The 250,281-nt window shown below is 43.9% G+C and overlaps 1 protein-coding gene across 1 annotated transcript; it reads left to right on the forward strand.

Annotated features, from left to right (window-relative positions):
* Positions 1 to 43,706: 43,706 nt before the first annotated feature.
* Positions 43,707 to 168,315, forward strand: LOC126266739 (odorant receptor Or2-like). The gene is made up of 5 exons (XM_049971225.1): positions 43,707 to 44,569; positions 51,610 to 51,709; positions 54,048 to 54,050; positions 108,839 to 108,994; positions 168,259 to 168,315. The coding sequence occupies exons 1-5, from the start codon at positions 43,707 to 43,709 to the stop codon at positions 168,313 to 168,315; spliced, it is 1,179 nt and encodes a 392-aa protein (XP_049827182.1).
* The last annotated feature ends 81,966 nt before the right edge of the window (positions 168,316 to 250,281 follow it).

The following is a 250,281-nucleotide window of genomic DNA, read 5'->3' on the forward strand; positions in this document are numbered from 1 at the left end:
CGTAGCCCAGCTTCATGGAGACGGTTGCGAATGGTCCTCGCCGATACCCCAGGAGCAACAGTGTCCCTAATTTGCCGGGAAGTGGCGGTGCGGTCCCCTACGACACTGCATAGGATCCTACGGTCTTGGCGTGCATCCGTGCGTCGCTGCGGTCCGGTCCCAGGTCGACGGGCACGTGCACCTTCCGCCGACCTCTGGCGACAACGTCGATGTGCTGTGGAGACCTCACGCCCCACGTGTTGAGCAATTCGGCGGTACGTCCACCCGGCCTCCCGCATGCCCACTATACGCCCTCGCTCAAAGTCCGTCAACTGCACATACGGTTCACGTCCACGCTGTCGCGGCATGCTAACAGTGTTAAAGACTGCGATGGAGCTCCGTATGCCACGGCAAACTGGCTGACACTGACGGCGGCGGTGCACAAATGCTGCGCAGCTAGCGCCATTCGACGGCCAACGACGCGGTTCCTGGTGTATCCGCTGTGCCGTGCGTGTGATCATTGCTTGTACAGCCCTCTCGCAGTGTTCGGAGCAAGTATGGTGGGTCTAACACACCGGTGTCAATGTGTTCTTTTTTCCATTTCCAGGAGTGTATATTTATTTTCGTGCTGTTTACACACAACAAAACAAATTTACAAATCTCAGGGCCGATTTGACAGGACGTGGACACGACTCAGTTATTAAGGGGAAGGATGAAGGAACGGATTGTCTCTCCATCCTTCGTTATCCTTCGTCGTATACCGCTGTCGGCGGCAGGTGCTGCGTTGGTACGGCGCGTCGCCTCGGATCTGCGCTGCGCGAGTCGTTTACCCTCAATCAGGAATTGCAGCGTTGCGGTGGGGCCCGGGTACAATCTCCGCGTTATCTGACAGGTGTTGGTCGTGTGTCCAAAGCTGTGCTACCACGGTGCATGTTGGCGATCGGTGGAAGAGCGTCCATGTCCTCTCGCTGCTCCTCCATCTCTCAGCTCAACTCCTTTTCAAAATATTCTTTCTTTCGATGTTGTCATTGACAGACGAAATTTTTAATGCAGCCCAATGACAGATCGCCGTTTCATCGCCACGCCTCTCCGTGCAGGATGGAAATTTCCTATCTGGCGTGGGATGGCGTGTGCCTCATGAATTGGCATGATTTCACATCCTTAAGATGTTTTCCTGCATTCCGAGGCTGTTGGGAGAGCAGCTACACAACACTTCTTTATAACCGCTCTTTCTGCGTGAGCCCTGGACGGACTCATGTTTGGGCTCCGTCTCAAAATCTGACGGCGGCCGTCACTTACAAGGAATGACCTCACTGTCGAGAAAAACATCTTCTTAAGAGCTCTGGCTTCTTTCACACGCCTCCCTGCGCCAGTTCCCTGCGCTTTGTGTCCGTTCCTCGCTGTGCTTGTGCGGTGCTAGAAATGCCGGCATATTCCTGCTTTCTAAGGCAGGTAAAATCAATGTAGTTAGCAAAGATTTTGACATTTGACTGGAGAAATGGGATAAGCATTTTGAAATCTATTTACAACAAAATTTGCCTACGATTGTGAATGATACAGTTAAAAGAAATTTTGAAGAGGGATACACATACACTGTACATTTTACACTACAAGCCGACAGATGCGTGTATAAACAGTCATGTGATTACGAACATGTATTGCCGTCATACAGCAGTAATACAAATAACATACCGTCTCCAATGTATATGGGAAACAAGAATATTTTAAATCAGGGGACAGGAAATGCATTAACAGAAATGTTAGAGGATGAAAGTTTATAGAAATACAGGCAATTTCAAGTCTTCAGCCATGAAAAAAGAATAGTCCACACAATTGTTTTTCTCAAAGCTTTCCCAAAAAGTAAATGTTTTATTAAGTACAACGGCACCCAGATCGGCATCAGTCTGGATAAGCAGACATTGAACCACAATAAACACTGTTCGGGATACAAGATCCAGTTAGTATGTGGACAAGATGACACTGCTAGAACGAACCTGTATTTGATCATGAAGTGGAAGACCTACAATTCCTAATTAATGATAAAATAGGTAAAACTATAGCTATTAACAAGCAACAACAAGAAACACTACACAAACTATTGCTGAAGTGCGTCTACGAATTTACAAAGAAACCAGGTGTGATTAATACGTATGCATATAGGATATAAGTTAAACCTCACGAAATCTTTTGTTATAACACAATATTCCTCTCTCCAAGCAGCCTGAGGTGCGTGAAGAAATCAAGCAAATGATCAAGTGGAACATAATAGAACCATCAGTATCACCTTATTGCAGTTCATTATTAAATGTAATCAAACCAAACAGAAATATATGCTTCGTTCTGGACGCGCGTGCGATCAACAAAAACATAGTGCCAGTACGCACGAAACTAGAAAACCTCGAAGAACAATTGCAGAAATATTTAGGGGTAAAGTACTTTTCAACTGCGGATTTAAAAAATTCGTTTTGGCAAATACCGTTAAGCAAAGAGTCAAGGAAGTATACTGCGTTTATTTTTGGTGGTCGCAGTTACCAATTTTACGTACTACATTCGGACTCATTGTAAGTTCAGGTGTTTTCATTACTGCTCTAGACGCAGCTAGAGGCACCGAATTACTGGGAAAGGTATCGTTGTACGTTGATGATATCCTTATAGCCACACAGCCATGGAAAGATCACACATGCATTTTAGAAAAGACATTATGTAAATTCGCACAAGCTGTTTTTACAACAAATCTACAATACTCCAATTTTGCATAAAATGAAGTAAGTGCTTGGGACACACAATCAGTTGCGAAGGGATTAGACCAGATCCCAGTAAATCGGTTGCATTTAAGAATTTTCCTTTCCCGCGTACCAGAAAACAATTAAAACCTTTCCTGGGTTTAGCGTCATTTTCTTATACTCTTCGTGCCGAATCAATTACTCAACAACAAATACTTACTGACGCTTTTAAAGAAGACTCATGCTTGAGTTTGGACGAAAAAATGTACAAGAGATTTTAATAGAATAAACGAAGCATTGGTAAATTCAAATATTTTTGAGTCATCCTGATCTAAATGAAGATTTCTGTATTGCAAGCGATGCATCATGCACAGGGCTTAGATCAGGTCTTTTTCAGGTAACAGGAACTGGGGATAATTATTGGTTTTGGTAGTCGAACTCTAAGTGAGCGCGAACTTACTTATTCAACCACAGAGTTTAAAACCGTGGGAATCATATGGGCTTTTAAGAAATGTAACTATTATATTTTCGGAAGATATGTGAAGGTATACACTGACAACTACGCGTTAACCTTTTTAATGACATGCAGTCTCGTAAATCCATGATTATCGCGATGGGGAATGACCACGCTCAATTGATTCGTTCGAAATAGTATACATTAAAGGTAAAGACAATGTAACTGCAGACGCGTTGTCAAGTCTACCTCAGGGACTATCTCATGACGTAGATGATCTGCAACACACGTACGATTATCTCATCATGTTGATGCAGTACAAACACTGCCATCAATATTATCTAGACTTGTATGGGAATATGTGAACAATGTATAAGGCTGACAGTAGGTGAACAAAGTAAGATGGACAATAGCTAACAACCCTGACCATCCTACTGTAAAGCATTGTAAACTACAACAGGAGCTTTTATACTACCATCGACGTGCAGACAGTCTGTATTCGACATGAATCAAAAGCAAATCTAATCTGGCATACACATTTAACTTGGGGCATTGTGGCACAAAGAAATGAATGCGTAAACTAAACACTTACTGTTATTTCACAAACATGCGGAGGAAAATTCACGAACTGTTTGTCAAAAGTCAAAGCCTGAGAATCTAGGCTGTAAACTAGAATGGCATCCGATTGTTCACAGTAAACATAAAGAAACCATAGCAACAAGCATAGGTGGATCGTATCCTAAAAGTAGAGGCGTTGTCAAATATCTACTAGTTCTCTATGAGCTTTCTTCAAAACATGTGAAACTATATGCCGTAAAATACGCGACCACCAAGCCCATAGCACTTAATCGGGTTAGTAGAGATTATGGCGAACCTGTCGCCAGCCTTTCGGACAACGCATCATATTATACTGGTTATAAGCGCAGGAAAGATAATGACATAAAGTTATCCTTACCTCAAGATTTAGCCCTCAATCTAATTCTTGTGAAAGGGTATTCAGGGAACTAAACCGTTTTATGCGAACATAAATATCAGGGAATCAATCCAAGTGGGTGAACTGTTTGTTTCTTTTTGAGGACGTTTACAATAATTTGCCAACATATGACTCTAGTTATACACCTACAGAAATTATGTTAGATGTAAAAGAAAGTAACGAATGGTGTGATCTCCTTCCGACGATTCCTGGACAACCGAAATCCTACGACACAAGATACGAGATGTATTAATTACCCTAGAAAATAACGGGGACCGATGGCCTCTGTATTCTAGTCCCTTCAGCCCCACAGACCAACCAACCAGCAAATAACGCCAGAATAAGAAAAAAACGAATTTGAGAAAACTATAAAACGCACTCAGGAATTTACAATAGACATCCAAGCACCTTTGCGTACTCACCCAAAACCTTGTACATTGGAGCGAAGTAACGCTAAATGAGCGCTTATTTATGAAGGTCCATATGTCATTGTTCGCATTCCACAAGCTGAGTCGTATTTTTTACAAAATCCTAGAACAAACAAAAATGGCTCTGAGCACTATGAGACTTAACAACTATGGTCATCAGTCCCCTAGAACTTAGAACTACTTAAACCTGACTAACCTAAGGACATCACACAACACCCAGTCATCACGAGGTAGAGAAAATGCCTGACCCCGCCGGGAATCGAACCCGGGAACCCGGGCGCGGAAAGCGAGAACGCTACGGCACGACCACGAGCTGCGAACAACAAACAAAGTAGCTGGATTATACCATCATAGCGATTTACTTAAGTTTCATATAAAAGCATAAACAAAGTCATTAAGAGACAAGCAGGTAAGTGACAAATGATGTAGATGAACGAATTCATTACATAACATTGAAAAGTAGATTAGGACATACAAACACATTAAGTGCTGTATCTTGTAGCTGTATTTAGAGCAATTTTAATTTTTACCTGAACTGTAGTATCTGATTAATAGATATGCACTTGAGCTCATGAGTTGCGTGGCTTGATCTTTCTTGACGAAAAGAATAAAATAAAAGAGTTCTGTTCGTCTTGTAAGGACAACTCGCACTTCACCCAAGTGCACTACTTGGAACTTTTCCAACACATCCTAACTATTACATTATGTATATACTTATTCCAAATGCATTGCTGGGCTTATAACCTGTTAGAGTCGACACAGGTGAATAAGCAATAGTGAGAAAAACACATTTAGTGCCACTAACTATATTTGCACTTCCAGGTAAAATAGATTGAACACAACAAGCAAGGAACATTCAATTAAATACATAAAACACAGAGCGTACAATAGCACCAAAGAGGTTTACCATATTCCACATGATCCAGTTTGCCGCCGTTTCACACGAAATATATTGTTCACACAATCCAACAAGGTAAAAAATACGGAACAGTGTTTAAATTTAAGTGAATCAGTGGGAACAATATTAAAACTAGTGAACAAACTCACAAAAGACAATGCTGAAACAAAAGAAAAACTCGTTAATATACAATATGCAACAAATTCTAGGTTAGGAAAAGACAATTAAAATCTGGTTATAACCCAGGAATACACAGCAAAAATTAAAAAAAAAAAAAGAAACCAAGCAGTTAATGTCCTCAGAAAAGGAACAAACTGCAGAGACACTTGGTGAACCTGTGAGTAATGACGTAATTTGTAGTTTAGAAAAGCATAGATCGCAATTAGCCTCTACTGCAATACACAGCGGAAAAATACACAACAAAAAACGCTGCCCACGGAAAATGAAGTTACTGGGAAAACACTGAGTTAGCCTAGAAATTCACGGAGCATCAGAGAAATAATGCAACATAAAACAAACAATAAAAACATTGTGGGAAACACCGAAAAATCTCTAGCAAACGAACATTCATGTGATATCCAGACTGATTGGCCACAAGTTCATCACAAAAAAGGAAAGAAAGTACGCTTCTATGACCCAAACAATCCACCCATGACTACTAATCAAATAAATCCATCTACAGAGCACAAAAAGCCTTATAAAACCACACCTCGGAGCTCTAGACAAAATGAAAACCTCGAAATGCCCTTTCTTCAAATATCTGCTACACAACCAGCTAGAAATTTCAATGTTAGAAACAGGCAAACAAGCATAAAAGGCACAGGCGAAAAACAAGATGAGCTGTACGGGGGAAAAAAAGGCTTGATTTCATCTGACGAAAGTTAAAAATAGCACAACAACTGTGAATGAAATCAGTTTTCTATGTAAAACATTCCGTGAGTTCCATAATTTTGAAGCAGAAAAACGAGGTCTAAACAGCAGTTTCATAATTGGAGTTGACTTCGAACTAAAGGAAAAAATAATGAACAGTTATATAATGCCTAAGAAAGTAGTATTATGGCGTTTTTTATTCCGAAGAACATTCAAGGCAGCAGTAAGATAGAGCGTACTATTGCAACTGTAGGTCAAGAAAACTGGAATCAAAATAATGTACCCATAATTTCAGCTAGTGTAGATGTTCAATGTCTACGAAAAAAAATGCGATCTGTTATATGCATTTATATAAGATGCAAAGCCAGATGTGATATGTGTATGTGAATACTGGTTCAACAAAGAAGAGGGTGAAAATTACAGATGCATAGACTACCTAGAGATGGTGAGCTCATGGTATCGAGATACTACCACTCATGGAGGCGTGTCTGTGTATGCCAATAAAAATCTCGTCATTAGGGATGTGGACCTGAGACATTACTGCTCAGATATGGCTGGCTTATAACTATTAGATATAAATATTATTGTTGTTTCAGTGTACCGTTCACCAAATGGAAATTTCGAAAATTTTATCACTAACTTGGAATGTTCTTTATGTCACATAACACACCTTAAACCAAAAATTGCACTGTGTGGCGATATTAATGTACACATAGGTGACAATAGTACATAAGAGAGAGCATTCTTGAATTTAGTAAATAGTTATGGTCTCTTTATAGGAAACAGACTTCCAACTAGGGATGATGCCTGCCTTAACACCATTATTACAAACTTAGATACCTGGAGTTACAAAACAAACGTAGATGATGCAATGATAGCACACCACAGTGCATTAGTCATGAAACGAAGACTCTGGGTAACTAACAGACAAATACATGGTAATCAAATTATATGTGTCACAGAAGAGTAGTGCCAAAAGAAAAACTACACAATTTCAATGTCTCACTGTCCAGAACAACTGGCAGCAATTAATTACAGAAGCAAAACGCAATGATGCTTTAAATGTTCTTTTCCAGACAATAAAAATCAAATTTGATAAGATGGTCCCACTGATACCAAAGAAAAGCCACACAGGTAAAGCACAATGAAAACACAAAATAGTATATGCAAAAACATGGTACACACCTGAGATAGCCAATCTAAAAAACATTATCCTAATGTGGAATGACTGTGCCAAAGCAGCCACAAAACCAAACAGTAAATACTTGTTATGCAGCAATTACTTAGAGGCCAAGAGATTTTACAAAAAAAAGTAGAAGAAGCTAAGAGGAGGGGTAATGACAGATTCATAAGAGAAGCCTATAATCCGTACAAAGCAGCCTGGACTCTAGTACATGAACATAGGAAGAAGCCTACTTCCTCTTCTAATGCCTGCAGTCCTGATGACTTCAATGGCTACTTTAACAAAGATATAGCAAACACTGTTGCTGTTTACTTACCAAATAAAACTCACAGTAAATTTGAAACATAGAAAAAAGCACATGCAAATGACATAGTGAAAATAGCAAAATCTTACAAAACTTCAGAGAGTCAAGATATCTACGGGATGTTCTGTACCGTCCTAAAGAAGATTATTGGAGAAATAGCACAGCCATTAGCAACAGCTATAAACAACTGCCTGTCTGCAGGAGTTTTCCCAGATTTCTCAAAACTTGCAAGAACAGTATCAATTTACAAAAATGGAAAGCCAGATAATGTGTGAAGTTTTAGGCCAATATCAATCATTCCTATACTAGCAAAAGTGATTGCATCCATCATGAAAGATCAGACTAACTTATTTGAAAGAAAACAATCTCTTCAAAGATGCACAGCATGGCTTCCAGAAGGGAAAGTCCTGTACCATTGGAGCATCAGACTTATTAAGCAATGTAGGCATTCGAGGAGAGAGAGTTCGTAGCACTCACACTGTGCGATTTAAGCAAAGATTTCAACTGCATCCCCCCACAAGATTTTGCTCAAAAAACTAAAATGCTATGGTGTGGGAGGTACAACCCTAGCTACACTTCAGTCTTACCTAGAAAACAGAAGACAAATTGTTTCAATCCAAGGAGTGACATCCCAGGAACAGAAGGTAGAACACGGCGTGCCACAATATTAAAACGTGAAACCGACCTGCGGCCCATCAATTTATCACCGCGTACCCTACATATTGTCAAATACGGAAAGACACCTACTCAACTAAACTGCTCTCCCACCAAGGACAGGAGCTTCAATATTAGAGCATGAAACTGATCTCCAACCCAGCATATATCACCACCTACCATCTTGATGTAGTAAACGTACAATTCATATCCTTCACAATACAAAATCAGTCATTTTATATCATTTCTAAATATAAAGCAAAGACAAACAGCACAGTACGTATACTCACACCAGTAGATATTTACCGCGAGGTCTTGGGGGGGGGGGGATCGAAGTCACCCTCAGACCTATTCTACAAATTCAGCCTCATTTCCCTCTGTATTTCTGTGTATATGCCTGTGCCACGGAAGGCTCCCAGGACCCAGTCATACAGAAAACATAGGAAATGCTCTCCAAATATGGAGGTGGCTGCATACAAGAGAGTAGAGTGGTATACTATGCATTTGAGATAGGTGTTGGCGGCTGTGCTACATTTACAAGCAATTTTAGAATACAGAATGAGAGATTGTGTCATGATCGCATGTATAGATTTGACATAAAATCGATAGAATTGCAAAACTCATGGGGAGATAGGTATAAATTGACTGAATATACATCAAAATGCGGGAAACTTGAGGAATTACTCGCATATATTCTGGTTTGCACAGAATCATTTATACATGGGAATAAGTACACGGCAGCAAGAGCAATCCTAGAAAACATCGACATGGAAGCGAACTAAAGCAGGGAAGCAGTCGCTCTTTCCTCTGTTGAGGTGGCATTCAACTGTATGTCTATTAACGTAACAGTGATACATGTGAGTTCACTAATATATTTGACGCTTTTCAGGAAGAAAGAGAACCATCTGCCTCTGAACTTACTTGCATCTCCATTAAAGGAGAACAGCGAATGGATGGTGTAGTCATTTGAGGTGGAGCTGTAACAAGGTACGATTTAATGGAGAATGATGATGCATTCTAGAGAGGGAGAAGTTGCTGCAAGTCAGTTTTTCCACTGTTCTGTCTGGATGAATCAGTAGCATGACATAGAAGGCTTTCGACTTCTATACAGCCACGTGTTCTGTATGTGGTTTAAAACACTGTCTGCTTGCGATCATTAACAGTAAACCTGTCGGTCTTCAGAGGACTTCCGTCTCATGTGTGATGAAACGTGCCACATTTCTCCAAACAAAAGAAGATTTATGCGATGTACTCCATTCCCCTGTCACATGTTAAGTGTAACTTCGATACTTCAGTCTCATAACTAAGTTACCGATAGTTGTTTGTGAGACACTGGTGCATCTGAGGAAATCTTGTGTACTAGGATGGGTGAGGACTTGGCAAGATCCATTCATTCACGATCTATTTCTGGTCAGCTGCAGATTAAATCGGTAACGGTGCTGCAGGGCAGGCTGGTAAAAGACAGTGTGGGGAGGCATTTCAGTCTCTAATTTTATCCTAAGACTTCAGGAATGCTCTATGATAGATCATAAATTATGTACTATGCTCGAGATGTTAGAAATATGTAGAGTGCTGTCTGGTATACTTTAATGAATTATGTGTTCGAGAATTAACAATGAATGGATATACTGAACAGTCATCTATCTACATTCGCATTGATACTGGGAAAGTAGAGAAGGGGCGGATTAGCTATGATACTGAAATTGCTGAAACACGCTGTCACATCATTGGCCAGTAAAATTGCTAAAATTATTTGTGCTATCAGCTGCGATGCTTATTATCACAGTACTTCGGTGCTGCCTTTTCGATCCCATACATCCACTGACAGGCTGTTGGTCACCACATAATGATTGACTAACAACGCTTGTTTGAGTTGGGGAAAGAGCTTTGTGGGTGGGTGACACATTCTGGGTGCTGCTAGCACCAAAACAGTTATCGCATACATGAGTGCAATATGAGGAATCAGACGAAACAGAACGCAGAGCCATCAGCTATTCCGTCAATGTGACAGACGAGTTTAAATGTAGAGGTACCCCAGTTGACCTATTGTGGCATAAAAATAAAATTTTTGACTGTGTATAAAGTGTGTTAGAAAATAAACAACGAGACAGGGCCTCAGGGGGGCGTCTCTTGCGTCTTACAATATAGTCCATGGGATACGATCATCCTCCTAGAGTACTGGTGATGGAACTTTAAACTGGTCTGTGCAGTTGATCAATACCTGTATATTTAATAGGATCATCACATGTGCTTGGTTTACATGTATGGGAGGAGAGAGATGCGTAAAAAATCTTATCTTGTTCTCTATCGCATGATGTTAGTTAAGCTTTTATAATTCATAATTTTTCTCTGGCAGATGGAACAGAAAAACGATGACGGAATGTTGAGGTGATAGACATGAATGGACCCTGAGGGACACTGATCTGTATTACATGCTTGCAGTTTGGAGAAGCACCACAATGCAGTAGCAAAATCCACGTCCTTCCACCAGCTCCCGTATATACTACCTAGTGTTGCAGGATCAGGCTTCGTTTCCGTCGAATGGTCAAAAAACAGTTCTGTCACAGTAACTCAGCTTCACCTATCTCTGTAAGATTTGCAGAAGGTGGTAGATATAGCTTTCTCCGACTTCTACTCAGTTCTGACTTACATTACAACAATCATATGCACAAAGCAGTAGGGACGGTAGCTCAGAGTCTGAGGGGCAAGATACATAGGGGCTACCTAAAACCACGTTGCAATTTCACTGTATCAGATAGGTTTCGAGAAAGGTGGCTCATTTGAAGATATGTGAGTGCCAGAAATATGTAATGGCACCGAGACAGAATGCGAGAAATGTCTAGTCGAGGTGGCGTGAGGGAGTTGCACATATCTGTTTCATACCACGCTCCGTAGCCGAATCACTTTCAAAACTGGAAAATATTATTACAAGGGTGCACCATTGGCGACGTGTAACCACACTGCTGGTGTGATAATATACAGTCCGGCGATCACCGTTTATATTCAGTATCATGATATTTGTCTGGAAAAACCACGTGTTTCATAGCTAGTGCCATACATGGATTTATAAAGACAATATAGCTTCTAACATGGGTACTCGTGTGCACTTGTAGAACCAAGACCACTTGTGGCAGTAGCATACAGTAATTGTTGGGATCGGGTTTTTTAACGTCCCCGGTTTGTAAGACGATCACCACCTCGGTATTTGTCTGAAAAACCCACGTGATTCGTAGCTAACGCCATACATGGATTTATAAAGCAAGTATAGCTTTTAACATGCATATTTGTGTGCACGTGTAGAGACAACACCGCTCATAACAGTAACATACAGTAGTTATTGCAATCGGATTTTTTAACATATAAAATGAATACGGCTCTCTAAGACACAGTGGTATCACTCACAAGAAAAACTTATGAGACATGTCAACCCATCGCTGATTTTCTCTTAGTATTATTTTGTATCGTAGGTAATCAGTTATTGACAAAGTAGTAGGGGGTGCATGATAGGTTCGCCTAGAGCATCCGGCTTATAATGTATGTGTGTGTTTTCTGACGTATGTCAAGTCATTAGAATGGTACTGATATTTCTGTTTCCAGAGTCACAGCCATATAACAGGATGTATTCCCCATACTTCGCTCATTGTCGAATGCCATTCAACTGAAACCGCGATCGTAACATTTAATTGTAAGTACAGGGGTAAAACATATATTGACTGATTTCTTAGGATGATTGATTCTACTTGTACGTGCTCGGCCTGCAGCGCCAGTGACCTGTGCGGGGGGTGATTCACGTTTCCCATTAATTCTAGGAGCTGTCACAATGGGGAGGCCTGTTGGAGTGCCTACACATGAACGTGTTGTCCTCTAGGCTACCGAATAGCGAGGTAATACTTGTGCATATATATAGCATATGGGAGACACGTTTTCCAGTTCTCTAGACATGAGAAACACCTTAGTTGACCTTGTAAATTATAGGGATGATTTGGAATCTGCTGCATCACTGACATCAGTATTCACGAGTGGAAATATCAGTTTTCTCTAATTTTATTCGATTTTTCGAGTAAATGTCTTCACAGATGTGACAGGTTTCTAGTTAGTCAGTGGTTTACAGTACGCCCCACCTAGCTAAAGCTTCGTGTTTCTAGAGAAATAATTTCCAGTCTATATCTTAGGAATTATATTGCGGTACTGCTATGCATTCGATACTGATATAAGCTTGATATCGAGAATTACTGCAAAAACAGCATGATATACTAGCAAACCATGCTAAATTAGATATGTTCTTGTAATCCCAGAGTCTCAAGACGGGTACAACAAAGCGAGCAAACAAGCAAGCAGGTCCGGACCAGAAACAGTAATGCATTTGTGCTGAGGGGGAAACGAGGCCGAATTTGTAGAATAGTTTTGAGAGTGACTTCAATCTACTGAGGACGCTCGTCACACGTTGGGGGTGGATGCCCACCCGAATTCGCGGTAAATATCTACTGGTGAGAGTATACATACTGTGCTGTCTGTATATGTACAAATGATTTTGTTTGGCACAGGATACGAATTGTATGGTCACTACATCGAGATGGTAGGCAGTGATATATTGCTGGGTTGTAGATCGGTTTCGCCCCCCCCCCCCCCCCCTCCTGAACCATGGACCTTTCTGTTGGTGGGGAGGCTTGCGTGTCTCTAGGATACAGATAGCCGTACCGTAGGTGCAACCACAACGGAGGGTTATCTGTTGAGAGGCCAGACAAACGTATGGTTCCTAAAGAGGGGCAGCAGCCTTTTCAGTAGTTGCAAGGGCAACAGTCTGGATTATTGACTGATCTGGCCTTGAAACAATAACCAAAACGGCCTTGCTGTGTTGGTACTGCGAACGACTGAAAGCAAGGGGAAACTACGGCCGTAATTTTTCCCGAGGGCATGCAGCTTCACTGTATGATTAAATGATGTTGGTGTCCTCTTGGGTAAAATATTCCGGAGGTAAAATAGTCCCCCATTCGGATCTCCGGGCGGGGACCACTCAAGAGGATGTCGTTATCAGGAGAAAGAAAACTGGTGTTCTACGGATCGGAGGGTGGAATGTCAGATCCCTTAATCGGGCACGTAGGTTGGAAAATTTAAAAAGGGAAATGGATAGGTTAAAGTTAGATATAGTGGGAATTAGTGAAATTCGGTGGCAGGAGGAACAAGACTTTTGGTCAGGTGACTACAGGGTTATAAACACAAAATCAAATAGGGGAAATGTAGGAGTAGGTTTAATAATGAATAGGAAAATAGGAATGCGGGTAAGCTACTACAAACAGCATAGTGAACGCATTATTGTGGCCAAGATAGATACAAAGCCCACACCTACTACAGTAGTACAAGTTTATATGCCAACTAGCTCTGCAGATGACCAAGAAATTAAAGAAATGTATGATGAAATAAAATAAATTATTCAGATAGTGAAGGGAGATGAAAATTTAATAGTCATGGGTGACTGGAATTCGAGTGTAGGAAAAGGAAGAGAAGGAAATGTAGTAGGTGGATATGGATTGGGGCTAAGGAATGAAAGAGGAAGCCGCTTAGTAGAATTTTGCACAAAGCACAACTTAATCATAGCTAACACTTGGTTTAAGAATCATGAAAGAAGGTTGTATACATGGAAGAACCCTGGAGATACTAAAAGGTATCAGATAGATTATATAATGGTAAGACAGAGATTTAGGAACCAGGTTTTAAGTTGTAAGACATTTCAAGGGGCGGATGTGGGCTGTGACCACAATCTATTAGTTATGACCTATAGATTAAAACAGAAGAAACTGCAAAAAGGTGAGAATTTAAGGAGATGGGACCTGGATAAATTGAAAGAACCAGAGATTGTACAAAGTTTAAGGGAGAGCATAAGGGAACAGTTGACAGTAATGGGGGAAAGAAATACTGTAAAAGAAGAGTGGGTAGCTTTGAGGGATGAAGTAGTGAAGGCAGCAGAGGATCAAGTAGGTAAAAGACGAGAGCTAGTAGAAATCCTTGGGCAACAGAAGAAATATAGAATTTAATTGATGAAAGGAGAAAGTATAAAAATGCAATAAATGAAGCAGGCAAAAAGGAATACAAACGTCTCCAAAATGAGATCGATAGGAAGTGCAAAATAGCTAAGCAGGGATGGCTAGAGGACAAATGTAAGGATGTAGAGGCTTATCTCACTAGTGGTAAGATAGATACTGCCTACAGGAAAATTAAAGAGACCTTTGGAGATAAGAGAACCACTTGTATGAACATCAAGAGCTCAGATGGAAACCCAGTTCTAAGCAAAGAAGGGAAAGCAGAAAGGTGGAAGGAGTATATAGAGGGTCTATACAAGGGTGATGTACTTAAGGACAAGGTTATGAAAATGGAAGAGGATGTAGATGAAGATGAAATGGGAGATACGATACTGCGTGAAGAGTTTGGCAGAGCACTGAAAGACCTGAGTCGAAACAACGCTCCGGGAGTAGACAACATTCCATGAGAACTACTGACAGCCCTGGGAGAGCCAGTCCTGACAAAACTCTACCATCTGGTGAGCAAGATGTATGAGATAGGCGAAATACCCTCAGACTTCAAGAAGAATGTAATCATTCTAATGAAAGCAGGCGTTGACAGATGTGAAAATTACCGAACAATCAGTTTAATAAGTCACAGCCGCAAAATACTAACTCGAATTCTTTACAGACTAATGGAAAAACTAGTAGAAGCCGACCTCGGGGAAGATCAGTTTGGATTCCGTAGAAATATTGGAACACCTGAGACAATACTGGCCCTACGACTTTTCTTAGAAGCTAGATTGAGGAAAGGCAAACCTACGTTTCTAGCATTTGTAGACTTAGAGAAGGCTTTTGACAATGTTGATTGGAATACTCTCTTTCAAATTCTAAAGATGGCAGGGGTAAAATACAGGGAGCGAAAGGCTGTTTACAATTTGTACAGAAACCAGATGGCAGTTATTAGAGTCGAGGGGCATGAAGGGAAGCAGTGGTTGGGAAGGGAGTGAGACAGGGTTGTAGCCTCTCCCCGATGTTATTCAGTCTGTATATTGAGCAAGCAGCAAAGGAAACAAAAGAAAAATTCGGAGTAGGTATTAAAATTCATGGAGAAAAAATAAAAACCTTGAGGTTTGCCGATGACATTGTAATTCTGTCACAGACAGCAAAAGAGTTGGAAGAGCAGTTGAATGGAATGGACAGTGTCTTGAGAGGAGTATATAAGATGAACATCAACAAAAGCAAAACGAGAGTAATAGAATGTAGTCGAATTAAGTTGGGTGATGCTGAGGGAATTAGATTAGGAAATGAGACACTTAAAGTGGTAAAGGAGTTTTGCTATTTGGGGAGCAAAATAGCTGATGATGGTCGAAGTAGAGAGGATATAAAATGTAGACTGGCAATGGCAAGGAAAGCGTTTCTGAAGAATAGAAATTTGTTAACATCAAGTATAGATTTAAGTGTCAGGAAGTCTTTTCTGAAAGTATTTGTATGGAGTGTAGCCATGTATGGAAGTGAAACATGGACGATAAATAGTTTGGACAAGAAGAGAATAGAAGCTTTCGAATGTGGTGCTACAGAAGAATGCTGAAGATTAGATGGGTAGATCGCATAACTAATGAGGAAGTACTGAATAGGATTGGGGAGAAGAGAAGTTTGTGGCACAACTTGACCAGAAGAAGTGATCGGTTGGTAGTACATGTTCTGAGGCATCAAGGGATCACCAATTTAGTATTGGAGGGCAGCGTGGAGGGTAAAAATCGTAGAGGGAGATCAAGAGATGAATACACCAAGCAGATTCAGAAGGATGTAGGTTGGAGTAGGTACTGGGAGATGAAGAAGCTTGCACAGGATAAAATAGCATGGAAAGCTGCATCAAACCTGTCTCAGGACTGAAGACCACAACAACAACAACAACAAACAACAATAGATCGGTTTCACGCTCTAATATTCGAGCTCCTGTCCTCGGTGGGAGAGCAGTGTAATTGAGTTGATGTCTTTCCGTATTTGACGACATGTAGGGTACACGGTGATATTTTGATGGGTCACAGGTCGGTTTCCCGTATTAATATTCAAGCTCCTGTCCTTAAAGGGAGAGCAGTATAATTGAGTAAAAGTCTTTCTGTATTTGACGATATGTAGGGGCACTTTGCAAGGTTTAATTGTCGGTGCAATATGGCGATGTGTGTAAAATAGTTTTTGCCTCTGAAAGCCTCATCTGCAGAAAGAAACAAAGGTGGATGGTGCTTTGATGCCACCGGCATCAGTAATTCGGCGGGTAAATTCGATAAGAGCTCGATTCTTTCACAAGACATTCTTTGTGCTGGGATATTTGAGTCTCCACATAGCGGTGGGAACATTTGTGTATGTGTTGAAAGCAGGAAGGGTAACATGTAATGGAGGGGATGCCATGTTAGGACCGCTAGGAAGAGTACATTCGATGTTATTCTGCGCTGGTTTCGTAAACAGGTTCTGTCAGGGCAAGAATTTCCGTGCATACAAGCTGAGACATCACGAAAACTCCTACAAAAGCGCACGTTAAATATTTCTGAGACACTATGCAGTTTACTAAAGTTCGACTTCATTATTATTTTAGATAGCCATGTGGCTCCTGTATAACACTGAGAATGTTGGTAGATACACTTGGGATGGTATATAGCCACTCACAGTGATACATCAGCCACATGTCACGCATGGTCCATTAGAATAGCTAGGGATAAAGCAGTTTGTGCTGTTGTGGAATGGATTTCTACAGCATCGCTCGATCATTAGCTCTTTGCCATACCACAGGTAGAGAGACGGTTCACACCAGTAGCGGAAAACACATGCATGCAGGCCCACCTTGGAGCATCTGCACTCTGTAAATAGGTCTTCACTCACGTCCGGTTGCGTCATCAATGTCTCCTAGGTGATCACATATTTCGAGAGGAATTTCTCAGGTACCAAGTATGAAAGGGATGTCGCCGCCTCATGCATGCAGGACCCGAATGGTCTCCTGTGTGTGGTTTGATAGGTGATGGCCGCATCACTTCGTGGGGCTGTTGGTAGTCTCCTGTGCGGTGTAGTGGACAGGGGGCAGCGTGCAGTGTCTGTGTACGTTGTTTTTGTGTCTGCTGAATTATTTTGCGAGTGGGTCTGTGGGCTACACTACGCATTTTTTGGACAGTTTACTATTTTATTTCGTGTCTGCACATCTGTGTACTGCATTCCTTAGGAGGAGTTTGCATGACTGTGCTGAAATTATTTCAGTAAGTTAGAAGTTGTTTGCATGTCTGTAGAGCGTTATTTAAGAGTAGTTTTAAGATCTGTGGGCTATTTAGCCTGATCCCAAGCATGTCAGAGCGTGTGTTTTGTATCAGTGTGATAAATATACTCTATCCCTAAATAAATTGTTCCTAAATAAATAAAGTACACTCCCTCCTTATTCTCTCCAGCAGCCTAGCGCAGACTGAGTCATTTTCGCGCCATTTTTCCGCTCCAGACCACCATCTTGGATTTTGTCACAGCAAGGATGACAGCACACTCTGGTGGCACTACTGTGTACTACGTAAGTTGGACTCTAGATGTCGTGGTGGAGGCACTTCTGCAAAATAGCCTTATGTCCAGCATGGGCAGATTCCTATGCCCACCAGTCCATAGGAAAGATAGGTTAGAAGGAGTAGTCCAACTGAACTATTTTCCCGCCATTTTCTTAGGTTAGAAGAGGTAACCGTAATATGATGCATTATCCTGTTGGAATTTGAACCTCATGCAATTTTTCTGGGGGAAGGGGGTTAGGTTAGTAGAGGTAGCCCAATCCTCCTGCAAAAATCCAAACTCCCCATCAAAATCTGCCATCTTGGATAAGGGAACTTTGGGCCAGAAACCAATTGCCCCAATACTCAGCTGTGCCACATCCTTTGCCAGGGCTTTGATTACCTATCATCATGCTGTGCAGTGAGGGACATCCTTTCCAAGACACTATCCTCGTTTCTGAAAGTGGTATTCTGTTGTTCACCCAACCTTCAAAACATCGTAGCCCCTATGCCACTGCCAATCCCAACTCCACTCCTGTAATCATCCCCGCCTCAAGCTATTAATGTTCTGTCTCGACATCCTCCACCCAACAGTTTCCACTACCTCTGTCCTGCCATCTCCTCCCCATTCTCATCTCCCACCTTGTTTATCTGTAGCTGTCTGCCAATGCATCTGCCCATATTTCACCATTCTTCTCCTTTTTTTTTGTTCCTTTTCTTTTCTACCTCCATACCACACAACGTCCTGGCGCTGGGCCTGTTGGCAGTCTAGTCCCTGCACGTTCTACTAGACAGTATCAGGCTCTCCCTCTGGCTGTACACTACTATACGTTACCCTTCCCCTCCTCCGCCAGGTTGCTGCTTGCACCCTACATGAGACCCACATTGTGGCCCATGATGCTGGAGTTGACAGTTGTGGGTGCGTGAGGTGTGCTTGCTTGTGTGTGTGAATGGTGTGTGAGTCTCTCTTTTACTGATGAAGGCTGTGGCCAAAAGTTTTATGTACGTGTACTTTAATTGTGCCCGTCTGCAACCTGATGTCACTTCCATATGGTAAGTTGCAAACTGTCTTTTCCGACATTGCTGATATTCGTACCTGGAGTTTCCATTGTTTGATTTAGTTACAGAAGCGTAAGGTACAACATGTTACAGTTAAATATGATAATACATAGATATCCCAAACAGTCTCTTGTGCAGAGTTGGTCTCTACAGCGTATTTTGTAAAGTGAAAATTGCACTCAGCGTTTATCTGTTAATTACCTTCTTCATTTTTATTGTTTTGCACCAGTTGAGTTGATTAATTACCAGTGCACTCACTGTAACCACTTCAGGTTGTAGATAACATCAGCAAACGTGATGTTAAAAACATCTTGTGTATGTAACAGTTCTGTTGTGAATGGATCTCTCCACATATTTCACTTCCCAACATTTACAAAATAAGTTGAACATTTGGTTAATCATGACATAACATACAAGTATGTATAAGGTTTCATATCAAATGATACAAACTTTCATATGTGGAATTTCTCTGTGTAGCATTATGGACGGAGTATATTTTATTCTCATCTATCCCAAACATACTCTGGTATTGCTTTATCCGACTCTGTACTCTCAGAAGTTTATGCAGAATATAAGACAGATAGTTGCATAGTTATTAGTAGCCAGAGTAGCAGCAGACACGCACGAAGATCAGCCTGAGACAAAAAAATAGTTCAAATGGCTCTGAGCACTATGGGACTTAACTTCTAAGGTCACCAGTCCCCTAGAACTCAGAACTACTTAAACCTAACTAACCTAAGGACATTACACACATCCATGCCCGAGGAAGGATTCGAACCTGCAACCGTAGAAGTCGCGCGGTTCCAGACTGTAGCTCTTAGAACCGCTCGGCCACACCGGCCAGCCTGAGAAGATGTGACATCAGAAACATGAAAGGTGGAAGTAAATGTTACATGTCTGAGACCCTTGGGTTTGAGACATGCATGATACACATAAAAGAGCGCATGTGCGTGAGGGAGTTTACTAATGACAGTTGTGCATTAATGTCAAATATGGCAAGCTTTGTGTTTTCTCTAAATAAGATGTTTCTGTAAGAAGAAAGATGTTTCAGTTATTACGTAGCCCAGTCACATTAACGCGTGCACAGCTTGTGTTAGATGTGAACGTGCAGTGACCACTCGCGGCGGCAGCTGTCAGCGCTAGCAGTGGAGGGTACATCAAGTGTGTCTGGGAGGACGCGGGAGACAGCGCAGCCGTCGTCGTAATCCGGGAAAGGGCACCATCATCGGCTTTTAGGCCAAGGCTGGAAGCAGTTTTCAAACGGCTAAGTTTGTAAACTGTTCAGGTGTCTCCGACGCTGACATATACCGTGCGGGACAAATGGTGCTATCCGGAACCGGTGGCGAGGCAACTTTGGTTCACCGCAACCTGTAGATGACAGGAGCGAACGACGGCTGTGGAGATGTGTAGGGGCGAATAGCGTGCAACTGTCGGGCAGCTGACCGCCCAGATGAGCCTAGGGGCCACCAGGGGTGTCTCCTGAGTGACCGTTCAGTGAACGTTACAGCAAAATGAGCCTTCACAGCGGGTGCCCGGTTCGCGAACCCATGCTGGCTCCTGTTCGTAGGCGGCGAAGGCTGGCATTTGACACCATGACACCAGTACCGAAACTGGACGTCCATTGAGTGCCGACAGCTGGCCTGTCCAGACGAGTCACATTTCGTACTTCATCGGGCAGATGGCCGTTGGCGTGTACAGCGTGAAACGTCTGAAAACAAACAAGGGGGGACCATTATGGTCTGTGGAATGTTTTCGTGGCGCGCCTTGGGTGCTCTCGTCGTTGTGGAAGGTAAAATGGATCAACACAAGTACGCAACTGCCCTTAGGAACGATGTCTACTCCTACATGCATTTGTATTTTCCTCGGCACAATGGCAGCCACCAGGAGGACAGTGCAACGTGCCACACAGCTGGCAGTACGTGTATGACTCGAAGAGCGCCAGGATCGGTTTTCCCGTACTCCCCTGGCTACCAACCTCCCATTCTGAAGCAGTCAGAGATTCTTAGATGTTCCGGAAATAACCTGAAGTGGGAGATGCTACTCTCTTTGTGTGAACAGGGGTAAGCATCGCGAATGTCCTGTACCAAATACAACACCCCAAGAAATCCGAAAACCAAAATAAGAATGTGATGATAATTTAAAGTAGGGCACAGTGTTATCCTGACAGGTACGACAACTTTGACAAGAATATAACACCTTAAAGTTTTGATGAACACCAGTTTCAATAATTACTGAATTTGTCATGATGTAAAGGTGGAAAGAAAGAAAGATTATTTTTAATTAGCTATCAAACATCTCAGTAATAACTGCAAATCAGTACGAAGAAAGTTAAGTCCAAAGTAATATGTCGGTCAGAGATAACATTTATTGTGAAAGAGAGTTGTAAACACGGCGAAAAGGAATTCAACGCGTCTACAATGTATGATCGTGGAAATGTTAGTCGCTTGCTAGCTTGCTTCCTATCAAGTCGTGAGAGAACACCGTTTGTTATAGTACTACAAACGGAACGCTACGAGATGGTTTCTATTAAAAAAAAGTACTATTGCGTGATAGGGGTGCGCGGACTCTGTTCTCACTTATTCTGACTTGAGAACTTGAACTGAAGTGATATTCTGATAGTGAACGACGAGTTAATGAACTATAATTATTGGAGATATTGTTGTTGGGCTCAACCTTCATCAAAGTGAACAGTTACAACGAAGAATGGACATAGTATGGAAGACTGCAATACCTGATTAGCCTTGAGTAGGAAACATTAATACGACCACACGAAGATAATACAAACACGCCGATTGTAAAAGTTGTCGCCAAAATCAGCACGTATCGCAACCACAAGAAGCACTACGGCAACATGCTGAAGATCATTTTTGAAAGAATGGGTGTCGGTTAAATATGTGGAACCACTACAACACCTTGAGGGAGAACGATCAGAAGAAAATTAAAAGTCACTTGGTTTCTTACTATTACCTTGATATCGAAACTTCAATGTTACACGAAGAGTTTTTTCAAAACATGTTGTTCAGAATTATTCGCGTTCGACTTCCAAACTATTTGTGCGATACAAGAAAAATTGTTATGTTTTATCAGTGTTCAGTTTATACTCAGACAAGAGGTTTCTTTGTTTTTCTTACATCGGAGAATGGGAGTTTTGTTTTAAGATTTCTACACACTTAGTGCTGTGACCCAACAGGGGACATGAAAAAAGGGGCGGGAGGGGTTTGGGCCTCGACGCACTGGCAGAGCCGTGAAGAGAAGAGACCCCACTGCCAGTGCGGCGTGTACGTCGCCCTGACCTTCCTTTAAAAAAAAATGTGGTCAATGTGACAGAATGTAAAAAAAAGTTGAGTCTCGGTCGGGCGCACAGTTTTAATCTAAAAAAAAATAAAAAAAGCGGTTCTAGGTGCTTCAGTCTGGAACCGCGAGACCGCTACGGTCGCAGGTTCGAATCCTACCTCGGGCATGGATGTGTGTGATGTCCTTAGGTTAGTTAGGTTTAAGCAGTTCTAAGTTCTAGGGGACTGAGGACCTCAGATATTCTAAGTCCCATAGTGGTCAGAGTCATTTGAATCATATTTTTTTCCAAGTTGTTTGCTGTCTCTGACAGAATTACAATGCCATTGGCCAACTTCCAAGTTTTTATTTCTTCTCCGTGAACTTTAATTGCTACTGCAAATTTTTCTTTGATTTCCTTTATTCCTTATTCAATGTACAGATCGAATAACATCGGGGATACGCTACAGTTCTGCCTCACTCGCTTCTCAGTTACTGTCCCTCGACTCATAACTGCCATCTGGTTTCTGCGCAAGTTGTAAGTAGCGTTTCGCTGCCTGCATTTTACTTCTACTACCCTCAGAATTTTAAAGAAAGTATTCTGGTCAACGTTGTCAAAAGGTTTGTCAAGTCTACAAATGGTGTATAAAGTAGGTTTGCATTTCCGTAACCTATCTTCTATGAGAAGTCGTAGTGTCAGTATTGCCTCACATCTTGCTAGATTTCTCTGCAATCCAAACAGATGCTCCCCTAGGTCGGCTTCTACCAGTTTTTCCTCTCTTCTGTGAAGATTTAGTGTCGTATCTTGTAACCATGACTTATTAAACTGTTAGTTCGATAATATTCACACCTGTAAGACTGGGTAAGTTATCGGATACTGAAATTTGCAGAGGAAACACTGGTGGAATGTTTTGTACGGAACTAAATGCTAAATGCTAACTGGAGCCAAGTCGGGAATGAACACTTGCTGGACGCTAAGTTCGTCGTCTGTAATTGTGAGCCCAAGATGACGACTGTTCTGAGTTAGGATCAATCCGACAGCACTTTGAATTTGGGGCCGAAGGGAGGATGACCGACTAGGAATAACGTCACTTATAATGAACACACTTTGCCGCTGCAGGAGCTAACGTTTCTGGATACTAGCCGGCTTGAGAGTTGGGAGAAAGAAACTACGATTACTTCCGACAGCGGCGTTCGCCCCTAACGACGGACTCGGGGAGCAGTCGTGTGTGGTGGGGAGTACAGCGCCAGTCTATCGACCCTGCGAGCCTCCCGGAGCCCGACTGACTCGTGTCGTCCCGGCGGCGGCACTCCCTTCCAACTACGAGTGGTATCCAGTTCGGATCGGTCGCGAAATGGAAACCCCAGTGAAGCTTTGCACTCATGTCTCGGGCAGTGTCCCACTGTAGTCCTATCGATCACGTAGCGTTGCACCTTGCAGTTCAGAGGTCGCAGTGGGCACGTAAGACGCCTCGAAAACAGCGGCCGCCCCTCAGTGTGTGTGCTGCCGGTGGATCTCACCTGGTGTCGTGCAGGTGCACACAACGTGACAACCAGGCACTGCCCTCTTCGTGACAGTTCTCAGTCGCACACTGCAGGGGCAATGAAGACGCTCCTGCAGCGTTTTTGATCGCCCGTCATACAGCTAGGATGTGGCTCTCTCTGATTTTCATCTCTACTCACATGACTCGCTGGCTATAAAGACAACGTTTCGGCACAGACAACGAGTGCAGACCAGCGCAGAGAATTGGCAGAAAGCAAAGGCGGCTGCCTTCTATGACAAGGGTATTGGAAAGTTGATGCAATGTTACGACAAATGTCTAACTCGGAGCAGTGACTATGTAGAGAAGTGGCTGGACAATACAGCTAACTGTTGCAAATAAAAGATTGCATATCTTCACTGAGGTTCGCGAACGGTCGGAACTTTCTTTCTGGACAGCCCTCGTATTTCCCTGCCACGTGCCGCGCAGACGCGAGTAGGTTCCTCGTCATTTAGATCACTTTAAATAAGAAAACTGTCACACGCTGTACAACGCTGCGGCAGAGGTACAGTTGGAGGGACGCTGTTTCACTTCGGCTCTGCAGCCAAGGTTTCCCATCGGTGTTGACTGCAGGCAGGTCAGCAGGGAACCAGCGCCGCACCAAGGGACCAGCCTGCTTCCCCGTGAGCAGCCCGACAGCCAAACGAAGCCAAATTATGCGCCCATACCATTGAAGAGGTTAGCGCACTGTCCATTGCTCTCGGCAGCTCTAATAATGCGATTTAGTAATACGGCACGAAACCGTCTCCAGAAACGCGTCCCCCTTGCGGATGTATAATTTGCAATACTATTGTCACTCTCGTTAGCGCCACTGTGAAACACTCCCCATGACTCTCCCATTGCACATACGTACCGCGAGTACACCTGCGGACTGTTCGATTATGCCTCAAGTAGTTCACAAAAGTGTGGCTGAAATATTGTATAACACACTATTCCTCATCTTTCACACGCGATTGCTCGCCTAAACCACTTGAGTCACTTTAAGCTTTAAACTTTCAAGACAGCAACTCATTACCATCTTTTCACTTACTGCTCTTCCTTTCATCAAATATCCGTTGCTTACATACCGTCGACACTAATTTCATATTTAATTTTTGGCTAAATCTATGCCTCAAAATTCTGCACGATTCCATTACATGTTGACATTTCTGCTTATGTCGAACATAAATCATCTGACAGACAATATTAACAATATCCGCGATTTTTTTTAGAGATTATGCCAGCAGGAATGGTCGAGCGGTTCTACGCGCTTCAGTCTGGAACCGCGCGACCGCTACGGTCGAAGGTTCGAATCCTGCCTCGGGCGTGGATGTGTGTGATGTCCTTAGCTTAGTAAGGTTTAAGTAGTTCTAAGTTCTACGGGACTGATGACTTCAGATGTTAAGTCCCATGGTGCTCAGAGCCATTTGAATCAATTTAGAGATTATGGTGTTGTTTATAATGAACTGCCATCTGTTTTTAGGATATGAATCCTGGACTTACTACAGACGGCACCAAAAAAGCTGCAAGAGTATCAGCCTTGATGCTTAAGGAAGATGATACACACAACGTGACAAGACATACAAATATCAGCATCGTTGAAAAGGATACCAGCAGTGTAGAAGCTATTCACAATATACATACAATACATACAATATACATAAATATACATAAATGACCTGGTGGATGACATCGGAAGTTCACTGAGGCTTTTTGCAGATGATGCTGTGGTGTATCGAGAGGTTGCAACAATGGAAAATTGTACTGAAATGCAGGAGGATCTGCAGCGAATTGACGCATGGTGCAGGGAATGGCAATTGAATCTCAATGTAGACAAGTGTAATGTGATGCGAATACATAGAAAGATAGGTCCCTTATCATTTAGCTACAAAATAGCAGGTCAGCAACTGGAAGTAGTTAATTCCATAAATTATCTGGGAGTACTCATTAGGAGTGATTTAAAATGGAATGATCATATAAAGTTGATCGTCGGTAAAGCAGATGCCAGACTGAGATTCATTGGAAGAATCTTAAGGAAATGCAATCCGACAACAAAGGAAGTAGGTTACAGTACGCTTGTTCGTCCAATGCTTGAATACTGCTCAGCAGTGTGGGATCCGCACCAGGTAGGGTTGATAGAAGAGATAGAGAAGATCCAACGGAGAGCAGCGCGCTTCGTTACAGGATCATTTAGTAATTGCGAAAGCGTTACGGAGATGATAGATAAACTCCAGTGGAAGACTCTGCAGGAGAGACGCTCAGTAGCTCGGTACGGGCTTTTGTTAAAGTTTCGAGAACATACCTTCACCGAAGAGTCAAGCAGTATATTGCTCCCTCCTACGTATATCTCGCGAAGAGACCATGAGGATAAAATCAGAGAGATTAGAGCCCACACAGAAGCATACCGACAATCCTTCTTTCCACGTACAATACGAGACTGGAATAGAAGGGAGAACCGATAGAGGTACTCAGGGTACCCTCCGCCACACACCGTCAGGTGGCTTGCGGAGTATGGATGTAGATGTAGATGTAGATGTAGATAGTCTTTAGGCGCCCGTTATCATGAGCACGTCGTGAAAGCCGTACGTTAAGCAATCACATACCCAATTAACTATTTCACTCCTAGTCAACAGTTGACAAATTCTGGGTGGAGATCAGAGAAAACGATTTAAGGATGTAGTTAAGACTAACAGACCTCAGCCATCGACCTTCATGCTGGAGATCCCTAGCCCATTGCGGGACTCTTCTATATTGAAGAACACAGCCGACGTACAGCAACTGACAACAGGCAATATAGAGAAAGGGGGCTGATGAGACGAAGTGGGTCACCACTGCAGCCAGCCGTGCACGCCTCACAGCCGCCTCACGGCGCACACATCGTTGGAACATACTTGAGTACTGTCGTTTGTTATGACTCTTTGTAAAAACTAGAGGAATGTTGTCAGGTGCTGACAAGATTTCCAAGAGGAGCAAACACTGGCAACTTGCTTCGAATGTTGGGAAATGTAAGATTCAAAAAACACAGGAAAACAATGTCCTGTGGCGAGAATGTACACGAGGCACAAATGGAAAAAGTCAACTAAAAAAAAAAAAGCTGCTTACAGCAATTTGCAGGGATATGAAACGCAATGTTCAAATAGGCTTTGTTGTACACTTTGGTTCATTCATGAGATACTAGGAAACTGCAATTAGTCTACAGAGAGGATAGGCTCTGTGGTACATTTTAGTTCATTGACGAGATGCTGGGAAACTAAGCTGGTTACAAAAGTTTGTAGGGACATGGAACGGGATGCTCACATAGGCTCTGCGCTACAGTTTAGTTCATTGATGTAATACTGGGAATTGGAAGTTAGTTTACAAAGGGGATATATAAACTCCAAGTGCTTCATTAAATGGCACAATCTCACGCCAAAGCTTTAATATTTAACTTATTAAGTTAAAGTCAGAAACTATTTGTGTGTGTTGAGGCAACGTAATAAACCATGGCGGATGAATTTATCGAACCATTATTCATCCTGTATTTGAGAATGGGCGTAATTAGCGACTTTCAACAAACTTTACGCATAAACTGTTTAGAAACTTTTCCTCGATGATGCAAAATAGTGAAAGGAAAAAAAAAGTTTTCCGCTCACAATGGTTTCGATGTTTATCCAGTGAAGCTTCAGCATCAGGCATAACGTTAGAATTTGTTACTTCTTTACCACTATCCCTAATCACAAATCATTTTCCAAATAGAGAAACTCTGAGTGGTGGTTTTAATGTTTCAGGTGTTTTACATAATCTTCAGCCACTTGATTAAAACACAGAGAACGTTGACGCAAGCCTGTGAAATTGTCAGAGAACTCCTTCTTTGGTATGTTGTTCTGGTGGCTGGAATGTCGGATGTGTCGCCAAAGCGTTGACCCCTCATATGAGTTTTTGCATTTTTTCGTTTTGTGGTAGGTTCGTCTCGATAACATCAAATCTGATGAGCAGTAATGATTTTTCCCAGAAAACGACTGTCCACGTTTCGCTTTTCAGCCAAGTCGTTGTTTTCGTCGAGGAGACGAGATGTGCGGGATAAAATTGACACATGCTTCTCCCTTCTGCAAAGCATTCTGGAAAATATTTTGAACACTCCATTTAGAGACATTATGCCATCGACGGTGAAACAGGAGCGCTGACACGGTAGAGTCGCTCGTCCACTGCGTAACACTGCTCGCTCACGGCTGCCCGGCCGAGCGCACGCGTGCTGTTCGCAGTTGTTGGTTCCAGTTGCCACCGTAGCAGCTGCGGCGACGTCACCTCTACGCCACTAATAAAACCAGTCTCGCAATTTTTTGGACGGAGAGTGCTTGAGCCTGCATGTGAAATTATTTGGTTGTATATCAGAAGATATAACGATAGGAACCTTTTTTCTAACCAGACGTTTCATGCTGTTCTAGATGATTATTTAAAAAGTCGGGAAGGTGGTTTACTGATTGCTTACAAAATGTTCGTGCGGCTTTTCCTGGAGTACTGGTCTGGTGTGTGGCACCCACACAGAGAACAACTGACAGGGGATGTCGAATACATGCGAAGAAAAACTTGAGACACGATCCCGCGTTTGGTCAAGCTGTGGTAGAGTTTCCCTTTCACCTCAAGTGCTGGGCGTTAGAGGGGAGGCGCTGTCACTCGAAATCCTATCTACGATCTTCCAAGGATCAGCAATATATGAGTGATCAGAGTGTGTACTTCAACCCCGTACGTAGCGCTCTGGTGGGGGTTGCGAAGACAACACGGGACAAGTTACAGGGTTGCCGGAGGCGTTTAATCAGTGATCCTTTCTGCGTACCTTGCCGGAATGGAACGGAAGAAGCCCCAATGTCTTGTAATTGATACTATAGGATGTACCCCCCCCCCCCCCCCCATTATGCACTTCACAGTGGCCTGTACACCTTAGACGTAGATGTAAAAGGTCGCCAGTTGTCTTTGTGCCTAGTCTCTGTTCCGAAATTTTTCGTCCGGACTGTTTCGTCTGCTCTGTGGAAATTACAGTCGAGATTTCATTTCATATCGTCAGCCAAAGAAACGCTGTTTAAGCAATTTGTATTTTCTCGGATTTCAAATACTACATTCCCTTGAATGAATTAAAGATCACACCAACTGTCCGCCAACTAGGGATCATTACTTATTCTTCCAGAACATAAGTCGTTTATGTAATGACTCACAGTTTCTGATTGTCTTCGATGCTCAATATTTAATTCTGTTGACATTCGACCGCCGTAACTTTTCTATGTGACAGAATTGACTTGCTTCCAAAACTATTTAATTTGCTCCGAGACATTTTTACTGTCTCACAAATGTTTAAATATTCAGTCCACCGCTAGAGATGGCAGTGAATAATTGAAAACTGAGGTGGGAAGGAGGGGGGCAGGTCGAGCGCTCAGAGCAGAGCCTGAGTCCGCACTGTACGGAGGCCCAGTGACGTCACAGCATGGAGGCTCCCCTGGCCAGCGACGGAGGGCGCCAGCGGACAGCGGCCGGGGCCGAATTCACCGGAGTGCAGGTAGCCGTGATGAAGCCTATGGAGGTGCGATGACGCGAAGTTACATCGGCCACAGTAACTCTGCTCAAACTTATACTTCTGCCGATTGAACCGTAAAATTACTACTGGTTCACCAAAGGTTATTAATCAGAATTAATACACAATATGTAAAGTGGAAGTAAGTGCCAAGGAATACCTGGTGAAATTACACACAATTTTCAGTAACACTCTTTATTCAAATTTGGTGCAAGACTTTACGATATTTTAAAAATAACAATAATCATTTAACGAATAAGTCACAATTTACGATAGGAAAGGACTTTTATATTATTAAATTATTATAAAAAATTTCAAACCAGTAAAAGGCAAGTACGGAAGAGCAATTTAACGTATACAGCGCGACGCTGTATAATATTTCAAGCTCAGCTAAACTACGAGTGAATTTCACTCCATTTATAAATGAATACAATTTGAATATATCACTTCACTTTTGGGCAGACAAATTTCCCATTTGGTTACAACAGCCATAACTACGGCCGCCCACAACAGCCTCACTCAGGCTCATTAAATGGCGCAGAATCTACCTTGTTTGCAACATATAAAGACAATCCTGTTTACAAAAGTTCTCAAAATAGAAAAACCAAAACGCATGACTCATGCACACTGGGGGAGGACACTCACAGTTGATAACATTAACATTTCCAAAATATATTTTAAAAAATTTACAAATTTCTGCTAGTTAACTTACGGCAAACACACACGCTTGCAAGGTAGGACTTCGGAACTTTTACAACATTCTCCTTTCAAGGCAACAATTTCTACCCGTAATGAAATGGCAAACTTTTGCATGGCAAGAAAACACACTAATAACCAACCACCTGTATAAAACACGTAAGCACGTTGAGTAAAAGCCTTAAAAAGTATTCAATTGGAAAAAACATTGCTGACTAGAAACAATGTAAAAAAATCCACTACGGGGTACATTAACAACCTTGTTTGTTTATAGCCAAATATACATAAACACAAATTTACGTAAGTTACAGCTTCCAGATGAGCAGGAGGTAAAAACGAGGCAAAAGGAGTTTTTCTTCTTTCTCAGAGAACCTTTTACACGTGAGTCTAGTAATACTAGTGACGGCAGGCGAAAGAATGTGTCAGGTCTCAGTGCCTTGCATTTTAAACAGTACGGTCATTGGTGCCTTAGACTTTCACAGACATGGCAGAGGCTAACCCGAATAATCCGTAGGTAATCTGGGAGGGGAAAGAAGCAGTCCGAACCACAGATTTACTCTGACCACCCCCCCCCCCCCCTTTCATCCACAAAAAAGTGACAAACAGACCACCCTTTCTAATATTACCACCTTTCCGAGGGTGGGCAGACGAGAATGAATGGCGGGAAACCCCAAATATATACGGCTGGTATAATTAACAAGAATAAGTAAACTGAATTCAGTTAAACCTCATAAAACCTGTTAACAATCAATACTCAACTTCTGGTGCGTTACGACTCCCAGGACTGAACCAACGCAGAACCTCCAAATGCTCTGCCGAGCCGCCCGCTGCCAGCCGTTTCAACGGACGCAGGAAGGCGCGCCGATTTTCAGAACCTCCTCACCGGTACACGGCATACGGCCGAACTGCAGATTAGGCTCCTCGCCTACCCACGTTCAGGAAGATTCCTTTCGCGACGAGGAGTTAACGCCCCGTACCATGGAGCCGCTGCTCGCGTCGCTTACGCTGATGCCGCGGTCTGCGTGCTGTCCCTCTAGCACCGGCAGAGAAGTCGCTTGTTGATGCCCCAACTGCCAACTCTCCACGAGAGCCCATACAGCGGCTTCTTAAACCCACGGGAACAGCCCAGTTTTCCCCTTTCCCGATAGAGGGAGACACCGAAGGCTTCAATTGCGACAACGGCGCCACCTCCAGAAAACGGAGGGCGACTGCTTCACGCTACGGCTCAGCGATGTAAAGCGAAAGTGAGTGAACCTTTATTTAATGAGGAACTTGGACATATGACAGTATCCTATGTTCCATTCCCACAGGCAACTTTTTATAGAAAAAAGTAAGGATGTTTATATGTTCGTAGTATTTGGAGTGTCAACGAAACAATAGAGAGATAAAACCCAGGAGGCAAAATTCTATCTACAACGACGAGGCTTAATTGTATCATAAATTTGTTGATACAACTGTAGGTATGCGAAGAAACAAATTTCTTACGTCACTCGAGTTGGCAGATTTTATTGGGAGCACAGTGTTTGCTGTGCTAGGCTGGTAGGTAGGCAAGTACAGGTAGTCCTCCTTCAGCTACTCGGGAAATACGTTCCATCGTACCGTCAATGAAGCCTGTGGAATATTTAAATCACATTTTATCGTCTCGAGTAATTCTTTCCCGAGCCGTTCGTTGCCACAGCCAAGTCTGTTTATAGAAGATCTGCCAGCAGGATTCGAAGTCCAAGACATATGATGTTCGCGCTTCCTTGTAGAAAAATCTGTTAGATTTGCTATTGCCTACAGTGCGGTATCTGATTTATAGCAGAGATTCGATTATGTAAGCGCCACTCGGTGTTCCGAGCCGCTGCCCGCTGCCTTCTGCCTGCAAGGCTGTAAGAGGGACGATCAGCACTGAGGTGAAAAACGTCACGGGAGACCCCCCCCCTCCCCCCCAATGTCCTGTCGGATCTCCCTTTGGCCGGTGAAGTGCAGCAGCTGAACGTGGCGTGGAACACAGCCCACACCGCTGCGCAGCCAAAACCAGCGTGCGCAGTGCCTTGTCGACAACTTGGGCGCATGACATTGTGGGATATGCGCCTCACTCGAACGCTACCACCAGCTTTTACCAACTGTAATGTGGACTTATCTAACCAGGCCACTGTTCTCCGGTCGTGTAGCGTCCAATCGATACGGTCACGAGCCCTGGAGAGGCGCTGCAGCAGATGTCGTGCTGTCAGCAAAGGCAATCGCGTAGATCGTTTGCTGCCACAGCCCACTGACGCCGAATTTCACCGCTCTGCCCTAACGAATATGTTAGTCGTATGACCCACATTGATTTCCGCGGTATAGCATTGACAACTCTAAGCAAGCGCCGCTGCTTTCGGTCGTTAAAGGAAAGCCGTTGCCATTCCGTTGTCCCTAGTGACATGTAATGTCTGAAATTTGGTATTCTCGGCACAGTCTTGACAAAGTGGGTCTCGGAATATTGAATTTCCTAACAATTCCCGAAATGAAATGTCCCATGCGTCTGGCAGCAACTACCACTCTGCGTTCAAAGCCTGTTAAGTCACGTCGTGCGGCCGTAATCAAGTCGGAATCATCTTCACACGAATCGCCTGAGTACAAATGACAGCTGCACCAATGCAGTACCACTTTGCACCTTGTGTACGCTATACTACCGCCATCTGTATGTGTTCATATCCGTATGCCACGAGTTTTGTCATCTTCTAACAACCCTACCACAACAAAGGTCAGCATTTTAATAACGATTGTGGTGTTGCTCACGCTGCTAAATGCTGCATTTTCGGGTAACAACAGTAATATTATGTGGCAGGCGTCATTAGAGCACATTTGATAGCCATTTCATTTAATAATGAAAAAACTAGGCACTCATCTTTTTGTGTTTCCCACGCTGGTCTCGTTGTATTATTAATAACGATTTTAATAACGATTGTGGTGTTGCTCACGCTGCTAAATGCTGCATTTTCGGGCAACAACAGTCATATCATGTGGCAGGTGTCATTAGAGCACATTTGATAGCCATTTCATTTAATAATGAAAAAACTAGGCACTCATCTTTTTGTGTTTCCCACGCTGGTCTCGTTGTATTATTAATAACGATTTTAATAACGATTGTGGTGTTGCTCACGCTGCTAAATGCTGCATTTTCGGGCAACAACAGTCATATCATGTGGCAGGTGTCATTAGAGCACATTTGATAGCCATTTCATTTAATAATGAAAAAACTAGGCACTCATCTTTTTGTGTTTCCCACGCTGGTCTCGTTGTATTATTAATAACGATTTTAATAACGATTGTGGTGTTGCTCACGCTGCTAAATGCTGCATTTTCGGGCAACAACAGTCATATCATGTGGCAGGTGTCATTAGAGCACATTTGATAGCCATTTCATTTAATAATGAAAAAACTAGGCACTCATCTTTTTGTGTTTCCCACGCTGGTCTCGTTGTATTATTAATAACGATTTTAATAACGATTGTGGTGTTGCTCACGCTGCTAAATGCTGCATTTTCGGGCAACAACAGTCATATCATGTGGCAGGTGTCATTAGAGCACATTTGATAGCCATTTCATTTAATAATGAAAAAACTAGGCACTCATCTTTTTGTGTTTCCCACGCTGGTCTCGTTGTATTATCATGGCTCTATCGTTGAAAATCTAGGTGGTTATGATTCCGAGCTCGGATGCAAAGAGGCCTAGGTTTTACTCTGCTATATTCAAAAGTATTGTAGATGCGCTTCAGAAACCATTCTTGAAGATTACACTTTTGCTGGACAATGGCGATGTAAAAAAAAAGTAATGAGCACTCCGAAATTAAGTTACACTTCCTTTTAATTGCTTTTATTGCAATATCACGTAAACACAAAACATCACTTTACAATGCAAAACATACTTGAAAACATCTCTCTTACAGTCACTGTTAAAGTTCACATTTTATAAGCTGACTACGTTACGCGTCTTTCCAACATGACGTCCAACACTTGACTTTTTTAAGGTTCAACTCTCTAAGAACTTAACAACTAACTAACTAATAATCGCTTACGCGCCCAAAAATCAGAGTTACAAGTACGTCAAAGATCATAGCGACCAAAGAAAGAATACACATAAGAATAATATCATTGCAATATAAACATGAAATCAAATCTGAATGTTGTCTCAGAAATATGTTAAGTAGTTAACAGAAATACACTAGACTATTACTGTTATCGAGAGGATTAGGTGAGGTACCATAATGGTTACGTAATTCAACCTCATTGTATGGTAGGGGGACATGTGGTCAGCATCCTGCCAATGCCTCCAGCCGTTGCTTGATGCCGCCGCTGCTCAGAGACAAGGAGTGACTTCCCAAACTCAGGACAAGTTGAGGAGGTACCAGCAACGACACTAACCAGTCAGCTTCTATTACAAGAGGAAGGAAGGAAAGAACGATTCCTGACGCGCATTTCGTGTACAGATCGCTCTTGGCAGTGCCACACTAGATCTCAGTTTTTGTAGTTTTTTATATTTATGGTACGTCGAGTTCAGAACTCAAATATGAGTCACATAAATCAAGTGATACAACTGTCAAAAATTCTTGAGAAAGTCGGCTTCGAAGTAAGTATCTTTTCCTTTTTTTTTTTTTTTTTCAACAGGCAGCGCAGATTTGTATGATAGTCACTGCCCATCGTGTTGTCTGCTTGGATTCGATTTATGGCAACAGTACATTTTTAAACAAAGGTGCGTGTTCTACAGCAATTCCATGAAGAGCAAAATAACTAGAAATGAAAAAGAGAGTCGACCTTCATTACCTGTCTTTCGCAAAAAGTGCTGTGATTAAGAATTTGTATTCGAAACTAAGATCGGATATTTGTATGTGACATGTAATTAGAAATGAGAATACGTGCATATTTCATAAACATGAGATTCATATATGCGTTAAATAGCATATATTTGATGACTGTTACATTTAAATGAGTTAGGTATTCGAACCGAACTAAAAAAAAACGAAAAAAGGACGAAAATAAGACTGGAACCGGTGATCCAGCGATTAGGTCTCAAGCACCACCGATTTCCATCTGTATCCATTTTACGCTTCAAAAATTTCCGTCGGCCAGGAATCGAGCCAAATCTATACCACACGGTCGCTGAGTTGGTCGAAAAACTTACTGTATCGTACTGAGAACGTTCGGGAAACCTCAAAAAGATTTTTTCGAGAGTTTTGGAGACGTGCATCAGACTACTTTGAGTTGCTGATGTTGCAGCTCTGAAGCAAGTAGCGTAAATGTAAGGGGCGACCAAAAAGTACGCGTTCTGCTGCACGCATACGGCGTGGCACGACTCCGATGCGGGTATAGAAACACCGACATGTAGGCAAGGAATTAGTGTGGCATTCGCGCCTTTCCGACGTGCGTGCGGAAAATGTGGAAACGTCAACTAGATCAACGTTATCATGAAATGCGTCCATATAGCAACAACGTGCTTTCATTCTGTTCTTGGATGCAGAAGCGGGAACTCCGGTTGACATCTAGCAGAGAATGAATGATGTGTATGCGGCAGCACGTCTGTTGAAAACCACCGTTGTGGAATGGCGTCGGTGGGTGTTGTTGCTTCATAGTAAGGCACATCCCAGTACCGCAAATGTAACGCAGAAGTCTCGCCAACTCAAGAGGCAGGCACTCGACCAGCCGCACTGCAGTCCTGATCTCTCCCCGGGCGATTACCATCCCTTCGGCCCCTGTTGGACGGCGATGTGCAGCACGTCACGGTGTCTTACAAAAACGCTGTCTTCACTTGGTGCGGCGGTGGCATGGTTTCCTTAATCCTCACGGCGATTTTGCGTGATTGGTATATCGATTGCCGATAACACGGTTTTCGAACGGAAAACTTATGATCGTCCATTATAGCAAAACGTACATAAACATGGTCGCTGTGTTGTTTCCTGTTAGTGAAAGACGCATTTGCCGGTCTCTTTTTGCACTTTACATCATTTGCTTCCATTGCAAAGCGATAGCCTATGTCAATTCACAATAAAGCACGACAGGCAGCTAAATTCTCTCACCCGTTGCCTGCAGAGTGAGAAACAGACTCGAGGGAGGAAACAGATAAGCGAAGCAACTGTCGGCTGTGTTGCCGTTGGCACCCGCTGTAACGTTACCGGCAGCGTTATGCCGTGCGGAGAGCGTCGGAGGATGGAGGTGCAGTCGCAGGCTCTGAGAGGGTAGCTCTGCGACCACCTCGCCCCTCGCGTGGAGGATCAGTAGCGACGGCAGACTCGTTTGCGCTCTCGTACAGTACACGGTGATGCTCCAGTCCGACGTAAACCTGAGCAGGGTGGGCATCGAACGCACGCTCTTCTGTGGCTGTCAGGACCCCGGCGGCGGCTGTAAACAGCTGGGCAAGGCACAGCGCGGCGCGTCCCTGCAGTGTGTGTCGGTCAGCGCTGGAGTGCGCCTCCAGCCGGCCTCCAGGCGGTGGCGGCAGCGTGTCCAGCAGCGGCCAGCTGTGGAAACAGTGCCGTCCGGCCTCGAGCTCCGGACCCCAGCAACTGGCTGACTGCAAGTGGCACGGCAGTCGTCCAGTGAGTCTGGGGCTAGTTCGACCCTCGGCTCCTCCGGCACCCACACCATTAGCGATGCTAATGCACTGCTTTAGCCATGGTGGTGCCGGCCGCGGTGGTCTCGCGGTTCTAGGCGCGCAGTCCGGAACCGTGCGACTGCTACGGTCGCAGGTTCGAATCCTGCCTCGGGCATGGATGTGTGTGATGTCCCTAGGTTAGTTAGGTTTAAGTAGTTCTAAGTTCTAGGGGACTAATGACCACAGCAGTTGAGTCCCATAGTGCTCAGAGCCATTTGAACCATTTAGCCATGGTGCTTCTCTGAACCCTTTTGCGGCAGCCTGATCTACAGCTGTGTGATGTGCAGACACCCTCCCCAGAGGTCGACGTGTCACAAGATTGAAATGACACTCCAGCTGGTGTCTGAAGTGGAGGTCGTACTGATGTTCTGGTACTGCATGCAGCTGCTTGCTGCAGTGTGTCACGCTTACGTGCCCATCAGGCAGTAACCTTAAGGGACTGGCTGGTGGCCATTACGAGAAAGGGCGTGATTCAGTTACTGAGATCTTTTCTGCGTAGCGATACAAAACACGTCCACTTATTCCGTGTTTTATCAGCATGGAACCGCCGTCTCTTCGTCCTAGTTCATTAGGTTAGCCTGAAGGTGTATTATTCTCGCAATAATTCATCTAGTTGTTGTTGTCCAAAGACTGGTTTGATGCAAATCTCCATGCTACTCTATCGTCTGCGTGCCTCTTCATCCCCGAAAAACTACTGCAACCTAGATCTGTTTGAGTTTCCTTACTGTATTCATATATTGGTCTCCCTCTACGATTTTTATCCGCCACATTTCTATCCAAAACTAAATTAGTGATTCCTTGATGTCACAGAATGTTCCGAATCAACTGATCTCTTCGTTTAGTCCAGTTGTGCACAAGTTTCTTTTCTCTCCAATTCTGATCAGTACTTCCTCATCACTAACTGGATCAACCCATCTAATCTTAAGCATTCTTCTCAAGCACCACATTTCAAAAGATTCTATTCGCTTCTTGTCTAAATTCTTAATAGTCCATGTTTTACTTCCGTACATGACTACACTCCACACACATGCCTTGAGAAAATATTTCTGAACACCTAAATTTGTATTCTATGTTCTAAAATATCTCTTATTCAGAAACGCTTTTGTTGCCGTTCCCAGTCTACATTTTATAGCCTCTCTACTTCGACCGTCATCAGCCATTTTACTGCCCAAATAGCAAAACTCATGTGCTACTTTTAGTGTCTCGTTTCCTAATCTAAATCTCTCAGCATCGCTCGATTTAATTGGACTACATTTCGTTCCCCTTGTTTTGCTTTTGTTGATGTTCGCCTTATATCATCAATTCAAGACACTGTCCATTTTGTTCAGCTGTTCTTCAGTCAAGTCATTCGCTTTCTCTCTCAGAATTACAGTGCCATCACCATATTTCAGTGTTTTCATTTCTTCTACCTGAATTTTAATTCCTTCTCGAATTTTTTTTTTTTTTTTTTTGATTTACGGGTTGCTCAATGTACAGATTCAATAATAACGGCCATACGCTACAATCCTTCCTCATTCCCTTCTCAGCCACTGCTTCCTTACCATGCCTCTCGATTTATAACTGCCATCTAGTTTCTGTGTAAGTAATGAATACTGTTTCACTCCCTGTATTTTACCGATGCTATGTTCAGAGTTTCAAACAGCGTATTCCACTCAAAACTGGCGAAAGCTTTCTCTAAATGTGCGATTCCTATAAACGTAGGTTTGTCATTCCTTAATCTATCTTTTAAGATAAATTTTAGGGTCATTATTGCCTCTTGTGTTTCAACATTTCTCCAGAACCGAAACCAACCTTCCCCGGGATCAGGTTCAACATTTTTTCCATTCTTCTGTAAACATTTCGTGTCACTACCGCATGGATTATTAAACTGATAAAATTCACGCCTGTCTACATTTCCTTCCTTCGGAATTGGAATTATTATATTATTCTTGCGGTCTTGGGTATTTCGCGTATCTCAAACATTTTGCACACCAGATGGATTAGTTCTGTCATGGCTGGTATTGTCAAGGGTCTCAGTAATCTGACGGAATTTCTTCTACTCCAGGGGCCTTGTTTCGACTTAGGTCTTTCAGTGCTCTGTCAAATTATTTTTGCTGTATCGCGTCTCCCGTCTCATTTTCATGTACGTCCTCTTCCTTTCCATAATACTTTCTTGAAGGTCATTCTCTTGTACAGCCTCACTATACACGGTGATTCAGCTGCTCTTATCTATACTGATTTTATGCAACACGCAATGCCTTCAAATACCACATGGAAGATTTTCATGTTCTCTGTCTCACTACGTGCAAACTATTATTCCTACAGAAAAAAATGAACAGGATCTTTGTGTAGGAAATTTAATGTAGTCAGATTTTGTACTGGTATATGTTTTCTCTAGGGACCGTAGTTTTAGAATTATTCAAGAAAGACATGCAAAGTGACCTTTGAACGCTTTATTCTCGAATAACTCGAAAACCGTGGCCTCCAGAAAAAACATATCCCGCTATAAAATTTACCTTCATAAAATTTCCTACAAAAAGGTCCTGTAAATTTTTTTGTAGGACTAACAGTTTGTGCGTAGTGAGAAACAGAATACGAAAATCCTGCGCACGATTTTGAAGACGTTGTGCGTTCCATAAGACGAATAGGTAGAGGCAACAGTAATGACCCTTAATAGTCCTTCCACATTTCAGCTTTCCCTTCTTTGTTTGTTATTGCATTTTTATCTGAGTTCTTGATATTCAATAGCTCATTTATCCCCAAAACTGTCGCTACAGACCGACTGAAAAGCGTACACACTTTTTTACGATGTACAAATGCTATACCGTACTCTGTTCATCATAAGAATAAATCTGATGTAAACATTACACCATGTATTCTCCCGCTTTTGCTTGAATCTCATTGGATTTCCATTCACGTGGAGCGGAAGTCAAGCTGTGACCAGTACAGTGAAGTACGATCATGAGGATACGTTCTGTGGTGTGTTACTGGCACGTGGACAGGGGATAATGCGGGACAGCGGGTTTACTGTCGCATTAGCTTGGACAGCACTGGCCACCCAGCGGTCCAACTAACCTGCAATGATGTGAGCAGTTGCATTTCAGACTTAAAAAGAGATGAGCAAAGAAACAATACAGGTTCGAATGTCATTTAATTTTTAAAGAGAATGGAATAATATTCGGAGAAATTGCAGCTCGCGCTTCTTTGGTGACCAGACGGAAAGAATGAAATGCGTTTGTTCTCACCTGACCTAGTATTCTATTTACAAACAAGACCGATGAAAATTTCTAAGTTACACATAGGGTAATTCTTCTGAGCAAGCTGTACGTAATGCGAAATCATACTGCAGGGATTTCACCGTACTGTAGAATACTGAAGCCAGTGAAATTATTAAGTACAGTCAGTCGTCTGGTAATCTCTTAGGTCCTTCCGAGTAATACATTTCAGTTCTGAAACTGCCATCTGCTACGTGGATAACGAACCTTTCAACAACAGAGCCAACGAAACCAACTGGACGCCGCATCTTCTCTTCTTCTTTTATGACGAGCCGTTCTATTGTACATCCCGCCAGCGTTCGACAGTAATGTGCGAAAAAGCTGCTTCCGTTAGTTCCAGTACGTCTGGCAGCTTAGCAGTCTCGTAACATCTCGGCCCAAATCCCGCACCTTGGCTCCATATCAGTTCTATTGGCTTCATATTGTAATGGTCCAGTAGCAAATGTAAAATTGCAACATTTGTATGATGTGCTCGATGCTGTGAAATGTTTTTCACGTTTCTACGATACTTTTCAACGCCTGTGGTATAAAACGATGGACATAGTCCAAATAAAGAGCATTTGGTTTTTCATTTTCGCCTCAAAAATTAAATTATTGTTTTTTTTCTTAATTTAAGTAACTGTTATGGACAGTCTTTCATAAAACATCGATAATTAAGATTTTGCATTTAAAATGAAGAATATGTAATTAGAAACAAGAAGACGTGCATTATTGATGAAAATGATGATGAATTTTATAATTACGAGATGTAGGTATTTCAAATTGAACGAGGAAAAAAATGACTGTGGCAAGATTTGAAGCAACGGACCACACAGTCCACGGACGATGACGATTAGTGACTCAACAGTATGTAATACAGTTGCTGGGAAAACTTCAAACACGATTATGTCTCGTAGTTTATGCAAAAAAATTTTCAACCGCGTTCCACACGCGTGTTTCATTACGGAACAGGAAGCAACCTCAGCCATTTTCAAACTGCACATTAACAGCGCGGCAATCAGAGCACAACGCTGCAGAGGCTGTGACTGTTCACGGTTTTTGAAATAAAAACTACGTGGCTAAATCGTGAGTAAGAAAATCGTTAATAGCTGTCTTAAAGTTTCATTCAACGTAACTTACCAATAACATATGTAAAACATAAGTAGGACCTACTTCAAGAGCGTAACAACACCAGTGCACGTGTGTTGCGGCTTCTGAGCAATCGTAGCGTTTTTGTTCGATTGGATCAGGTTTATTCTTATGATGGACGGAGTATAGCACCACGCTACTACGTGGAGTACGTCGCGTGTTTATCAGTGTGTCCTTTTTAGCCCCTCGTCCCCTTACACACGTGCGGTTTCCGGCAGCGTTGATGAGAAGCTTGACGGCAGCGGTCAGCATCCATAGTGCAAATACATGGGGCATTTACACAAGTGGCGATTCGTACGCCAGCGGCAGGGATAACCGCGTGACCATCTGCAAGAGCGGCTGCCCGCTTCTGGCAGCGGCGTTCCCGCACCTTGCTATAGGACTGCTGGTTCTTTATATATTTTTAATTTATATTGAGCCTGTGTGACCCTCTCCTCGGGTTACCTTAGAGAATTATACTCGACTTTGCGTCCTGGTTGTTAATATACCAAGCCCATAAGAAATGGTATCTTTATTTTGACCCTTATTTGATTAACTCGGTAAACAAATTAATTATTTTAGAAACGTGTGCAACGGAAACTGGTGCGAATTCCCCTAAGATAACACGTTCTGGGATGGTTGAATTCAAAGCCGTCACTATAGCAGCTAGTAGCCTATCTAAATTCAAGTTGCAGATTATTTCTATCTTTTATTAAATTTAGAAGATCGAACTGAAAAGGCTTGCCAGGTTTGATTGAATTGAATAAGATACATCCTATCCATTTCATGAATCAGGTGACTGGGGGAACTTTGATGAAAATTTTAGAAGATGACACATTAGAATTTTTCTTTAGTTACAAAACTTATGTCTGAATGAGCGTTATCTATCATGGGTAGGACAAGGACAAAACGAAATACTACACGAATAATTTCATCATGGTCTCATTATACAAAAAATACGTAAGTGCGCCACACAGTATTTAGCGGGATAATCGTCATTCATTCCTTAACACTCACGTATCATCGTGCATGAATTACACCACTAGAAATTTAAGGTAGGCCACTCCTGAGGGTAGAAAACCTCTATCAAAGAAAAGATTTTGGGCAAAAATGATGTACTATTGGCCCCAAAATGAAGTTCGAACTGAACTCACAAAGAAAGTACCAAAAATAATAAAATTTCGCGACAGAAATTTCTCGATCTACCATCCGATACGCAATCTGCACTCATTGAGCTAAAAGTGAAGCTTATAACTCGGGAAATAGCTACATGAACTGATGGTTCCTGTTGCATGCTCACTACCTCAAAGCAAAATTTCACAAACACATTTCAGAGAAAACTATTGCAAATAAATTAAAACCGTAACCTGTACCGATGAAGGTATGTTGAAAGCGTGCTATGAGCCTACCCCGTCGTGAATTTTTAGCCATATCACCTCATTTCCATCTGACCAGATCTGCGAGCTGCTGTGCTCCCGCGTCCGGTCTGTGTTATGGCTGGCCCCCCAGTGCTCTCCACGCGCCAAAATCCGCCCAACGTTCCTATTCAAACGCGGTGGTGGGGAGACTCACATTGGCCCCGCACCAACTTTGTAACCTACCCTCGTGCCTGTTTTCATCTTTGCTTGCTGCTCTGGCCTACCAACCGTTATTCTTGTAATGTTGGCAATGACTGCTATTCCCTTAAACTGTTCCCTTTGCTCCAAGCTGCTGCTACATTTGATGTCCATTCATACCCATGCCCTCTCATACAGGATGGAACAAGGAGTATACATATAAACGGCGTGTGACCTCTTTGTGAAATGATGGAAAGGAATAAACAAATGCGTCAAATATCTCTTTCACCCAGCGAAGTATTGAAGCTGCTAGCAATCAAAGAAAAACTTATATATCGATATAGAAAACATAATTACTTCCTGCTGTAACCTGAGGCAAAACGAAAGTAACGCCTCAACCTGTTACCTTTCACACATGGCGTTTCATTAGCGTATCACTCGTTCTACAGCATCATGTGTTTTTATACTGAGCGTTTCATTTAAGAGGTAAAAATGCTTCCTGCTATTTCATCATGAACGAATGTAAATGGCAGTGGCTCTCTCCCAGCACATATTGGTGTCAGTCTAGGAATGTTCATTTTGTTGTCTCTTATCTTATTGAATAGCGTACTGTTTTTGAAGATCCGTGAATGTGAACCTTTGCCATAAGACCCGACATCTATGTAAACGAAATTATAATGTGCATCAGAAACTGGTAATAACACAATTGAGAAAAAGTGTTTGTTGTTAAAGTAAAGTGAACCACTATACATCAACTATTTATACTTTTCTTAATGTGATGGCCAACCTTTCCTCTGCAGAAGTACTGTTTCTTATGTAAGTGTTCTGGCGTGAAATATGTGTTTTCAGCAAATGTAGTAGTTCGTAAAAGGTCGGCATTGAGGTCCTGAAGTAGTTGAAGAACTTGGACTGTCTTCACGTAACTTACGATATATACAGTATAGAAGTGTCCGCATATTATACGAGTGGTGGAGATTGGGTGTTGCCAGTATTTACTTTTACAACGTTCGCTCCTCAATTTTATTTTTACCAACAAAGCCAAAGCCAATACTTTTTCGCCTGAGTCCATACTATCGAATGAGCGGGATGTACAGGGCGTGAGCAGCGCCGACGATGCGCAGCAGCAGCAGCTGGCGGCCGACGCACGCTGCTCAGCAGCGCTGCTCAGTATCGCCCGTCTCCCGGTCACAGAAGCCGCGGTCGGGGGCGGACGGGGAAGGCGGCGGCGAGCGCGCGCTGGCGGGCCACGTGCTGTACCTGCGGGCGGCCGGGCTGTGGCCGCGCGGCCGGGGGCCCGCCTACGCGCTGTACGCGGCGCTCGTGCAGCTCAGCGCCGTCGCGTACGTCGCCGTCGGCGTCGCCAGCGTGCGCAGCGCCCGGGGCGACGTGGACGCCATATCGCACACGCTCATGCACACGCTCGAGGTGGTCTCCGGGCTGCTGAAGGCGGGGCTGTTCTTCCGCAAGAGGCGCTCGTTCTACCGGCTGGTGCGGGACCTGGACGGGATGGCCTCCGGCGACTGGGACGTCCCGGAGCTGCGGTGGGCGCGGCGGCGCGCGCGCCGCATGACGGCGTGGCTGAGCGCCTACATCTACGCGCTCATCCTGCTGTGGCTGCCGGCGCCGCTGCTGGCCGGCGGCGGCCAGTGGCAGCTGCCCGTGGTGCAGCTGCACGGCGCCGACTGGGCGCGCCGACCCGCCGCCTACGGCGCGCTCTACGCGCTGCAGTGCGCCGTGCTGCTCTCGCAGGTACCCGTCGTCATCGGCCTCGACTGCTTCTTCGTGGCGGCCATGCTGCACGCCGGCGCCCTGCTGCAGCTGCTGGGCCGCCGCGTCTCCGGCCTGCGGCTCTCCGGCGGCCACGACGGCGACGGCGGTGGCGACGAGGATCTGGCTGGAGACGAGCTCCTCAAGAGGCAGCGAGTGCTGTACGCAGAGCTGCGCGCCTGCATCAGGAGCCACCAGAAAATCACGAAGTAGGTCTCATAAAAATGTCTTTATGAAACAGAATGAGACTGAAAAGGACAGTACAGAACAGCAAAAACATACACTACCGGCCACTAAAAGTGCTACACCACGAAGGTGACGTGCTACAGACGCGAAATCTAACCGACAGGAAGGAGACGCTGTGACATGCAAATGATTAGCTTTTCATAGCATTCACACAATGTTGTCGCCGGTGGCGACACCTACAACGTGCTGACATGAGGAAAGTTTCCAACCGATTTCTCACACACAAACAGCAGTTGACCGGCGTTGCCTGGTGAAACGTTGTTGTGATGCCTCGTGTAAGCAGGGTACAATCACGTTTCCGACTTTGATAAAGGTCGGATTGTAGCCTATAGCGATTGCGGTTTATCGTATCGCGACATTGGTGCTCGCGTTGGTCGAGATACAATGACTGTTAACAGAATATAGAATAGGTGGGTTAAGGAGGGTAATACGGAACGCTGTGTTGGATCCCAATGGCCTCGTATCACTAGCAGCCGAGATGACAGGCATCTTATCCGCGTGGCAGTAACGGATCGTGCAGCCACGTCTCGATCCATGAGTCAACAGATGGGGACGTTTGCAAGTCAAGAACCATCTGCACGAACAGTTTGACGACTTTTGCAGCAGCATGGACTATCAGCTCGGACACCATGCCTGCGGTTACCCTTTACGCTACATCACAGACAGGAGCGCCTCCGATGGTGTACTCAGCGACGAAGCTAGGTCCACGAATGGTAAGACGTCATTTTTTGGGATGAATCCAGGTTCTGTTTACAGCATCATGATGGTCGCATCCGTGTTTGGTGACATCGCGGTCAACGCACATTGGAAGCCTCTATTCGTCACCACCATACTGGCGTATTACCTGGCGTGATTGTATGGGGTGCCATTGGTTACACGTCTCCGTCACCTCTTGTTCGCATTGACGGCACTTTGAATAGTGGACGTTATATTTCAGATGTGTTACGACCCGTGGCTCTAACCTTCATTCGATCCCTGCGAAACCCTACATCTCAGCAGGATAATGCACAACCGCATGCTGCAGGTCCTGTACGGTACTTTCTGGGTACAGAAAATGTCCGACTGCTGCCATGGCCAGCACATTCTCCAGATCTCTCACTAATTGAAAACGTCTGGTCAATGTTGGACGAGCAACTGGCGCGTCGCAATACGCCAGTCACTACTCTTGATGAACTGTGGTGTGTTGACGCTGGATTGGCAGCTGTACCTGTACACGCCATCCAAGCTCTGTTTGACTCAATGCCCAGTCGTATCAAGGCCGTTATTACAACCAGAGTTGGTTGTTCTGGGTACTGATTTCTCAGGATTTATGCACCCGATTGCGTGAAAATGTAATCACATGTCAGTTCTAGTATAATATATTTGTCCAATGAATACCCGTTTACCATCTCCATCTCTTCTTGGTGTAGCAATTTTAATGGCCAGTAGTGTATCTCAAAAACGCAGGCGACGGACGAGAAGGAACGGGCCAGAACAGAACGGCAGTGCCCAGGTTCCTCACGAAGGAAGTTTTCTCATTGACGTTGGAAGGGGAGATTGTCCCATCGTCTGCGAATATCAGATGTTGACCTATTCGTGCTGTAGAGGGGGATTTTGGGCTACTACATCTTCGTAATCGTTACTTAATTACTTGTGCTGTTTTTACGACATATCCCGAATATTCCGTGACAATTTGAATAAATTTTCCACGATAGTTCTTTTACAGAGGAGTCCCGATATCTTTAAACAAAGAAATTCTTATATTTTCGAATATCTCGACAAAGGAAACGCGCATACTCTGCATAAATAACAACAGAAATTCAGGTTACCTTCCATTACGAACGTGGGTGCCCAGCGAATGTGACCTGATTTATAAATGATAGAGCAGAGCGATCAGTTGTCCTTTTTCTGCAGGTTTTATTTGGCTGATCCAGGTTTCGGTTAGTGCCAGCCATTCTCAATGCAATATCTTCTAGTCTCAATGCATGTCACTTCCCTGTTGTTCGAGCGTCGGTCACAGTTCTTTTCAGTATTCAAAGAACTGTTATTGATGCCCAAACAACAGGGAACTGACATGCATTGAGACAAGAAAATATTGCATTGAGAATGGCTAGGCTCTAACCGAAACCTGAATTGGCCAAAGAAAACCTGCAAAAAAGAACGACTAATTGCTGTGCTCTATCATTTATAAAACAATATAAATTGATGAAACAATTTTCATGAAATAATCTTTTTAGAGATCATGTTATATTGAAGAGGAAAATGCAGTAGGACGAGAAAAACGCTGTACATAAAGTGACCTTCGCCTTCATAACGAATTGGTCAACACGACAAATGCTGATGCAGGCGCCCAGCTTTCGAGTCCCGGTGCTACCAGGGGTGTGTGGGAGACCTGGACCGGGCTCCACTAAGCCTCGTGATGCCGACTGAGGGGCTGCCGGAGTGACTGATAGCCAGCAATGCCAGCCCCATGCCGCTCCACACAGCGTCTGATGATGAATCACTCTGATCAAGAATGACACAGCGGTCGGTCGCCTATCGCGTGGTCTTCTGGGCTTGATCATGGGGTTCCCTTTCCTTTTTACTCCACATAAACTGAAGCTGCCTGCTTGCTTCTGTTTGTATGTACAGGCTAATCTCAGAAACTAGAGTAAGGATTTTGATCCCGTTTTGACAGATAGATTCATTCACGAGGGATGTTCGTGTATACAGTTAATTAATATTTCATTCAAAGTTGCTGAACTATGACGAATGAAAGCCTGCGGCCACTCCGAAAACTATGTCATTCCATCTAGCGGTACAGTCGCCGCAACTTCAGACAGCGACGAAGCTTGAGTACAATCCTTCTGGTGCACGCCAGCAACAGAAAGGTCGCAGTATCGAATCCAGGTCGGATCACTGAATTTAAACTTAGGAATCACCTCTCAATGATGCGGAGATTCACCAGAAACTAGAAGTGTTCCCGACTCCACTTTAAGCTGTAGGTCGCCTTTTACCTGTTGTATACCTGGTCAAGGACTTGCAGATCGCTGAAGTGACGCTCAAAATTGAAGGACGCGCTAACACATTGGAATTGGAAATTTGTGGTAAGTTGTATGGGACCAAACTGCTGAGCTCATCGGTCCCTAGGCTTACACACAACTTAATATAACATAAAGTAACTTAGGCTAAGGACAACACACACACCCATGCCCGAGGAAGGACTCGAACCTCAGCCGGGGGAGCCGCCTGGACCATGGCAAGGCGCCCCAGACCGCGTTGCAGCACACTGAGCTACAGGAATTTATTATTACCAGAAGCTATACATATTCTTTTTTTTAAATTAAGGTTCCAAGCCACCTTTCTCTTCGTACATATGAAAGGTAATTCGAGGAACTAGTGCAGGAATTTTGATGACATTTCCACTGATCCATACATGATGGAACCTTTGATGCAAGGATCGTATTGTTGGCGGGTTGTGGTCGGACGCTCCAGTAGGCCAGGAAGTGGCGTGTCTAGCTCAAATCGTCTACACCACATGGAAGTTATGATATTCAGTGACCTAACGACGTTCTCTGTTAATCACAACTGTACGCTGTGCCCTGTAAAGAGAACTACTCCCAATCCAGACAACCCGTCTGGCCGTAGACACTTAGTACTACCCTTGAGAAACTGCGGCTGCCCGCTCGTAATGCACAAGGTTAAAAGTCTCTAAATGTGATGTGCTTGGACGTACATCGGTATTTTCTCTAGCAAATATACGTCGACGTTTTAAAATATTTGATGACACTCCCCATATTGTTTACTTCTCAGCATTTTGTCATACAAAACTTTGTCAAGCATATTCTGTCTCAGTTTCGTTTCATTGCTAGTTTCTTGATTCTGGTATTATACGAGGGCTATTCGGAAAGTAAGGAACGATAGGTCGCGAAATGGAAACTACAGTGAAAAACTGTTTTATTTAGGGGTAGCCAATTACCGGTTGTATTGTGGGTGATCAAACATTTCCCATGGACAACGCTGCAGGAGCATCTTCAATGCCGCTGCAGAGTGCGGCCGATAATTCTCGTGTAGATCAAACCGCATGACACTTATGTTATGTTGATTGCATAGCTTCAGGGGAAATCTTTCGCCAGGCCCTCACACTTGGCGGGAGACGCTAGTTTCTAGCCGTCTTTACGCTCTCACTGTGAGCTCAGAACTGAAAAGGGCGACATCATGTGATCGGCGGACGTGCTAGACACAGAGCCCAACGCATCTGTGCAAAGCTGTATCAGATTTTTCACTGTATTTTCCATTTCGCGACTTTCCGAATAACCCTTGTATTCCGCCATTTTGTATGATGGAGTGTATTCCGTGACGCCACCTTACGGTACAAGGTAAGCGTAGTGATGTCATCGCAACGTTCGACTTCATTTGAATGAATGATAATCTGCAGGTGCATTACATTCTTTTCATTAAAGTCTCTTTCCTTTATATCTGCGAATGAATCATTACAAGCTTTATCAATCACTCTCATGATGAATAAGCTTTAATTAAAGACGTAAAAGACGCCAAGCACCTAACGTAGTTAAATGACACCACTTAGACAATGTTTAAAAATAAAGAGGGCCACAAATCGCAACAAATAATAGTGTAGAAAATTCTATAGAGAAATCGTAGTTGTAGTTTGTGCTTCCGAAATATGTGAAGCCCACAGCAAATTCTGTTGTCACATTTTAACGAAAGAAATAGGGAAGAAAGTCAGTTAGCAAATGCGGGTCCTACATAAAAGCAAACAGAGAGAAACCTTCCATCCAGTGTCTTGTGGAGGAAATAAAACACACATTACAAATATTAAATTCTGCATTTAAACCTACGTTAACGCACAAGGATTCTGCTGCAAAACATGCATATGAATCAAATGTAAGAGCCTCCAATGGTACTGAAAATACTCAAAGCAAAGAAGAAGTCACTCATCCACGAACTTCCCTCTAGATTTCCACGGATACAATATATAATCAGGCCATGTTCTCAGTACACGGCGCACACCTGTTTTTTAGACGAATAAAATATGGTATACGGAATAAAATTAAATACTGTTCCAAACTCCCAGTACTGGACCTTGTAACAATCTCTGTTTCACATTGTATACGAACTTTAATGTTCAGCCTGTTCGGAATTAAAATGGAGCCGGTCGTACAGGTTCTGTCTCTTTCTCTAATTTCAAGTTTATTGAACCATCACTTCGCAGACTTTCTAAATATTCTCTGAGTATTATTTCCTTTTTTGATCAATTAAGTCACGTGTCTTTATCGCACATTAAATATAACATTTAGTGATTAACGAATTAATTGATGTAACTACACTGTTGTTGAGCCCTTCAGACCGTGGACTGATTCCGTGCAGTTCCCTATTCTGGTTCATGCTGTTCAAGCCTCTTCATTTCTGAATAATTGCACCCTTGCTTACTAGATTTTCCTCTCTGTAATTTTTACCCTCGCACTTCCTTCCATAAACAATTAACTATTCCTTGATGTCTCACTAAGTGTACTGTCAACTGACCCGTTCTTTGTCAGACTGTGCATACATTTCTCTTTTCTTCAGTTTGGTTCAGTACCTCCTCGTTATTTACTGGACCTACACATTCAATATTCAACATGCTTCTGTAGCACCGCATTTCAAAAGTTTCTAATCTCTTTTTGTCTGAAGTGCTCATCGCCCACTTCTCATTTTCGAACAACACTCCGGACAAATACTCTCAGAAAATTCTTCCTCACAGGTTTGCTTATAAATAAATGTTCTGCTACCAGTCACGATTTTTCTTTCTTTTACTTGCGCACGACGCGTTTCGGGAGATGATTGCTATTGTCAAGTGCGTTTTTTGTGTGTATTTAGCCATTTCTAATGATGTTGTCAATGTGTGAGAGTCTGTTTCATTTCGTTGACCTTTACTGCTATCGTATTTACGAAACACACGATTTTTTAGTTGGGTATAGATTCTTTTGGTGAAGTTAGTGGCGAAAAGAATCGATATCTAACTAAAAATCGCGTGTTTCTTATATATTGCAGTAAAAGTCAACGAAATGAAGCAGACTGTCACACATTGACAACATCAGAAGAAATGGCTTAATACACACAAAAAGCGCACTTGAAAAAGGGAATCATCTCACGAAACGCGTCGAGCGAAAAGTAAAATAAAGAAAAATCGTGACTGGTAGCAGGGTTGTTTTCACAGTCGCAGGCTTTCAGAAACCGTTTATAATGGATGAAATCAGATTCTTCCTCATATTCAATGTAAACAAATTTCTTTTTCAGAAAAGATTTGCTGCTTTTGATAGTTTGAATTTTGTATCGTGTCTACTTTAGCCATCGTCAGATATCCATCTGTCCAAATATCAAAGCTCGTCTACTACTTGTAATATCTCATTTAATAATTAATTCTGTAAGCATTGCGTATTTAATTGAGCTACATTCTATTGCCCTTTTCATACTTTTGTTGATATTCATCTTATAACTTCTTTTCAAGACAACGCAGTCCGTTAAGCTTATCTGACAAGTTGGAATGTAACAACTGTGTTAATGTAATAATTGTGTTAATCCTGGATTTTCCGTTGTTTGATTTAATTTTACAACTTGTTTGCCATCTGCAACAAATGTAATATTATTTTCAAAGTTCTGTATTTATTTTTTCTCCCTGAATCATAGTTCCCTTTTCAGTTGTCTCCACACTTTCCGTTACTATTTGCACAAAGTACATACTGAGTAACATCAGGCACAGGCTACAGCAATGTCTCACCGCTGTTCTCACTGCTTATTTTCGTGTCCTTGCTGTCCACTAAATATTATTTTCTTTCTCTAAGCAATTAAATCACGTGTCTTTGGTACTCAGTAACGCAGCATGTAGTGAATGATAAATTAATTTATGTAGCTTACTATCGCCATAATTGATTTCCTTTACCATTTCAGTCAATAGAAGGGAACTGGTGACAACCTCGGTTAAACATTTTGATCGTGATGTCAGACTTTTTTGGTCTGTGAGAGGGCTGTATGGTGTGTGCGGCAGGTTCCTGCGCGACCTGGAGGCTGCGGTCAGCGCCATGCTGCTGGTCCAGCTGTCAGTCATCATGGTCGGGCTCTGCATGACTCTCTACCAGCAGACACAGGTGAGCGGGGCTTGCCCAGTCGCTCTTCAAAACATTGATTTTTGGACAACATGGTTGTGGAGATGAAGCAGCGATTAGTACGATTAATCAATTATTCAAAAACAGTCTTAATCGCATTTATTATTATTATACCGCCAACCGGTTGCAACCCGACGTAGGGGTCATCTCCTCTACACCTTATGACACATAATGTAATATGTGCGATTCCGTAGGACTTGTCAAAAAAATGTTTGCCAGCATGTCTTTGAAAATAGCAGAAACGCTCAGATAACATTGCGTCGCATCCGAAGGAAGGTAGTAAAATCATGAGGATGAGTAAAAGTAAAAGAACTATGATCTTCCTTTACTCAACAACCCTCGTATCTAAGTCGTATGACTACGCAGTCTGCTGGAAAGCACCGCGACACCTGTTAACTTTCATTAACGCGGGATGTGTCGACCCCTTCGCCTTTACAACGGCTTAAAATCTGCTGCAAATACTGTCAGTGAGGTTTCTGGATGTCTGTGAAGGAATGGAAGCCGAAATTAGACCAATAATCATGTGAGACGCTAGGAACTGAGGCTAACTGGACGTACTAACTCATAGCAAACGTGTCTCATTGCGTTGACTTCGGGACGCTGGGCAAGTCATTCCATGCCAGTAATATTACTGTCCCGAAACCACTGGCTCAGAAATGATGCCTTACGACAGGGTACACTGTCATTCTGATAGACTCGCAGTCTGAACTGTTGCTCTGACGTGTGCAGTACACAGTGATGTACAATGCGATCGTATTCTTAGCAAATTCTCTCCGGGTTTCCAGCCGGATCAAACCGTCATCTGAGCACAATATTTTAGCGGTCTACCTTGCCGCCATCATCAGGTAAGAAAAGCTACGCTGCTCTCGCCGATAAGTGATTCCACTCGCAAATGACTGCACCTTCATATGCATTGGAAGTACAACAGCGCATGCGCTAGATACAGTGCGCGCTCGTTCAATCATTCCTGCTGCCCCCTGGCGCAAAGAGTGTTGCAGCGCCTCCGCTGGTGAATACTGTTGAAAACGATGTATCATTACAAATGATTGTTCATAGCCGGCTGATTCAGATGCTGTTGTTTCTTCATGTCTGATAAAACAGGATTCCAGGTTTTACTTAGTGGGTATCACGATAATTATATTATCTGCTAGTCCGATATCGACAGATTCTTTTAAAACACAATCCCAATACCGAGAAGCATATGCAACTACTTGCGTCTCATTGTATAGCACCCTGTGTCCCTCTGTAAGGCAATGCTCAGGCACCGCAGATTTATCTGGTTGTAATAATCGCGTGTGGCAATGTCGTTCAATAGACGTTTCGTTGACGGAACGAATAGTTTGGCCAGTGTAAATTTTCCCGCACTCACACGGTACTTTGTAGACGCCACACCTAAATCATCTTTAACAGATTTTTATCTCTTCCCTGATTGTGTTTCCCTCTTTTGCCAGTAGATTTTCATTTTCGCTGACTGTGCTTTTTTTCTCTGTTTTGATCATTTGCAGGCAGGACATGGAATTGACGTAGTAAGCGAAATAAGGTTTTTAGTAATTTTCACTTTTTCTCTGAAAACTTCTCGATCCTGAATGTCATCAACTGAAATTTCAGCTTCCTTTTTAACTTGGCTTGCCCACTTTTAATACGATCTTGTTTTTGAAATTGATGAATGTATGTGATGAGGAAGTCTTTGCGAGTTCATTCTTTTCAGATGACCAGAAAACATCATTCTCCGCGTCCTGATGGTGGTAACAATGTCTTCTGTATGTTCGTATGATTCTCAGTTGTGTCTTCGGCGAAATTCGCCGTTTTCTTTGATAGGGCCAAGGATTTTCCTGAAAATTTTCCGGTCTTTTATTTCAAGTTTTCGTAGTGGTCCTTTCTTCGTCATGTTTAAACATTCTGATGCATACAAAGCTGACGGCCCAATTACGGCGTTATAATGACAAAGTTTTAGGTTAAAGACAGGATTTTGCTTATGTGTAGGTCTCTGCACAGATGAAAAGCACCTTCTTGTTTAGAACACCTACTTTCTACAGCTGCATTTTCTGAACCGTCAGGTGTAATTATTTCTCCAAGATATTTAAATTTCTTCGACTGCTTGATTTTCTCTTGTTGTATTTTTGGATGTCATTTTATATAAAATTCTTTTTGAGTCATTAACATTGATTTGCGAACATTTGTCTCGCTATCTGTGTGATGACACTTTAACAGCTACCTTTCCTTAGACATTGTTTTGTGATCCCACAAATACTGGTGAAGCGTAGTGTAGCGCGTTTATTGTCAAATAAATAATGATCAGTATGTTTCAGAGCAGTGAAAGCAAGTTTGCAGCGAGCTTATTGTTTAACTAATTGTAACATGTAAAACATGTGTAGTGACTGCCACTTCAGTTCAGTAACAGTAAATAAGGAATTATCTCAAGAAGTAATGCACTTACCACAAGAATGAACTCCGCGCTTATTTGGTGTTAATGAGATAGATGTTACGTATATTAGATTCAGCAAATTGACGGATGTTTCTTTTCAAACGTTAGGAGTTTTTGGTTCCATTCTCTGCTTTTTTTTTCAGGGTCAATGTATAGTGTATACTTGCCCGCAGATCAGGATGAAGTAAGTAGAGCTTAATCAGAGTTGCTGCTCATAATATACGCCGACGCTCCAACGTAGGTATTCAGCGCTATCAACAAGATTTTAACAAAACGGACTGGAGACAGTACTTCTTTTCTCCAGGTCTTCCAGTTTGATATGAAATAATTCCTTGTGCTCTGAAGAGCCAAAGAAACTGTTATGCCGGCCCGAGTGGCCGAGCCGTTCTAGGCGCTACAGTCTGAAACGACGCGACCGCTACGGTCGCAGGTTAGAATCCTGCCTCGGGCATAGGTGTGTATGATGTCCTTAGGTTAGTTAGGTTTAAGTAGTTCTAAGTTCTAGGGGACTGGTGACCTCAGAAGTTAAGTCCCATAGTGCTCAGAGCCATTTGAACCATTTTTGAAACATTTACACCTGCCTAATATCATGTAGTGCCGCAACACGACATGGCATAGACTCGGCTAATGTCTGAAGTAGTGTAATTCGTCAACTATAAAATAATAATAGGAACTAATTTTATATATTTTTTTTATTTTTTTCTTCGCCTTTTATTGAAATAGAAATAATTACTGTATATTGAGCACTATTTCGGTTTATTTGCAGTGTAAAGTTAAAACTGAAAATAAAGAAAACGTTTCTGCGTAGGGACTCGATCAAACAACCTTCGCGTGACTCTCTCCGCTGCACGGGCGCTGCCTGCAAACTACATTAGTGAATGTTTCACACCTCTCCCGACGGGTCCCAAAAATGCTATTTCTTCTAAACACTTTTCCCTGTGGAGCTTCGCATCCCGTGTGTGTACCATAAATATGGATGAAATCGGTGACTAGGAACAGGCTTGGTCTCCTTGTGAGTGCGCCTTGTGAATCGCACGTACCTCTTTTACCCAACCACAGTACGGCGGTAGTGGAGCAGAAGAAAAAACTTTCCGATTTTGCGTGCATATCAGCCTGTTACGTGGAAACTTCCAGATTTCCGGAGAAGAAAAAAATTACTGTTCTAGCATTAGTGCAAGAAAAGCCATGATAATTCCATTGTATCGTTTCAAAAATCTGGTTTGATTCAGATGTGTAGCAGGCTGATCAAATTAATTCTGAATTATTTCACTTACATTAGGTTGTCGTGAAAAATAACGCCACGAGATCAGTGAAGAACAATAAATTAGGTACTGTATCAGCCGAACCTCTAAACACCAGTAACCTGAACGACGCAGCCACTCCTCGAAAGACGTTGACGTCGGTTTGCTCAGATATGCCACTGCCACTGCTGATAAACATCATCATTATCATCATCATCATCATCATCATCATCATCATTTAAGACTGATTATGCCTTTCAGTGTTCAGTCTGGAGCATAGTCCTCCTTATAAAATTTCTCCATGATCCCCTATTCAGTGCTAACATTGGTGCCTCTTCTGATCTTAAGCCTATTACTTCAAAATCATTCTTAAGCGAATCCAGGTACCTTCTCCTTGGTCTACCCCGACTCCTCCTACCCTCTACTGCTGAACCCATGAGTCTCTTGCGTAAACCTTGCTTCTCCGATGTGTGTAACATGATCACATCATCTAAGACTGTTCGCCCTGACTGCTGCATCTGTAGAGTTCATTCCCAGTTTTTCTTTGATTTCCTCATTGTGGACACCCTCCTGTCATTGTTCCCATCTACTAGTACCTGCAATCATCCTAGCTACTTTCATATCCGTAACCTCAAACTTATTGATAAGGTAACGTGAATCCACCCAGCTTTCGCTCCCATACAACAAAGTTGGTCGAAAGATTGAACGGTGCACAGATTAGTCTTGGTACTGACTTCCTTCTTGCAGAAGAGAGTTGATCGTAGCTGAGCGCTCACTGCATTAGCGTTGCTACACCTCGCTTCCAGTTCTTTCACTATTTTGCCATCCTGTGAGAAAATGCATCCTAAGTAGTTGAAACCGTCCACCTGTTCTAACTTTTTTCCTCCTATTTGGAACTCAATCCGTTTATATCTCTTTCCCACTGACATTACTTTCGTTTTGGAGTTGCTAATCTTCATACCTTAGTCCTTACATTTCTGATCTAGCTCTGAAATATTACTTTGCAAACTTTCAAGCGGATTTGCCATCACAACTAAGTCATCTGCATATCCAAAACTGCTTATTTTGTGTTCACATGGCTTAATCTCATCCAGTCAGTCTATTGTTTTCAACATATGATCCATAAATAATATGAACAACAGTGGAGACAGGTTGCAGCCTTGTCTTACCCCTGAAACTACTCTGAACCATGAACTCAATTTACCGTCAACTATAACTGCTGGCTGACTATCTATGTAAAGACCTTTAATTGCTTGCAGAAGTTTGCCTCCTATTCTGTAATCTCGTAGAACAGACAGTAACTTCCCCCTAGGAACCCGGTCATATGCCTTTTCTAGATCTATAAAGCATAGATACAATTCCATGTTCCACTCGTAACACTTCTTCCTTATATGCCGTAAACTAAAGATCTGGTCCTGGCAACCTCATCCAATTTGTCCTCAACTAATACTCGCACTTTCCTTTCAACAATACCTGAGGAGATTTTACCCAGAACGCTGATTAAATGGATACCTCTCTAGTTGTTACAATATTTTCTGTTTCCATGTTTAAAGATTGGTGTGATTACTGCTTTCGTCCAGTCTGATGGAACCTGTCCCGACTCCCACGCCATTTCAATTATCGTGTGTAGCCATTTAAGACCTGACATTCCACTGTATGTGATGAGTTCCGATTTAATTTCATCCACCCCAGCCGCTTTATTGCAGTGCAATCCATTGACCATTTTCTCCACTTCCTCAAATGTGATCGATCATAATTCCTATCCTATTGTACATCGAAACCTGAAACATTACTGATCGTATTTTCACCTACATTAAGCAACTCTTCAAAATGTGCCCTCCGTCTGCCCAAGTTATCAACAGGATTCACCAGCAGTTTTCCTCACCTGTCCAAAACACTTGTCATTTCCTTCTTACCTCCCTTTCGAAGACTGCTAATTACACTCCAGAAAGGTTTTCCAGCAGCTTGTCCCAGAGTCTCCAACCTGCTTCCAAAGTCTTTCCAAGATTTCTTCTTGGATGCTGCAATAATCTGTTTGGCTTTGTCTCTTTCTTCAGCATAACTTTTTCCGTCTACCTGAGTTCTAGTATGTAGCCATTTTTCATACGCCTTCTTTTTCCTTTTACAGGCTGCCTTGACTGTGTCATTCCACCAAGCTGTTTGCTTCATCCTACCTTTACACACTACCGTTCCAAGACATTCTTTAGCCACTTCTAGTACTGTGTCCCTGCACCTTGTCCATTCCTTTTCCAGTGACTGTAATTGACTACATTCAACTAACTAGTACCTTTCTATTATGTACATGTGCCCGATTTCCTTAGCCTGGTGTTTCTCCACTCTTATCATCCTACATATGGACCTCACCTCCTGCACTTTCGACCTCACAATACCAATTTCACTGAAGATGAAATAGTGATCAGTGTCATCAAAGAATCCCCTGAATACACGTGTGTCCCTCACAGCCTTCCTGAATTCCTGATATGTTATTATATAGTCAATGACAGATCTGGTTCCCCTGCCTTCCAAACTATACCGGTGAATATTCTTATGTCTAAAAAAGGAGTTTGTGAATACTAAGCCCATACTGGCACAGAAATCCAAGAGTTGTTTCCCGTTCCTGCTGGCCTCCTTATCCTCTCCAAATGTACCCATAACCTTTTCATACCCTTCTGTTCGATTTACAATCCTGGCATTAAAATCACCCATGAGCAGAACACTGTTTGTCCTTTACTCTAACAACTACATCACTGAGTGCGTCATAAAAACTATCCATATCATTTTGATCTGTCCCTTCACAATGCGAATATACTGAAACAATCCTAATTTTCTTGCTAGACACTGTCAAATCTATCCACATCAGTCGTTCGTTTAAATACCTTATTGCAACTACGCTGGGTTCCATTTCTTTTCTGATGTAAGGCCCTACACCCCATTGTGCTATTCCTGCTTTGACTCCTGACAGATAGACCTTGTATTCTCCTACTTCCTCTTCTATCTCACCCCTTACCCGAATGTCACTAACAGCTAAAACGTCCAATCCCATCTTACTTGCAGCCTCTGCCAGCTCTACCTTCTTCCCAGAGTAGCCCCAATTGATATTAATAGCTCCCCATCTCGTTACCACTCGTTTGCCGAGTCGTATTTTAGGAGTCCCTGGTTTGTCAATTAGAGGTGGGACTCCGTCACCTCCAAAGGACCGAGGCATTTTGCTCTGACTGTTGCCAGCATCATATTTAAAGTACCAGGGAACCAGGTTGCTAGCCTTACTTGCCCCGGGTCCCGTTGAGTTTTACTCCTAACGGTTAAGGGACTAACCGGTGGATTTGGTAGTCTTTGCCGTCTGAGCACAAAGGTGACCACGACTCAGAATATGTCCGAGATGCCCAGCCTTATTCCAAAGTAACCGGTATCCCGACCGTCAGGACCACTTACTTGGCCACTCATATGATGCCCGTGATTCATGAACTAGGACATGACAACAGGAACAAAACTCTACTATCTAGTGAGCAAGTGGTCCCCTTTTCTCCAAAGGTCTCTTTAATTTCTTCTGTAACACCACATTTCGAAAGCTTCTACTCTCTTCTTGCCTAAACTATTTATCGTCCACGTTTCACTTCCATACATGGCAACACTCCATACAAATACTTTCAGAAAAGACTTCCTGATACTTAAATCTATATTCGATGTTAACAAATTTCTCTTCTTCAGAAACGCTTTCCCTGACATTGTCAGTCAACATTTTATTTCCTCTCTACTTCGACCATCATCAGTCATTTTGCTCCCTAAATAGCAAAAATCAGTTACTACTTTAAATGTCTTATTTCCTAATCTAATTCCCTCAGCATCACCCGGTGTAATTCGACTACATTCCGTTATCCTCGTTTTGCTTTTGTTGATGTTCATCAATCTCTTCGTCATCCTCGCTTCCCACGCCCGGGTTCCCGGGTTCGATTCCCGGCGGGGTAAGGTATTTTCTCGACCTCGTGATGACTAGGTCTTGTGTACTGTCCTTAGATTAGTTAGGTTTAAGTAGTTCTAAGTTCTAGGGAACTGATGACCATAGATGTTAAGTCCCATAGTGCTCAGAGCCACTTCTTTCTTCGTCATCTACGGAGCTAGTAGGCGTATAAACGTGTACTACTGTGGTAGGCGTGGGCTTCTTATCTATCTTGGCCACAGTTATGCGTTAACAATGCTGTTTGTAGTAGCTTACCCGCATTCCTATTTTCCTACTTATTATTAAACCTACTCCCGCATTATCCTTATTTGATTATGTATTTATAACCCTGTATTCACCTGACCAGAAGTCTTGTTCCTCCTACCACCGAACACCACTAATTCGCACTACATCTAACTTTAAACTATCCATTTCCCTTTTTAAATTTTCTAACCTACCTTGCCGATTAAGGGATCTGACATTGCACTATACGACCCGTAGAACGTCAGTTTTCTTTCTCGTGATAACGACTTCCTTCTTAGTGGTCCCCGCCCGGAGATCCGAATGGGAGACTTCCTGAATTTTTTACCCAAGAGGACGCCATCATCATTTAACCTTTCAGTAAAGCTGCATGCCCTCGGAAAAAAATTACGGCTGTAGTTTCCCCTTGCTTTCAGCCGTTCACAGTACCAGCACAGCAAGGCCGTTATTGTTAGTGTTACAAAGCCATATCAGTCAATCATCCAGACTGTTGCCCCTGCAACTTCTGAAAAGGCTGCTGCCCATCTTCAGGAACCACACGTTTGTCTGGCCTGCAACTGGTACCCCTCCGATGTGGTTGCAATTATGGTACGGATATTTGTATCACTGAGGCACGCAGATCTCCCCACCAGCGGCAAGGTCCATGGTTCACGGAGGGGGGGGGGGGAGTATTAAGTATAAAACTGCTATTAAAATGTGCAAGGGCAGCTAAACCCCTGTCTAAAAGGAAACGCAATTTTACGTACTTGATATCTAAATTGATGCATTGCCTGTTATATCGCCATTTAGTGTCATAGAGACAGTTGGTACCCAGAATAATGTGTCTGAAACAGAATCTCATCTTAATTATAGCAGTCAGACATATTTTTATGGGTAATAATTCAGAAGGCAATGAAAAGCTAAGCAAAGTTTCCATTTGTTGCAGCAATTGGAAATAAACATACTGTTATCGTTTTAAGATCGGAAATGGGTGCTGAAATGTTACTGGAAAACAGAGAGTGAGGTTCGGTGACGCTAGACTAGAATTTGGAACAGCTCCACCTTCACGGATAAAAATTACATGAATCCCAGATACGTTTGAAGTAGATGGAACGGTGCACGATGTGTGGAACAGGCAAGCGGAAAAGAGAGGCCTTCAGCAGAAAATTGAAGTTTTGATACAGCGAATCAGGCGAACACGCTATCACGAAAAGCTTTTTGAAACTTGGATCAGCAAAACCAGCGTTCACATTTCGACACTTCTCCATACTTTCAGCGAGGGTGATATCGACGTATAAACTGACTTTTGTAAGCGGTTAATCAACATGTGGAGACAACCAAAGTATCCAGAATCTAGGCTGATTCTTTGGTCGGATGAAATGACTTTCGAACATAATGGAACAACAACAGTCGGCACAATCGGTTGGCTTACGGAACTCTATGTGTAACTGAATAAAGGCGTGTTAACCTACCGGGAGTATACCACTGGTGTGGTCTTCCGTCTGGAGGGTTAATCTGGTCGTACAACTTTGAAGAGACTGTCACAGGTGACTCTCATCCTGAAACCCTGCACATGATAAACTCCTGATCTTACAGACATTTTTTAAAATGAATATTGCTATGTTCCATGGGATCGCTCGTGTCACGACATTTCTCAGTTGCACATTCCTTCGAGATACGTAGGAAGAAGGGGGAGTGCTGACGAGTACCCATCTCGATCGACGGATTTAGCTACTCTAGGCTTCTATCTCCGTGTTCTGCCTGGGACACGGCGTGCGCTGGACTGTCTGAAAGGGAGGACTGTGAGAGCTGAACGCCTCCTCGACAGCGCACTCGTCATACACGGCGCACAGTTGGCATTACGACGTGATGGGAAAGGAAATCGGCCGTACCGTCCTCAAAGGAACTGTCACGGTATTTGCCTGCAGCGATTTGGGAAATCTTGAAAAAGGTAAATCTGGATGGTCTGACGCTTATTCGAACCGTCATCCTCCCACATGAGAGTCCAGAGTGACTGGTGCGGTGCGGTGCTGTTCCATTAGGAACAACACAGTTGTCACTTCACTCTGTTGTAAATAGTTGGAGGGTCGCAAATTTCAGTATGTACTACCTTAGGTTACAACAAAAGCTTTTCATTTCTATTTACTTAAAGAGATTTATGGTTTCAAAGAGCGTATATATTATTTTGGAACACCCTATATTTCTTTCACCAACAACCCGCACTTCCTTCAACAAGGCATTAAGCCTCGACTTCAGAGAAATTATCTGCACGTATGACTGCTACATATGCTCTACTTTGACAACGCAGATAGCTACACCTACGTACATAATCCGAAAGCCGGCCTATGGTGTAAGACGGAGGGTACCCTTTACCACTACTGAACGTTTCCATTCCTATTCTAGTCGCAAACGGAGCGAGGGAAAAATGGGTGTCTATATGACTCCTTGCGAGTCCTAACTTCGCTTATCTTGTCTTTGCGATCCTTACGTAAAAAGAGCGTCGGTGGCAATAGAATCGTTTCGCGGTCAGGAGCAAATGCCGGCTCTCTGACTTTTCTGGACAGTCCCTTACGAAAAAGACGTCTTTCTACCTTCAGGGATTTTCTCGTGCTGATTGAACCACCGGTAACGAGTCTAGCAGCTCGCCTCTGGAGTGCTTCGATGTCTTCATTTAATCCGACCTGATGGGGATCCCAAACACTCGAGCAGTACTCAAGAACGCGTCGTACCAGTACTGTGTAGGCGGTCTGCTTTCCAGACGAGTTACATTTTCATAAAATTCTCGCAATAAACCAAAGTCGAATATTCGCCCTCCCACCACCGTCCTTGGACGTTCGATCCATTTCATACCGCTTTGCAATGTTAAACCAAGATATGTAATCGATTTGGGCGATTCAAACAGAACACGATTGGTTTTCCTACTCATTTGCATTAACTTACGTTTTTCTACATTTACAGCAATGCTACCTACCATTCATCCCGTCAAATTGAAACTCTCTCTAACTCATCCTGTACTAGAACCTGTATTACTGTCTTATATTTCCATTGACAGCATTTCCACTACTTAACACCTTATAAAGCGCTCACTGTCCTCCTAAAACGTAATCATTTTCAGTTGTGCATGAGCATCGCGCTGGATGTAAAGCAGTCAATACGATGAATTACCCAGGGGATTCATATCGGGAAATAACCGAAATTGACTTACGCAGCTGCAGCGTAATGAAATTGGGGAATGCCACGACTGGAGAAACTGGCATGTAGACCTCTGAAAGTAGTATTTGTGAAATAAATTGTCAAAAATTAAATAAACCACAAAAACGAAAATAACAAAGAAGATGAAATCTTAACAACAGTAACCGTTTCAAAACATCATACAATAGACGTGCCAGTCACTCATCGACGATATTTTTCGGTGTAGTGCAGCGCAACCAGCACACTGTCGCAAATTGCTGCTCAGTCTATACGTCAGGTCACTGATGTGTACACACACGAAGAGCGCTATACTGCCAGACTGTCGTGAAGCACAGCGGGCGACACCATTGTGCCTGATGAACACTCGCTGTCGAGGACAACACACTGCGTTCCATTGCTTAAGCAGTCCTCGGGCCGCTCAGATATCCACATGAGTCAGCACTAGGACACCGTGAGAAACGCTTGGATTGGGTAATATGCCTATTGTGCTTAATCTATAGTTCTCAGGAGATCGTGTGAGAAAAGGGCAAGCTGAGTTTTGCAAGAGTAATTCTTTCCAAATCCGCGCTCAAAATCTTTTCTCTCTCAAAGAAAATTTATTATATCCGTATTACAATATTTTAAAGGGTTCTGTAGCAAATCTATGTTAAGAATATTGGTCTATAATTCTGCGGGTCCATTCTCTCATCTTTCTTATAATATGGAGAAGTTACCTGAACTTTTATCCAGTCCTTTGGGGCTTTGCGCATGGCGAGAGATTCGCGGTAAATGCAATGAAAGCGAGCTAAATAAATGCCCAATACCACCGAGAACTGTCTGTCAAACGGAGTCGCCGGCCGTTGTGGCCGTGCAGTTCTAGGCGCTTCAGTCTGGAACCGCGTGACCGCTACGGTCGCAGGTTCGAATCCTGCCTCGGGAATGGGTGTCTGTGATGCCCTTAGGTTAGTTATGTTTAAGTAGTTCTAAGTTCTAGGTTCCAGGGGACTGATGACCACAGATGTTAAGTCCCATAATGCTTAGAGTCATTTGGCCCATTTTTTTCAAACGGAGTCGGGATTCCATTTGAACCTGGTGACTGAATTGTTTCCAACTCTTTCAGCTGACCCTCCACGAGACGCATCCCTTTTGCTGCGACTTCTGTACGGCCGTCTGAGCGGTGATCGAACAACGGTACGTTTCTACGATACTCCTGCGTGGACGATTCCTTACACGCGAAACCTGAAACTTCATCGTTTCTTTCGCTGTTTTCTGTTGCCGCACCAGAATGGATAGTAGCCTTCAGCCCGCTTGGTGGCCAGAATTTCCTCCGGTTGTTAGCAAGATCTTTCGCTCGGGTGTACATAAGATACGTGTGCAAGCTGACAGTTAATGTATTTCGGGAACAGCGTCGTAAATACTTGTCAGTTTCCTGCAGTGAATGCACAATATAGATACAAAGCTCATGAAATACATTTATAGTACTAAATTCTCTGTTACCATTTGGACGGACAAATCCACTGGACAATTTGTAAAATTCGTAGCTTACGTCGAGTAAGAAAATTTAAATGAAGCACTACGGTCTCGTGCTGACCTGACAATCTCTGCTTCAGCCGCCGTTATAGTCCGTGACACAAGTTTTTGTGATCTGGAATGGGTAAATAGTCCTTATCACTTACAGCCCCATCAAAACACTCTTCCTGCCTACGAGATGGCGGACTAAAGTACGGACACGCCAGGAGCCTGGACGCACGTTGCAGTTCCACACACTGAGACCAGAGTTCTGGACCCAGGTAGTACACGGACTGCGCAGCGCTAGTCACACCTCAGAGAAGTTAGCACACCCGAGCGACCAGCGATATGTTTCCCACACAGATCGGCAATGAAGAGCCCCAAAAGTATCAGCACACGCGTGCTGGAAAGATGTGCGGGACGGTGAGCGCAGAGTTCTTTCAGCCGGCCGGGGTGGCCGAGCGGTTCTAGGCGCTACTGTTTGGAACCGCGCGACCGCTTCGGTTGCAGGTTCGAATCCTGCCTCGGGCATGGATGTGTGTGATGCCCTTAGGTTAGTTAGGTTTAAGTAGTTATAAGTTCTAGGTGACTGATGATCATAGATGTTAAGTCCCACAGTGCTCAGAGCCATTTGAACCATTTCATTACGATGGTATACCCTGGGGTGAACATGCTGACCATGCGACGCGCTCCTCTCTGGCTGATGTCCGAAGTGTTTGCCGTTACAGATTAAGGACGCGCTGACGGCCCTGCAGTACGCGCTGATCCTGCCCTTCTACACGGCGCAGCTCTACTTCTACTGCTGGACGGCTGACTTCATCACGCAGCAGGTAGGCCTACCCTACGTTAAGATCATATTCTGAAACTTGTCTCTGTGGCTAAATGCCGCCAATGGGTCTGCAGTGTCATCGTCGTCAAAGGCGTGAGGCTATGAGTGCGCCAGTTGTCTGCACACAGTGTAAGCCTCACTCTGCGTGCTCGTATTCAGTTTCTGCCCCGCTGGGCTCGTACGCCAGACCAGTTCTCAGTGGTCCAACACGTGGGTTATAGCTGGGATGATAAGCTCCCAATGTTACAATGTACGAATAGGTAAAGGAATCCGAGGCCAGTAGCAAAAATTAATGAACTAAAACTCTTCAGTGCGGATTACGAGCTGATCCATTCTTTGTTTTGCATGTTGTAACAAGCATTTACCTTCCTCAATCTATGCCGCGCGGAGTGGCCGCGCGGTTTGAGGCGGCATGTCACGGACTGCGCGGCCCCTTCCGCCGGACATTCGAGTCCTCCCTCGGGCATGAGTGTCTTTGTTCTTCTTAGCATAACTTAGTTTAAGTTCGTTTAACAAGCGTGTAAGTCTAGGGACCGATGACCTCAGCAGTTTGGTCTCTTTGGAATTCACACACACACACACACACACACACACACACACACACAAACACACACATACTTAACCTATACAGTGACGTCGTACGTCGAGTAGTAACTACAAGTTTCATAAAATAGGTTACAGATTGCGAAATCCCGCTTTTAAACATCCAGTGCTGATGAACATGTCCATGAGAGAAAAGAGAGCCAAAGATGTTAGCGTGCGCTGATAGACTGAAAACTCGCACTCTAGCCAGTGACACGATTCCAATAAGCGGATTTCCCTAACACGCCGATGCTGCATTCGTGCTCACAATGATAGACGCTGGAATGTGAACTCTGCAGTGTCGAGGTAACTGGCTGTGGACGAGCGCAGCACTCGCGATGATCTGCCAAGTGCACTGCCGTCGGTAGCACAGCCAGTGCTGCACATGATGAGTTCCTCACGAGGGTCTGTACTGCACGGCGGCCCGCAATCCAGCGGTGTTCATAGCTTCTTCTGTAACTGTTTTCCCGTTACCTCTACCAAGAGTCACGATAGCCAAGCGTATGTTAAACAAATCTGGTAAATTCATCTGACGTCGCAGAGCAATTGATCGATTGGTGCCTTCTGTTATACACTGAAGAGCCAAAGAAACTGGTACACCTGCCTAATATCGTGTCGGGCCCCTGCGAGCACGCAGAAGTGCCGCAACACGATGCGGAATGGACTCGACTGATGTCTGAAGTAGTGCTGGTGGGAACTGACACCATCAATCGGAGTGTTCATAAATCCGCAAGAGGACGACAGCTGGAGATCTCTTCTGAACAGCGCGTGCAAGGCATCCCAGATATGTCCATGTCTGGGGAGTTCGGTAGCCAGCGAAAGTACACTCCTGGAAATTGAAATAAGAACACCGTGAATTCATTGTCCCAGGAAGGGGAAACTTTATTGACACATTCCTGGGGTCAGATACATCACATGATCACACTGACAGAACCACAGGAGCATAGACACAGGCAACAGAGCATGCACAATGTCGGCACTAGTACAGTGTATATCCACCTTTCGCAGCAATACAGGCTGCTATTCTCCCATGGAGACGATCGTAGAGATGCTGGATGTAGTCCTGTGGAACGGCTCGCCATGCCATTTCCACCTGGCGCCTCAGTTGGACCAGCGTTCGTGCTGGACGTGCAGACCGCGTGAGACGACGCTTCATCCAGTCCCAAACATGCTCAATGGGGGACAGATCCGGAGATCTTGCTGGCCAGGGTAGTTGACTTACACCTTCTAGAGCACGTTGGGTGGCACGGGATACATGCGGACGTGCATTGTCCTTTTGGAACAGCAAGTTCCCTTGGCACCAAGGCAGAAGCGACTCTCATCGCTGAAGACGACACGTCTCCATTCGTCCCTCCATTCACGCCTGTCGCGACACCACTGGAGGCGGGCTGCACGATGTTGGGGCCTGAGCAGAAGACGGCCTAACGGTGTGCGGGACCGTAGCCCAGCTTCATGGAGACGGTTGCGAATGGTCCTCGCCGATACCCCAGGAGCAACAGTGTCCCTAATTTGCTGGGAAGTGGCTGTGCGGTCCCCTACGGCACTGCGTAGGATCCTACGGTCTTGGCGTTTCCCACAAAACAAAACCGAAACCCCACATTAAAACACACATATAATATTCAATAAGCCTGATGTGAGTGCGCAGTCTTTCTGGAACAGTTCATGAATTGAGCTAAAATCAGGTAGTAAAGTGAATACGTTGTACCGAATTCGACAAGCGTCTTATGAAACGACTTCACAGAGACGTTTCAATTGTCCTGCTGGGCTTGCCCAAGTCCGTTGGAATGCACAATGGACATGAATGGATGTAGGTGTTCAGACAGGATGCTTACGTACGCGTCACCTGTCAGAGTCGTATCTAGACGTATCAGGGATCCCATACAATTGCACACGCCCCACACCATTACAGAGCCTCCACCAGCTTAAACAGTCCCCTGTTGACATGCAGGGTCCATGGATTCATGAGGTTGTTTTCATACCAGTACACGTCCATCCGCTCGATATAATTTGAAATGAGACTCGTCCTACCAGGCAACATGTTTCCAGTCATCAACAGTCCAAAGTCGGTGTCACGTTGAACGATTCTCTTCAGTCGTCGTCTTGCAAGATCTTTTCCGGCCTCAGCGACGTGGGAGATTTGATGTTTTACCGGATTCCTGATATTCACGGTACAGTGGTGAAATGGTCGCATGGGAAAAATCCCCACTTTATCGTTACCTCGCAAATGCTGTGCCCCATTCCTCGTGCGGCGACTATAATATACCACTTAAAACTTGGTAAGCTGCCATTGTAGCAGCAGTAACCGATCTAAAACTGCGCAAGACACTGTCTTATTTAGGCGATCGCAGCGCCGTATTCTGCCTGTTTACATATCTCTTCATTTGAATGCGTATGCGTATATCAGTTTCTTTGGCACTTCAGTGTATAAACTAGCCTCGCAAGGACGTCTACCAGAAAGCTGAAGGGCTGGACGAGAGGCTAGTTCCTCACACTCGCAGCTTTTCCAAATCCGGACTCTGTATTGGCCGTCTGCGCAAGAATTCCGACAGGCGGCAGAGAGTTCTGTGGTTTCGCAGCCTGAAGCAAAAGCTGTTTTACGACCCCGAGGTACTCACTCGTCGGTCGCTTTGCCCCAACCGTCTGAACCCGTACCGTTAGCTCGTCCTCAGTTTCGACACGAAGCTCGTGGCCCGCTTCCAGAGTCAGAAGAAGTTATTTGGAGATTTAATTAGGAAAATGAAAATGAGTCTGACCGACCACTGTAATGCCAATAAATCTTCCGTTTAATTGATCTCATATCAGCGCCTATGTACTCTGTTCCTTTCTGATCTCATTACGAACCTGATAATTATGAAAAGTGACGTGCCAGCTGGCTCGTCGATTTCCAGCCTGTCGCCCCATGCTAAGATCTCTCTCTGCGCTGCCAGGGTGGCGTTTGCGACTGAAAGAGCATGCCGACTGGAAACGTGCTCTGAAGCTGAAGTACGCGGGACGGTACTGTTGTCGTCGGCAGAGTATCTCAACTGCAGCAGATTCACTGCCCGCGAAATTCTGGCCGTGCATGGAACGAAATGGAACGTCGCCTGCAGCCATAGTCGATAGTGGCAAAAGTTTGACTAACAAGACCTTACAGACGTCGATGATGCTGATCGGGAAGCGAAGACCTCGTATCGAGTTACTTCCATCTTTTCGGCAAGCTAAAAGAACATCTATGAAGAAGGAGATCTTCCAACGCTGAGGATATCCGCAGAGAGGTACTTGAATGGCGCTGTCACCGAGTAGCGAATTTCTGTCAATGGAGAACTGAACAACTGGTGAAGCACTCAGACGGTTGTCGGCAGTGTCTTGCTGACTATGTTGAAAAATTATGTTGTGCACGTGTGTTACTGTGAGTGCAGTGCAGCATCCAGTAAGAGTTGTTTGGCCTGCAACAACAATATGTAACTTACTTTCTGAGGCCCCCTTACTCGGTAGATGAGAAAGGCTAGGCTCAGGAAACGCCTGGAATCTGCAAAACTAGTAATTAACAACGTCATCTGTGGAATGCATCAACATTATCATCGTCTCCTACTACATAAACGCCTTTCCTACATTATTGTATGCATTACTGTTGCGAGGTACTTGTCCGGTAATGCGCCTTTTAATAACTTGGGCGGTATGAATAAATGATCAAATATCAGAATCTTAGAGTATCCGACACCAGAGGTAACATCATTTAGTCATTGGCACACTGATGAATGTAATATTTTCTGAAGAACAATCTGTTAGCAAAGGTATATTCTGCAGATTGTCGTAATGTACGGTTTTAGACATAAAATACGGCGCCGGGCAATATAACCGGCCGCTTCTCAGAATTCTCAAGTCCGGCCATATGCACGGTCTGGCAACACTGCAGGAAGCGGCAGAGTGTGGCGGAAGTGCTGTCATTCTTCGCCAGCCGCTATAGATCTGTATCTGCTCGTGAACTAGGGATTGCCGGCACGGTAGCTCAGCATGTATGGTCAGAGGGCTGGCTCCTTACTGTAATAAAAACCTCAGCGAAGTATTCAACGATGGACTTGAAAGGGTGTCATGTGACGACTGCCCAGACCAAATGATGAGAACAGTAACTAACTAAAAAAGAGTGATTATGGTCGCAAAATGTAGATCTAAAATTGAAGGTATGAGACCCCTCGAGACCACATTTCTGTAAACTGTATTTCGAGTGTCTGCTGAAGTTCTGTCTAATGGAACCTCAAAATTAATTCGCTTCACTATCCGGTACGACAGTAACAGCAAAAACGTCATGGAACAATTCTGCCAAACATTTTGTGGCCGCTTCGAAATCACAACAGTTCGCGCTCTACAGTGCATCGCCCACCTTACAGCAGCCACCAGTCATCACCGGTCTCTGGCCATATGCCACCCACCGCCCAACATAACCGCTGACCAACCAGAGCAACTGGGTGCGGCGCTGTCAGTGTATTACCAACTACCATTTTTTTATTTGCAGTTCTAGGATTTATCTTGCGGTTACGTATTGCATTTTGCACGCTTGAAACTTAAAACGTTGTACAAGAGTTGTAAAATAGAGTCGTTTGTGCAAAAGTGTGTAGCAGAATGAGATTTTCACTCTGCAGCGGAGTGTGCGCTGATATGAAACTCCCTGGCAGATTAAAACTGTGTGCCAGACCGAGAATCGAACTCGGGACCTTCGCCTTTCGCGGGAAAGTGCTCTACCAACTGAGCTACCCAAGCACGACTCCACACCCCGGCCTCACAGCTTTACTTCTGCCAGTACCTCGTCTCCTACCCTCCAAACTTAACAGAAGTTCTCCTGCGAACCTTGCAGAACTAGCATCGTGAAAGAAAGGGTATTGCGGAGAGATGGCTTAGCCACAGCCTGGGGGATGTCTCTGCAATATCCTTTCTTTCAGGAGTGCTAATTTTGCAAGGTTCGCAGGAGAGCTTCTGTAAAGTTTGGAAGGTAGGAGACGAGGTACTGGCAGAAGTAAAGTTGTGAGGCCGGGGCGTGAGTCGTGCTTGGGTAGCTCAGTTGAAAGGACAAAATTGATTTTTTTGCATTTTCTCCTGGATGGACACACGAAGCTGCAACAGCATAAGAAATATGGGCAAGACTTCGCTAATTACTGTCCCGCCGGCCAGATGGGGTGTGATGGGTGAGAGATGAGATAGACGAAGAAGCCGAGATAGACATCGATCACACTTGACGGACATTTAGTTAATTTCGAGAAGACGACCCAGTCTTACACCATCGTCTGGAGAACGGGTCGATAGATGGCTCTATTGCTCTATCGAACGTCGGTTCGTGAGCAAGTGTCACCCCCGACACGAATTTCATTTCAGAAATCACTTCCGTTTTACTCGATTACTACGAACTGTGGTCTCTCTGACAGTAAATCACGAATTCAGTAACATAACAGAGGCGGTATTCCGTAAGCACACAATTTGATTACAAGCCGCTCGTGAGGTACAGTGTCAAAAGCTTTCAGCAAATCTAAAAATACGGAAACAACTTTTAATGCCTTGTTAATAGCACTCAGTTGAGTTTCCTAAGAAGGATGCTTTCTAAATCCGTGTTGACTGTGTGTCAATACACCGTTCTCTTCCAGGTAATTCATAATGTTCGAACACAATGTATGTTTCAAAATCCTACAGCATATCGACGTTAACGATATGGGCCTGTAATTTTGTGGATCAATTCCATTGCCTTTCTTCAACATTGCTGTGACCTGTACAGTTTACCAGTCTTTGGGGGAGGATCTTTCGTCAAGCGGGCAGTTGTATATGATTGTTAATTTCTGGACCGGAAGACTTGATATTATTAAGTGATTTAAATTGCTTCACAACTCTGAGGATATCGACTTCTAATTTACTCATGTTGGCAGCTCTTCTTGATGCGAATTCTGGAATATTTACTTCCTCTTCTTTGGTGAATGAATTTCGGGGGACTGCGTTTAGTAACACTGCTTTAGCAGCACTGACATCAACAGTATTGGCATTGATTCAGTCTTGCAGCGAGCATACTTTACATACGTCCAGAATCTCTTTGTATTTTCTGCGAGATTTCGAGACAAAGTTCCGTTCTTCTTTTGAACAGGTTTTGTTTTTGTTTATTTCTGCAGGATTTGGGCGTTAACGTTATTCAGTCTCACTACGACAACCCTGTGATCACTAATCCCTGCATCTGTTTTGATGATGGTTACTAGCTTAGGATTATTTGTCGCTAAGAGGTCAAGTGTGTTTTCATAATCGTGTACTATTCGAGTGGACTCATGAACTAACTGCTCGAAATAATTTTCAGAGAATGCATTTAGCATAATTTGGGATGATGTATTATGCGTACCTCCGGATTTAAACCTGTGTTTCCGCCAACATATCGAGAGTAGATTGAAATCTCCACCAGCTAAATTTGTACGAGTTGGGAAAGTGTATGAAATTAAACTAATATATATGAAGATGGTATCTGTCCTTTCGGAAATGTCAGAAAAAAACAGAACATCGGTGACCATGGAGCTCGTTAGTATGAAATTACAATGAAATGAATACCCTTAGCCGCATGCAGGCCTTGATATAAGTCAACGGTGATAGTTTAAAATGTGTGCCCCGACCGGGACTCGAAACCGGGATCTCCTGCTTACATGGCAGACTCTCTAGCCATCTGAGCCACCGAGAACACAGAGAATAGTGCGACTGCAGGGACGTATCCCTGTCACGCCTCCCGTGAGACCCACATTCCCAACTTGTTGTCCCGCACTGTATTCCTAGTGCCCCTGCCCATCAAACTCATTACTCGCGGCTTTACCGCCGATTCCCATAAGAGTTCGGGCACTGTTTGTGCATCCGCACACAAGAAGATGGTCAAATGGCCGGTGAGCCTTATATATATACACTCCTGGAAACTGAAATAAGAACACCGTGAATTCATTGTCCCAGGAAGGGGAAACTTTATTGACACATTCCTGGGGTCAGATACATCACATGATCACACTGACAGAACCACAGGCACATAGACACAGGTAACAGAGCATGCACAATGTCGGCACTAGTACAGTGTATATCCACCTTTCGCAGCACTGCAGGCTGCTATTCTCCCATGGAGACGATCGTAGAGATGCCATGCCATTTCCACCTGGCGCCTCAGTTGGACCAGCGTTTGTGCTGGACGTGCAGACCGCGTGAGACGACGCTTCATCCAGTCCCAAACATACTCAATGGGGGACAGATCCGGAGATCTTGCTGGCCAGGGTAGTTGACTTACACCTTCTACAGCACGTTGGGTGGCACGGGATACATGCGGAGGTGCATTGTCCTGTTGGAACAGCAAGTTCCCTTGCCGGTCTAGGAATGGTAGAACGATGGGTTCGATGACGGTTTGGATGTACCGTGCACTATTCAGTGTCCCCTCGACGATCACCAGAGGTGTACGGCCAGTGTAGGAGATCGCTCCCCACACCATGATGCCGGGTGTTGGCCCTGCGTGCCTCGGTCGTATGAAGTCCTGATTGTGGCGCTCACCTGCACGGCGCCAAACACGCATACGACCATCATTGGCACCAAGGCAGAAGCGACTCTCATCGCTGAAGACGACACGTCTCCATTCGTCCCTCCATTCACGCCTGTCGCGACACCACTGCAGGCGGGCTGCACGATGTTGGGGCGTGAGCGGAAGACGGCCTAACGGTGTGCGGGACCGTAGCCCAGCTTCATGGAGACGGTTGCGAATGGTCCTCGCCGATACCCCAGGAGCAACAGTGTCCCTAATTTGCTGGGAAGTGTTTGGTGCGGTCCCCTACGGCACTGCGTAGGATCCTACGGTCTTGGCGTGCATCCGTGCGTCGCTGCGGTCCCGTCCTAGGTCGACGGGCACGTGCACCTTCCGCCGACCACTGGCGTCATCATCGATGTACTGTGGAGACCTCACGCCCCACGTGTTGAGCAATTCGGCGGTGCGTCCACCCGGCCTCCCGCATGCCCACTATACGCCCTCGCTCAAAGTCCGTCAACTGCACATACGGTTCACATCCACGCTGTCGCGGCATGCTACCAGTGTTAAAGACTGCGATGGAGCTCCGTATGCCACGGCAAACTGGCTGACACTGACGGCGGCGGTGCACAAATGCTGCGCAGCTAGCGCCATTCGACGGCCAACACCGCGGTTCCTGGTGTGTCCGCTGTGCCGTGCGTGTGTTCATTGCTTGTACAGCCCTCTCGCAGTGTCCGGAGCAAGTATGGTGGGTCTGACACACCGGTGTCAATGTGTTCTTTTTTCCATTTCCATGAGTGTATTTATAACGTTAATGAAAAGACTGAACTAAATAAAACGTTACGGAAACATCACCTGCGAAAATGTACGTCTGGGCACGGTGTTCCGTCCAAGAGGAAGCAGGGACGTAGAAAGGCCCAGAATGGAGCGGCAGTGAAAAGCGAAGACAGAACACGCGTTGAGCGAGAAATCCAGAAAAGAAGAAGAAGATCGTAAATACAGATCTTTTGGGTAATATTTGATTGTCGTGTAGGACACTCTTATAAAGTCTGCTTCCCTTGCTTTATGGTTCCACCTGCTTTATCTTGCATTTGTCAGACCAATGAAATTGTGAGCGGTTTTCTTAACAGGCAGGCGTTTTTTATATGACTAGGTGTACCGGCCATGGCAAGAGAGCTTCAACCCGGAGTATATCCTGTTGGCGTTTGGGGTTACACCTCGGCACAAAGTGCAGACCTTCTGTGGAAAACTGAGGGCATCCTCAACGAAGAGACCTATTTAATGCTCTAGAATACATAATGAAGCCACGATTGGACCTGCTCTATCTTCATGAAGACTTTTATTTGGTGCAGATATGAACAAAAATGGCATAACAGGTTTTTGATAAATTTCAAATATTCATCCATTTCCTAAAGGTTACACCTCATCAAAGCATTCAACGAACCTACTCTGTCTTTTCGTATTCTCCTGATGTCCCCAGTATTGTTGCTGCGTGTTGTTGTGGCCGTAATGTCCTGAAAGAAGTTTTTTCTGTCGCCCTCAAAGCTTCCAGCCTCATACGTTACCCCTAAATGCATCGTTGAGGAGGACGTTGTGTCTAAAGCTGTATCAAAGAGTTACATCTACCTTTTTTTTATTTTGTACATTTGCATTCTTCGTTCCTTGTAGTTCATCCAGATATTTTATTGTTTTCATTTAGATTGCTCTGTTCTTTGGACTCTGCATGTAAATTTCTGTTGTTTCCAGCCGTTTCCCTACTTGATTCCTCAGGCTTCATAGAATTGTAAGTGGCATACAGGAGATTTTGCATTGAAGCTACGTATTTTCTCTGATGTGTCGAATCGTTGGAATATCTTAACGGTAAATGCTTGCTTTGTTATTACTCTTCTGTTCACTTGTGTTAAGCATCTGTTATAATTATAGGACTACTTCCGAGATATTTGAACATCTTGGCTTGATTAACTTTAGTGCCCACTGCTTTCGCATCTATGTTGATCTCTTTAGTCTTTCTCCTAAATTCACAACTCCTACTGCCTCTTATTGCTCAATTTTTTTTATATAGTTGCTGCTTGTTACTCCATTGAGAGACTTTCTTTGCACGCACTGTTGCAACGCACAGACTAACATTATTTGATCTTTTTTAGAGGGTGTAAATTTTACGTTGACAAACCAGAATAACTCGAAAAATAACCTTCACACGAAAAAATGTGTAGAATCCAAAGTTGATTAATTTTGAGGGAGACATCTGCTGGTGCTAAAATTAGCCCGCCATCCCAGCCCCTTGGGAGTGGGGCGGGAGGCAACTTTAAAATTTCAAATTGGAACCCGCATTTTCTATTGCAGAATCAGATTCTACAAAAAAAAAAAAAAACTACGTACATTTTGCCTGAAACATTTGTTTTGATTCTTGGTAGTTCCCGTTGTATTCCAATAAAATCCATGTTCTCATTTTTGCGTGGAAAATGGTTACGGATAAATAAAAAATGCTTATTTAATTCGTCAACTTTGATTCGCTAAAACTAAAACTCCCCCTTTCTCCCCATAGGGTTGGGTTTGAGAGAGAGGTATTAGAGTTTTACAAATGTTCACCCAAATATTAATTTTCTTCGCAGCTTCGGATAAGTTTTGTTTGTTTCGTGGTCATGAGGCCAAACAACTTTTAATTATGAAACAAATCATCCGACTGGCTAACTAACAAACCAAACATCCTATTTACTAAAAGCTGAATCGCTTTTCGGCCAAATATTCTTTTAACCTAGGGAACAGTTGATAGTCACTGGCGCCAAGTCAGGACTATAGGGTGGGTGGGTGATTATGTTCCACTGAAACTGTTGCAGGAGAGCAACCGTTTGCCGAGCGATGTGTCAGCGAGCTTTGTCATGGAGAATGCGTACGCCCTTGCTCAAGATTCCTCTTATCCGGTTCTGAATTGCCCGTTTGAGTTTTTCAGAGTCTCACAGTACCTGTCAGCGTTAGTTGTGGTCCCAGCGATTCAGCTCCGACGACGAGGTGAAAGAAGAGGTTCATAACTTTCTGAACAGCATGGCGGAGAGCTGATATGACATGGGCATACAAAAACTGCCACAGCGTCTACAAAACTGCATCGACAGAAATGGTGATTATGTCGAAAACTAGCTAAATGTTCAAGCTGTAAACTGATGTAAACCATTGTAGAAATAAACAGGTCTATGTACTTATAAAAAATATGAGACCTTACTTTTACGATTACCCTCTTATAAGACCATATATACTTTTTCGACAAGGACTTGTATTTCATACCAGTCATGTTTTTTGACGTATGAAAAGGTACTGGATTGTATAACAATAGAATGAAACTTATTACAGTCAAATGGCGGCACTGTCATTAAAAAAATAAATTTAAAAAAAGGAAATTCTTATGTTCGACTACTGGGAGACCATTTGCAGTCATTCATGGACTTCGTGATCCCATTACAATGTGCCTTGTCAGTGAAGCGGACAGCGGAAGTGATTAAACTCAAAAGAATGTTCCTGGAACTACTCTGTAGCAAGTCTGGACGAGTGTGGTATCGCATTCTCCTGCTGGAATTGCCCAAGTACGTCGGAATGCACAATGGACATGAATGGATGCAGGCGATCGGACAGGATGCTTATGTACGTCTCACCTGTCAGAGTCGTATCCAGACGTATCATGGGTCCCTTATCATTCCAACTGATCACGCCCCACACCATTCCAGAGCTACTACCAGCCTGAACAGTCCCCTGCTGACATGCAGGGTCCATGGACTCACGACGTTGTCAACATACCCGTACATGTCCATCCGCTCGATATAATTTGAAACGAGACTGGTCCGACCAGGCAACAAGTTTCCAGCCACTGTCGCTGTTGACGGGCCCAGGGGAGGCGTAAATCTTTGTGTCGTGCAGTCATCAAGGGTTCGCGAATTGTCCTTTAGCTCCGAAAGCCCATATCGATGATGTTCCGTTGACTGGTTCGGACGCTAACACTTGTCGATGGCTCAGCATTGAAATCTGCAGAAACGTACGGAAGTATTGCACTTCTGTCACGTTGAACGATTCTCTTCAGGCGTCTTTGGTCCTGTTCTTGCAGGATCTTTTCCCTGCCGCAGCGATATCGGAGATCTGATGATTCCTGAATTCAGGGTACGCTCTTGAAATGGTCGTATGGGAAAATCCCCAATTAATCGCTACCTCGGAGATTCTGTCTCCCATCCCTCGTTCACCGACTATAACGCGAGGTTTAAATTCATTTAAATCTTGATAACGTGCCACTTTAGAAGCAATTCATCGCTACTTCGGAGATGCTGTGTCCCATCCCTCGTTCGCCGTCACTTCGTCTTATTCCCTTTTCTGTAAGTAGATTAACAGGCTATGGCCTAATTATTCACAATACTGAGACATACTGGCTGCAAACTAAGCATCATGCAGCAAGAACTGTCACAGTTATTTACGTTTTTCTATCTAATGCGTACTGCAAACTACAGAGCTCGTCACCACGTGCGATTCACATTTCTAGGACATCTCCAGCGTTATGAGTAGACAATACATCATTTTTCTTCTTCTTCTTCGCGGCTGGATCACTTAGGACCACGCTCAAATCAACATTTCTGGCCTTCCTTTTCGCCCAGTAGTCCTTCATACTCCACGAATGGGCTAGTATACGTTGCCCAGACCACGTATGTCGGTTAGTTTTTCTCTCTTCTTCCTCAAAACCCTGTGTGTTTGTGATTTTTCTGATTTCATAGAGACCCTAATTCTCTCAGGTGTTTTTCCGTCTGTTTGTACCAGTTCGGTCTTGTGCGTTAACCTGTTTGAGCCCATTCTTTCTAAATGCCCCAGGTATTGGATTCTTCTTATGTGCATTGTGTCTGTTATTTTGGAGATCTTTTTATATATTTCTGCACTGGGTATTGGATAATTCACAGCATCTTTAGTTCTTGGTCCTAGGATTTTCCTCACTATTTTACGTTCTTTCACTTCTTATTCCCCTTTTAGTGTTCTGTGTTGAAGATTTAGTGTCTCAGATGCGTAGAGACTTTCGGGTTTAATTACTGTTGTGCATTTTGCAGTTCCACGAGAGACTCTTTTTATTGTAAACGTGTTTTGTTAACTGAATCGCCGTCTCCATTTTCTGGACTCTTGATCTGACAGATTTCTTTTCATTACAATTTTCTGCAATCCATTCACCTAAATATTTAAATTCTTTTACTCGAGAGATGTAGTTATTACCAATTTTGGAATCAGAAGGTGCATCTTTGATTTCAGTCATATTTTTTTTTCAAATGAAATTTCTAATCCTATTTTTGCTGCCTGCTCTTATAATAATTCTGGCTGTTTCTGTGCATCTGTAATGTCTTGGGCGATCAGTGCCATGTGATCAGCAAATGCTAAACAGTCTAATTCTGTGCCCTTACGTCTTGGTCCCAGTCTGTGTGCTGGTGCACCTGCTTTCCTCCATCCTCCAACAACTTTTTCAGGAGCACAACTGAAGAGCACTGGGGACAGTACATCCCCTTGTCGTACTCCTGTGTCTATTTCATGTTCTGTGCTCAATTCTCCCATAAATTTCACTTTGGATTTGGTCTCCGTGAGTGTTCCTTTTATGATGTTTGTTGTCTTTTGATCTAGTCCAAATTCTGCACACACTTCAAAAAGGGATTCTCGGTCTATACTGTCATATGCTTTTTTAAAAGTCGACAAAGGTGATTACATAACTTTATTTGAAGTACTATGCAAATATTCCATCGAATTTTTCAAGTTAAGGGTTTGTTCTACGCATGGTCGACCTTTTTTTTTGAATCCACCTTGGTATTCGCCTAGTTATGAATCCAGCTGAGATTCTGCTCCGTTTAGTTGGGCTTAGACAGAATTTTGTATGTTATTGGCAATAAAGAGATTGCACGATAGTTGTTGGAGTCTGTTTTACTTCCTTTTTTGTATAGAGGATGTATGATTGCTGTCTTCCAATCTGTAGGGATCAGTTTTCCAGATTTCATCTACAACTTCTTTGAGTTTTGCAATAACATTTTCTCCTGAATTTTTCCATAATTCTGCGGTGATTTGGTCTTCTCCTGATGCTTTGTTATTTTTCACTGACTGAATTATCTTCTATCTCCTGTAAACTTGGTGGCTTTGAGTCTGGGTTTTGTTTTGTATGACGGAACTCAAATTTTTCTGCAGGCTCTCCACAAGGCAGTAATTTAGAAAAGTATTTTTCAAGAAATTCACAGTTTTCGGTGTTGGTATGGGCAATTTCTCCATGTTCATTTTTCAATTGGAGTGATGGAGGAGAATACTTTGTTAATTTTTGTTTGAATACTTTGTAGAAATTTCGGGAACTGTTTTTCTTGAAATAATGTCCTATGTCTTGCAATTTTTTATCTTCGTGTTGTTTACGGACTGTTCGTATTGCTTTTGCGACTGCTTTCCTGGTATCTTCGAGATCTTCCAGGGTCTTTTGATTTCTGTTGCCACTCCTGTTGCCTGAGATTTATCAGTTGGTCACACTCACCTGTCCACCACGAGTGTTTGTTTACGTCTTCTTGTTTGCTTTTAAAAGTCCTGCTTGCAGTTCTTCCCAATTTTGTGGTTTTAAATTTTGTGTTTCTTTTGTAAATTGTTCATTACCATTTATCTTTTGTACATCATATTTACGGTGTGGGACTTCTTAGTGAATTTTCTTTTTTCTGGAATGATATCTGGGGAGAATTTTATTGCGTAATGGTCGGAATCTAGGTCTCATCCGTTAAGGACTTTAAGTTTCATGATTTCTACTGTATTTATGCGAGAGATCATTACATGATCCGACTGGTATTCAGCTAGTGATGGATTAGGTGAGTTCGAAGTTTTGGTTTTCGAGGCTCTTTTCTTGAAAAATGTCGATTTGAAAAACAAGTTGTGGTTTTTGCAGATTTCAATGAGTTGCATGCCATTTCGGTTGGTCTGTGTCTGTGAAATCAGCAGAGTGCATTATCTTATAGTAGAAACACTTGATGCAGTTTTGTAGGTTGTTTTTATTCCACTCCGACCAAAACGTGTTAGCTGTTGGTAACGAATATCAACTACGACAGGCACCTTCTGTGAAGGAGTTAGTAGTGTACAACACACTTTTTGAGGCACCATATGCAAAATTTTATGTTCACACTGCCCTTTGCTCGAGTACAAGTGTTTTCTTGGGGCTTTGCCATTAATTCCTTTTTAAGAAGTTAACATAACAGCATCATAACTCATCATTAGTCACAAAATTGCACAGTTATTTTCAGTGAGCTAACTGATGATGTTCAAGCCAAAACGCGTCCATAGTCATCCCTTGGACTTTTGATTCTTTGAGTCTGAGTATCAAGTATCCCTACTGCAGACTTCTGAATCTCGCCTATTGAATACAAATGTCGCACAACGTTTGCAGTTCACCTCATATGTCTCTTATCGAGACTTCCTGAATGGGGAAAAACGTTCATGTGATTGCGACCTATCTCGAAACAAGAAAACCGTTTTCCGGCCTGTTTCCAGACTCCGGTTCCAGTTGCCAGTGACTGTTGTCATGTGAAGGTGGTTCGATGAACCCTCTGCCAGGCACTTAAATGTGATCTGCAGAGTATCCGCGCAGATGTAGATGTAGCTGTGTGTGTGAGTTGCATTTGCGTGTGTGTGTGTGTGTGTGTGTGTGTGTGTGTGTGTGTGTGTGTGTGTGTGTGTGTGTGTGTGTATGTGTGTGTTGTCCATTTTCGACAAAAGCATTGGCTTTCCGACAGTCTTTCCGTTAAGCCTGCCTGCGACTCAGCATCTCCGCTATACGGTGAGTAGCGACTATACTTTTCATAATATTGTTATATTCCAGTTTGGATTTTTCATTGTTTGATCCAGAGTCGTCTCAAAATCGAGTCTTCAGATGTACATTGTGTGAGCTTTACCACTTCCTTTTTTTTTCGTTAGTTATTGTTCTCGGCATTTGATCTTGGCGGACATCACATTCACCTCTTGAAGTTCATCGTTGAACAGTTCACTCAGGTTTTTATCACTGAGGGGAGCCAGCGCCCTGACCGTACATGCTGAGCTACCGTGCCGGCAGCCGCCACATCACGAGCAGATACAGACGTGTAGCGGCTGGCGAAGAATGACAGCACTCCCGCCACATTCTGGCGCTTCCCGCAGTGTTGCCGGATCATGCATATGATCGGACTTGCAAGTTTGAGATTGGGCTGGTTATGTTGGCTACCTGAAGTGTACGACTCCATCTTAGCCTCCGGAGATGTTAAGACTGTACATAAATAATCATATTCGTCTTGTTTAAGATCATGAAATTCACTTATTATATGTAATTTTTTTGAAAAACATTTCGTTTTGTTCCCTATCTGTGAAGGTGGTGCGAACTGTCGAGAGCTCTTCATGCAACACAGACGGTCTGACAGTGGGCTTGAAGAGACTCCTAGTTGGAAACATTTGGTAGCGGGTTTTGAGCTCCAGCATTTGCCTTACTTATGCTACTTTACGTGTGACAAGGACCTTATCAACCCTACACCTACTTTACGAGTCTCTTCCGTTTGATTCTGTGGAATGCACTGCGCTGACGACCGTCCTAACTGTCTCCTCACAGATGTTTTCACACCACCTAATTCGCCGGCACGGTAGCTCAGAGGCTAGCTGCCCTCTGTAACCAAAAACTGAGTCAACGGCTCAACACTGAACTTGAACGAGTGTCATGGAATATCCGCACCGATCAAATGCAACGAACAAAATCGAAATAAAATGAGAGCAATAAAAAAATCCGGGTCTTCCTCTCGCTCTGTTTATTATCATGCCATACGCCATTAGAAGTTGTCAATTCTCCGGCATTCTTGGTATACGGCTGCCCAGTTCAACCTACTCTTCTTCAGTACTTTGACGGTGTTACGGTGTTTGTACAGCTGTCTTAATTCTTCTCGCCTCACAGCCAAGGAAAAATCTCGAAAGCCTTGGTGACAGTGTCAACTATATTCAGTTTAATTCTAGGATCATACGTTCTAGATAAAAATGAAAAATTAGCGTGTATAGGAGTATTTGTGTATGAAATTACAATGAAATTAATACCTTTAGCTGCATACAGGCTTTGATATAAGTCAACGGGAACAGTTGAAAATGTGTGCCCCGACCGGGACTCGAAAACGGGATCTCCTGGTTACATGGCAGACGCTCTATCCTTCCCGGCCACAGGGGACACAGAGGATAGTGCGACTGCAGGGACGTATCCCTGTCACGCCTCCCGTGAGACCCACATTCCCAACTTATTGTCCCGCACTGTATTCCTAGTGCCCCTGCCCATCAAACTCATTACTCGCGGCTTTACCGCCGATTCCCATAAGAGTTCGGGCACTGTTTGTGCATCCGCACACAAGAAGACGGTCAAATGGCCGGTGAGCCTCAAATATTGGTATCTGTTCTTTCGGACATGTCCGAAAGAACAGATACCATCTTCATATATGTATTTGTGTATGTCAGTGCGCGACACTTACTGGTACTAGCCGCAGGAGGGCTGGTGGCGAGACGTTTCTGATAACCAGCCTGGTCCAACATCCCGTATTAAAATCCAAACCTCTGCACAGTGTCTCGCGAAGGGAGGGTATTTAACACTGTTGAAGGTGATCCGTCCGTCAGTTCAGCAAAAATTCCCCTGGTCAGAAATTATTTAAAGCAAAATACACACTTGGGACGTCTGGCCGATTCAAATTCACTACGTAAATCTGTAAGATATTATTCATTGAGTACTTGACACTTTTGTAGAAGTCTCTTTCATTTTCATTTTTTCATGAGGTTTTATGTCAAAATATCAGAAGCTTCACATATTGGAATATTGGGGAAATTCGCGGACGCAATCCTGCATCTGGCACGACGAGTTATTTTCTCGTCCTCATCCCCTAACTATGTTACGTACTGTAATTTGTGCGTTAATTCAAGTCCAAAAATTATGTGAATTGTTTGCCCCATGATCCACGTTGTTGGGCGTTGCTTTGCTTTGCGAAACTATTTCCATTGAGGTACCATGCCGTTAGGAACCTGTATCTTGCGTGTATCTGTTCTGTTGGTCAGTCGAATCGTGTCCTTGCGCGCCCGGCTAGTCGCGCTGTCTGACGCCCTGCTCCCCGAATGGGCAGGCGTGCCGGTCCCCGGCGGATCATTGCCGAGGTCCGGTGTGCCGGCCAGCCTGTGGCTGGTTTTTAAGGCGGTTTTCTATCTGCCTTCGTGAATGCGGGCTGGTTCCCCTTATTCCGCCTCAGTTGCCGCACAATAACCCTGGATTCGGTGTGGGGCGGCGGTCGGCTGGGTGGACTGCTGTGCCTTGTTATGGGGTTGTAAACCACTGAGGGCTACGGCGGGGCGAAGCCTCTCCATCGTTTTTAGGTCCCCGGTTTAATAGACAATACACGCTCAATACATGTCCCTTGCTGTGTGTCCGTAGCAGCACGCATTCGATTCGAACACATCGCTTCTTCCATTTCTCGCTTTAATCTCCCAGCGAAGCACCCAGACAGTAATTCATAGTCAACATTGATTAATGAGATCGGATGTTTCTTTAATTTTTGGCACCAGTGTGATGCAGCTCCTTAGAAATTATCTTTCTAGCATTATCTAGTAAAGCTTCCCCTAACATATTAAAGAATTTCACAAAAAATTCAAAACGAACCCCATCCACTCCTGGACATTTTGCTTTAGAACTCGTTTTGATTTCTTCCTCAATGTCATTTAAAGCAAAAGCCTCGTTTAGATGCGTCCGATCATTTTCTGAAGAATACTGTTTACTGCAGATGAGTTGGCGTCACTTTATTTGAATAGGTTTGCAAAGAGGTGGTGATTGCGGTTTTGATTTCATTCTCATGAGTAGCTGTCTGGCCATTAAGTTTTCTTTTTCTTCCATTATCTTATAATTTAACTCCTACCTTCTTGCGTTACCTCTCTGATTGGAAAATAGAAATAGGTTAATCGGCATTGCCACCTACCGGGCAACTCTTTATAATGGGTCTTTCAATTTTCTTTCGCAGGTCACATGACAGTTCTGCCCTTATTTGTCTCACCTTCGGTAGTAAGTGCGGATGAACTGTTGTTTTACTAAGGAGACCTTCCAGCCAAGTCTGATTGAATTGTGAGATTGTTCGGATCCTGTGGGCTTTCTCGGCCCTATAGTTGGTTAATAAATTTCGAACAGCAGCCTTAGCTTGCATGAGCAACCATTGCAATGGCTATTTGCATGGCATCACTTTTTGAGCACCTCTTCCCACGTGGTTAACACAACTTGCTACAACGTGTGTTCCTCTAATTAGATAATGCTAAGCTTATAAGTTGCTTTCTGGCGGTGAAACGAATTTAACTTGGCAGATATAACTGCAATGATCTGAGAATATCACCAGTTTTATTTCAGTTTTAGCTATTTGAGCTATCAACGAAGTTTACACGTGTATCCTGTCCAGCCCGCTACGTCCATTAGTACACTCCTGGAAATTGAAATAAGAACACCGTGAATTCATTGTCCCAGGAAGGGGAAACTTTATTGACACATTCCTGGGGTCAGATACATCACATGATCACACTGACAGAACCACAGGCACATAGACACAGGCAACAGAGCATGTACAATGTCGGCACTAGTACAGTTTATATCCACCTTTCGCAGCAATGCAGGCTACTATTCTCCCATGGAGACGATCGTAGAGATGCTGGATGTAGTCCTGTGGAACGGCTTGCCATGCCATTTCCACCTGGCGCCTCAGTTGGACCAGCGTTCGTGCTGGACGTGCAGACCGCGTGAGACGACGCTTCATCCAGTCCCAAACATACTCAATGGGGGACAGATCCGGAGATCTTGCTGGCCAGGGTAGTTGACTTACACCTTCTAGAGCACGTTGGGTGGCACGGGATACATGCGGAGGTGCATTGTCCTGTTGGAACAGCAAGTTCCCTTGCCGGTCTAGGAATGGTAGAACGATGGGTTCGATGACGGTTTGGATGTACCGTGCACTATTCAGTGTCCCCTCGACGATCACCAGAGGTGTACGGCCAGTGTAGGAGATCGCTCCCCACACCATGATGCCGGGTGTTGGCCCTGCGTGCCTCGGTCGTATGAAGTCCTGATTGTGGCGCTCACCTGCACGGCGCCAAACACGCATACGACCATCATTGGCACCAAGGCAGAAGCATCTCTCATCGCTGAAGACGACACGTCTCCATTCGTCCCTCCATCTCCATTCACGCCTGTCGCGACACCACTGCAGGCGGGCTGCACGATGTTGGGGCGTGAGCGGAAGACGGCCTAACGGTGTGTGGGACAGTAGCCCAGCTTCATGGAGACGGTTGCGAATGGTCCTCGCCGATACCCCAGGAGCAACAGTGTCCCTAATTAGCTGGGAAGTGGCGGTGCGGTCCCCTACGGCACTGCGTAGGATTTGGAGGCACATCTCAGGAGAAAGCCCAGAGATTTACAGATTTTTCTCTCGCATTCGATGAGAGCACTGATGCGCCCGACTGTGCTCAACTACACGTGCTATGGCCGTGCAGATACGTCGTATCACCGGATTACCTGTCCGCCCCCGGTAGCTGAGTGGGCAGTTCAGCTTTAGCCGCGGAGCAGCTCGGACTTGTTTACGTCCCGGCTACTAACGTTCGCGGAAGAAGCGGTGTTTACACCGTCGTCACTCGCGTGTGTTACTGTTTGAATCGAACGCAATGGCACACAATTCTGTAACGAGTATGCAAGACCGAAGGCTTTCGAAATCGAACGTTTCTTGAGGGACGAAGCGCATCTTAATTACACGGTGATTATTGGAATTCATTTATAAATCGTGAGCAGCACTCTTTACGTAAAGATGATTGAGGACGCAGAATGCGATAGGATCACTGAAGCCGCTAAACGAGGATTCCAGTTCCGACACTCCGATGGTTATATTGTCGAAGTTTTAGTCGCTCATTCGGGCCTGGGCATGCGTACGATTGCTCTTCGAGCTGCCTTTCGAGGTACCAGAATCATTGGTCACTGAATCGCTCCAGCCATACGGCCGAACGTTGGGCACGATTTAGCACGTATCCAGTGCTCAATGGTGTCCGATAGGTGCGCATTGCCCTTACGAAACATGTGCCATCGTACATCAACATCGGCGGCTGTCGAGCTATTGTCATCTATGATGTACAGCCCCGGACATGCTCCGGTTGTGGTGGTGAAGGACATCTTCGATCTGCGTGTATGCAGAGAAGACTCGTGCAACTCCCCAGAGGAGACCTCCCGAATCTGACTACCCCAACGTCACTGCCGATCACTTACGTGGCGGCGCTTCGCGGGGTGGTGACGCCGAGGTCGGAGCGCACTATCGAACCGACGCCGCAGTTGATTGAGGCGCCTTCGGACCCCACTGACGAAGGAATGGCTCCGACCAACCTCCAATCCCAGAAATTACAGGTGGTGCAGAAAGAGGATGACAGCATCACAACAGGCATGGAAGCTGAAGTGGAACGGCCCCAGGGCGTTGTGGCGGCGGCGAGAACGCAGGTGATGCAAGATTCGTCAACAACAGAGGCCGAGGTTAGGGCCCGCAAACAACGCTCGCCAAAGCGCCGCAAGAAGAGGCGACTAAACTCTGCGGAGATGCTCTCTTCTCTTCTTGGGAGCCCAGATGAGTCGAACACTATGGACCTGTCTGACTTGGAACCACAAGCTCCGAATGTCACAGACCATATGAATTCGGACAGTGAAAAGATGTCATGTCGTTCATACGACGTATCCGCTCAGAAGGGCCTGCTACCCCTTCTGCGGTGGAGTCTAAAGCTGCGAAACAACAACAGATGTCACACATCAATGCCGCACAGGAAAATTTGGAGCACCCCAATAACATCAGCTGGTATGCGCAGGACGACGAAATCACCGAATAGCACCATTCTACTGGTGGGGACTCGCATCCGTCTGCATCTCAAGATACCTAATGCCGCAGGGACTCGTCCGTCGGGCGACCCTCTGCGGATGTGCAAAGGGACTGTCGATACGGTGAAACTCTGTCATTTAACATCATGTGGAGATGACAGCTACTCGAGCCCAGGCATACAGAATAGGGACAGTGAATGTAAATACCATTAGATCGCCCGTGAAACAGCAGTTGTTTAGGGACATGATATACGCGTCGGATGTGGATATACTGATGGTGCAGGAAATTTACATTCCTGAGTTCCCGGAAGTCCATGGATACATCTCCAACACCTCGCCGCATTCGAACAACGGCAGTGGAACGGCGATATTGATCCGGGACGGGATTCCGGTTCGCGACCTAGCTTATCTACCTTTGGCACGAGGACTGGCGACAACTGTTAATGGAATTCGCATTCTCAATGTTTATGCCCCTTCCGGCACAGACAACAGACGGGCGCGTGCGAAATATTATGGCTCAAATGGCTCTGAGCACTATGGGACTCAACTGCTGTGGTGATCAGTCCCCTAGAACTTAGAACTACTTAAACCTAACTAACCTAAGGACATCACACACATCGATGCCCGAGGCAGGATTCGAACCTGCGACCGTAGCAGTCGCACGGTTCCGGACTGCGCGCCTAGAACCGCGAGACCACCGCGGCCGGCGCGAAATATTATTCGGAAGATATTGTGCTCTTATTTAGCGGCAGATTCGATCATTTCATTATAGGTGGTGACTTCAATTGTGTTTTAGCCCAAAAAGACCAAACTCCACATTACAATACCTGTTGTGAATTGCATGTGCTGTGCCGGGATCTGGAGTTAAGCGACACCTGGGACGTGATTCATAGGAAACGTGCGAGATATACTTTTTATACCAGTCACTCGGCGAGCAGACTCGATCGAATATACGTTTCGGTTGGCCTACAGGATAAGGTGGTCGACGCGGAAAGATGGCCTGCGGCATTTACTGATCATCTGGCTTACATCTGTACCGTATCACTCCCTAGGCAACGTGCGTGGAGAAGCCGCGGGACGTGGAAGCTCAATTCGTCGCTTTTGGCGGACCCCGAATTTTGTCAGAGTCGAGGAGGTATGGGCCACATGTCAACGCCGTCTACCAACATATACCTCCGTGCTTCAATGGTGGCTCGAGTGTACTAAACCGGCAATAAGAAGAGCTCTCATACAGTATGGTCGGGATAAGACGAGATGGCAAAGAGACACTCTTGATTATTATTACACCATGCTTCGTGAGCTGTCCTTCCAGGTGCCGTCTGCAGAACATCATGCGGAAGTTCATCGTGTCAAGGCACAAATCCCATCGATCACGCGACGACGACTGGGTGGTATCCCAATACGTGCACGATGTCTTGACACCATCACTGGGGAACGTACCTCGATGCACCATGTGTCGCGGGAACATAAACGTTACCGCCGGGCATTGGTAACAGTGCTCCACGGTTTAGGTGGCCGTCAACTGACATTACAGCAGGACATTGCAAATGAATTTTTAGAGCATTTCCGCCACCTCTATGCCGGTACAACGACGGACCGTCTGGTGGGGGAAGAGATACTGCAACATCTGCCAACGACACTGACAGAGACGGATAAGGCAGCGTTTATGGAGCCACTCACAGAAGACGATATAAAGGTGGCACTCACAAAAGAAGCGGCCCATAAATCACCAGGGCCAGATGGGATTACGCTAGAGTTTTATCGAGAATTCGTGGACATGATGATGCCACAGTAGGTGTCGATGTACAATGAGGCGATGCGTCCGGACATGCACCTACTGTCGGATTTTGAGACGGGCTTTCTTGTTCCCATCCCGAAGATGGCGGGGAGTCGCAGTATTAATCAATATCGGCCTCTCACTATGCTAAACACCGACTATAAAATCTTTGCACGACTACTAGCGTCTCGTCTCAAGCTGGCGATATCCAAGACAATATCCCCTGATCAGGCTTGCCTAGGGGTGCGAAGCAACATCTCCTCGGTGTTAAGTGAATACCGTGACGTTATCGCCCTTGCGGAAACGTGTAAAATGCGAGCAGCGATGATATCTGTGGAATTCGATGGTGCGTTCGACATGGATAAACCATGACTTCTTGGCGTCAGTCATGAGCCGAATGGCGATTCCACCTGTTTTCATCTCCATCGTTATGAGGCTAATACGAGGGGCTACATCGAAGGTGATTGTAAACGGCCGGGAAGGGGGCTCGATTCCTATTAACAGCTCAGTACGACAAGGGTGCCCACTCTCCATGATGCTGTTTGCGATAGCGCTTGAGCCGCTGATGTGTGTTATGAGGCGCTCACTTACTGGGATAGCGCTTAATGAGAACTCTTTCGTTTGTTGCGCATATGCGGACGACATGATCCTCCTTGTCAGATCAGGACATGAAGTGCGTCAGGTTGTTGAACATCTAGACTCTTACGGGGCGGCGGCAGGCAGTGTCGTTAACATTACGAAATCCAAAATTATGCACATTGGACGGGGTCTGGAAGACGTATCGGGACCGTTTCAGACGGTGGAATCGCTGAGATGTCTGGGGATTACATTTACCCGTTCACTACGGCGGTCGGCGGCAGCGAGTTCTCGGCGGCTTCTGCAGAATGTTCGTCTGACGATACGCAACAACTCACTGAGAGCCTTTGACATGATCCAACGTCTGGCATACACCAACGTTCACATAGCGTCACGACTGCCCCATTTAGCGCAGATCCTACCAATACCGAAGGGTATTGCAGACCGCCTCATGGCTGCCTTTGGTTACTATGTTAGTACTGGGATGTTATTTAAGATCAAGTATGATACCTTAACACTACAGTTCCGGAACAGTGGCCTCAACCTCACAAACGAGAGAAACAGAGCTCTGGCGCTTTACATGCGAGCGATGATACGAAATTGGCAACAAAGAAAGCATACCATAACGTCAGCTCTGATAGAAGTACTTGTTCCGCCTTCGTACGAACCCCCTATTGCGGTGGGCAATATTTCGCCTTCTCTTGCACACATTGCTTCATTTCTTGTTGATTACAATTATGTTCTTCTGAAAGTGCCTTCGACGAGAATACCCACGGCTCGGGAGATCTATAGATGCTTGATGAATCACCATGGCCGCAACATAATGGAATTCAAATACCCGTCGAGAACGTGGAACCACATTTGGTGTGCAGTGCGTACTCCATTACTGTCAACAGCAGCGAGATCGATGTGGTATATTCTTATAAAACGTAAACTTGTGACCAGGAGTCGATTACATACAATTCATATGGTCGATTCTTCTGTTTGCACAAACTGTGGACTGTTAGCAACGGAAGAACATGGTTTAGTGTGTGGCGCAGCGAGGGACGTCTGGATGCTGACGCGTCGAATACTGGCCTTCCTTCGGCGCACTAACTACACAGAAATCGCATCGGATGTACTTTTTCTACCGGACAAGACCTTTTTTCCCAAACAAAAGACGCATGTGGACAATTTGATCGCTGGATATGCGACGAAATATTTGTATTCGTACGACATTAAGTCCGTGATGGATTATTGGATGTATTTACAAGAACAACACGAGCTCATACGGAGTCATACGAAATACAGGACTTACTTTTTCAATTTTTTAGGAAGTGTTTTTCACAATCCGCCCGACAGCTGGGGTGTCCCAGAACTGAGAAGCCTCCTGCAGCAGAACGACTAGAGACATTGCTGCGCGGTTCAATTATATTGGCATATAGCACGCTGAGAAGAAAACTGGCCCCTACCTGTTGGCGCCAGTTATGACTGGATTATGTTAACGTGAAAACACACACACACACACACACACACACACACAAACACACACACACACACACACACACACACACACACACACACACACAACAATTGTAAACACCGAAACCCCCTCAGATAATGGTCCTTCGAATGGTCGTCGCAGGAGAAATACATACCGCCTACACTGGCAGAAATGGTCAAGATTATATGGCTTTCTGCCAGGTTTATGATGCGACACCGCGTGCTGCAGGGATTGTGATACAGATGATAACTGCATTTTCAATGCGGCCCGTGACCAGGATTGTCATTTACTTTATTCCTGTTAAAAAAAAAAAAAAAAAAAAAAAAAAAAATTCGAAAGACTAGCATCAGGCGAACGGTCTCCCCGGCGAGAGGCCTCAGTCACACATTATTATTATTACTGGTTATTAATAAAAATTTCCTCCCCCCATGAACCATGGACCTTGCTGTTGGTGGGGAGGCTTGCGTGCCTCAACGATACAGATAGCCGTACCGTAGGTGCAACCACAACGGAGGGGTATCTGTTGAGAAACCAGACAAACGTGTGATTCCTGAAGAGGGGCAGCAGCCTTTTCAGTAGTTGCAAGGGCAACAGTCTTGATGATTGACTGACCTGGCGTTGTAATAATAACCAAAGCGGCCTTGCTGTGCTGGTACTGCGAACGGCTGAAAGCAAGGGAAAACTACGGCCGTAATTTTCCCCGAGAGCATGCAGCTTTACTATATGGTTAAATGATGATGGCGTCCTCTTGGGTAAAATATTCCGGAGGTAAAATAGTCCCCCATTCGGATCTCCGGGCGGGGACTACTCAAGAGGATGTCGTTATCAGGAGAAAGAAAACTGGCGTTCTACGGATAGGAGCGTGGAATGTCAGATCACTTAATCGGGCAGGTAGGTAAGAAAATTTAAAAAGGGAAATGGATAGGTTAAAGTTAGATATAGTGGGAATTAGTGAAGTTCGGTGGCAGGAGGAACAAGAATTCTGGTCAGGTGAATACAGGGTTATAAACACAAAATCAAATAGGGGTAATGCAGGAGTAGGTTTAATAATGAATAGGAAAATAGGAATGCGGGTAAGCTACTACAAACAGCATAGTCAACGCATTATTGTGGCCAAGATAGATACGAAGCCCACACCTACTACAGTAGTACAAGTTTATATGCCAACTACCTCTGCAGATGACGAAGAAATTGATGAAATGTATGAGGAGATAAAAGAAATTATTCAGATAGTGAAGGCTAACGAAAATTTAATAGTCAAGGGTGACTGGAATTCGGTAGTAGGAAAAGGGAGAGAAATGAAAGAGGAAGCCGCCTGGTAGAATTTTGCACAGAGCACAACTTAACCATAGTTGACACTTAGTTCAAGAATCATGAAAGAAGGTTGTATACATGGAAGAACCCTGGAGATACTGACAGGTTTCAGATAGATTATATAATGGTAAGACAGAGATTTAGGAACCAGATTTTAAATTGTAAGACATTTCCAGGGGCAGATGTGGACTCTGACGATAATCTATTGGTTATGACCTGTAGATTAAAACTGAAGAAACTGCAAAAAGGTGGGAATTTAAGGAGATGGGACCTGGATAAACTGAAAGAACCAGAGGTTGTACAGAGTTTCAGGGAGAGCATAAGGGAACAATTGACAGGAATTGGGAAAGAAATACAGACGAAGAAGAATGGGTAGCTTTGAGAATCAAGTAGGTAAAAATATGAGGGCTGGTAGAAATCCTTGGGTAACCGAAGAAATATTAAATTTAACTGATGAAAGGAGAAAATATAAAAATGCAATAAATGAAGCAGGCAAAAAGGAATACAAACGTCTCAAAAATGAGATCGACAGGAAGTGCAAAATAGCTAAGCAGGGATGGCTAGAGGACAAATGTAAGGATGTAGAGGCTTATCTCACTAGGGGTAAGATAGATACTGCCAACAGGAAAATTAAAGAGACCTTTGGAGAAAGCAGAGCCACTTGTATGAACATCAAGAGCTCAGATGGAAACCCAGTTCTAAGCAAAGAAGGGAAAGGAGAAAGAAGGTGGAAGGAGTATATAGAGGGTCTATACAAGGGCGATGTACTTGAGGACAATATTATGGAAATGGAAGAGGATGTAGATGAAGATGAAATGGGAGATACGATACTGCGTGAAGAGTTTGACAGAGCACTGAAAGACCTAAGTAGAAACAAGCCTCCTGGAGTAGACAACATTCCATTACAACTACTGACAGCCTTGGGAGAGCCAGTCCTGGCAAAACTCTACCATCTGATGAGCAAGGTGTATGAGACAGGCGAAATACCCTCCGACTTCAAGAAGAATATAATAATTCCAATCCCAAAGAAAGCATGTGTTAACAGATGTGAAAATTACCGAACAATTAGTTTAATAAGCCACAGCTGCAAAATACTAACACAAATTCTTTACAGACGAATGGAAAAACTAGTAGAAGCCGACCTTGCGGAAGATCAGTTTGGATTCCGTAGAAATACTGGAACACGTTAGGCAATACTGACTTTACGACTTATCTTAGTAGAAAGATTAAGGAAAGGCAAACCTACGTTTCTAGCATTTGTAGACTTAGAGAAAGCTTTTGACAATGTTGACTGGAATACTATCTTTCAAATTCTAAAGGTGGCAGGGGTAAAATACAGGGAGCGAAGGCTATTTGCAATATGTACAGAAAGCAGATGGCAGTTATAAGAGTCGAGGGACATGAAAGGGAAGCAGTTGTTGGCAAGGGAGTAAGACAGGGTTGTAGCGTCTCCTGATGTTATTCAATCTGTATATTGAGCAAGCAGTAAAGGAAACAAAAGAAAAATTCGGAGTAGGTATTAAAATCCATGGAGAAAAAGTAAAAACTTTGCGGTTCGCCGATGACATTGTAATTCTGTCAGAGACAGCAAAGGACTTGGAAGAGCAGTTGAACGGAATGTACAGTGTCTTGAATGGAGGATATAAGATGAACGTCAACAAAAGCAAAACGAGGATAATGGAATGTAGTCGAATTAAGTCGGGTGATGCTGAGCGAATTAGATTAGGTAATGAGACACTTAAAGTAGTAAAGGAGTTTTGCTATTTGGGGAGCAAAGTAACTGATGATGGTCGAAGTAGAGAGGATATAAAATGTAGACTAGCAATGGCAAGGAAAGCGTTTCTGAAGAAGAGAAATTTGTTAACATCAAATATAGATTTATTTATCAGGAAGTCGTTTCTGAAAGTATTTGTATGGAGTGTAGCCATCCATGTATGGAAGTGAAACATGGACGATAAATAGTTTGGACGAGAAGAGAATAGAAGCTTTCGAAATGTGGTGCTACAGAGGAATGCTGAAGATTAGACGGGTAGATCACATAACTAATGAGGAGGTATTGAATAGGATTGGGAAGAAGAGAATTTTGTGGCACAACTTGACCAGAAGAAGGGATCGGTTGGTAGGACATGTTCTGAGGCATCAAGGGATCACCAATTTAGTATTGGAGGGCAGCGTAGAGAGTAAAAATCGTAGAGGGAGACCAAGAGATGAATACACCAAGCAGATTCAGAAGGATGTAGGTTGCAGTAAGTACTGGGAGATAAAGAGGCTTGCACAGGATAGAGTGGCATGGAGAGCTGCATCCAACCAGTCTCAGGACTTAAGACAATAACAACAACAACAATAAAAATTTTAGCGGTGGCGGTTTTCGCATCCGGGTGTAGGACGTTTTGATTACTAACCATAAACGATACCGCTGCAGTCGGCCGGAGTGGCCGTGAGGTTCTGGGCGCTACAGGCTGGAGCCGAGCGAGCGCAACGTTCGCAGGTTCGAATCCTGCTTCGGGCATGGATGTGTGTGATGTCCTTAGGTTAGTTAGGTTTAATTAGGTCTAAGTTCTAGGCGACTAATGACCTCAGAAATTAAGTCGCATAGTGCTCTGAGCCATTTGAACCATTTTTTGGTACCGCTACAACGGGTGCATGTACCAAACCATGATAGACTGTACTGTTTGATCGAGTATTTAAAGCTTTAAAGATCATCATGCAGGAAATTAAATTGCTTTAAGAATAATTGTCAGAAAAAATATCAAATTACAATCAAACATGAAAGGTTTTACAGTGTTTTCTTCAAAAAATACTATTTCGTAGAAAACTTATTTTCGGACAAAACAAGCAAATAAAAAAGTAAGAAAAAAATAATTAAAAAAAGTGGTCAGCGCGACAAACTGTCAATCCTAAGGTCTCCTGGGTCGGAGATTTTCTCCGCCCAGGGACTGGGTGTGGTGTAGTCCTAATCATCATCATTTCATCCCCATCGACGCGCAAGTCGCCCAAGTGGCGTCAAATCGAAAGACCTGCACCAGGCGAGCGGTCTACCCGACGGAAGGCCCTCGTCACACGACATTATTATTATTATACTGGATTACCTGGCAAGAGAGCCCGGTTTCTTTGAAGTGGTATATGAGTCTGTGGACAGCATGGATCTGCCGCGGTAAAGACTTCATTCTGTGACCATAGACGGTGACCCACAAATTTGTCTGTCGCTTAAAAAATAAACTTAGGAATTTCTTTGGAAAGGACATAAGCGACGTAAACTGCTTCATTCACCAGCAGGAACTGTGTGCTGAAACTGTGGTCGGAACTTCGTCACAACGGACATTGTCATGAAGTGTGTGAATTTTGTACGAAGCCACTGTGTCGTCCATCGACAGCTCAAAGGGCTTCTTCAAGGTACCGAAGATGAGTAGGGAGATGTACCTCATCACTGCAGTTGTCGGTGAATCAGCAGAAATCACTTTTCTTTCGTTTGTTTCGCTTTTTTTTTTTTTTAATCGTGAGAAGATTGCTTTATTTCTGGAGATAAAAGGATAAGAAATTCCTGGCCTCAGAGAATCAAAATGGACGTCAGACGGATGTCAACCTTGATTTTCTTGCTGATATGATGATGCACCTAAATACACTAAACGTGTCACCATAGGGGAAACACTTGTTGCTTAGTACACAAGCATCACAAGCTCACAAGCTCAGAGGTTCAGGGATAATCTCCGTTTATTCGAGAGGCAAACTGGGAACGGAAATACGACGTTCTTCACTCGACTAGAACAGTAGTCCCTACCAAAACTTGAAATGGAGTAGAGTTTTCACATTCGAAAAATAAAGATTTGAGCGTACACAAAACAAAACAAAATTTGGAACAGTAACGAATAATACTAAGGCATTTCCTCAACGAATGAAAACCCGAAAAAGAGCGGGGATAGGTGGTGGTGATGGTGGCGGTGGTGGGGAGGGGGGGGGGGGGGGGGGTTACTGCTATTGTGGTGTACCGTTTTATCTTCTCCATACTCAGTGTCGGCGGTTGGTTACAGCGTGGCGCAGGTGGGGTATTTAGGTGACAGAAACGCTGGCACTCAGAACAAGCTGTCACCTGCCGTGGTCTGGCCGGCCTCGTGGCCGACTGGGACGATCACTGCACGCACACCTGTGGCACTGAGTCCTGACTGCTTATATGTATGTGAAATCTTATGGGACTTACATGCTAAGGTCATCAGTCCCTAAGCTTACACACTACTTACCCTAAATCATCCTAAGGACAAACACACACACCCATGCCCGAGGGAGGACTCGAACCTCCGCCGGGACCAGCCCCACAGTCCTTGATTGCTGCGCCCTAGACCGCTCGGCTAATACCAAGCGGCCCTGACTGCTTAAAACAAGACATTTGGCGCTACGCTTCTCTCGCAGATCTGACTGAAGAAAATAAATGCATTCAAAGGAGCCGCTAAGAGCCAGAACGACCGTGCACTGACGACTTCACTCGGTATAGATTTTCTTTGATAAATTACTGATATCAGCTGGATATGGTTCAAATGGCTCTGAGCACTATGGGACTTAACTTCTGAGGTCATCAGTCCCCTAGAACGTACAACTACTAAAACGTAACTAACCTAAGGACATCATACACATCCATGCCCGAGGCAGGATTCGAACCTGCGACCGTAGCGGTCTCGCGGTTCCAGACTGAAGCACCTAGAACCGCTCGTCCACTCCGGCCGCCTAAGCTGGATACTCTGTGACGGAGAGGAATGTAAAATAAACTAAAATGACAACTAATTACCTGAGCATTTATTACGAAAATTCGACGTTATTCGTCACATATGTTAAACATTAATTACGTGTTTCAGTGCCTTACACTTTAGTAGAGGAATAAGTTTTTCTCGTGGCAATTCAGATTTTCTTAGCTTCATCATTATCGGGGGACTACGATCTGGTTTGTGATGGGAGAGCGGAGGTGAACACAACCGAGGGAATCGGTACAGGCAGAAACTAGGAAGACAACACCAACGTCAACAAGGCCGCGTGCAAACTGTTTTACACAGGGATGCTGGCAATCTCTGTCTGGCATCCCAGGGCTGACTTCGACTACGCGAACGACCGCCGCATTCACAGCGACCAGTGACCACGAGACGATCGACCCCATGTTAGCACAAGCACAAGATTATACGACTGTGTTTCCAAAAATACTTCGAATTGAGTGCTTTCGCAATCCTAATTACGTGTGGTAATGTAAAGGAAATAGCACAAGTCTCGCCATTGACTTCATGATATGAGTACATGAGTGACACAAGTCCGACGTGCTCGATCTAAAACTTCACACTAGATGGCAAAGTTATATCCGCGAATGTAGCGAGTCACTCCCAAGTCCTGGTGACGCTGATGCCATTAGGTCTGAAGGTGACCTAACTTATAAATTTCCACCCAAATTAACACTTACGTCAGATGCATATTCCAGCGGAAGCGTGTGTACTGAGCGGTGGCTGGAACAAGCGTGTCGTTCCATCCCCCCCACCCCCCTTCACACTCACCTCTGGACGCTAAGCCCAAAGCAAAAATATAGTGTTTGGTGGGGCGGGGCGGTGTAGTCTAATCCCAGACGCCCTCTACAAAACGCGATACGCTGAGCCAATCAGAATGGCTGGAAAAGCACGGGCGGCCGACGCCGTCAGTGATTTGAGGACAGAGCAGTATCCCACTGTATTATCGAAGCTTCGTCACGTGGGCTCCACAACACCAGTCGAATGACCCGGTTTTAGAAACAGCGGTGGAGTGCGTTGCTACTTTAGTAGCTCTCTCCCACCGGTGAAATTTAAAGAAGGCTTATAATTTTCCCTTGCCCTTCGGTGAACGAGAGAAAGGAAGGAATCGACTAAAACTCGACGCAAAGATGCCATGTTACTGTTTTCGTGCAAGTGGCTACATAAGGAATTGGGATATGAAAGGAAATGAGGTGATTCATATCAGCAATTGCATGAGGAGAATTAATTGTCCAAATACCTCCCCAGCCATCGACATGTGTCAGAACCATGTGGACTGTATCAAGACTAATTAAAAATCAGCAACGTCTGAAAAAGTAAAATTATGAAAGATACACACAAGTAACATCCACCTTTCAAACCTACTATTCAAATATCCTCTGTTATCCGGGAACACCTGATTCTCAATACCCATCCCCAAGCATTCACTTCCCCCCTCCTCTCTTTCCCTGTCTGTCTCCAGTCTGTCACTTAGAATTAGTGCCAGACAGAGGCGTAACGACGGACAAGAGAGCGGTGACAGGAACAAGGCATTTTTTCCACGAAATTGGCGACGTAAGTCCTTCATAAATCTCGTTTCCGTGTACTACAACTTGTGATACCATACGACAGCGCACTGAAAGAGCTGTGAAAAATGAGGTATACAAATAAAACCAACAAAGAAAATACACCAGAGATGAACAACACGACAAATAATATATCAAAAATAATAACTCTTTAAGCAAATTCTACCCACTAGTTTGTATATGACATGCTGCCAAGCCATAAAAACGCATAAAAGCTATCCAATCTGTAAACCCCCACCTTCGCAATTAGTGTAGTTTCCAGTAAGCAAAAAATACATAATATGCTTGGTTTAGTTTTTATGCCTAAAGCAAAAAACCAGCCAATAGTTTTGTGTAATATTTTACACAAAAAATTGAGACCCACTGAAGATGATGCACAGATGTCGTAACATGTTTGGATAAGGAACAGAAAAAAGGAATACATTGTGTTTTGCAGAAGGTATATTTATAAAACCAAATTTTGGAAACTTGCCGCGTGTTTGCTATCATGGGGCCCCTAACTGATGAGCAAATTAGGGGGCAGAATCACTATGTTACGTAAATCAAAACCACGTGACTACACCGAATCTGCAATCTAATATTAATACTATGTGGGGTGATTAGCTTCCCACGTAATTTATTCCCTAAATTAACTGATGAAAGTTGTCCTCCAAAAGGATGATGGGAGAGGATTCTGGTGAGTGTGACTCGTTAACAGACAAATACCACCATAAAAATTGCAATTACATTTATTTTCTTTAAATGGAACACAGATTTGATCGTGAATTTGTACAAAGAACAATTGTGTATACGAACGTACACTAAACGTTCGCCGGCCGCGGTGGTCTCGCGGTTCTAGGCGCGCAGTCCAGAACTGTGCGACTGCTATGGTCGCAGGTTCGAATCCTGCCTCGGGCATGGATGTATGTGATGTCCTTAGGTTAGTTAGGTTTATGTAGTTCTAAGTTCTAGGAGACTGATGACCACAGCAGTTGAGACCCATAGTGCTCAGAGCCATTTGAACCATTTGAACCAAACGTTCTCGCCTCATAGAGGTGTTGGTAAGACCCTAGTACAAACGACACTGCATGGAATCTAGTGTGCTTCTCTACTATGAGGAGGGAGAGACAAGAGAGGTGGTGGAAAATGTAATATCGATAAACAAGTGGGATAAAATGGTTCAAATGGGTCAGAACACTACGGGACTTAACGTCTGCGGTCATCAGTCCCCTAACTAACCTAAGGACATTACACACATCCATGCCCGAGGCAGGATTCGAACCTGCGACCGTAGTAGTGGCGCGGTTCCGGGCTGAAGCGCCTAGAAGCGGTCGGCCTCAGCGGCCGGCAAACAAGTGGGTAATCGGACGCAGTACCACGGTATCACCTAAGGAGGCAAACCGCTGAGAAACCTCAGATAGAATTTTGGGCCCCTAAAATATCATCTAAAACGCTACGGGCCGCAGATGCATATATTACCGGCAGGACGGCGAAAGGCGACTGCTACTCGTGGCCGGCTCTGCTGCGTAGAGGTGCGCTTCGCCTCGTACACCGATCAGAGCATAAGCGCGGAAGGCCAGGTGTCCGGACAAGTGAAACTGCGTGTGAAATTAATCTGTAAAAAGGGTGGCACAGCACACAACCAAATCCTGCGCCCAGCGACCACCTCGCTGTACTAGAACTCTGCCGATCGAAGCCGATTTCCAAAACTTTCGCCAATTATAGTCTACAACAGATTCGTTTAAACTACCACTACCATTCTCCGTCAACCGAGGCGCCGATACCACTCCTTCCCACAAACTCCCGAGGGTGACTGCAGACACGTGCTGACATAACAGGGTGGCAGCGTATCACCAGCCTCCGCTGGTGCGGAAAGCTTTAGGCGGCAGGCGCCAGCAGAGGAAGGTAGTCGCGCTGCCACTTGTGGCGCCGCCCTGTCGGTTATCCTGTGCACCAGCCTCCACTGGTGCGGAAAGCTTTAGGCGGCGGGCGCCAGCAGAGGAAGGTAGTCACGCTGCCACTTGTGGCGCCTCCCTGTGGGTATCCTGTGGACCAGCCTCCGCTGGTGCGGAAAGCTTTAGGCGGCGGGCGCCAGCAGAGCAAGGTAGTCGCGCTGCCATTTGTGTCGCCTCCCTGTCGGCTATCCTGTGGACCAGCCTCCGCTGGTGCGGAAATATTTAGGCGACAGGCGCCAGCAGAGGAAGGTAGTCACGCTGCCACATGTGGTGCCTCCCTGTCAGCTATCCTGTGGACCAGCCTCCGCTGGTGCGGAAAGCTTTAGGCGGCGTGCGCCAGCAGAGGAAGGTAGTCGCACTGCCACTTGTGGCGCCTCCCTGTCGGCTATCCTGTGGACCAGCCTTCGGTGGTGCGGAAAGCTTTAGGCGGCGGGCGCCAGCAGAGGAAGGTAGTCGCGCTGCCACTTGTGTCGCCTCCCTGTCGGCTATCCTGTGGACCAGCCTTCGTTGGTGCGTGAAGCTTTAGGCGACGGGTGCCAGCAGAGGAAGGAAATCGCGCTGCCACTTGTGGCGCCTCCCTGTCGGCTATCCTGTGGACCAGCCTCGGCTGGTGCGGAAAGCTTTATTCAGCGGGCGCCAGCACAGGAAGGTAGTGGCGCTGCCACTTGTGGCGCCTCTCTGTCGGCTATCCTGTGGACCAGCCTCCGCTGGTGCGGAATGCTTTAGGCGGCGGGCGCCAGCAGAGCAAGGTAGTCGCGCTGCCACTTGTGGCGCCTCCTTGTCGGCTATCCTGTGGACATCGGAGACCGATTCTCCGAAACGTCCCAAACAACATCACTGCCCACGGCCGTGGCGCTCTGCTGGCTCGTTCTTGCCCGAAAGCTGCCCCCAGTCACTATAGAAATAGCGAACGTCCGTCGCCCTGACACCTGAGACCTGACAGCAAAGGAGAAAGCCTGCGTCTACGGGACGGGACTCCGTCCACAATTTCCAGTGACCAGATGTTCCTCCCAGCTCCTGTTCTCTTTGGCTAAAAGTTCCCACTCGTCTCCAACGTGAAATGAACAGAATTCTAATATGCATTCATCATACTCCGCATCTTGTACATGTCAGTACACAGCATCTGATCACCTACTCTGCACGACAGTGTAATACGCCAGTGAAAAGACATTAATTTGCATGTGTACACATTCAGATTTAAAACACATTCAGATTTTTAAAAAAGGCTGGTTTTCTAGCTCTTAATAAATGTATGAAGTGGTCACAGGGCCTGACGTCTTGCAAATTTAAATCACAAATACGAGAAAAGACACGTCGACAGGGCCTTCCAGCGCCAGCGAGAAGACCGTCATTCAGTACTTACTTTCTTGTGTGGAACACGTCCGTCATGTCGGAATGCTAGCTTTTAAAAGACTCTATCAACATCACGTTACTCAGTCTTCAGTAATACGCACTCGTGTTGCTCCGACTTGTTTAGTCGTCCTCCGGCAACCACCAATTCCGTCCTTTGTATTGCCTGCTGCCAGTTAAATGGCCCCAAAATCATATAGCACGCGCGTGTATAACGAACATGCGCATCCCCACCAAATCAACAGTTTCCTAGAAAACTGGAAAAACTACACACGTGTGTAGAGATACGCAGTTTGAAATTCTTGTATGCTTTCCTGTCGAAATAATTGCTTTGTTGATCACTCAGGGTCTACATCTACATCCACGTGATTACTCTGCTATTCACAATTAAGTGCCTGGCAGGGGGTTCAATAAACCACCTTCAAGCTGTCTCAACCGTTCCACTCTCGAACGGCGGGCGGGAAAAACGAACACTTAAATTTTTCGGTGCGAGCCCTGATTTCTCTTATTTTATCTTGATGATCATTTCTCCCTATGTAGGTGAGTGCCGACAGAATGTTTTCGCAATCGGCGAAGAAAACTGGTGATTTACATTTCATCAGAAGATCCCGTCGCAACGCCCTTGTTTTAATGATTGCCACTCCAATTCAAGTATCATGTCTGTGGCAGTATCTCCCCTATTTCGCTATAGTACAAAACGAGCCACCCCCCTTTGACCTTTTTCAGTATCCATCCGTCAGTCCCATCCGATGCGGATCCCCCACCGCACAGCAATACTCCAGAATAGGGCGGACGAGTGTAGTGTTAGCAGTCTGTTGCACCTTTTAAGTGTTCTGCCAATGAATCGCAGTCTTTGGTTTGCTCTATCTACATCATCATCTATTTGACCGTTCAAACTTAGGTTATTTGTAATTGTAATCTCTAAGTATTTACTTGTGTTTACAGCCTTCCGATTTGTGTGACTTACCACGTTATCAAAATTTAGCGGGTTTCTTTTAGTACTCATGTGAATAACTTTACACTTCTCTTTCAAAATGGTTCAAGTGGCTCTGAGCACTATGGGACTCAACTGCTGTGGTCATTAGTCCCCTAGAACTTAGAAATACTTAAACCTAACTAACCTAAGGATATCACACACATCCATGCCAGAGGCAGGATTCGAACCTGCGACCGTAGCAGTCACACGGTTCCGGACTGCGCGCCTAGAACCGCGAGACCACCGCGGCCGGCACACTTTTCTTTATTCACAGTCAATTGCTACTTCTCCCACAACACTGATATCTTATCCAAATAATTTTGCAATTCATTTTGGTCATCTGATGACTTTACAAGACGGTAAATGACAGCATCTTCAGCAAATAACTTAAGAGGGCTACTCAGATTGTCTCCTGTGTCGTTAATACAGATCAGGAACAATAGAGGGCCTGTAACACATCACTGGGGAACGCCAGATATTACCTCCGTTTTACTCGATGACTTTCCGTCTATTGCTACGAACTGTGACATTTCAGAGAGGAAATCATGAATTCAGTAGCACAACTGAGGCGATATTCCATAGGCACACAGTCTGATCAGAAGACGCTTGTGAGGAACGTTGTGGAAAGCCTTCTGAAAATCTAAAAATATGGAGTCAATTTGACAACCCCTGTCGATAGCACTCACTTCATGAGTATAAACAGCTGCTTGTGTTCTTCAAGAACTATATTTTCTTAATCCGTGCTGACTATGTCAATAAATCGTTCTCTTCGAGGTACTTCATTATGTTCGAATACAGTACACGTTCCAAAACCAGCGGATTACTCCTACTTCCCTTTTTGGGTATTGGTGTGACTTGAGCAACTTTCCAGTCTTTCGGTACGGAACTTTCTGTGAGCGAGCCGTTGTTTATAATTTCTAAATTTGGAGATATTGCATCTACATACTCTGAAAGGAACGTGACTGGTAAACCATCTGCACCGGAAGCCTTGCCTTTATTAACCCATTACTGGCCATTGTCCCTTTTATCGGACTCATATATTTTACTTATTTCTATGTAAGCAATGGAGCTTTCATCCTTTATTGTTGCATCTGTAGGTTCAACTAACTGCTATAATGCGTGTAAGTGTAAAATAAATAACTTTTTTTAAGTACTTCACGTCAGGAAAATTATAAACTTGCCGAGTTCTTGTTCTCGCACTTGGCACCACTGTATGTCTGCTGATAGTTACTGGACGACAATGAGCTGTGATTTAGTTGTCTGGGCGTGTTTGTTATGAACAATTGGATGTCCGTGTAAGATGAAGTATACTTCAGATTTTTTCAAGTAAGTGCATTATCGATATATTTCATGCGTTCCAATAATGGGACAATGGCATGTTTATGTGCCTTATTCTTGTATACAAGTATTATATAGAGAAGAATTGCATTTTACGTTCTTTATATCTGTTTTTTTCATATTCTATTCAAATTTTACGGTTCCAACAGGATAAAAACATGCCGCGTGGACTGACACTTGAAGAAATTCTAGCAGAACTAGAGAACCATCAAGAGAGTGACGATGAAGATGATGACGTAGAATTGGCGATTATTCCACCCGATGCAGATGTAATAACAGATGAAGAACACACTGACGAGAATGTACTGAACAATGAGTCTGTCGTACAAGATGTAGCCGGTACTTCAGAGCTCATAACTAGCCGAGATGAAGCTAATGCTACAGTTGTACCTCCAGAAGCCAAAAGAAGGAAAGCGTTAGGAGATGGAGCAGAAAGTGGTACGTTATCTACAAAAAAATATCAGTGTGAGTGATATAAATGTCAACCAACGTACTCAAACACTAGTGAACTAGGGAAGAGCAACGAACATTATGTTGCGGAATGTCTAGCAAATAAGACAGTGCCCTAGGTGTTTGAGGATTTTTTTTTCTGAGAAACTAATGGATACTATTATTGAACAAAGCGAAATCTATGCTTGCCAACTTTACAAAATAAATTTTCTGCTAACCAAAGAAGGGCTGAAATCATTTATTGTCATACTACTTCTGAGTGGTTATTATAAGCTTCCCCATGCGAATATGTACTGGGAACAGGCTCCTGATGTCGGTGTTCCTTTAGTCTTCATCTCCATGTCAAGAAGTAGGTTTCGGGAAGTAAAGAGATTCATTCATCTCAATGACAACTCCAAAATAGACAGAAACGACAATATGAACAAACTGAGTTTGTGCTTTGAAATGCTGAAAAACGAACTTAGTAGATTTAGCGTATTTCATTCAGAACTCTCAATTGATGAAATGATGGTACGTTATTATGGCAAACATTGTGCTAAAATGTTTCTGAGGGGGAAAGCCTATCAAATTTGGATATAAAATTTGGTGTCTTACAAGTTCCAATGGCTTTCTTTATAATTTTTCGCCATACTGTGGCAAGACTGACCACAAACAGGAGCCTTTAGATGGAAGGGTCATAAATGAACTAACCAGCATGATTCCAGAATCAGAATATCCGAATTATAAGCTTTTCTTTGACAACTTTTTCACCAGTGTTGACACACTGATCACATTCGGAAAGAGTAAAATGAAAGCTACAGGAAGAATAAGAGAGATGCGGACTAATGCATGTCCTTTGATTGACTCGAAAAGAATGGCAAAAGAAAAGGAACGAGGATTCTATGACTACATATTTGACAAAGAGAACGAAGTTCTGATTGTGAAATGGAGTGGCAACAAACGAGTATGTGTAACGGCAAATTACAGTACTATTAATCTCTGAGTTCTACTAAAAGATACTCAGAGGCAAAGAAAAAGGAAATATCTGTTACAATGCCACATCTCATTGAAGAATGCAATGCCTATATGGGTCGCGTAGATCTACTGGACAAGCAGATATCACTTTATAAGACGAGGATAAGGTCAAATAAATGGTGGTGGCCATTATTCACACAGATGATAGATATCTGCGTAATAAACACATGGCGTGCATACCAAACTGCTAACTGTAAAGAGAAGCTCTCACTTTTGGAAGTCCGACAGATAATAGTGATGTTTTACCTATCAAAGAAAACAGGACCAGTACCAAAACGCAGAGGACCACAAGGAAGCAAATTGATGGGAGTACGCTTGAGCACAGATGTACGACTAGATCCAGGAAATCATTTCATTGTGCCAAGTAAAACACAGAAGAGATGTGCTCACTGCAAGAAAAAAACAACAAAAATTTGTGATAGGTGCAATGTTGGTGCACACGACAAGCGTTTTGCTTCATTTCATACTGAACAGATATTCAATAATATTAAAACTTTCTTTATTTATTGTTTGTGTTATTTCTTACAACATTATGCATGGAGAATAAGGTTGTGAATTTGGATAGTGCATTTGGCCAATGTCGCAAAAATGGGACGGTCTGTAGTTTTGGTTCTAAGAAACTGAAAATTTTCAAAGCAACTTTTTATTCCATTAATCACTCATTGTAACGTATTTATGTATAAAAGTTTGCAAAAATGATCCGATAGAGTTTTGGCCAGTAATGGGTTTAGTGATTTAAGCTGCTTTGCTACACTGAGGGTATCTACTTCCATGTTTCTCATCTTCGCAGTTGTTCTTGAATGGAGTTCGGGAATATTTACTTCGTCTTCTTTGGTGAAGGAGTTTCAGAAAACCGTGTTTAATAACTCTGCTTTGGTGGCACTGTCATCAGTGACTTCACCGTTGTTATTGCGCACTCAAGGTATTGATTGCGTCTTCCTTTGGTATGGTTTATATGTGACCAGAATCTCTTTGGGTTTTCTACCAGTTTCCGAGACAGAGTTACGTTGTGGAAATTATTAAAAGCATTTCGCTTTGAAGCACGCGCTATATTTCGAACTTCTGCAAAACATTGCCAGTCTTCGGGATTTTGCGTTCTTTTAAATTTGGTGTGCTTTTTTCGTTGCTTCTGCAACAGCGATCTGACCCGCTTTGTGTACCTTGGGGGATCAGTATCATCACTTGTTAATTTATTTGGTATATATCTCCACAGTGCCGTCGACACTTTGAAATCATTCCACATATTTTCTACTCTTACGTGATCAGATCGGAAGGAGTGAATACTGTCTCTTAGAAAGGCGTTAAGAGCATTTTTATCAGATTTTTAAATAGATGTACCTTGCGTTTCTTTTGGTTGTGGGTGTTAACGGTGTTCAGCTTAGCAGCAACTGCCTTGTGGTCGCTAATCCCTGTATTCATTCTTCATGATACTCCCTATTTGTCCAGGATGTTTGTTGCTAAGAGGTCAAGTATGCTTTCGCAAAAATTTACGCTTCGAGTAGGCTTATAAACTAATTGTTCAAAATAAATTTCTGAGAAAGTACACAGTGCAGTTACGGATGACGTTTTAATTGTGTCGAGCATTGAGAATGAGATTTTCACTCTGCAGCGGAGTGTGCGCTGATATGAAACTTGCTGGCAGATTAAAACTGTGTGCCCGATCGAGACTCGTACTCGGGACCTTTGCCTTTCGCGGGCAAGTGCTCTACCATCTGAGCTACCGAAGCACTACTCACGCCGGTACTCACAGCTTTACTTCTGCCTGTATCTCGTCTCCTACCTTCCAAACTTTACAGAAGCTCTTTTGCGAACCTTGCAGAACTAGCACTCCTGAAAGAAAGGATATAGAAGAGACATGGTTTAGTCACAGCCTGGGGGATGTTTCCAGAATGAGATTTTCACTCTGCAGCGGAGTGTGCGCTGATATGAAACTTCCTGGCAGATTAAAACTGTGTGCCCGACCGAGACTCGAACTCGGGACCTTTGCCTTTCGCGGGCAAGTGGTCTACCATCTGAGCTACCGAAGCACGACTCACGCCCGGTACTCACAGCTTTACTTCTGCCAGTATCTCATTCTGGAAACATCCCCCAGGCTGTGGCTAAGCCATGTCTCCGCTTTATCCTTTCTTTCAGGAATGCTAGTTCTGCAAGGTTCGCAGAAGAGCTTCTGTAAAGTTTGGAAGGTAGGAGACGGATACTGGCACAAGTAAAGCTGTGAGTACCGGGCGTGAGTCGTGGTTCGGTAGCTCAGATGGTAGAGCACTTGCCCGTGAAAGGCAAAGGTCCCGAGTTCGAGTCTCGGTCGGGCATACAGTTTTAATCTGCCAGGAAGTTTCGTGTAGAGCATTGTTCAAACACCAGTTTTTGTAACAAGTACGCTTTGTCCTCCCTTGGATGTCTGTAGCTCTTATGCACTACACGTTCCTATTGCTACGGACTTATTCGAAATCTGTTCATAATTAGTTTTTTTTATTCTATTATTATTATTATTATTATTATTATTATTGCTATGGTGTGGATGATTAGTTCAAAATTGCTCTGAGCACTATGGAACTTAATATTTGAGGTCATCAGTCCCCTAGAACTTAGAACTACTTAAACCGTAGCGGTCGCGCGGTTCCAGACTGAAGCGCCTAGAACCGCTCGGCTACACCGGCCGGCTGGATGATGTAATTATGTATAGTACTCGCTCCTAGGACAACGACTATGTTTTCCTACGTTTTACTGGAGACGGGATTCGTGGCTCCCTGTCCATCAAGGATGATAGACTGCATGGCCCGACACCTGTTTCAACATCACTCTCACTTGTTTAGCACATGTAGTCATCACTGTACTCCTGATGTACATAGACCGCACAGTCGACCGTATACGACGCCCCACAGCCAACTGACTGATCTTGGAGAACCGTTAATATTTCATTTGTCAATTCTTTTTCACTCTTCAAAATTCCCGGGCTTCCTTTTAACGAAATGTCAACATTGGCAACTACAGTTGTAGATACAAAGCGGTGTTTGCTTTGTTTATCGTTGCCCTTCCTCTGCTTTGTATCAACCCCATTAACACTGTACCACTGTTGCGAGTTACTCGTCGCCTGAGCAGTCCAGCCACGCTCTGCAGCCTCATGTTGTGCTCATAACTGGGTACGTCCAGCCCCGCCCTCTGTGGCCATAAGTAGGCAATATTGCGGTTGCACGGCAGACAATGTGTGGGACGTCGAAGGCTGTAAACGTAAGTGAATTTTTGCGACCTCACACTCGAGGGACTGCTCGTCCGCCGTGTTGCAGGGCGAGGCGCTGTCCGTGGCGGCGTACAGCAGCCGCTGGGTGGGCGCCGGCGCCGCCTTCCAGAGGGCGCTGTCGGTGGTGATGGCGCGCGCGCACCAGCCGCTGCTCGTCACGGCCGGCCGGCTCTACCCCGTCAACACGGCCGCCTTCGTCGCGGTAGGTCGAGGCGCCCGCCTGCTGCCAGCCCGGTTGCTCTGCTTGATGCTTTCCTCACCTAACAGCGGCTACAAAACCTCTCGGGGGTTTCGTTCAAAGCTTACTGGCGAGCAATTGCATAGGTGATAAGCCATGGTGTACCTCCTAGTATCGTGTCGGACCTCCTTTTGCCCAACTTAGTGCAGCTTCTCGACGTGGCACGGACTCAACAAGTCACTGGAAGTCCCCTGCCGAAATACTGAACCATGTTGCCTTTATAGCCAGCTATAATTGTAAAAGTTTTGCCGGTGCAGGATTTTGTGCACAAATTGACCTCTCGATTATGTCCCGTAAATGCTCGATGGGGTTCATATCGGGCGATCTGAGTGCCCAAATCACTGGAATTGTCCAGAATGTTCTTCAAACCAGTCGCATCAGCTGTTGCCCGGTACGTGACTCATTGTCATCCATAAAAATTCCGCCGTTGTTTAACAACATGAATTCAATGAATGGCTCCCAAACATAACCATTCCATGATCGGTATAATTCGACCAGAGCGCCCTGTTCACTCCATGTAAACACAACCCACACCAGCACGGAGCCGCCACCAGCCTGCACATCACGCTGTTGTCAACTTGGGTCCACGGCTTCTCGGGACTGGCGCCAGACCTGAACCCTGCCGTCAGCTCTTGCCAACAGAAATCAAAATTCATCCGACCAGGTGACCATTTTACAGTGACAGTCCAACAGGTATGGTCAACAGCCTAAGGTAGGCGCTGCAGGTGGCGTCGTGCTTTTAGCAGAGGCCCTCGCGTCCGTCTTCTCCTGCCACAGCCTCCTAACGCCACATTCCGACACACTGCCCTAAAGGATACGTTCGTCCTACGTGCCACTTTGGTTTCTGTGGTTATTTCACGCAGTGTTGCTTGTGTGTTAGCATGAACAACTATACACAAACGCTGTTGAACTCGGGCCTTAAGTGAAGACTGTCAGCCACTGGTTTGTCAATGGTAAAAGTTAATGCCTGAAATTTGGTATTCTCGGCACACTCTTAACACTGTGCATTTCGGAATATTGAATTCCCTAACCATTTACGAAATGGAATGTTCGATGCGTCTAGATCCAACTTCCATTCCGCTTTCAAAGTTTGTTAATTCCCGTCGTGTGGCCATAAACCCGCTGGAAATCTTTTCACATGAATCTCTAGAGTACAAATGACAGCTCCGCCCATGAATTGCCATTTTGTACCTTGTGTATGCGACGCTTCAGCCATCTGCATGTGTGCATATCAGTATCTCATGACTTTCGTCACGTCACTGTACTTACCTAGTTGTATGTAGTTGCGCTTTACACCCTCATGACGACGTTGACACATCGTGGTAAACAGACAACGTTGCGCAGCAATCAGCTCATATTTTGACTCCCATATGGAAAGTGTGTGGCTCAAATTCCCACCCAGAAATTCTAGTTTTCATCTGCTACGGGTCCCCTGAAGTGATGAAAACGTATGCTGGGATGAGACCTTTCTGAGCTTGCATTGTGGTCAATCTCCTTTATTAATTCTTACACTGTGTGTGTGTGTGTGTGTGTGTGTGTGTGTGTGTGTGTGCACGTGTGTGTGTGTGAGTGATGGAACGTATTTCACATATAAATAATCTGTGTCTCTGATCACTAGACTCCCTACACAATACGCGGGTACTATGGACGCACTAAAAAAAAAGTAAAAAATAAATAAATAAAAGAAATGGCAGACAGTGTTTTAGACAAAAGCAAATACCTATACTTGCTTAAATATCGTTACTTATAATGGTTTATTTGAGGACAAGGTTCTTGCGGACTAGTGTAATACTAGTAACATACCTTACATGTGTAAAATATGTTACTAGTATTGCCTAAAGGTCCAACCACTTGCTGTCCCATACATAACTAAATCTAAACGAGCAGTCTTGAATCCAATTGCTGCAGTAATTTACCGTAGTACCCCGTGGTCTAGGGGCAGTCGGCTCTCAGCCGTGGCAGCGTGCGGACGGCCCAGCGTGCCGGCCCCGTGCTCCGCTGAAGGTTTGTTTACTTCCGCGTCGTAGCTTTAAGGCTTGTGTCCTTCCACCGTGAACAACATGTCGAGCGCTTACCGCCGTGCGATCCTTAAAGTTTCCTTCCCAGCTGAACATGCGTGACCTCGTGCACATGAAGTTAAAACGTTCCTACGTGAAGAAGTTCGTTTAGATCCTAACCACGTTATCGGAATCCATTTTTCGATCACGAGTAGTGTCGTTCATATTAAAATGACAAACACTGAGGTGTGTGAAGATGTTATTCGCCGCCATAGCAATGGACTTAAGTGCAAATAATCTGATGGTCACGTCGGAGCAGTAACACTTGAACTCGCAGAGTACGGTCAACGCACGATTAGGGTGTTTGAACTACCTTTTGAAGTGCCGAAGGACATTGTTGTCTCTGCGTTACAACCATATGGTAACGTCATCGATTACGTAGAGGAAAAATGGCAAACCTTCACGACCTACCATGTCCTTAATGGTGTGCGTCAGGTCAAAATTGAACTGACAACACATATACCATCCTACCTGACAGTTGGCGGTGTGCGAGCCATTGTCATGTGCGACGGCCAACCCCGAACATGTGCGGGTTGTGGACAAGAAGGCCACGTCAAATCCGCCTGCATGCAACGCCGCCTGATCCAGACGCCGGTCGGCGAGGAAGCGCCCCAGCGGTGATCACTCAGATCCCTGTCACATATGCCAAGGTTGCCCAGGAAGGCAGCACCTCTACACAGGGTCTTCCTGCTCCAATGACGTCGTCTGATCAGGCAGATGCAACCGCTACTGAGATTCCTCCTGATGTGCCACAGACGCCAGATCCTGACCTGCCACGTCATCGCAGCACTGTGACTGAAAATGCTAATGAGATGGACGTTGATCCGGGAGTGGTACCTACTTCTGCTTTCCTTCAGACTGGTCCGGAGTCAGACGAAAGCCACCCGCAATCAGACTCGGAACGACCTGTTCGAAAACAAGGGTTGACACGAAAGAGAAAGAAACGTAGCCGTTCACCCCCTGATGAATCCATTCTACGGATGGATGCCAGAGATGCAGAACCGAAGATGGACGACAAACCGTTCTATGATGTCCAAAAGTCTGATGCGAACGACCCGCCACAGGCGACCACTGGCAACGATCACCGCTCCTTACTGGCGCCGTTGCCCTCATAAGTCTACGTTGAAGAAAGTCTATATGCTGAGCCGAAAACTACGTCTCCTCTCCACATGGATGATGTACACAGTCGGTACCCTACCGCTGTATCAGTCTCTTAGGCAGACGACGTGGAGATCGAAGGGACTGGGGTGGACGGTACTGATGATGGGGCGCCCCCATCGGTTGCGCCCGCGCCCGCAAACTCTCCATTATAGCAACCTCTTCAGCGGACCAGCAAGATCGACGATTTATCGCTCCTGAAGAAGCAGCCCCTCCTGTGCCTGTGGGACTCCAACACCAGCATTATCGTGTCGCAACGATTAACCTCGCGACCATTCGTGCGCCCCACAAACTAGCGCTGCTCCGCGATATCATTTATGATGCAGACATTGATATTGCGCTTTTTCAGGAAGTGCATGTCGCCGATTTTTCACCACTACATGGCTTCACGGCGCATCTTTCTCCCGCTTCGGACACCGGTAGTGGTGTTGCCATCATCTTACGAGAAGGTCTTCCTGCTGAAGATGTCCTATACCTCTCCAACCGCAGAGGTATGGCCCTTACTCTCTTTGGTGTACGCATCGTCAACATTTATGCGCCGTCGGGCTCCAGCTACCGTCGTGAACGCAGATGAAGTTACACCCCTTGTTATGGGACCACACGATGATTGGGTCATGGATGGAGACTTCAACTGCGCCCAGCGACCTCAGGATCAATTGATGCGTCACTCACCATGCGATGCTCTGGAAACAGTCGTGACGCGGCTACAATTTGTCGACACGTGGAGACATGTTTACGGTGATCGTTTGGGCTTTACGTACTACACTGCGCACTCCTCCTCTAGCTGACTGGATCGCATCTACATCTCGCGATCCCTAATTCAACGCACACGCCAGGCTTAAATCTGGCCTGTTGCTTTCTCAGATCATGAGGCTTACTTCTGTGACGTTGTTCTCACAAGACAGGCAGTATGGCACGGACGTGGTTTATGGAAACTGAACACGGCACTTCTTAATTCACCTAACTGTCGACTTCTAATAGAAGACACTTGGACCACATGTAATAGACGACGTCCCACGTATCCGTCTGCCATATCCTGGTGGATCCAGTGCGCAAAACCTGCTCTTCGAAAAACTTTGATCCGGTATGGCAAAGATGTTGTCGCCTGAAGGAAGAGCACTATCGACTTTTACTACAGGATCCTATGAGAATGCTCCACGATGCCAGCCTCCCCTGAACGCCATACAAGGATGAACCATGCTAAGGCCCAAATCTCCAATCTCATGCGAAGGCATTTGGAAGGAGCGATAGTACGATCTCGTACTGCTGATCGCATGCCCCATGAACATGCATCTATGTACCATATCATCGAAGAACGCCAACATCGACGCCGGAAATTGATTCCCATCCTAACAGACCAAGAAGGGCGTCGCTACGTAACCCAATCTGCAATAGGGAATATGCTTCACGCCCACTACCAGCAGCTCTACGCCGCAATTCCACATTCCCCAGAGTTGATCGAGGAAGTCTCACAGCTCAACTTCGGTGGTCTCCCAGGAGATGCGGCGATTGACTTGGTGTCAGAGGTGACTGATGATGAAGTCCGCGAGGCGATCCGAGCAGGAACCATCAATCGCTCCCCAGGACCCGACGGTCTTCCCCTCGAATTTTATCGCACCTTCCGTGATTTGTTAGATTCCACCTTCACCTCCATCTGTCGGGAACTGATGTCTCCGGAAGTACCTGTGCCGGACGCTTTCATGGAAGGAATTACTATTCCTGTACATAAACCGCAAGGTGGCAACAATATCAGTGATTATCGGCCCCCCACCCTCCTTAACAGTGATATGAAAATCTTCACTCGCCTTTTGGCGGCACGACTTAAAAACGTTGCCCGATATGTTGTGTCGCCAGACCAAGCATCTTTGGGAGGGGATAGTAATATCCGCATGGCTTTATGCCGCTACAGGGATATGATCGCCGTTACCCAGGCACAACGCCTCTCTGGGGCACTTGCGTCTTTAGACTTTAGTCAAGCTTTTGGTAGGATTGACCATTCATTCCTTACGGCCGTTCTCCATCATATGGGTTTCCCAGTCGCCGTTATCACGATAGTGATGCGCCTTCTGCGGGCTGCCTCTTCCAGGATTATGTACAATGGCAGACTCACTCCTCCGATAAAAATAGGTCGATCCGTACGTCAAGGTTGCCCTCTATCAGCGATTATTTACGTCATTTCCTTGGAATCCTTGCTATTTGGACTCAGACAACGTTTGGTAGGGTTGTCCATAAATCGATACCGATTCTGTTGCATGGCCTATTCTGACGATGTAGTCATCTGTTTACGTAATGCCGACGAGGTTCGAGCTGTTTTGACGTGGGTAGCAACTTACGGTGAGGCGTCGGGTAGCTCTTTAAACGTACGTAAGTCACAAGTTATGTTCGTTGGCACGGGACTCCCTGTGGAGTGTGTTACACCTCTCACCACCGTTGATACCATTCGCTGTTTGGGACTAGACTTTTCATCTGATCTCCGGCGTTCAGCCGCCATCAACTGCCGACGCCTCCTTTTAATGATCAGAGCAGGTCTTATGGACCAATGCCTTCGATCCCTTGATATTCTCCAACGAGCTCGATATGTCACTATATATATCTCATCCCGAGTTCCCCATGTAGCGCAAGTTATAGCTTTCCCGCTTACTGTGGCACGTCGCATGTTGGCAGCGATGGCATCTTTCGTCAGCTCTGGGTTGTTGTTCAAAGTTAACTATGCAACCCTTACTCTTCCCTGTGAACGAGGTGGGATAGGTCTGTTTCACGTGCCGGATAGAGCTCGCGCCCTATTTGTCAGCTCCCAGATGACGGTATGGACACAATGCCCAACGAGCCTCACTGGTCTCCTCCTGTCGGCATATACGCCAGTCTCACTGTCAGCCCCAGTGATGATCTCTGACGTTCCGGCACGGTTCCATTATATACCATACTTCTTTCTAGAACTCAGTTATCTACGCCTCACCTTACCAAGACAGCTTTTACTCAAGACAAAGTCAGTATACAATGTCCTCCAATTACCTCGTTCACCTAACCCGATTCAACAAAAGTTCCCCCACGTTGACTGACGTCTTGTATGGCGCTCGTTTTTCGCCCGTTACCTTGACACGAATGTTCAATCTGTCTGGTACCTAACTGTCAATGGTAAGCAAATCAATCAATCTCGCCTTCATCGCATCCACCTCGCCCAATCACCTCTCTGTTCCACGTGTGGAGTGCCAGACAATGATGAACATCGGTTTGTTTGCGGACCGGCGGCGAAGGTTTGGCACTTGATTCGTCGTATTGTCGCTTTTCTAACGCGGGACATTCCGGATCGGATTACTCCCCTTTCATTGTTATTTCCGGATCGTGAATATTTTCCTCGGACAAAGACCAATGCTGTGAATTGGATTCGCGGACATGCCATTCACTACATATTTGGACAAACTGTAGACTCTGTACTCGATTTTTGGACATACCTCAATGACCGTCATTACGTCGTTGTCCGTCACCCAAAATACAGACAATTTTTCTCGAAATTCCTTGGGAGTGCTTTCCATGACCCGCCTCGCAGCTGGAATGTGTTAAGCCGAGAGAGATGAACGTTTCCTGTTTGGAACCAATGAACATTTCTGAACAATTGAACAGAACACACCAATTTCGAGCAGACGTGACTCAACATATAACCAGCGGGGCGCAGAAGGCCTCTGATCAATTACACAACAAAACTAAACAAAAACAAAAACTAAAAATAACATAACAGCAATAAAAATAAAAATAAAATTCAGAAAATGGAAAAAAAAAGAAGTAGCGTCTTTGATTCATAATCAAAACGTATTCGGTCCCGGGTTCGATCAAAGCCACTGCCTAAATTTTGATAAATAATCAGCATTGGCGGCCGAAGACTTCCGGCATAAGAAGTCAACCTCATTCTGCTAACGGCCTTGTCAAAGAGGGCGGAGGAGCGGATAGAGGTTCAGGGCGCTCTCTTGTCCTAGGGGTGGGAAATTGTCCCTAAAGGCGGAAGAATCAGCAATGATCAACTACATGATGATGCAGAAGGCAATGGAAATGACTGCTTTAAAGACACGTAACGTGTATCCGCAGGACATGTGGCCTGTAGTTGAAGAAGTGTCATGATGATCTCTCCATTGGCAAAAGATTCCGGAATAGTCCCCCATTCGGATCTCCGCGAGGGGACTGCCAAGGGGGAGGTTACCATGAGAAAAAGATTGAATAATCAACGAAAGAATAATGTTCTACGAGTCGGGGCGTGGAATGTCAGAAGCTTGAACGTGGTAGGTAAACTAGAAAATCTGAAAAGGGAAATGCAAAGGCTCAATCTAGATATAGTAGGGGTCAGTGAAGTGAAGTGGAAGGAAGACAAGGATTTCTGGTCAGATGAGTATCGGGTAATATCAACAGCAGCAGAAAATGGTATAACAGGTGTAGGATTCGTTATGAATAGGAAGGTAGGGCAGAGGGTCTGTTACTGAGAACAGTTCAGTGACCGGGTTGTTCTAATCAGAATCGAGAGCAGACCAACACCGACAACGATAGTTCAGGTATACATGCCGACGTCGCAAGCTGAAGATGAACAGATAGAGAGAGTGTATGAGGATACTAAAAGGGTAATGCAGAATGTAAAGGGGGACGAAAATCTAATAGTCATGGGCGACTGGAATGCAGTTGTAGGGGAAGGAGTAGAAGAAAAGGTTACTGGAGAATATGGGCTTGGGACAAGGAATGAAAGAGGAGAAAGACTAATTGAGTTCTGTAACAAGTTTCAGCTAGTAATAGCGAATACCCTGTTCAAGAATCACAAGAGGAGGAGGTATACTTGGAAAAGGCCGGGAGATACGGGAAGATTTCAATTAGATTACATCATGGTCAGACAGAGATTCCGAAATCAGATACTGGATCGTAAGGCGTACCCAGGAGCAGATATAGACTCAGATCACAATATAGTAGTGATGAAGAGTAGGCTGAAGTTCAAGACATTAGTCAGGAAGAATCAATACGCTAAGAAGTGGGATACGGAAGCTCTAAGGAATGACGAGATACGTTTGTAGTTCTCTAACGCTATAGATACAGCAATAAGGAATAGCGCAGTAGGCAACACAGTTGAAGAGGAATGGACGTCTCTAAAAAGGGCCATCACAGAAGTTGGGAAGGAAAACATAGGTACAAAGAAGGTAGGTGCGAAGAAACCATGGGTAACAGAAGAAATACTTCAGTTGATTGATGAAGGGAGGAAGTACAAACATGTTTCGGGAAAATCAGGAATACAGAAATACAAGTCGCTGAGGAATGAAATAAATAGGAAGTGCAGGGAAGCTAAGACGAAATGGCTGCAGGAAAAATGTGAAGACATCGAAAAAGATATGATTGTCAGAAGGACATACTCGGCATACAGGAAAGTCAAAACAACCTTCGGTGACATTAAAAGCAACGGTGGTAACATTAAGAGTGCAATAGGAATTCCACTGTTAAATGCAGAGGAGAGAGCAGATAGGTGGAAAGAATACATTGAAAGCCTCTATGAGGGTGAAGATTTGTGTGATGTGACAGAAGAAGAAACAGGAGTCGATTTAGTAGAGATAGGGAATCCAGTATTAGAATCGGATTTTAAAAGAGCTTTGAAGGTCTTACGGTCTAATAAGGCAGAAGGGATAGATAACATTCCATCAGAATTTCTAAAATCATTAGGCGAAGTGGCAACAAAACGGCTATTCACGTTGGTGTGTAGAATATATGAGTCTGGCGACATACCATCTGACTTTCGGAAAAGCATCATCCACACAATTCCGAAGACGGCAAGAGCTGACAAGTGCGAGAATTATCGCACAATCAGCTTAACAGCTCATGCATCGAAGCTGCTTACAAGAATAATATACAGAAGAATGGAAAAGAAAATTGAGAATGCGCTAGGTGACGATCAATAATGGAAGCAAGGCTAAAGAAAAATCAAGACACGTTCATAGGATTTGTCGACCTGAAAAAAGCGTTCGACAATATAAAATGGTGCAAGCTGTTCAAGATTCTGAAAAAAGTAGGGGCAAGCTATAGTGAGAGACGGGTCATATACAATATGTACAACAACCAAGACGGAATAATAAGAGTGGACGATCAAGAACGAAGTGCTCGTATTAAGAAGGGTGTAAGACAAGGCTGTAGCCCTTCGCCCTACTCTTCAATCTGTACATCGAGGAAGCAATGGCGGAAATAAAAGAAATGTTGAGGAGTGGAATTAAAATACAAGGTGAAAGGATATCAATGATACTATTCGCTGATGACATTGCTATCCTGAGTGAAAGTGAAGAAGAATTAAATGATCTGCTGAACGGAATGAACAGTCTAATGAGTACACAGTATGGTTTGAGAGCAAATCGGAGAAAGACGAAGGTAATGAGAAGTAGTAGAAATGAGAACAGTGAGAAACTTAACATCAGGATTGATGGTCACGAAGTCAATGAAGTTACGGAATTCTACTACCTAGGCAGTAAAATAACCAATGACGGACGGAGCAAGGAGGACATCAAAAGCAGACTCGCTATGGCAAAAAAAGCATTTCTGGCCAAGAGAAGTCTACTAATCTCAAATACCGGCCTTAATTTGAGGAAGAAATTTCTGAGGATGTACGTCTGGAGTACAGCATTGTATAGTAGTGAAACATGGACTGTGGGAAAACCGGAACAGAAGAGAATCGAAGCATTTTAGATGTGGTGCTATAGACGAATGTTGAAAATTAGGTGGACTGATAAGGTAAGAAATGAGGAGGTTCTACGCAGAATCGGAGAGGAAAGGAATATGTGGAAAACACTGATAAGGAGAAGGGACAGGATGATAGGACATCTGTTAAGACATGAGGGAATGACTTCCATGGTACTAGAGGGAGCTGTAGAGGGCAAAAACGTGGAATACGTCAAGCAAGTAATTAAGGACGTTGGTTGCAAGTGCTACTCTGAGATGAAGAGGTTAGCACAGGGGAGGAATTCGTGGCGGGCCGCATCAAACCAGTCAGTAGACTGATGACCAGAAAAAAAGCTTTTAAAAGAATATCATCTTTGAGCTGCCGATGACTATCAGGAATCGGGTTAGGAAAGCTCTGAAATGACAGTTTCGGTCCAAAAAAGTCACTTAAGACTGTCATATTGCATCTAGGAATTCCGTTGCTTATTGCAACACGTGGGATCAAACTTCGAAAATGAAATGTAATTCATTTGAGCCGACGACATTTCAAGGTTTGTGTAAAAAGATAAACTTTTTATTTAAAAGTAGTCTCAGGCCTGGCTACGTGTGATGTACAGAACCATAATTACCACTAGTTTTTAGTGATGTCACTGATTTTGGTGATGTAATTATTTTAGTTCGAAAAAATCAAGTATCAGACTTATAATTATTGGTGAAATTACGCGGGTTAGTGTAAAATAAAGTAAGCAACTTTTTCTGCTAGCTGCTGCCATTATTTACTTACGAAACTACAACCCAGACTGCAGTTATTTATTCAACTCGAGAAAAAAAATGGTTCAAATGGCTCTGAGCACTAAGGGACTTAACTTCTGAGGTCATCAGTCCCCTACAACGTAGAACTACTTAAACCGAACTAACCTAAGGACATCACACACATCCGTGTCCGAGGCAGGATTCGAACCTGCGACTGTAGCAGTCGCGCGGATATAGTACAACTATGTGCCCCTTCTGATGTACATGCATGCACTGATTCGGTTGGCAAGAGAGCCATAAAACCGTTTATTGCTCACTGGAGGCAAGCTGGCCCAAAACTGTTGCAACTGCTCCTTCATGTTCTGCATCCTGACCTGTCAACAACACGAAACGCGAACACCGCTAATGCATTCTGTTGGGCATTACGCCCGTCGCAGAGTATAGCAACTCTTAATCCTTTACGTTATCGCCAATGGTGCGTACATGTACCACGGTACATTTGCATCTGACCATCCACATTTTCCGCGAGGCAGTGTACACGTATCAACCTAGCACAGCGGCATTTGTAGCCCATTCATCTTCCTGTAACATCCAAAGTACTCGCGTTGATGGGTTCTCCAGAAATACAGCCAGCCCTGAAGTGCCGTAAAATATTCCTCAGCTGAGTAAAGCTGCCACAAAACTAGCTCCGCTAGATATGTGTCATACACATAACTCAAGTAATTACATTTGGTTTAGCTATTACTGCCAAGCGAAAAGAAAAACAACTTACATAAAATATCTGTTTTTTGTTCTAACTTTGAGTACATCACATTTTTCTGTCAAGTCCAAATGATAACAGTTTTTACTAATCCTTTCTCATTTCAGCACATTCTATCTTTCTAGCAGCTAAATTACGATTTGAACTGACGGCCCGCTACTGTAAATACCGCATTCTTCATCAGTTAATAAACAGTTTGTAATAACAGACGTTGTTTAATGGTTTTCAATGCTCACTGAAATACCGTGCACTTCATCACGTTCGTTCGCCCACTCATTCGTTCGCCCCACTCATTCGTTCGCCCATTCATTCGTTCGCCCCACTCATTCGTTAGCCCCACTCATTCGTTAGCACCACTCATTCGTTAGCCCCACTCATTCGTTAGCCCCACTCATTCGTTCGCCCCACTCATTCGTTAGCCCCACTCATTCGTTAGCCCCACTCATTCGTTAGCCCCACTCATTCGTTCGCCCCACTCATTCGTTCGCCCCACTCATTCGTTAGCCCCACTCATTCGTTAGCCCCACTCATTCGTTAGCCCCACTCATTCGTTAGCCCCACTCATTCGTTCGCCCCACTCATTCGTTCGCCCCACTCATTCGTTAGCCCCACTCATTCGTTAGCCCCACTCATTCGTTAGCCCCACTCATTCGTTCGCCCCACTCATTCGTTAGCCCCACTCATTCGTTAGCCCCACTCATTCGTTCGCCCCACTCATTCGTTAGCCCCACTCATTCGTTAGCCCCACTCATTCGTTAGCCCCACTCATTCGTTCGCCCCACTCATTCGTTAGCCCCACTCATTCGTTAGCCCCACTCATTCGTTCGCCCCACTCATTCGTTAGCCCCACTCATTCGTTAGCCCCACTCATTCGTTAGCCCCACTCATTCGTTTGCCCCACTCATTCGTTAGCCCCACTCATTCGTTAGCCCCATTCATTCGTTCGCCCCACTCATTTGTTAGCCCCACTCATTCGTTCGCCCCACTCATTCGTTAGCCCCACTCATTCGTTAGCCCCACTCATTCGTTAGCCCCACTCATTCGTTCGCCCATTCATTCGTTCGCCCCACTCATTCGTTAGCCCCACTCATTCGTTAGCCCCACTCATTCGTTAGCCCCACTCATTCGTTAGCCCCACTCATTCGTTAGCCCCACTCATTCGTTAGCCCCACTCATTCGTTCGCCCCACTCATTCGTTAGCCCCACTCATTCGTTAGCCCCACTCATTCGTTCGCCCCACTCATTCGTTAGCCCCACTCATTCGTTAGCCCCACTCATTCGTTAGCCCCACTCATTCGTTCGCCCCACTCATTCGTTCGCCCCACTCATTCGTTAGCCCCACTCATTCGTTAGCCCCACTCATTCGTTAGCCCCACTCATTCGTTCGCCCCACTCATTCGTTAGCCCCACTCATTCGTTAGCCCCACTCATTCGTTCGCCCCACTCATTCGTTAGCCCCACTCATTCGTTAGCCCCACTCATTCGTTAGCCCCACACATTCGTTAGCCCCACTCATTCGTTCGCCCCACTCATTTGTTAGCCCCACTCATTCGTTAGCCCCACTCATTCGTTCGCCCCACTCATTCGTTAGCCCCACTCATTCGTTAGCCCCACTCATTCGTTAGCCCCACTCATTCGTTTGCCCCACTCATTCGTTAGCCCCACTCATTCGTTAGCCCCATTCATTCGTTCGCCCCACTCATTTGTTAGCCCCACTCATTCGTTCGCCCCACTCATTCGTTAGCCCCACTCATTCGTTAGCCCCACTCATTCGTTAGCCCCACTCATTCGTTCGCCCATTCATTCGTTCGCCCCACTCATTCGTTAGCCCCACTCATTCGTTAGCCCCACTCATTCGTTAGCCCCACTCATTCGTTAGCCCCACTCATTCGTTAGCCCCACTCATTCGTTAGCCCCACTCATTCGTTCGCCCCACTCATTCGTTAGCCCCACTCATTCGTTAGCCCCACTCATTCGTTCGCCCATTCATTCGTTCGCCCCACTCATTCGTTAGCCCCACTCATTCGTTAGCCCCACTCATTCGTTAGCCCCACTCATTCGTTAGCCCCATTCATTCGTTCGCCCCACTCATTCGTTCGCCCCACTCATTCGTTAGCCCCACTCATTCGTTAGCCCCACTCATTCGTTAGCCCCATTCATTCGTTCGCCCCACTCATTCGTTAGCCCCACTCATTCGTTAGCCCCACTCATTCGTTAGCCCCACTCATTCGTTAGCCCCACTCATTCGTTAGCCCCACTCATTCGTTAGCCCCACTCATTCGTTCGCCCCACTCATTCGTTAGCCCCACTCATTCGTTAGCCCCACTCATTCGTTCGCCCCACTCATTCGTTAGCCCCACTCATTCGTTAGCCCCACTCATTCGTTCGCCCCACTCATTCGTTAGCCCCACTCATTCGTTAGCCCCACTCATTCGTTAGCCCCACTCATTCGTTTGCCCCACTCATTCGTTAGCCCCACTCATTCGTTAGCCCCATTCATTCGTTCGCCCCACTCATTTGTTAGCCCCACTCATTCGTTCGCCCCACTCATTCGTTAGCCCCACTCATTCGTTAGCCTCACTCATTCGTTAGCCCCACTCATTCGTTCGCCCACTCATTCGTTCACCCACTCATTCGTTCGCCCACTCATTCGTTCGCCCACTCATTCGTTCGCCCCACTCATTCGTTCGCCCCCCACGACAAAGTAAATAAATAAAAATGTTGTCATCCTGCAGGCACAATAATTGTAGCTATTTGAAACTACAACTATTACGCAAATTTTATGTTTCTAATCAAAATGCTGTTTAGTCAGTTACTGAATGCCAGTCACTCTAAGTTCTCCACTAACGTTTACCAAAAATGTATTTCTATTTTTGGTTGTGGGTTCATGGCGCATGGTCATAAGCGCCCATTCTGTGGCTTAGGGAAGGGTAAAAAAAAAAATAATGTGAAACCAGCAGCAATGGGAGCGAAACTCAAGTAGTAGGGAATCGAAAAACGGAAGAAAATCTTAGAAAACTGCTATTGAGGGGGGGGGGTTGTAGTCCCAAAAAAGGAGCTTCAAATGTCCGATGTCGTCTCACGGACACTGATGAACTCAAGGACACGATCGGTTGAGGGCGTGTCATCTGCTAAAAAGGAAGATATATCCACAACTGTGAATGGGTCGTAGTGAAGTAAAATAGGGGCACCGAAGTACAAGGTGTCTCACTGTCCACGGTCGAGAGCGGTGGGGACAAAGCGGAGCAGGATCAACACTTAAAAGACGTCGATGGCTAAAAAGACAGAAGAGCCCCATCCAGAGTCCAGTTAAAATTACTTCCTCCCGACGACGAGGCCGGGAGGAAGAGATCCAAGCACAGGGAAGAAGTTTTACGTCCCGTATTTTATTATCGCGAAATTCAGACCAATGTGTGAGCCATAACAGAGCAACACGACGACATAAAACACTCTGTAGATCGCCAGAGACAACCATGCGAACAGCGGGCCGAGGAATAGAGACAGTAGCCTCTGTCGCTATATCGGCTGCCTCGTTTCCGTGGTTACCAGCGTGCTCTGCCGAAAAGTTCATACAGTCAAAACTTGTTTCTTTCTGCCTCTGAATAAATTGTAACTTTGATATTTAGAGGCTGCTTTCTGATTATTACTGTAAATGTGTTTCTTTAAAAAATGTTTTTAGGCACTATTAAAGTGAATATAATTCCCATTTGTTAAAAGGAATCTGGTTATGATTTCATCAGTTACTCCCTGGGAACTACTTCCATGCTTACACGGTGTGATTAAATGTGTAAATGTTCTTGATGAATCGCTAGTAAATAAAATAGATTCTTAAGAATGTTCTTTGAAAACAAATCATGGCTCAATACGTCAGCGATTAGCATGCAGGGAGTAATATTTCATTCAGTTTTATTGCGTGTACTGACACCACACAGGGACTTCAGTCTTCATCGTAGCAGAGCACGGTAAGGGTTTTCAGCCCGGAAGTGGGCGACACCTGAAGATCAAATGTTACGTATATATCTATGAATTATGAAACAGATTTTTTGCAACCTATTTATTAATGAAACTTTGCACAGAGTGTCAGTAATGCTTGTAGTTAACGAAGGCATGAATTTCTGTTTCATATCACAAAATAATTTTTGAAACAAACAAAATAACGTAAAAGGTATAACTTTCCATGAAAACTTCAAGACACATCTCTTAATTGGTTATCCTCATCCGCTTTGTCCTGACTGCTCTCAACCGTGGAGGATGCCATATTTATTTACCCTGACTCCTTTGGTGTTGGGAGTACCTATATTGTTGGCGACACCCCTAAGAGATTTCGGCTTCCCGACCAGTGTTCGGTTTTTACTGCGGAGCTTTACGCTGTTCTCCAGACTGTCCAATACACCCGTCGCCATAAGCGACTACAGTATATTATACGCTCGGATTCGCTCAGCTCTCTTTTCAACCTCCAGGTTCTTTATCAATTCCACCCTCTGGTCCACCGGATTCAGGTTTGCCTCCACTTGCTCCACTTGGGGGGAGTCTCTGTGGCATTCCTCTGGATCCCAGAGCACGCTGGTATCCACGGAAACGAGGCAGCCGATATAGCGACAGAGGCTACTGTCTCTCTTCCTCGGCCCGCTGTTCGCATGGTTGTCTCTGGCGATCTACAGAGTGTTTTACGTCGTCGTGTTGCTCTGTTATGGCTCACACATTGGTCTGAATTTCGCGATAATAAAATACGGGACGTAAAACTTCTTCCCTGTGCTTGGACCTCTTCCTCCCGGCCTCGTCGTCGGGAGGAAGTAATTTTAACTGGACTCTGGATGGGGCACTGTCTTTTTAGCCATCGACATCTTTTAAGTGTTGATCCTGCTCCGCTTTCTCCCCACCGCTCTCGACCGTGGACAGTGAGACACCTTGTACTTCGGTGCCCCTATTTTACTTCACTACGGCCCATTCACAGTTGTGGATATATCTTCCTTTTTAGCAGATGACACGCCCTCAACCGATCGCGTCCTTGAGTTCATCAGTGTCCGTGAGACGACATCGGACATTTGAAGCTCCTTTTTTGGGACTACAACCCCCCCCCCCCCCTCAATAGCAGTTTTCTAAGATTTTCTTCCGTTTTTCGATTCCCTACTACTTGAGTTTCGCTCCCATTGCTGCTGGTTTCACATTATTTTTTTTTTTTACCCTTCCCTAAGCCACAGAATGGGCTGTTATGACCATGCGCCATGAACCCACAACCAAAAAAAGAAATACATTTTTGGTAAACGTTAGTGGAGAACTTAGAGTGACTGGCATTCAGTAACTGACTAAACAGCATTTTGATTAGAAACATAAAATTTGCGTAATAGTTGTAGTTTCAAATAGCTACAATTATTGTGCCTGCAGGATGACAACATTTTTATTTATTTACTTTGTCGTGGGGGGCGAACGAATGAGTGGGGCGAACGAACGAGTGGGCGAACGAATGAGTGGGGCGAACGAATGAGTGTGTACATAGTTCCGCGTAGTCAGCGCGTACACAACTTTCCCAATAGATCGCGCCCCGCTAAGCACAACAGCGCTGGCGCAGCGCTCGTCCATCTCCGCATACGAAATAGCACTGCCTTAGAGATGGACCAAATTCTGCTTCCGCCGATCAGCGTATTAATATGTAACGCAGCCAATGAGATTGCTGCGAACGCAGAACCTTTTCTCCCCGCGTATCACACTCGCGCAGTGATACCTGATCGCGCGAGGTATTATAATGAGTGTACAGACCTCCGATTAGTCAGTCTACATTTGTCTTCACCAGTCTGCCTTAGTCTGCATTAGTCTGCAGTCAACTTTCAGTCTGCGCATAATAAGATTACCATATTCCTGTAAATAGCCATGAAGATAAATGAATAGACATTTTGTCAAGTATCAGAGATATGTGAGAATAAGATTAACATACCAAGACCAAAGAAACTTCATATTGTCAATTGTAAATAGCATCTAGAACCAATTTAAGTTATTTTTATGCTTGTTATTATTTTAATAAATGAGTGTGAAAATTAATTATGTTCTGTTTAAAGTTGGTCACCGTCAATCTGCTACTCTAAGCGTGCAAGTGGCATTTCTATCGTCTGACCTAACGGCAGAAGATAAACACGCCACGATAAGACCACGAGACATATTGCTGAGAGTAGTCTACTTCGTCAGAACGACAAGTCAAATAATCTCATGGTGTGTGTACCGAAGGTCTTACAGTACGCACACCATAGGCAGAGAACCTTGCCGCTCCCTTTTGACACGTCCGTAGTTACGACCGCTGACAACAGCCTCTGAAGGCCTACATTGGTGCAAATCTGCAACACACCAGATAACTTTAAACTAAGAGTTTTAACAATTTACGCAATCACACAGTCTATGCACCTCCCGTATGAAGGATGGAAATGGTACAAAACACTAACAATTAAAATATTAACTTTTCCACCGAAGGTTCAACTTGATTTTAACTTCTAAGGAAAGTCTTACGGTGAAAGGGTGGCAACTTTATATACTAAAATGATCATTTAAATAAAAGCCCATGAAATGCAATCTTATATAAAATTCTACAAGGTTGGCCAAACAATAGTTAAGATGCTCTACTGTACACAGATGCCGCCTCTCAAAATCATAGGCAATAATATCAAAGTTTCCAAAGATCAAAACATATTGGCCATTACACACCAAGCAATAAATTCGTTAACACAATAAATCCGAAAAACATGAAAAAGGCAGCTACTAACGTACGGTAGATTGATAGGGAGATTACCGAACACCTGAACTGCAGGTTGCTCTAACCCACCCCTACTCCACAAGGGAAAAACGGACCACCCAATTTATAAACGACACCCTTCCCGTGGGTGGGCAAACGGAGAAGAATGGTGAGACGTCTACAAAGCAAAACGGCTGGTGACCTCACCAAGAAAACAAGTAAAATTTAACAAGAGTAAATCAGACAACATACCACCAATCACTTAACTTCTAATAAACTGCGATTTCTCGAGAAGAGCTGGCACAGCACCCCTAAATCACTCTCCCGAACCGTCCGCTGCCAGCCGCTTGAATGGACGCAGGAAGGCGCGCCGATCTCCCGTCTCGCGGCGTCGCAGCTCGCACCGGCCAGACTGATGTTGTGGGTTGACTCCTGTTGCTCTCGTGTCGACCGAGAAGCAACTACCCCTCGGTATACGCCGCGACCCACTGGACTCACGTGGCGATCTCGCATGCGCCGACGCTCAAGACGGACAAGTCATCTTGTGTCTCAGTGTGCGACCGACCAACCGATCGATCCAACCGCCAATGACCACTGCCTGAGCAAACTCGAGCAGACTGGCGCCCTAACGCGCAGACTCAGGTGCAGGAACTAAGCCCCGACTGGGTGACCACTCGCTGAGTTCACTTACTGGCGGAGTGGAAAGACTCTCATTTTGCCGGCCTTAAAGGTTTATCCGAACGACAGACGTACTAGCACTGAGAACGACAGACAGACACTAACTGCCTAACAAATGATGATGAGAGACAGACTAGCGAGCTGGGAACGGGAGACAGACCCAGACTGACTTACTGGCGAGCTCATAGCGCCCCTTAAATGCACGTGAACGGGCTACCTTTTCCTTTTCCCACCAGAGGGAGACACCAAACCTGCGATTCCCACAGCAGCAGCACCGCCAGAATGGGATGGCGACTGCTTCACACTACGCGCTGCAGCACGCTATTCAAAACAGCAGTTTTTACCACGGCTCACGTATCTCCCGCGGTGGCTGGCGGCGTAGCAGTCCGACGAGGAATCTGGTGAACCCAGCGGCTGTCTCGAACTGCCGTATAATCGTTGCATCAGCCCTGTGCCAGGCACGTGACTCCGACTAGGGCGGCTGCCGTCCGTGGTGTGGAAGCCTCGCCGCGTCGCAAGTCCAGCGTGCAGGTGGCGGTGGCCGTTTCGCGTCTGTGCTCTTTCGCACACGCCGTTCTGGGAGTAGTCCCTCCCTCCCTCCCTCCCTCGTCACCGCCCGTGGTGCCCCACGAGATGGGCCGCGACGTAGGCTACCTGTCTTGGCAGGCCGTTGGACTTTTAGAGCAGTTTGTGTCCAGGGTTGGAACAGTGTCGGTAGGCTCCTGGACCACCACTGGTTCAGGAGTCTGTCTACACCATCTATGGCGACGGATCGGCGATCATCTCGTAAGGTGGCAAGAGTATGCCCAGCACTGGTACAATCTCGCACACAGGATGTTACAGTGGAACACTCAGAGAACGGAGTGGGAACCACAGGAACACCATCGACCCTGCTGATCGACTTTCTCTAGACAAGCGGGGTGGCGTAGTTATGGCAGCGAGAAGAGGTTCTGCCTCTTAACGCCATTCTTTAGGACGGAATCAGTTCCACTCTTTACCAGTTGTCAGCGGTCTTGCGTTCTACTACATTTCCTTAAACAATATCTTTCAGTGTGTCAACTGCTTTGCCAAACCTCTGACACGTGTCGTCGCGCCCTCTCGCTCGCACTCACACACAGAACAGTTGATGTCGGACTCTTGGAGACTGGCTTACCGTGTCGAAATTTTACGCCCACCGGCCGCCTCTTGCTGGTACTGATGTGTGCTCGGGAATACCATTCTGTCCGGACTTGGAAAATTTCAGTCTCTTGTACCCTTACTTTTTCGATGCGCAACAGATCTCTTATGCGTACAGCTGCGTAGCTTGGCTTGACAAGCCGGCCTCTTCACGTGTAACGTACTCAGTGTGCGAAAGCATTCTCTGGAGCAATGAGTCGTTACGCGTGGCAAGAAAGGTTCTGTCACGTTCTGTACGTGCGATGTTTATTGCGACGCCACATGCTCCCTGTGATTCTCTAATTTTTTCGACAGATCTTAAGAATTGCGTAAAATGGTAAGCACAACTGCAACATTTCAGTTTACAAAAATCAGTAATACACAACAGTACCAATCCCTATGCCCTAGACCTAGCAACTCTAGAAACTTAGGTTCAAATGGCTCTGAGCACTACGGGACTTAACATCTGTGATCATCAGATCCCTACAACTTAAAACTACTTAAACCTAACTAACCTAAGGACATCACACACATTCATGCCCGAGGCAGGATTCGAACCTGCAACCGTAGCGGTCATGCGGTTCGAGACTGAAGCGTGTAGAACTGCATGGCCACACTGGCCGGCAGAAACTTAGGAACTAAACAGGTGATAGACATGCCAAAATACTTACAAAGTTCTCTGAACGTGGTCATGTTTATGCAAAACTTTACAGACTACAATTTTCTCTTTTTCACCGTAAACACTTCGTCGTATTTCCCAAAACCTTGATGTAGGCACTGTGGTTGCTGTCCTAAATATTATTCAAACTGTTTCTTTATTTTCACTCTTTATGAAGAGCGTTCCTGTGCTACACTACTGGCCGGCCGCGGTGGCCGAGTGGATCTAGGCGCTTCAATCTGGAACTGCACGACCGCTACGGTCGCAGGTTCGAATCCTGCCTTGGGCATGGATGTGTGTGATGTCCTTAGGTTAGTTAGGTTTAAGTAGTTCTAAGTTCTAGGGGACTGATGACCTCAGATGTTAAGTCCCATAGTGCTCAGAGCCATTTGAACCATTTGCTACACTACTGAGCCTAAACTTCTTGCCTTGCACTAGCTCCTCACTTGTATGGGCGTCTTTGCACGTTCCAGTCCTATTTCGGTATTTCTCTACGTTCTCCTGTTACTCAAAATCTATGCTTCGCGTCGCTATGGCAAACTTTGTCGTGTGGCAGCCAGACCACCCCGCCTTCTTCTCTTCAAACAGACTCCCGACTTCTGTCACTTACGTGGAATGTCTCCCACAGCAGAACACCGCTGCCCGCCGACGTCCATCCACTGCCCGGTGAATGTTTCCAGCAACATATGGTTCAAATGGCTCTGAGCACTACGGGACTTAACATCAGAGGTCATCAGTCTTAGAACTACTTAAAAACTAACCTAAGGACATCACACACATCTATGCCCGAGGCAGGATTCTAACCTGCGACCGTAGCGGTCGCGCGGTTCCAGACTGAAGCGCCTAGAACCGCTCGGTCACAGCGGCCTGCTTCCAGCAACAGTCCGCTCTGATGCCGGCGTCTGAGAACAATACCATCGACACCGTGTAGCAAGAAACGTGTTTCACCCGACCGGGCGAAAGGTTTCCGATGATCCTCGGTTCAGTCCCGATGGACCTGTGTCCACTGCACTCTCGAAAGACGAGCTCGTTTGCTCAACATGGGAATACCCACGACTCGTCTGCTCCGCAGGTCTGTGGCTGCACCAGCACTGCACCTGTGTCGTCAGATCCGCCGCAGATCGCCGCGCATGATGCTGCACACAGGGGGCGCGTCTCCGAGATGCCCTTGTGTGGCGAGGCTGGGGAGTGCAGCGCTTTCTCGGCTGGCCGTGGTCTCGCTCTCCACAGCGGCAGCACTGCCAACAGCAGACACACTTCCTAGTCTCCCAGGCGCCAGACCACGACAGTCTGCCGTGCCCACTGCCAGATTCGCTCACCTCTGGGGATTTTCCCGCCTGCAGACTGTGTTTCACCCAGAACTACTCCCCATTAGTCCACCTTCCTTAACGTATCACGTGTCCCGCAGTGGGCAGTGGCTACGGCAGTGTGTGCACTGAGCTGAACTGTGCTGCTGAGTTCACGTACTCCCTGGAGTTTTCCGTTACATTTCGAATTGATTCTGGTGGCGATAGAAAGGTCGAGTTATAAGTTTATCAGCACTTCTTGCACTGCGTTTTGCGCAGACGATCTCGCATTCAGCTTCAGTTCATATCTCCGTGGATTTGAGTTTATTATCTACTGTGATAAATACACAACCTTTATTTCCCATTAGCCTGACCTTACGATATATACACTTTGATGTGCCACAAAATCCCCACTGGTGTCATTCTGGGCATTAGTCAGCCGCCTGTAATATGTGAGCTCCATTGCACCTTTTGAGTGTTTCAGTTTCTGGCGTTTTGTTCTGAATAATTTAGTGGATAACCACTAGGAATTAAACAATCTCGCGTGCTGCGATTTGCTATTTTTGTTTCTTACGCTAATACTTCGAAGACTTATGCAGTTATCATTATGTCGCATAAAATAGAAAGACGTTATGTGCCCTCCATAAGAACAGTAAGCTACCTTAGCCGCAGAGTCTGATGTGTAGTGTACCTCTGATTCCTGTAGGAAGGCTATACACTTCTTAACCTTCTGAGTCCTGTGATGACAGTCTAGGAAGTCACAGCCAAGACTGTCACAGGGCCTGCTTCGAGCCCTCCGTTTCAAAGAGAAGGCCACTGCCAGTGCTGATGAAAACGCTGCAGATTGTAGTCCGCATCGAAATTCTTTGAGGAAGACTTCTCATTCTACTCTCCTAATTGGTAGAATGATTCAAGAATAATCTCACAGTCTAGACGACAACCAATGTTTGTTGAACGTGCGCAGCTGCTTGCACTGTATCTCCTCAACGGCTACCGAAACACCATCAGGCATATACACCAAGTCATCCTTATCGTCCATCGTTACCCCATTTCCTTATGGGATACCGTTACTTGCTAAACTATGTAGCTGCCCAACATCCCTTTGTGGCCGACCTCCGCCGTAGACTCTCAGATGCCTGCATGCGTGGCGGCGTAAGCCTGTGTGGATGTTATTGGCGTACGACGACATTTCAGGAGACCGAAAATAACGATAGCATGATACCCAACTCACTCTGTTCGTCCACGAGATCCAGAAAGCTGTAGATATAAGCACCCAGGATACACTCCGTGTTCCTTGTGTTCCGGAAGGCTAGAGTTCCGCCTTGCCGTCTAATGAACAAAATATCACCGCATGATACATGAGACCCACTGTGTAACTAGACTTAAGAGTCTGTAACAAACGGAACACAGCAGGTCATTGCGAACGAAGAGAAGTCTTCAGACGTAAAAGTAAATTCGAGCATACCGCAGCGAAGCGTTATAGGTTCATTACTTTTCACAGTGCATACAAATGACATAGTGATTCACCTCGGTGGACAGAGAATCCACCACCTTGGTTGCTGATGCCAAATTACGTTCTGCGTCCTGCAGGAATGTCAAAGTAGCGAGCATGGAACACGTGGGCGACGACTGCAGGTAGCCAGGTGGCACCAGGTGGGAGGGTGGGTCTGCCGCGAGGCGTGCAGACACGGTCCGCGCACTTGCGATAAACACTGTGGCCGCGTGGCGCAGTGGTTGAGGCACCCTGCGTTCGAATTCCAGTCCGGAACGCATTTTCTGTCATCGCTGCTGATTCCGTTGAAGCTGACGCTGATCCTGTAGTTGCTTCCATTTCCTTTCCTTTCGCCCCTCCCCGCCCCCGCTCCCCCCCTCCCCTCACCACCTTCACTTTACATAATAGAGAGGTGCGCAGCCACTGCGTGGAGTTGTCGAGGAGAGGGGGGACTAGGCACAAGTAAGGGCTGAACATCGTCCGTGACCAAACGATTGCTTAGAAGATCAATTAAACCAATTAAGAAAAATTTATTTACAAGGACCCGAAAATTAATTTAAAAACATGACAAGAACAACAACAACAACAAGTTTCGAAAGTAATAAAATATTCATAAAAGTGCACATCTCTGAACATGTGCTGTAGTGTCTACTTCGCATTCAAGTAAAACTTCAATACACTGTCACACTGACCCACATTGTAATGTCAAAAACATAGGAAACCCAAAATGTTGTAAATGGTTATGAAAATATCTATGCTCAAAGACAATAAATGCTCTTTCCGCTTAACTATCACAGTTACCGAAGAAAATACTTTGAACAACCTGCATCACAGAGGCAACGAAATTTGTTGCAGTACCTTGACAATTTATCACTTGTCGCTAAGTTTCAGTTGGTATAATGAGATATCACATAATTATTAGGACATAAAAAACTCTTTAATACAAGCTTATGTAACAGAAGAACGATGGAAAAATTTAATTAAGTACCTGTGCTTCAAAACGACAGCTGCAACAAGAAGTTGTGTTGCAAACAATTTAGCAAGTTTCCAGAATGAGATATTCACTCTGCAGCGGAGTGTGCGCTGGCTGTGGCTGTGGCTGTGGCTAAGCCATGTCTCCGCAATATCCTTTCTTTCAGGAGTGCTATTTCTGCAAGGTTTCCCGGGAGTTTCTGTAAAGTTTGGAAGGTAGGAGACGGATACTGGCAGAAGTAAAGCTGTGAGTACCGGGCGAGAGTCGTGCTGCGGTAGCTCAGATGGTGCAGTCTGCGTTCGGCAGGGCAGCAGTGCGCACCGCGCTCGGCCGTCCACGCCGCTGCGCCCGCGGAGTGTTTTGTTTACATCGTCGTCACAGCGATTCTCAGTCGACCACGCTCTAATGGCCAACTCTTACAGGAAGAACACTCTTAAGTTCACCTTCTCAAATGAATACGCACGACCCAAAGCACTGGCCGTCGAACGCTTCCTACGCGAAGACGTGAAGATCCCCCGTGACGAACTCATCGGCATACACCTATCGATCATTAGCAGCGTCGTTTATGTTAAGATGACTTCTGACGCTGCCTGCAATGAGATTATTCAAAGGACGCGACATGGACTAAAATTTCGGCACTCCGACGGAAACGTCGGGCCTGTGGATGTCGACCATGCAGGACTTGGCCTTCGGACGATCCGTGTATTCGGACTGCCTTTCGAGGTAAATGAAGATGAAGTCATCGCGGCGCTAAGCCCGTTCGGAAAAGTCCAGAGCCACGTAGCCGAGACATGGGCACAGTTTACGACGTATCCGATGCTTAATAGTGTGAGACAAGTCCGAATCGATCTCAAACGGCACGTTCCATCGTACATTCTATCGGCGGCTGCCGTGCGGTGGTCATTTACGACGGACAACCTCGAACATGTTCCGGTTGTGGCAAAGAAGGCCACGTCCGTAATGAATGCCTGCAACGCCGCATCACACAACTAAGGCCCGACGATACGAACACCGACAAAACCACGACTACCCTTCCAGTCACCTATGCGGCGACACTGCACGTCCAGCCCACACAAGACGCCGTTCATGAGCGTCTCTCTGGTCCGATACACTCGGAGGCGTCCCAGAACGTTGACACCGACGATGCCGCCCGTGAACATGTCCAACAGCCGGACACACCCACGCTAGAAGATCACAAGGATGCCAGTGAGAGTGTTCTGGAGAATGACGACCGCATCATAGCACCCGCGGCTTTTGTACCCGAACGACGTGAATCTCTTCCTTCCTCAGACACCGAAACTCATTGCCGAAAGCAGAAGTCGCCCAAACGACAAAAAAAAACGCCGCAAGACATCAGAATCAACCATTGAGCCCCCTCCGCAGAACGAAGAGATGGCACATCACTCTGACGTAGAACACGATAACACTTTCTCCTCTGCCACGGAGACGCGTCATCCAAAAGACGGTGAACCGTCCAAAAGAGAGCGCGCGCAAGCCCCGCGCCCTGAAGCCATGGAACATAGCACGCCTGTTGTCACCGACGCAACAGAGCCGACTCGGACGGCGCTGCCACCTCTCGCCGATGTCAAACCTGTCGGACATTTTTCATGGGCGGATGACACGGATTTCCCACCTCCATCTGATGCGGAAATGAGATCTGTTCCTCCGTTAGACCAACACTAAAATGGGGCAAGTTTCTACGGCGACTCCTGCGACTTCTATGGACTTCCAGCATCCACCACAACAATCTTCACCAGCTACGACCCTATCGGCAGCACGAATCTCCCATCAGGCGTACCGAATAGCTACTATCAATACTAATAATAACGGCTCCCATGCTAAACTTCAACTGCTCCGTGACACGCTAAGAGCAGCGGACATCGACATCGCCCTGTTACAAGAACTGAGGACAGCAACTTGGGCTGGGTGTTATGGATATGAGACGTACGCCGCCCCTGCAGCTATGGAACACACAGGCGCAGCCATCCTCCTCCGAAAAGGGATTGCAGTTTCCGATGTCGCATACCTCCCAACAGCGCGAGGGGTGGCCATCACAGTTGACGGACTCAAAATCATTAATCTGTACGCCCCATCGGGCACTGATAAACGGAGGGATCGCTCCCAGTTCTACGCAGAAGATATCACACCTTTATTCCTCGGCCGATACGATCATCTCATCGTAGGTGGAGATTTCAACTGCGTTCTCGAGCGCACAGACCCATACCCCCATTTCACCACATGTCCGGAACTTCGCTTCCTCGTCCGCCGCCTTCGTCTCCTCGACACTTGGCGAGTGGTACACGGCGACCGCCCGGGGTATACACACATTACGAGCCACTCCGCCAGCCGACTTGACAGAATATACATCTATAACGCTCTAAAATCAGTTCTCCTCGACGCGGAACTTTGGCCGTCTGCCTTCTCGGATCATGACATCTACATCCGTACCATGAACCTACGTCAACAATCTATATGGCGCAGTGCAGGACCTTGGAAACTCAATGTAGCACTACTGCGGGACCCTGAATGTCGACAACAGGTCACCGACACGTGGCACACCTGTGTTCAACGAATTACGCGTTACGAGACCACACTACAGTGGTGGTTGTTGTGCGCCAAACCGGCCATCCGACGCACATTGACACACTATGGCAGAGCCAAAGCCAGGTGGAATCACCATACAACTGATTTCTACTATAGCGCTCTACGTGAACTCATGGATCGACCTCCATCCCCGGATCGTCTAAAAGAAGCTCAACGCATTAAGGCGAAGATTTTAACCTTGACCAGATGTCGTCTAGAGGGAGCTATTGTACGAGCACGCAGCCAAGATAGGATTAACGGTGAAGAACCTTCTATGCATCATATTATTCAAAATGTTCGTCGACGCCGACAGGCTTCAATGACAACTTTAGACTTACCTGATGGACGCCGACTGACTTCGCAAGCTACCATTGCGGATGCATTCACAACGCACTATAGACTTTTATATCAAGAGGTACCTGCCGGTGCAGAAGCCATTGCTGAGGTTACCCAGGAGACACTTGGTACTCTAAACGCAGCAGCTGCAACCCTCCTGACTTCTGAAATGACCAACGACGACGTCCAAGGCGCTGTGGCTAAAGGGTCTCTGAATCGATCTCCCGGCCCGGATGGTTTACCTCTCGAATTTTACAGAACCTTCCAAGATTTGATGATGTCATGATGGAGGAACATGTACTGGGAACTTTTGTCCGGCGCGGCGAACCAGCCACCAATGTTCATGGAAGGCTTACTTGTACCAGTCCCGAAACCCGCAGGAGGAACACGACTCGACAGTTATCGGCCGATCACGTTACTCAATTCCGACTTCAAGATTTTCACACGCCTTCTAGCAGTGCGACTCAAACATGTCTTACGAGACATTGTTTCCCACGAACAAACATCTTTAGGCGGCGATCGTAATATACAGACAGCTCTCAGTGAATATCGAGATGTGATCGCTGTGGCAACACACTCGAGGCTGCCAGGCGCTTTAATCTCCATCGACTTCAAACAAGCGTTTGACCGCGTCAATCATGCATTCCTGAACGCAGTGATGAACCGAATGGCAATTCCCCCGACGTTCACGCAAGTGGTTATGCGGCTCCTTCGTGGAGCAACGTCCAGACTTCTCGTCAACGGCAGACTTACAGAACCTATACGGATTGAACGCTCAGTACGGCAGGGTTGCCCCTTGTCGGCGGTGCTTTATGCCATTGCGATGGAACCACTCATTTGCGGATTACGGCGACGTTTGACAGGTATTCCAATCCGGGATCATATGTTCCGCTGCCGAGCTTACGCGGACGACTTGGCCCTAGTCGTACGTACAGCGGCCGACGTACAAGCTGCAATGCAGTGGATTACCCGTTACAGTGAAGGGGCAGGGAGCGCTATGAACGTGGCAAAATCATGCGCCATGAAGATCGGCCGCGGCCTTCCCGCAGACAGCGTCGTCCCATTTCAACTGGTGGACACTCTTCGCTGTCTCGGGTTGGTGTACACGCGAGACATTCGCCGCACCTCGGCGATCAATTATCGGGCGCTGCTGCAACGCATCCGGGCCAACATACAAAACACATTCTACGCCCGCTGAATATGTGCCAGAGAGTCACCTTCGTCAGTAACCATCTGGCAACCCGGATACCACATATAGCGCAGATTCTGCCCATCACTGCGACAATGGCGGCCAGATTACAGGCGGCTTTCGGCTATTTCATTTGTTCTGGACACATATTCAAAGTCCAGTATGACGCTCTCACCTTACCGAAGCGGGATGGTGGCCTCGACCTGGTTAATGTGAGAGCCAGGACTACGGCACTTTACACCAATACTGTGCTCCGGTTATGGAAAAGCCAAAATGCTAGTTTTACTGGAATGTTGACCACCGAGCTCGCACCTGGTCCGAGACGCCCACCGACGTCTTTGGCGCACATCCCACCTCCGATGTCACATATCGGCCGTTTCTTTTTGGAGTACAGGTACATATGCACCGAGCTCCCCAGGACCAGGAAGACGACCACCCGCGACATCCACCGCCTTCTCCGAAAGTCTCCACCACGCAGCCCCGCCGCAACACGTCAACCCCAGGTTTCATGGCCTACAGTTTGGAAAACGATCCACCAACCATATCACACCACTGACACCACCTCTATGTGGTACTTCTCGTCAACGGCAAGTATACTACAAGACAGAAACTGCATCGTATTGCACTGGTGGACTCACCCCTGTGCCTCAAATGCAATGTCGAAGATACAGATTTACATCGTTTTGAGTGTGGGCCAGCAGCAGCTGTCTGGACCCTCGTACTGAAGATTGTGGCTTTCTACCTCCGAGTACCACCACATCATGTTTCTCCTACTATAATGATATATCCTGACACAACCTACTTTCCACCGGCTAAGTGGCACGCCATCACATGGATCAGTGGCATGGCTGTCAACTACCTCTTCCGGGACGACATCGTCGATCCGGTGGACTTCTGGACACGCCTCCAAGTTCGTCACCACACCCTTCGCCGACATCGACACTATCGGGCCACTTTCGCGAACTATTTACAGAGTATTTTCACCAACCTGCCTCAAAGCTGGAATCTCAACGAACATTGCCAGCCAAGACTGGACGATCCCACGTTCCCCTTCAATGGTCAATGATAGAATGCATTTTGTTCTGATGGCGCGCCAAAGTGGAGCATGGCGCGGAAAGTATTTCTATTTTATTTCACTTCTCTTTTCTCCTCTTCTTCTAAGTTTTTTTCTCCTTATACATGTTTATCCCTTTCACACATAGCTCTCTATCTGCAGCCTATTTGTTTTTCTTTCTCCTGTGCTCCCCCAAAACAAAAACAAAAAAAAGACAAAAAAAAGAGTTTGCTGCTGATGGTGAGACTGTATACTCCTTTATGTTAACAAAAAAAAGAATAAAAATAGAAGGCCTTTGCGGAAATATATCTACCTTTTATGTTTTCCATTTTCAAAGGGTATTGTGTTATTTTATGAAGAACGTCGTCTCTTATTTTCATGCACAAGAGGTTTTTATAAAATTTCTTATTTAAAAAATTGGTAGAGCGCGAAAGGTATATAAAAAAAAGTTGGTAGAGCACTTGCCCGCGAAAGGCAAAGGTCCCGAGTTCGAGTCTCGGTCGGGCACACAGTTTTAATCTGCCAGGAAGTTTCAATTTAGCAAGTCATTGCGTTTTCCGACAGCCTGTTTACTGATTTACAATTCTTGATATCACAGAAGGTTCCTCACCACTACTGCCCAAAGGAATGAAAACGCCACGCGGGATTAGCCGACCGGTCTGGGGCATGCCGCTACGGTAACTCAGCGTGTTCGGTCAGACGGTTAGCTGCCCTCTGTAATTAAAAAACCGAGTTAATGGATCAATGACAAACTGGAACGGGTTTCTTGCGACATCCGCCCCGAACAGATACAACGAACGAAAACGAACAAAATGAGATAAAAAAAAGGCACTTCAGTCATGGACTGTGCGGCTGGTCCCGACAGAGGTTCGAGTCCTCACTCGGGTATGGGTGTGTGTGTTTGTCCTTAGTATACTTTAGATTAAGTAGTGTCTACGCTTAGGGACTAATGACCTTAGCAGTTAAGTCCCCTAAGATTTCACACACATTTGAACATTTTTTTGTGAAGGAGAACTTGGTAGAACAATAACCTAAAAATCTGCATTCAATTCAGCAAAAAAACACACACATTTCAAAAAATACATAATTTGAAAAAAAAAGTTAAGACATGTACAATGTAGCGAGAAGCATTTTTTTTCCACGCAAGTACTCCTGATCAAGAGGCAGTGCAACCCACAACCTGGGAATCCAGCTGGCTGCACCCAGGTATTTAGGTTTAGTCAGATATAGATACCTCCCGGATAATCGAGACAATTTTGTGCATGCCGCTAGTAACTGCTAGTATTACCTGGCAAGAAAAAAGATCTTTAAGTTCAATAAATAATCAGATCATAACGGTACCGACTGGCCGCCGTGTCACCCTCAGCCGTTAGCCATCACTGGATATGAATACGGAGGGCCAAGTGGTCAGCACGCCGCTCTCCCAGCCGTTGTCAGTTTTCGTCACCGGTGCTGCTATTCGTCAGTCCAGTAGCTCCTCAGTTTGCCTCACAACGGCTGCGTGCGTCCCGCTTGCCAACAGCACTCAGCAGACAAAGACGGTGACCCATGCAAGTCTTAGCCAAGCCCGACAGCGCTTAATTTCGGCGATCTCACGGGAGCCGGTGTTACCACTAAGGCAACGCCGTTGGCAGTCAAATCATAACTGATCTTTAACCCTTCAATCATGGAGCTGAACACAATATGGCTACGAGCGTAATTAAACACTCACACAGCAATAAGGGGGCAGAAACCAAGAATTCCAGTACCAACAGGAAAAAACATCAGAGCTTTATTACTGAACACACTCCAAAATCTCAACAAGAAGATAAGAAGATTCGACAGCCAACCGTTAGTCAGCCTAAAAGGAACGGCCGACGGTGTAACGCTAGCAGGGGCTCACGACGCAGAACGGAAAATCAACAAGATTTAAATGGATGAACATGATTGACAAACAAACATCGATTATATTATTAGACAGTGCCTTAAACAGAAAGAAATTGGCACAAATCCTTTTCTCCCAGAATTACCAAGTTAACTAGTACGCATCAAAGGCACTCACAGCAATAAATGTGGTAACTTAAACCAAAGCCCACAAAGCTATCGGGTAAAGAAGATAAAAACGCAGTATGTCTTAATTTCAGAAAATCAAACATTTGCCCTGATAAAATAACCAGTTCGTACAAACTTGAACTCGCAGTCAACGTACTCTCAACCGGCGCTTGAGCAAGCAAGAAGATAATTTTAGAGTTCTAATAGCCGTGAAGGCGACTAAGGTTCACAAGCAGACGGCGATCCACTGGGACAGACAACAGAAAGGAACATTTTATGAATAACACGCTGTTCCCAAATTCACTCAACAGAAGTAAGCCCATATATGTAAGACGGTACGCTTCCCTCCTAAGGCGCGTCCACGCTGCTCGTGCTCGCCATACTCGTCCGTCAAGAGGCGTGTCAGACTTGTCTGATTTGCGTTCGTGCTGCTCCTCTCTTCGTCCACACTACTCCAGTTGCTTGCCAGGCTTCCTCACATGCACCGACGCACAAGACGGACAAGTCATCTTGTGTCTTAGTGCGCGACCGACCAACCGATCGACCAAACCGCCAGTGCCCATTGCCTGAGCAAACTCGAGCAGACTGGTGGCCTAACACATACTAGCAGTCCGGACGACAGACAGACACTGACTGCCCCACACTGAGACGGCTGACCAACTGACTAGACTCGCCAAGACTGGCAGAGTGGCCCCCTGCCGAGCTCATAGCGCCCCTAAAATGCACGCGAAAAGGCAACCTTTCCCCTTTACAACCAGAGGGAGACACCAAAGCTGCGATTTCCACAGCGGCGCGCCACCAGAAACGGAGGGCGACTGCTTCACACAACACGCTGTGGCGCACTCTTCGAAACAGCAGTTTTTACCACGGCTCACACGTGGAGTTCTGTCGCGATGGAATCCCGCGCTTCATCTCTTTTAAATTTTATTCTGTATTGGGATTTGTTGCATCCCACAGCACAGGATATTGTCCATAAGTATTTATGAATTTAATGGCAAAATCGTCGGTCCACTCCATTTTAAAAGCGATATCCACAACACAGAAAAAGAAAAATACCAAGACAAATTGTACGAGTACAACGAGCCAACTGGTAAGTGCTCTGTTGCCTTCCACACCATCCCTTTGATGTACTGACAACAGCCAGAGCCAGACAAACCATAAGCTCTGGCGGCTCGGAAGCCTGTTTCGCGGCGAGCCCTCGGAGTCTACCTCCGTCCACATTACTCGCAAGGCTCGCATGTCTTACAAGTACACGAGTAGTGTGGACGCACCTTTAGCCAAGACGCCACAAGCAGGAATAGCTCCGGCCACCTCGTGTCCTCCGCAGGCGCCAGGATGAAAACTTACTCTCGGACACGCGATCCCAAGCGGAATACCGAAGTCCAGTGGTCAGACAGAGAAACCGCACTGCTTGAATCGTAACACGCCGTGCATGAAGAGTCCTTCCTGCTTCCGCCGCCTGCCGCCGTCCTCACACTGACACTTGCTTTCGTCAGGATGTCACGTGGAAGGCGTGCCGCGACCTACCGACACTGTAAGACACATGTAGACAGTGACAGATAACGCTGTTGTACAGAGAGAAGTCGCAACGGTAGGAAACTGTAGCCAAGTGCAGAAAGACCTGCAGAAGGTAGGCGCCTGGTGCAATCAGTGGGACTGGACTTTCAACATATCTAAATATAAAGCACTGCGCATGCATAGACAGGAAGAAACAAAGACATGATTAAACGATTGCAGAACGATCACCGGAAGCAGTTATTTCCAGAAAATATCCGGCAGTATGTGTAAAGCGCAACGACCAGGTGCCTGACGATTCATATGAAGAGTGCTCAGGAAACGTAGTCTGCCAACAAAGTAGATGGGTTACAAAACTCTTTGTCGACCAGTACTCGAATATTGCTCGTCAATATGAGATCAGTTCCAAAAAGGATAGCAAAAATAGTGAAGATCCAGCAACGCTTTTCGTTACAGGCTCATTTAGTAGGCACCAAAGCGTCGTGGAAATTATTATCAGTAGACTCCAGTGGCAGACGTTCCAAGAGAGGCCTCCTGCATCTAGCTGTTGTTTACTGCTGAACTTCCGAGAGCGCTCATTTCTAGAAGAAGGTGATGTTAGACAGTGCCGGGTTAACAGGGAGCGTTAGTGGCAACCGTTGTTCTCGGGAACAGCAAAGCAGGTGAGTGACCGTCGTACACAGAGTACCCTCCGCCACACACTGCGTGACTTCCGGAGTATACAGGGTGAAAAGGACTTCAACCGACAAACTGTGGGAGGTTGTAGAGGACATTAAAAAAATTTTTTTTCTAATGTCATTTTCTCCTATGAGGGGTATTTAAACCGGTAGAAGAAGATTTCTCTGGCGGCAATATAATTAAACCAAGAAACACTTTTCCATTTTTTATGACCAAGAGACAACACATTAACACAACCCAATTTCAATTACAGTAGATTTTCAAAAATTCCTCTATTGACACGTAAACAATAGTTACACCGTCGGATCATGTTGCGTCTGACATGGACAAAAAGCCCAGGAGTATCCTGAATTGTTCCTACTGCTGCTACTATCCGGGCAACCAGATCCTCTTCTGATGCAACAGGAGTTGCGTAAACAATGTTGCGCATCTCTCCCCACACAAAAAAGTCTGGAGGGGAAATATCTGGGGATCGAACAGGCCATGGTACAGGACCACCTCTGCGAATCCACGTTTCTGGAAACCGTCGGTGCAGGAATCGACGCAGACGACGACTCAAATGTGCCGGCGCCCCGTCATGTTGGAACCACATGCGATGTCTTGTAGAGAACGGGACGTTTTCCAGCAATTCTGCCAATGCTCTGGTGAGAAAATTGTAATAATGCCTACCATTTAATGGCCTAGGTAGCAGATACGGCCCAGTTAAACAGTCTCCAACAACACCGACCCAAACATTAACGAAGAACCGCACTTGATGAGGGCTAGTAACTGTGGCATGTGGGTTAACCTCACTCCAAACATGCGAATAGTGTATGTTGACGACTCCACCACACCCGAACGTTGCTTCATCGGTAAACAACGCAGAGGGTGGAAATGTAGGATGCATATCACACCGTTCCAGGTACCACTGCGAAAACTGTGCTCTGGGTGGATAATCAACTGGTTCCAGGTTGTGGACACGCTGTAAGTGAAATGGACGTAACAATTTCTCTCGAAGGGCTGTTTTTACACTCGTCTGATTCGTCCCCATGTTACGTGCAATTGCACTAGCGCTGACTGAATGATCCCGCTCCAGATGCTGCAAGTCAGCTTCCTGTCCAGGTAATCTGGTAAATGACCCCGTCTCACGCAGACGTTGGTACACAGCAGCAAAGGTCGTATGATGTGAGATACGGTGATTGGGATATTGTTGTTGACAAACCTGCTGTGCAGCTCGTCCGTTGTGGTGCGCTACGTAGAACGCACCAAGCATATCAGTGTATTCACTCCAGGTGTATCCCTCCATTAATAAACAGAGACAATGCACTACTTCACTGGTGGACAGCAGTTGCCTACAAGTGAAGAGCGTGATACCCCCTCTAGCAACTGAAGATCGTAATACGGCCCCTAACAACTGAAGAGCGTAATACGACCTCCACCAGTTTAAATAATCCTCATAGGAGAAAATGACATTAGGGAAAAATATTTGTTTTGCTGTCCCCTACAACCTCCCAGAATTTGTCGGTTTAAATACTTTTCGCCCTGTAGGTGCAGATGCAGACGCGGATGTAGAATCCTGCTGGTGGATGTGATTTTTACTGCCAGTATTTGGCCACGGAAGGAGATGAGACGGTGACATAAAGTTCCTTGCTGCAGTGTCCTGAGTCACATTCCGGATCTCCCCGCAGAGTCCCCTGCGACACTGTTGACCGTGGTCCGTCCTTCGGACGGGGACGTTGTGCTCTGAGGCACCCTCTGTGCTGTTCGAGAGGAGCGGACCGCGGGCCGGCACCGCGCCGAACCCTCTTCCCTCTCTTATCACCACCACCATAATCACGAACCTAAACACACCGCTACACTGTACACGCATCCATTACACTCACCTACAGTCTGCAGATATGCATACAATACATCTCTCACACATCCTCCAGGTGTCTTTGGCATTTCTGATACGGGAGTATTGGTAGTTCGTACAACAACCCCAGCAGCAGTCAAAATAACTTCCACCTGATTATAAACAAGCAAAACAAAACAGGTATTCTATGTGACAGAGCATGGGATGTTACCTCCCAGGTAACGCAATTTAAAAAGGGAAATGTTTTAGTTGAAGTTACATAGTGAAGTTAGTGTAGTGCAATGGCAGGAAGAACGGGAAAATGTAATAGGGGTAATGCAGGAGTAGGTTTAATAACGAATTTACGGAAGCGGGCAAGTTACTACGAGTAGCATAGTTAGCGCGTTATCGTAGCCGAAATAAGACACGAAATTAACACCGTGGACAGTAGTAGTATGCCAACCATCTCCGCTGGAGATGGAGATACTGAAAGAATATATGATAAAAGAAGTTATTCTGATAGTTGAGGGAGATGAAAATTTTATTGTGATGGAAGACTGGAATTTGATAGTAGGAAAAAGAAAAGAAAGAAAAATATGAGGACAAATGGATGATGGAAAGTAACGACAGAGGAAACTGAAAGCAAAACGTCTGGTTTGGGAGATATAAAAGAAGATTGTGTATTGGAAGATACCTGGAGGCAGTAGGTTTCTGACTCATTATATAATAGTAAGACATTTCCAAACCCGATTTTAAACTGTAAGACATTTGCAAGTGCAGATGTCGACTCTTACCATAATGAATTAGATTAAAACTGATGAAATTTCAGCAACATAGAAATTAAAGAGTTGTGACCTAGATAACCGGAAGAACCAGATGTTCTTGAGAATTTCAGAGGAAGTATTACCTTTCGATTGACTGGAACAGAGAAAAGAAGTACAGCAGAAAACGAATGGTTTGCTTTGAGAGATGAAATTCGAATAATGAAGGTATCAGATGGTCAAATAGGTAAAAAGAAAAGGCGTATTAAAAATCCTTGGACATTCTAGCAGAAACGAATTTATTTCCTAAAAGGAGAAAAATATAAAAATGTAGCAAGTGATGCAGGCGAAAAGGAATACAGATGCGTATAAAATTATACTGACAGAAAGTACAAAACGGCTAAGTCGGAATAGTTAGAGGACAATTCCAGCACGTAGAGCCATGCATAATAGGGGAAAGACAGATGTCGCCTGTAAGAAATTTAAGCAGACATTTGAAGAAAAGAGAAGGACTTCTATGAATATCAAGACCTCAGATGGTAAAGAAAGGAAAGCTGGAAGATGGAAGGAATATGTCAACAGCTATACAAGAGATATCTTACTAATGAAAGAGTAAGTAGGTGAAGATAGGGGGAGATATGATAAGACGATAAGAATTTGACAGGGCTCTGAATGGCCTGAGTGGAAACAAGGCCTCTGGGGTGAACGACACTCTTCATAATTATCGAGATCTTTAGAAGAGCCAACGCCTTCATACATAAAGAAGAATGTCATAATTCCAGTTTCAAAGAGGGCGGATGCTGACGTGTATGAATTTTACCAATTATTACCAGACCATCAGTCCAATACGTTTTGGTTGCAAAATACTGACACGAATTATTTACAGAAGAATGGAAAAGGTAATAGAACCCGATTTTGGGGAAAGATGACTTTGGGTTCCAGAGAAAAGATGCAAGACGCGACGAGGCAAAAATGGCCGTACAAATTACCTTGGAATATAAGTTTATAGCATTTCTAAATTAAAAGAAAGCTTCTGATAGTGTTGACTGGAATACACTCTTTTAAATTCTGAAGGTGGCAAGGGAAAAAATACAGGGAACGAAATGTTATATACAATCTGTACAAAAGTTGAGAATCTAGGGGGCAAGAAAGAGAGACAGTAGTTGAGAACGCAAAGGGGCAGGGCTGTAGCCTAAACCTCTTGTTATTCATTCTGAACATTGAGCAAGCAGCAAGGAAATCAAATTTGGAAAGGGAATTTAAGTTCATGAAGAACAAGTAAAAATTTTGAGGTTTTTTACGACACTGTAAATCTTCAGGGACAGCAACGTGCTTGGATGGGCAGCTGAATGTAATGGATAGTGTCTTGAAAGGAGAATGTAAGATGAACATCAACATGAGTAAAGATATGATAACAGAATGTGGTTGAATTAAACGATGCGGTGCTGATGGAATTAGAATAGGAAATGAGACATTAAGGTAACAGACGAATTTTGCTATTTGGGCAGCAAAGTAACTAATGTAGGCAGAAGTAGAGAGGATGTAAAATGCAGACTGCCCATACATGAAAAACATTTTCAGAAAAGAGGATTTTCTTAAGATTTAATACACATTTAAGTGTTAGCAATTCTTTCTTGAAGACATTTGTCTGGAGTATAGTCTCTCACGGACGTGACACGTCGATGACAGACAGTTCAGACACGAAGAGCAAAATCCGTCGGTCTAAAAAATTTCGAGGCTGGGTTGAAAGCCACTTATGTCAGATGGTTCTAAGCACTATGAGACTTAACATCTGAGGTCATCAGTCCCCTAGACTTAGAACTACTTGAACCTAACTAACCTAAGGACATCACACATATCCATGACCGGGATTCGAAACTGCGACCATAACAGCAGTGCAGAGCGGTTCCGGACTGAAGTGCCTAGAACGGTGGGTTGTTTTTTTTCTTTTTCCGGCACGGTAGCTCAGCGTGTTCGGTCATAGGGCTGCTCGCCCCCTGTAATAAAAAAAAAAAAACTGAGTAAGGGAATCAACAACGATCAACTTGAACGGATATCTTGTGACGCCCGCCCAGACCAAACGCAATGAACAATGTCGAACAAAATGAGAAAAAAACCGCTCGGTCACAGCGGCCGGCCTACTTATGTCGTCAAAGCATTAATTCTTCATGTGAATTCTATACATTATCGTTTTGTGGCCGGTTGATGCTGACAACTTTAGGTTTCGTCACCTGTGCTAATTTTGAAGCAGAAAAGAACTGTTTGCGTTCTGTATTTCAATCGAAGGGCGGCATGCGCCCATGCGTTTTTGATTGTGGTCGGAAGTCAAGGTGTGCGGAATAAACGTTTCAGAAACTTTTCCCTTCTTGAAAACATTCTGGAGAACTTAAATTTATTACTGAAATTCAACTTCCTCTCTAAAGCGACATACGAAAATTTGTGCAACATCGGGACTCGAATCCGGATTTCCAGGTTATCACGATAAGCAGGAGATACGGGTTTGAGTGCCGGTCCACCACAAATTTTCGTATGTCGCCTTAGGTAGTGCAGTTAAATTGAATTCCAGCTGAATTACAGTTAAACTGAATTCCAGGAACAAACGTCAGTATTTGAAACTCATCATCAAATATTAATATGTTCTTCAGAATGTGATAAACATTTGATTTAGAGATGTTGCCGCTTTGCGAGATGCGACACAACGATGATTAGACCCTACAGCCACATGTCCCTACAGCCGAGTGGTCAGCTGCACGTCTATTGTTTACAGTTATTAGTTCAAGCTCGCACTGCAATGACTGGGTTGGCATTTCTTCTATGCTAGAAAAAAAATCAGCCTCGGAACTTTCGAAATGTGAATCTACAGAAGAATGCAGAGTATTAAATGGGCAGATCGAGTTACTAACAGTGAACAGAATTCGGGAGAAAAGAAACTAGTGGCGCAACGTGATTATAAGAAGGCATCGCTTGATAAGACATAATATGGGGCATCAAGGACTCGTCAGTTTGGTAGAGAAGAGAAGAGCGAGGTAGGAACCTGGCAAGCAACTTCAAATGGATGTAGGTTGTAGTGGCTATGCAGAGGTGAAGAGCGTTGCACGCGACTGACTAACGTGGAGAGCTGCTTTTAACCAGTCTTCGAACTGAGAACCGCAACAACGACAGAAACGTGAAAAGTAGGTCATGGCATACCAATGCCAAGAGCAGCAACCGCATTTGGGCCACAGCACAGCTGGTGCAATGTTTTACTGAGCAGCAAATGATACCTTTAAGTTCATCTCAGTGATTATATTATAGTTCTTGCAGCTCAACAGAAACTGAAATTACAAGTTCTCTTTGAGAACTGACACTGAAATTCCCAAGAAAGTGGATTGCGTTATAATAGTAAAAAGCCTAGGATAAAATGCGATGATATTCTGCAGCTACTCGGAACTCACTTTCTGGAATTATTCTTTTCTCGACACTATAGTCACTAACAAACTCGCCCAACCAATTCGAAAGTAGCTGAAATTTACGAGAAATGCACAGCTGCTGAAGAAGGAACTGAAACAGGAGATGACAGTTATAATGCACACAGGACACATGAGTCGACTTGATAAGGCTATCTGTCCAAACAACTCATTAACGAGCAGAAGAATATAGAAATAACTCACTGCTCGAGTAATGTATCTACACTGCAACGAAGGGGAAACTTACAATGGTCAAAATAAATACTGCATGGTGCTTGAATATTGAACGCTGTGATCCAGAAATACGTATGTTACCAATAAACTGATTTGTTGTAATATAATTCTAGCTGAAACAGTCTATTTTTCTAGCGTGAGGGGGCAACAGTGTCCCCTGTTCTTTGTGTCATTGCGATGATAACGTCGTTCAAGAATGCTTCGGGCTACAATGAAGCTCGATCAGAGGCTCTGTATAGTCACACTAACGGAACAGGGAATGAGACACATGGTCGCCACAGCGAATGTGCGTGTGAATCAAAGCGATATCTCCAGAATCTCCAACAAACGACAGGATCAGTTGAGGATCCCACAGAAGACCAACAACGGGTGTGCAGAATCGGTATCTGCATACAACAACACGCAGAAACCCTCAGCACAATGTTACACGTCTACGGAGTGCAGGAGTCAACACACATGATAGGCTCCATGAACAGGGACTACATGCCACAAAATCTCTAAATCCGGTTCGGAGAGGGACACGAAACCACTGTTTGTAGACTAGGCGTCAGTGGGACTAAACCGTATCAGTCTCCACCCTGACAATACCGACATTCGTGTCTGGAGGTAACGAGGAAAACTTTTACTCCGTAACTGTATCGCAGACCCTTATCAGAGCTGTTCAGTCATGTTTTGGGGTGTAATCTTGTATGGCCGCAGAACACCCCATGTGCCAAGACATGGGAGTCTGATTGGCGCGATGTTTCGGGTCGACATGCTTACACGGATTGTAGTTCCGGTCGGTTGAACATATTGGAGCGGGATTCACGCTGATGGACGGCAATGCTCGCCCACACCTTCACAATCTTGTGGTGCATAGAATCAGTCGTTGGAATGGTCTGCAATTTTCTGCAGATCTCAGCTGCATTAAGAATGGACGTGTCGTGCTAAAACGAGTGGTTTGCAATCGTCCTGTACCACCAGAGACCTGCCAGGACTTAGTAGAGGCCGCTGTGGAGGAATGGGACAGTACTGCACAGGATTACCTGTACAATATGGTAGGGACTACCCCTAATCGCGTTCAAAAGTGTCTCCAATTACGAAGAGGCCAGTTGCTTCATAAATAATGTGATAAGCAAGACGACACTGAGCAGAAACTGTAGTGTTTGCAGTTTAGTCTTTTTTTAATTTCTTTTATTTGTGTTTCTCACATGCAAATGTGCTTATCTTCTTTATTTTCGTTACGTTATGAGTGTAACTGACAGAAGAAAAATCAGTTTTATTATGACCAGTATTGACAACAAAAGAGCATGCAACATTGGTTTTGACCATTGTATTTTCCTAACAAGGTATTACTACTAAAAATTAAGGATCCGTAACTGCAACACAACAGCCTATTTACAGGGTGACAATTATTGAACTATATAAAATAAAATCATCATAATTTCTGAACGTTTTGCGTCAGGACGTTCAAACTCCACGGTTGGCCGCGGGGAATGATGTAAATTAGTACGCGCATGCGCACGTGGCTTCTTATTGTCGGCCACTTTCATTTGGATGGGTTCGTCAATTAGCAAAATTGGCTCTTTTCGGGGACTGAGAATCCGCATTTAGTGATGGAGAAGTCTTCTCCCTCAACGGGTGACTGCGTGGCGTGGAATATCCAGTCCCGGAATAATCGTTGCGATATTCCTCGATGGCACGGTAGCTACCCGACTGTAGGAAAATTTTTGGAAGATGATCTCATACCTATTAACCAAAGTGTTGTGACGGCGACCGGAACGGTCGCGTGGTTGAAGTGACGGAAAGCGCGGAGGGACCCACGGAGCGGCCCGCGAGCAACCACACAACGGTAGAGGACGGAGACAACCAACGAAGGACAGAACGAACAACAACGAGATCGACACAACCACGTCCACTCGTACACAGAACAAGAAAGTAAATAAGCTATCTATGCCGAGGCAATATGTGCAGAGACGTACGCAAGATGAGACGTGCTGGCTGAGCTTTTATTTTATTTTATTGATTTTCAGTTACCCCCGAAGGGGACGGACTGGCAGCAGCTTTGTACGCTGCTCTACAGCCTACAGACTTTTTTTTTAAGAAAAGGAAGAAGAAAGAAACAAGAAAAACAGGCGATAAAATGGTGACTTAAAGTGTAAAATGGCGTAAAAATGGGGGAAGTTAAAACAGAAAGCAAAAGGGGTTGGCAATGTTGATAAAATACACAGGAATCAGACAAGTAGCGGTCGCGGGGTTGAAGTGATGGAAAGCGTGCCAAAGGAAGATGGGGGGGGGGGGACCTGGAGGAGGGGAAAAAACAAGGATGAAGGAGAGGAAAAACGAAAAGGGGGGAATCAAGGAGGGAGAGGACTAATAAAGGGGGCAGGGGATGAGCAGATGCGAGATGGAATGTGAAAAGGCAGAAGAGGGAAATGCAAAAGTACTGGGGGGAGAAGTGGGCACAGAGTGGGGAGGTGGGGAAAAAAGAGGAGAGAAGTGGGGGAGAGGGAGCCCGGGAAAAGACAGAGGAATGGAGGAGGAGTGAGGAGTGAGGATCAGAGTTGATAGGAGGGATAAATGGAGAGAGAGAGGGCATCATCCAGGAGGGGGAGTTGAGGGAAGCCACCTTGGGAAAGGAGATGAAGGGTGTAGAGATGGAGGGTAGGGGGGACACAACAATAAAGACGTGGCAGGGGGTAGGGATGGAAGAGGAGAGGAGATGAGCAACCAGGGGGTGGGGGGGGGGGGAATCAAGGCGACGGGAGGTTTAGAGGATGTGGATATGTTCGAGGAATAGGAGCAGCTGGAGGAAGGGAATGAGATCATAGAGGATCCACGTAGTGGACAGGAGACGTATACGTAAGGCGAGGCGGAGTGCATGACGCTCAAGGATCTGGAGGGGCTTATAGAATTTGGGGGGGGGGGGCAGATATCCAGGCAGGACTGGCATAACAGAGGATGGGACGGATTAAGGATTTGTAGGTGTGGAGGATGGTAGAGGGGTGCAATGCCCATGTTCAGCCAGAGAGGAGTTTGAGAAGGCGGTTGTGGGCTTTGGATTGGATGGGGCAGAGATGAGGGATCCATGTGAGGTGACGGTCAATGGTGAGGCCAAGGTAGGTGAGGGTGGGGGTGAGGAGGACAGGACAGGCGCAGACAATAAGAGTAAAATCCAGGAGCCGGAAGGAACGAGTGGTACGACCTACGATGATTGCCTGGGTCTTGGAAGGATTAATTTTTAGAAGCCACTGGTTACACCATGCAACAAAAAGGTCAAGGTGATTCTCAAAAAGGCGTTGGGACCATTGGAGGGTAGGAGCGAGGGCAAGGAGTGCGGTGTCATCAGCATATTGCAAGAGGTGTACTGGAGGGGGGTTCGGGCATATCTGCTGTGTATAGGAGGTAGAGGAGAGGGGAGAGGACAGAGCCCTGGGGCACACCTGCAGAGGGGTAGAAGGTGTGGGAATTGGCATTATGGATGGTAACATAGGAGGGGCGACGGGGGAGGAAGGAGGCCATCAGATGGATGTAGTTGATAGGAAGGACGTAGGTTTGGAGTTTAAACAGGAGACCGGGATGCCAGACACGGTCGTAGGCCTTTTCGAAGTCAAGGCGGAGCGATGGAAGTTAAGCTGGAGGGAGAGGAGATGAGTGAGGCGGAGGAGTTGATCATCAGCAGAGAAGAAAGGTCGAAAGCCACATTGGGTGTTGGGGAGGACTGGCTGAGCTTCTTTTTTCTTTATTGTTATTTTAATCCTGTTTACAGGCAGGCCTGCAGCAGCATACTACGCCGCTCTTAGGCCGCAGAGAAACATACAAGACAGAAATGATGACAATGTGAGATGAATAGATGGTGGACACATAAACGGAGACAAACACTTTTTAAAATACAAGGAGCCGTTCACAGGCGTAGAGTCCAAGATAAAAATTGTTCAGGCACCGGGACACATACATAGATGAAAGTTGTCACATGTGAATGTAGGTGCACAAAACGAATAACACTGAACCACGTAAGCACAAACGACGGCAAACACAGAAACACGAGGCGGTGATCTCCGGCGCGCGAATGTTCACTAACCGTGTACGAGTCCGGGGACTTGCCAAGACAGGAGGAGGGGGAGGGGTGGGAGAGGGAGAAGGAAAGGGGAGGAACGATGCTATGGGTAGGGGAGAAAGGGGAGGGGAGAAGGGGGGAGCCCAGGGGAACAGGGGTGGAGGAAGGGGACGGGGGATAAGGAAAGAGAAGGGAGGGAGGTTGCCAAGAGGAGAGGCCACAGGAAGTGGGGGCGGGTAGGATCAAAGTTGATAGGAGGGGTAGATGGAGGGGAGGAGGACATCATCAAGGAGGGAGAGCTGCCGGAAGCCACCTTGGGAGAGGGTAAGGAGGGTGGAGAGATGGAGACCGGGCGGGACATGGGAATACAGGCGCAGCAGCGGGCGTGGTTGGGAGAGGATGGGCGAGACAAGCGGGTGAGGAGGGTCGAGTTTGCAGGAGGTGTTGAGGATCCATATTCTTTCAAGGAAAAGGAGGAGGTGGGAGAAAGGAACAAGATCGTACAGGATCCACGTGGGGGAGGGAAGACGGATGCAATAGGTGAGGCGGAGAGCATGGCATTCAAGAATTTGAAGGGATTTATAAAAGGTAGGGGGGCGGAGATCCAGGCCGGATGGGCATAGCAGAGGATAGGGCGGATGAGGGATTTATAGGTGTGGAGGATGGTGGAGGGGTCCAGACCCCACGTACAGCCCGAAAGGAGCTTGAGGAGGCGGAGTCGGGAGTGTGCCTTGGCTTGGATTGTCCGGAGATGGGGGGTCCAGGAGAGGCGATGGTCGAGGGTGACGCCAAGGTACTTGAGGGTGGGAGTGAGGCCGATAGGACGGCCATAGATGGTGAGATAGAAATCAAGGAGGCGGAAGGAAGGGGTGGTTTTGCCTACAATGATCGCCTGGGTTTTGGAGGGATTGACCTTGAGCAACCACTGGTTGCACCAAGCGGTGAACCGGTCAAGATGGGAGCGCTGCAGGGTGGGGGCAAGGGCAAGGAATGCGGTGTCATCGGCAAACTGGAGAAGGTGGACGGGGGGGGGGGGGGGTGATGGCGGTGGCATGTCCGCCGTATACAAAAGGTACAGAAGGGGGAAGAGGACGGAGCCTTGGGGCACACCGGCGGAGGGATCCGTGTTATGGATGGTGGTGTAGGAAGAACGGTGGGAGAGAAAGGAGCCGATCAGATGGACGTAGTTAATGGGAAGGGTGAAGGTTTGGAGCTTGAAGAGGAGACCGGAATGCCATACGCGGTCATAAGTTCGTTCGAGGTCCAGGGAGAGGAAGATAGCGGAGCGACGGGAATTAAGCTGGTCGGAAAGGAGATGAGTGGGGTGAAGGAGAAGATTGTCGGAATAGAAGGATAGCCGAAAGCCACACTGGGAAACCGGAAGGAGGCGGTGCTGGCGGAGATGCTGGTGGATGCAGCAGGAGAGGATAGATTCCAGGACCTTGCTGAAGACCGAGGTAAGGCTGATGGGACGGTAGGAAGAGACGGCAGACGGCGGTTTGCCAGGTTTAAGGAACGTCAGGATATGAGAGGTTTTCCACAGGTCACGGTAGTAACCAGTGGACAGGACTACATTGTAGAGCCTGGCCAAGGTGGAGACGAAAGAGGCAGGAGCTTCACGAAGGTGACGATATGTGACTCGATCATGACCAGGAGCAGTGTTGCGTTTTGTGCGGAGTGTAGCAATGAGATCCTGTGTAGTGATTGGGGCATTGAGTTCTGTGTGTGTTATGTTGTCCAAGTACTGGAAACCAGATGCGAGGGGAGGGATAGAGGTGTGAGTTCGATCGCGGACATCTCGGAAGAGGGAGTAATCGAACTGGGGATCATCGGGGAGGGAAAAGACATCAGACAGGTAGGAGGCAAAGTGATTGGCCTTACTAAGGGTGTCAGGGAAGAGGTGGTCATCATGGAGAAGAAGATAGTAGGGGGAGGGTTTAGTTCCGGTAAGGCGACGGAAGGCGGACCAAAACTTGGATGAGTTGATATGGAGGGTAGCATTTAAACGGGTGCATGTCTGTCGCCAGTCCCGGCATTTCTTGGCCGCAAGCAAATTACGAATGTGTCGTTGGAGTTGCCGTTGGCGTCGTAGTATGTCCGGGTCACGTGTGTGGAGGAAGACACGGTAGAGACAGCGGAATTCATGGAGGAGGAGGACGGCCTGTGGGGGTAAGGTAGGACGGTGGGGGAGGATAGCGACAGTAGGGACGTGGGCCTCCACAGCCTCAGACAAGGTCTGCTGGAGAAAGGTGGCAGCATGGGTTACATCGTCAGGGTGACGGTAGGAGAGGGGGTGGCTATCGACCTGGGTGGAGAGGGTATCCCGGTAGGCATTCCAGTTGGCACAGGAATAGTCATGGACATACTTAGGGGGAGGGTCATGACGAGGGTCGAGGCGGGGGCGACGACCGTCTGAAACGGTGAGGACAGAGAGATGGTCGCTACCAATAGGTTGCAGGACATCTACCGTTATGCGGCCAAGGAGGTTGGCGGAGGAAAGGACAACATCAGGAGTGGAGTTGGATTCGGGACGGGTGTGCTGGGGGATGGGGATGAGGTCGCCTTGAAGGGAGGAGAGGAACCGATGCCACCACCGTAACTGGGCGGCGGAACGACTGTGGATGTTGAGGTCGGCAGCGATCATGTAGGAGGAGAAGGCACGGTCAACCTTGGAGAGGAAGTCGAAGGGAATAGGGGCGTTAGGGCGGACATAGATGGTGGCGCAAGTAACAGTAAGGCCGGGGAAGAAGAGACTAAGGATCAGGTGTTCAGTGGGGTCGGGAAGGAGAGGTTGGAGCCGAACAGGGATCTGGCGGTGGTGACCAATGCCAACTCCGCCATGCGCAATTGGGAGGGGATTATCAGAACGGTGAAGGAGGTACGGCGAAGTGTGGACAGTGTGGTGGGCTTGGAGGAAGGTTTCATTGAGGAGGAAGGCGTCCACGTGGTGGGTGGCAAGGGTGTGCAGGAGGAGGTTATTGTTGGTGGCAAGGGAGCAGATGCTGTTGAAAAGGATATGGTGCTGTCACGCCATGACAGGGAATTAGACAAGAGTGTCAAGGTGGGTGAAGGTAAAACGGGCCTGGTTGTTGGAGTAATTGGTGTACATTTTCAGGTGGAAAACGGAACGGGCGGCGAGGGATACCTGTTGGAGGGTGTGGGGGCGCTGAAAAGGATGAACATTCTGAAGGACGATGGTGAGGAATCTGATGATGTCCTCAGAGGTATGGGGTGGGCGAAGGGAACTGCCGGGAGGGGTGGGGGCATCCAGAGGGCGGACAGGAACGGTGAGCTGAGAAGTGGTAGGAGGGGATCGGGCTTTACATTTCTGGGAGTAAGTGGGGTGAGGGAGGTTACAGGTATTACAGGAGGGGGGGACTGGAGATTGGGGCACTGCCTGAGGAAGTGGGCTTGCCTACAGTGCAGGCAGGTGTGGGCCTCGCGGCACTCAGATGTAGGGTGCGCATTATACCGCAAGCACCTCTCGCAGCGGAGGAATTGAGGCGGGGAACGGGAAGGGTCAACTGGGTAGCGGCGGTGAAAGAGAAGGGCACCCTCCTTCAGGAGATGGTAAATGGAGGGGGCGTGCTCGGAAAAGACCCGCATAAGGCGGGTGGGGCCGGCGGAGTTATGAATGCGGCGAATCGCACGCACCTCCAGATGGGGATGCGCCTTGAGCTCTGCCAACACTTCCTCCTCCGTGATCGCCGAACTAAGCCGAGTGATCACAGCGGTGAGGGTCGGCGGGCGACGCGGGGGTTGAGGTTGGCAGGAGGGAGATGGGGAAGGAGCAGGGGTGAGGGAGGCATTAGGCCCAAAGTGGGTGAGAGGGATGCGGGAAAGGAGGTCCGTGTGGAGGGTAGAACTGGGGGAGGAGATGAGCACCGAATCATGGTGAGGAGTGAGGAGTGAGATGGGGCCACAAGGAAAATTCTGGCGAAGGAAGAGGGTGAGGTTCCGGGCTTCAAGAAAGGAGGGACCAGGATGGGAGAGGAGGTAGCGGTAGGAGGGGGTGGAGGAGGATGAGGAGGGGGGGCAGGTGGGGAGACATCCATGGCATCATGAGTTGGGGAAAGGGGACAAGGCGGAGCCTTTTTAGGAGTAGAGGAGGCAGGGGTGCCACTGGGGCGCTTGACGGCGGCGGAGGAGGTGTGGGGGATGGGAACGACTGGAATGTGGCGGGGAGTGACAGGTCCCGGTGCTGGAGTCAGCACCGGAGACGGTGAGGGTGACGGCGAAGGAGATGGTGAAGATGATGACGACGAGGGCGAAGGGGAGAGATGAACGTGAGCTGTAGCTCTCCGGGCAACCACCCTAGTGGGGGGCCACAGAAACGGTAGGAGCAGGGGGAGGGAGGGGAGGGAAGGGATCGGAGGAGGCACAGGAGGGAGGAGCCGGGGATGGGGCGACAAATAGGGAGGGAGATGGGAGAGTGAAGAGTGGGGGGGATGAACTGAGGGGGGAGTGATGCGGCACACCATGTGATAGTGGTGGCAGCGGCTGAGGGGGAGGTGTAGACGATGGAAGTGGTGGTGGCTGTAGAGGAGCTGGTGGGGTTTGGCATTATGATGAGAGGAAAAACACAGGACAAGACAAGGAAACAAACGAGAGACAGGCAGGGCGACGAGAGACACAGAGTAGAAGGTGACGGAGAACGACGAAGAACGAAGGAGACTGGGGCCGAAGCCCCACTCTGCTGGGGCTGGCGGTGGGGGCGACCCGTTTGGCTGGCCGGTGGTGACGCCTCCGCTGCTGCTGCTGCTGCTGCTGGAGGCAGCTAGGACCACCGCTGGCTGCTGGCTGCGACCAGGGCTGGCGGGGACCGGCGCTGGCTACCTGCTGGCGAGACCGCTGCTGGCGGGAACCGGCGCTGGCAGGCTGCTGGCAGGGTCCGCTGCTTCCGGGAACCGCTTCTGGCTGCTGGTGGGGACCGCTGCATGTCGACGGACGGGCTGGCTGGCTGGCTGGCTGCCTGGCTGGCTGGCTGACACCTGCAACACCTATCACTTCGATTGCTACAGCAACAGCACCATCGAAGGGCGGTATTCAAGCGAATTACCGCCAGAGAATGACTGGCTGAGCGAGAGGCAGGCGCTTGAATACTCTATCGGGCGGCGCCGCTATTGGCCGCTGGGACCACGTGTTCCACTGTGGCGCCCCCACACTAAATGTGGATCAGGAGGCGAGTGCCGCCACGGCTTACGGCGCGATGGTCAGGCGTCCATGACGTCTGGCGGGTATTCAAATTCCGCGGCGCGCGGTGTGAGACAAAGTGACCCTGATTCGACAAAACGTGGTTCACGCGAGACGGAGTTCGACCCCATAGAAGCAGGAGAGTGTTTAATGTCCATGCAGGAGCGTTTTGAGGACCGCATTCTGGCTCTGGGGTACCCAGAGGCCACTGGCGTCAGCCTCGTCTGGACGCCATATTCTCCGGATCTGAACACATGCAACTCGTTTTTGGGGGGCTATACGAAAAAGAAGGCGTGCAACGATAACCTCAAAACCACTGCTGAGCTAAAACAGCCATTCAGGAGGTCATCGACAGCATCGATGTTCAGACACTTCAGCGGGTCATGCAGAATGTTGCTATTCGTCTGCGCCACATCGTCGCCTGTGATGGCAGGCATATCGAACATTGTCATAACCTAAATTCGAAAATCTGTAGTGACATCTACACGTTGAATAAAGTGTGTGCACGCCGCAGTTTGTTACTAATTTACGTTTTTTCGCATAGTTCAAGGTCCGGGCAATCGCAGAGGGTGGGCTTACTGGTAGTTGGGAGCTCCAATGTTAGGCGCGTAATGGGGCCCCTTAGGGATACGGCGGCTAAGGAGGGGAAGAAATCCAGTGTGCACTCCGTGTGCATTCCGGGAGGAGTCATTCCTGATGTGGAGCTGGATGTCAGAGCTAACTATTTGTAGTATCGTTCCCAGAACCGATCGCGGTCCTCTGGTTTGGAGCCGAGTGGAAGGCTTAAACCAGAGGCTCAGACGATTCTGCGGAGAGCTGGGGTGCAAATTTCTCGACCTCCGCTATCGGATGGAGAAATGTAGGGTCCCCCTGAGTAGGTCAGGTGTGCACTACATGCCGGAAGCGGCTACGAGGGTAGCGGAGTACGTGTGGAGTGCACATGGTTTTTTTTTAGGTTAGAGAATTCCCGCCCTAGGCCCGACAAGACGCCTCCTGAGACGCGGCAAGGCAGGAGTAGGCAAAATGCAACAAGGGATAACAATATTAATGTGCTAATAGTAAACTGCAGGAGCGTCTATAGAAAGGTCCCAGAACTGCTCTCATTAATAAACGGTCACAACGCCCATATAGTACTAGGAACAGAAAGTTGGCTGAAACCAGACGTAAACAGTAATGAAATCCTAAACTCGGATTGGAATGTATACCGCAGAGATAGGCTGGACAGTGAAGGGGGAGGCGTGTTTATAGCGATAAGAAGTGCAATAGTATCGAAGGAAATTGACGGAGATTCGAATTGTGAAATGATTTGGGTGAAGGTCACGGTTAAAGCAAGCTCAGACATGGTAATTGGATGTCTCTATAGGCCCCCGGGCTCAGCAGCTGTTGTGGCTCAGCACCTGAAGAATAATTTGGAAAATATTTCGAGTAGATTTCCCCACCATGTTATAGTTCTGGGTGGAGATTTTAATTTGCCGGATATAGACTGGGAGACTCAAACGTTCATAACGGGTGGCAGGGACAAAGAATCCAGTGAAATATTTTTAAGTGCTTTATCTGAAAACTACCTTGAGCAGTTAAACAGAAAACCGACTCGTGGCGATAACATATTAGACCTTCTGGTGACAAACAGACCCGAACTATTTGAATCAGTTAATGCAGAACAGGGAATCAGCGATCATAAAGCGGTTATTGCATCGATGATTTCAGCCGTAAATAGAAATATTAAAAAAGGTAGGAAGATTTTTCTGTTTAGCAAAAGTGACAAAAAGCAGATTACAGAGTGCCTGACGGCTCAACACAAAAGTTTTGTCTCAAGTGCAGATAGTGTTGAGGATCAGTGGACAAAGTTCAAAACCATGGTACAATATGCGTTAGATGAGTATGTGCCAAGCAAGATCGTAAGAGATGGGAAAGAGCCACCGTGGTACAACAACCGAGATAGAAAACTGCTGCGGAAGCAAAGGGAACTTCACAGCGAACATAAACATAGCCAAAGCCTTGCAGACAAACAAAAATTACGCGAAGCGAAATGCAGTGTGAGGAGGGCTATGCGAGAGGCTTTCAATGAATTCGAAAGTAAAGTTCTATGTACTGACTTGGCAGAAAATCCTAAGAAATTTTGGTCCTATGTCAAAGCGGTAGGTGGATCAAAACAAAATGTCCAGACACTCTGTGACCAAAATGGTACTGAAACAGAGGAGGACAGACTAAAGGCCGAAATACTAAATGTCTTCTTCCAAAGCTGTTTCACAGAGGAAGACTGCACTGTGCTTCCTTCTCTAGATTGTCACACAGTTGACAAAATGGTAGATATCGAAGTAGACGACAGAGGGATAGAGAAACAATTAAAATCGCTCAAAAGTGGAAAGGCCGCTGGTCCTGATGGGATACCAGTTCGATTTTACACAGAGTACGCGAAGAAACTTGCCCCCCTTCTTGCAGCGGTGTACCGTAGGTCTCTAGAAGAGCGAAGCGTTCCAAAGGATTGGAAAAGGGCACAGGTCATCCCCGTTTTCAAGAAGGAGACGTCGAACAGATGTGCAGAGCTATAGACCTATATCTCTAACGTCGATCAGTTGTAGAATTTTGGAACACGTATTATGTTCGAGTATAATGTCTTTTCTGGAGGCTAGAAATCTACTCTGTAGGAATCAGCATGGGTTTCGAAAAAGACGGTCGTGTGAAACCCAGCTCGCGCTATTCGTCCACGAGACTCAGAGGGCCTTAGACACGGGTTCACAGGTAGATGCCGTGTTTCTTGACTTCCTCAAGGCGTTTGACACAGTTCCCCACAGTCGTTTAATGAACAAAGTAAGAGCATACGCACTATCAGATCAATTGTGTGATTGGATTGAGGAGTTCCTAGATAACAGAACGCAGCATGTCATTCTCAATGGAGAGAAGTCTTCCGAAGTAAGAGTGATTTCAGGTGTGCCGCAGGGGAGTGTCATAGGACCGTTGCTATTCACAATATACATAAATGACCTGGTGGATGACATCGGAAGTTCACTGAGGCTTTTTGCAGATGATGCTGTGGTGTATCGAGAAATTGCAACAATGGAAAATTGTACTGAAATGCAGGAGGATCTGCAGCGAATTGACGCATGGTGCACGGAATGGCAATTGAATCTCAATGTAGACAAGTGTAATGTGATGCGAATACATAGAAAGATAGGTCCCTTATCATTTAGCTACAAAATAGCAGGTCAGCAACTGGAAGCAGTTAATTCCATAAATTATCTGGCAGTAAGGATTAGGAGTGATTTAAAATGGAATGATCATATAAAGTTGATCGTCGGTAAAGCAGATGCCAGACTGAGATTCATTGGAAGAATCCTAAGGAAATGCAATCCGACAACAAAGGAAGTAGGTTACAGTACGCTTGTTCGCCCAATGCTTGAATACTGCTCAGCAGTGTGGGATCCGTACCAGATAGGGTTGATAGAAGAGATAGAGAAGATCCAACGGAGAGCAGCGCGCTTCGTTACAGGATCATTTAGTAACCGCGAAAGCGTTACGGAGATGATAGATTAACTCCAGTGGAAGACTCTGCAGGAGAGACGCTCAGTAGCTCGGTACGGGATTTTGTTAAAGTTTCGAGAACATACCTTCACCGAAGAGTCAAGCAGTATATTGCTCCCTCCTACGTATATCTCGCGAAGAGACCATGAGGATAAAATCAGAGAGATTAGAGCCCACACAGAAGCATACCGACAATCCTTCTTTCCACGTACAATACGAGACTGGAATAGAAGGGAGAACCGATAGAGGTACTCAGGGTACCCTCCGCCACACACCGTCAGGTAGCTTGCGGAGTATGGATGTGGATGTAGATGTAGATGTAGATGTAGATGGAAAGGGTCCTTCCGGATGCCATGAAGAACACAGGGTGCAGCCAGCTGCAGGTGGTGGCACATGTCGGCACTAATGACGTGTGTCGCTTTGGATCTGAGGAAATTCTCTCTGGATTCCAGCTGCTATCTGATTTGGTGAAGGCTGCCGGTCTTGCTTACGAGATGAAGGCAGAGCTCACCATCTGCAGCATCGTTGACAGAACCGACTGCGGACCTTTGGTGCACAGCCGGGTGGAGGGTCTGAATCAGAGGCTCAGACGGTTTTGCGACCGTATTGGCTGCAGATTCCTTGACTTGCGCCATAGGGTGGTGGGGTTTCGGGTTCCGCTGAATAGGTCAGGAGTTCACTACACTCAGCTGGCGGCTACACGGGTAGCGGAGGCTGTGTGGCGTGGACTGGGCGGTTTTTTAGGTTAGAAGGCCTCGGGAAAGTGCGGGATGGGCTGCAATGTCAAAGGGTGCTTGGCAATTACAGGACGTGGTTGGATCAAGGAACAGTCGGAATTATAGTTGTAAATTGTTGTAGTTGCGCTGGAAAAGTCCCTGAGCTTCAAGCGCTAATAGAAAGCACAGAAGCTGATATCGTTATAGGTACAGAAAGCTGGCTAAAGCCCGAAATAAGTTCTGCAGAAATTTTTACGAAGCCTCAGACGGTGTTCAGGAAAGATAGATTAGGCAGAATTGGTGGTGGAGTGTTTGTGTCTGTCAGTAGTGGTTTATCTTGTAGTGAAGTCGAAGTAGATACTCCGTGCGAATTGGTATGGGTGGAGGTTATACTTAACAGCCGAATTAAGTTAATAATTGGCTCCTTCTACCGACCCCCAGACTCCGATGATACAGTTGCGGAACAGTTCAAGGAAAGTTTGAGTCTCGTAACAAATAAATACCCCACTCATACGGTTATAGTTGGTGGGGACTTCAACCTACCCTCGGTATGTTGACAAAAATACTTGTTCAAAACCGGTGGTAGGCAGAAAACGTCTCCCGAGATTGTCCTAAATGCTTTCTCCGAAAATTATTTCGAGCAATTAGTCCACGAACCCACGCGAATTGTAAATGGTTGCGAAAACACACTTGACCTCTTAGCCACAAACAATCCAGAGCTGATAGAGAGCATCATGACTGATACAGGGACTAGTGATCACAAGGTCATTGTAGGTAGGCTCAATACCATTTCTTCCAAACCCATCAGAAACAAACGCAAAATAATTTTATTTAAAAAAGCGGATAAAGTGCCACTAGAAGCCTCCCTAAAAGACAATTTCCATTCCTTCCGAACTGACTATGCGAATGTAGACGAGATGTGTGTAACGTTCCCTCTTTCTGTTTATTTAGGTTTGATTTGTTTGATTGTTATTCTTTATTTCTATTATTCGGAATCTTTTTTTTTATTAAATTGAGCCTGAAACTTACGTAATAAATACTTCGCGTGAAGTACGATTTGCAGCATAAACAAAAATTAATTTCGGAAATGTAATCCACTGAATATTAAAAGTAAAGCTTTTGAACAACGCGCGTGACTGACTAGATACATTCAGAGGGTACGTACATTCGCGTGCGAGTGGTTGCGGTCTGATGAGAACTTTTCATTGTGAAATAATTTCGTCGTAACACACTCGGAGATTGCGAACGTACATTCAGAGTAGAGGCACGTACGTTCTATCATTCCCCGTGGCCTGGGTAAAAGAATGGCAATTATTTAAATCTAAGAGTATTTCTTTTGCATCGGACTAGTATTTTTATAAGAAAAAGAAGATTGCAGGTTCTGAATGTCTCGGCAAAACGAATCGGAAGTAATTTTAGCGGCCACGAAAGGAAAGTAGAGAGCACAATCACGTACCTCTATTGTTGAGCAACGCCGTTTTGAAGATCTTCGGTTCCATCTAAAACTCGCCTTCTCTGCTTAACATAAATACTCCATAGGCATGGGAATAAGGCTTGTTGTGCGATGAAAATAATATAAAACACATCTTGCGTCTTTTAACTCATTCATTTACCACAGACACACACACTAGTAATTAGACAGTACGACATCCCACCAGCCCATCAGAACAAAAAGTAGTCGTTCATACAAGAAATAAAAAACGAAGGGCGAAATTGTTCCTATGTCTCTCAAAGATAAAAAGTTTACCAGATATTTCTCTGGTGTGTCCCTGGAACAATTTTTCAGCACCTCTGCGATTAAATCACAATATTTTCAGTTCCTTTACATCTGGCTCAAATTCAAAGATATAGTAGCAACAGCAATTGAGATATTCATACCTCATAAATTGGTAAGAGATGGAACGGATCCCCCGTGGTACACAAAAAAGGTCCGAACGCTGTTGCAGAGGCAACGGAAAAAGCATGCGAAGTTCAGAAGAACGCGAAATCCCGAAGATGGGCTAAAATTTACAGACGCTCGAAATTTGGCACGTACTTCGATGCGAGATGCCTTTAATAGGTTCCACAACGAAACATTGTCTCGAAATTTGGTAGAAAATCCGAAGAAATTCTGGTCGTATGTAAAGTACACAAGCGGCAAGACGCAGTCAATACCTTCGCTGCGCAGTGCCAATGGTAATGTTATCGACGACTGTGCCGCTAAAGCGGAGTTATTGAACGCAGTTTTCCGAAATTCCTTCACCAGGGAAGACGAATGGAATATTCCAGAATTTGAAACACGAACATCTGCTAGCATGAGTTTCTTAGAAGTAGATACCTTAGGGGTTGCGAAGCAACTCAAATCGCTTGATACGGGCAAGTCTTCAGGTCCAGATTGTATACCGATTAGGTTCCTTTCAGATTACGCTGATACTATAGCTCCCTACTTAGCACTCATATACAACCGCTCGCTCACCGATAGATCTGTACCTACAGATTGGAAAATTGCGAAGGTCGCACCAGTGTTCAAGAAGGGTAGTAGGAGTAATCCATTTAACTACAGACCTATATCATTGACGTCGGTTTGCAGTAGGGTTTTGGAGCATATACTGTATTCAAACATTATGAATCACCTCGAAGGGAACGATCTATTGACACGTAATCAGCATGGCTTCAGAAAACATCGCTCTTGTGCAACGCAGCTAGCTCTTTATTCGCACGAAGTAATGGCCGCTATCGACAGGGGATCTCAAGTTGATTCCGTATTTCTAGATTTCCGGAAAGCTTTTGACACCATTCCTCATAAGCGACTTCTAATCAAGCTGCGGAGCTATGGGGTATCGTCTCAGTTGTGCGATTGGATTCGTGATTTCCTGTCAGGAAGGTCGCAGTTCGTAGTAATAGACGGCAAATCATCGAGTAAAACTGAAGTGATATCTGGTGTTCCCCAGGGAAGCGTCCTGGGACCTCTACTGTTCCTGAACTATATAAATGACCTGGGTGACAATCTGAGCAGTTCTATTAGACTGTTCGCAGATGATGCTGTAATTTACCGTCTAGTAAGGTCATCCGAAGACCAGTATCAGTTGCAAAGCGATTTAGAAAAGATTGCTGTATGGTGTGTCAGGTGGCAGTTGACGCTAAATAACGAAAAGTGTGAGATGATCCACATGAGATCCAAAAGAAATCCGTTGGAATTCGATTACTCGATAAATAGTACAATTCTCAAGGCTGTCAATTCAACTAAGTACATGGGTGTTAAAATTACGAACAACTTCAGTTGGAAGGACCACATAGATAATATTGTCGGGAAGGCGTGCCAAAGGTTGCGTTTCCTTGGCAGGACACTTAGAAGATGCAACAGGTCCACTAAAGAGACAGCTTACACTACACTCGTTCGTCCTCTGTTAGAATATTGCTGCGCGGTGTGGGATCCTTACCAGGTGGGATTGACGGAGGACATCGAAAGGGTGCAAAAAAAGGCAGCTCGTTTTGTATTATCACGTTATAGGGGAGAGAGTGTGGCAGATATGATACACGAGTTGGGATGGAAGTCATTACAGCATAGACGTTTTTCGTCGCGGCGAGACCTTTTTACGAAATTTCAGTCACCAACTTTCTCTTCCGAATGCGAAAATATTTTGTTGAGCCCAGCCTACATAGGTAGGAATGATCATCAAAATAAAATAAGAGAAATCAGAGCTCGAACAGAAATGTTTAGGTGTTCGTTTTTCCCGCTCGCTGTTCGGGAGTGGAATAGTAGAGAGATAGTATGATTGTGGTTCGATGAACCGTCTGCCAAGCACTTAAATGTGAATTGCAGAGTAGTCATGTAGATGTAGATAGATGTAGATTGTTACCCTGTACTGCAGGATACGTTCTTTATGTCTATTGCAAGCAACTGAAAGTTCTCACAAAAACACATCTTCAGTCTCTTTGATGTACACAGAAATTTGGGGGAACGGTAGTCTGCACGAGGATATTACTGCCAAACTTTGTGGCAAGCACAAATGAAGTATGCTGCCCACGACTTAGTACAGATAGCGTTTTGCGCGGCGATCATAATCATTTGAAAATACAGACTGTGTGCTACAGCACGATGGTTTCGCCAGACTAGGGCGCAAAAGATGGTCTCCATAGCGTCGTTTTACCGCTTTGCCTCGTCATGGGTGGCGAACACTAGCACAGCCCACCCTCCACTTAAAGCAGTTTTCTTCCAGAACCTAGATCGTCGCATAATGCCTAATCGAATATTTCACTTAGAATGCTAGTTCATTACTTAAATAATTTTTCCTGTAAATTGTTTATTAAAGTTACAGGTGAAGTACCACATTTGGCAATATAAGCTGATCAATTTTTTTTGCTGACCTGAAGTAAATATTTATTTCAAATATAGTAACAGTCTGTGCAGGAAAGTGATTTCTTTCACACATTGAACATTGGTTTTCTGCACATAATTTCGTTTTATGGCCCTGTATATAAAATTTTTTCTTTGTAATTGTACAGGGTGTAAAAAGGTTATCTACAAAAATTTTAGGGTATTTAGAGCACCCCAACTTGGTGTCAATGAAGGTTTTGACGCTAGTGGTGTTAAGAGACACTGTTCGGTCAGCCGTGTGATGAACATTGCTTTAGAGTGCTGCTGGAAATGTCGTCCGTTTACATGACTTTACAACTGCCATCTGTGTGCTGATGACTGTGTAACACGCTCAAAACATCCAGGTGTTTCACGGATAGTGGCTGCGACTTCAGCCAAACGGTCAGTCAGCTCTGCTGGACAGTGTGTCTGTGTCTCATGCACCAAACGCTTCATCAACCCCCCCCCCCCCCCTCCCTCCCCTACAAACAAAAGGAAACGTCTAGGGGTAATGTTCGGAGAACGCGATAGCCAAGGTACTGGCCCACCGCTCCAAGCACAATAGTTTTTTTAGGAAGACAATGTCTAATTGTTGTCTGATATCAGTGGCAAAGTGTGGTGGGGGGCCCTTAGTGCTGCAACCATAACCGCTGTCTGACTACTAATGGGACATAAAACGATCTTTCCGGTACTTCTTCACAGAGAAAAATACGGTAATTTCCTCTACCGAGCATGTCAGACAGAACATACGGCCCAATCAGAACAATATCATGTTTTGTTACACCATCATTAGCACTGCAAATGGACAACATTTCCAACAACATCTCTGAAACAATGCTTGTCATATAGCTGACTGAACAGCGCTTCTGAACATCAATAACGTCATAAGCTTTATGGCCTCTTATCGAGGAAATATTTTTGTCATAGAAGATAGTGTTTCTCTTTTGAACAATTGCGACATGGTCGCGTATACAAACAGTGATCCAATACTGTAAAATGTTTTTTATTTCAGTCTTTGATCACAATATGAAATCTTTAGACAATGACCGGTTTCAGTCCGTAATGACCATCCTCAGATCTTTTTTAGACCATGTCCTAAAGTGATTAGGCCATAATGGCATATGTTTTGATGATGCCATTATGGCCTAATCACTTTAGGACATGGTGTAATAAAGATCTGAAGATGGTCATTAGGAACTGAAACCAGTCATCGTCTAAAGATTTCATATTGTGATCAAAGACTGAAATAAAAAACATTTGAGTGTTTCTTTTTACCTCCTCTGAACACACAAAAATTTTGTACGCATTGTTCTTTTTTTTATTTTATTTTTTTTTACTCCCTGTATAAACTGATGTTGCTAAGTATCAGTGTGACGAAAAAATGGAAACTGACCCAGAGCAATAGAGTTGATCCGTGTTGTGGTGTTGCAGCTGATGAAGGCCTCCTACTCGTACTACACGCTGCTGAGGCAGCTGGACAGCGACTGACGCGGGACTCGCTAACACGGCAAGGCGAGCAGCGGGGAGGAAGACAGAGCAGCCGGGGCAGTGTGCGAGGCGTATCCGGGGAGCACAGCTCAACCTGACCGCCTCGAACCAGAGACGGGCAGCTCGGCGAAACACATATCGTGGCACTGTGGCTTCCGACCGCTGCTCTGACATCTAAAAGAAAATGAATTTTTACAATGAAAATGACGCTCTAACACTGCTAACTTTAACAAAATGTCTTTCATTTACACCTACAGAATTCCAACTCATTAATAAAAACGGCCTCGTCATTCATTCAGCAGATCTGTTGGTCTTGAATACATTTTAAGAAAATTTGAAACATGCTAAATTTCTTCTGTTAAAACATGGCCACGGTGACTCATCGGCGTTCAGCTGACTGTGAGCTAAACTGTAAATGACCATACTATCAAGAAGACAGTTAACTGTTACCTTCCGCAATTCTGTTTTCAGATGTTATTACCATGTTCTGTGCTCTGTACATAGCCGCTTCCCAATTTTCTCCACTCAAAACATCACGTTTCATAATATAGTAGTTCATAGTTGCTCAGTAACTTTGTTTAGACAGATAGCAAATTTCGTACCTTAGATAAAGTTCTGTCAAAGTTACAATTTACTTTAACTGCTCTTATCCTGCAGATATGAGTTTTATTACTGACATAATTCTTCCTCTATAAAACGCTAACTTGCTTCAGTGATCAATGCCATTTAGTTCCAGTTGTTACTTATATTCATTTAGTCTGCTTTCAGCTTTCGTAGTATCAGTCTGGACATTGCTCAATAACATTTCCAAAAACAACCAGCTATTGGTTTTTATGCATAACGATTTGCATAATGGTGTATGTGGTACAAAATTGTGAAATATGGTATAGTTTGAAGCACCAGCCTCAATTCCTTAGTGAAGCTGTCTTACAGAATTCGTGAGAAAACTAAGTGGCGTTTTTTCTTAAAACTGGACTGTAGGAGAGCCACAATCTGAACCCATATTTTATCAAAAATGGTTCAAATGGCTCTGAGCACTATGGGACTCAACTGCTGTGGTTATCAGTCCCCTAGAACTTAGAACTACTTAAACCTAACTAACCTAAGGACATCACATACATCCATGCCCGAGGCAGGATTCGAACCTGCGACCGTAGCAGTCGCACGGTTCCGGACTGCGCGCCTAGAACCGCGAGACCACCGCGGCCGGCCATATTTTATCATGAGTATTGAAATTTTGCAAGTTTCACACATCGCTGAACAGGGGAACAGCTATTTTAGAGCAAATAGGATACATTTACTGACATTAGTAAAACCGTGGGCAAATAAAGTATTGTGTACTTTATCGAGAAAATATTAAGTTTGGCACCTTACAATTAACACATACATATGCAAATATTTTAAATACTTAATACTCTGACTAAGGCTGGAGTGTGAAAACAGTGTTATGACCATCCTAGTGGATCAAACTTTATACTTTGCACTCATTTAGTGAGAATTATGCTAACGCTGCAAACTGTACAGTTTATTATAAAGTACAAGTCAATCAACAATAGGAAGACTGCATTCATACCCGGAAACTCATTCCAAGATTATAGCACACGCGCTTTTTAAAATTATTTTTTATGCAAAACTAATTGAATTAAAATAAATATTAAAGGTATTGTGTTAATACTCTCTTTCAGATCATTCACTTTGTTTATCTCCAATTCCGTATCTTAGTTCATGGATGAGAGGTGAGTTGTCGCTCATATTGGTCAATAAAAACGTGTGCATTAAATTTAGATAAAGGTACATATAATAAGAACAAGGCATAGCAAAGGTCGCCCACCCATTGCTACCAGTTTTCCCACGTTCTCTATATCCGGCAAGGCTCACGACAAAAACCTGTAGTTTGTACAACGTTTAAATCACAAGAAGAAGCAGTTTCCAAAACACCAACGTTTTAGTCTCTTGGATCTGTCTGCAGTGGCGCTACGTTAAGGCTGTGAAAATGGCACCAGGGACAGCATCGCTGCACACACGCGCTTTGTGTGGCCACTTACAGTTTGTATAGGTAGATCAAAGAAACGGAGGAGGCTTACGTTCTTTCACTTGTTTTCATTCTTCAATATATGCGGATGTGGTAAGTACTCCGAGAAGCAAAAATTTCGCTCACATTCACCACAAGCAATTTATACGGTAATGGAACACTGGATAAATTGGTAATATTTGATTTCTGAGCAACTATACAGTAATTTCAAATACAAAATTCAATGAACTATGGGTTTCAAAGAAATTTATTTCATTCGGTGGACTACTTCTTAACATAACCCTCCAGTCTTCGAGCGTGCGCCATAAACGTATGGGTTGTGCCTAGTGTGCAAGGCTTTGAAATGAATGTGCTGTTGAAAAAAATCGAAGAGTAGCAGCAAATGTAGCTACTTTACTGACGTTTTATGCTTACAAAAAAAGGTAGTGTGAATATTTTCGCCAGAATTACAAAATCGGAGGATGACGTCCTAGATCAGTTACGGAAATCAACACCATCGTCTGTATTCGGCTCTCATGCCATTTATTTTTACCATTTCCGCTACATTATGTTTTTGTTCACCAAGAACGACTGCACCTTTCTGTAATGTGCTTAACCACTTGAGTATTAGTAGTACAGCAGCACATATCGATACATCGTTCTCTCCAAGAGAAAAAGCTTTACAGACGATACGAATGCTCTGTAAGAAATAGCGTTGCAAAGTATGCATGTACTGTGCCGGCAGTGTTTGCCACCAGTGTCGAGAGAGACCTTAACAAAACATCTACTTGAAAATATGTCTGCGGAACAAACTTCTTTCCAGTGACAGTGGATGCGGTTTGGAATGTAGTATATGCGATTCCGACTTGTTTATTTGTAAGTACCTCATTTTTGACTAACGCGCATCACCAACGAAACCCATTACGGCCATTTTACACTGCATATCGACGGAATTAACCGGAAGCAGACATCGTCTCAAATGCAGGTCTGTTTAGACGAAACGTCACCACGACCTCACTATACCTGGTCCAGACTCAGCCCTGAAAGTATCTTCCACGACTTAAAATGTCCGGAGATAGTATCAGAATTAAGGATCTAGCAACGTTTAAGTTTGTTAGTGGCGAAAGTGAAAATTATAATGAATGATCTTGACAAAATTTGTGTAGTAAATTACTGAGAAGGTCAGCAGTAGGAAAAATTCAAAATATATTTGCTACGGAAACTATACATGTACAAACATATCAAAGAATAGTTATAAAGTAATACAAAGTGCCTTTTCACCTTATCGATAGAGGTTTTTCCTTCTAAATACCACAAACTGTAAAAAAACTGATTTGCTCCTTCAATGGACTGACTTCCTTAGTTAAAACTACTTAATAAAAATTGTTTCTCCCATGTATATTTTTATCTATGTTCCGTGTAGGCTTCCACGTGTACAGATACTCTAAAACACAAATCATTGTTCACTTTCATACATCTCGCCTCTTTTGTGGAGGAACACTCACAGAAGAAGTATATCCAAGTAGTCGAGGAACCTTTGCAGTGTGTCTCCAAAACAAAGACAGTAAAATAAATACGAAGGACGTAACATGGGATGAAACTCACTACAAGGTAATATCACTCAAATCTAGCTCAGGAGTGACATCAAAATGACGTGTCACTTGGTGCGACCAAGAAAGCCAATAACAGGCCACAAAATTCAACTCTGAAGACGCCATATTGGTCATATTTCGTTGTTTGCGTATTATTACTTCCATGCTGTAGCAGTACCAGTAAATCCTAATTCTTTAAAGCATCAATCTCCCATGTATAAAACAGCTGAATCCTTTAATGTGTTTGACTTTAGGCATCTAAGCAACAAAAACTTGAAGTTATCCTTAAAATTTGTTGAAAGTCGCTAAGTGGTCTCAAAAATGGTTAAAATGGCTCTGAGCACTGTGGGAGTTAACTTCTGAGGTCATCAGACCTCTAGAGCTTAGAACTACTTTAACCTAACTAACCTAAGGACATCACACACATCCATGCCCGAGTTAGGATTCGAACCTGCGACCGTAGCGGCCGCGCGGTTCTAGGCTGTAGCGCCTAGAACCGCTCCGCAACTCCGGCTGGCTAAGTGGTCTCATCATGAGACAATGGATGAATATATTCTGAGTAATTTGCGCTCCATTTTAAGCAAAAGAAAGTTTTTGATGCACCTCAATGTTTATGAAGTCATACCTCCTATGGTACATTTCATGCTGTAAGCAGATACCATCTGCTAATTTTTCTGCAAATAGAGTTGGTGGTAAGAAGTAATAAATTAAAACGTCATATCTAATGTTGAAATTTTCACTGTTCGCCATTTTAAGCAGAAGGTAATTTTTTGCGCGCCTAAAGATCTACGACATTGTGGCATGCGCACCGCGGCCTGTATTTCTCGCCGGCCTCGTCTGAATGTCATAAAATGATGTATCGTCGCAGGTACATTCGTGGTAGATACCGTCTAGAAACTGTTGCGAATAGTCTGTAATAAAGCACTTATAAGATTTGGTATGTAGAACATTCATAACTGAGAGGCATGATAATTATTTTAGAGAGATTTACAACTAAAGCAGATTGCTTTCTGGCGGTGAAGTTACGTTGCCCGAACAGCGAAAATGGAGTAACCGCTAAGGTTTTTTCCTTTGATCATGTTATTGAAGATGTCGGCGAGAATATCTACATCTATATCTACATTTATATTCCGCAAGCTACCCAACGGTGTGTGGCGGAGGTTACGTGCCACTGTCCCTTTCCTGTTCCTGTTGCGTATGGTTCGCGGGAAGAACGACTGCCGGAAAGCGTCAGTGCGCGATGGAATTTCTCTAATTTTAAATTCGTGATCTTCTCGGGAGGTATAAATGGGGGGAAGCAATATATACGATACCTGATCCAGAAACGCACCCTCCCGAAACCTGGACAGTAAGGTTCACAGCGATGCAGAGCGCCTCTCTCGCAGAGTCTGCCACTTGAGTTTACTAAACATCTCCGTAACGCTATCACGCTTACTAAATAACCCTGTGACGAAACGCGCCGCTCTTCTTTGGATGTTCGCTGTCTCCTCCGTCAACCTGATCTGGTACGAATCCCACACTGATGAGCAATACTGAAGTACAGGTCGAACTAGTGTTTTGTAAGCCACCTTATTTGTTGATGGGCTACATTTTCTAAGGACTCTCCCGATGAATCTCAACCTGGCACCCGCCTTACCAACAATTAATTTTATATGATCATTCCACTTCAAATCGTTCCGTACATGTTTCGTAAAGGTTTAAAATTGTGGGTAAAGTTCGTTGGAAGTCGCCAAGTGCTGTCATTCTCAAATACTGAATTGCACACCGTGAGTTTCTTGTCTTATTGTGTTAAACTTACAATATAAGATCACAACTCTTAATGAGTAGATCATTACAACATTTTAAAATTTATATTCGGTGAATAATTACGCGAAATAATGGTAGTCACATATATGTTGCCTCTGAAACACGTAAGACAACAGCCAACCTGCAAGTGGTACCTGGTTCTGAGTTCAGGAGTAGCCGCGTTTTAGTAATACGCAGTACTGTGTACCCACCAAATTTTATATACCTGGAGGTAGCAGTTGTATGAAATGGAGCGAACGCGTAGACCGAGTCGCAGCCAAGGTACGTGGTAGGATGCTGGGAAAGTGCCCCCCGTCCACCGTGGAGACTGCTCCACTATGGTTCAGGAGTGTAGGCCCGTCCTAAAGAGGACAAGCGGGGCACGCTGAATGGTCACACAGAAGGACGGCGCGAGTGGTCACACGTCTGTTTGACTGGTGGCAGAGCGTCACGGAAACGTCCGGAAACCTGAAGCTGCAGGCACTACCCATACGTTACATGTCGCTCCCGTGAGGACCGTCAAGACATTTGTTATGGTGCTAAGTACGTTCCGCCATGCACTTCACAATGGTTTGCGGGGTATGTATATCGATACAGACATAGAAGTCACGGAGAACATTTGGTGCTAAACAGTAGGTCGCGTGTGCTCGTGGTGTGACGTCAGAGTTGTGTGTAATGGCGTGAGGCATGTAGCGATCAGTAGAGTACATAGTGGTTCTGTGAGAAACATTCTCACTTCTGCGTACGCGTTTTAGATGCTGGCTAAACGGTGACGAGTTCCCGGCACGGGACACATGTAAACATTTGCAACTAGTAAGGAATATTACGAAATTTATTTAACAAAAATCGTTCAAATGGCTCTGAGCACTATGGGACTTAATTTCTGAGGTCATCAGTCCCCTATAACTTAGAACTACTGAAACCTAACTAACCTAAAGACGTCACACACATCCATGCCCGAGGCAGGATTCGAACATGCGACCGTAGCGGTCGCGCGGTTTCAGACTGTAGCGCCTAGAACCGCTCCGCCACTCCGGCCGGCTTTATTCAACACAACTGAAGCGAAGGGAGTAGTTAACTCAGCGAAGCGTGCCACATTTCTAAATTTTTTCGTAATTTTCCACTTGGCTTAACTAAAACAGTTACAGCACTGTTATTAGATCAAAACTTAGCGTAAAATGTCTCTTGTGCTGAACGAGTGCTCATAGCTTTTAGAGCCCATGATTACTGGACTTTTTTCTCGTTTTGGTCCATACTATCTCCTCCCAAAATCTGGAAAGCAAAGACCTTGTAGTGGAAGAGATGTGTTTCATAATAACTAAGATCAACAAGTGGCTATGTCTCTTAACATATGCGATTTAAAGCCCCTGTTTAACAGACTTTTCTTTCTCGTTTTGGTGCAACGAACCAGTCCCTAAAGTTTGTCGGTGTTTTTTGAGACTCCCTGAAAATATGCTGTTAAACAACAAAAGCGCTTTACATTTTGTGTCATCAGAGGAGCCACAGGGATCAGATTCCGCAGCAATAATTTCAACCTGGAAGCCGGCTGTTGTCTCGGCTTTGAGAGACTACACAGGAGTTCGTCGAATTACGTGCATCTCGACGTGGGGGAACAGCGCCGCAGACACCGACGCCTTCTCTGACAGCGCGGTGGCACTGAGTTTGTCCCGAAAAAAGCCACTAAAGATTCATCTACATCTACGTACATACTCTGCAAGCCACCGTATGGTACATGGCGGAGGGTACCCTGTACCACAACTAGTCAGGTCCTTTTCTGTTACACTCGCAAACAGAAAGAGGAAAAAACTGTTTTCCGTATGCCTCTATTGAGTCCTAATCTCTCTAATTTCATCTTCGTGGTCCTTAAGCGAAATGGACACTGGTGTCAGTGGAATTGTTTTGCAATCAGCCTCAAATGTCGGTTCTCTAAATTTTCTCAACAGTACTCCTCGAAAAGAATGTCACCTTTCCTTCAGTGATTCGCATTTTACTTCCTGAAGCGTCTTCGTAATACTCGCGTCTTGTCCGACCCTACCGGTAACGAATCTAGCAGCCCGCCGCTGGCTTGCTGTGCTGTCTCCCTTCTAGTATGATAAAAAAATAGGTTAAATATATTTGAATTTTTTTCAGTTTTAATCTGATATATTGATTACGCAAAGGCTTCCATTATTTGGAAAAGAGCAACCTGGATTTCATTACGTAATCAGTATGAAATTTATAATCACCTAAGGGACCTTTAAAAATGAACAATAAAAAAATTGCATTTGCAAATGAAATCATTAATAAATGGGGCAGCTATGAGTTGTATAGAAGACAAGAAGCGGCCTTCTGTCTGCGACCAGGATGCCGCAGTATTCTCTGCTGTAGTAAAGGATGTTTGACATTTATAAAAATAATATGACAGGTTAAAAAATAAAGGAAAAGAATAGAATAAGAAATCTGGTAAACACTAAATGTATTCTAATAATTCTCACAAGCAATTAGAGCTTCTTTATAAACAGTATAACTTACGGAAGCAATTTTCTAACTGTATGGTGCGATCAGATTTCAGCCTGTCCTGGTTCACGTTTTTATCACAAATTACAGTCATTACTTTTCTCCTTCCTTCGAGACAATTCTTGCACCGTTCAACTCCTTCCTAAATAACTTGCCGATTTACAGTATCGAACATAAATTATTTGAATTTTATAAATTAATAAATGTTGTCTGCACGCTGGCAAGACCGCTAACTTTTATGGCTTAAAGACGACCTTCTTTACGCTTTCACATTACAAGCAGAAGTACGTTAAAATTTGAAAATCTACAAAAGGTTTTACTGTCATCTTTTATTTAGATCGAAGCAGAAAATTCAGTTCAGCTTGTGTTAAAAGGTTTCTTTGACTGGGCAATCGATGTATTAGCGTCCGTTCTAGATGCGCATCTTTACAGTTACCTAAATTATATAAAACAAATGCCTTTCAAAGATTAAGTCTCATCTCATAAGCTGATCATTTAATATACAGATAAGTGAATGCCATTCCAAGGGTATTCACAGCTTTCATATTACGGAAATCCCAATAATACTACACCCTTTAATTCGACCTGGTGCGAATCTCAAACAATCGAGCAGTACTCAGGAATCGGTCGTACAAGGTCCTACATGCGGTCTCCTTTTCAGATTTTCCCTAAAAATTCTCCCTGTAAACCAAAGTCGAACGTTCGCCTTTCCTGTTACAATCCTAAGATGCTCGTTCCATTTCGTATCGCTTTGCGACGTTACGCCCAGGTGTTTAATCGATGTGACAATGTCAAGCAGGACACTACTGTGGGTTTCTCTTTCCTACACATCTGCATTAACTTTTTTTTTTACATTTAGAGCTAGCAGCCATTCATCACACCGACTAGAAATTTTGTGTAAGTCATCTTGTATCCTCCTCAACGACGACACCTTCCCATACAGCACAGCACCAATCAGCAAACAGTCGCACACTGCTGCTTAACCTGTCCACCACATTACTTTGCCGGCCGCGGTGGCCGAGCGGTTCTAGGCGCTACAGTCTGGAACCGCGCAACCGCTACGGTCGCAGGTTCGAATCCTGCCTCGAGCATGGATGTGTGTGATGTCCTTAGGTTAGTTAGGTTTAAGTAGTTCTAAGTTCTAGGGAAGTGATGACGTCAGAAGTTAAGTCCCATAGTGCTCAGGGCCATTTGAACCAGATTATTTATTTATGTACAAAATAACAGTGGTCCTGCTCCACTTCCCTAGGGCACTCCTGATGATACCCTTGTCTCTGATGAACACTCGCCGTCGAGGACGACATACTGGATGATATAGCTTAAGAAGTGCTCGAGCAACTCACATATCTGTAAACCTATTCCGTATGATCGTACCATCGTTGGCAGAGCGGCACTGTGTCAAATTCTCTACGGGAATCTAGGAATATGTAACCCACTCGTCGCCCTTCATCCATGGTTCTCACTATCTCAGGCGGGAAGGGGCAAGCTGAGCTTCCCACGAGCTCCTTCTTACAGAAATACCCTCCTAAGCTTTTTGATTGATCATTTTAGTAACCAATGTTGCTCTGATGACACAGTGGTCACTAATCCCAGTCTCTATACTGACGCCGTCAACCGGGTTAGGCCTCTTGTAGCTGCGAGATCTAAAATATTTCCGTTGCTGTGGGCTGTCGAACTAGCTGCTGAAGACAGATTTCGGAAAGCGTGTTCAAAAGAACTTGCCAACACAGTCTGTCTGCACCTCCTGCAATGAATCCGTAGACGTCTCCCTGACCTTGATTTGTTATTCAAACTTCACGCGGCAAGAATACGGATAGCGCCTGACAAGAATGTCGTCGCGAGCAACTCCTTCCGAGTAGTAATGGTGTTTTCGGCCCATAGCATGTTTCGCGGAATCTAAAATTCCACGTCATTTTACATAACAGTAAGTTGAAAACAGATGTGATTACGGTGACGAAAAGATGAAGGCTTCTTCGTTTATGTAGTTAAATCGGAGAGCGTACATTTCTTGTTATTATTACTGGGTTAAGGGAGAGAAAACTACACATTTTCAGTCTGTTTCCGAAGAATTCAGGGTTATCAGGGCATTTAACCGAGTTCATCAAATTGCTTTATCGCGTCGTTGTTAACGGCGACCTCAATTAACAACATATCTGGTTTAGAAACGGAACTTCAGCCGTTATCAAAAGATTGCTAGCGTTACTTACTAGAGACGCGCTCACAGTTCCCAAATAAATTACTTCACATCGCAAGAGTCGAATACCAACAGAAACATAAATGAGGAGGGGTTAATGCAGTTATATTTTTTTTTCTTTCCGGTCTTAATATGTACCTAAAGTACAAATGTAGCAAACTCCCCCCCCCCCTCCCCCCATATGAACCATGGACCTTACCGTTGGTGGGGAGGCTTCCGTACCTCAGCGATACAGATAACCGTACCGTAGGTGCAACCACAACGGAGGGGTACTTGTTGAGAGGCCAGACAAACATGTGGTTCCTGAAGAGGGGCAGCAGCCTTTTCAGAAGTTGCAGGGGCAACAGTCTAAATGATTGACTGATTTGGCCTTGTAACACTAACCAAACCAGCCTTGCTGTGCTGGTACTGCGAACGGTTGAAAGCAAGGCGAAACTACGGCCGTAATTTTTTACTGTATGGGTAAATGATGATGGCGTCCTCTTTGATAAAATATTCCGGGGGTAAAATATTCCCCCATTAGGATCACCGGGGAGAGGGGGGGGGGGGGGGGACTACTTAGGAGGATGTCGTTATCAGGAGAAAGAAAACTGGCGTTCTACAGATCGGAGCGTGGAATGTCAGATCCCTTAATCGGGAAGGTAGATTAGGAAATGTAAAAAGGGAAATGGATAAATTAAAGTTAGATATGATGGAAATTAGTGAAGTTCAGTGGCAGGGTCAGGTGAGAATACAGGGCTCTAAATACAAAATAAAATATGGATAATGAAGTAGTAGGCTTGATAATGAATACAAAATAGGAATGCGGGTAAGCTACTACAAACAGCATAGTGAACGCATTATTGTGTCCAAGATAGATACGAAGCCCACACCTACCACTGTAGTAGTAGTAGTAGTAGTAGTAGTAGTAGCTCCGCAGATGACGAAGAGATTGATGAAATGTATGATGAGATAAAATAAATTATTCACATAGTGAAGGGAGACGAAAATTTAAAAGTCATGGGTGACTGGAATTCGATAGTAGGAAAAGGAAGAGAAGAAAACGTAGTAGGTGAATACGGAATGGGAGTAAAGAATCAAAGAGGATGCCGCCTGGTAGAATTCTGCACAGAGTGTAACTTAATCATAGCTAACACTTGGTTCAAGAATCATGAAAGAAGGTTGTATACATGGAAGAGGCCTTGAGATACTGCAAGGTTTCAGATAGATTATACAATGATAAGACAGAGATCATTAGCGAACGACTGACTAGAATGGGGGAAAGAAATGCACTAGAAGAAGATTGGGTAGCTTTGAGAGATGAAATAGTGAAGGCAGCAGAGGATCAAATAGGTAAAAAGACGAGGGCCCGTAGTAATCCTTGGGTAACAGAACATATATTGAATTTAACTGACGAAAGGAGAAAATATAAAAATGGAGTAAATGAAACAGGCAACAAGGCATACAAACGTCTCAAAAATGAGATCGACAGGAAGTGCAAAATGGCTAAGCAGGGATGGCTAGAGGACAAATGTAAGGATGTACAGACATATATCACTAGGAGTAAGATAGATACTGCCTACAGGAAAATTAAAGAGACCTTTGGAGAAAAGAGAACCACTTGTATGAATATCAAGAGCTCAGATGAAAACCCACTTCTAAGCAAAGAAGGGAAAGCAGAAAGGTGGAAGGAGTATATAGAGGGTCTATACAAGGGCGATGTACTTGAGGACAATATTATGGAAATGGAAGAGTTTGCAGATAAAGATGAAATGGGAGATATGATACTGAGGGAAGAGTTTGACAGAGCACTGAAAGATTCATCTTAGAAGATAGATTAAGGAAAGGCAAACCTATGTTTCTAGCATTTGTAGACCTAGAGAAAGCTTTTGACAATGTTGACTGGAATACTCTCTTTCACATTCTGGAGGTGTCAGGGGTCAAATACAGGGAGCGAAAGACTATTTACAATTTGTACAGAAACCAGATGGCAGTTATAAGAGTCGAGGGGTATGAAATGGAAGCAGTGGTAGTGAGACAGGTTGTAGCCTATCCCCGATGTTATTCAATCTGTATATTGAGTAAGCAGTAAAGGAAACGAACGAAAAATTCGGAGTAGGTATTAAAATCCATGGAGAAGAAATAAAAAAATTGAGGTTTGCCGGTGACATTGTAATTCTGTCAGAGATAGCAACGGACCTCGAAGAGCAGTTGAACGGAATGGACAGTGTCTTGAAAGGAGGATATAAGATGAACATCAACAAAAGCAAAACGATGATAATGGAATGTAGTCTAATTAAGTCGGGTGATGCTGCGGGAATTAGATTAGGAAATGAGACGCTTAAAGTAGTAAATGAGGTTTGCTATTTGGGGATCAAAATAACTGATGACGGTCGAAGTATAGAGGATATAAAATGTAGACTTGCAATGGCAAGGAAAGGGTTTCTAAAGAAGAGAAATTTGTTAACATCGAGTGTCGATTTAAGTGTCAGGAAGTCGTTTCTGAAAGTATTTGTATGTAGTGTTGTCACGTATGGAAGTGATACGTGGACGATAAATAGTTTAGACAAGAATAGAAGCTTTCGAAATGTGGTGCTAAAGAAGAATGCTGAAGATTAGATGGGTAGATCACATAACTAATGAGGAGGTGTTGAGTAGAATTGGGGAGAAGAGAAATTTGTGGCACAATTTGACTAGAAAAAGGGATCGGTTGGTTGGACATGTCCTGAGGTATCAAGAGAACATCAATTCAGTATTGGAGGGCGGCATGGAGGGTAAAATTCGTAGAGGGGGACCAAGAGATGGATACACTAAACAGATTCAGAAGGATGTAGGTTGGAGTAGGTACTGGTAGATGAAGAAGCTTGCACAGGATAAAATAGCATGGAGAGCTGCATCAAATCAGTCTATGGACTGAAGATCACAACAACATGATAGTGCACGCCGACAAACTATGAAAGGTAATTTTGGGGAAGAAATAATTTGAACATTACTATCTTCTGGCCAAAAGTAAATGTAGTTTCATGTACAGGGTGTTTCAAAATGAACATACCGATTTAAAGGAGTTGTAGCATTTATTAAGCTCAACTTAAAATTGTAAATAACACACCAAATGAAAGAGCAAATCAAACTGTTTTGTTTGTATACCTGTGCACAATGGGAAGATTATGGAATGAAAAAAATAAAAATGTAAATGTCGGGTAGGCCGTTCGCCGGGTCCAAGTCTTTCGATTTGACGCAACTTCGGTGACTCGAGCGTCGATGGGGATGAAATGATAATGATTAAGACAACACAACACCCACACCCTGAGCGGAAAAAATCTCCGACCCAGCCGGGAATCGAACCCAGGCCCTTAGAATTGACATTCTGTCACGCTGACCACCTTTTTTATTTCTTTTTCTTTTTTTGTTCTCATATTGTACGATATTGTTCGTTGCATTTGCTCGGTGCGGATGTCCCATGACAGCCGTTCAAGTTCAGTGTTGAGCCGTTGACTCAGTTTTTTATTGCAGAGGGCAGCTAACCCTCTGACCGAACACGCTGAGCTACCGTACCGGCATGAGCTACAGCTATGGCCCCTGCCTCAATGGATACAAGCTGAACAACACATCTTTATTTTTTGAGCAAGATGGTTCGCCGCCATACTGGCATAACTCAGTGCGCGACTGCTTGAACGACGCTGTATCCGACCGGTGGGTTGCGCACAAGGGGCCGGTTGACACAGCGTTTTATGCAGGACCTCCATGTTCACACACCATCTGACGCCATTACGTGTTTGTGCCTCCGATACCAGCTGATCTATCTGACTTTAGAAACAGTGTTACTCCAACAGTTACTTCTGACACATTGATCAAGGTTTCGGAACAACTCGCATATCGACTCTATGTGTGATCGGTGTTCACACTGAATAATTGTAAAAAAAAACTGTTTGCGTTTCTGTTTCATTTGTTGTATTATTTATAACTGCAAGGTGAATGTAAATGTGCTACAAAGCCTAAAAACTGTGTATTAATTTTCAAACACTCTGTATCACCAATATTGCATGTAAAATTTTCTGTACCGATCGTTAAGTGGATAAGCTTAAAGATTTTAATGGTAGCTCGGAGTTTCGATATTTACTCGTATAACAAACAATCGAAAGCACACTATTCGTCGTTTATGGAAACGATCTGACTACCACACGCGCTTACCCATACACACCAAGTTTACTAGTGGCTGGCTCTGAGCACTATGGGACTCAACTTCTAAGGTCTTCAGTCCCCTAGAACTTAGAACTACTTAAACCTAACTAACCTAAGGACATCACACACATCCATGCCCGAGGCAGGATTCGAACCCGCGACGGTAGCGGTCACGCGGTTCCAGACTGTAGCGCCTGGAACCGCACGGCCACTCCGGCCGGCAAGTTTATTAGTGATAAACTACAGTTTCAAACACGATATCTACTTCTATACCTACATACACACCCGAAAAACCGTCGTACGGTGCATGTACCACTGCGAGGCATTCACTTTTTTGGCTGCCATGCAAATCGAGTGACGAAAGAGTGCTTCCGCACGAGCCTTGATTTCTTTCGTCTTCGCAACTTTCACGCGAGACGTACCTCGGTGTAAGTAGAAGCGTCCCGTAGACACTTGCCAATGCCGGTATTCTGAGGCTTCTCAACAGCGTTTCGCGGAAAGAACACCTATAGATACCCGTTTGAGCTCATGGAGCATTTTCGCAGTCCCCGTGTTGATCGAACCTACCGGTAATAAATCTACCAGCAGACCTCTCAGTTTTATCCGTGTCTCCCTGTAATCCGATCTGGTGAAGATCCCAAACACACTAGCAGTACTCAAGAACGGGTCGCGCTAATGTTCTATACGCGGTCTCGTTTTTAGATGAGCTACACTTTCCTAAAATTCTGCCATTAAACCCAAGCTGACCATTCGCCTTCCTTACAACCAACGTCAAGAGTGCGTTCCATTTCTTACCACTTTGCAACGTTACTCCTAGACAGGTCTGTTTACTCGACGATACACTGATTTTGGCTTACCAGATGTGCTTGTCGTTTACTAAACCATGGTTATGAAAGAATAGGCAGTTATACGAGTCGCACCGATTTCTGGTACAGATTTCGAAAATGGACAGCACTCTTGATAATACAAAATAAAATAATAACTTCCAGAATTTGTAAAACCCCACAGCTCAATTTCGTAAAGGAATATGCCACAGTACGATAAACAGGTCGAGAATCGTCTTCTAGAAATGTAAGTAAAGCAATGAAAACTAAATCTAAACTGCCAAGTTCAAAACGATTTGTTAAATGCAGGGCCGTCTTTACAAAGGTGTACAGGTGGTTCGAGGTACCACGGCGCAGGTACCTAGGCATCATAAGGTGGAAGCCTTAAACCGTGTGTAATCTGCCAGTTTTGAAAATTAGTGAACAGACATTCATTGTAAAAATACAGGCACCAATATTTTTTACAAGTACGCCTCATGGAGCTTTAGGCGCAGTTGCGACATGCGACACAGGACACGAAGACAGCTCGCGCAGGTGAGTAGCGGAGTGAATGGAATAACCCGACTGCCGTTGCAGATAGTAGAGACGTGCGACAGGAAATGTTAACGTAATACACACACAGCGCTGCCAACCAATGCCTAGATTACCCACGCAATGATGATGGTATAACTTCTAGCCCACTGCTGTTGGAAACAATCTAAAAGCAAGTAGTTCTGCTTGCCAGTCGAAGATGTATTCATTGGGCGTGAAATGTACCGAACATACAGTTGATGAGACGCTGAAACGGACTTTTCGTTGGCACTTCGCAATCCAGGCTTTCTCCTGTTGAAAGTTATTCGGGAAAGAATGATACATTACATCTGTACTTTTAGCTTTACTGTGCAACAGATTTCCTATTATATCAACCAGGCATTCAAAGATGAAACTTTATACCGCAAAACGTTAGAAATTAAACCAGACAATAACAACAACGCTAATAAAAAAATAAGAAAACTTGAGGAAGAAGACAGAATTAAAAAAGGTATCTTCTACAACTCACAGTCATTCTCTGTCTGGTAAGTACATTTTAGTTTAGTTAAAAACAAAGTGTTCGTTAAGTACACTATGTGATCAAAAGTATCGGGACATCTGGCTGAAAATGACTTACAAATTCGTGGCTCCCTCCATCGGTAATGCTGAAATTCAGTATGGTGTTGGCCCTCCCTTAGCCTTGATGCCAGCTTCCACTCTCGCAGGCGTACGTCCGATCAGGTGCTGGAAGGTTTCTTGGGGAATGGCAGCTCTTTCTTCACGGAGTGCTGCACTGAGGAGAGGTTTCGATGTCGGTCGGTGAGGCCTGGCACGAAGTCGGCGTTCCAAAATATCACAGAGCTGTTCTATAGGATTAAGGTCAAGACTCTGTGCAGGCCAGTCCATTACAGGGATGTTATTGTCGTGTAACCACTCTGCCACAGGCCGTGCATTATGAACAGGCGCTTAAAACATCAATGTAGCCCTGTGCTGTGACACTGACACGCAAAACAACAAGGGATGTAAGCCCCTCCATGAAAAATGCGACCACACCATAACACCACCGCCTCCGAATTTTACCGTTCGCACTACACACGCTGGCAGATGACGTTCACCGGGCATTCGCCATACCCGCACCTTGCCATCGGATTGTCACATTGTGTACCGTGATTCGTCACCCCACACAACGCTTTTCCACTGTTCAATCGTCCAGTGTTTACGCTCGTTACACCAAGCGAGGCGCCGTTTGGCATTTACCGGCGTGATGTGTGGCTAATGAACAGCAACTTGACCATGACATCCAAGTTTTCTCACCAGCCGCCTAGCTGTTATAGCACTTGCAGTTTGGAATTGCTGTGTGATGATTTGGATAGATGTCTGTCTATTACACTTTACGACCCTCTTCAACAGTTGGCTATCTCTGTCAGTCAACAGACGAGGTCGGCCTGTACGCTTTTGTGCTGTACGTGTCCCTTAACGTTTCCACTTCACTATCACATCGGAAACAGTGGACCTAGGGATGTTTAGGAGCGTGGAAATCTCGCGTACAGACAATCACCGGACCACGTTCGAGGCCCGTGAATTCCGCGGAGCATCCCATTCTGCTCTCTCACGATGTCTAATGACTACTGAGGTCGCTGATATGGAGTACCTGGCAGTAGGCGGCAGCACAATGCACCTACTATGAAAACCGTATGTTTTTAGGAGTGTCTGGATACTTTTTATCACATAGTGTATGTTGCATTTGGATAGACTTGTTTTTAATAGGCTACCTATGATGGTTGGATAGGTAGAAAAAAGTTTTAGGTAATTTTCCAGTTCGAGGAGATAAATATGGCGTATATGCGCCTTATTTTTATTGCGATTAGCACCCCTGTCTGCGCCTGTTTGTTATTAATAAGTAATAATGAAACAATAACACTTTTTATTGTAAGACAAGCACAGACAGGGGAGCTAACCATAATATGAAAAGAAGCATATGCGCCGACGCCATGTTGATTTCCCCAAATAAATTACAAAATTAGTTTATTAACCAGTTAATTATTTCGTGTAATATGACGCCTTGGTAATTTGGTAGTACGCTTGGCAAACGGTACATATCTATCGCGTGACTATCGTGCTGCGAGGTATCGATTGTCACGCATCACGAACTAAGTTTTCCATTCTCTTGGGCGATATCATGCTTTTTTCATAAAAAACTTATTCTAATCTAACATACGTTGTAATAACGCTTTTTTAATAAGCAGAGTGTTAATTCTGATATGTAAACAGACGCTTAAGAGCACGTGCGACTTTTTTCCTTCAATAAAGTTTGATTCCGAGGCTCGGGGAACACATTTAAAATCAGAAAATGCTTTCTTGATACAGTGGTATTCGCGTAACCAACGTAACATACTTTTTGAAGCAAATGCTACCTGCACACAACAGTGAAGAAGAAGATATCGTGAAGAACATAGTCTGCTAATGTTATGGAGTACATAATACGGCAGCACCGGCTTCAAGACGAAGCACGGCGGAGGTCCGTGGCACCGTTGTCCATATATGACTATGAGCTGTGGAAAAAACCATCTCTCACATATAAATCGTTGGCACTACATGCGAATGTAAACAACACCACGCAAGTCTCTGCGTGATAATATATTACGCTTCTGCAGTAACACGGCTTGGTACTTAATTGAGAATTAAACAGATTTATAATTTTCACAAGTGTTTACTTTCATATCGAAACTATCCTCACAAACATAAACATTTGATACGTTGGCTACATCATTTGGATCTCTACGAATGAATTGAGAACATGTTTTACGTATATTCCCGTTCTTTTCCATTTTAGAAACAAATTTGCGGAATTTTTAAAGATGTACTGCCGTGTGGTACCAGACAAAAAGTGTAACTCACTTTTTACCGCGCAGATTCCAGAACAGGGCACTATAATGTACAGGCGTTGCGACTACAATACAACAAAATTACGGCACGGGCATCGCGTGAATCTGGGGAAACATTTTTGCAGCCTTTCAAATTATTTTAGTTTCATTTCGATTTTTTTTGTATACACGCACAATTACCAGGGAATAAAACTTATTACTGACATAAAATAATGCAATTAACTCTTAAAATGATTTCCTGATAATGGTCAAGTACAAAATACCCCCATCATATTTCTGTATCGTCTCGGTTTCTAACAGTGGAAACCTTTGAGGTACGACATTTGGCTACCTGCCTAAATTGTTGACTTATGGTATGTTGCATTTCAGGGACATCTTTGTCAATCAGAAGAGCAGCTTTCTTCAGAATAGGCACCTGCTTCAAAAGAGACACTTACTTCAAGAGAAAGGAATACTCTTTCCAATAGTACGCCTGCTTCATATGAATGAATCATGACTCTCAACTTCCATTGCACGCACGGTTTTCTGAAAATACCGCGAATGATCCTGCTCGCTGACCACAAATACGAGGGTTGGCACGTAAATAGTGGCAACTGCTTATTCACAACCGATACAAAAGAGTTACGTGTTTGCACCTGTTACTGTCCTTCAAAGTAGTCACCAGCGTTGTGTAGAACCCGTTGCCAACGATGTGGAAGGCGTAGCAGAGTCTGTTCTGTTGATGGTGCGAATAGAGAGGTCTACTGCCTGTCGAATCTCTGGAACAGTTCTGAAGTGAATGCCACGAAGTGGTTCCATAATCTGCGGAATAAAATCAAAGTCACAAGGACTTAAGTCCTGCTCGATGTGTTAAATCATATTTATTCCAATTATCTAATGTCTGTCTTTCCAAAAGTTTCAATACATTTACGCATATGCAATAACAGACATAATGTCTGATAGGATACCGCAATCACTGGTTATACAATGTTAGTAAAATCAGTCTTTATTGCAAGAATGTTTATTCACATGACCGGTTTCGGTTCCTCTAGAACCATTTTCAGGTCTGCAATTTCGGTTACAGGAGTAATCCGTCCACACAAAGCAACCTTCACATTCTAATGTGATGCAGCATGTGAAGGTTACTGTGTGTGGACGGATTGCTCCTGTAACCGAAATTGCAGATCTGAAAATGGTTCTAGAGGAACCGAAACCGGTCACGCGAATCAACATTTTTGCCATCAAGACGGATTATAAGTAACATTTACGCATATATTTAACACTTTCTGTGACAGTAGCAGAAGGAAAAAAGGTCTTTCCCAAAACTGAAAATAACAAAAAAAAACTATTTACGATCAATCATGACCCAAGATAGATTGACAAATTTAGGCACTATAAGTATCGAATCGAGAGTAGATTTCAAAACAGATGATATCATTAAAAAGTTTGCCAACTTAAAAGCCAGTAAAACTGAACTCGATGTTTGAAAATGTAGCTACTTTTATTTTAGAGTAAGAACAAAATAAAAAAATGGGAAATAAAAATTAAATTTTGTTGGTCTTTTTTCTTTGTTGGCAAAGGGTGGGGGGCAGAGGCTGAATTTTAGCGCCCTAGCGCTCATTATCGTTAAGACAGCCCAGGTTAAATGTACACCTTTGGTATGTTTTTAAAGAGTATTAAGGCTAAATCTAAACAAAACGTATGTCTTTGATGTTATTTAACTCCATAAAACAATGAATCTTTTTGAGAAGTAATTGTACTTTGCAAGTGAGAAGAATAACTTTTTCAGTTACTGGATACCAACCGTACAAACCAAACAAATATTTTAAATAAAAGCTTACCTGATAGCGTTTTCAACGATTAAACACAATATAAATCATTTTATATCTGAAATGTTAATTTTTTTGCTGTAATTTCTAATTCCTATGTTTTTATTGATAAAATTGTGGTTGATATTTTATTAGATGCATCGTACTGCAGATATAATTTTGATAGGCTTAGATTTACTCTATCCTTTTTTATTGAATAAGTACAGATAATAGGCGTACTTAAAAATGTCCGCCTTTGTCAGTCTCAGTTTCTCCCCAGTGTTCAGAATCACTCATTCCAGAGCAGGCGATCTGATGCCACCTCTCCGTGGCCATTGGATTAAAAGCCCTCTGGCTACCTGCGGAAACTGCCCTTTATCGCTGAGCTCAGCGCTGCCAGAGAAAGAGACATCATATCGTCAGAGCACGTATGTAATAGTAATGAAATTCGAGAATCAAAGAAACGTACCAGAAACATTCTAGATAAAACTGGTTCTGTTATGGAATGTCTAATGTACGACAGTAATGCCGCATTACATCACTATGTAGCACAGGCTTCTCATGCTTACAGCAAGTTAAATGTAAAGTGCGTTTCAGCATTCTATTCATCCTCAAAAACTCGCCCTGACTAGTAATACATCCTATACACTGTATTCCATAAGTACTGCACACCGTACTCAGACCACCCAGGAAACGCTCTTAGTAGCGCAAAACAAGATTTTTTATCACATTTTCATAATTCAATGGAAGTCAGATTTCTAAGCAGAATATTTCCAGTAGCTACGTTATTTTTAGAACAGGAGAGTTGAATTTTTATGCATAACTCAAATAAATGAGAATATTCCCACCATACGAAATGCATGAAACAAAATGTTGGAAGGGCAACATATATGCAAAGGAAAAAATACACTCGCGAAAATTTATAATTTTACGTTCACATTCAACATCCTGGCCTGTCGGCAGCTTCCAGATGCTGTACGTGTCGAAGAAAGATGCAAGCTAATGGACGGAACAGTTCCCCGGCATAATGAGTCGCAAATCAATCAAAAACATCGAATCCCAATTTTATAAAAACGTCAGGAGACACTGAATAGGCACAAAATAGTTTATTAAAAACATGTGGCAAGCTCCAAAACCGAATGCCTCACCTTAAAAATTCCATTTATACGAGACATTTAAACACAGTGCTACAAAGCACGCACTGCATCTGATACCAAGATGTGTACACACACTTGAAGGGAAAAAAAGGCAAAAACATGACGTATCACAACGGAATTATGTTGATGTACATATACAGGCAGACATATATTAACAGTTTCAGAAAAGCTGGATGATTTATTCAAGAGAAAGAGCTTCACAAATTGGGCAAAACAATAACTCGTTGGTCGCCCTCTGTCTTTTACACAAACAGTTATTCGGCTTGGCATTACAAGAGTTTTTGGATGACCTCGTGATAGATATCCTGCCAAATTACGTCCAACTAGCGTGCTGGCCCATCAAAACCCCGAGCTGGTTAGAGGTTCCTGCTCATACTTCTACGAACGTTCTCAATTGGGGAGAGATCAGACGGCGTTGCTGACAACGAAGCTAGGACTTGGCAAGCACAAAGACAATTTAGTCAGACTGGTATCCCATCGCTATCTGGGACACCTCCCGAAACGCCTTCGCTGGTCATAGAGACTCCGTTCTAGGCGAGTCTCGTCGCTGAAGGCAGTTCTACTCCAGTCAATGAGATTCCAGGCCGAAGACGTGTCCGGTCTCACCAGACAGTACTTGGATACAAAACTGACTGTCACCTACCATATGACCTTATAACCAGGAGTTATGGTCTGGTTTCCCACTTCTTTTCATAGCAGGACCCCTCTGGCTGTCATCTGCAACACCCCTACAGCACGGCGGTACGTCGACATTATTCTGCATCCCGTATTGTTGCCTTTCATGGTGAGCCATCTTGGGCTTATATTTCAGCAGGATAATGACCGCCCACGCACGACGAGAGTTTTTACTCGTGCTTTCCAAACCCTACCTTGTCCAGTAAGGTCGCCGGATCTCTCCTCAATTGAGAACGTTTGGACCATCGTTGGCAGGACCTTCCAACCAGCTCGAGAATTGACGATCTAACCTGTCAGTCAGGAAATCCAACAACTCTATCAATCAACCAGAGATGGGCCGGCGAGTTACTGACTTGTCCAGTTTGTGAAGTTCCTTCTCTTGACTAAATCATCCAATTTGTGTGAAATTGTAATCATTTATTTTTCTGTACATGTAAATCACATCAACCGATTTCTTTTTTCTTTTCGGAGAGCGTATATCCTTTTCCGACCGAGATGCTACCAGTACCTCGACAGAGATTTGTCACGAGTCCCTTCAGTTGACTGATACATCCTAAAGCAATCCTGAACGAGAATACTCTAGATCATAGTTTTGATGCTAAATGCCACGGATGCGAGACTGCGAGCTTCTCGTGACCTTGGGAAAATATTTAATCAGCATGTTAGAAACTGCTAAAATTACACATTACGTTATCCTGAATTGAATAAAATTTCAATTTGTACATTAAACCGTTTTTTTTTTTCAAAATTTGGTATGCCGTTTGAATTATCTAGATGTGAAATGAACTATTTCCCATGAAATTACTGCTGTGCTTCACCTCAGCCCATAAACAAACGGAAAATGAAATGGTCAGTAAATGCCCAGTTCGCAAACACAGGAGCAATCTTCACCGGCAAGACAAAACTGCTTCCGTAGTAGGCACTCAAATTCATTCAATATTTGCCTCAGGCTGTTGCTACACAACGCCTCGACTATTGTTGCAAGTTTCGCTGGTGGTAGGGGCTAATGCACTGGAGAGTGCACTTCCCCATCGCAAGAGAACGCTGTGCGATTAGACGTTGCTGCCTGAGACAGAAATCTAGTTAAGGGCAGGGGGCTAACTGATAGTCTCAAGATTCTGTCACTTTCGTATCTTCAATAAAATACTAGATATGACCACATCGAACATAAAATTTAGTCACCTCCATGAGGTTTTACGCCAGTACCGTGTAAGACCGCATTTGTCCACAAAAATCACTTCAATATACGAAGGAAGACAATCTACACGTCACTCCTATATGACATGTCCAGTTTCAGCAGATAGTCGATAATTAGAATTCACGTAACTACCAAATTGCGAGAATGTTGACTGCTACAATTCACGCACTGTTCAGTATAGTCCCAAATATTTTCTGTAGAGTTAAGGAGTTAAGATGGAGAGTTTGAGTTAGCCAGCAGTGGTGCGACAGAATGCCTCGGTGTTCGTAAAACCATCTGCGTGTGGGTTCAGCGCTGGGAACACGGCTGTTATCATCTGAAAATACACAAATCTGCACAGAGATCTCAGCACGAAAATAAAGAAGAGAGGCCAAAGCACGGACACCGTGAGTGCTGAAATAAGCGTCCTGGTTCAATTCGTTATAATCTGAATGAGGGCATAAGAGTAGCTGGAAATATGCTCCCACAACATGACAGAACCGTCTCTGGCTAAACTAAATGCTCCGCACACTGCGTGTTAAACGACTTGCTGGTTCGTCACTGCACTCAACGCCTCATATCATTTGGAAAGAAGCAAACTCGTGAGATGTGGCTGGTCAGTCCGCACTAAACGCTTCCTTTCAGCTGCCGCCTAGCAGCTGTGTTGTTTGGCCCACCAAAAATGTGCAGCCTTATCTGCCACCGTGAAATGGACTTTGGCGAGGCATGGACCTACAGATGTCCATTCTACGTTATTTTCTTTGCAGTACTGGGTTAGGAATTTGTTGAGATTGGCCCGAATTAATGGCAGCAACTTCCATCTGCTTGACTTCGATTGCTGTTTCATTTCGCGAAACTGGTCTCTGCCTCCAGTCAGTTAGCTTCTTTTATGGTCACTATTCCTACGCCGTGTTACACACAGTTCGCATAGACACACCAACAAATCGGGCAACTTTATTCACGATGCGATAGTGGGCACATAGAAACATGATTTGTCCTTTTGTCGTGTTTATTTTAACAACCATTTTTATCTGTGCGGAAAGGCGCATTTACAAGTCTCACATCGAATCTGCTTTGAAAGTTGCATGTTTTGTTTCCTCGGTCATTAACAACTACGGATTTGTAAAAAAAAAAAAAAAAAAAAAAAAAAAAAGGCACACATTGAGTGAATTGTTACGTATACTGTAAAAACGAACGTCGGTACTTAATTACATCCACTTTTCCATGACAGTGGAAGATTCAATACCGCAATTATCATCATCTACTTCACTACCCTAAACAATGTCAGTGAGTATTTGGAACATAAACATTCCGATTTTGTCCAGCCTCTCACCACCTCCTTGTTAATAATCTGGCCAAGATTTCTGAATGTTTCCTTCACTTCTTTTGCCCACTCTTCGTTTGTCCTTCCGCTTGGTCTGTTCTCTTACATCTTCATCTTGAGATCTACCTTAGTATCCTTATCTCATCCATTCTCTTTTCCTGTCCATACCATTTCAATATTTTTTGCTCAGTCTTCTCTTATTTTATTTCTCTAATACTATAATTCTCGATACACTAATCTGACTTCTGAAGAAGCTGATTCCCATTCTCGCACTTTACTTTCTTCCCTTTCTGTCACGTCACAGTCTTCTGCTGCAGCAAACAATGAAAATAGTATATGATACGTTTAGTCCAGTGAAACTGTCAGAAAAAAAAAGCCTGTACCTTGTAAAAGGTGGGGTAGAAGATTTTATTTTTTTAACTCGTTCATATTGTTGGTTGGTTGTTTGGTTTTGGGGAAGGAGACCAGACAGCGAGGTCATCGGTCTCATCGGATTAGGGAAGGACAGGGAAGGAAGTCGGCCGTGCCCTTTGAAAGGAACCATCCCGGCATTTGCCTGGAGCGATTTAGGGAAATCACGGAAAACCTAAATCAGGATGGCCGGACGCGGGATTGAAATGTCGTCCTCCCGAATGCGAGTCCAGTGTCTAACCACTGTGCCACCTCGCTCGGTCCATATTGTTGGAAAGGTTAGAAAACGAAGTTTTGCCAAAAAAACTTCTCTTCGGAAAACTTTCTGCAGTCAAAAAAACTTCGAATATGTCGGACTTTTTTCAGTTTTTTTTTCAAAATATCTCTGTTTCATTTGCTCCTATCGCTATTATGTCTAGTTTCTTTGTTAAAGAGCACAAAATTCTCTACAAATTTGATTCTTACCATGTTTTTATACTCCCAGTATCTAAGGCGCTACAGCACGTCAAAAAATACAATTTTTTTCAATTTTCGAGCAAAGTGGCAAATTACCTAATTTTTTAACACTGTTATTTCAGTTTCTATTTGTGTAGTATAAACATATTACTCATCACGTTACTCATTGAAATTTACCATCTCACTCTGCTGCAGGGCCAGGACAAACAGCAACATATTCAGTAACTACAAACACATTCACGTCGGATTGCGTGAAGCTTATTTGTGTTACAATATGTAATACGATTGCATGCAGGTGCCGTACATTTTCTACAGTTGATTGACGTTAATGATCAGTAATAAGAAGAAGTATGTAGGAATTGTTCTTTGGCGGACAAAAGCGTATTTATTCTTTGGCCTTCGTTCCAGTGGTAGATGCAAAGTCAGGTGGACCGAGTAAATTTTTTGTTATTGATGGAAGGTACCTTATCCACAAAGTGACTTGGACTCGAAATATTTGCTTCAAGTCAATAGCCCAAAGCTATGTTTCTTACCTGCAGCGTCATTTTGGATCTCAATTTGCTATTGTATTTGATATGTATCCATGTGAGGGAGACAAATGTAGCACGAAGAGTGCTGAGAGGATTCGTATGTCCAAAAAACACTCTTCGGTTGACGTTGTGGTTGAATCAGTGATGGTGAACCAAGTCCCTCAGGACAAGTTCTTGTACAACGAACGAAACAAGATGCGTTTGATCACACTTCTTAAAAAGGAATTTCTTGAGGATAGCACTGAATTGCTCCAGGCACAAGAAGATGCTGACGTTATGATTGTAACGTCTGCCATTTCAAGAACCAAAGATTTTGGAAGTGTTGTCATTGTAGGAGATGTTGACCTGCTTGTGCTCATGACCGGTTTGGGGCAAGACACTGAAAACTTATTTTTCTTAAAGCCAGGAAGAAGAAATGCAGAAGACAAGTGGTTTTCCACTGCAGCTTACAAGTTTGACAGTGAATATATTCTGTTCACTTACGCCTTTAGCGGATGAGATACAACATCCGCTTTTTTTGGTCAAGGAAAAATTAAGTGCTGCAATATTGTTGCGAAAAATGAACACCCAACCTCAGCCCTTTGCACATTCAATAAACCACATGCTACCCGTGTAGAAATAATAACAGCAGGAGAACAGGTTACTATCGCATTTTATAGTGGAGGTGTCAGCAGTTCCCACACACTAGACCATTTGCGGTACCAGCTATTCGTCAAGTCTGCCACAAAAAGCTAACTGAAATTTGCACGGTTGCCACCAACACAAGATGTTGCACAACATCATTCGTTGCGGACTTAGCAACAAGTCCAAAGTTGGATGGGAAACTGGAAACCTCGTGATAAATGGGGCTGGAATCACAGTGACCACGGTCCAATACCCGTTATAATGAGCCAAGATCCAGCACTTCAAGCACTTCTTCGCATTGTTTCATGCTCATGCAAGCTGAACTGTGGCGGAGCGTGCTCCTGCAGAAAAGGGGGTTTGAAACGTTCTTCAATTTGTAAGGAATGTATTCGGGTGAACTGTGAAAACGTGCCAAAATTTTTATATGAAGACAGTGAAGAAGATGTTATGGAGGATGTTGACGAAACTGCTGACGAAATCAACGAACTTGCTGAGGCTGACTCGCTGTTTAAAGAAGAGGTCCATCTGGAATCAACTCTATGTACAGACCCTGAATCCGTAACGCAAGGCATTTCTGGTGACACTGAGGAACCTGGCCCGTCAAAACGTTGGAAGTGATGCTCATATCTGTCTCAAGTGCGCTAAAGTGCGATGTTACAAGTATTGCACACCCAGAACTGTCACCATTTTTTAGTGACTGACAATGCATTTTAATTTTAATAAAGCTACTTATTTTTAATGTCAACTGCGTGGCTTTTATACACTAGAATAGTTACCTACCTAAGTAGGTTGCCTATTGCAGCTAATAATAGTTCAGTTTCTTTTGACAAATTTTTTTGTGTTCATGTGTGTGTGTGTGTGTGTGTGTGTGTGTGTGTGTGTGTGTGTGTGTTAATGATGTATTTTTTTTATATTTATAGTTTTACAAATACCAGGGCAGAGGTGCCCCATAGTGAACTTGAGGTAGTGATGTAAGAATCACAATAGTTGGGTGCCCAGCAATCCTCATGTTGCATACAAAGAAATTGAATACCTGAAAGTGAGGTGGTTAAATCCAACATATAACATGATGTATAATGTATTTATTCTACACAAACAGAAAAAATAGAGTCAAAATTTGAAAAAAAAATTTTTTGGCGCTATAGCGCCTGGGATATTGGGAGTAGAAAAAAATGGCAACAATCAAATTTGTAGAGAATTTTGTGCTCTTTAAAAAAGAAAATAAACGTTAAAGCGATAGGAGCAAATGAAACAGATATTTTGAAAAACTGAAAAAACGCCGAAATTTTTCAAGTTTTTTGACTGCGGAAAGTTTTCTCAAGCGAAATTTTTTTGGCAAAACTCGGTTTTCTAATCTTTCCAACCATATGAACCAGCTGAAAAAATAAACTCTTCTACCCCACCTTTTGCAAGGTACAGGCTTTTTTTCTGACAGTTTCACTGGAGTAAACGTATCATACACTAGTTTGACTGGACTAGTTTGCTACATCACCTTCTTACTTTTCTGGGGGGGGGGGGGGGGGGATTCTTTGTTCCATATCGTGCCTCTCACACTTTCTATTTCGTTCACTTATGTCTTTGTCATTATTCTCAGTTTCTTGTATTGCACTCCTCTGGTTCTTCAATATTACCACCATTTTCAGCTGCTTCCAACCCAGCTTATATTTTCACTACAAGTTAATTACGTTTATTGGTTGTGGCCACCATTTCTCACTTATTTGCCTTAAATATTTGGCCATACTGTTCATAACTTCTTCCCAAACTACTGTTCTGAAATTCCTCGTCAATCTTCCCCTATATCATCAAATCGTCAGCAATCGCAATTCCTGTCCTCCTGTAGCCTATCTCCCTTACCAATTTCGTCATTATCTCAATCACCGCTATGAAATGTAAAAGGGGACGGAGGGTGCACTTCCTTGCTCCTACTTGTTTTTCTGAGTCGCACTTACCCCCCTCACACATCCCTAATGAACCGTAATTATACTTTTGAAATCGTTTCTTAAAAAATTTACTTTACTTACTAGCGATTCATCAAGAACATTAACACATTTAATCACACTATGTGAGCGTGGAAGTTGTTGCCAATGGGTAACTGATGAACAAATTAACTTTTTTTCCAATAAATGGAAATTTTATTCCTAAATGCCCCTTCTTTTTTTAAAAAAACAGATTTAAAATTATGATCAGAAAGCACCCTGTAAATATCATGTTACAATTTATTCAGAGGCAGAAACTTTTTTTTTTTTATTTTTTTTTTTTTATTTAGCTGTCGGGCTGAGAACCTTGCCGCTCCCTTTTAACACGGCCGTAGTCACGACCTCTCGAAGACTACACTGGTGCAAATCTGCAACACACCATATTACTTTAAAATAAAAATTTTATCAACTCACTCAAACACACCATATTACTTTAAACTAAAAATTTTATCAACTCACTCAAACACTAAAACTATGCACCCTGTAAGAGGGATGGAAATGGTATGAAACACTCACATTAAAAATTATTTGCCACCGAAAAAAGATGGTTCAAATGGCTCTGAGCACTATGGGACTTAACATCTGTGGTTATCAGTCACCTCGAACTTAGAGCTACTTAAACCTAACTAACCTAAGGACATCACACACATCCATGCCCGAAGCAGGATTCGAACCTGCGACCGTAGGAGTCGCGCGGTTCCGGACTGTGCGCCTAGAACCGCGAGACCACCGCGGCCGGCTTGCCACCGAAAGTGCAACTTGTTTAAAGAACTCTTATGCTGGAAGGGTGGCAACTTTATATACTAAAATGACCATTTAAATAAAACCCATGAAATGCATTCTTACATAAAATGTACCAACATGCTGTACAGTACACATATACCACCTGGCAAGATGATAGGCAATATAAAAACATATTTCGGGAATTCGGCCTTTACACCTTAAGCAAAAAATTCGTTAACAACGAATCTGACAAGCATGACAGAGGCAGCTATTACGTAAGGCAGACCGACAGACAGACAGACACTAACTGCCTAACAAATGCGGACCGGAGACAGACCAGCAACTGGGGACGAGAAACTGACCAAGAAAACACGTACAATTTAACAAGAAAATGAAACAACATATCACAAATCACTTCTAATAACTGCGATGTCTGGCGAAGACCTGGCGCAGCACCCCTAAAACGCTCTCGCGAACCGTCCGCTGTCAGCTGCCCCAACGGACGCAGGAAGGCTCGCTGATCTCCCGTCTCACGACGTCGCAGCTCGCGCCGCCCAGACCGATGTCGTGGGTTGACTCCCGTTGCTCTCGTGTCGGCCTCGAAGCCACTACCCCTCGGTATACGGCGTGGCCGACTGGACTCACGTGGCGACCTCACATGCGCCGACGCTCAAGACGGACAAGTCATTTTGTGTCTCAGTGCGTGACTGACCAACCGATCGATACAACCGCCAATGACCATTTCCTGAGCAAATTCGAGCAGACTGGCGGCCTAACACGTACTAGCACTCCGACGAAAGACACTGACTGCCCCACACTGACACGGCTGACCAACTGACTAGACTCGCCAAGACTGGCAGAGTAGCCCCCTGCCGATCGCACGCTCGCTGTAAAACGCTGGCTTCATATGCCAGGTGTAGGGGCAGGTTAAGCAGCGGGGCTGCTGTTCCTGCAGTGACATCTTCAGGGTGCTTTTATTCCTAACAGAGTGAGCTGTCCTCACTAGGCGTCAGTCTTTGCGACGCCATATTTGTTTCCGACATCGTGCTGCGAGAGAAATTACTCTCGCAGTAGGTCTGGCCATCGAGTCGTTGGCCTGTGGTGGACCTGGCGGCCCAGACCACGAATCAGGCGACTGGCAGAGTGTTCTGCATCGCTGTAGAACACTCTTGCGATTTGCCGGAAGCGATCCCGTAGGAAAGGGATGCCCGCTTCCTCATGGAGCAGCCTTGCTGGGTAGCGAGGCGGCTTGTGGAGCGCAAGTCGCAGCGCCCTATTTTGCACGCGTTGAAGCGTCGCAATGTGCGTCGCTGCCGCGTTACCCCACACCACGGCCGCATATTCCAGTACCGGTCGGACGAGGGACAGATACATGGTGAGGCCGTGGCGTGGAGGAAGCGTCGATGAGGGATTGAGTAATGGGTAAAGCGCACGAAGGCGCCCCACTGCCCGCCCTCTGACGTCGCGGATGTGTGGCAGCCACGTCAGGTGTCTGTCCAATGTCACCCCGAGATATTTGCCGGTCCGCAACCATGGAATGGGGCCCCCCATGATCGTGACCGGCGGTAGGTCCGGTGGCATCATCCTTCTGCTAAAGATGACAGCCTGGCTCTTCGCAGCGTTAAACTTAAGGCGCCATTTCGTGGACCAGGCACCCAGGACTTCACATCCGAGCTGGAGGCGGCGGCGCATCTCGGCCGCGTTCATGCTGCGGGTGAACAGCGCCGTGTCGTCAGCATAAAGCGCCAACTCCACGCGTGCCACCCGCGGGGCGTCGGCGGTGTACAGGGAGTACAGCAGGGGACCGAGGACCGACCCCTGCGGCACTCCCGCCCGAATCTGCCGGTCGGTGGATGTGCCCTCATCAGCTCGGACGTGGAAAGTGCGCCCCGAGAGATACGAGCGCAGCAGGACCACGTGCGACGTCGGTACCCCCGTGCACAAAAAGTTTGTACACGAGGCCGTCGTGCCATACGCAGTCGAAGGGGCCCCCTGCCGAGCTCATTGCGCCCCTTAAATGCACGCGAACAGGCAACCTTTCCCCTTTCCCACCAGAGGGAGACACCAAAGCTGCGACTGCCACAGTGGCGCCACCGCCAAAAAGGGAAGGCGACTGCTTTACACTACACGCTGCGGCACGCTCTTCAAAACTGCAATTTTTACCAAGGCTGACCTAACACTCTCTTCCTTAGAAGGGAACCTTACGTATATTACCTTTTCGATTACGGATAAGTATGTTCATAATTAGAGGATCTGAAGCTTACTGCGAGGACATTAATGTTTCAAAACTGTATGATGCAACTGTAAATGAACAAATACATTGAAGATTAGAAGATTTCCGAGCGCTAACAAGTAAAATTGTTTGTAACTGAGTAATAAAGTTGTCAGAAGGTGATGCTTACACAGATGCAAAAATTGTGTGTAGATATAAGTACAGAAGGGAAAAATTCTGAAAACTTTCGAAAACGATTGATCGTAGTTCTTGATGGTGGACGCAGTAAACACTGTGTCTAATATTTCAAGCAACTATTCTCTCCTCAAGCAGAGGTTATTGTTTCGTAGGTGGACGACTTTAACTTTTTTGTAATGTAATGAATGAATGGCAAATACCGTAGTAGGTCGAAAGTGCCATATAGTAGAGGAAACCAAGTAATCTTGAAATTACCTACTTTTAAGTTTATGGGTTAGCATACTTCTAGAGAGATATTGCAATAAAGCTTTTTGTAAATGTAGAAGTGAACCTTTGTGATCAAACCCTACTAAAATGTTCCTCACATTGACGGATAATTTTAGCATAATACCTGTGTTCAAAACGTCCGATTAAAAATTGTATGGAGAAATAAAATCAGTTTAGTGGCTCTCCAGTTTTCAGTTAACTTTTTCTCTCGTTTTTACGATATTACAATTAATATCTAACAATTTGCTGATTACTGATTATTGAAGCAGCGAACATTTCCATTTATCCTGTTGACTGCCAGGAAAGTTCAAAACTATTTGTGGTACTCCCTGACATTTCTGCGGTTGCCCAAACTCAAAACTCTTACCCAAATCGAACTTTAATTTAATCTTTCCTTATAGGATAGCTGCACATACAGCCTTCTGCATTAATCGTGGAAAGAAATGTAACCCTCATAACAGGTTCAGTCTGGGATCTTCTTTTCGACCGTGAAAGCCGAAAATATTTTGTTTGGATACGCCTCCCGTCAAAAAGACAGGATTGGATGATCCGCTCGTACCTTGACAAAGACAAGATGAAGTGAAGTTTTGTAGACATTTCGAAAGAACCGAAATTTTTTTATCGGTTGTTATTGTTGCGGTCTTCAGTCCTGAGACTGGTTTGATGCAGCTCTCCATGCTATTCTATCCTGTGCAAGCTTCTTCATCTCCCAGTACCTACTGCAACCTACATCCTTCTGAATCTGCTTAGTGTATTCATATCTTGGTCTCCCTCTACGATTTTTACCCTCCACGCTGCCCTCCAATACCAAATTGGTGATCCCTTGATGCCTCAGAACATGTCCTACCAACCGATCCCTTCTTCTGTTCAAGTTGTGCCACAAACTTCTCTTCTCCCCATTCCTATTCAATACTTCCTCATTAGTTATGTGATCTACCCATCTAATCTTCAGTATTCTTCTGTAGCACCACATTTCAAAAGCTTCTATTCTCTTCTTGTCCAAACTATTTATCGTCCATGTTTCACTTCCATACATGGCTACACTCCATACAAATACTTTCAGAAACGACTCCCTGATACATAAATCTATATTCGATGTTAACAAATTTCTCTTCTTCAGAAACGCTTTCCTTGCCATTGCCAGTCTACATTTTATATCCTCTCTACTTCGACCATCATCAGTTCTTTTGCTCCCCAAATAGCAAAACTCCTTTACTACTTTAAGTGTCTCATTTCCTAATCTAATTCCCTCAGGATCACCCGACTTAATTCGACTACATTCCATTTTCCTCGTTTTGCTTTTGTTGATGTTCATCTTATATCTTCCTTTCAAGACACTGTCCGTTCCATTCAACTGCTCTTCCTAGTCCTTTGCTGTCTCTGGTAGAATTACAATGTCATCGGCAAACCTCAGAGTTATTATTTCTTCTCCGTGGATTTTAATACCTACTCAGAATTTTTCTTTTGTTTCCCTTACTGCTTGCTCAATTTTTTTTTTTTTTTTTTTTTTTTTTTTTTTTTTTTTTTTTTTTTTTTTTGTCATCTGTCTACTGACTGGTTTGATGCGGCCCGCCACGAATTTCTTTCCTGTGCTAACCTCTTCATCTCAGAGTAGCACTTGCAACCTACGTCCTCAATTATTTGCTTGACGTATTCCAATCTCTGTCTTCCTCTACAGTTTTTGCCCTCTACCGCTCCCTCTAGTACCATAGAAGTCATTCCCTCATGTCTTAGCAGATGTCCTATCATCCTGTCTCTTCTCATTATCAGTGTTTTACACATATTCTGCGTACAACCACCTCATTCCTTACCTTATCAGTCCCCTAATTTTTAACATTCGTCTATAGCACCACATCTCAAATGCTTCGATTCTCTTCTGTTCCGGTTTTTCCACAGTCTATGTTTCATTACAATGCTGCACTCCAGACGTACATCCTCAGAAATTTCTTCCTCGAATTAAGGGCAGTATTTGATATTAGGAGACTTCTCTTGGCCAGAAATGCCTTTTTTGCCATAGCGAGTCTGCTTTTGATGTCCTCCTTGCTCCGTCCGTCATTGGTTATTTTACTGCCTAGGTAGCAGAATTCCTTAACTTCATTGACTTCGTGACCATCAATCCTGATGTTAAGTTTCTCGCTGTTCTCATTTCTACTACTTCTCATTACCTTCGTCTTTCTCCGATTTGCTCTCAAACCATACTGTGTACTCATTAGACTGTTCATTCCGTTCAGCAGATCATTTAATTCTTCTTCACTTTCACTCATGATAGCAATGTCAGCAGCGAATAGTATCATTGATATCCTTTCACCTTGTATTTTAATTCCACTCCTCAACATTTCTTTTATTTCCGCCATTGCTTCCTCGAAGTACAGATTGAAGAGTAGGGCGAAGGGCTACAGCGTTGTCTTACACCCTTCTTAATACGAGCAATTCGTTCTTGATCGTCCACTCTTATTATTCCGTCTTGGTTGTTGTACATATTGTATATGACCCGTCTCTCCCTATAGCTTGCCCCTACTTTTTTCAGAATCTTGAACAGCTTGCACCATTTTATATTGTCGATCGCTTTTTTCAGGTCGACAAATCCTATGAACGTGTCTTGATTTTTCTTTAACCTTGCTTCCATTATTGATCGTCACCTAGCGCATTCTCAATTTTCTTTTCCATTCTTCTGTATATTATTCTTGTAAGCAGCTTCGATGCATGAGCTGTTAAGCTGATTGTACGATAATTCTCGCACTTGTCAGCTCTGGCCGTCTTCAGAATTGTGTGGATGATGCTTTTCCGAAAGTCAGATGGTATGTCGCCAGACTCATATATTCTACACACCAACGTGAATAGTCGTTTTGTTGCCACTTCCCCTAATGATTTTAGAAATTCTGATGGAATGTTATCTATCCCTTCTGCCTTATTTGACCGTAAGTCCTCCAAAGCTCTTTTAAATTCAGATTCTAATACTGGATTCCCTATCTCTTCTAAATCGACTCCTGTTTCTTCTTCTATCACATCAGGCAAATCTTCACCCTCATAGAGGCTTTCAATGTATTCTTTCCACCTATCTGCTCTCTCCTCTGCATTTAACAGTGGAATTCCCGTTGCACTCTTAATGTTACCTCCGTTGCTTTTAATGTCACCAAAGGTTGTTTTGACTTTCCTGTATGCTGAGTCTGTCCTTCCGACAATCATATCTTTTTCGATGTCTTCACATTTTTCCTGCAGCCATTTCGTCTTAGCTTCCCTGCACATCCTATTTATTTCATTCCTCAGCGACTTGTATTTCTGTATTCCTGATTTTCCCGAAACCTGTTTGTACTTCCTCCTTTCATCAATCAACTGAAGTATTTCTTCTGTTACCCATGGTTTCTTCGCACCTACCTTCTTTGTACCTATGTTTTCCTTCCCAACTTCTGTGATGACCCTTTTTAGAGATGTCCATTCCTCTTCAACTGTGTTGCCTACTGCGCTATTCCTTATTGCTGTATCTATAGCGTTAGAGAGCTTCAAACGTATCTTGTCATTCCTTCGAACTTCCGTATCCCACTTCTTAGCGTATTGATTCTTCCTGACTAATGTCTTGAACTTCAACCTAGTCTTCATCACTACTATATTGTGATCTGAGTCTATATCTGCTCCTGGGTACGCCTTAGAATCCAGTATCTGATTTCGGAATCTCTGTCTGGCCATGATGTAATCTAATTGAAATCTTCCCGTACCTCCCGGTCTTTTCCAAGTATACCTCCCCCTCCTCTTGTGAATCTTGAACAGGGTATTCGCTATTACTAGCTGAAACTTGTTACAGAACTCAATTCGTCTTTATCCTCTTTCATTCCTTGTCCCAAACCCATATTCTCCAGTAACCTTTTCTTCTACTCCTTCCCCTACAACTGCATTCCAGTCGCCCATGACTATTAGATTTTCGTCCCCCTTTACATCCTGCATTACCCTTTCAATATCCTCATACACTTTCTCTATCTGTTGATCTTCAGCTTCCGACGTCGGCATGTATACCTGAACTATCGTTGTCGGTGTTGGTCTGCTGTCGTTTCTGATTAGAACAACCCGGTCACTGAACTGTTCTCAGTAACAGACCCTTTGCCCTACCTTCCTATTCATAACGAGTCCTACACCTGTTATACCATTTTCTGCTGCTGTTGATATTACCCGATACTCATCTGACCAGAAATCCTTGTCTTCCTTCCACTTCACTTCACTGACCCCTACTATATCTAGATTGAGCCTTTGCATTTCCCAGTGCTCTGTCAAACTCTTCACGCAATATCATATCTCCCATTTAATCTTCATCTACATCCTCTTCCATTTCCATAATATTGTCCTCAAGTGCTTAGCCCTTGTATAGACCCTCCATATACTCCTTCCACCTTTCTGCTTTGCCTTCTTTGCTTAGAACTGGCTTTTCATCTCAGCTCTTGATGTTCATACAAGTGGTTCTCTTATCTCCAAAGGTCTCTCTAATTTTCCTGTAGGCAGTATCTATCTCACCCCTAGTGAGATAAGCCTCTACACCCTTACATTTGTCATCTAGCCATCCCTGCTTAGCCATTTTGCACTTCCTGTCGATCTCATTGTTGAGACGTTTGTATTCCTTTTTGTCTGCTTCATTTTTATATTTTCTCCTTTCATCAATTAAATTCAATATTACTTCTGTTACCAAAGGATTTCTACTAGCCCTCGTCTTTTTACCTACTTGATGCTCTGCTGCCTTCACTACTTCATCCCTCACAGCTACCCATTCTTCTTCTACTGTATTTCATTCCCCCTTCCTGCCAATTGTTCCCTTATGCTCTCCCTGAAACTCTGTACAACCTCTGGTTCTTTCAGTTTATCCAGGTCCCATCTCCTTAATTTCCCACATTTTTGCAGTTTCTTCAGTTTTAATCTGTACGTCATAACCAATAGATTGTGGTCAGAGTCCACATCTGTCCTTGGAAATGTCTTACAATCGGTTAAAACTATCAAATGTTAGTATAAACAGCAGAACATTAAAAGTGTAGGTATAGCTAATCCAGTACCATTAAATGTTTGCTACCTTCCAACAAGCATAAATTGGGTCGTCAGAGCGAGCATGTATTTGGAATGAAACAGGAGAAACAAAGCAACATACGTAATACCATCGAGGTGAAACTGGACCAGTTTAGAACGATACTAACGCTGTATTACTTCACAATGTGACATAGATTACAGCTGCTCACCATAAATTAAATGTAAAGTACGTTTCACTATTTACTTTGTCCTGCTACAATATGAATACTGACAGTGGCTACGTTAAATTTACAATAGTAAAGCTAAATATGTAGGACTAACTCAAACAAATAGGTGTATTTATAAAAATCTTCTTGGTTTTCAAGCCACGTCAAGTTGAATAAAATTCTCGTGCTACCGATGAGATTCTCTGCCATCATCAACGACTAACTACTAGGGCTGGCACGGTTTTCTGCTTATATAGCCACGGTTACTTCCTCTGGGACCAATCAGAAAAGACCGAAACGACACGTGCGCACAAGCTGATTGGTCTGCTCGCAGCAGCTCAGGCCAACCACAGGGCCGATGTCCGCGAGAAACACAGGCCGTGGCGCGTGTGTCAAGCAGCCGGCTCTGGCGGGAAGCGTGCAACTACACTACTGGCCGTTAAAATTGCTACACCACGAAGATGACGTGCTACAGACGTGAAATTTAACCGACAGGAAGAAGATGCTGTGATATGCAAATGGTCAGCTTTTCAGAGCATTCACACAAGGTTGGCGTCGGTGGCCACACCTACAACGTGCTGACATTCCTAGGTTCCAACCGATTTCTGATACACAAACAGCAGTTGACAGGCGTTGCCTGGTGAAACGTTGTTGTGATGGCTCCTGTAAGGAGGATAAATGCGTCCATCACGTTTCCGACTTTAATAAAGGTCGGATTGTAGCCTATCGCAATTGCGGTTTATCGTATCCCAAAATTGGTGCTCGCATTGGTCGAGATCCAATGACTGTTAGCAGAATATGGAATCGGTGGGTTCAGGAGGGTAATACGGAACGCTGTGCTGGATCTCAATGGCCTGGTATCTCTAGCAGTCGAGATGACAGGCATCTTATCTGCATGACTGTAACGGATCGTCCAGCTACGTCACGATCCCTGAGTGAACAGATGAGGACGTTTGCAAGACAAAAACTATCTGCACGAACAATTCCACTACGTTTGCAGCAGCATGGACTATCAGCTCGGAGACCATGGCTGCCGTTACCCTCTGCATCACAGACAGGAGCGCCTGCAATGGTGCACTCAATGACGAACCTGGGTGCACGAATGGCTAAACTTCATTTTTTCGGATGAATCAAGGTTCTGTTTACAGATCATGATGGTCGCAACCGAGTTTGGCGACATCGCGTAGAACTCACATTCAAAGCATGTATTTGTCATAGCCAGACTGGCGTTATCAACCGGCGTGATGGAATGGGGTGCCACTGGTTACACTTCTCGGTCACCTCATGTTCGCATTGACGGCACTTTGAACAGTGGACGTTACATTTCAGATGTGTTACGACCCGTCATTCGATCCCTGCGAAACCCTACATTTCAGCAGGATAATGCACGACTGGATGTTGCAGGTCATGTACGGGCTCTTTCTGGATACAGAAAATGTTCGACTGCTGCCCTGGATAGCACATTCTCCAGATCTCTCACCAACTGAAAACGTCTGGTCAATGGTGGCCGAGCAACTGGCTCGTCACAATACGCCAGTCACTACTCTTGATGAACTGTGGTATCTTGTTGAAGCTGCATGGGCTGCTTTACCTGTACACGCCATCCAAGCTCTTTTTGACTCAAATGCCCAGGCGTATCACGGCCGTTATTACGGCTAGAAGTGACTGTTCTGAGTACTGATTTCTCAGGATCTATGCACCCAAATTGCGTGAAAATGTAATCACATGTCAGTTCCAGTATAATATATTTGTCCAATGAATAGCCCTTTATCATCTGCATCTCTTCTTGGTGTAGCAATTTTAATGGCCAGTAGTGTCTTTCAGAAAAGTTTAATAATCTCTGACTGCGCTTTTAAATTCATGCTGGTTTTCAATAGCCCACAACGAAGTTAAGACCTTCAGTGGATACCTTTTCAATTAAATGTTGATCTCCGGTGGGTCTTGCACAGAGCCGAACGTTCGCGAAGTGTGGCAGGCAAGCCGACTTGTGTGACGTCACAAGCTCGTCGTGTATCTCGTCGGCCCCGAAGCCAATCAGTGTGAGGTCACAAGACCGTTGTATCTCGTCGGTCCCGCCATGGGCAACACATTCGAAACTGACACTCCCGCCTGCCTGTGTCAAGCATTCGCCGTGGCTTCGTTTCGACATCCAAAGCCCGCCTTCGCGCCCTACTGCGTGTGTACCCCTGGTCTCTGCTAAAATGGTTGATGTTCGTCCTAATCTCTGCCGCCCAGTATGTTGACACATGAGCCAAGACTCTTGTGTTTTCAGACATTGTTCTGTGTCTGTTTTCCGGGCAATGCTCAGTTACGGCCGACTTGTCAAGCTGCCTTTGTTTAATATGTCACTTGTGCTCGCTAGAACGCTCTGCAACTGTGCGAATTCTCTGACCTGTACAGATGTTGCTGCACTCACAAGGGACAACATACGCACCGTGCGCACCAAGAGCTGGGTCATTCTTAGTAGGGAGCAGCTTGTCCCGTACCTTGGGTACGGGCCGGGACTAGTCCGTGTCTCTGCAGCACTCGTCCTAACTCGCTGCTCGTTTCCCCACAGTATGGCAGGAAAGCAGCCAGCTTGGTCCTTTCAGCCGGTTCACAAGGCGTCGTCCTCCCGTGGCACCTGAAAGTATTTGCGATGTCTGTCTCGCTATAACCATTCTCTCTGAACGTGCCTCACGCCCTGCAATTGAGACTGTACACGGTCGTCATCAGAAATAACTTTGCTCTGTGTATTAACGTGGTCAGGGCCGCTTTCTTGTGTACGTATCGGCGTTCAACTATCGACCATTGTGTCGGTTTCCTGTACATTGACCGACCGAGCCGGAGTCCTGTTTTCCACTTTGCATGGATCACATATGCCGAGTTATTCACCGTTTTTGCAACGCTGCTGGGACAAGGGGCTAACTCGTTTCCAGAATGAGATTTTCAATCTGCAGCGGAGTGTGCGCTGATATGAAACTTCCTGGCACATTAAAACTTTGAGGAGTGCTAGTTATGCTAGGTTCGCAGGAGAGCTTCTGTAAAGTTTGGAAGGTAGGAGACGAGGTACTGGCAGAAGTACAGCTGTGAGGAAGGGGCGTGACTCGTGCTTGGGTAGCTCAGTTGGTAGAGCACTTGCCTGCGAAAGGCAAAGGTCCCGAGTTCGAGTCTCGGTCCGGCACACAGTTTTAATCTGCCAGGAAGTTTCAAGTAACTCGTTGCTTTGTTATAGTGAAGCACCACAATCGAACTGCGGCAGCGGACAGAGTTTTGAAGAACAAAAGTCATAGCAGGTACAGCATACAAGGTATGAGATTGATCTTAACGCCAGAAACCTATATCATCGTCATCAATTTTGGTCGTCAACGTTGTCGCCATTCGATTGGGAGTGGGTGGACGTAACCACGGCAGCACAAAAACGTGCAAGTTTGTGCAAGACAACCTCTAAGCCTAACCGCTTCACTCACAGGAGAAGCGGTGTGGAGAATGATAAGACCCATAGAGCAGTCGTTAATCTCTCCGGCCGACAACTGGACGACAGGTCTGTGGCAGCGCTGAGTAAAGATCTTAATTTTTCACCAATCCCGCAATGTCTGCCAATTTTGAAGATTATTAGTAGAATAGAGAAGCGCATTCGGCATCTCTCGCAGCTGAGGATGTTGGACCAACCACCAGCCATGTACTTGCGAAAGCTAAGCTACTGAAATCTGATATTAGCCAGGAGGAATGACGTGACTTATGCTTACTGCATCAGAGTGAAGATTTGGTTGTGTTACCAGCTGACGAAGGAAATGCCACTGTGGTTCTGAACACCGAAGAGTTCCAGCTGAAGCTGCTACATTTATTTATTAGAAGATGCTGCATACCGGAAGAACAGTCGCGATTTGATGCAGGCCGTCGTCAGGACAACATGGAAGTTATTAAAGGACTGGTTTACGAGACCAAGTGGTGAAGAAATTAATGCCTCATCCCTCCAGACCTCTCAGATTCTATGGACTGCCGAAGGGTCATAAGGAAAATGCCCATTGTTACAGCAGTTATTTCGCACACCTACAGACTCGCAAAACATCTTGCAGGATTGTTAGCCCCAAAACTGGCATGTTGTGAACACTATGTTGTAAACGCGCAAAAATTTGTTGAAATGCTCAAGATAATGAAAATGACCAGTACAAGACACGCTGGATCTTCAATCTCAATAGTTTCCACCTGGAATCGTCAAATTGTTTCTTCATGTTCTAACGACGATGTACTTCTTGTACCGCAATCAATATTAGGAAATAACGGATGGCACAGCAATGGGCTCACCACTGTCACCAGTAGTCGCGAATTTCTTCATGAATTTCATGTGACTTCTTTTTCTGCAGTTTTCCCCCAGCCTCACACTGTGCGTTACGTCTTCACAGAGAACAAATGAGTCTGTTCCACCTGAAGAGAGCTGTATGGAATAAAATGCCAAAAGATACATAAAATAAGTCAGCAGGATGAACTACACCAAAATCTAAGTCCACATTCTATCATTTATAGGCTTTAAAATATTTTTTGGATTTTCTCTCTGAGACATTAACATCACTGTACTGTTCTGGACTTGGATTTTGGAAAATTCTCCAGACTTGCGGCATTACTATTTCTGAAATTAGTTCAACATTTGATTGGTTTTAACATTAATAAGTAACTTGTCACCAAACTTAGTTCAATAATATCACATTATTGGTGAACATACGCTATGAAATGATGTCGTTCTACTCACAATTTAATCATTCACCGTCACCAGATCAGAGTCTTGTTTTGTGCACATACTGCCATATCGGAGAGAAATTTATCTTATGCTGCCAAAATCCAATTCAGCCACAATTTTACACTTATGTAAGAGTCTCAGCTAACAAGTGACTATACATTGTTCCACTGACAACAAGTTGGCAGATAGTTGATAGTAGTAATTTGATGGAAAAAAAATCTAGAGAAGGGAAAATGGCAGGAGAATGTGGACTGGCTAAAGTGTATGAGACATAGTATTTGGAAAGTGCTCTGTGCAAAATTATACTACATGGCTTAATAACTGTGAAAGGATGTTCCATGTATGGCAGATACCTGGAAGGTTTCAGATAGGTTATATAATGGTAAAAGAGGCGTTTTGAAACCATAGTTTAAACTACAAAACATTTCTAGGGACAGATGTGGCTCTGGTCATAATTTATTCCTTACAAAATGCAGATTAAAGCTAATGAAATTGCAGAGGGGAAATCAATAGATGGGACTGGAATAAATGAAAATGATCTAGAAGGCAGTTGTGTAGTTTTGGGAGATACAGTAGTGAAGGCAGCAGAGGACCAAATGGGCAAAAAGCCAAGGACCAGTAGAAATCCTCTGATGGCACACAATATGTGTTAATTGATGAAAGGAGAAAACATAAAAATGCAGTGAATGAAGCAAGCATTAGGGAATACAGAAACCGAAAATGTCAGATTGACAAAGTGTAAGAAATGGCGAAGCGAAAATGCATAGAGGAGAAATACAAAGCTATAAAAGCATACATGACTGCGGACAAGGTACTTATAAATTCTGAATATTATAATAATAAAGCAACCTTTGGAAAAAGAGAAACATCTGTGGCATAAAGTGGTGCAGGAGGCAGCAGGCTTGAAAAACATGATGTCAGCAGTTGATGCATGCAGGTGGCTGGTGCAAAAAGAAAGCTACTAGGTCAACAAGTTTGGTGTCCTCTGTGTGTGCCTCAACAGCCACAAGACTGGAACAAACTAAGAGAACATCTAAGTTGCAGCACCACCAGCACCTTTTGTAATCTCCTGTAATCGGGCGTTCAGTCATGAAAGAATTCCCTTAGCAGGCACCACCTCTGCAAAAGTCAACAATTATCCATGCATGAAGTCACCAACCACTTATACAATTTTAAACATTTTTACCCTGTTAGATCTACTTCTGAACTTAAGAACCAACAATACAATTACTAGAACCACATCTCAGGCATTGCAGCTCCTTGATTCTGGCCAGCATCATGAGACAAGATACTGGAACAGGAAACAACCCCAGACACTACTGATATTACCTTCTCCTGACTCAGCTTATCTTTTGGGACTCAAGAAAAACACGGGGTCAAGATCAGTTACAGTAATACTTAGTAGGGAATAACATCAGAGAACTGCCAACGTCAACAGGCCTCGTAACAAATACTAACAGTCAACGTGACCGAACCTGGGCCCCACACAGCACCATCACTCCCAGTTGAGCTGAGTCTGACATGATGCTGGATACCACATCGCCGCTGACGGTCACTAGCAATGGCACAGCTGCACCCACTAGTTGCTAGGCTAAATGCTCTCTACAGCAAGAAATCGCTAGTTTTCTGGTGCATACGGCTGGAGATCTGAAAGAAGGAACTGTCATGACTCAATATACCAAAATTATGAAGCTGCCCCCCTTCCAGGTCGGCCACTGTGGACGAGCAGTTCTAGGCGCTTCAGTCTGGAACTGCACTACCGTTACAGTCGTAGGTTCGAATCCTGCCACGGGCATGGATGTGTGTGATGTCCTTAGGTCAGTTACGTTTAAGTAATTCTAAGTTCTAGGGAACTGATGACATCAGATGTTAAGTCCCATAGTGCGCAGAGCCACTTGAAGCCCCCTTCCAGGGTGCAACTACCGGCTTTCCTTGACCTGACTAACATGAACCCACAATGATTCGCTTGCAAATAAATCATGCCCAAGAAGATCCACAGGACTCAGAACCCTCACAATATAGTACAGTCTCAGGAAACAAGGGCTAACTTACTAGTGAAACCCAACTCCCCTTTCATGCACTGCTGGTGTTGAACATGAACACCCAGTCACCAGCCATAGCCTCACACTCCTGTTGACCTTGATTGTAATGGGGGGCCAACCTCCTATATGCAAGTAGGATGTTCTGTCTACTCCTCCTCCAATTCTGATTTGGAGTAACTTGCTCCAGGAGGAGATCGTTAATAGACCAAAGATTAGCAAGGGGGGAATTAATCAGATAAACCAAAATAAGAGATACTGGGGAGGCCTTAAGAGACTCGTCTTGCACAGTGTTCAATGCAAAGTTGAGCCATGGTATTGATGATTATGTGTTTAAAGGGACTAAACTACTGGGTCATCAGTCCTTCCCCTTGACACCGAGAGATCCCCCTAAGGTGTAGTGGTGACATGCTGCATGGCATTCTCAAAGCGGAACCTTTAAAAAGGCAGGCATGTTCCATCCATTCTGGATGGCCCAAAGATGGAAAAATTCCAAGACAGATGATTAATACATAAAGGAGACATCCTCCTCGGCTCAGAACCAGCCAAGAACATGGGAAAAGTCAACCACAACCACCAAGATGCACCTATTCCAAGTGGAGTACGAGTGAGTGGCCAAATGCAATTGACAAAGAAAAATTTACCTATAGGATGCTCCTCCTTAGTTGACTGCAAAAGCCCCTTACAGAAGTTGGGGTAAAGCTTAGTGCTCTTACATATTTTGCACTCCCCCACCAGTCTCCAAATATCTTTATAAAGGGTAGAACAACTAACATGACCTTAGCAATAGTTTTATAAATCTCCAAGTGCCTACCTTCACAGTATTGTGGAAATAATGAGATATGGGCACTACCAGCTCCTTGGGCAATTACACACATACTTTTGTACCACAAACAGAACTCAAACTTAGGAATAGCTGAAATAGGTGGCTTGCTAAGGGCAGTCTCAATGGCTTCAAAAGATGCCTGCTGACTTCTTCCAGGCGACACATTTCTTATTTTTCTTATTATTAGGCATAGGGAATTTTCACAGATCACTAGTCCACTCCTGGTCATTCTTAATGCCGTTGGCACAGACTAGATGCCCCAAAAAGGAAATCAGATGGTGTGCTAACATGATTTTTGATGACTTTGCGATCAGACCTGCCTCTTTAAGGCGGACCAGAACTGATTCCAGGTGTTACAGATGTTCTGAAAAGGTTGTGCTGTAAACAGGCACATCATCAAAATAATTATAGACACTCTTTAACTTAAGATCAACCAAAACAAAATCTGGAAGATGGGACAAGATGGTAGATCCCATTCACAAACCAAAGTGTACCCAGTTCAATTTGTATTGAGCCCAATCAGTACAAAAGGCAGCAATGTGCATGGAATCCTCAAGTAAATTAAGTAGGGTCAGACATGTAAAACAATCTGTCGATATTATTTCCAACACATTTCGTAACTGCACAGTTGCTTTCTAAATACTTGTATAACTGAGTACAGACTAACTACTTCAACATAGCTTTGTAATACAGGGTATTTGTAATTCAGTTATAATATACTGACACAATAACATATTACCATAAGAAACATAGTTGTAATTTACTGACACATTAATGTTACATATGTGGAGAGAGTCATTTTACGAGCGGAATACACGTGTTGTTGTTGTTGTTGTCTTCAGTCCTGAGACTGCTTTGATGCAGCTCTCCATGCTACTCTATCCTGTGCAAGTTTCTTCATCTCCCAGTAACTACTGCAACCTACATCCTTCTGAATCTGCTTAGTGTATTCATCTCTTGGTCTCCCTCTATGATTTTTACCCTCCACGCTGCCCTCCAGTACTAAACTGGTGATCCCTTGATGCCTCAAAACATGTACTACCAACCGATCCCTTCTTCTAGTCAAGTTGTGCCACAAACTTCTCCCCAATCCTATTCAATACTTCCTCATTAGTTACATGATCTATCCACCTTATCTTCAGCATTCTTCTGTAGCACCACATTTCAAAAGCTTCTATTCTCTTCTTGTCCAAACTAGTTATTGTCCATGTTTCACTTCCATACATGGCTACACTCCAAACAAATACTTTCAGAAACGACTTCCTGATACATTAATCTATATTCGATGTTAACAAATTTCTCTTCTTCAGAAACGCTTTCCTTGCCATTGCCAGTCTACATTTTATGTCCTCTCTACTTCAACCATCATCAGTTATTTTACTTACTAAATAGCAAAACTTCTTTACTACTTTAAGTGTCTCATTTCCTAATCTAATTCCCTCAGCATCAACCGATTTAATTTGATTACATTCCATTATCCTCGTTTTGCTTTTGTTTATGTTCATCTTATATCCTCCTTTCAAGACACTGTCCATTCCGTTCAACTGCTCTTCCAAGTCCTTTGCCGTCTCTGACAGAATTACAACGTCATCAGCGAACCTCAAAGTTTTTACTTCTTCTCCATGAATTTTAATACCTACTCCAAATTTTTCTTTTGTTTCCTTTACTGCTTGCTCATTATACAGATTGAATAACATCGGGCAGAGGCTACAAACCTGTCTCACTCCTTTCCCAACCACTGCTTCCCTTTCATGCCCCTCAACTCTTATGACTGCCATCTGGTTTCTGTACAAATTGTAAATAGCCTTTCACTCCCTGTATTTTACCCCTGCCACCGTCAGAATTTGAAAGAGAGTATTCCAGTCAACATTGTCAAAAGCTTTCTCTAAGTCTACAAATGATAGAAACGTAGGTTTGCCTTTTCTTAATCTTTCTTTTAAGATAAGTCGTAAGGTCAGTATTGCAATACACGTGTAATCAGTTAAAAATTTGGTATAACAGATGTTACACAAAATGTTATTGTACCTAGGGAGCAGGCCAAAATTCAGTACCGGCATATTCAAAATAGTCTACTTCACAGATGTAGTTTGAAATGTCTTCTTCTGTTTGTTATTGTATAAGTTGACTCATCCCATAACCCTGAAAGACCTCATTGATGATGGGATCTGCACAGCAAAATGAATGAATTAATCTCATCCCCTACTTGATTGAATCTAAACTCACACATATTCACAGATATGCTGGTGATTTTAAAACATTTTTGTAGCAGCTTAAAAATGTGTGCTAGGAATGATACTTGTCATCTATGAATGCACACATACCAACCTCTTGGATACCAGGTTTAGCTCCATCAGATTTGAGGTTACAAGCATTTCATGAAAATATGAGAAATCTGCATCAAGTTTGACACCGTCACTGATCCAGCACACAGATGGGAACTACAATTAATGGCACCCACACCTCTCTGAACATCAAGTGACCACTGGTATAGATATGTTAGACATTTCAGGATTTAAGCTAGCTTCCTACTTCTGCAGAGTAGATATGGAGGGAGGAGGAGTTGCCACATTTATTAAAAACTGCCATAAATTCAAGAACATTGACATTACTAAATTCTGTTTAGAGCAGCATCTAGAAGCATGTGCAACAGAAGTAGAGTAGACTAGAGATTAGATTAGATTAGATTAATACTTGTTCCATAGATCATGAATACGACACTTTGTAATGATGTGGAACGTGTCAGGTTAATAAAAGATGTCTGTACAAGAAATTACATTACACAAAATATTGCATGACACTAATGATAAAGTTTTTTTCTTTTTTTTTTTTTTTTTTTTACTTCTAAAAATTCAGTCAATGAGTAGAAGGAGTTGTCATCTAGAAATTCTTTTAATTTATTTTTAAATGTTAGTTGGCTATCTGTCAGGCTTTTGATGCTGTTTGGTAGGTGCCCAAAGACTTTTGTGGCAGCATAATTTACCCCTTTCTGTGCCAAAGTCAGGTTCAACCCTGCATAGTGAAGATCATCCTTTCTCCTGGTGTTATAGGTATGCACACTGCTATTACTTTTGAATTGGGTTGGATTATTATCAACAAATTTCATAAGGGAATATATATACTGTGAGGTTACTGTGAGGATCCCTAGATCCTTAAATAGATGTCTGCAGGATGACCGTGGGTGGGCTCCAGCAATTATTCTGATTACACGTTTTTGTGCAATGAATACTTTTCTACTCAACGATGAATTACCCCAGAATATGATGCCATACAAAAGCAGTGAATGAAAGTAGGCATAGTAAGCTAATTTACTGAGATTCTTATCACCAAAATTTGCAATAACCCTAATAGCATACGTAGCTGAACTCAGACGTTTCAGCAGACCATCAATGTGTTGCTTCCAGTTTAACCTCTCAACAATGGACACACCTAAAAATTTTGAAAATTCTACCTTAGCTACAGACTTCTGTTCAAATTCTATATTTATTACTGGAGTTGTGCCATTTACTATACGGAACTGTATATACTGTGTTTTATCAAAATTTAAAGAGAGTCCGTTTGCTGAGAACCACTTAATAATTTTGTGAAAAACATCATTTACAATTACATCACTTAGTTCTTGGTTTTTGGATGCTATTACTATACTTGTATCATCAGCAAAAAGAAGTAACTTTGCATCTTCATCAATGTGGAATGGTAAGTCATTAATGTATATCAAGAACAGTAAAGGAACTAAGACCGAACCCTGTGGGACCCCGTGCTTGATAGCACCCCAGTTTGAGGAATCAGCTGTTGTTTTAACATTACACGAACCACTTATTTCAACTTTCTGCATTCTTCCAGTTAAGTATGAATTAAACCATTTGTGCACTGCCCCACTCAAACCATAATGATTTGGCTTATCTAAAAGAATTCCATGATTTACACAATCAAAGGCCTTTGAGCGATCACAAAAAATAACAATGGGTGATGTCCGGTTATTCAGAGCATTTAATATTTGATCAGTGAAAGCATATATAGCATTTTCTGTTGAAAAGCCTTTCTGAAAACCAAACTGACATTTTGTTAGTACTTTATTTTTACAAATATGGGAGGCTACTCTTGAATACATTACTTTCTCAAAAATTTTTGATAGAGCTGTCAGAAGAGATATTGGGCGGTAGTTGTTGACATCCGACGTATCCCCCTTTTTATGCAATGGTTTTACAATGGCATATTTCAGTCTATCAGGGAAAACACCCTGCTCCAAAGAGCTATTACATACGTGGCTGAGAATCCTACTTATCTGTGGGGAACAAGCTTTAAGTACTTTGCTGGAAATGCCATCACTTCCGTAAGAGCTTTTACTTTTCAGTGAGTTTATTATTTTACTGATTTCAGAGGGAGAGGTTGGTGGAATTACAGTTGTTTCAAACTGCGCAGGTATGGCCTCTTCTATTAATAGCCTTGCCTCTTCTAGTGAAGATCTAGATCCTATTTTCTCCACAACATTTAAAAAATGATTATTCAAAATATTTTCAATTTCTGATTGTTTGTTAGTGCACTTGTCATTCAGTTTTATTGCACTAAAGTCTTCCTGTGCTCTTGGTTGCCCTGTTTCCCTTTCAATAATATTCCAAATTGCTTTAATTTTATTATCAGAGTTACTGATCTCAGACATGATACACATGCTTCTGGACTTTTTAATAACTTTTCTTAGTACCGCACAATAGTTTTTATAATATTGAACAATTTCGGGGTCAGTACTCCCTCTTGCTGTTAGATACAGTTCTCTTTTACGGTTGCAAGATATTCTTATTCCTTTAGTTAGCCAAGGTTTTTTATATGTTTTCTTGGAATTATGTTTAACTATTTTCTTGGGAAAACAATTTTCAAATACCCTTAAAAATGTATTGTGAAATAAGTTATATTTCAAGTTTGCATCGGGTTCCTTATACACTTCATCCCAGTCTAGCTGCTGTAAGCTTTCCCTAAAGTTTGCAATATTTATATTGTCAATTGAACACACTGCTTTGAAAGTCTGATTTATTATACTGCATGGAGCTATGTCATGTACTGTAACAAGCTGTGCACTATGATCTGAAAGACCATTCTCAACAGGATAAGCATTTATGTCCTTAAACTTATCTTGGTCTATAAAAAAGTTATCTATCAATGTACTGCTGTTCTTTGTTATCCGAGTAGGAAAATCAATGACGGAGCTCAAATTGAAAGAACTGAGTAATACTAAAAGGTCATTCTTCCTATTACACTCTTTCAGGGAATCAACATTGAAATCCCCACAAATGATAATTTGCTTCCCCCTGTCTGACAGATAGCACAACAAAGCATCCAAGTTTTCTAGAAATAGCTGGAAATTCCCTGAGGGGGACCTATACACTGTTACAATTATGAAAGTTTCTAAATTTTTTGCACTGTGGAAGCTTTTTACATATATGGCAACTCCTCCTCTCATCATATTATCTCTACTTACATGTGCAGCTAATTTGTACCCATTGATGCTAACCTTTTGCATATCAGTGACAATGTGATGTTCAGACAGGCATAGTATATCTATTACATTCTTGGTTTCTATATCTTCTAAACAAAGCAGAAGCTCATCAATTTTATTCTTCAATCCCCCAATATTTTGATGAAATATACTAACAGTATTTTTCACTTTACTTTTGTGAGTATCTTGAACTTTTTTAACATCTTTAGTACTTTTATTCTTCAATACCCCAATATTTTGATGAAATATACTAACATTATTTTTCACTTTACTTTTGTGAGTATCTTGAACTTTTTTAACATCTTTAGTACTTGCCTGGCTGAGTTTCCCACTGGACACTGATCTTACACTAAAAAAGAGTTTCCACCATGAGATGTAGTTCTTCCCCCCTTTAAATTTCCTGCTATCAGCCCAGCCAGTTTACCCTTCCCTTTCCTGTTGAGGTGTAGGCCATGTCTAGTATAGTCCCACCTACAGAGTGAATCAACAGGAACCACACCAATGTGTGACCCTGCACCAGATCCAAGTAGCCGTTCCAACTCCAAATTAACTCTCCTGACAGAAGAGGTCAAATGAGGTCGGTCGTGGTGCTCCAGAACCGGACACAAACTCAACACTGGTATGATTCGACGCCAATGCAATCTTTGCCAGGTCACACTTTATGCTGTACCCCGGATCTCTGTCAATACTGTTGCCCGGCCCACCCACAATAACCACGGTGTCTTCCTTAGTAAAACCTTTACATAGTGAACCTAAATCCTCTGTAACCTGTCCCAAGTTCAGCACTAGGTTTGAAAAAACTTGTGACCTGGTAATCCAACCCAACTCCATAACAGATCCTATATAATAGTAACCATTTACCGAGCACCTGTAGGAAATTATAATCTATTCACAAATCATCTAGAAGCTCTTTTGGGTAATTTAACAGTAAGAAACAAAGAAATTTTGATTGCTGGTGACTTTAATACAGATTTTCTAATTCAATCTTCCAGTAAACATTTACTGCAGTTAGTACTGTTGTCTTTCAATCTAACTCACACTGTAAACTTTCCAACTAGGATCACTAAATCCTCAAGGACAGCCATTGATAACATTTTTATAGACAAATCAAAGGAACAAAATCATATCATAAAACCTGTAATAAATGGACTATCAGACCATGACATGCAGCTCCTTGTTTTAGATGTAAATTCTAAGCAGGTTATCAAGACTGCTAAATCTGAATACAGGAGAGTATTCAATCAACCAAAAATTGAATGTTTTAGAAAACTGCTCAAAGATATGAACTGGAAAGATGTTTATAGTGCTCATGACATGAATGAAAAATATAACACATTCATGAACAATGTCAGTACCATGTTTGAAAACTGTCTTCCTCTAAAAGTTACTCAAATTAAACAGAAGTCTATAATAAAACCATGGATCACACAAGGAATAAAGATTTCCTGTAAGACAAAAAGGAAAATGTATCTGTCGACAAAGAATAGCTCCAATGCTGATCATTTAGCTAAATACAAGGAATACTGTAAAATATTTAAAAAAGTAATTCAGGCATCTAAACAAATACACTACGAGAAGAAGATAGCAATGTCAGGGAACAAAATAAAAACAATATGGGATATAGTGAAAGAGGAGACTGGTAGAACCAGAAAGGAACAGGAGCAAATAGCACTAAGGGTAGATGACACATTAGTAACCGATGGGCATAGTGTGGCAAATCTATTTAACAAGTACTTTATATCCATTACTGATAGAATGGAATTGTCAGGATCAGTAAATAATGCCCTTGAATATCTGAAACTAGCCTTTACAAATAGCTTTAGGAACATGAATATGTCACTCGCATCACCAAAAGAAATAACTTCCATATTAAAATTTTTAAAAACAAAGCATTCTAGTGGTTACGATGAAATATCAACAAAGTTAATTAAGGCATGTTCTTGTGAGTTTAGTACAATTCTAAGTTACTTGTGCAACCAGTCAATTATAACTGGGACATTTCCTGACTGGCTGAAATATGCAGATATTAAGCCTCTATTCAAGAAAGGGGATAAAGAGATGCCATCAAACTACAGACCGATTTCACTTTTGCCAGCATTCTCAAAAATTATAGAAAAAGTAATCTATAGGCAGTTTCTCAACCATCTGACCACAAATAACATATTATCAAGAACACAGTTTGGATTTCTGAAGGGTTTTAATATCGAAACGGCTATTTACACCTACAGTGAAAATGTACTTAATTCATTAAATAAAAGTTACAAGCAGCAGGTATTTTCTGTGATTTGTCAAAGGCATTCGATTGTGTAAACCACAACATCCTTTTAAATAAATTAGAATTCTATGGTGTCACAGGCAGTGCTGCAAAATGGTTCAAGTCATACCTTGCTAACAGGAAACAAAGGGTGTCAGTGCAAGGGACTGATGAATTAAGTCATCAGTCATCATCAGAATGGGAAGAAATTACATGTGGTGTCCCACAAGGATTCATCTTAGGGCCATTGCTTTTTCTTGTGTACATTAATGATCTCTCATCAGTTACACTGCCAGAATCAGAGTTCGTTTTGTTTGCAGATGACACAAGTATTGCAATAAATAGTATGTTGAGTGTAGTTCTAGAAAGATCTGCTAATGATATTTTCATGGATATTAATAAATGGTTTAAAGCCAACTCACTGACATTAAACTTCGAAAAGACTCACTATATGCAATTCAGAACCTGTAAGAGCTTTCCACCCAGCATATGCATAAAGTACGAAGAAGAGGAGATAGAAGAGATTGACAGTCTTAAATTCCTGGGATTACAACTTGATAATAAATTCAGTTGGGAGGAGCACACCACAGAACTGCAGAAACGCCTTAACAAATTTGTATTTGCAATTCGAGTGTTAGCAGACATAGGCGTCATAAAAGTGAAAAAGCTTGCATACTTTGCCTACTTTCATTCCATAATGTCATATGGTATAATATTTTGGGGTAACTCTTCAAGTCAACAAAAGTTTTCAGGGTCCAAAAGCGTGTAATACATATTATTTGTGGAGTAAACTCACGGACGTCTTGTAGAAACCTCTTCAAAGAACTGGGTATACTAACTACTGCCTATCAGTATATTTACTCCTTAATGAAATTTGTCCTAAATAATATATCTCTTTTTCCAGCACACAGCTCAGTTCATACATACAATACCAGGAACAAAAATGATCTGCACAAGGACTTAAAAGCACTTACTTTAGTTCAAAAAGGGGTCCACTACTCAGGAACACTCATCGTCAATAATTTGCCAGCAAACATAAAAAAATTAGTTACAAATAGAGATCAGTTTAAAAGGAGCCTGAAAGACTTACTAGTAGCCAACTCCTTCTACTCCATTGACGAATTTTTTAATAGAAACAAATGATGTGTTGTATACATTTATACTATTAGTATTGTTATTTCAGCTTAAAAAAATAAAAAATACAAAATAAAAAACAGGTGACATGTTCCACATCCACAAGGATCTCCTCAACACGGATCTATGGAATGAAAACTAATCTAATCTAATCTAATTTAATCTAATCTAAACCTGCAAATGTGGAGCTTCAGTGTCATTGTCACTGTTAACACAAAATGCCTTTGCTGACAGCTGCAATGTGACTGTCAGCAGTTGACATCATTAAATTTATTGTTGATGAGAAAGAAAACTGACTGACAGTGCTGAAGGAAAGTGAGACAGTGTGTGTGAGTTAAATTTTTAAAGTTGTTTAAGCTGATAGTCTGTAAACTATGGCACTATGGAGACAATGACAACTGGGTTGATATTTTGAGTATTTATGTGGAAGAAAAAGAAGCAGCAGCAAAATGCACACAGTAAAAATAAAAGCTCCAATATGAATAAATGTCCTGTTGACAATATGAATAAATGTGCTATTAGGTAACAACTGTTTCAAAATTATAATCAACTTAAAGAAACATGAAGTTTACATGAACTGGATATCAAGGCTAACAAGAATTTCTGAAAAACCTTTCCTGCCATAGGGATAGTTTTGAAAAATGCCAGAATAAGTAAGTTGTTACAAGCAAATGAGAGGACATAGATTCTTCATGTTTTCATGCAAAAAAGGAAGCACCACAATTAAAGTGGCCAGTGGTTTATTCACATGCATTACCCTGTGAGTACATTTTGTCACAGGAAACATTTGTCAAACAAAAGTCTTGGTCAGTGTTCAGTTGTTATGCTATGCAGGTCACTGGCACGTTTATGGTAGAATGCTGTTATATGCTACATATCTATCTCCATAACCAGACAGAATTCACAATTAGTTGTCAAACATCTCAACACAGAAAGCAAAATACACATCCTTGAAATATTTACCAATATACAACAATACAAAAAAAGTATTGTTCTCCATTTAGTCAAATCTAAAGAGGACTGGGTTTTTCTGGACAGCTATGGACCTGACTTAAAGACTTGCAAGCCATTGGAAAGAATGGTAGTGATGGTGAAACCCAACTTGAACTCTTCGCACATGACATGCTGGAAGTCACAGACAGAAGCAATAAGATGGGCACAGTGTTTCTTAACTTCCTTAAAGTACTCAGCACCACACTAATGACTATTAATGAAAGTAAAGGAGCTGGAGAAAAACATGGGAACACCAGCAGAAAGTGCACGCTTCAACATCAATGCAAATGCCAGCCAGGCCTGCAGGCTGCGTTGTGGCCCCTGTGGAATGCCTTCAATATGTCACAAGTGACAGGTATGGTCAGGATGGTGTTCTGTGCAATTAGGAGTACATTATTTTGGAGTTAAGTTATTTAAACATAAACAAATTGTTGGTGCTTGTACAGTGGGTGCTTCTGTAGCCAACGGAGCTGAAGTGTTTGGTGTCTGAAGAGGCACCATTTATACAGCATACAGTGGAAAAATATCATCCTCCAAGTCACGATGTCGACAAAAGTCAGTGTTGATTGGTCATGACAAATGGTCATTCAAGGGCATTGTGATAAAAGAGGATGACAGCAGAAAGAGTCACTGCAGAACTGAAGGCTACACTCATAAACCTTGTCAGCATCGAAACAGCACAAACAAGCACCATGAGCAGCAAATTGCAGGGTGAGCTGGGATTCCAAAACCACTCCTCAGTGATTCAAATGTCCATAACAGGAAAATGTGCTACTGAAGCCATAGAAGAAAGTCATTTGGTTGGATGAGTCTTGCGGCACATTGCTTCTGACTTCTGGTTGAGTTTACATTACGAGAATGAAATATGGTGGTGGTTTGGTGATCATTATGGCAGTTATGTCATGCTATTCCATGGGCCTCAATGCAATGTCATATTACTGCCAAGGATTATATGATCATTTTGGCTGATCTGATCCATCCCATGGAATAATATTTGTTCTCTAATGGTAATGTTATGTTCCAAGTTGAGAGAGTTCCTGTTCAGGCACATCACACAATTAAGGACCAGCTTGGTGAACACAATGATGGATTGTTCCATCTCCCCTGTCCCCCACAGTCACCAGATTTCAATGTTATTAACATTTTGTGGCCTACTGTGGAGAGAAAGGTATGTAATCAAACTTGTCACTCTCTTACATGAATAATGATACAACATTCCATTGAAAGCCAAGCAGGACCTCTGTTTATCCATTCCAAGCTGACTGGAAACTGTTTTGAATGCCAACGGGTTTCCTATAATGTATTAGGTTTGGTAATGTATTGTGTTTTTGGTGTTTCTGCATTTTTGTCCACCCACTGTACAGTCATATGTGGGTATCAAATGAAAATTATGACTGAGTTGAGAATTTCTTGGTACTGAGGATGCAGCATGTTGTTCTGGGCAGCCATCTACAGGTGTAAAAGTAACTTCAGGTGTGCCCCAGGGACATCAAGTAACCAAAGTGGCCTCCACCTGAAAGGCTTGCACCAGGCCATTGATCCATGTGACATTATTATTATTATTATTATTATTATTATTATTATTATTATTATTATTATTATTATTACTACTACTGCTACTAGCTACAGGGTGTTTCAAAAATGACTGGTATATTTGAAACGGCAATACAAACTAAACGAGCAGCGATAGAAATACACCGTTTGTTGCAATATGCTTGGGACAACAGTACATTTTCAGGCAGACAAACTTTCAAAATTACAGTAGTTACAATTGTCAACAAGAGATGGCGCTGCGGTCTGGGAAACTCTATAGTACGATACTTTCCACATATCCACCATGCGTAGCAATAATATGGCGTAACCTCTGAATGAAATTACCCGAAACCTTTGACAATGTGTTTGGCGGAATGGCTTCACATGCAGATGAGATGTACTGCTTCAGCTGTTCAATTGTTTCTGGATTCTGGCAGTACACCTGGTCTTTCAAGTGTCCCCACAGAAAGAAGTCACAGGGGTTCATGTCTGGCGAATAGGGAGGCCAATCCACGCCGCCTCCTGTATCATCGAAATATTCATTCAGGAAATTAAAGACGTCGGCCGTGCGATGTGGCTGGGCACCATCTTGCATAAACCATGAGGTGTTCGCAGTGTCGTCTAAGGCAGTTTGTACCGCCACAAATTCACGAAGAATGTCCAGATAGCGTGATGCAGTAATCGTTTCGGATCTGAAAAATGGGCCAATGATTCCTTTGGAAGAAATGGCAGCCCAGACCAGTACTTTTTGAGGATGCAGGGACGATGGGACTGCAACATGGGGCTTTTCGATTCCCCATATGCGTCAGTTCTGTTTATTGACGAAGCCGTCCAGGTAAAAATAAGCTTCGTCAGTAAACCAAACGATGCCCACATGCATATTGCCGTCATCAATCCTGTGCACTATATCGTTAGCGAATGTCTCTCATGCAGCAATGGTAGCGGTGCTGAGGGGTTGCCGCATTTGAATTTTGTATGGATAGAGGTGTAAATTCTGGCGCATGAGACGATAAGTGGATGTTGGCGTCATTTGGACCGCAGCTGCAACACGGCGAACTGAAACCCGAGGCCGCTGTTGGAGCACCTGCTGCACTAGCTGCGCGCTGCCCTCTGTGGTTGCCGTACGCGGTCGCCCTACCTTTACAGCACGTTCATCTGTCACATTCCCAGTCTGCTGAAATTTTTCAAACAGATCATTTATTGTATCGCTTTTCGGTCCTTTGGTTACATTAAACCTCCATTGAAAATTTCGTCTTGTTGCAACAACACTGTGTTCTAGGCGGTGGAATTCCAACACCAGAAAAATCCTCTGTTCTAAGGAATAAACCATGTTGTCCACAGGACACTTGCATGTTGTGAACAGCACACGCTTACAGCAGAAAGACGACGTACAGAATGGCGCACCCACAGACTGCGTTGTCTTCTATATCTTTCACATCACTTGCAGCACCATCTGTTGTTGAAAATTGTAACTACTGTAATTTCAAAAGTTTGTCCGCCTGAAAATGTACTGTTGTCCCAAGCATATTGCAACAAACGGTGTATTTCTATTGCTGCTCATTTAGTTTTTATTGCCGTTTCAAATATACCAGGCATTTTTGAAACACCCTGTATATGCCCATGCTTTGCAGTGGAAGCTGAAGAAAGGTCTTCACAAACCATCATTTTTTAGGGTTCTGTGCATCAATCAGTAAAAACGAAACCCTTATAGGATCACTTTGTCAATAAATTTATTTTACCTTTTCAAAAAGTGAAATGTAAATAAGATTGACTGAAAAAAAAATAGAAAGAAAAACAAAGCAGATTCATTATGTTTGTAGTGCACAAAGCAAAATCAATAAATCTGTGTATCCTAGCCAACTAAATTCAATGTTGCTTTGTATTCTTAAAGATAACACTGTGGTGCTTAATTCTGACATAGACCTTCAAAACACTTCTGTCACTGAGATAAAAAAAAAACTAATAGCACCACTATTGATTCTCTGGTATGCTGTGCAACTAATAACATCATCTACTGGCTCTCTGATGTAGGGTAAAGTTAGGAAAACTGCATCTATTTTTAGATTTTGATTTTCTGTATTTGTATTTTCACAGGAAGTAAATTTTTAAAACATTACTGTTTGGGTTGCTATCTAATGAATGTTAGAAAAAATATTGAAAGTCTAATCTAAATATTAAAAAAAACAGAAACTCAAATGTCACAGATCTGCAAGTGGTCCACTTGAGCTCTTGCAGGAGGCTAACAGAGCCATGCAGTGGCTGAGCCATGCAGTGGCTGATCCACTCAGCCACTGTCATTGAATGGGATACATTCGGAAACAAAATACAGTACATATCAAAGCAGCCAATCATTGCACCCTTCAGAATACAGTAGTTTGATATACAAACTAATTATGGAAAAGGCTAATAAATCACCAATAAAACTTGAAGTCACCCAAATCACAGCTAAAAGGAAATATATTTGCAAACCTAGGTAGCTGATCTTCATAGAAATATGTTAGGTAATTTCAGTATAACATCAGTCTCTTGTAGAAAACTTCTTTTGTGTGTTCACATAAATTCCATTTTCCAGTCATACATATGTAAAATGACATGTGAGTCTTATCTTTTGGGAGTAGCAAAACATTAGTAACATAATGTCTGAAATTTTTAGACTTTGTCATAGACTTTTGGAGTCATGAGATGCCCTATAGAACACACAATACTTCCTTCATATGCATAAGGACTCACTGCTTGAAGATGAGTCACCATAGGTAACATATCATTCACAACCTGTTGATTCTTCCAAATTAAATACCTTCCACTTTCAGATCTTATTTCTTTCTTTTCTAGATGATTTTCCTATAGGAATAATAGATTTCTTCATTTACTTTCCTTCTGTCAATCTAACTTCTTCTTCAAAACTGTTTTCAATGCGAGTGCATGTCAGAATCACTGACTTAGTTTTCTTAGTTTGGTTTTTCTTGGAAGAGTGAGTTTGAGATGAGGTAAAAGATCTTCAGGAGATGTTTCCTCACTTCTTTTGCCACTGAGCTTGACTTCTTCAGAAGGCTGACAAGTGTTAAAATCTGCAGTTATGATCTTGTTCCCAGAAGTTGAAGTAGATGGGCAATCAGTTTGCAAACATTGATTACTTCCCAGCTGATTAAAACTGTGTGCCAGACAAAGACTCGAATTCGGGAGCTTTGCCATTCACAGGCAAGTGCTCTACCATCTGAGCTACCCAAGCACGACTCACGACCCATCGCCACAGGTTCAATTATGCCGGTACCTCGTATCCTACCTTCCAAATTTCGCAGAAGCTCTTCTGCGAACCTTGCAGAACTAGCACTCCAGAGTGAAAATTTCTTTCTGGAAACATGCCCCAGGCTGTGTTTAAGCTATGTCTCCACAATATCCTTTCTTCCAGGAGTGCTAGTTCTGCAAGGTTCGCAGAAGAGATTCTGTTAAGTTTGGAAGGTAGGAGATGAGGTAGTGGTAGAATTGAAGTTGTGACGAGGGGTTGTAAGTCGTGCTTGGGTAGCTCAGACGGTAGAGCACTTGCCCGCGAAAGGTAAAGGTCCTGAGTTCGAGTCTCGGTCTGGCACAGTGTTTTAATCTGCCAGGAAGTTTCATATCAGTGCACACTCTGCTGCAGAGTGAAAATTTCATTCTGGAAATGTCGATTAGTCGAATAAGCTAGCTCACAGCCCTCAGGTCTGAAAATATCTGTATCCTGTAGTTCATTACCACATGCTTTAAGCCACACATATGTGATGGCAAGGGGAATGTTCTGCCCACTAGCTGATCAACATCACAGCTATGACAGATATCTCTGTTCTTGCCATCAGATCTCAATATGCTGCATTATGGAATTTCTTGAAAAACCAAAACTTCCAAATCAAGAGGATGTAGCTTATGGCTTGTGTGAGGTGTCTCACTACTCAAAGACCTACCACTGCCTTTCACATATAATACTGGTGCAATGCTTGAGTGGCTTTCTTAAGCGTCCAGAATCATGGGTTTAGTGTGTTATTTTGTGGCCCTTTATGTTTGACAGTGCCCTGTAGAACTGTTGAAGATAATCTACTCTTCACACAACCTGACACTATGGCTCCACTCTCAGTACCAGAAGGGGCACTGTGCAGTACGTAATCTATACAGTGTGCCTTAGGAAACACAAGCAATGAGGGCACAGCAGTAATTATTGCAACCATTGTCACAAGCGAGCCTCTTTCAGCAGATATAGCTTGTTCAAGTGCTCTGCAACCAGTATTAGTCAAGCCAGTCTTTTTTATTGCACAGTGATAGCTAAAGTTTCTTCCAGATTCTACAAGTCTTGCAATTTAGACATGTATTTTTCTTTCAGTAAAACAATTTTACATTTGCCTCTGTAAAGCTAGTGGCCTGATGTACTTGTATTTTCTGGTGCACATTTATGAAAGTCTGTTTTGTTTAATGAGTGTCATGAGCCACTCCAGTCCTGCTATGTTCCCACTTTCCTAGCTCTTTAGTACAGACTTTCCATTCCTCTTAGGAAATTCAAATGTCAGAATTCTAAAACTTTTTGTGGTTAAGCCATAATGAATACTGTGTGAGGAAATAATATAGCCGGCCAATCAGTTCTAGGCGCTTCAGTCTGGAACTGCGCAACCACTACGGTCACAGGTTCGAATCCTGCCTCAGGCATGGATGTGTGTGACATCCTTAGGTTAGTTGGGTTTAAGTAGTTCTAAGTTCTAGGGGACTGATGACCTCAGATGTTAAGTCCCATAGTGCTCAGAGCCATTTGAACCTTTTTTTTTTTTGTAGTAATATATTCAGAAATGTTTTTCAGCCACTTTTGTGGAAATTTCTAAGTGTTCATCTGGTGGCAATTCTTAGAAGAAAAGCCTTTTTTGTAACCTAGGAACACTAATGCCTCTTTCTACTTTCTGCAAAGAACCTCTTCCATGGATATGTTGACTGATTGTATTTTAAAGCAGCCTGGTGGATAACATCAACAATTGTTGGTTTACTGCCTTATTCTTGGTGTTACAAACCCTGTAATTCACAGTATGCCTAATATTATGCTTACTAATGCTTCCATCACTGCATAACAGGGAATATAAGAGTAGGTACAGGGCAAGTTGTTTTTAATGAGGTTAACTGACCAGCTAACGCCAAAATGTGTCATTCCCTTAGCCCCAAATGCACTAAAGAAATATATTTAGCAACAGCAGTACATAAACCAAAAGAACATTTGAAAATGACATAGGGGAAGTTGGACAACATGGGATACCTAACATAAAATGTCATATTTTGTATAAGTTAATGTCAAATAAAAGTACATATTTTCTATATATAGCTTAAATTGGAACTCAGCTACAGTTCCCACCAAAATAATTTGTAGTAAGTGGTGTAGTAAGGAAACTAATAGTGATTTCCTGTAAAGTGGTCAAGTGTCTCATTTTGTTTGATTACTCATATAAAACAGGACACCTGGAAATTTTATTGTGATTCATCTTTTTAAATAATGTATTTCAGCAACAATAATAGATAATGGACTTGTAATTTCATCAGTATATTATGCAGCATTGAAATTACGATGTATCAACCAGTACACAATCCAATCTTTGAAAGTTATTTACACAAATCACATTCAGACTCTTCACAGTCATCTGGTTCAATGCCACTGCAAGCTTCACGATCCCATCATTCTCACTTAGAGCACTTAATCCACCCTTCCAGAGATTCTGAGCTAGAGAACAAATCATTGTAGTAGATACATAAGGTGTCTCAATTATTATATTCTCCCATGAACTGTTGTTGATCTGAACAGAATTTTTTAAGTTAGTTGTCTTTGCCATTTCTGCCATTTCCCCCATGGACTTTTTAGTGCTTCCTAGTTTTAATGACCTTGGGAAGTTTCTTTCCTTAGGTGCTTCTGCACCAGTCAGTTGTTTATATGGAGATGAAGTCAGTATTGCTGCTTTGCCCCATCTTTTGTCATTTAGGTTACGTTTCTTCTGGGCTTGGGGAATCTTTTGAATATTTTTCAGAGGCAAACTGAATGTTGACTTTGAGGGACTCAGCCTACCATTTCAGCAGAATAAATTTTGACATGTGGGGCCATGGTCATAATGTTTGATTCTGTTGGTAGTAAATTGGTGGTATCACGTATGACAACACATTTGTGTCAGTTGCTGCACTGGTTTTTCTCGATTAACATCCTCAACTAGTCTGTCTGTAGTGTTGTCTGGAGTATACAAATGACCAGAGAAGACCTCTGTGTTGGAAGGGAAAATCCCTGGACTAAAAAACCCATTTATGGCTATTTGAAGAGTGGTGGCCTTGATGAGTGCTACACTATACAATTTCCCTACTTGATCAATAGTGACAGCACGACCTGGATGATACAGAAGCTAATTTTTTTCTTCAGTAGAATAGTATGTGATCTATTAAATGGGCACCTAATTCTGATTTAAAAATAATTTTGTATGTAATAAAAAACAAACTGATGCTTTCCTTCTACAATGGGCATTGTATGATAGATGTGATCAGCAAGATTTGTCCGGATTGACTCCACACTGTGAAAACATAATTTCAAATATATTCCAAAACGCTGGAGGAACTTCATCTGATGACCCATAGGAGATACACCTTATATAAGACAAGTTTTAGTTTAGCATGATTACCAAAAGGCTTGAAAAGTTCTTGACTGGTTTACTTCAAATTTTTACAAGATACTCTAATAAACATTTGGATGGACATAGACTACACATTTTAATGTTTATGGTGTATAAATATCTATATACTATATTCCAATATCAAGAAAAGGATAGTTTCAACTCACTATATAGTGGAGATGCTGAGTCACCGGTAGGCACAACAGAAAGACTGTCAGAAAGGAGCTTTTGACCAACAAGGTCTTCATTGAAAATAGACAACATAAACATACAGACTCACGCAAATGCAACTCACATAAACATGACAACAGCCTCTGGCCTCTGAAAGCAGACAGTGAGTATCAGTGCATGGTGGGCAATGCAACCAGGTGGTGAGGGTAAGGAGAAGGCTGGGGCTGGGACAGGGAAGAGGAGGGTAAGGGTGTGGGAAAATGAAGTGCTGGTTGTGGAAGTGTACCAGGAAGAGGTGGAGAGAGGATACAGCAGCTAGGTGCAGTTGGAATTTTAGATAGAGGGCAGGGGCTAGTGGAAAAGGAGGAAGTAAAAAGACTGAAGGTGCATTGGTGGAACAGAGCACTGTGTAGTGCTGGAATAGGAACAGGGAAGAGGCTCCATGGGTAAGGACAATGACTAATGAAGGTTCAGGCAGGAGGGTTGTGGGAACATAGGATATATTACAGGGTGAGTTCCCAAATGCACAGTTCAGAAAAGTTGGTGTTGGTAGGCAAGGAACCATCTGGCACAGGCTGTGAAGCAGTCACTGAAATTAAGACCGCGGTGTTGGGCACCATGCTCAGCAATGGGATGGTCCAGTTGTTTCTCAGTCACAGTTTGTTAGTGTCCATTCATGTGGACAGAAAGCTTGTTGGTTGTCATGCTCACATAGAATGCCATACAGTGGTTGCAGCTTAGCTTGTAAATAACATGACCAGTTTCACAGGCAGTCCTGCTGTTTATGGGATAGTTGTTGTTTCTGACTATGCTGAAATAGATGGTGGTGGGAGGCATTTAGGTCTATTACAGGAATATGAGCCATGAGACAAGGGATTGGGAGCAGGGGTTGTGTAGGAAAGGACGAGATTATTGTGTAGGTTTAGCAGGCAGAGGAATACCACTGTGGGATGGATGGTAAGGATAGTGGGCAGGACATTCCTCAGTTCAGGGAATGGTGAAAGGTGGTCAAATGGTGGTGAATGTGGTTCATTTTCTCCAGTCCTGGATAGTACTGAGTCACAAGGGGAATGCTCCTCTATGGGCAGATGGTGGCACTTTGGGATGTGGTGGCTGCTAAAGCATGGTAGATCTGGTTTTGTACAAGGTTGGGAGGGAAATTACAGTCTATGAAGGCTCCAGTAAGACACTCTAAGTACATTTCAAGAGGGTCCACTCAGCACTACAGAGGTGATGGCTATGGGTGGCTAGGCTGTATGGAAGGGACTTCTTGGTATAGAATGGGGTGGCAGCTGTTGAAGTGGAGGTATTGCTGGCTCTTAGTAGGTTTGATATGGACAGAGGTTCTGATACAACCATCTTTGAGGTGAAGTTCAACACTGAGGAAGGTGGTTGAGTAGACCAAGAGAAGAGAAAGGGGGAGAATGCATTGAGGTTCTGGAGGAATGTGGATCTGGTGTCTCATCCTCGATACAGACCACAGAGATGTCATCAATGAATGTGAACCAGGTGACGGGTTTGAGATTCTGTGTTTCGGAAGGACTCCTCTTGATGGCCCATGGGTAGGTTGACCTATTATGGTGCCATGCAGGTGCCCACAGCCATACGTTCGATTTGTTTGTAGGTCATACCTTCAAAGGAGAGGTAATTATGGGTGAGGATATAGTTGGTCATGATGACTGGGAACTTGGTTGGCCTGGAATCTGTCAGGCATTGGGAAAGGTAGTGCTCAATTGTAGTAAGGCCATGGGCATTATGGATGTAAGGTGGCATCAGTAGTGGTGAGCAGGGCGCCATGAGGTAAAGGAACAGGAACTGTGGAGAGTTAGTGAAGGAAATGGTTGGTATCTTTTACATAGGATGGTAGGTTTCAGATTATAGGCTGAAGGTGTTGGTCTATGAGAGCATAGGTTCTCTCGGTGGGGGCACAGTAATCATCCACAGTGTGGTGTCTGGGGTGGTTGGGTTTATGGACTTCAGGAAGCATGTAGAAGGTAGGAGTGTGGTGAGTGGTAGTGGTGAGGAGATAGACTCAGGGGACAGGCTTTGGGCTGGGCCTAATGATTTGAGGAGGAACTGGACATCCTCTTTGATTTACTAGATAATCCCTATGATTCAGAACCACAGCTTTTGTTGGCAGTTAGGGTGGTGGATTACAGTTCTTTCTGCTGATGTAAGGTAAGGCTGGTTTCCCTGTTGATGAATGATGGTGAGGCATGGTCTGAGGTCAAGAAATTCTGGAATGTTAACAGGGATGGATTTGGAGGCAGTGGGGGTGTTTCACAGTTATATGGAGGAATGAACAGTCAGGCAGGGTTCAATACTGGTTTTGACTTGAGTACGATTGGTACAGTTGATGGCAAAAAAGTACTTCCATTGTAGGGACCAGTATAAAAAGAGAAGGCCTTTAACAAGTCGAGCATGACTGAATTTGAGAGTAGGGCAGGCAAAAGGTAAGACCCTTAAAAAAACTGTTACTTCTGCAGGACTAAGGCTTGTGGAGGTTCATGCCTGTTTTTCAGGTCTGTTAGCTTCTGGATTTTGCATTATGTGGAATTGAGCTTCACAGGGTGTTGTAAATGTAGGCTTGTAGGCTCTAGCAAAGGTGGCGTAAGTGGCAGTCCAAGGTGGGAGTAAGAGGTGAACAGATTGTAGAGTTTTTTTGAGGTGGTGTTGTGCATGTTGCTCTAGTTCCTGGAGGGCAAAAGTTTCAACTATTTAAATAGTTCTCTCATGGAATGATTAAACCACACATATTCTCATAACACTTTGAGTCCTGAACCCTTTGGATCATGCATGTAGCAGAACCCCAGGAATTTTTGACATCTCTTTAATTAACTACCATTTCATTCTTATAATCTTACTTAAAGATATGGAGACATTTTTTAAGAGGGAAAGGTTCCTATTTGATCCATTTGTAAAATAAAGCAAAATTTAATGAACTCTTTTAACTTAACAGCACTGGTCGATTATCCCACTAGTGTCACAGCTAATTCTACAAGTTGAATTGACATCATCATCTTAGACAACAGTAGAACTCTAAATATAACTGTAAAATGTATACTGAATGGGCTCTCAGACCATAATGGTCAACTACTTTCAATTGATAATGTTAGCCCTCTTTGTAAGAACAAAGCCTGCAGTAAAACTTTCAGTGTAATTAACACACAGTCTATCAATAGCTTCTGTAATTCCCTACAAGAAGCAGACTGGCATCAGATTGAGCTCTTTGACAATGTTAATGACAAGTACAATGCTTTCCTAGATGAATTTATCTGCCTATTTAAAGTGGCCTTTCCTAAAAGGACTGTCAAATCTAAACGCGAGACCTACTCTAATAAAAACTGGCTAACTCTGAGCATTAAAACGTCTTGCAGAAGGAAAAGGAATCTGTGTGCCTCACTCAAATCTAGTTATAGTGTAGAAAAGCAAAAACATTACAAACTATACTGCTCTATCCTTAAAAAAAGTTCTAAGAAGGGCAAAGAGCATTTCTATAAAATCAGAAATTGATGTCTCTAATAACAAAATCAAAACCATATGGGGCAGAATAAAAATGTAAACAGGTAAAACCCCTGCTGCAGAAAACACAATAGAAATTAAAACAAATGATATCATTCATGACAATGTTGAAATAGTCACTGACATTTTTAACAACCACTTTCTGGCATCAGCAATACAAACTGGAAAAACATGTTCTGTTAATGAAGCCATGTTATCCCTTCAAAAAGCTATTAATAAAAAAACCAAGCAGATTAAAGTGTCTCCTGTCACAGTACATAAAATTGAGAATGTAATTAGAGAGATGAAGAGCAAGAATTCTGTTGGCATAGATGGTATCTCTTCAAGATTACTGAAGAAGTGCTATAGTGCCACATATTCAATGAATCCATCCAGCACGGGATCGTTCCTGAGAGACTAAAGTATGCTATTGTCAAACCTCTCTTTAAAAAAGGCGATAAAGCCGACATTACCAACTATTGGCCTATCTCCCTTTTAACAACCTTTTCTAAAATTCTTGAGAAATAGGTTCAGAAAAGACTTACTGAACACCTCATGCATTATAAGGTATTAAACAGTAGCCAGTTCGTATTTCAACAGGGTGTATCAACAGAACAAGCTATTTTTTCATTCACCCATCAAATCTTCGAATTTTTCAATAATAAATTATCTCCTGTTGGTATCTTCTGTGACCTTTCTAAGGCCTTTGATAGTGTTAATCATGAAATCCTCTTAGCAAGGCTGAATATTATGGTATGAGTGGCTCAGTTGGCTCATGGATTAAATCCTACCTCGCTGGAAGAAAGCAGAAGGTCATGTTGAACAACTCTGAGGAGTAGTCTGTGTCACCTGGCTGGGACTCTATTGGCTGTGGTGTTCCTCAGGGCTCTGTACTTGGCCCCTTCTCTTCCTCATCTTTATCAATTACCTTTGCTTGCATACTAGCTTTAAAACTTACTTTACTCTTTTTGCTGATGACACCTCTATCCTTATTAACAAAACTCCCAACCTTAATCTTGAGGAATCAGCCAATATTGTCTTTAATGAAGTATGTACTTGGTTTGTAAATTATGGGTTATCACTAAATGTTAATAAGACCCAGTTTGTGCATTTCCAAGTAAGGAAAAAAGTTGATGATCAATTAAGTGTTACATTTAATGGTAGTGAGTTACTACAAATTGAGTCACCCAAGTTTCTGGGTGTACATTAACAATAGTCTAAAATGGTCTGAACATATTTTGCACCTCCGCCAAAAACTCAGCTCAGCAACATTCGCTGTTCGTATTATTTCCGCTGTATGTGACTGAGACACGACAAAAATTGCTTATTTTAGTTATTTACATGCATTATTGCTGTATGGCGTAGCTTTCTGGGGTAATCAGCAACTATCCAAAAAAATATTCATTGCCCAAAAGTGTGTTATTAGGATAATGAGCGAAGTCCAGCCTAGACATTCTTGTAGGAACCTTTTCAGAAAATTAGGGATACTGACATCTGCACGCCAATATATCTACTACCTGTTATGTTTCATTGGTAAAAGTGGACAATCATACAAAACCAATGATTCATACCATACCCATAATACCAGGAAGAAGATGGACCTACATTATGAATCAAAAAACCTTACTATTGTACAAAAAGGAGACCATTACATGAGCTGCAAGGTGTTCATCACTGAAATTACTTATCCATGAGCTTCCCAAATTTAAACAATAGCTCAAACAATATTTATTAGAAAATTCCTTCTATTCAGTAGAAGAATATTTCAGTAGAGTTAACTGTAACTGTTTTTTTTTCATTTACTAACTTGATGTGCTATTGTTAGAGATTAGATTAGATTAATACTTGTTCCATAGATCATGAATACGACACTTCGTAATGATGTGGAACGTGTCAGGTTAATGAAATATGTCTGTACAAGATATTACATTACATAAAATATTGCATGACACTAATACTTTAGTTAGTTTTTTTCCCTCCCTTAATTTATATCTAAAAATTCAGCCAATGAGTAGAAGGAGTTGTCATCTAGAAATTCTTTTAATTTATTTTTAAATGTTGGTTGACTATCTGTCAAGCTTTTGATGCTGTTTGGTAGGTGACCAAAGACTTTTGTGGCAGCATAATTTACCCCCTTCTGTGGCAAAGTCAGATTTAACCCTGCATAGTGAAGATCATCCTTTCTCCTGGTGTTATAGCTATGCACACTGTTATTACTTTTGAACTGGGCTGGATTATTAACAACAAATTTCATAAGTGAATGTATATACTGTGAGGTTACTGTGGTGATCCCTAGATCCTTAAATAGATGTCTGCATGATGACCGTGGGTGGGCTCCAGCAATTATTCTGATTACACGTTTTTGAGCAATGAATACTTTTCTACTCAACGATGAATTACCCCAGAATATGATACCATACGAAAGCAGTGAATGAAAGTATGCATAGTAAGCTAATTTACTGAGATTCTTATCAGCAAAATTTGCAATAACCCTAATAGCATACGTAGCCGAACTCAGACGTTTCAGCAGACCATCAATGTGTTGCTTCCAGTTTAACCTCTCATCAATGGACACACCTAAAAATTTTGAAAATTCTACCTTAGCTACAGACTTCTGTCCAAAGTCTATATTTATTACTGGAGTTGTGCCATTTACTGTACGGAACTGTATATACTGTGTTTTATCAAAATTTAAAGAGAGTCCGTTTGCTGAGAACCACTTAATAATTTTGTGAGAAACATCATTTACAATTACATCACTTAGTTCTTGGTTTTTGGATGTTATTACTATACTTGTATCATCAGCAAAAAGAACTAACTTTGCATCTTCATCAATATGGAATGGTAAGTCATTAATGTATATCAAGAACAGTAAAGGACCTAAGACCGAACCCTGTGGGACCCCGTACTTGATAGCCCCCCAATTTGAGGAATCAGCTGTTGTATTAACATTACATGAACCACTTATTTCATCTTTCTGCATTCTTCCAGTTAAGTATGAATTAAACCATTTGTGCACTGCCCCCTCAAACCATAATGATTTAGCTTATCTAAAAGAATTCCATGATTTACACAGTCAAAGGCCTTTGAGAGATCACAAAAAATACCAATGGGTGATGTCCGGTTATTCAGAGCATTTAATATTTGATCAGTGAAAGCGTATATAGCATTTTCTGTTGAAAAGCCTTTCTGAAAACCAAACTGACATTTTGTTAGTGCTTTATTTTTACATATATGGGAGGCTACTCTTGAATACATTACTTTCTCACAAATTTTTGATAGAGCTGTCAGAAGAGAGATTGGGTGATAGTTGTTGACATCTGACGTATCCCCCTTTTATGCAATGGTTTTACAATGGCATATTTCAGTCTACCGGGGAAAACACCCTGCTCCAAAGAGGTATTACATAAGTGGCTGAAAATCCTACTTATCTGTGGGGAACAAGCTTTAAGTATCTTGCTGGAAATGCCATCAATTCCGTAAGAGCTTTTACTTTTCAGTGAGTTTATTATTTTACTGATTTCAGAGGGAGAGGTTCGTGGAAATACAGTTGTTTCAAACTGCACAGGTATGGCCTCTTCTAGTGAAGATCCAGATCCTACTTTCTCCACAACATTTAAAAAATGATTATTGAAAATATTTCCAATTTCAGATTGTTTGTTAGTACACTTGTCATTCAGTTTTATGGCACTAAAGTCTTCCTGTGCTCTTGGTTGCCCTGTTTCCCTTTCAATAATATTCCAAATTGCTTTAATTTTATCATCAGAGTTACTGATCTCAGACATGATACACATGCTTCTGGACTTTTTAACAACTTTTCTTAGTACTGCACAATAGTTTTTATAATATTGAACAATTTTGGGGTCAGTACTCCCTCTTGCTGTTAGATACAGTTCTCTTTTACGGTTGCAAGATATTCTTATTCCTTTAGTTAGCCAAGGTTTTTTATATGTTTTCTTGGAATTATGTTTCACTGTTTTCTTGTGAAAACAATTTTCAAATACCCTTAAAAATGTATCGTGAAATAAGTTATATTTCAAGTTTGTATCGGGTTCCGTATACACTTCATCCCAGTCTAGCTCCTTTAGTCTTTCCCTAAAGTTTGCAGTATTTATATTGTTAATTGAACGCACTGCTTTGAAATTCTGATTTGATATACTGCATGGAGCTATGCCATGTACTGTAACTAGCTGTGCACCATGATCTGAAAGAGCATTCTCAACAGGATAAGCATTTATGTCTTTAAACTTATCTCTCAATGTCCTGCTGTTCTTTGTTATCCGAGTAGGAAAATCAATGACGGAGCTCAAATTGAAAGAACTGAGTAATACTAAAAGGTCATTCTTCCTATCACACTCTTTCAGGGAATCAACATTGAAATCCCCACAAATGATAATTTGCTTCCCTCTGTCTGACGGATAGCACAACAAAGCATCCAAGTTTTCTAGAAATAGCTGGAAATTCCCTGAAGGGGGCCTGTACACTGTTACAATTATGAAAGTGCCATCATTTAGTTTTAGTTCAGTGGCACATGCTTCCATATGTTGCTCTACACAAAATTTTTAAGTTTCTAAATGTTTTGTGCTGTGGAAGCTTTTGACATATATGGCAACTCCTCCTCTCATCATATTATCTCTACTTACATGTGCAGCTAATCTGTACCCATTGATGCTAACCTTTTGCATATCAGTGACAATGTGATGCTCAGACAGGCATAGTACATCTATTACATTCTCAGTTTCTATATCTTCTAAACAAAGCAGAAGTTCATCAATTTTATTCTTCAATCCCCCAATATTTTGATGAAATATACTAACATTTTTCATTTTACTTTTGTGAGTATCTTTAGTACTTGCCTGGCTGAGTTTCCCACTGGGGACTGATCTTACACTAAAAAAGAGTTACCACCATGAGATGTAGTTCCTCCCCCCCTTTAAATTTCCTGCTATCAGCCCAGCCAGTTTACCCTTCCCCTTCTTGTTGAGGTGTAGGCCATGTCTAGTATAGTCCCACCTACAGAGTGAATCAACAGGAACCACACCAATGTGTGACCCCGCATCAGATCCAAGTAGCCGTTCCAACTCCAAATTAACTCTCCTGACAGAAGAGCTCCAATGAGGCCGGTCGTGGCGCTCCAGAACCGACACAAACCCAACACTGGTATGACTAGATGCCGATGCAATATTTGCCAGGTCACAGTCTATGCTGTACCCCGGATCTCTGTCAATACTGTTGCCCGGCCCACCCACAATAACCACGGTATCTTCCTTAGTAAAGCCTCTACATAGTGAACCTAAATCCTCTGTAACCTGCCACAGTCCAGCACTAGGTTTGAAAAAACTTGTGACCTGATATTCTGACCCTAATTCATCCTGCAGAAGTTGGCCCACACCCCTAGCATGTGAACTACCTAGCAATAAGACTTTCTTTCTCTTTGCACACTTCCCTACCTTCTTATTCAATTTGCTGCTGAAAGCTTGTTGAGCCCTGTCTACATCTACTTCTGTGAGAGGCTCATCAGTATCCGACTGAGGCAACAGGTCAAACCTATTTTGTACATTAATAACAAAGCTGTCAGAAGAATTTCTTGGCCTGTTCCTTATGCCTGTTGCCACTTCCCACCCTTGTTTACACTTCTCCCCCCTTAACTTGCACAGTTCTCGTCTAGCCTCATCTAACTCAGCCTGAAGGGCAGCAATTTTCTCCTCCTGTTCCACAATCTTTCTATCTCTACTGCATAGCCTACAGAACCACTGATGAGTCTCGCTCATTTTCCCAATTCCCACGCCACTACAATCTCCCCAATGAAAAAAGTTACTACATCCATCACACCAGACCCCGGAGCTAACGATTCTACGGCACGTCAGGCACTTTACACTCATGGTACAAATCGATTTTAGTGACAGAAAGCCAATTAAGTTACCGGAAAACAATGAAAAACTGTGTACAAAAAATTAGGCCTACTCGCGACAATGTAAACAATGGTTCAGAAGTTTCTTACTGGAAATTACTTAAGAGATGACGATACTCTACAGATATAAAGGGGTAGTAAACGTATTTGGCACACTAAACTATCAATAAATGCCAGCCCAAAACGAACTTTGCTTGATTACTGTGAAAATACACGAGTAAGACAAAAACTTTTAATGGTACACTTGAAGAGCACTATAATTAACGTAATAAATGAGTTTAAAGTGTTAGAAACAGTTTATTACTACTAAAATTACTTATCTTCTACGGGAGCTGTGACTCAAACGTCCGTATAGCAGGCGCAGGGCTACCAACCTTGTGCATTACGATATTCTCAATCACTGTTAACATTACTGTGTCTTTCATTTAGCTATTAAGATCTACCATATTTTCTAATGTAATTTTTTCTATACCTATTAATGTGTATTTTGTCTTATACCAGACATCCTCTTGCAAGAGGTACTTTTACGTATTCCTTTTTGTATTATTGGTAATAATTCTGACACGTCCTTCATCCATGTGAATGCCTTGCAGTAATGGATTTATGTGATATAAATAAATAAGTAAATACAAATACAGGAGACAAATTTTATTTACATTTCAGTAAAGATTTAGTGAAAAAATTCTGCACAGATTCTTATCTGTACATTTAACAATAATTTGCGTTGTATGGTACAAATTGAAACACTATGGCATGCACAGTGGAATTTTACAGTCAGGGCATCACCATACTGTTTCTTTTCTTGAAGGCTTTCCATTGGACAGTTTTGTTTTTTCTGCACAAACTTTGCACGCTCTAGTGGGATATGCCTTCTTTTCAGTGGAAGGAATCCTGTCTGAAAAATCCCTCCCTAGAAGTCTGCTGCTACACACATTTTGGGGAGTAGCAGTATGTTAATGTACAGCACCTTTCTTTGAAAATTCTTCACTTAATTGCAGAAGAAAATTTGCCAAATGGCAGCCTTTGTTCTGATTGTTTCTTGTTTTACGGTACAAGATGAAAGCATTCACTGCTGCCATTATAAAAATATGGAAAAACAGTTTCTTCCACTGTTTCATTTGCCTTCTCTTTAAAGGGTAGTAAGATATAAGTTGGTCATTTCTGTCTACACCTGTCTTGTTGGGGTTGTAGTCTAGAATTGCATCAGGTTTCATTTTCTTTGTCAGCCCCATTTTGCTATGTACTTCTGCTTCTGTTTTGGTCATCTTAATAAGACTTGACAAACACAGAACATCTCTTGTGTCCCTCCAATTCAGTCATCTTTTTCAGTTTTTGCAGACTACACCTTGCTCAAGAAGTCCTCTACAATTAGGCATGCACAATCCCACAGCCTTCATCTTATTCTCCCACAGGAAATAAAAAACAGCAGGTGAAGTGTAATGTCTGTCCATCTAAACAGTATGTCCCTTTTTGAGGTAGCCAGACAGAAGTCTCTGAAAAAGGGCAGTGACTGAATTGTCTTCCTGCCCTTTATCTGTGTAAACTTCGGTGCATAAAACATACCCTGTCTGCATCACACAAGGTAAACAGTTTCATCCCACACTTGTCAGGTTTGCTTTTTATATAGACATGAAAAATAACTCTTCCCCTGAATCCACAGACACCTTCATCTATAGTGAGGTTTTCTTCAGGTGACAACGATGCTGGAAACTGTGTGAGTAAAGGGTTCAGGAATGGTCTGATTTTGTGCATGAGATCATGGCCGGGTTCGTTTCCTGGAATGTACGAGGCATTGATGTTTACATGTAGGCAAGAGAGAATAGCAAAAAATATATTTCTGGCTAGAACTGAACCTGGAAAAAGGTGTGGAAACAAAGCTGTTTGTAGACCAGTAATCATGTGGCCTACTTTTCTTCACCAGGCACATATGGATTATGACAGCAAAGAACAAATACATTGCATGAAGCTGTATCCCCAGTCCATGAGCTCAACATGCTATTGGGTTTCATTTTGCCTGATCTTCTCATTTTATCTGCAATAGATTTCGCATACCTGTTAGTACCCCCCCCCCCCCCCCCCTCCCTCCATGAACCATGGACCTTGCCGTTGGTGGGGAGGCTTGCGTGCCTCAGCGATACAGATAGCCGTACCGTAGGTGCAACCACAACGGAGGGGTATCTGTTGAGAGGCCAGACGAACGTGTGGTTCCTGAAGAGGGGCAGCAGACTTTTCAGTAGTTGCAGCAGCAACAGTCTGGATGATTGACTGACCTGGCCTTGCAACATTTTGGCCTTGCTGTTCTGGTACTGTGAATGGCTGAAGGCAAGGGGAAACTACAACCGTAATTTTTCCCAAGGGCATGCAGCTTTACTGTATGGATAAATGATGATGGCATCCTCTTGGGTAAAATATTTCGGAGGTAAAATGATCCCCCATTCAGATCTATGGGCGAGGACTACTCAAGAGGAGGTCGTTATCAGGAAAACAAAAACAGGCGTTCTACGGATCGGAGCATGGAATGTCAGATCCCTTAACCAGGCAGGTGGATTAGAAAATTTAAAAAGGGTAACGGATTGGTTAAAGTTAGATATAGTGGGAATTAGTGAAGTTCGGTGGCAGGAGGAACAAGACTTTTGGTCATGTGAATACAGGGTTATAAATACAAAATCAAATAGGGGTAATGCAGGAGTATGTTTAATAATGAATAAAAAAAAATAGGAGTGCAGGTAAGCTACTACAAACAGCATAGTGAAATCATTATTGCGGCCAAGATAGACACGAAGCCCACGCCTACTACAGCAGTACAAGTTTATATGCCAACTAGCTCTGCACACGATGAAGAAATGTATGATGAGATAAAACAAATTATTCAGGTAGTGAAGGGAGATGAAAATATAATTGTCATGGGTGACTGGATTTCGAGAGTAGGAAAAGGGAGAGAAGGAAACATAGCAGGTGAATATGGATTGGGGCTAAGAAATGAAAGAGGAAGCCACCTGGTACGGTTCTGCACAGAGCATAGCTTAATCATAGCTAACACTTGGTTCAAGAACCATAAAAGAAGGTTGTATACATGGAAGAATCCTGGAGATACTGACAGGTTTCGGATAGATTATATTATGGTAAGACAGAGATTTAGGAACCAGGTTTTAAATTGTAAGACATTTCCAGGGGCAGATGTGGATTCTGACCATAATCTATTGGTTGTGACATGTAGATTAAAACTGAAGAAACTGCAAAAAGGTGGGAATTTAAGGAGATGGGACCTGGATAAACTGACTAAACCAGAGGTTGTACAGAGTTTCAGGGAGAGCATAAGGGAACAATTGACAGGAATGGGGGAAAGAAATACAGTAGAAGAAGAATGGGTAGCTTTGAGAAACAAGTAGGTAAAAATATGAGGGCTGGTAGAAATCCTTAGGAAACAGAAGATATATTGAATTAAATTGATGAAAAGAGAAAATATAAAAATGCAGTAAATAAACAGGCAAAAAGGAATAAAAACGGCTCAAAAATGAGATCGACAGGTAGTGCAAAATTGCTAGAGGACAAATGTAAGGATGTAGAGACTTATCTCACTAGGGGTAAGATAGATACTGCCTACAGGAAAATTAAACAGACCTTTGGAGAAAAGAGAACCACCTGTATGAATATCAAGAGCTCAGATGGAAACCCAGTACTAAGCAAAGAAGGGAAAGCAGAAAGGTGGAAGGAGTATATAGAGGGTCTATACAAGGGCGATGTACTTGAGGACAATATTATGGAAATGGAAGAGAATGTAGATGAAGATGAAATGGGAGATATAATACTGGGTGAAGAGTTTGACAGAGCACTGAAAGACCTGAGTCAAAACAAGGTCCCGGGAGTAGACAGCATTCCATTAGAACTACTGATAGCCAGTCCTGAGCAAGATGTATGAAACAGGCGAAATACCCTCAGACTTCAAGAAGAATATAATAATTCCAATCCCAAAGAAAGCAGGTATTGTCAAATGTGAAAATTACCGAACTATCACTTTAATAAGTCATGGCTGCAAAATACAAACGCGAATTATTTACAGACGAATGGAAAAACTAGTAGAACCCGACTTCGGGGAAGATCAGTTTGGATTCCACAGAAATGTTGGAACACGTGAGGCAATACTGACCCTATGACTTATCTTAGAAGCTAGATTAAGAGAAGACAATCCTACATTTCTAGCATTTGTAGACTTAGAGAAAGATTTTGACAATGTTGACTGGAATACGCTCTTTCAAATTCTGAAGGTGGCAGGGGTAAAATACAGGGAGCGAAAGGCTATTTACAATTTGTACAGAAACCAGCTGGCAGTTATAAGAGTCTAGAGACATGAAAGGCAGGTAGTGGTTGGGAAGGGAGTGAGACAGGGTTGTAGTCTCTCCCCAATGTTATTCAATCGGTATATTGAGCAATCAGTGAAGGAAACAAAAGAAAAATTCGGAGTAGGTATTAAAATGCGTGGAGAAGAAATAAAAACTTTGAGGTTCGCCGATGACATTGTAATTCTGTCAGAGACAGCAAAGGACTTGGAAGAGCAGTTGAATTGAATGGATAGTGTCTTGAAAGAAGGGTATAAGATGAACATCAACAAAAGCAAAACGAGGATAATGGAATTTAGTCAAAGAAAGTAGGGTGATGCTGAGCGAATTATATTAGGAAATGAGACACCTAAAGCAGTAAGGGAATTTTGCTAATTGGGGAGCAAAATAACTGATGATGGTCGAAGTAGAGAGGATATAAAATGTAGACTGGCAATGGCAAGGAAAGCATTTCTGAAGAAGAGAGATTTGTTAGTATCGAGTATTGATTTAAGTGTCAGGAAGTCATTTATGAAAGTATTTGTATGGAGTGTAACCATGTATGGAAGTGAAACATGGACAATAAATAGTTTGGACAAGAAGAGAATAGAAGCTTTCGAAATGTGGTGCTACAGAAAATTCTGAAGATTAGATGGGTAGATCACATAACTAATGAGGAAGTATTGAATAGGATTGGGAAGAAGAGAAGTTTGTGGCACAACTTGACCAGAAGAAGGCATCGGTTGGTAGGACATGTTCTGAGGCATCAAGGGATCACCAATTTCGTATTGTAGGGCAGCGTGGAAGGTAAAAATCATAGAGGGAGACCAAGAGATGACTACACTAAGCAGATTCAGAAGGATGTGGGTTGCAGTAGGTACTGGGAGATATAGACGCTTGCACAGGATAGAGTAGCATGGAGAGCTGCATCAAACTAGTCTCAGGACTGAAGACCACCACCACAACAACAACAACAACAACAGCTCACGCCCATATAAATCAGTTTTGTTTTCATTTGACGCAGGAACTGTAAACGAAGAGAAGCTGCAAAATCACTTAACCCTTAGCTACTATCGACCGTCTCTCAGACCGCTACTAATTTTTATGTCGAGATATTTCTCACACCTCTGCAAAGCCAAATGGACCCTTCCGTGAACCTTCCTATTGGCTGTCAAACTACACGTGCCAGCATTCTTGAGTTGTTGCTGCTCTTTGTTTCGTAATTGTTAACCTTGAGAGGTCTCACAGATGTACCATAGTGTTTGCGTGCCGCGTTTTTACTGTGTGTTATTGTTTCTCCATGGCGGCGAAAGCTGGGCCTTCAGTGCAACGTGTGTTATGTAAGACACATGTCTTCACTTGCAAGATGAGCCTCAGACACCGAAAGAAAAATTCGAAAATCGAAAAACGTGCACCTTTTGCCGTCCTCGTCTGAAGAGGAAAACGAGGTATGCATGTCAACAGCGTGGTGTTCCAATTTGTTTGGAGTGTTCCAGGAAGGTCTGCATGAAGTGTTTGCAGGTGGAAATTGACTAAAGTATGATTCAGTGGCGCATGAGAACATGTATTTAGTTTTTACTTGTAATTTTGGAAGTAAAATGGTGGCAAAGTTTCTCCATTTGTAGACTTATGGACTGAAATATTCACACTAAATTGCAAAGTGAGTCGTAAACTGAAAGCTGACTTCGCACACAATTTATTGTAAGTCATGTCAGATTTTTCCACCTAGTTATATTGCAAATTTGTAATATAGTCCCTCTGATGAAAATCTGTGTGTGAATAGAGAGCTAACTATTTTCTGTTATTTTCGTAACACATAAAATAAAAATATACTCCAGATTTCGCTCTGTTTTAATTGTCGAAGTGTTTAAAATACCGCAGTGTTTAAAAAATTTAAATTTCTACAGAAGCCACCTCTAAGAAGTGTAATGAATGACTGGAAGTCAAGAAACTATATATATTCAGCAAAATTCTGGTTTGATATATAAAATAGAAAAATGTGGTCTGTGAGACCCCCCATAGTAATTGTGTTCCTGTAAATGACCATAGTAGTTAAGGGTTAATGTAAACACTGGTCACGTGGAGACTAACCCCCTCCCCACTAGAACTCGGACAACTCTGCACATGCGCGAATCTGGCAGTTAGGACACGCTAGAAAAATTTTTCTCGTTTGCATCTGGCTGCTTGCTGCTACTGCCCATACAGCTAACAGCCACACTTCAAGTGGAGGGAAACGGGAGAAGGTACTGCTTATAAGCGAGTCAACTGTGCATGCACATCAGCCCGCTGGCAACTGGTCAAAGGAACTTAATGTGAACAGTTGTGATGTCATGCTCACAGCAAGCAGTTTATTGTTACGAAGAATTACAATGTTCGCCCTACGACCTTTAACATTGCGCATTTCCTTAGCCATTAAAGTTTTATTTTTTTCCTCTCGTTTATATTTTATTGCTGAAGTGTCATTCTCCAGTAGCAGGATACAGTAACATTCGTTGCTGGACAATCAATTCTTACCAGTCAAAATTTTAAAAAAATTAACTGAAAGCTGAAACAACGAAAAATTTCCGCAATTCCGAAAAATTTTGCAGGTTATTCCCAGACGAAACAATTCCCAGGTTGTCTCGGGAAGAAGCCGGTCATATTCCAAAACTGCAGTGATGAGCAGTCCCTCTCCAAATATGCTAAAGCTCTCACTGAGGCCTACACTGAGTGAAATCACCCTCCCAACCTCGTCCACAAAGAGATATTCCCTGCCTTTATCTTTCCAGTCATCTACCACCCTCACATATCCACTGTTCAGCCACAAAGCAGCACTCCTTTCATGACTTACAGGGTACGTTCCGAAAGTAATGCAATTGAATTTCCCGTGCCGCTCCTAGTAGTCGGAGTGGGAGTGGGCCACATGGAGTAGGTGGGGGGGACGCGAAGCTTTGCCGCCAAACCGGTTTCAGTGCTCTCCGAGCAGTGGAAGCGGCAGGACGTCTGGTATTGTAAACCTCTGCGCGCCGACCGTGTCACGGAAAAAATGGAATCGACGATCGAGCAACGTTACGCGATTAAGTTTTGTGCTAAACTGAACAAATTTGGGCAACGTCAACACTGGTGATGAAACCTGGGTTTTTGAATACCACCCAGAAACAAAACGCCAAAGCTCTGAGTGGCACACTGATCAGTCCCCCAAGCCCAAAAAGGCAAGAATGAGCAAATCAAAAGTGAAAACAATGCTCATTGTCTTTTTCGACAGCAAAGGAGTGGTCCATAAGGAGTTTGTTCCTCAAGGACAGACAGTTAACGCTGCCTACTACGTGGATGTGCTGGAAAGACTCCGCAAAAGGGTCGTCAGGACGAGAAAGGACATCTCCGCTACCTGGCAACTCCATCACGACAACGCGCCTTGCCACAACGCGACCATAAGTGCTCCATACTGCTACATTCAGTTATTGATATTTTTAGAGTTATGCAGCACTTGTGCATGGTGAAAAGATTGTAAAATTTCATGTGCATTTAAACGTGAAGTGCTAATGTTCCACAAATACTATTTATTGGACTTGTAATTAAGTTTTGTGGTTGTACTGCAGGTTGTATTGCATGCACTGTGGTTTCATATTTCTGTCGTTGCAAATTATGCCACAGTGAAATTCAACAAATATTTTGTTGTTAATTTGTGCCCAGATTATTTCTCTTCCAAAAATATTGATGAAGGAAGAAATGTGCATCTCATTATCTGTGTAACTGTAATCTGTAAAACTAGGACTGTAGACAACAATGTTACAGTGCCCATAAAGACGTAAAACTTACCTTTGTGTGTACTACATCATTTGGCATTATCATTTAGAGAATGTTATTCCAGAAGCCCCCCCCCCCCCCCCCCCCATGAACCATGGACCTTGCCATTGGTGGGGAGGCTTGCATGCCTCAGCGACACAGATAGCCGTACCGTACGTGCAACCACAGCTGAGGGGTATCTGTTGAGAGGCCAGACAAAAGTGTGGTTCCTGAAGAGGGGCAGCAGCTTTTTCAGTAGTTGCAGGGGCAACAGTCTGGATGATTGACTGATCTGGACTTGTAACACTAACCAAAATGGCCTTGCTGCTGTGGTACTGTGAACGGCTGAAAGGAAGGGGAAACTACAGCCGTCATTTTTCCCGAGGGCATGCAGCTTTACTGTATGAGCAGATTCAGAAGAATGTAGGCTGCAGTAGGTACTGGGAGATGAAGAAGCTTGCACAGGATAGAGTAGCATGGAGAGCTGCATCAAACCAGTCTCAGGACTGAAGACCACAACAACAACATTCCAGAATGTGAAGATTTGGAACTTAACACACGTAAAACCGAGTGCACCAACAGGTACAGCACAGCACCTTCCCATCTTCACCCCTAGCTCTAGGTGTGGTAGGGATATCTTATTCACACAGTATTTTGACACAAATAATGAGTCACATAGATACCAAATTTGGATGAAATTATTCCAAATATTCCAGAGGTTTTATGTCACCCTGCTTTGCAGTGACCCTCAGCCATAGGGGTGCTGAGAATGTCTGACTTCCAATGTAATTTTTCCAGACAGCAAGTGATACATGTGCCATGTTTGGTAGAAATTTTAAGCATCATGGCCTCCCGTTCCCACACCTACGGTCAGTAATTCAGTAACTTTGAGACCACATGCACAATAGACCACCAAACTTTCATTTCACTCGAATGGAATAGGAACATAAGTGTGACAAAAAAGAATATATATTTTGTGTTCCTATCCTTAGGGCCAATTTTCTGTATGACGCTGTAGGCACTTTCAACACTGAATGCATATAGCAGTTCTGACTACATCTCTGCTTTGGTTTGTTTCTCAAGACACACATCTGCGGATGATTATTCTTCAATTTGTTTAAAATTAGCTGATGATTGTTTAAAACTGTGCTTCCACATCTGACACATCACATCTTGTGTGCAGGTACTTATTTGTGCTGTGATGTTCAGCGGTTATGTTGGGGGTTGCATTAATAACACTGCCACATTAATATGACATGAAGTGCTCATATGAATACTTTGTAAGTCTTAGGTAATACAACACCATGTGTAATTCATTGTACTGTCTACATTTCTGGTTTTTCAAACTTTTTTGTTGAATATAGGTACTAAGATAATGGTTATTGACCATAACCAGTAGTGATAATAAAGGGCATACATACAGCTGTGTATCATGTATTTCCTAAAAAAACTCAACAAACTCTCCGAACACTATTAATGCGCAACCCCC

The sequence above is a fragment of the Schistocerca gregaria genome, chromosome 4, assembly GCF_023897955.1.
Source record: "Schistocerca gregaria isolate iqSchGreg1 chromosome 4, iqSchGreg1.2, whole genome shotgun sequence".
Taxonomy (NCBI): domain Eukaryota; kingdom Metazoa; phylum Arthropoda; class Insecta; order Orthoptera; family Acrididae; genus Schistocerca; species Schistocerca gregaria.

What these genes read in the sequence shown, in the direction of transcription:
- LOC126266739 (XM_049971225.1), top strand. Translation starts at nt 43,707, where the DNA reads ATGCGCAGCAGCAGCAGCTGGCGGCCGACGCACGCTGCTCAGCAGCGC. An exon ending in AGCCACCAGAAAATCACGAA is followed by an intron (nt 44,570 to 51,609) that starts GTAGGTCTCATA and finishes TGTGTGCGGCAG; the next exon opens with GTTCCTGCGCGACCTGGAGG. An exon ending in ACACGGCCGCCTTCGTCGCG is followed by an intron (nt 108,995 to 168,258) that starts GTAGGTCGAGGC and finishes GTGGTGTTGCAG; the next exon opens with CTGATGAAGGCCTCCTACTC.